This window comes from Dasypus novemcinctus, chromosome 19 (assembly GCF_030445035.2).
Source record: "Dasypus novemcinctus isolate mDasNov1 chromosome 19, mDasNov1.1.hap2, whole genome shotgun sequence".
In the NCBI taxonomy this organism is placed as follows: domain Eukaryota; kingdom Metazoa; phylum Chordata; class Mammalia; order Cingulata; family Dasypodidae; genus Dasypus; species Dasypus novemcinctus.
The window spans coordinates 38,769,684-38,994,879 of NC_080691.1; the positions used below are offsets into that span (position 1 = coordinate 38,769,684).

The 225,196-nt window shown below is 40.1% G+C and overlaps 1 protein-coding gene, 1 long non-coding RNA gene and 1 other non-coding gene across 35 annotated transcripts; 2 read left to right on the plus strand and 1 right to left on the minus strand.

Moving 5' to 3' along the window:
• Positions 1-4,987: 4,987 nt before the first annotated feature.
• Positions 4,988-189,594, plus strand: MTMR3 (myotubularin related protein 3). Of its 33 annotated transcripts, none has more exons than XM_071209861.1 (22): positions 5,051-5,249; positions 106,162-106,213; positions 124,053-124,133; positions 125,385-125,466; positions 133,854-133,943; positions 134,724-134,840; positions 142,283-142,365; positions 144,857-145,023; positions 156,926-157,022; positions 159,975-160,088; positions 170,409-170,614; positions 171,423-171,554; positions 172,709-172,820; positions 175,619-175,814; positions 176,603-176,788; positions 179,444-179,614; positions 180,830-180,975; positions 181,729-183,133; positions 184,239-184,349; positions 184,817-184,905; positions 185,677-185,703; positions 187,540-189,594. In XM_071209861.1, the coding sequence occupies exons 4-22, from the start codon at positions 125,464-125,466 to the stop codon at positions 187,709-187,711; spliced, it is 3,624 nt and encodes a 1,207-aa protein (XP_071065962.1). In that variant the 5' UTR covers positions 5,051-5,249; positions 106,162-106,213; positions 124,053-124,133; positions 125,385-125,463; the 3' UTR covers positions 187,712-189,594. The 33 variants fall into 33 exon arrangements, with proteins under 33 accessions (XP_071065963.1, XP_071065973.1, XP_058137608.1 ...); XM_071209855.1 differs by lacking the exon at positions 124,053-124,133 and adding an exon at positions 137,660-137,692; XM_071209864.1 differs by lacking the exon at positions 185,677-185,703.
• On the plus strand, positions 49,347-49,481 carry LOC111761179 (small nucleolar RNA SNORA9). The gene has a single exon (XR_002794613.2). It is a non-coding gene; the product is annotated as a small nucleolar RNA SNORA9 (small nucleolar RNA).
• A 2,436-nt stretch (positions 189,595-192,030) lies between the features above and the next one.
• On the minus strand, positions 192,031-200,019 carry LOC139436980 (uncharacterized). Its single transcript, XR_011646525.1, has 3 exons — positions 199,894-200,019; positions 194,414-194,466; positions 192,031-192,143 (listed from the first exon to the last, which is right to left on the minus strand). It is a non-coding gene; the product is annotated as an uncharacterized lncRNA (long non-coding RNA).
• Between the last annotated feature and the right edge of the window lie 25,177 nt (positions 200,020-225,196).

Sequence of the window (225,196 nt, forward strand, 5' to 3'; positions counted from 1 at the left end):
CTTTATGTGTGGAGAGTAACTACTTAGTTTTATTTGGAGTGATGAAAATGCTTTGCATCTGGATAGAAACAGAGGTTGCATAACATTGTGAATGTTCTAAATGCCATTAAATTGTTCACTTTAAGATGGTTAGTACCTTGTGAATTTTACTTAAATAAAAAAATTTTTTAAGTGTTTTATGTGGGAAGTGGACGTGGCTCAACTGACAGAGCATCTATCTACCATAAGGAGGGGCCAGGGTTTGATCCCCAGGGCCTCCTGACCCGAGTGGTGAGCTGGCCCACGCGCAGTGCTGGCATGCGCAAGGAGTGCCATGCCACACAGGGGTGTCCCCCTCATAGGGGTGCCCCACGAGCAAGGAGTGCGCCCCTCAAGGAGAGCCACCCTGAGTGAAAAAAGTGCAGCCTGCTCAGGAGTGGTGCCGCACACACGGAGAGCTGATGCAGCAAGATGACGCAACAAAAAAGAGATAGTTTCCCAGTGCCACAGGATAATGCAAGCAGATGCAGACCAACACACAATGAATGGACACAGACAGCAGACAATGGGTGGGGGGGGGAGCAGAAGGGGAGAGAAATAAATAAAATAAATCTTTAAAAAAAAGTGCTTTATGTATAATTTCCATTTTGTCATGCAGAATATTAAGAAGACTTGAATTCAAGGGATAAGAGTTAATAAAGTAAGACATTTATACTGCTGTATCAAGGAAATTCTTAAGTGAAACTGGCATTTTTTTTACTGCCAGAGCACGGTGGTGAAGTGTACAATGGGCACTGGTAGAGATGGTGTCTTTGCTTTCATTTGTGCTAAAATGCCGGCAAATTTTTCATACCGAGAACAGCTGCCCCATGCTGAATTGGGGTGGAACTGACCACTCCAGTAGTAGGGTTGCAATGTGGTACCTGGAAAAATGGGGAGATTTGAGATCACATAAACCTGGGTCTAATTCTAGTTTCTGTCTGATCCTGGGCTCATTGTTTCCTAAAGTCTGAGAGCTGCGGCTGCCCCTGTCCTGCCAGCTGGGTTGGGAGGCAGAGGAGATGCTGAAGGGTTTTGAGAATTTCAGGATAATCCACACAAAGCATTCACTCAAGGGGAAGTGACTTTTATCATTAAGCAGCAGGACCTGGAAGGGGGAGGTTTTGATGATTGAGGGACACCTGCCTTCCAAGGACCCTGCATGACCTTGGAAAGCCTCCACCTCTCCATCAATGGGCCTTTCCATCTGTCTTAGGCTACTTCAAAGAGTCCCTGAGCAGCTGGGAGAACATTTTAGGCTTTGAAGATAGCAGGGGGGCGGGGAGCAGAGGCTGAAAGGGTAGCAAGAGGAGGGAAGGGAGGTCAATGGGGTAGAAGGGACTCTTTACAAATATAAGTCTGACTTTCCAGGAGTTGAGGGTCCTTGCTAAATCTGGGCTGGTTTCTCCCCTCTTGAATTTTGTCTTCAACCAAAACCCACAAGGACCAGAGAGTCCCATCCACTTGTTTAGCTCTTCACGGGGTAGAAAATGTTATCAAATTCATTACCTCAAAGAACCTTCTCACACCTCTGTGAGGCGAGCAGGGCAGTGATGACTGAAGCCACAGTGCAGACGAAGACACTGAGGCCCAGAGAAATGAGGAAGGAGTGTGTGGAGGCACCAAAATTCACATTAAGTTTTGGATTCTTGCCACCGTGTCTTCTTACGCCCTTCTCTGTAAAGAGTTTTCAGGGTCACATAACAGTTGTCTCTTTCTTATTTAGAGATAACTTACTAAAGTCTCTCCTAAAGGGAAGCAGTTGGGCAGTAGAGGGGATGAGGTTTGCAAGCATGATCTCAGAATCAAATTGTCTGGGTTGTGACCCTGACCTTTATACCTCCTCATGTAAAATAAGTGAGAGTAACAATACCTACTGTTTCAGTTTGCCAAAGGGTTGCCGATGCAAAGTACCAGAAATGTGTTGGCTTTCCTAACGGGGATTTATTTGGGGTAAAAGCTCACAGTTCCAAGGCCATGAAATGTCCAAATCGAGGCATCAGCAGAGATGCTTTCTCACCAAAGTCAGCTACTGTTGATGCTGGCGCTGTTGTCACATGGTGAAGCAAGGTGGCCACTGATCTCTGTGGAGGTCTCTATCTTCCCCTCCAAGAGAATCTCCAAGCTCTTGGAGCTCAGCTGTGAACGATCAGGCATAGGGCTTGTCTCTTTCTGGGCCTCAGCCCTTTGAACCCCTCTCTCACATTGCAGAATCAAATATGCCAGCTTTCTTTTCCTGTGTCTGTCTGAGTGAGTCTCTCTCTGTGTCTCCATTTATATCAGACCCAACAAGGGGGCAGAAACTCAACCTGGGTTATACTTCACTGATGTAGTCCAATCAAAAGCCCTAAATTGATCTTATCATGTAATCTAATCAAAGGTCCCTCAAGTGAATTTAATGTAATCAGAGGGAATCAAACCCAGAGAAACAGATTAGTTTACTAACATACTATTTCCCATTTTGGGACTCATAACATAATTTCAAACTGCCACACCTACTTATAAGGTTATTATGATGATTATATTAGATATACATGTAAAGTGCTTTACACAGTGGCAGGCACAACATAAGATTCAATTCCATGTTAGTTATTATGAGAATGAGGAGAGTCTTTGTTTGCTAAAAGATGCTGGAAGCAATATACCAGAAATGGGGTGGCTTTTATAATGGAAATTTATTAGGTTAAAAACTTACAGTTCTAAGGCTGTGAAAAGGTTCAAATTAAGACCTCATCAGTGATGCTATCTTCTGCCACGTGGCAAGACACAATGGCACCTTTCCAGTCTGGGTCGCTGCTACAAGCTGAGTTTCTCCCCGAGCTCAGCTATGAACAGTCAGGTATATGGCTTGTCTCTCCCCCTCTCCTCCTGGCCTCCTCTTTGAGCCTCTTTCCTAGCCTCTGTGCTCCCCTGATTCCAGCCTCTGGGACCTCTCTCTCAACTCTCTCAGCCTCTTGGGGTTTCCCTGCCTCTGCCTTTTTCTGTGTGTCTCTGCTTTCAGTCCAGCAAGAGGCCCAAGCTCCACTATGGGTCATATCTCACTGAAGCAATCCCATCAATGGCCCTCCAACTGAATCCAATCCAATCAAAGGATCCCAGACCCATCAGAATGGATTAGCTCCAAGAACATGATCTTTTCTGGGGTCCATAAAAAGCTTCAAATTGTCACAAAAAGCTACAAATAGTGTGCTTTTATGGGCACAGAGAAAATTCTTCCCATGTCATAAATACTGGTTGAGAATGCAGTTTAAGGTTTCCTAGGCCAGGTTAAAAGGCAACCAGTGATATTCTATATAAAAAGACTCGAAAGTGAAATACCACCAGGTGGCTCCCTCCTTGCTCATTTGGGGGGGCGCTGTGGGGTTGGCTGAACTCTTTGCCCTGGGCCCCTCAGTGGGAGCTAGTCATCCTATAGGTGGCCATCCTGGAGTCAGGTTCGGACTTTGTCCACTCAGAGGTCACTCACCTGTGAAAGCTCAGCTTCCGCCTCAGAACAGAGCACTGAGAAGGGGCAGTTTTACCTAGAAAACACCTGTGGTTAACGGCACCCTTGGTTTACTAGACAATCACAGAAGCAGGTGGGGAAAAGCTTTTTTGTTGTTGTTGCATAAATCTTTCATCTATTCTGTATACTTAGAATTTTCTCTTTATTTCAAAAAGGCTATAATCATATAACAGAAAGAGGAAATTAGGACAGAAAATTATAAATAAGGTGCAAAGTTGAAGCAGGAGGGAAAACCACTATAAATATGTGGACCTTAAAAGCCAGCAAGAGGCCACCATTGAGCTTCAGATTTAACCCTGGGCTTTCTGGAAGTCAATGCAAAAAGAGAGACACTGTAAGTTGCATAACACTAGTTATCATACAGAAGGGGGAAATGCATCAGTTTGGGAGTAAAGCAAGGTCTTTCATAAAGTTGAACTCTAAAGGAATTTCATACTTGGGATTTTATTTCAGGTGACTGTGCCATCCAGTGGGCAGTATAACCAAGTGGGTGGGGGTACAGGTTTTGTTATGAGTTGGGATTGGGTTTGAATTTTGTTTCAGTGCGTTTATTCTCAGCTTCAGTTTCTTCGTCTGTAATATGGGGATAACAGTATCTACCTATTAAAGTTGTGAAAATTTAATTAGACAGGTGGTATAAAGGGCTTAGTTCATAACTTGCACATTGTAAACCCTAAATAAATGTTAGCTATTAATAAATTTGACTGTACTGTCATGCACTGTTCTTGGGGTTGGGGATATAGAGATGAAGAAGCAACAAGATCCCTGTCTAGTATCAAGTGGGGCAGAAAGATAATAAATATGAAGACAAATGAATTTCAGAGAGTGCGGTGGAAAAAACTACATACAACAAATGCAGGTATAGTTTTCATCTGACTGGCTCTTTTAGCCATTTTCCAGAGAAGTCACAGCTATAATGTTAAAATGCCACTCAGAAAAAGGTAACTTTGTTAGGGCCTAAGGTAATACATTCCTGGCTTTGTAGACTTCTGCAGGCTGGCGTGGATGGGCTGCAATTTTTTTTTTTTTTTGAGATCTCGGTTCTTTACGCTGAGCTTTTGATTAAGAACTGAGCTTTAGGCAGTTTGAAACTGTATTCTGCGTAGAACCTTGAGCATGGTTCTTTAGTTGCGTTGTTATTTCATTAGTTTTAGCCTCAACACTACTGCAGGTGACAGATATTACGATTCTATTTTACTGGTAGGTAGATGGAGGCGTTGTTTTGCCCACGACTACAGAGTTAGGAAAAGATGTCTCCTAAAAATCCGTAGGACTATCTTTGATTTTCTTTTTCCTAGATCTTTCGCCGGTCGTCCTTCGCGGGTTTCCCATCTGCAGTCTTTGTGGGCTGGTCTCCTCCTCCCGCCTCTCCCCAGCCCAGGGCTTTCCGCGGGCCCGCCGCCCTGCCCACTCTTGGGGCGTGACCAGCAGACCCGGGCCCCGCCCCCATCCAACCCCCCCGGCGGCCCGCCCCTTTCCCTCAGCCTCCAGCTGAGGGCCCGAGCGTGCGCGCGCGCCCCCGCTCGCGGCTCGGCGTCGGGATCGCGCTCTGTGTGGCCGCTGCCGCCATGTTGTTGTGGTTGTGAGAAGGCGGTGGCGGCGGCGGAGCAGCCTGACTGTACGCTCCAGCGGCCCAGGCGCTGCCCCCCGCCGGCCCTGGTTGGGAGCCTCGTGGGGTGGCGGAGGAGGCCGTGCCGTGGCGGGCCTCGCAATGTCCTGCCGCCCGGTAAGACGCCCACTTAACCCCGTCTCCTCAGGGAGTGAGAAGGAATTGGAGAAGGGGCTGGCCCCAGCCGCGCTGCGGCGGCTGTCACCCTCCGAGGAGGCGGCGGCCCGCGGGGGGCTGCGGACAGCGTGTGGGGCCCGGGAGAGGCCCCCTGGGCGGCCTCCGCTACCGCCCGGGGGGAGGCGTGGGGAGTGCGTGCTTAGCGGCCCGACCCCGACCCTCGGCGCGGGGGAGGCGGGGTCCGGGGCGGGAAAGGCCTGCTTGGACTTGACGGGACCGGGCCCCGGGGCCAGGGGCGTGGGCCGCTACTCCCTGAGCTGCCGGGCCGCTGTCCCAGGCCCCCCCGGGAGATGGGTGTGTGCACCCTTCTCCCTCGACTGCGTCTGCGGGGGTCCACCGTGGCGAGAGGCGGGAGGTCGGGGGCCAGCAGGGGCGGGCCTGGGCCTTGTGGGAAGGAGGAGTGGCTCCCTAACTGCAGCAGGGCATCCTTCTGACCTCTTCGTTTTTGGGTGGGAAGTATGGAGCGGGGCTATCGAGGGAGCTCAGGGAACGCTGCGCAAATAGTTTCATCAAAGATTACAGTGTTATTTCTCAGGCAGAAGTCGTGCTGCATCTCAGGACCCATAAGATATTGTACTTTGGGCTGAAAAACTATGGAAAATTATGGGGTACATTTTTTATGGCCACTTTACTAAACTCTTTTTGTGTGTGTATGGGGGATCTCATGATCTCATTTGTTGAGTTCTGCGCATGAGCTTCTGTTAGGTATTGATGGTCAGGTCCTTTCCAGAAGCCTAATTCTCTTAGTATTTCGACATCCACTTTATATTTGACATTGTCTTTCTTCACCCCCCCCCCACCAAAAAAAAAAATGTGCGCGTACTCCTCTTTTAGTTTCTTAACACGTGAGGGCAATGCCATCGAAGGCCCGGGTTGAATTACACGAGGTGGTTCTTTTAATGTGAAGTGTGTGTGATTTTTCCATGGAGAAATAAGTGATGAGGATATTACTCTTTCAGATTGTTTTAGAGACATGATCTGTGTTATTTTTGCATGAAGACCAAGACCAAGGAGCAAGTAAGGTGGCATGCAGAAAATCTTGTCTACAGCTTGTGATTTGGGAGGGTGGAAGAGCGTACAGAAGGACACTGTTTTGAAAAAACCCAGTACAGTGTGTGATATTAAAATAAACTTGGAGAGTTCTAGAATTTTAGATTGATTGCCTATGAAGGCCTCTTTCAGCTTTAATTACCTCTGTCGTTTTCAGGTGACCAAGAGCCATTCAAATAACCAGCCTAGTGGTGCAGTCCCGTTTGTAGTTAATGAGAACACATTCTCAGCTCATAAGTTCTTTAGGTCAGTGGTTGCCTAGTATAGACAGTCTAAAATGCTGATTCCTGGGCCTCATGCAGAACCTAATGAGTTAGAATTTCAGGTTGGTGCCTGGGAATCCATCCTTACAAAGCTCTCTGAATGATTTTGGTCAGTCAGGTATGTGAACTTTTGCTTTAGGTCACCTTTGGTATTTTAAAAGATTACCATTACAATTTCTGATAGTTCTTTCACTTGTTTATAGATTGTTAAGAATTTGACAGGTGAGGAAGAAGGAAGCCTGAGAGACTTAAAACTGAAAATTGAGCATCTCTTCAAATGTAATGGATGTATGTAGGGGAAATAGGTTTTATTGCCAGAAGTTATTTTTGCACAAGTTTTTAGGAACACGCTTGATAAAATTAGATGCTGCTTGTCTGGAGGAGCAGCCAGAGATATATCGTAGAATCCAGAGGAAAGAAGAAGAGAGGGAGAGACAGTGCATCTGTTCTTGCTCATGAAGGGTTCCACCTAAGGTGTTTCCCAGCATCCTAACATCCCCGTTGCTCCTTAAGCATTTGTGACTCACTTTTCTAGTAAAGTGGAGGGTAGGGTGGGTGAGTTAGCAGTCATTTGAGATCAATGTTGTGGACCGGGAAGGTTTACTGTGGATTTTGAAAAGTTCTTGTAATTTATGCTAGGGTAGAAGGAGTGTTAAAGTCAGTTTTTAAATCTGTTGTAGTCCTGGTTAACTCCTTCTGTGGTAAAATAGAATGCTGAGGTACTAAGGGGAGTAATTAGGTTTCAGATGGGTGTGGTGAGGGTTGCTGTAAAGTTTGGAAGAGGTTCAAGTGTTACAATTATAGTTGTGTAGGGTAGTGAAGGAGTTTGGCAAATATCCTTTTAAATCATGGAGTAGTATTTTTAGAGACATGAGCCCAGCTGAACACTGTAAGAGCCAGTAGCCGTATCTGTTTTGTTCCTCGTGTCCCCAGTACCTAGCATAGTTCATGGCATATACAAGATCCTCAGGTATTTGTTGAGGAAATGAATAGTGTTGAGATGGGAAAAAAGAACAGTTATAATTGTTGATGGCAGTATTAGTTATTAAAAGGCTAATTTATATCTTGCATTAGATTAAAGAACCAGTTTCAGTCTGTGTGGTTTTTTGGAACTTTTGAGATTGTTTTCTGTCTGTCTCTGTACATTATCTCCTTCTCTAATTCTTGTGTCTTAGTTTTATATATGTTAGTGACATCTTTTTTTAAGAGCACAATTTATTAAATTCAGAGTGGTGTAGGATAATGGGAATCTCTGAATTAGCAGACACACAGACATTCTTATACCATCTGTGTCATTAGTTGTCTATGTGACTGCTTTTGGGAATGTCACTCAACTTCCCTGGGTCTCGGTTTCCTCATCTATTGAGTCAAGTCCTGTATTTTTTGACCTCAAGGAGTTTCTCCAGCCTGATTCTGGAATTATTTAATAATTTGTAATTAAGTGTGTTATTTGGTATTTATCTTATATAGGTAGGCAAACCTTTTTCATTAAAAAAAAAAACTACAAACCATCATATTCTGTTTTGGTTCTGCTTTTACTTTGTGGATTGTAGACATTGTCCAAAAGTGCTCTGGAAATCGAGTGCGTGTTGCAAGTATTATGCAGAAACAACTTGCCTATGTTGTTGTAATTAACTTAGTGTTGAAATCAAGTTGGGTTTCACATAGAGAACTTCATAATTTACTGTGAAGCACAAAAGACTAAGAATGGGTAGGGAGTTTGTGCAGTGGATGTGGTCAGTATCTTATAGACCTACAGACCACCAATTTTGTAATTTTATATGGTGAATTTATATGTATTATTATTATAATTATTTTGAGGCACCAGGGTTGGGATTGAACCCAGGAACTCATAAGTGAGAGGCCGACTCTCAACCATTGAGTCACATTGGCTCCCCTGAGTTGGGTTTTTTGTTTGTTTGCTTATTCTTTGTCTTTGTCTTTTTAGGAGACACCAAGAACTGAACCCCAGACCTTCCATGTGGGAAACAGGCGCTCAAGCGCTTGAGTCGCATTTACTCCCCTATATATATTCTTATAATGAGTGAGACTTTAATTTAAGAGAAAGTATTAGATCAAATGTCATACAGGATTGAACTAGGATTCCCAGTAAATTTTAGATACTACCAAAATTGATAAAACTCATTGCTATATTTAGTCTTCATTTTAATTATGATCCCAGTACTTGTACCATGCTTTTGTCTTTGTTTTTGTATCAAGAAACTTAATACACCTTTTCAACTCATATTTGCTTTGGATGTTTAAAATGAAAATTGTTGTAGAATGAGAGTGGATAAGCCAGAAGGTCCTGGGTTCAAGCATGGGTTGTGCTACTTCTTAGCTGTTGTTTCTGGCAAGCCACATAACCTCTCTGAGCTTCAGTTTTGTCATTAGTAAAATAAGGAAGAGTGACATCCCTTCTCATCTCACAGACGGTCAGGAAGGGTAAGATGAAATGGTATATATGACAAGCAATCTAAAAATACAAAGGTATTGCGTTAGAATTCTCTTTTATTTTCTTGGAAGAGTTATCTTATGGGGGCAGCGTAAACCTAGTCCATGTTGTCAAGTGCAGAATTCACTGATGTGCCTGATAAGGCATAGGGAAAAGTTTCTGCTTCTGTACTCTGCCTGAAGAAAACTTTCAGCACTGGCATCCCATTTGCCAATAAGAATAGTCATGGTGTTGCAGGAACTTCAGAGGGATCTGGGATATCTTGCCTTTGTGTCAAGGTATGCACTTAACTAGATTTCACCCATTTTGTTGGAGTGGTTGAGGAAGGTGGTAAAGGTAAGGAGTTTAGTCCATTACTATATTAAGATTTAGGGCTGTGTTTTCTAAATGGCAGGTGGCATCCTAATTGGGTTCAGTGTGGTGGATCATGACCAGCATTTAAAAAAAAAAAAGGGGAAAAAGAAACAATAGAAAATATTGGTATATTACATATGGAAAAAGCAAGTATTGATTTGTGAAATTTTTGTCCCTTTTTATGTTTATGTATATGTAGTAGGTTACAGTGAAAAATGTATTTAAGGGTGGTAAAATTTTGAAAGCATTTGTTCGGGGACATGATACTTGGGCTTTGCAGCTACTATGACTGTAAGATAGTAAGGCATAAAAACAAATGAAAACCACAAGGAAATTCTGTAGTCTAGTTACATTAAAGTTAATCTGTTAAAGTTGAAATACCTCATAGCTCTGTTATAAATTGTTGATAATGAATAAAGGGAAGACATACACTTATGCTAATACAGTTAGACACTCTTTTCTCATAAAGTGGGCTACTTAGTAACCACAGAAGCGTTGTCTTGGTGCTGGCTACTAAAGAGCATCATATTGGATTTTGCCTGGCCTTTTATGGGTCTGTTCAGAATCAGGCCATTATGAAAGATAGTACAAGCTTTTCTCTTCTTTTTTTTTTTTTGAGATACTGGGGCCTAGGATTGACCTGGGATCTTGTAAGTGGGAAGCTGACCCTCAAGCACTGAGCCACATCGGCTCCCCTGAGTTGTTTTTTTTTTTTTTTTTAAAGGGGGCATAGGAACTGAACCCTGGACCTCCCATGTGGGAAGCAGGTGCTCAACTGCTTGAGGCACATCTGCTCCCCAAATTTTTCTGATTTCATTTCTCTGGGGTCTGAATTTGATTTCTTTGGTAGCTAATGTTTTTGTAATTTAGTTGCAGAAGAGAAATATAAATTCATTTATTCTTAATTATTCCTAGATTGATAACTTGGCAAAATGTAAGGAAATTGTAAATATATTGATACATCCTCACATAATTGATAAGCATTGGTATAAAGACAAGATGGCTGGGAAACGGACTTTGGCCCAGTGGTTAGGGCGTCCATCTACCACATGGGAGGTCCCCGGTTCAAGCCCCAGGCCTCCTTGACCCGTGTGGAGCTGGCCCATGCGCAGTGCTGATGCGCGCAAGGAGTGCCCTGCTACACGGGTGTCCCCCGCATAGGGGAGCCCCACGCGCAAGGAGTGCACCCATAAGGAGAGCCACCCAGCGCGAAGGAGGGAGCAGCCTGCTGAGGAATGGCGCCGCCCACACTTCCGGTGCGGCTGAGGACAACAGAAGCGGACAAAGAAACAAGACGCAGCAAAAGACACAGAAAACAGACAACCGGGGGAGGGGAGGGGAATTAAATAAATAAAAATAAATCTTTAAAAAAAAAAAAAAAGACAAGATGGTTAAGTTGAAAAAGGGTAGTTCTTATTTCTTGGATCCATTCCTATCACTTTTTTTTTTTTTTTTTTAGATAAACCAAATAAGTAATTGTCAAATAACTAGGCCGATTCCACAAACTACATGGGACAAAGCAGTATGTTTATAAAAGTTTTGGTAGTATTACAGGACAAAAATTGATAAGTTTAAACTTAATCAGCATTTTAATTTCAAAATGAGATTGTCTGTTTCTGATTATAAAAGCTGTAGTGTTCAGTGTTAAAAAACAAAACAGCTGAGACAGCCCATGAGAATAAAGAAAAATAGAAATGACCCACAATCCCATATAGTTACAGCACCTCCTAATATTTTGGTGTATAACCATCTGTATTACCCAAAGGGGTGGTAATGCAAAATACCAGAAATCTGTTGGCTTTTATAAAGGGTATTTATTTGAGGTAGAAGCTTACAGTTACCAGGTCATAAAGTGTAAGTTACTTCCCTCACCAAAGTCTGTTGCCGTGTGTTGGAGCAAGATGGCTGCCGATGTCTGCAAGGGTTCAGCCTTCCTTTTCTGGCGCTGTGGTCCCAGCTTCTTCCAATCTCAGCTGTAGGCTGCGATAAGTCTCATTTCTTTCCCGGGGCTCGTTCCTCTCCAGGCTCAGCTGCTCTGGTCTCTCCGAGGTCAGCTGTAGACCATCAGGCTTTCTCTCTTTCCCGGGCCTTTGCCATGTCTGTGGAGCCATCTCTGTTCTTCTGTGTTCTTCTCCCATGTGTCTACTTCCTGGGACTCCAGCATCCAAAAAAAAAAACTTCAACTAACTCCTCTGCCATCTTGTTTTCTCTGTGAGTCCCCGCCTACTGAAATACTTAAGAAGAATTTTTCAGTCAAGTCAATGATACCTTAATGGGTATTTAGTGTTCTGTAATATGGATTCATCAGTATACAGCAATTACCTATTAAAGAACAGACCCAATTTTTCTTTAAAACAACAATGCTATGATGAATTAGTTTGGACATTTTTATACCATTGTTCTGTTATTTCTTTGGGATCAATTCCTAAAAGTGGGCTTGTTGGATCAAAGGGTATGTGTATTTTATTTTATTTTTTATTTTAAATTTGAATATACTCAGACTGCCGTATAGACAGATTTTTTTCTTAAACTCCATCAACAGTATATTAGTGTTCAATCCATATATTCTTTATATATATATATATGTTAGAGCAGCTGTGAGCTTATAAAACAATCATGCATAAAGTGCAGAATTCCCATAGATCACCCTTCTTCCAACACCTTACATTGTTCTAGAACTTTTGATACAGGTTATGAGAAAACATTGTCAGACTGTTACCACTAATGATGATCCATAGCGTACATTTGGTATATTTTTTCCATACATCCCCTATTATTATTGTTAAGATTTTTAAAATTAAAAAAAAATTTGTTTCTCTCCCCTTTCCCGCCCCTGCCCAGTGGTCTACTCTCTGTGTCCATTCGGTGTGTGTTCATCTGTGTCTGTTTGTATTCTTGTTAGCAGCACCCGGAATCTGTGTCTTGTTTTTGTTGTGTCATCTTGCTGCGTCAGCTCTCTGTGTGTGTGGCACCATTCCTGGGCAGGCTGCACTTTTTTTGTGCTGGGCGGCTCTCCTTAATGGGGTGCACTCCTTGTGTGTGGGGCTCCCCTACACGGGCACACCCTGCGTGGCAGGGCATTCCTTGCGTGCATCAGAACTGCGCGTGGGCCAGCTCATCACACAGGTCAGGAGGCCCTGGGTATGAATCTTGGACCTCACATGTGGTAGGCGGATGTCCTATCTTTTGGGCCACATCCACTTCCCCATCCCCTGTTATTAACACCATGTGTTAGTATTGTACATTTGTTTTAGTTTATGAGAGAACACTCATATTTGGACTGTTAACCTCCTTCCATCTTCTACCACGTGGTTCACTGTGTTATACAGTTCCATCCCTCGTGTAATCTATCCAAAATGTACCCTCAATGGCTCTCACTTTCATCACAGAGATGTGCAGTCATTGCCTTGGTAAAGTTTTGAACGTTTTCCAAAAGGAAAAATCCCTTACCCTGTCTTATTGACCCTAGCATTGATATAGTGCACTCTTTGATGATTATTACATTGTATAACAGTATTGCTGTTAACTATAGTCCATAGGTTACATTAATTTTATTTTTCCCATGCTTTTCCAGATTCTTACCACCTTGCATTGTTCTAGTTCATAGAAGAACATTTTTGTATTTGTACAATTAACCACAGTCCTCATCCACCTCTGGGTTCATTATGTTATTCAGTTCCTAGATTATTCTCTAGCTTTCTTTCAGTTAACATTTATATTCCTAGACCACCCCTTTCAGCCACAATCCCAATTATAAGCCAGTATGTCAGTTATACTCAGGGTAATGTGTTAACGTCATCTTTATCCATTTCTACACTTTTACAGTCAAGCTAATTAAAAATTCTACATACCTTCAGCATCAGTACCCCTTCTCAGCCCTCATCCTATCTCCTAGTAACTTTCTGTGTTTTAACTCTGTGTGTTTATTCTTTGTATTTAGTTTATATTAGTGAGGCCATACAATAGTTGTCCTTTTGTGTCTGGCTTATTTCAGCATAATGTCCTCAGGGTTCATCCATATTATCGTATGCGTTCCAATTTTATTTCTTCTTACAGCAGTGTAGTATTTCCATCGTATGTGTATACCACATTTTGTTTATGCATTCATCAGTTGATGGACACTTGGGATGTTTCCATCTTTTGGCAATTGTAAATAATGCTGCTATGAACATCAATTCCATATATATATATTTTAGGGGCTGGGGACTGAATCTGGGACCTCATGTGTGTGAAGCTAGCCCCACATTGGCTCCCCTGAGTTGTGTTTTTCATTTGCTTGCTTGTTGTTTGCTGTTCTTTTTTTTCAGGAGGCACTAGGAACTGAATGTGGGGCCTCCCATGTGGGAGGTGGGCACTCAACCGCTTGAGCCACATTCACTCTCCCATATGTTCTTGCTAGTGATTTACTATTTTTTAACTTTTTTATTGGCAGTTTAAAATAGTTTTGGAGTAGTTTTCCTTTTGTTCTTTTTTTCTGCATTAAGAATTACCTCTATAGCTTAATTTTGTGGAGGGGGCAGGTAAAATTAAAAGTGCTGTAACAGGGTGTACATTAGGTCCATGGTCTCTAAACTTTTTGATTGTTTATTTCATCAGTAAAAAACCAGGGAAAATTGAGCATTTACATCTATCCTTAAGTATTTATTTAATTTACAGTGTACATTCAGCAACTGATTATCGTATGCCTTATAAAATATAAACCAAAAATTTCACAAGGGTGGAAATTAAAAATAAAGTTCAATTATCTTCCTCCTTTATCCCTGGGGAGCATTTTGGGTTCTCCTTGAGATATATTATACTCTGCTTTGGAGACCACTACTTTAGACTCTTAAAATTTAACAGCCTTGGGGAAGCAGATTTGGCCCAGTGGATAGGGCATCTGTCTACCACATGGGAGGTCTGCGGTTCAAACCCCGGGCCTCCTTGACCCGTGTGCAGCTGGCCCATGCGCAGTGCTGATGCACGCAAGGAGTGCCCTGCCACGCACGTAGGGGAGCCCCACGCGCAAGGAGTGTGCCCCATGAGGAGAGCCGCCCAGCGCTAAAGAAAGTGCAGCCTGCCCAGGAATGGTGCTGCACACACAGAGAGTTGACACAGCAAGATGATGCAACAAAAAGAAACACAGATTCCCATGCCGCTGACAACAACAGAAGCGGACAAAAACAAGAACACGCAGCACATGGACACAGAGAACAGACAACTGGGGTCGGGGGGAAGGGGAGAAAAATAAAATAAATCTTTAAAAAGAAAACCTAACCGCCTTTATGGGTGATTGTTTCTGGGCACTTCATTAATTTTGCAGATGGTCTAGCTTAGTTGTGTTGTAATAGTGTCCCATGCTGTTGAGAGTCACTGTCTGCATTAAGGACAAATATAAACCTTGTACATAAAGCATCAATTTAATATTTTTTTTTGTCATTGTTGAGGTGGTTAAATTTGGAAAGGGCAAACCATAGGATTGGAAACAGTCTAAACGGTCTATTTCTTTTAGATGTGAAGAACTGCTACTGTGTAGAGTATATTTTAAAAAATCTATGTTTTATGGAAAGCAGCTTGGTTATATCCCCTAATTTCTAAGAGTTTAGGTCTTAGAGACTGAGAGCAAAGGGATGAGTAATTACTACTTGCTTTCCTTTGCTTGCAATGTACCACAATTAGCTTGTCACTCTAACTCCTTTTGGAAGAGCCTACAACATTTTTAATGCTTTCTTGGGCTGAAACTTTCCATGATGAATCTTAGATTAAAAGATAACTTTTTTCTTAAGTTTGAGTATGTTGCTTTTGGTTTGGCTCCCCATTTCCCCTTCTTATATGTTCTGAAATCCGGGTGCTTTTTGCAGTAGAAAAATGAGTCCTGCTCCCTCCTATCCCCATCATGGGTAACTTGATTTCATTTATTTTGTGTGGGTCATTGTCAGAGAAAGATTATATGAAAGTTTTAGAGATTGTGAAATGGGACATTGGTAAGCAACTTGCCTGATTATTTATTATAAGTAAAAGATAATTTACACTGAAGATAATTGCTATATATAGTGCTATAGACAAAAGGCCAGGTATTTATTTATTTGAAATTTCCATTCTTTTCTTTTTGCTAGCATAATTTATAAGGTGCTTTCATATACATCTTTTAGATCTTTATAAGGATTGAGAGCATCATTTAATCCTGGATCTTGTGACTTGCTTGAAGCCACATATTATTGTTTGATATCATATTTAAAGAATTAGTAGACTGTAAACCCTGCAAAAATAGAGAATGATGGCTCTTTTTTCCTCTCTCTCTGTCTCCCTCTCTCCAGCACTTAATACATTGCCTGGTTCACAGTATATTATAAATATTTGTGGACTATTTAAATGCTTACATATTTATTTACATGTAAATAAGTTATAGCTGTAAAAAAACAACACTTAGCATTTTCTGTAGATTGTCTCTTCTTCATCTGATGTGCATAGAAAATATTTTTGTGGGAGAGGTTGTTAATTTTAGATCAGCCTTGCAGATATCCATCCCTTTACCTTCTCTTAAGGATAAGGATATTTTCAGGGTGACTAAAAAATTAGTCTAGACTGATTTCCTTTTACTGTATGTGTTTCTCCTACTGACAAGACTGCTGTGTGTGTGTGTTGTTTGTTTATATTATGGGCTGTTATTTTAAAAGGAAACATACTAGTTAGTTGGTCTTTGGTTGTATAATGGTTCTTGCAAATGGATTCCACAGTTTGCCATGGGCTGAATGAAAAGAAACAAGTATAATTCCTCTCATTTATCTTCTTTTCTCCAGCTCCCTGTACACATGGTTTTGGCTTACTCAGAAAACTTTGAAGAAAATTAGTTTTCCACAGAGCTAGAATGCTATTTCTCCTTTGTTCTGTTATACTTAAAATAATGTTTAGTAAGGGACCAATACAACTGTATGCACAGGAGAGACCCTGGAATGGCCTGAGTGGAAATACTAACAGTGGCTAATTTCTGGATGGAAGGACAATCTGACTATTTTCTTAATTTTCTTGTTTATAATCAGGAAAAACTGCTGTTTTCAAGGGCATTTTCTTTTTTTCACGCGGGGCAGCTTTCCTTGCCGGGTGCACTCCTTGCATGTGGGGCTCCCCTACGTGGGGGACACTCCTGTGTGGCATGGCAGTCCTTTGTGCATGGAAGCACTGTGCATAGGCCAGCTCACCACACGGACCAGGAGGCCCTGGGTTTGAATCCTGGACCTCCTATATGATAGGCGTATGCTCTGTTGAGCCACATCTGCTTCCCTTCAAGGGCATTTTAATGACTAGTTTTTGTTGGGTGTCTTGTGAAGGTTTAAGTCAGTAATCAGTGAGAGAGTGGGTAGTAAATGGCTTCTGTTCATAAACAGAATGACAGCTGTCAGAAGTTATTGGAGGAATGGGGCAGGCAAGCTAATTTGAACTTTCACATTGTAAAATTCTGCTATGGAGACTGGGCTTTGATTGAAATTAAACACAAGAGGACTTCCAACTAGTTTTTCTTGTCCTAATGAGCAGATTGAGAAGTATGATTAATGTCTTTTTAAAAAATCATATTTCATGAAGTCTGTCACCACAGGGCTCGTTCTGAGCTCCCATTTGTGTGTCAACTTGCCATGTGAACTTGGTCAAGTTCTGTAGCCTTTGTCTTTTGTTTTGTTTTTTTAAAAAGATTTATTTATTTCTCCTCCCCCCCAGTTGTCTGTTCTCTGTGTCCATTTGCTGTGTGTTCTTCTGTGATGGCTTCTCTCCTTATCAACAGCACCGGGAACCTGTGTTTCTTTTTGTTGCATTTCTGTCCTTATCAGCGGCACCAGGAATCTGTGTTTCTTTCTGTTGCATCATTTTGTTGTGTCAGCTCTCCGTGTGTGCAGCGGCATTCTTGGGCAGGCTGCGCTTTCTTTTGTGCTGGGCGGCTCTCCTTACGGGGCGCACTCCTTGCGTGTGGGGCTCCCCTATTTGGGGGACACCTGTGCGTGGCAGGGCACTCCTTGCATGCATCAGCGCTGTGCATGGGTCAGCTCCACACGGGTCAAGGAGGCCGGGGGCTTGAACCGCAGACTTCCCATATGGTAGGTGGACGCTCTATCTATTGGGCCAAGTCTGCTTCCCGCCTTTGTGTTTTTTAATATTTTGTGTGTGTGTTTTAAAAGATTTATTTATTTATTTCTCTCCCCTTCCCTCCCCCACCCCAGTTGTCTGCTCTCTGTGTCCATCTGCTACATGTTCTTCTTTCTCTGCCTCTGTTGTTGTCAACAGCACAGGCATCTGTGTTTCCTTTTTTTTTTTTAAGATTTATTTATTTATTTAATTCCGCCGCCGCCCCCCCCCCCCCCCCCCCCCCCCCCCCCCGTAGTCCTCAGCCGCATGGGAGTGTGGGCGGCACCATTCCTGGGCAGGCTGCACTTTCTTTCACTCTGGGCGGCTCTCCTTACGGGGCGCACTCCTTGTGTATGGGGTTCCCCTGCGTGGGGACACCTGCCGTGGCAGGGCACTCCTTGCATGCATCAGAACTGCTCATGGGCCAGCTCCACATGGGTCAAGGAGGCCCAGAGTTTGAACCACAGACCTCCCATGTGGTAAACGGATGCCCTAATCACTGGGCCAAGTCCCCTTCCCTGTGTGTGTTTTTAAAATAGCACATGGATTTACAGAAACTCAGATGTGATGTGGACTTTGTATATGTATTAGGAGCAGGATGATATTTAGGCAAAAAAAATTTTATTCTAGTAATATAATCTTACTGGAGTATTGGTGTTAATAAAGGTCTGAGAGTTTATCACAAGAGAAGTAAAGGAGAGTTAAAAATGTTGGTGAGAACAGAGTTTTGATGACTCTCAGAATACCTAGATGCACATTTTGACTCTGCTTTTTGTCTTGCTTTCTCTTTAGACAAGTCACTTAACTTTTTTGGGCTTCATATTTTTCTGTAAAACAAAGATAATATTTAACCTTTCTTTGCAAGGCAATTAGGTACAATTCAGGTAAAACCATTGGAACAGAGATTATTGTTAGATAGGCCTGTGTGCCATTGTGTTTTACCTTACAGAGCAGAGTTGTGGAATATAGGGTGAAATGATTTGTCCAAGGCCACATAGCTGGTGATTATTTATATCATTATTTATGTTAGCTTAATACTTAACTGTAATTACTATATGCCAGACACTATTCTGAGTGATTTATGTTTATTAACTCATTTATTTTACTCATCTAAGATTATTCCCAGAGTTGGGTACAATTATTGCAGTTTTACTGATGAAGAAATTGAAGCAAAAGGAGATTAAATAAATTGTCCAGATAGTTGAATTCCTGACCCTGAGAACTTTTTCATTTTGCTGTATGCCTATTTCAGTGAAAACATTGAAGATTTTTTACTCAATTTTTAAGATCTTAAATATTAAGATAATCTCTTGGAGGTTTTTTGAAGTAAAAGTTATTATTATTATTATTATTTTGAGTCAAAATTAAGAGAGGTGCCTTATTTGTTTTGGGCAGTATGTTTCTGACAAAGATTGATGTTAATATTATGCTTGGGTTTTATTCCTTCCTTGAGAAACCTCATTTTCTTCTAAAACTACTAGGATGTAAATGCTAGGCAATTTTCTTTAAAAAAAAAATAATTTTTTTTTTCCATTTTAAAGAAATTTGTGACTAGTTTACAAATATTGTTTAGATTTCAGGCAGAACGTTAGTGGAGGGAGTTTTCAGCCCTTGAGGCAGAATAGACAAGGTTTAGTGTTCCTGCTTGGATAGTATAAGCAGCATTTGGCCCAGGTTTTCAGAGCAGTAATTAAGAGTCTATTGTATCTGTGTTTTTCTTATTTTTATTTTTTATTAGTGTGTAATTTATATACAGCAAAATTCACCTTGTATTCGAATACAGTTCTGTGAGTTTTGGAAACACATATAGTTGTGTAACTACCACTGTGGTCCAGATATAGAATAGATCTGTGATCACTTCATAAAATTTCCTCATTGCCCTTTGTATTTGGCCCCTTTCCCACTTCCAGTCCCTGGCAACCACTAATCTGTTTTGGTTTTTTAGTTTTGCCTTTTCTAGAATGCCATATAAATGGAATCATGTAGTATGTAGCCTTTTGAGTCTGGCTTTTTTAATTTAACATAATGCTTTTTAAGATTCTTCCATGTTCTGTGTGTCAGTATTTACTTTTTGTTGCCAAGTAGCAGTCCACTGTAGGGATGTACCACTGTTTCTTTATATACCCCTGCTTGTTTGGGTTGTTTCCAGTTTTTTGGTAATTACAAATAAAGCTCCTATAAAAGTATTCACACATAAGTGTGTCTGTGTTTTCCAAATATCTGGTTTTAAAAAATGTGTCTAGAGCTTTTGTAAATTTATTATAGAACCTGAAAAAGCTTGTAATTTTCACAGAACATAGTAAATTGTTTAGTAAAAGTCATCCTCTCCTAGAGCCCACTCAGATCTGAGATGAAACTAATCTGTTATATATCTTGTAGTATAAATTATAGATCACTAGTATTTTTTTACTTTTATGTTTCTTTTATTTTTCAGAGGTATTGGAGATTGAACCAAGGACCTTGTATGTAGGAGGCAGGTGCTCAATGACTGAGCTACATCTGCTCCCCCTTTTAGTATTTTTTTTTTAAAATTAAACTCACAAGTACTTGTTCAATGGATAAGTTTGCTTATAAAACTCCCTTGTGCACAGTTTCATGTTTTATGATTTTTGTAGCTCTTGAATAGTGAATTCTTGATTTTCTTTTGTTCCTTTAAATAGTAGAATAATGGAGAGCACATGTGGCTCAAGTGGTTGAGCACCTGTTTCCCATGAACGAGGTCCTGGGTTCGATCCTTGGTACTTCCTAAGAACAAACAAACAAACTCTCATTGAGGGTGGAGGTAGCTCAGTGGCTGAGTGGTGCCTCCCATGTGCGAGGTCCTGAGTTCAAATCCTTTACCTCTTTTGAAAAAATAGAATATTTGCATATTTGGTTTTAAAAAGCTTAAGTTAAAAATGGGGAAAAACTTCCAGGAAGATGGTGGCCTAGAAAGATATAAGACTCTGTTCTTTCCCAGAAAAATAGCTAGAGGACAGGTAGAAATGGCCTGGGAAAAATCTTCTAGGGTTTAGGGCACCAGGGGAAGGCAGGACACTGGCCAAAAGAGAGAGTGACAAAGGAAAAGAATCATGATAACTGAGTTAAAAGCAGCAGCTGCTACTGCCGGCATGCTCACTTACCCTATAGACACTTTTGAATTCTCAGGCCTCAGGTTTTGACCCACAAATTTGGTCTACTGTGTCCTGCCAGCCCTTCTAGGCTGGGTGGGGCCACGCCATTGTTTGCCTTGGGAGCCAGTTCAGGACTAAAAAGAGATCCGAGACTAAAGACATCTCACACTCTTAGTCTCCCCCTTTACTGACCAAGACTGGTTGTTGAAGGTACAGAGGGGAGTGGAATTATTTCCTACCCGGGAAAAGGGAGGAGGCTGCTGGCAAATGTTGGAAAACTGCCTCTGAGAAAGTTTGAAATATGAGGCTCCTAGCCTCCAGGCAGGAACTTCTGTCAGATCAATCCAGTCCCTATTATAGCAAACACTCCAACCAGGCATTGAACTGAGGGGGCTGCCAAAGAGCACCATCTGTGGCAGACTAAAGAAGTACATGTGAAGAAATTAAAAGTAAATAAGTATGAGAGGATTTTTCTGGCTTTTACAGCCTCCTTCCCTAGGGCCCTAGGAAGTGGGTCTGCAACCCATTACTGGGTCAAGAGTCCAGTTTGAACAACTAATAGGGACAATCCTAAAGATCCAAAACAGGCTGAACCAAGAATCAAAGACCAGCAGTAACACACAGCCTACCGCCACTAAATCCCTACACAAGATAGAGAAATTGAGCATCTGAGTAAACTCACCATCCTAATCAGATGCCTAGATGTCAGCAAAAAATTATGAGCCATACTAAAATATGGAAGACATAGTCCAATAAAAGGAATGTATCAAAGCCCTAGAAGAGATGCAGGATTTGAGGCAACTGATTAGTGAAGTGCACACAAATTTCCCAAATCAGATTAATGAATTGAAAGACAGTATGGCTAAAGAGAGAAAATGACATCCAGAAAACATTGAGCAAGCACAAGGAAGAATTTGAAAACCTGAATAGAAAATTAACAGAGCTCATGGGAATGAAAGACATGCTAGGTGAGATCAAAAACACATTAGAAGGGAAGCAGATGTGGCTCAACTGATTGAGCTCCTGCCTACCACATGGGAGGTCCCTGGTTCAGTTCCTGGTGCCTCCTAAAGAAGACAGCGAGCTGACATGATGGACAGGTGCACCAGCTGATGCAACAAGATGATGCCATAAGAGACACGAGGAGGAAGAACATAGTGAAAGACCCAAAAAAGCAGGGAGTGGAGGTGGCTCATGTGATTAGGCACCTCCCTCCCACATTGGAGGTCCCAGGTTTGGCTCCTGGTGCTTCCTAAAGAAACAAGGAAGATGAACAGACACAGCAAGTGCAAAACAGTGAGGGAATTGGGGGAAAATAAATAAATCTTTAAAAAAACAAAAAAACACATTAGAGGCGGACAACAGCAGACTCGGAATGATAGAAGAAAGAATAAGTGATGCAAGAGAAGAGCTGAAATTGAAGAGGGAAAAGAACAGAGAGGGAAGTGGATTTGGCTCAACTGATAGAGCATCTGCCTGCATATGGGAGGTCTAGGTTTCAAACCCAGGGCTTCCTGGCCCATGTGATGAGCTGTCCCATGTGCATTGATGCGCGCAAGGAGTACTATGCCACACGGGTGTCCCCGCCATAGGGGAGCCCCACATGCAAGGAGTATGCTGTGTAAGGAGAGCTGCCCTGTGTGAAAAATGCAGCCTGCTCAGGAGTGGTGCTGCACACACAGAGAGTTGATGCAGCAAGATGACGCAACAAAAAGAGACAGATTCCTCGTGCTGCTGACAAGAATGCATGTGGACACAGAACAACACACATTGAATGAACAAGAGAGCAGACAACGGGGGTGGGGTGGGAAGGAAGGAGAAATAAAAAGAAATCTTTACGAAAAAAAAAAGAACAGAAAGAGAAGAGAATGGAAATAACTGGGTGGGGGATCAGGGAGCTGAGTTACAACATGAAATGCAGCAATATACATGTCATGAGAGTTCCAGAAGAAAACAAGGGAAAGGGGGCAGAGAATGTGTTTGAGGGAACTAATAGTTGAAAATTTCCCAACTCTCACGAAAGGAATGAATTTTACATGTCAAAGAAGCACAGTATACCCAAATTAATAAATCCAAATAGACCTACGCTAAGCACATAAAACTCAGAATGTGAAACGCCAAAGATAAAAAATTCTGAGAGCAGCAAGGGAGAAACAAGTCATCACACACAAGGGATGCCTTAGTGTGGATTTCTCATCAGAAATCATGGAGGTGAGAAGACAGTGGTATGATAAAATTAGGATACTGAAAGAGAAAAATTGCCAGCCGAGAATTCTTTATCCAGCAAAACTGTCCTTCAAGTAGAAAGGTGAAGGACAGAAATTAAGAGTTCATAAAAAAGAATCTGCCTTTGCAGGAAATATTAAAGGAAGCCTTAGAGCTTGAAAGAAAAAGACAGGAGCGAGAGGCTTGGAGGAGAGTATAGAAGAAAGAATAGCAGAATGTATAACCAAAAGAGTAAAAAGACAAGGGGGTGGGGCATATGGGAATCCCTTGTATTTTTTATTTAGCATTTAGGTAATCTAAAGCTTCTTTGTTTTTTTTGAAGATTTATTTATTTCTCTTCCCTCGCCCCCCCCCCCCCCCGTTGTCTGTTCTCTGTGTCTATTTGCTGTGTCTTCTTTGTTCGCCGTTGTTGTCAGCGACACGGGAATCTGTGTTTCTCTTTGTTTTGTCAGCTCTCCATGTGGGCGGCGCCATTCTTAGGCAGGCTGCACTTTCTTTCGCGCTGGGTGGCTCTCCTTACGTGTGGGGCTGCCCTACCGGGGGACACCCCTGCGTGGCACGGCACTCCTTGTGCACATCAGCACTGTGCATGGGCCAGCTGCACACGGGTCAGGGAGGCCCGGGGTTTGAACCACGGACCTCCCGTGTGGTAGATGGACGCCCTAACCACTGGGCCAAGTCCACCGCCCCTCTAAAGCTTCTTTTAAAAATAAAAATTATTTTTAAAAATTCTCAGTTAAAAAGAGGAAAAAGACCCATGAAAATAAGAATATGAAAACCAAAGAATAAAATGGTAGAAGTACTTAATGCATTTACAGTAATATCATTGAATGTGAACAGATTAAACTCCCAAATCAAAAGATACAGGCTGATAGAATGAATAAAAAACATGGGAAATGGATGTGACTGAAGTGGTTGAGTACCTGTTTCCCCTATGGACAGTCAGGGGTATGATCTCTGGTACCTCCTAAAGACAAAAAAAACCAACTTAGGGGAGCCCATGTGGCTTAGTGGTTGAGCACCAGCTTCTCACATACAAGGTCCCAGGTTCAGTCCCTAGCCCTGGTACCTCAGAAAACAGAAACAAAACCATGAGCCACCCATGTGCTGCCTATGGGAGGCTCATCTTAGACCCAGGGCTACAAACCTGCTGAAAGTGAAAGCTTGGAGAAAGATCCTCCACGCAAACAGTAACCAAAAAAGAGCAGAGTTAGCTATACTAATATTGGACAAAACAGACTTTAAATACAGAGAAGTTTTAAGAGATGCAGAAGGTCATTTTATATATATATAAATATTTTAAAAATTTATTTTTCTGCCCCCACCCCACTGTTTTTTTTCCTGTGTCTGTTTGCTGTGTGATCTTCTGTATCTATTTCTCTTTTTTGTCTTCTCATCTTTCCTTTAGAATTCAGAGGGATTTGATCCTGGGGACCTCTGATGTGGAGAGAGGTTCCCTGTCAGTACTGCACCTCACTTTGACTCTCCCCTTCATCTCTCTTTTGTTGCATCATCATCTTGCTGCATGACTCATTGGCACAGGCACTGGCTCACCGTGCAGGCACTCACATGGGCACTCAGCTCACCACGTGGGCACTTGGCTCACCATGTGAGCACTGGCTTACCGCACAGGCACACTTTCTCTTTTCTTTTTCACCAGGAGGTCCCAGATATCGAACCTGTGTCCTTCCATATGATAGGGGAAGCCTTATTACTTGAGCCATATCTGCTTCCCCCATTATATATTAATAAAAGGGACAATCCATCAGGAAGAAACTAGGTTAAGTTCCTAACCAGGGTGCCCCAAAATACATGAGGCAAATTGGCAAAACTGAAAGGAGAAATAGACATCTCTGCAATAATATTTGGAGACTTAAACATACCACTCACATCATTAGATAAAATAACTAGACAGGAGATCAACAAGGAAACAGAGAACTTAAACAATATGATAAATGAGTTAGACCTAACAGACATATACAGAATGTTGCACCCAAACTCAGCAGGTTATACATTCTTCTCAAATGCTCATGGATATTTCTCCAGGAAAGACCACATGTTAGGTCAAAATGGAAGTCTCAGTTAAATATGAAAAGATTGAAATTATACAAAATACCTTCTCAGATCACAATGCAGTCAAACAGGAGATCAATAATAGACAGGAAAGAGGTAAATTTGCAAATGTATGGAGGCTAAAGAATATACTCCTAAATAATCATTGGGTCATAGAAGAAATTTTAAGTGAAATTAGCAAATATATTTGATAGGAATGAAAAGAACACAGCAAAACTTATGGGGTATAGCGAAGATTGTCTTGAGAGGGAAATTTATAGCCCTAAACATGTATATTAAAGAATAAAGAGGTAAAAATCAAAGATCTAACTGAACAATGGAGAAACTTGAAAAAGAATAGCAAACCATTCCTAAAGCAAGCAGAAGGAAAGAAATAATAAAAATTAGACCACAAATAAATGAGTAGAGAAAAAACAGTAGAGAAACTCAGCAAAACCAAAAGCTGGTTCTTTGAGAAGATCAATAAAATTGACAAACCCCTAGCTTGACTAACAAACATAAGAGAAAAAGATGCAAATAAAATCAGAAATAAAAGGGGTGAAGTTAAAACTGACCCCACAGAAATAAAAAGGATATTACAAGAACGTAAACCAATCACACTAAAGAGATTGGATCTGTCATCAGAAGTTTCCCAAAAAAAAGTCCAGGACCGATGGCTTAATAGGTGAATTCCAGCATACATTTTGAGAAGATTTAATACCTGTCATGTTTAAATGCTTCCAAAAATTTGAAGAGGAGGGAAAATTACCCAACACATTTTGTGATGCCAACGTCACTCTTAATACCAAAGCCAGATAAAGACACTAAAAGAAAATTACAGACTAGTCTCTGTAATGAGCATAGATACAAAAATTCTAAACAAAATACTTAAGAAGAGAATCCAGCAGCATATCAAAAAACTTATATATCATGACCAAGTGGGATTTATTCCTGGTGTGCAAGGCTGGTTCAACATAAAATCAATTAACGTTATATACTTCATTAACAAATTGAAGGGAAAAAGACCCACATGATTATCTCAATTGATGCAGAAAAGGCGTTTGACAAAATCCAGCATCCTTTCTTGATAAACTTTGAAAGATAGGAATTGAAGGAAAATTCCTCAGTATGATAAATGGCATGTATGAAAAACCCAGAGTCAACATTGTACTCGATGGGGAAAGATTGAAAGCTTCTCTCTAAGATCAGGAACAAGACAAGGATGCCCACTGTCACCATTGTTATTCAACATTGTGCTAGAAGTTCTTGCTAGGGCAATTAGGCAAGAAACAAAAAATAAAAAGGCCTCCAAATAGGAGAAGAAAAAGTAAAACTCTCACTGTGGATGACATGGTCCTATATTTAGAAATTCTGAAATGTCTACAACAAAGCTATTTGAGCTAATAAACAAGTTCAGCAGAGTGGCAGGATATAAGATCAGCATGCAAAGTCAGTAATGTTCCTGTACACTAGTATTGAACAATCTGAGGAGGACAACGGAAAAAAATTCCATTTACAATAGCAACAAAACTACTTAAATACCTAGGAGTTTTTAAGAATTTAATCAAAGAAGTACAGGACTTATATGCAGAAAACTACAAAACAATGTTAAAAAAAGATCAAAACAAATGGAAAGGTATTCTGTGTTTTGTGGCTTGGAAGACTAATTATCATTAAGATATCAATCCTGCCCAAACTGATTTATAGATTCAATGCAATACCAATAAAAATTCCAACAGTGTACTTTGCAGAAACAGAAAAGGTAATTACTGGGAAGCGGACTTGGCCCAGTGGTTAGGGCGTCCGTCTACCACATGGGAGGTCCGTGGTTCAAACCCTGGGCCTTCTTGACCCACGTGGCCCACATGCAGTGCTGATGCGCACAAGGAGTGCCATGTCACGCAGGGGTGTCCCCTGTGTATGGGAGCCCCACATGCAAGGAATATGCTCCGTAAGGAGAGCCGCCCAGCACAAAAGAAGTTCAGCCTGCCCAGGAATGGCACTGCACACATGGAGAGCTGATGCAGCAAAATGATGCAACAACAAAGAGACAGATTCCCATGCCACTGATAACAACAGAAGCAGACAAAAAGAAGAACACGCAGCAAATGAACACAGAGAACAGACAACTGAGGCAGGGGAGCGGGGGGAACAAGAGAGGGAAAAAAACCACTCAAATAAAATGAAGTGTCCTATTAAAAAAAAAAAGAAAAGGTAATTACTAAATTCATTTGGAAGGAAAAGTGTACCTTAATAGCCAAAAGTATTCTGAAAATGAAAAGTGACATAGGAGGAATTTCACTGCCTGGCTTTGAAACATATTACAAAGCTACAGTGGTCAAAACAGCTTGGTATTGCGTAAAGCAGACACATAGATCCCGATCAGTGGAATATAATTGAAAATCTAGAAATAAACCCTCACCTCTCTGGCCAACTGTTTTTTGACAAACTTACCAAGATCATAATGGGACAAAACGGTCTCTTCAACATAATGAGTATCTAGAGAACTAGATACCCATAAGGAATGAAACAGAAGACTTAGTTCACTCCCTATACAAGAGTCAACTCAAAATGGATCAAAGACCTAAATGTAAAAGCCAGGACCATATAACTACTAGAAGAAAATGTAGGGAAATTCTTAAAGGTCTTATGGTAGGTGGTGCTTTCTTGGACCTTATACCGGAAGCATGAGCAACAAAAGAAAAAAATAAATGGGACTTCCTCAAAATTAAACAATTTTGAACCTTTCAGGACATTGTCAAAAGGCTGAAAAGGCAACCAACTCAGTGGGAAAAAAAATTTGGAAATCACATATCCGATAAGGGTTTAATAGCTGTGATATATAGGGAAATGCTGCTGCTCAACAGTAAAATGGCAAACAACCTAATTGAAAAATGGGCAGAAGACTTGAATAGATATTTGTCCAAAGAAGACATATAAATGGTGAAAAAACATATGAAAAATTGTTGAGCATCAATAATGATTAGGGAAATGCAAATTGAAACTAAAATGAGATAACATCTATTAAAATGGCCACTTTTAAAAAGTTGGAAAACTGCAAACGTTGGAGAGGATGTGGCGACACAGGAATGCTTATTCACTGTTGTTGGCAATGTAGACTGGTACAGCCACTGTGAGGGACTGTTTGGCAGTTCCTAAGGAAGTTAAATATAGACTTACCATATGACCTGGCAATATCACTACTAGGTATATACCCAGATGAACTGAGATTAGTGACATGAACAGCCATATGCACACTGACGTTCAGAGTGGCATTATTCATGATCGCCAAAAGATGGAAACCACCCAGGTGTCCATCAATTGATGAATGGATAAACAAATGGTATATACATGCAATGGAATATTATGCAGTGGTAAGAAGAAATGAAATTGTAAAGAATGTGACAACATAGATGAACCTGGAAGACATAATGTTGAGCGAAGAAAGCTAGACACAAAAGGATAAATAATGTATGATTGCGGTTCTGTGAACTAAATATATTGTGTAGTCTCATAGAGTTAATAACTTGAATATGGGTCACTAGAAAGTAAATGAGGTTAGAAAATGGAAAGCTAAGGCTTAGCTTATGCAGAATTGATAAAAAGGATGTGTGTTAATCAATGAAATGAATAACAAAGGTGAAAGCCCAACATAATGTCTGTAATTAGGAGAGCTATTATGTGCATATGAAAGGGGTTTAAAGGAAAAGTCTGAGGTATGTATATTACTGAAAGGAAAGATAAAAAATATAACATGGAACTGTAGAGTGTAGCAAAACTGTATGTGAAATATGAATATGGGTAAAATTGAATTTATGACTTTTTTGTTGAAATTGAACAAATGTAAACACTACAAGATGTTAACGTCAGACAAAAAAACCTATATTATGCTAAGTCAAAGAAACCAGACACAAAGTACTATGTATTGTATGATTCCGTATATATAAAATGTAAATATAAATAAATTTATAAAGATGATGTTAAATTAGTGGTTATGTAGGACTGGGAAAGGGTGTGGAATTTTTCTTTTTTGGAGCAATGAAATTGTTCTAAAATTTTTTTGTGGTGATGAATGCACAACATCGTTCTTATATTAGAAGCCATTGATTATATACTTTGGATAGATCATATGGTATATGAATATATCAATAAAACTGCTTAGTAAATAATCGTCGGCGGTGGACTTGGCCCAGTGGTTAGGGCATCCGTCTACCACATGGGAGGTCCGCGGTTCAAACCCCTAGCCTCCTTGACCTATGTGCAGCTGGCCCATGTGCAGTGCTGATGCGCATAAGGAGTGTCCTGCCATGCAGGGGTGTCCCCCGCGTAGGGGAGCCCCACGCGCAAGGAGTTCGCCCCGTAAGGAGAGCTGCCTCGCGCGAAAGAAAGTGCAGCCTGCCCAGGAATGGCGCAGCCCACACGAAGAAGTGACACAAGATGACGCGGACAAAGAAGATGCAGCAAATAGACAAAGAGAACAGACAACCGGGGTGGGGGGGTAGAGGAGAGAAATAAATAAATAAAATCTTAAAAAAAAAAAATTGTGCAAGAATAGTCAGAAATAGTAGCTATGTATAAGAGGCAAAGCATAGAGAGATCAAGGGGTGAAGATTTTCTTGTTATAGTTTATTATTATTATTGAAATAATGAAAATGCTCTAATAACGATTGAGGTGATGAATGCACAACTATGTGATTATATCAAATACCATTGACTGTACACTTTGGATGAATTGTATGCTTTATTAATATGTGTCGGGAAGCGGACTTGGCCCAGTGGTAGGGCATCTGTCTACCACATGGGAAGTCCGCGGTTCAAACCCTGGGCCTCCTTGACTCACGTGGAGCTGGCCCAAGTGCAGTGCTGAGGCACGCAAGGAGTGCCGTGCCACTCAGGGGTTTCTCCTGCATAGGGGAGCCCCATGCGCAAGGAGTGTGCCCTGTAAGGAGAGCCGCCCAGTGCAAAAGAAAGTTCAGCCTGCCCAGGAATGGCGCCGCACACACAGAGAGCTGACAGCAAGATGATGCAACAAAAAGAAACACAGATTCCTGTGCCACTGCCAACAACAGAAACGGACAATGAAGAACATGCAGCAGATGGACACAGAGAGCAGACACCGGGGTGGGGGAGGGGAGAGAAATAAAAAATAAATCTTTAAAAAAAATCATTAAAATTCATGTCTTGAAAAAAAAAAAGGGAAAATTTCTAGAACCTCAGAGCTCCCTCTTTTCCCTTATTCCCTCCCCAGGTAGTTGGAAGTATGAGTAGTAGCGACCAATGTTTCATGTGAACAAGACCAAAAACTTGTACTTTTCCATTTTGTCCTCATGCAGTGAGTTTCCTTTTTCTAGCAATATGGGCCAACAGAAGTAGATGGGACTTTATTATATTGGAAAAGAGATTGCAGGCTGTATTTGCTAGTTACTGTTTTGAGGTTCCAGTTCTGTCCCTTAGGATTACAGAGACCATAGGCTCTTTAGCAATTTAGTGTGTGTTTGTGTTTCTTTTGCGTTAGTTTAGAATCTTAGTTTAATTCTTGCAGCTACAGAGATGCTCTTAGCAATGTGTTAAAATATTCAGAAAGCTAAAAGTTGGGTGTTTGGAACCAAGGGATATTGCATTTCAAATATGGTCATTTGGTAAATGGATATGTAATTTGTAGGCTATCGTGTTCCTAGCTATTTCATATGGGAATTATCTACCTGGAGTTGACCAAATCTCGCTACTAATGGGGATTGCAAATTAACTGTTGGTCTTCTCTGTGTGGTTGCTTGATAGACCGGACTTAAAGCTCTTTGCTTTTCATGAAACTGTAATGTTGGTGATCCAAGTTTAGGATTCCAGGATAGGTTGGCTAAAATTAACACCATGGTAATATGGAGGTAGCATCTGTGGGACTAATTATACAAATAGAATTTCAATTAGCTATATCATTTGCACACTTAATCTTCACTCTGCTGCCTTGTAAAGATGGTAGAGTAGGCTGTATCATTATTGCCATTTTCCAGGTGAATAAATTGTGTTTTGTAGCTTTCAGGATTTGTTTGAAGTTGCACTGCTAGCGAATAGCTGATTAGATTGAGCCCATATCTTCAGAAATCAAATTTGGTGCTCTTTCCACTAATGTTGTTAAACATCGTGGGTAAAAGCTCTGGTGTGTATTTGCCACTTACCTCCGTGTGATCTTAGGCAAGTTGTTTTAATTGAAGATTTATTGTTTGTTTATTTCTCCTCCCTCCCCTCCTCCCCCCAGTTGTCTACTCTCTGTGGCCATTTGCTTTGTGTTCTTCTGTGTCCGCTTGTATTCTTGTCAATGGCACCTGGAATCTGTATCTCTTTTTGTTGCGCCATCTTGCTGTGTCAGCTCTCCGTGTGTGCCACGCCATTCCTGGGCAGGCTGCACTTTTTTCGCGCTGGGCAGCTCTCCTTATGGGGTGCACTCCTTGTGCGTGGGGCTCCCCTGCACGGGGGACACACCTGTGTGGCATGGTACTCCTTGCACATATCAGCACTGTGCGTGGACCAGCTCACCATACGAGTCAGGAGGCCCAGGGTTTGAACCTTGGACCTCCCATGTGGTAGGTGGATGCCCTATCCGTTGGGCCAAATCTACTTCCCTTAGGTAAGTTTTTAAACTTCTGTGCCTTAGTAGTCTTGTATTTACAATGGGGATAACAGTGATAACTACCTCTTAAAACCCTTGAGGATTCAGCAAGTGCTTAGAATGGTAGCTAGCCAATAGTAAGCACTCTGTACTTGCTAATTGTGGTTGTTGCTACTGTTACTACAGTGATAACAACAACCCAACAACAGCACTGCCCCTTACTACTTGGGATCAGTGTTAAGAGTTGAAAGAAGCTAAATACAAGAAGCAAGAATGGTCAGAGATGCTTGCATTCTCTGTGGCACCGGGTATCTGTGTCTCTTTTTGTTGTGTCACCTTGCTGCGTCAGCTCTCCCTGTGTGTGGCGCCATTCCTGGGCGAGCTGTGCTTTTTTTCGCGTGGGGTAGCTCAGTGAGGGGTGTACTCCTTGCGCGTGGGGCTCCACTTGCAGGGGACACAGCACTCTTTGTGCACGGCAGTGACGGGTGTGGGCTAGCTCACCACACGGGCCAGGAGGCCTGGGTTTGAACCCTGGACCACCTATATGGTAGGCGGATGTTCTATCAGTTGAGCCACATCTGCTTCCCATATTTATTTTTGAAAAGGATGTTTTTTATTTACCCCCGCCCCCCTCAGTTGTCTACTCTCTCTGTCCATTTGCTGTGCAGTCTTCTGTGTCTGCTTGTCTTCTCTTTAGGTGGCACCGGGAACCGATTTGGGACTTTCCAGAGTTGGGGAGAGTGCTCAATCTTTGGCGCCACCTCAGCTCCCTGGTCTGCTGTGTCTCTTACTGTCTTTTCTCTGTGTCTCTTTTTCTTTTGGTGCCAGCTTTCCATGCAGGTCAGCTTGCCTTGCGGGCCAGCACTCCAGTCAGGCCAGCACTCCTGTGTAGTCCAGCACTGTACACAGGCCAGCTTGCCACATGGGCCAGCTCACCACCCGGGCCAGCTTGCCTTCACCAGGAGGCCCTGGAAATCAAACCCTGGACCTCCGTATGGTAGATGGGAGCCCAATCACTTGAGCCACATATACTTCCCACCTTCTATTATTTTATCAGAGCTAGGACCTTTTCCCATTTCTGCTCTGTGGAACTACTTCAAAGTAGTTCAGCTATATCCATACTTTCCTCCCTACTCCCCATTGCCAATAGTTTTTTTTTTTTTTTGTGATCATTGAGGTTTTATATATATTATAGTCCTATGTTACATTTTTAGCTTTTTTAAAAAAGATTTTTTATTTCTCTCCCCTTCCCCCCCCCCAGTTGTCTGCTTTCTGTGTCCATTCACTGTGTGTTCTTCTGTGTCTGCTTGTATTGCTGTCAGTGGCACCCAGAATCTGTGTTTCATTTTGTTGTGTCATCTTGCTGCGTCAGCTCTTCGTGTGCGGCGCCACTCCTGGGCAGGCTGCACTTTTCTTGTGCAGGGTGGCTCTCCTTATGGGGTGCGCTCCTTGCGTGTGGGGCTCCCCTACGCGGGGAACACCCCTGCTTGGCATGGCACTCCTTGCACGCATCAGCGCTGCTCGTGAGCCAGCTCATCACATGGGTCAGGAGGCCCTGGGTTTGAACTTTAGACCTCCCATGTGGTAGGTGGATGCCCTATCCTTTGGGCCAAATCTGCTTCCCTAGCTTTCTTTCTAGTAATATACATGACCTCAGACTTTCCATTTCAACCGCCGTCATACACATAGAGTAGCCCTGCTAGTTACAAACAGTATGTTGTACTTTCACCTTTTCTATTCATTTCCAAAGATTAACAAATAACGTTTTTACCAATTCTGCACAGGTTAACCCTCCATTTTCCATTCTCTAACTTCATTCTATTTTCTGGTGACCTAAATTTTAGTTAATAAGTCAGTGAGGCTACACAATATATTTTATTTTATTTTTTTAAAGATTTATTTTTGATTTTTATTCCCCCACCCCCCATCCCCCGCCTGTTGTCTGCTCTCTGTGTTCATTTGCTGTGTGTTGTTCTATGTCTGCTTGTATTCTCATTAGGTGACTCCAGGAACTGATCCTGGGACCTTTTGGAATGGGAAGAGAGGTGATCATTCTCTTGTGCCACCTCAACAGCCTGTTCTGCTATGTCTCTTATTGTCTCTCCTCTGTGTCTTTTTTTGTTGTGTCATTTTGCTGTGCCAGCTCTCCGTGTTGGCTGGCACTCTAGCTTGCCTTCACTAGGAGGCCCTGGGCATCGAACCCTGGACCTACTATGTGTTATATGGGAGCCCAACTGCTTGAGCCACCTCCATTTCCCCACAATATGTTTAGTTCATAATAGTGCAGTGGTACAGTATTTGTCCTTTTGTGTCTGGTTTGCTTCACTCAACATAATGTCCTCCAGGTTCATCCATGTTGTCATATGGTTCATAACTTCTTACAGGTGCATAATATTCCATTGTGTATATACACCAGAGTTTGTTTATCTATTCATCAGTTGATGGACACCTACGTTGTTTCATCTTTTGGCAGTTGTGATAACACCACTGTGAACATTGGTATGCAAATGTCTGTTTGTGTCACTGCTGTCAGTTCTTCTGGGTATATACCTGTTGTGGTATTGCTGGGTCACATGGTAAATCTATATTCAACTTCTTTAGAAACTGCCAAATGATCCTGCATGGTGGCTGTACCATTCTACATTCCCAACAGTGAATCCAAAAGTATTTTACCTTCCCCAAATTTAAGAATTACAAAATTTTTATTAGTGGGCAGATTTCTCTAAAGAGGTACAATGGAAAAGATTTTCCTTCTCAGAGATAGTTGATGGATCATCATACAATTCTTTGTATGATACAAACATAATACAATATCAACATACAATTCTTTGATATGTCAAGGTTTATTAGCCTTAAAATTCTTCAGTTCATTTACCTGGTATAGAAAAGTTAGGATTGCCTTTCTCAGGGCATAAAAACTTTTAAATGTACCCATTTGCACAAAATCTTCACAAACATAATTATTGGGAGATTTTTCTGGACATTTCTCGATACTTGCATGTAAGAGAATCTTTTAACATGATACCAGAAAACCCTTCTTTTATTATTTATCTCTTCTTTTACTAAAATGTACGAGTGGCTTGTTTGGATATATTAATACATCTGTGTCCTTTCCTTGATAAATCCTTTGAGGGAATCTTTTGAAATGCTAAGTTTTGGCCACCATTTCACCTCTGCAGAAACACGGTTTTGTGATAAACCCAACAAAGAGCATATTGGAAGCAGTCGAGAAGCTGACTCACCAAAGAGTAATGATAGACACTTTAAAGGGAATTGCCTATCCCAGGATCGTATTTCAAAGCTTCCTGCTATGACTGTATCAGTGAAAGGCAGCCAAGAACTCTAGATGAGATCTTGCTTATATCTCTTGGGAAAAATTGAACATAGTTAGGAAGGACTTCCACGGTGAGTAGGAGACAAGTAATATTTTTTCCCTAACAATCTTGTAAAACCTGGGTTGGGGAACAGGTTGAGGATTCAGAATAGTTGTAGCCTTGGTGGGACTGCAATATGATTTCCTTCTCTGGGCTTGGATGAAAATGGTATTAGAGTGACTAAGGGTTAACTCAAGAAGGGCAATGTAGCATCAGTTTTCTAGACCTAAGGGAATATTCTTAGCTCAGTAGTAAGCTCAAGTATCAAGTTCATGTCAGACACTGTAGCTACTGTTTTCCTATTTGACCAGATCAGAAGAAAACCAAAGCAAGACCCAGGATCAGTTCAGTTCTGAGGAACAGATCCTTTGCCGCTTAGCCCTGCACATCTTAAGAGTAAAAACTAATATGAAGCTGGACTTGCTCAGCTATAGTACTGTGAAATATGGACAGTCTATATTCATGGATTAGAGTGATTGCATCTCCATTTCTAAATCCAGTTTCATAACCTTAGGTTTTTCTAGGTGGCAAATTAGTCTTCTGTAATCACTATAAGAAGTCACTTAACATTTCGCCCTTTGAGTGGAAATAGCAGGCGTATACCTTCTTCATGTTGTTGAAGATTGTCTCAGAGATAAAAAGAAAACACCTGAATGATCTGAAATTATTTTTTTGAGATAAGGCTAAGTAAATATGCCACAGTAATACATTGGCACATATTAATTATTGTGGAACTTTCTATTTCTCAGTAAAAATTGTTAAATATGGTTGTCATTACCTATTGAATGTATTTTTTTTTCAAAGATTTATTTATTTCTCTCCCCTTCCCCCACCCCCGCCCCTGCCCCGGTTGTCTATTCTGTGTCCATTTGCTGTGTGTTCTTCTTTGTCTGCTTCTGTTGTTGTCAACGGCATGGGAATCTGTGTTTCTTTTTGTTGCATCATCTTGCTGCATCAGCTTTCTGTGTGTACAGCGCCATTCCTGGGCAGGCTGAAATTTCTTTTTGCTCTGGGCGGCTCTCCTTATGGGGCGCACTCCTTGCGCGTGGGGCTCCCCTATGTGGGGGACACCCCTGCGTGGCATGGCACTCTTTGTGTGCATCAGCACTGCGCATGGGCCGGCTCCACATGGGTCAAGGAGGCCCTGGGTTTGAACCGCGGACCTCCCATGTGATAGACGGACGCCCTAACCACTGGACCAAGTCCGCTTCCCTACCTATTGAATATTAACGGAAGATTGCATTTAGCTATTTGCTGTATTCTCTTTAGCATAATATTTAGGAATAGGAAGTGGATTTTCAAAATGCAGACATTTAATATGAGCATTCTCCAGAATGTACTTCTCAAAAGTTTAAAGTGCTTTTTTAAATTTAAGAAATATGTTATATTTTGCATAATTTGAGATTACAGTTTTTTTTTCCTTTCAGTGATCTGGGTATGGTTTTATTGCACTGAGGAAAAAAATCTTAGTTTCTTTTAATTTGTACTTCTTTTCTGTTTTTTGAGATAGAGTGCTTTGACTTACTTTTGAATTGGCCTTAGATGTCATACTTCTACTTAAGTTCTTATATGGTTTAAACATGCATGTGTATACTACTTATTAGCTAGCTGTATGACTTGGGTAAGTTACCTTATTATTCTCTGCCTCAGTTTCACCTTTGTAAATTGGGCATAGTATCATTACCTATCTTGTAGGGTTGTAGGATTAAATGACCAATAAATATGAAGCACTGAGAACAGTGCCTGGCTCTATGAGCACTGGTTGTTAACAGAAGCAGGGACCTTGACTTCTCTCCCACATGATTTGTATCAGTCTTTTAAAATTATTTGACAACAGTATGACCCTCAGAATCTAACAGAACTTTGTACAGCATTAAAGAATAATAAACTTCATTTTTTATTTAATTCTTTTTTAAAATTTTATTATTTTTCAAGATACATAGATCACACAGATATATTTAATTCTTTTTCATAAATAGCCATAAATTTACTACTTTGTTAAAAATAGAATATCTTTTTATTGCCTCAGATTGAATTTGAAATGTAATAAATTAGTAGAAAGTATTCCCTTTTCAGTGTCTCATAGGTACCTAGATATGACTGAGAGTCGGTCGTTGTTAGAATTTAATTCTGACTGTACATCTGAATTTAGTGCAGTTATGTAGAACAAAAGTTTGCTTTGGACTGGAAGTTCTGGAAAGATAAAAGTTGTCATTGGTGGCAAACTATGTCAAACTTAAGTGATGGATTAGCAAAGACGTTTAAGTTGCTGGTTTTATTTACAACATTCACTTGTTTTGAAATGAATAGCCCTGAAACTAAGATATGGGAAAGTGGATGTGGTTCAAGTGATTGGGCTACTGTCTACCATATGAAGGGTCCTGGGTTTGATTTCTGGGGCATCCTGGTGAAAAGCAAGCTGGCTCATGTGCCGTGGAGAGCTGGCTGGCCTGCCTGGCTTGGAGAGCTGGCACAATAAGATGACATAACAAAAAAAAAAAACCACAGAGGAGAGACAATGAGAGACAAAACAGACCAGGGAACTAAGGCACCTAAGGCTATTGAGTGCCTCTCCCACATCGGAAGGTTCTAGGATCGGTTCCCGATGCCTCCTAAAGAGAACATGAGAAGAGAAGACAAGCGAACACAGAACGTGCAGCAAATGGGCACAGAGAGCAAGATAGTGAGCACAGGCGGAGGGTGTGGGGACAGTAAAAGTAAAGAAATAAATCTTAAAAAATAACAACCTAGATATGCTAGGAAATTTCAAATCACTTTCCACTTAAACATCTTTTGAAGAAGAAAACAGTTCTTCAGGGATATTTAACTTTTTGAGTTCTGTATGAATTATAACCATTGCTGTGGTGATATATGATCACCAACAGTGTGAATTTCATTCTGTAGTTTCAGATTTGTGCCATTAAATGAGCTATAAAAAAAAGATTCCCTTGCTTTATTTTTATTTTTTAAGACTTTTTAATACAATATATATACAATACAAAATCCTAACCACTTTCATGTGTACAATTCAGTGATGGCAAGTACATTCACAATATTGTGTTACCATTACTACCGTCTATTATCAAAAGTTTTTTATTACCCTGAACAGAAACTTTGTACCTATAAAACAGTAACTCCTTATTTCCCCTTTTCCCTATACCTCCAATACCTCTGGTAACTTGTAATCTACTCTGTCTCTATGTATTTGATTATTCTAGGTATTTCATTTAAGTGAAACCATATAATATTTGTCTTTCTGTGTGTGGCTTATTTCACACATGATATCTTCAGGGTTCATCCATGTTGTATCAGCACTTCATTTCTTTTTATGGGTGAAAAAATAGATACTCCATTATATATATATATATATATATATATATATATATATATATATATATACACACCACATTTTGTTTATCCGTTTATCTATTGATGAACACTCAGGTTGCTTCTATTGTAAACAATGCTGCTAGTGAACATTTTCAGTTCTTTTGGGTAGATACCTTAAAGTGGGGTTGCTGAGTCATACGGTAATTCTACGTTTAACTTGCTGAGGAACTGCCAAACTGTTGTCCACAGTGACCACACAATTTTACATTCCCACCAGCAGTTTATTAGGGTTCCTATTTCTCTGCATTCTCGTCAGCACTTATTTTCCTTTTTTTGAAATAATAACCTTCCTAATGGTGTGAAGTGGTATCTTATTGTGGTTTTCATTTTGTCTGGTTTCTTACTAAACTAGCATATATATATACCCTTTAAATTGTCATTTATGCTTGTTTTCCTTTTTTTTCCCCCAGTGATAGGACTCTACTGTAATTATAAGTCAGTGGTTTAGTGCATAATTTCTTTATTTTTTACATACGGGATTATGTTTGGAGGAACATTACTAATTCCAGAGTGTCTTTAAGCCAGATTTTTTTTTCTTTTTTCTTTTTTTAAAAGATTTATTTATTTATTTAACCCCCCCCCCTCCCCTGGTTGTCTGTTCTCTGTGTCTATTTGCTGCATCTTGTTTCTTTGTCCGCTTCTTTTGTCGTCAGCGGCAAGGGAAGTGTGGGCGGCGCCATTCCTGGGCAGGCTGCACTTTCTTTCATGCTGGGCGGCTCTCCTTACGGGCGCACTCCTTGCGCGTGGGGCTGCCCTACACGGGGGACACCCCTGCGTGGCACGGCGCTCCTTGAGCACATCAGTGCATGGGCCAGCTCCACACGGGTCAAGGAGGCCCGGGGTTTGAATCACGGACCTCCCATGTGATAGACGGACGCCCTAACCACTGGGCCAAGTCCATTTCCCTAAGCCAGATTTTTTTGAACATTTGCTGTTCTCTCTTTCCCCCCAACACTTTACTTGTAAGAGGAATAGAAGGTACATTGATTTTTTTTTTTTTTTTGAAATCCTTGCATTTAATTCATGAAATCAAAATGATTTATAGATAGTGACAAATCATTGCTTTTGGTTTGTTCAGCAAAGTTTCTCATTCTCCATTTTCTGGTGACACTTAAGGGTCATACATGTCTGTCAGGCTGAGCCAGTTTTTTGTACCTCTTGTACTACTGATTCACGTAAGACATAAAGAAGCAGTAGGAGTTCTTCATTGGTTTTGATATTCAGATGACAAGAGCAAGCTGTCAGTTTTTGAACTTGTGAAACTGGGACTGCCTCCGGCTCTTTTCCCTCAGTAATGAAGGTGGGAGGTCTGTCTGAAATAAGTGAGAATGAGGCCAAAATAATCTAGAGGAGCTTGAGATAAAGAGATGGATTCTGTGGCACCGAGTCTCTCAGGCACTGGTACCTGAAGGTCTTTTCTTTGTTTCTTTTAAAGATTTATTTTTTTATTTCTCTCCCCTTCCCCGCCCCCCCCCCCCCCGTTGTCTGCTTTCTGTGTCCTTTTGCTGTGTGTTTTTCTGTGACCCCTTCTATCCTTATCAGCAGCACCAGGAATCTGTGTTTCTTTTTGTTGCGTCATCTTGCTGTGTCAGCTCTCTGTGTGTGCGGCGCCATTCTTGGGCAGGCTGCACTTTCTTTCGCGCTGGGAAGCTCTCCTTACAGGGTGCACTCTTTCCACGTGGGGATCCCCTACGCGGGGGACACCCCTGCATGGCAGGGCACTCCTTGCATGCATCAGCACTGCGCATGGGCCAGCTCCACATGGGTCAAGGTGGCCCGGGGTTTGAACCACAGACCTCCCATGTGGTAGGCAGACGCCCTATCCATTGGGCCAAGTCTGCTTCCCAGTAATGTCTTATTTGCTCACAGAGTTGCTCTAGTAACCAGATAAAGGGTAGAAAGAGTCTGGGGAGAAAACTGAGTGAAGAGTAGGACAGACAAGAGGAAATCAAAGAAGTATGCCATTAGTGAACCACTGCTGAGTTGCCTACATCTGGATTAGATGCTAGGCTCCTTCAAATAAATTGGTGAAAGAAATGAAGAAAAGCTTTAATTTATTTAGTTTTAGGGTGAGGGTAAGGTTGATGTGGTCAATAAAGTTTTTAGAGCAACATTCTTGTTTTTTTAAAAAGCTCTTAGCATTATGTTTTCTTGCAAAATCTGATTCTCTTATTACTTGGCCCTAATTGCTTGGGTTGTAACACATTAGGTGAGCAAGAAAGGTGAGTACTCAAAACTTTTTTCAGAATTGTTGTTTTCAGAGCTTTTGATTAATGAGGTTAATGAGTAGGTATTGCAGCGAAAATGAAGAATTTTTAAATAGTTTAGTCCCAGAATAAACTTGACCATTGGCAGGAGTGTGGTAAGCCAAAGACCTGAGATATCTATGTTATCTCTCCAACTTTTAGCCTTACCTGTTTTAGCTGACTTGTCTTATTAAGTTGAAATGTCCTCTGCTGCTTCCCTTGGGGGTTTAAATATAGTGCACAGAACTGCATTCTAAGGGTCTTAGTTATAAAGATCTTTGTGGCTATCCCTTAGGCATACATTTGAGTTTAGGTTTACAGTAAAATAGTATAAATCCCAAAATATGGTTCTATCAGTTTCTAAAAGTTTGATTTTGGGAAAGTCATTAACTTCTTTGAGCCCTATTAGAATTCAACCTTAGGGAAATTATTTGCCTTATCCACAGTACTTTTGTAACTCTGACTTTTTTTTTTTTTGCTACCAAGTGGGAGAATAAAAAAGGCTGTATTGAGGTATAATTTATGTAAAATAAAATTCACTTATTTTAGCTGTATCGGTTGAATTTTTATAAATGATAATCATAAAATCACTCCCATTTCCATTACTCAGAAAATTCCCTGCTGCCTCTTTGTGGTCACTTCTCTCTCCCTACCTCTCTCTCTGGTATTTACTGGTCACTGTGTGTCACAAACTGTAGTTTTTTTTTTTTTTTTAAGAATATCATACAAATGCATTCATATTCTATGTTCCATTTTCAGGTAATGCTTTGAGATTCATCCATGTTGTTACAAATTATTAGGAGCTTATTCCATTTAATTGCTAAGTAGCAGTTCATTATATGGATATTCCACAATTTGTTTACCTGTTCACTCGTTGATGGATATTTTGGGTTTTGGCTGTTACCGAATAAAGCTTCTATGAACATTTCATACCAGTCTTTGTGTGGTGTATGTTTTAACTTCTCTTGGTTAAAATACCTAGCAGTGGAATTGTTTCTATGGTAAGTGTATATTTATAACTTTATAGGAAGCTGTCAAACTCTTTCCAAAGTGGCTGTACCATTTTTTTTTAAACAAATCAGTTTTATTGATACATATTAATAAAGCATACAGTTCCTCCAAACTGTACACTCAGTGGTATTTAGTATAATCACACAGTTGTACATTTATCACTTCAGTCATTATTAGAGCATTTTCGTTATTCCAGTAATAATAATAAAAACAAAAACAGAGCCAAAAAACCTTATAACCTGTCTTTCTATGCTTCCCCTGCTATACATAGCTACTGTTCTGTTTCTGTCTCTCTAAGTTTATTTATATTTTGTAAAAAGTCTTATATATGCAGTATTACCCATATTTGTAGTTCACATGAGGTTTCACTATGTTTTACAGTCCTATGTTACATTTTTTACCTTTCCTTCTAGTAATATACATGTCCTTAGACTTTCCTATTCAACCACTATAATATCCAAGTAATAGAAACTGCTTGTTACAATTACTTTGAAGTGTTTTCACCATTTTTCTCTTCATTTCTAAAGATTTGCAAAAAAAGTTTTTTGTTTTTTTTTTTAACCAATTTACAAATTAACCCTCACCTTTCCATTCTCAAACCTCATTAATTTTCTGGTGACCTGTATTCTGATTATTAACTATGAGATTATACAATATATTTAATTCGTAATAGCACAATCATACAGTATGTTTCCTTTTGTGTCGGCTTGTTTTTCCCATCTTAACGTCCTCCAGGTACATCCATGTTGTCATATGCTTCACGACTTCATTTCTTCTTACTGTTGCATAATATTCCGTAGTGCATGTACACCACAGTTTGTCCATTCATCAGTCGATGGGCACCTAGGTTGTTTCTATCTTTTGGCAATTGTGAATAACACCACTTTGAACATTGGTGTGCATATGCCTGTTTACGTCACTGTCCTCAGTTCTTCTGGGTATTTACCTAGTAATTGTTTTGCTGGGTCATGTGAAGTCTATATTCAGTTTCCTTAGGAACTGCTACACAGTCCTCCACAGTGGCTATTCCGTTCTATGTTTTTCACCAACAGTGAAAAGTTTTCTAACTTTTTAATAGCAGCCATTTTAATAGATGTGATATGATATCTCATTTTAGTTTTGAATTGCATTTCCCTAGACATTAATGATTTTGAACATTTTTTCATGTGCTTTTTCGCCATTTGTATGTCTTCTTTGGACAAATGTCTATTCTTTTGCCCATTTTTAAGTCAGGTGTTGGTCTTTTTATTGTTGATGTAATATATCATGGATATTAAAACCTTATTGGATGTGTGGTTTCCAAATATTTTCTTCTTCTTGGTTGCCTTTTCACCCTTTTGACAAAGCCCTTCGAAGTGCAAAAGTTTGATTTTTAGGATGTCCCATTTATCTGTTTTTTGTTTTGTTGCTTGTGCTTTGGGTGTAATGTTTAAGAAACTACCACCAACCACAAGATTTTGAAGATGTTTTCTTACATTTTCTTCTGGGAATTTTAATGATTGTCACTTTTGTGTTTAGGTCCTTGATCCATTTTGAGTTATTTTTTATATAAGCTGTGAGCTAGGGATCCTCTTTCTTTTTTTTGGATATGGATATCCAGTTTTCCCAGCACCATTTCTTGAATAGACTGTTTTGACTCAGCTGGGAGAGGCTATACCATTTTGCATTCCTACCAGCGATGTATGAAAATTCCAAGTGGTCCGCATCTTTGTTAGCACTTGGTATTATCTACTTTAGCCATTTGAGTGGGCTTGTAGTGATGTATATCATTGTGGTCATTTTTTTTTTTTAATTTAATTTTTTAATCTTTTTTTTAAAGATACATAGATCACACAAAATATTACATTAAAAAATATAAGAGGTTCCCATATACCCCCACTCCCCACCCCCCCATCATTGTGGTCTTAATTTGTAATTTCCAGAAGACTAATGATCATCTTTTCATGTGTTTATTTGCTATTCATGTATCTTTTTTGGTGAAGTGACTGTTCAGATCTTTCGCCTATTTGAAAATTAGGTTGTTTGATTTGTTTACTGTTAAATTGTAAGAGTTCTTTAAATATTCATTTTTTAAAAAAAGATTCATTTGTCCCCCAGCCCCTGTTGTTTGAGGCCACTTTCTGCTCTCTGTGTCTACCCATCTTCTCTTGAGAAGGCACTGGGAACCAAACCCAGGGCCTCCCACGTTGAAGAGAGGCACTTAGTCATCTGAGCCACCTCAGCTATCTGACTTGTGTCTCTCATTGTCTTTCCTCTTTGTATCTCTTTCCTTGCGTCATTTTGTGTCACCTTGTTGTGCCTGCCAGCTGTTCCAGCTCACCTTCCCCGGGAGGGATGGGGAACCAAACCTGGGACCTCCAATGTGGTAGGCAAAAGCCGGAACTCTTGAGCCACATTTGCTTCCCTATTTATTCTTTTTTTTTTTTTTTTTTAAAGATTTATGTATTTATTTCTCCCCCCCACCCCCACCCCCACCCCCACCCCGGTTGTCTGCTCTCTGTGTCTATTTGCTGCATCTTCTTTGTCTGCTTCTGATGTTGTCAGCGGCACGGGAATCTGTGTTTCTTTTTGTTGTGTCATCTTGTTGTGTCAGCTTTCCATGTGTGCAGCGCCATTCCTGGGCAGGCTGCCCTTTCTTTTGCGCTGAGCGGCTCTCCTTACGGGGCGCACTCCTTGTGTGTGGGACTCCCCTTCGCGGGGTGTCCTGCGTGGCATGGCACTCCCTGCGCACATCAGCACTGTGCCTGGGCCAGCTCCACACGGGTCAAGGAGGCCCGGGGTTTGAACCACGGACCTCCCATGTGGTAGACGGACGCCCTAACCACTGGGCCAAGTCCGCCGCCCCCTATTTATACTTGATACGATTTCTTTATCACAGGTTTTACAGATCACATGTTTGGCAAATATGTTTTCACAGTTTGTGGTTTGTGTTCCCATTTTTTTCTTCTTTTATAGTTAATGGTTTTTATATCTTACCTAAGGAACCCACTCCCAACCTAAAGTCATTAAGATGTTCTTCTAAAGTTTCCTCTGGAAGTTTTATAGTTTTACGTTTTACATTTAGGCCTGTGATACATTTCAAGTAAAATTTTGTGTAAGCAGTGAGGTAGTGGTTGAGCCTCATCTTTCTGCTTAATCCATTTTTTTCAGCATGAAAACCTGTTGACTATGTATGGGTCAATTTCTGGACTCTATTCTGTTCTACTTGATTATTGTAGCTTTATAATAAATCTTGAAATCAGGTAATATGTTCTCAAACTTATTATTTTCCATGTAGAATTTTAGAAGTAGCTAGTCAGTTTCTGCAACAAAAAGAAAATCCTGTTGGAATTTTGTTCAGGAATATATTGCCTTTATCACTTTCAGGAGTACTGAGAACAATACTGAGTTCTCTGACCCACAAGCATGGTATATTTCTCATGTATTTAGGTCTTTACTTTCAGTATGTTTTGTAGTTTTCAGTATTTAGGATATGCTTTGTTAAATTTGTACCTAAGTAATATATTTTTCTGATGCTATTGTAAATTGTAATTTTTTTTTTCCTTTTGTAAATTTTAATTTTTAACATTTCAGTTTTCTGTTCTTGCTACAGTTGATCTATTTACCTTTGGTATATTTTCATAAGGTTACCTTGTAGGGAAGCAAGCAGGCTTGGCCCAAGGGATAGGGCGTCCGCCTACCACATGGGAGGTCTGCGGTTCAAGCCCCGGGTCTCCTTGACCCATGTGGAGCTGGCCCATGCACAGTGCTGATGCTTGCAAGGAGTGCTGTACCATGAAGGGGTAGAGGAGCCCCTTGCGCAAGGAGAGCCGCCCAGCGTAAAAGAAAGTGCAGCCTGCCCAAGAATGGCACCGCACACACAGAGAGCTGATGCAGTAAGATGATGCAACAAAAAGAAACGCAGATTCCTGGTGCTGCTAATAAGGATAGACGCGGTCACAGAAGAGCACGCAGTGAATGGACACAGAGAGCAAACAAGTGGGGGGGGGTGAGGGGAAGGGGGAGAAATAAAAAAATAAAAACTATTTAAAAAAAGGTTACCTTGTATCCTGTGACTATGCTAAATTCAGTAGTTTGGTACTTTTTTGTGGGTCTCAAGATTTTCTCCTTGCTTAATATCATTTTGTGAAATAAAGACAGTTTGATACTTTCCTTTCCAGTCTGTATGCCTTTTCCCTATTTATTTAACTTTATAACTGCTTTATTGAGATATCACATATCATGTTTCACTGATTTAAAATAATGATTTTTTAGACTAGTCAGAATTGTGAAACCATCACAACCATCTAACTTCTGAACATTTTGATTTCTGAAGAAAGAAATCCTGGATTGATCAGCAGTTATTTTGCGTTTTACCCCAGTCCTATTGACAACTATCTACATTTTGTCCCTATAGATTTGCCTGTTTTGGATTTTTCCTATAAATGGAATCTTATGATACGTGGTTATTTGTGTTTGGCTTCTTTCACCTAGCATAATTAATAAAATTATTTTTAATTGTGGTAAAGTATATATAGCATAAAAAGAATTTAAACCATTTTAAGTGGATAATTATTTGATATTAAGTACATTGATAACATTGTTTAACTTTCATTGTATTTCCAGACTATTTTTATATCCCAAATCAAAACTCACTCATTTAGAAATATCTTCCCATTACTCTCTCCTGACACTCCTGAGACTTCTATTCTGCTTTCTGTCTTAATTTAAGGATTTCATATAAGAGAAATTATGCAGTTTTTGTTCTTCTGTTCTGACTAATTTCACTTAACATGATGTCTTCTAGATTCATCCATGTATAGCATGTTCCAGCACTTCACTTCTTTTTGTGGCTGTATATAATACTTTGTTATTTATCCATTCATCTGTTGATGGATACTTGGGTTGCTGCTTCCACCTTATAGCTATTGTGAATAATGCTGTGATGAATATTTCGGTGGACAAATGTGTGTCTGAGTCCCTTCTTTCATTTCTTTTGAGTATATATTTGGAGCGAAATTGCCAGTCCTATGGTATTTCTGTGCTTAACTTGCTGAGGAACTGCCAAACTGTTTTCCACAGCAGTTGTACCGTTTTATGTTGCCATATACAAGAGTTCCTTTTTTTCCACGTCCTTGCCAACACTTGTTATTTTGTTTTATAAACAAGTCACCTAGTGGGTATGAAGTGGCATCTTATTGTAGTTTTAATTTGCATTTATTGAATGGCTAATGGTGTGACCATTTTTTCATGTATTTACTGGCCATTTGAATATCACCTTTGGAGAAAAGTCTATTCAAATCCTTGGCCCTTTTTTTAGTTGGGTTTTTAGTCTTGTTGAGTTGTAGGAGCTCTTTATGTATTCTGGATATTTAACCTTTATCAGATACATGGTTTCCAAATATTTTCTTCCATTCTGTAAGTTGTCTTTTTCACTTTCTTGCTGTGGTCCTTTGATATGCAAAAGTTTTTAATTTTGATGAAGTCTCCCATTTGTTTTGTTTTCTTGCTTGTACTTTTTTTTTTTTTTTTTTTTTTTTTAAGATTTATTTATTTATTTAATTTCCCCCCCTCCCCTGGTTGTCTGTTCTCGGTGTCTATTTGCTGCATCTTGTTTCTTTGTCCGCTTCTGTTGTCGTCAGCGGCACGGGAAGTGTGGGCGGCACCATTCCTGGGCAGGCTGCACTTTCTTTTCACGCTGGGCGGCTTTCCTCACGGGCGCACTCCTTGCGCGTGGGGCTCCCCCACGCGGGGGACACCCTTGCGTGGCACGGCACTCCTTGCGCGCATCAGCACTGCGCATGGGCCAGCTCCACACGGGTCAAGGAGGTCCGGGGTTTGAACCGCGGACCTCCCATATGGTAGACGGACGCCCTAACCACTGGGCCAAAGTCCGTTTCCCTCTTGCTTGTACTTTTGAATGAAAATCTAAAAATCCATTGCCTATTACAAATTCCTGAAGATATTTCACTGTGTTTTCTTGTAAGGGTTTTATAGTATTAGCTCTTCTTGCATCTTTGATCTATTTTGAATTAATTTTTGTATATGTGGAGAGTTAGGGGGTCCACATTCTTTCTTTTGCGTGTGATTTTCTAGTTGTCCCACCACCATTTGTTAGACTATTCTTTCACCATTGAGTGGACTTGGCTTCCTTGTCAAAAATCAGTTGGCCATTGATGTGTGGATTTAACCGTGAGATTTCAAATCTGTTCCATTGATTGATGTGACTATTCTTATGCCAGAACCACAGTGTTTTAATTATTATTGGTTGTAATAAGATTTGAAATGAGGAAGTTTGAATCCTCCAACTTTGTTCTATTTCAAGATTATTTGGGGCCCTTTGCCAAGTCCATATGAATTTTCAGGATCAGCTATGACATTTCTGCAAAGAAGGCTGCTGCTGGATTTTTGATAGGGATTGCATTAGATTTGAAGATGACTTTAGGCACAGTTGACATCTTAACAATATTAAATCTTCCATCCATGAACATGGGATGTCTTTCCATTTATTTAGGTTTTCATTAATTTCTTTCAGCAATGTTTTATAGTTTTCAGTGTACAAGTCTTTCACCTCTTTGGTTTAATTGATTCCTTGGTATTTTATTCCTTTTGATGCTGTTGTAAATGGAAGTGTTTCCTTACTTTCCTTTTCATATTGTTCATTCCTGGGATATAGGAGCCCAACTCTATCCTGCAGCTTTGCTTAATGCATTTGTTCGTTTTAGTAGCTCTTTCGTGGAGTCTTTGGAATTTTCTATATCTGTGATAATGCCATCTGCAAATAGGGATAATTTATCTTCTTCCTTTCCAATTTGGATGCCTTTTATTTCCTTTTCTTACTTGATTGTTCTGGCTATATCTTCTAGTATAATATTGAATAAAAGTGGTGACAGTGAGCATCCTTGTCTTGTTCCTGATCCTAAGGGGGGAAAATTTTCAGTCTTTCACTACTGAGTATGTTTGCTGTGGGTTTTTCATAAAGGCTTTTATCATGATGAGAAAGTTCCACTTCTATTCCAAGTTTTCTGAGTGTTTTAATCATGAAAGAATGTTGGATTTTTCTCAGATGCTTTTTTCTGCATTAATTGAGATAATCATGTGAGTGCCCCCCCTTCATTCTATTAATGTGCTGTATTAAGTTGATTTTCTTATGTTGAACAGTTCTTGCATTCCTAGTACAAATCCCTTATGGTCATGGTGTATAATCCTTTCAATATACTGTTGGATTCAGTTTTCCATTTGTGGCAATTTGAGACTATTTTGTGTTTGAGATTATTTTATGAATCCTCAAAAGAGAAAGATTGTGTTTTTAAACTAATCTGTACCTCTGGGTGTGATACACTTTGATTTCATTGATTTGGTTGAGGAGCCTTTCATTAGATAATCTAATAAGATCACTTTTGGGTTTTTGATTGAACTGTGTCAGTGGGGCGTGAATCATGTTGAATCTCCACCCTCTTTCTGGGTCTGATAAAAACAGACACTCAGGAAAAGGAAGCCACTATTTTTGGTCCTGTCACCCAAGAGGGCTAGAGGATTGCTTAAGTGGGAAATCCCCAAGAAGCTGCACCCATGGAGCAGCTCAAGAGGAGCTCATGCTATATGCCTGAGAGCTTACAGCTGAACTCAGAAGGAAAGCTGAGCAGCTGAGACTGATAGCAGAGGCCTGGAAACAGACAAGTCCTATACCTGGTTGTTCATAGCTGAGCTCCGAGCTGGACTCTAAGAGACAGTAAGCCTGGAGAGGAAGGCTGAGACCTTGGCAGAGATTAGTGTTGGTCTTGCTTTGCGATGTGCTGGGACTGGATCAACAGTAGCTGACTTTGTTGCAAGCTTTCAGCGTGCTTGGGTCTGCAGTGACCTTGTTCATTCCTACAGTGCTTGCAAGAATAGTTTTGAAATGGTTTGAGGCCTTGCTCTGCTCCATCTATGGAGCAAGGTTATAGAAATTTTGTATAGTTGGGAAAAAAACAAACAAAAACCCAGTAGCTGACTTTGATGGGAAAACACCTCTTATGGTGCCTCAGTTTGGATTTTTCAAGGCCTTACAACTGTACACTTTTACCCCAGATAAAGCACCTTTATAAAAGTGAACCCATTTCTGGTACTTTGCATCGGCAGCCCTTTGGCAAACTAAAACACTAGTATTTTGTTGAGGATTTTTTCATCTATATGCATAAGGGATATTGGTATGTAATTTTCTCTGCTTGTGCTGTCTTTATCTGACTTTGGTATTGTAGTGCAGCTCTCATAAAATGAGTTAGGAAGTAATTTTTTCTCTTCTATTTTTTGGAAGCGTTTGAGAAGGACTGGTGTTAAATCTCCTTTAAATATTAGGTAAAATTTAACAGTGTAATCATGTGTTCCTGGGCTTTTCTTTGTTGGGAGTTTTTTTTTTTTTTTTAAAGATTATTTATTTGTTTCTCTCCCCTTCCGCCCCGCCCCGGTTGTCTGTTCTCTGTTCTCTGTGTCCATCCGCTGCGCCCTCTTCCCTGTCCGCCTCTGTTGTTGTCAGAGGCACGGGAATCTGTGTTTCCCTTTGTTGTGTCATCCTGCTGCGTCACCTCTCTGTGTGCTAGCAGTGCCATTCTTGGGCAGGCTGCACTCTCTTTCGTGCTGGGCGGCTCTCCCTACGGGGCACACTCCCTGTACGTGGGGCTCCCCCATGCCTGTGTGACATGGCACTCTCTGCGTGCATCAGCACTGTGCATGGGCCAGCTGCACACGGGTCAAGGAGGCCCGGGGTTTGAACCGTGGACCTTCTATGTGGTAGATGGACGCCCTAACCACTGGGCCAAGTCTGCCTCCCTGGGAGGTTTTTGGTTATTGACTGTATCTCTTGTTAAAGGTCTGTTAAAATTTTCTCTTCTAAGTCAGATTTTGTTAGCTTGTACATTTCAAGTAATTTGTTTCATCTAGGTTTTCTAATTTATTGGCATATAACTGTTTATAATACTCTCTTATAATCCTTTTTATTTCTGTAAGGTCAATAGTAATGTCCCTACTTCATTCCTGGCTTTAGTTATTTATGTCCTCTCTCTCTTTTTCTTTGTTATTCTAGTTAAAATTTGGTAATTTTATTGATTTTTTTCCCCAAAAGAAAGCAAAGAAAGAACAACTTTTGGTTTTGTTAATTCTGTATTTTTCCGTACTCTGTTCCATTTTATTTATGCTGTGATCTTTATTATATCCTTCCTTTAAGTAACTTTGGGTTTAGTTTCCTCTTCGGGTTTTTTAAGGTATGAAGTTAGGTTACTGATTGGTCCTCATCCTCTTTCTCCTCTTCTGCCCCTTCTTCCTCTACCTCCTCCACTTCTTTAGGCATTTAGATCTATAAATTTCCCCCTGAGCACATCTTTGTTGCATCCCATAAGTTTTGATATGTTGTGTTTTTATTTTTGTTCGTCTGGAGATATTTTCTAATTTCCCTTGTGATTTCTTCTTTGGCGCAATTTTTAGTGGTGTGTTGTGTAATATGCACATATTTGTAAATTTTCCAGTTTTCCTTCTGGTATTGATTTAGAGGTTTTATCTTCTGTTGAAGTCCTAGAAGATACTTTGTATTACATCAATATTTTTAAATTTATTAAGGTTTGATTTGTGGCCTAACATATGGTCTATCCTGGAAAATAGTCCCCGTGCATTTGAGAAGAATGTAAATGCTGCTGCTGTTGGGTGAAGTGTTCTATGTAGGTCCATTAGGTCTAATTGGATAATAGTGTTGTTCTATGTCTTTTTTTCCTTATTCATCTTCTGCTTAGATGTTCTGTCAGTTAATGAAGGTGGTGTATTATGTCTCCAACTATTATTGTAGAACTCTCAGATCTGTCACTTTTTGCTTTGTATACTTTTAGGCTTTGTTGTGAGATATATGCCTTTAATCATTATATCTTGCTGGATTGAACCTTTTATTAATATATACTGTCTTTTTTTTCTTGTAATCTTCTTTGACTTAAGTCTTATTTTCTCTGAGAATAATAAAGCTGCTCTGGTGCTCTTCTGATTGCTGTTTGCATGGAATATCTTTTCCCATCCTTTTATTTTGAACCTATTTCTGTCTTTGTACCTAAATTGAGTGTCTTAAAGGCAACATATATGTGGATCATGCTTTTTCATGTAATCTGCCTATGTCTGCCTTTTAATAGGGGATTTTAATCCATTTACATTTAAGGTAATTCTTGAGAAGAAAGAATTTGTTTCTGCTATTTTGGTATTTGTTCCTATATGTCTCTATGTTATTTGTTCCGTGGTTACTTCATTATTGCTTTTTTAAAAGTATTTAGTTGCTTTTTTGTGGTGTATCATTTTGATTCCCATCTTTCCTTTTCTCTCTATTTTTTAGTTATTTTCTTAGTGGTTATATTTGTAAAGAAATGAACATCTTAAACTAATAACACCTTAGTTTGACTATTAACTAAGTAGTTTTAGTGGTATACAGACTACTCCTATAAATCCCTGTCTCTCCCCCATTGTATTTGTTATGGTCTTGGAATACATCTGTATACATTGTCTGCCCATTAACATGGATTTTGAGTGTTATTTTACACATTCATCTATTAAGTAATATGGGGGTAAAACCAGTTATAAACCAAAAGAATGATCATACAGGATTTTATATTTACTTATAGTTAACCTTTACCAGTGGTTTTCTTAAGGCTTTGAGTTACTGTCTAGTGTCTTTTTATTTCAGCCTGAAGGATTCCCTTTAGCATTTCTTGTATGGTAGGCCTTCTGGTAACGAACTATTTCTGCTTTTAGCTGTAAATGTCTTAATCTCCCTTCATTTAAAAAAAAGTTTTTATTTTTTATAAAGATTTATTTTTTATTTTATTTATTTACTCCCCCAACTGCTTGAGCCACATCTACTTCGCTCTCCTTCATTTTTTAAAAACATTTTATCCTTTTTTTAACTTTATTTTGTACTTTCAATAATTGAAAATATAAACATTAAAAATAAAAAGAAAATACAGTTGAATAAAAACATACATTTATTAAGTGTTCTGAATACCTATAAATTTTTTTTGAATCATAGAATATGTTACACAGTATATTTGATTCATAGTAATGCAGTCATACAGTATTTGTCCTTTTGTGTCTGGTTTGCTTTGCTCAACATAATGTCCTCCAGGTTCATCCATGTTGTCATATGCTTTATGACTTCATTTCTCTGTTGTGTGAATACACCACAGTTTGTTTATCTTTTCGTTGGTTGATGGTCACCTGGGTTGTTTACAACTTTTGGTAATTGTGAATAATGCTGTTGTGAATGTAGGTGTGCAGATGTCTATTTATGCCTCTGCTCTCAGTTCTTCTCGGTGTATACCCAGTAGTGGTATTGCAGGGTCACGTGGCAAGTCTATATTCAGCTTCTTTAGGAATTGCCGAACAGTGCTCCACAATGACTGTAGTCTTCTGCATACCCATCAACAATGAATAAGTGTTCCTATCTCTCCACTTCCTCTCCAGCACTTGTAGTTCTCTGTCTTTTTAATAGCGTCCATTCTGATAGGCGTGAAATGATATCTCATTGTAGTTTTGATTTGCATTTCCCTAATTATTAGTGATGTTGAGCATTTTTTCATGTGTTTTTTTTTTGCCATTTATATTTCTTCTTTGGACAAATGTCTATTCAAGTCTTTTGCCCATTTTTTTATCCATTTGTTTGCCATTATATTGTTGAGTGGTAGGATCTCCGTATATATCCAGGATATTAAACCCTTTTCAGACATGTGATTTCCAAATATTTTCTCCCATTGAGTCAGCTGCCTTTTCAGCCTTTTGACAAAGTCCTGTGAAGTGCAAAAGTGTTTAATTTTGAGGAGGTCCCATTTATTAATATGTTTTTTTCTTTTAGGCCTGCTTTGGGTATAAGGTCCAAGAAAGCATCACCTACTACAAGGTCTTGAAGATCATCTAGTAGTTTTATGGTGCTGGCTTTTATTTTTAGTTCTTTGATCCATTTTGAATTGATTCTTGTATAAGGAATGAGTTAAGAGTCCTCTTTCGTTCTTTTGGTTATAGATATCCAGTTCTCCCAGCACCATTTGTTGAAGAAACTGCTTTTTCCCATTAGCATGGACTTGGTGTTCGTCAAAAACCGGTTGACCATATAGGTGAGGGGTTTATTTCTGGACTCTTAGGTCTATTCTACTGATTGATGTGTCTCTCTCTTTATGCCAGTACCATGCTATTTTGACTGCTGTAGATTTGTAATATGTTTCAAGGTCAGGTAGTAAAATTCCTATGTTGCTCTTCTTTTATTGAACGCTTTTGGCAATTTGGGTGCACTTTCCCTTCCAAATGAATTTGGTAATTGCCTTTCTAATTCTGTTAAGTAGGCTGTTGGAATTTTGATTGGTATGCATTGAAACTATAAATCAGTTTTGGTAGGATTGATATCTCAATGATATTTAGTCTTCCAGTCCATGAACATGGAATGTCTTTCCTTTTGTTTATGTTTTCATTGATTTCTTTTAAGTATTGTTTTGTGATTTTTTGCATATAGTTTCTGTACTTTTTTGGTTAAATTAATTTCTAAGTATTTGAGTCTTTTTGTTGCTATTGTAAATGGAATGTTCCCCCTGATTTTCTCCTCAGATTGTTCAGTACTAGTGTACAAAAACATTACTGATTTTTGCGTGTTTATCTTGTATCCTGCCACTTTGCTGAATTCATTTATTAGTTCAAGTAGCTTTGTTGTGGATACTTCAGAGTTTTCTAAATACAGGATCATGTCATCTGCAAATAGAGTTTTACTTCCTTCTTTCCTATTTAGATGCCTTTACTTTTTTTTTTTTTCCCTAATTGCCCTAGCTAGAACTTCTAGTACAATATTAAATGACGTTGGTGACAGTGGGCATCCCTGTCTTGTTCCAGCTCTTAGAGGGAAAGCTTTCAGCCTTTCCCTGTTGAGTATGGTGTTGTCTGTGGGTTTTTCATACATGCCTTGTATCATATTGAAGAATTTTCCTTCTATTCCTATCTTTTGAAGTGTTTTTATTAAAAAAGGATACTGGATTTTGTCAAATACCTTTTCTGCATCAACGAGATGATCATGTCTTTTCTTTTTTTTGTTAATATGGTGTATTATGTTGCTTGACTTGGTTGTGATGTATCAGTCCTTTGATATACTGTTGGATTTGATTTATAAGTACTTTGTTTAGAATTTTTGCATCTGTGTTCATTAGAGAGGTTGGTCTGTAATTTTCTTCTAGTGTCTTTATCTGTTTTTTGTATTAGGGTGACGGTGGCTTCATAAATGTGCTGGGTAATTGCCCTCTCCTCATTTTTTTGGAAGAGTTTAAACAGGATTGGTGTTAATTCTTTTTGAAATGCTTGGTAGAATTTACCTGTGAATCCATCTGGTCCTGGCCTTTTCTTTGCTGGGAGATTTTTTGATGACAGATTCAATTTCTTTAAATGTGATCGGATTGTTAAGTTCTTGTATTTCTTGTAGAGTCAGTGTAGGTTGTGGGTGTGTTTCTAGGAATTTGTCCATTTTATCTAGGTTATCTAGTTGGTTGGCATACTGTTTCTCATAATATTCTCTTATGAATCTTTTGATTTCTGTGGGGTTAGTTGTAACTGCCCCTTTTTCATTTCTGATTGTATTTATTTGTATCTTCTTTCTCTCTTTGATAGTCTAGCTAGGGTTTGTTAGTTTTATTGAACTTCTCAAAGAACCAGCTTTTGGTTTTGTTGATTTTCTCTATTGCTTTTTTGTTTTCAATTTCATTTATCTCTGCTCTGATCTTTATTATTTCTTCTGCTTGCTTTGGGATTGGTTTGCTGTTCTTTTTCTAATTTCTCTAGTTCAATTTAATCTTTAAGTTTAACTCTTCTTTTTAATATAGGCTTTTAGGGCTATAAATTTCCCTCTCAAGACTACCTTTGCTGTATTCCGTATGTTTTGATAAGTTGTGTTCTTGTTTTCGTTTATCTCAATATATTTACTGATTTCACTTGCAATTTCTTCTTTAACCCACAGGTTATTTAGGAGTATGTTGTTTAGTCTCCATACATTTGGAATTTACTTTTTTTCTATTATTTATTTCCAGTTTCATTCCACTGTGATCTGAGAAGGTGCTTTGTATAATTTCAGTATTTTTATATTTATTGAGAGCTGCATTGTGCCCTAACATGTGGTCTATCCTGGAGAAAGATCCATGGACACTTAAGAAGGATGTATAACCTGCTGAGTTTGGGTGCAGCATTCTGTGTATGTGTTAGGTCTAACTTATTTTTCATATTGTTCAAGTTCTGTTTCCTTGTTGATCTTCTGTCTAATTCTATCTAATGATGTGAGTGGGGTGTTGAAGTTTCCAGTGATTATTGTGGAGGTGTCTGTTTCTCCCTTCAGGTTGCCAGAGTTTGTCTCATATTTTGGGACACCCTGGTTAGGTGTTTGTTTATGTATGTATGTATGTATGTATGTATGTATAGATATTTATAACTGTTATATCTTCCTGGTGGATTGTCCCTTTTATTAATATATAATGGCCTTCTGTATCTCTTATCACTTTTTAGCATGTAAAGTCTGTTTTGTCAGATATTAGTATTGCTATCCTGCTCTTTTTTGGTTACCATTTGCATGGAGTATCTCTTTCCAACCTTTCACTTTCAGCCTGTTTGTATCCCAGGGTTTAGGTGAGTTTCTTGTAAATAGCATTTGGATGGCTCATTTTTAAAATTCATTCTCTCAGCCTGTATCTTTTGATTGGGAAATATCATCCATTCACATTCAATGATATTATTGTAAACGTATTACTTCCACCATTTTATTCTTTGGCTTTCTTATGTCTTATCATGTTTTTGTCTGTCTTTTTCCTCTTTTTGTTATCCTTCTCTATTCTTTCTTCTGTACTCTTCTCTAGGCCCCTCTCTCCTGTCTTCTAATTTCAGGTCCTAAGGCTTCCTTTAATATTTTCTGCAAAGGTGGATTCTTTTTTGCAAACTCTCTTAGTTTCTGTTTGTTTGTGAATATTTTATACTTACCTTCTTATTCGAAGGACAGTTTTGCTGGATAAAGAATTCTTAGCTTGCAGTTTTTCTCTTTCGGTATTCTAATTGTATCATATTACTGTCTTCTCTCCTCCATAGTTTCTGATGAGAAATTGGCACTAAGTCTTACTGGGTGCCTCTCGTATGTGATGGTTTGCTCCTCCCTTGCTGCTCTGAGAATTTTCTCTTTATCTTTGACATTTGACATGCTGAGTTGTATATGTCTTGGAGTAAATCTATTCAGATTCATTCTGTTTGGAGTACAGTATTCTTCTTGGACATGTAAGTTCATTTCTTTCATGAGAGTTGGGAAATTTTTTGCTCCTATTTCCTCAGATACTCTTTTTGCCCCTTTTCCCTTTTTTTCTCCTTCTGGATCTCCCATGACATGTATGTTGTTGCATTTTGTGTTGTCCAACTCTCAGAACCCCTGCTCAATTATTTCCATTCTCTTTTCTCTTCTTTTTTCTCTTCAATTTCAGCTTTTCTGTCTTTGGTGTTACTTATTTTTCCTTCTCTCGTTATGAGTCTGCTATTGTATGCCTCTACTGTGTTTTTTATCTCACCTATTATGTCTTCCATTCCTATGAGCTCTGCTACTGTTTTTTTCAAGATTTCAAATTCTTCTTGACGTTTGCTCAATGTCTTCTTGATATTGTTTGTCTCTTTAGTCATACTTTTTTTTTTTAAAGATTTATTTATTTATTTTCCTCTTCCACCCCCGCCCTGCTGTTTTTGCTGTCTGTGTTCATTCGTTGTGTGATCTTCTGCATTTATTTCTCTTTTTTGTCTTCTCATCTTTCTCCTCTAGAATTCAGAGGGATTCGATCCTGGGGACTTGTGATGTGGAGAGAATTTCCCTGTCAGTTGCACCACTGCAGTTCCTGGTATATGCTGCGCTTCACTTTGACTCTCCCTTTCGTCTCTCTTTTGTTGCATCATCTTCTTGCTGTGTGACTCACTTGCGTGGGTACTGGCTCACTGTGTGGACTCTTGGCTCACCATGACGTTACTCGGCTCACTGTGTGGGTGCTGGCTCACTGCGCAGGCATGCTTTCTCTTTTTCTTTTTCACCAGGAGGCCCAGGGATTGAACCTGCGTTCTCCCATATGGTAGGCGGAGACCTTATCATTTGATCCACGTCTGGTTCCCCATATTGTCTTTTAACTCATTAATTTGATTTTGGAAATTTGTGTACATCTTGCTAATTAGTTCTCTCAAATCCTGTGTTTCTTCTGGGGCTTTGATATTTTCCTTTTCTTGGGCCATATCTTCCATTTTCTTAATATGGCTTATAATATTTTGCTGATGTCTAGGCATCTGATTATGATGCAGTTTACTCAGATGCTCAATTTCTTTTTCTTGTGTAGGTATTTAGGGGCAGGAGACTGTGTGTTATTGCTGATCTTTGATTCTTGGTTGATCTAGATCATTAGGTTTGTCCCTGCTAGTTGAACAAAACTGGGCTCTGGACCAGTAATTAGTTGCAGACCTGCTTCCTAGGGCCTTGGCAAGGGTTCCAACAGCAGCTACCACTAGTGTCTACTCACAGTTCTGTCATCATGATTCCTCTCTTTTGTCCCTCTTCCTTCTGGGTGGTGTCTAGCCTTCTGGTGTCCAAAACTATAGAAGATCTTTTTCCAGGGTGTTTCAGCCTGTCCTCTAGCTATTTTTCTGAAGGAGAAGAGTGTCCTGTGTCTTTTTTCCATCATCTTCCCAGAAGTTCTCTCCATTTTTGTAAATAATTTTGATGGATGTAGAGTTCTTGGTTGACAGTTTTTTTTTTTTTTTCCTTTCCTTGAGTTTAAATATGCCATCCTTATATTCTAGTTTAGGTGGTTTCTGATGAGAAATCCACTGTTGCTCTTACTGGGGATCTCTTTTATGTGGCCAATTGTTTCTCTCTGCTTTCAAAATCCTGTCTTTGGATTTTGACAATATCACTTTAATGTGTCTTGGTTTTCATCTCTTAGAATTTATCCTGCCTGGAGTTCACTGAGCTTCCTGGATATGTATATTCGTCTTTCATCAGATTTGGGAAGTTTTTGACCATTATGTCTTCATATTCTTTTTCTGCCCTTTTCTGTTGTCTTTGTTTTTCTGGAACACCAGTGGTGCTTATGTGGGTGTGCTTGATGATTTCTCATAGATCCCTCAGGCTCTTTTCATTTTTGTTCATTAGTTTTTCTTTCTACTTCTTACACTGGATAATTTCATTTGTCTTGTCTTCAAGTTCTCTCATCTTTCTTTCACCTGTTCATATCCACTGATTAATTCATCTGAGTTTTACATTTTAATTAATGTACTTTGGAGCGCCAACATTTAAAAATTTTATTTCTATCTCTATTTTGTTCAGATAATGTTTTCCTGATTTTCTTTTATTCTTTGTATAAGTGTTCCTATTACTCATTGAACATATTTAAGACGGTAGATTTAAAGTCTTTGACTATCTGTTTCAAAGTATCAACTTCCGCAGGAGTGGTTTCTGGCAGATTCTTTTTTTCCTCTTAATGGTCTGTACTTTCCTATTTTTTACTGTGTTCTGTAATTTTTTGTTGAGAACTGAACATTCTGAGTGTTCTGTTATTACTTTGAAAATCTTTAGCTCCCATTCCTTAGGGATTGCTAGTTCTTTTTGTTGTTGTTGAGAGCTGGTGCCTACATTTTGTGACTTTTTCAAACTATTTTTGCTCCTAAACATGGAATGGAAAGAAATGAGAAATAGAAAAAAAAAATTACTACCTTATTAAGACTCCTCTGCTGCTTTTCCCTGATGGGGATTGGTACAGTAGCTGTCTTCAGAGCTAGGCCTGCCTGGATCTGAAGTAGCTCATCAGAAACAGTAGTCAGGGATTAGACCACACAGCCCTGGATTTTGGAGATTAGACCCTTTTACCAAACCTTCGCACGAGGTACTACATCAGGAATCTGGGCTCTGTTGTTCCTCTGCTGAGCCTTGCATTTGGGGTCTGGGGGATGGTAGCTGCTATACAGAGTGTGAAATTTCTTGATTACAACATAATTTATTGGCTTTTCCTCCAGCTCTTTTCTGGGTTCTGCAGTGTTCCACTATACTCCACAGTTTTAAAATAGTTGATTCAGGTTGTTCCTGCCAGCTCAATAGTTGTTTTGGTGGAGAGACTGATTCCTTGAGCTTCCTGCTCTGCCATCTTACCCTAATACCTTGTCCATTTTTAAATTGGCTTGTCTTTTTATTGCTAAATTGTAAGAGTTCTTTATATATTCTGGATACAAGTGCCTAAGATATATATAAAACTTGTAACAGTTTTTTCCTATTCTGTGAGTTGTCTATTCATTTTCTTGGTGTCCTTTGAAGTTCAAAAATTTTTAGTTTTGATGATGATTTAATTATCTATTTTAACTTTAGTCACTTATGTCTAATTGCCTAATCCAAATTCATGAAGATTCACTACTTTTTAATGAGAAAACTTGTTTTGGTAAAAGTTTTATCATTTTAGCTCCTACATTTAGGTCTGTGATGCACTTTTTTTTTTTAAAGATTTATTTTTATTGATTTATTTTTATTTATTTCTCTCCCCTTCCCCCCTCCCGCCCCAGTTGTCTGTTCTCTGTCTATTTTGCTGCATGTTCTTCTTTGTCCGCTTCTGTTGTTGTCAGCGGCACAGGAATCTGTGTTTCTTTTTTGTTGCGTCATCTTGCTGTCAGCTCTCCATGTGTGTGGTGCCATTCCTGGGCAGGCTGCACTTTCTTTCGCGCTGGGCGGCTCTCCTTACGGGGCACACTCCTTGCGTGTGGGGCTCCCCTATGGGGGGACATCCCTACGCGGGGGACACCCCTGCGTGACAGAGCACTCCTTGTGCGCATCAGCACTGCGCATGGGCCAGCTGCACACGGGTCAAGGAGGCCCGGGGTTTGAACCACAGACCTCCCATGTGGTAGACGGACGCCCCAACCACTGGGTCAAGTCTGCTTCCCTGTGATACACTTTTTATTTTTTTGGCGTATGGTGGGAGTAGAGGTCCAATGTTAGTCTTTATGTGGATGTGCAATTGTCTCAGCACCATTTGTTGAAAATACTATTCTTTCCCCCTTTAAATTGTCCTGGCATCCTTGTCAAAAATTAGTTTACCTTAGCTGTGAAAGTTTATTTCTGGACTCTCAGTTTTATTCTCTTGATTAGTTGTGTCTTCCCTGTGATAGTACCACACTATAGTACTGTAGCATTAAGTTTTGGAATTGAGAGTTAAAAGCCCTCTAACGATGTTCTTTTCTAAGTAAGTGGTTGAGGAGCGTGGAACATAGAGCAGGTATGAGGGCCAAGTAACTCTGGGTAGCACATAAATTGGGTTCTGTACAAGTAACCTTTTTTTTTTTTTTTAAAAAATACCAATAACCTTTTAATTTTTCTTCAGTGAAATAATTTCTGTGAATCTGTTTATTTGATTTGTATTTGATTTCCCAGATGTTTGTTAAAGCCTGAGTTATACATGTATGTATTTACTTTTTTTAAACAAATTTTTATTGATACATATTAATAAAGTTGCATTTACTTTTTGAGTTAACCTTATTTTTTTTAGGTACTGGGGGCCGGGGACTGAATCTGGGACTTCATATGTGGGAAGCCAGTGCTCAACCACTGAGCCACATTGGCTTTCCTCATTTGTTTTTTTTGTTTTGCTTGTTGTTTGTTTTGTTTTTTCAGGAGGCATTGGGGCCTTCGATGTGGGAGGTGGGTGCTCACCCACTTGTGCCACACCCACTCCTCCCTATGTTAACTTTTTATTAAGGTGTAATTTGTATACAATAAAATTCAGCTAATGTGTTTTGACACATGTATATGTTAATAGAATCACACCCCATTTTAAGATATAAAATATTTCCATCCCTGTTAAATAGTTCCTTGTGTCCTTTTGCAGTCATTTCTTGCTCCAGCCCCAGCCAACCACTAATCTGAACTCTCTATTACTACACATTAGGTTTGCCTATTTTAGAATTTAGTGTAAATGGTCATTCCTGTTTTATATGAACTTTAGAGCTTATGGTTATATTCCCTTTGTTATTAAGAAAGTGATCTAAAAATGATTGACTTTAAAAGATGTTGGTTTAAATATCTTGCATTTCCCTAGTGTTGAGGATTGTTTCTGAATGATAACTTGGTAATTTTCCTTTGCTGTTTTAAGAAAATTGTTGAGTTAAGTTCTACAGTGGAAATATTGACACAACAAGGTTAACAGTAGTTGAATCTCTGAAATGAGATATACTCCAGTGGAAGGAAGATAGTAGTAGCTGATCTACCCCTATCTGTTTCCATCCTTGACTCTTAAATATTAGTTTCATGGTACTGTTAACCATTACATAAATTGATTTTAGTTTATATTTTCTTGTGCACACAGACATTGCTTGAATAAAGGAGAATATTCAGTGCTATACAATATTTAGATTTTGCCAGAGCTGTATTTTAAAATAAAGTTTTATATTCCCATAGTCCTCCCATAGGGGAAAAGGGAACTCTCTATATTTTTTTTAAGCAGGCTGTCTTAAGATAGTAGAGGGTAGTGTATCTAATCTGATTTCTAGCCCTTTTGTATAACAGTTAATGTTATGTACTTTAATATCACTGTACATGTTCTATTCAAAGTTCTGGTTACTTTTTAAAAATTAAAAAAAAAATCCATCTCAGGGGTAGACAGACTCCTGTTAACCAGTATTTCAGGGACTGGTTATAAATCTGAGTGCCAGTATGATCTGTTTCAGCTGTTGCCTTGTATGTTTTGGAATTGAACTGAGCTGTGAAAGAACTTCATATGTGTTCATTTAACTTTTTAAAAATTGAAAAATAATACATACACCATAAAATAATAGTAATTGTAAAATACCATCAAGCTTTAATTTAAGTGTTTATAGAACCCAAGATTGAGATAGAAAATGAATGCTCTGCCATCACTCAAGGTTTCCACTCACCCTTTCCTAGTCAATATATATACTCCCAAGAGATAGTCACCATTTTGACCCCTGTCACAATAGTGCCTTTGTCTTTAGTTTTATAGTAAAAGTTCCTTTCAAAAAAATTTTTTTTGGTTGTAAATTTTATAGAGTATTGGCATGCCTAATCTATTAGCAAAGTTATAAAGGTTGCTTGGGGGACAAGGACATGAACTAGGTGGATTATATTATTCAAATTATCAACAGCATCATTTTAGGGTAGTCTTTCTTCATGGAACTTGCATGCAGCCTACCTCATGGTCAGAATATGTGTTACCTGGGACTATAGCTTTTTTTTTTTTTAATAAAAACTTTATTGAAGTATATCATTCATACTTGAACATACATAAACAATAAGTGGGGAAATGGACTTGGCCCAGTGGATAGTGCATCTGCCTACCACATGGGAGGTCTGAGATTCAAACCCCGGTCCTTCTTGACTTGTGTGGAGCTGGCCCATGTACAGTGCTGATGCGCGCAAGGAGTGCCGTGCCGTACAGGGGTGTCCCCCGCGTAGGGGAGCCCCACGCACAATGAGTGCTCCCTGAAGGAGAGCCACCCAGAGCGAAAGAAAGTGCAGCCTGCCCAAGAATGGCGCCGCACACACGGGGAGCTTACGCAACAAGATGACGCAACAAAAAGAAGCACAGATTCCTGGTGCCACTGATAAGGATAGAAGCAGTCACAGAAGAACACACAGTGAATGGACACAGTGAGCAGACAACTGGGGGTGGGGGCGGGGGAAGGGGAGAGAAATAAATAAAAAATAAGTCTTTAAAAAAAAACAACTCCCAAAAACCAATAAGTGTATATTAAAAGTTCTGAACTTAACAAAACAAACATGCATATCATCATATAGGGCTCCCATACATCACCCTACCATCAGCACCTTGCATTTTTGTGAAACATTTGTTGCAAATTATGAAGTAGCATTGTCAAAATATTACTACTAACTGTAGTCCATATCTTACATTTGATGTAATTTTCCCCCAACCCACCTGATTATTAACACCCTGAATTGGTATTATGCATTTGATATAGTTTAGGAGATAACAAGCTCATATTCTGTTTAACCACATTCTATCTTCCATTACTGACTTCCCTCTTACACAATTCTATGCTTTGTACAGTCCATTCAGATTGTATACTTAGTGGCTCTCATTTTCATCAGAGTTATGCTGTTGTCAACTCAGTCAATTTTAGAACGTGATTTTTAATACTCCAAAAGGAAAAATCCCACACCCCCTTTTACTCCCCATAGTTATCTCCTAGAATTGATATATCTTCTTTGCCACTGCTGCAGAAATATTACAATATTGCTGTAACTATTGTCCATAAGTTATATTAGTTGTAATTTTTTTTCATGTATTACCATATTCTTAACACTTCATAAAAGAACGTTCTTATATTTATACTGTTAACCATAATCTTCATCCATCACCAAAATCACTGTTATACGTACCCTAGATTATTCTCTAGTTTGCTTTCAGTTGACCTTTACTTCCACAGACTACCAGTTTCAGCCACAATCTCATTTATAAATCAGCAGTGTTAGTTATACTCATGATAATGTGTTACCCTCAGTGCTATTCATTTCCACTTTTAGAATAAACCTTATTAAAAATTCTGTGTACATTAAGATTCAGCTCCCATTCACAAACTCTGTACTCTAGAGTTTACCTCCGTGAGTTTACTCATCGTATTTACTTCATATTAGTGGGACCATACAATTTTTGTCTGTTGTGTCTGGCTTATTTCACTTAACATAATATCCTAAAGGTACATCCATGTTGTCATATGTATCCTGATTTCTTCTTACAGCTGAATTTTTATTTCATTGTATGTATACACCACATTTTGTTTAGCTATTCATAAGTTAATGGACACTTGGGCTGGTTCCATATTTAGCAACTGTGAATAATGCTGCTGTGAACGTTGGTGTGCAAGTGTCAGTTCGTGTTCTTTCAATTCTTCTGAATATGTTTCTAGTAACGGTATTGCTTAAAGAATGCATATCCTGCTGTTTGGGTGTAATGTGTTGTTGTGTCCAATGCTGAGAGTGATGTATTGACATCTCCCAGCTCTTATTGTGGAGATATCGGTTCTATTTCACCCTTCAGTTTTGCTAGTGTGTATCTTGGGGCAGTCAGGCTAGTAGGTGCTAATGTATTTATTTAATTTTTTAAAAATTTATTTTTATTTATTTCTCTCTCCTTCCCTCCCGTTGTCTGCTCTCTGTGTCCATTCGCTGTGTGTTCTTCTGCATCTGCTTGTATTGTCAGGTGGCACTGGGAAACTGCGTCTCTTTTTTCTTGTGTCATCTTGCTGCATCAGCTCTCCATGTGTGTGGCACCACTCCTGAGCGGGCTGCACTTTTTTCACGCAGGGCGGCTCTCTTTGCAGGGCACACTCCTTGCACATGGGGCTCCCCTACACGGGGGTGCCCCTGTGTAGCATGGCACTTCTTGAGTGCAATAGCGCTGCATGTGGACCAGCTTACCACATGGGTCAGGAGGCCCTGGGTATAGGACCCTCCATATGGTAGGTGGATTGGATGCTCTATCATTTGAGCCATGTCTGCTTCCCAACATGTTTATTATAGTTATTTATTTTTGGTGAATTGCCCCTTTTATGACTATCTAATGACATTCTTTTTTTTTTTTTTTTTAAGGAGGCTACTGGGGATTGAACCCAGGACCTTTACATGGGAAGCAGGTGCTCACCACGTGAACAACATCCATCCCCCTGTAATGACATTCATCTCTTATAACAGTTTTGCATTTAAAATCTATTTTTTTCCTGATACTAGTTTTGCACTCAGACCTTTTCTGATTACTGTTGGCAGGGAATATCTTTTTCCAACCTTTCATTTTCAACCTGATTATGTACTTATATTTGAGGTGAGTCTCTTGTAGACAGCATATAAATGGTTCATATTTTTTTATCTTATATGTCTATGTCTTGCACAGTTCGGTCTGTTAACATTGTGTCATTACTGTAAAGGCATTACTTTGTTCATTTTATTCTTTGACTTTCTGTTGTCATACCTTGTCTTTTTACCCTTTAGGTTATCTTTACTAATAATCTTCATCTCTACACTCTTTTCCAAGTCTCTTGCCCTTGGTTTTTCCTTTCAGGTTCTAATGCTCCCTTTAGTATTTCTTGTAAATCTGGTCTTTTGGAAACATATTCTGTTTTTGTTTGTGAAAACTTTAAACTTACCCTCATTTAAAATTTTATCATCTATTTGTCTGTCTGTCTATCTATTTTTAAGGAGATACCGGGGATTGAACCTGGGATTTTATACATGGGAAGCAGGCCTTCAACCACTGAGTTTTATCTGCTCCCCAGTGAGAGCTGTTTTTTTCTGTTTTCATGAGGTGCTGGGCATAAAACCTGGGACCTCATGCATGGAAAGCAGGTGCTCAGCCACTTGAACTACATCCACTCCTTCTTTTCCTTATTTTTGAAGGACAGTTTTACTGGATAAAGAATTATTGGTTGACAGTTTTTCTTTTTCAGTTCCTTAAATACATCATACCACTTTATTATGGCCTCCATGGTTTCTAATGAGCACTTAGTCTTATTGAGGTTCCCGTGTATGTGTTGCATTGCTTTTCCTTTTCTGCATTCAGAATCCTTTCTTATCTCAGATATTTATCCTTCTAAATATAGTGGGTCTCAGAGTAGCTCTATTTGGATTTATTCTGTTTGGGGTGTGTTATCCTTCTTGGATATTGATATTTATGTCTCATTAGGGTTGGGACATTTTTGATCATTATTTCCTCAGATCCTCTTTATTCCCCTTTTCTGTTCTCTTCCCCTTCTGAGACACCTATAACCTGTATGTTTAGTGTTGTCATTCAGTTTCCTGATTACCTCCATTTTTTCTATTCTTCTTTCTGTTCTCCTATCTTTTCCAGTTCAGATGTTCTATTCTCAATTTCACTAATTTTGTCTTCCATCAATTCAGCGCTGCTGTTATATGCATCTAAAGTATTTTAAGTCCCATCCATTGTGTCTTTCATTCCTTTTAGCTCTGTTACTTTTCTTTGCAGGCTTTCAAATTTTTCTTTATGCTTACCCAATATTGTCTTTTTTTTTTTTTAAACTATGAACTTTAGTTAATATTACTATTATAAAAATGTACTATCATCAGTTGTACAAATGTTCCATACCAATCAGGGTGTTGGTATTGGGGTAGCATACAGGAATCTTTAATTGTATACATGGTTATTCTGTAAACCCACAACTTTTCTACCAGAGAGGAAAAAACAATCTCTCTGGACAGATACACAGGCATATGCATGCACACATACATCAACACAAGCATGACCACACATGTATACATACATACACAGACACACATACCTCCTCCTTTTAAATTTCCTTCCATCCTCAGACGGTGTCCCCTTCTGACCTTAATTGCTGCCCTCCCTATCTAGTTGCAGGAAGCCCTTACTGCTTATAAGATTAGAAAGAGACAGCTCTCTGGTCTCTCCTCCCTTCCCAGAACAGTTCTGTCCTCTACTCCTACAAGTCTCTTGCCCAAGGTGCTATGCTAGGTTGTCACCAGGACCACAGAAGGGTACGCTGCTGACAGGGTGGCCAGATGGCCAGTCCACAGGAGGGCCAAGGGGCACAGGCCAGAGACATGGACAGGATTCAGGGAGGAGATAGAAACAGGCTCAAAGTGGGGGATACTCCCATATCATGTTCTGTGAATTGGTCTGCTCCCTCTGGAGGCTGCCCAAGGTCGTCTTAATATCCTTTATATATTTAATCATATTTTCCTTCAACTCCTTGCATTAATCTAGGAGATTTGTGGGATTATCGTTGATTAGTTGTCTTAAATCCTGTGTTGTCAGAATTTTTGGTTTGTTCCTTTGTCTGTGCCATATCTTCCTGTTTCTTAGTATGGCTTGTAATTTTTTTGCTGATGTTTAGGCATTTGAAAATATTGGTGAATTTACTCTGATGGTCATTTTCCCTCTCTTGCCTAGTGGTTTTGTTTCATGGCTGTTCTTTGATTTTTTTGGTTCAGTTTATTCTAAAATAAGTCTTTAAAATTGCCTAGCTTAAGTTATAAGAATAGGGCCAGGGATTTACACTAATAGTGCACAGATCAATTCCCAGGAGTTTGGGAGAAGAGACGCCTAAATGTGGGTTTTCTCCTCATAGTTTCCCAGCTGGCCAGGACATGGGACTCACTGGCGTATCTTTCCATGGAAGTGACTCTTTGAACCTCCACTTGCCCGTGATTCTGGTTTGGCTAGACTGAGATTCAAAGCAGGGTCTGCTGGCCAGATTCACTGAAGAGAGACCACTCTCCGCCCTCTGCCATACCCTCCCTCATTCCTGGGAGGAAGACATCTTTTCCCTTCTCAACCAGCTGCAGTGAACTATGAGTTTTATCTAGGCTCTTCACCTTGAGGGTGGGGGTTGGATGCCATTCCCAGCCGCTGGGGTTAGTAACTCACTAACTTTGGCTTCTTTGTCTCTTTGTCCCTCTTCCTCCTGTGGGGTGGGTTGGGGTGAAGGGGTGTGGAGCATTCTTCTAGTCTGAAGAGCCCAAAGCAGATCTTTTGGACAGGTTTTTGCTCTTCCTCCATTGTTTTTGTGAAAGAATTGAGCCCTGCCTATCTATTCCAATGACATCTTCCCTGAAGTCCTACGAATATAGCTTTTTAATTTAGGTTTATTTCGCTGATAAGGAAAATATACATTCATGTAACTGCAACCTAATTTGACACATTTTAATCTTATGCCACTCTTGTTTCAGATTTTTAAAAATGACTTTTTGCTTTGATATAATTTCTAACTTAACAAAAAAAAAAATTGGAAAAATATGAGGACCTTCCAAATGCCCTTCACCAATTGTTTACATTTTGTACCATTGGCTTTACCATCTTTTGCATTTTTACCTGAGGCATTTGAGAGTAAGTTGGATGTACTGTGCCTTTTTACCTCTAAATACTTGAGAGTTTATTTTCTAAGAATAACTCCATTCTCTTACATATCCCACAGGTAATTCCTTATGGGCTTTAATAGCTTAATTTTGAGGATGCTCTTATATCCAAGTTCTTGGATGCATCTCACAGTTGGAAATATTTCATATATTAGTTTGGATTTGTGTATCAGCATTTTTAGTGTTATCTTTAGGCTTCTTAATCAAGTGCAAATGTAGCTTGTTCTACTGTTGGGTCAAGAGATTTTGAAATTTTGTAATACAATGCATCTTGCTGACTTCCCCTTGCATTTCGCTGGGTTATTGCTACCAGGTATACTCTATTCTAGTATTTTTCTTTTTTTTTTTTGGAGGTACTGGGGCCAAAGATTGAACCCAGGACCTCATATGTGGGAAACTGGCGCTCAACTGTTTGAGCTACATTTGCTCCCCTCTTTTAGTATCTTAATATGATCTTTGAACCAAGAGGTGCTACTCAGGCATTAGTCTGTCAATGATAGTCTTGATCTTTGCATGTAAAGACGATAATATAAACCCACAGTATAGGCATTTTTTGTCCCTTGCCACCACCTCTCCCAGAGATGATACACTTGTGCTTGTTCAGCCACATTTATTCTCCTATCTGTTGTCTTACATAATAGTGGTACACAATTTTAGGGCAGTTGGTATATGGATAAAGAATGTTTATATTATGTATAATATCTATGGAAGTGAATGCATTTGCATGTGAAAATTAAACCAGGACACTAAAGCTCTTGGTGTACATCTAACCCAATGAACAACCAGCAGTTTTAGAGTACTTGAAGAATGTAGTGGTATTTCTAGTTCCTGGTATGGATATTCCAGTGCCCATGTTTTCCCTTGTACATGGAAGTTCTGGAGTTTTCTTTTTTTATATTTGCATTTTTACATAAAATTCATAATAAATTGGTATCTAAGTATTAAAGCTTCAGCACTTTATTATGCATTGTAATATTTGGAGGATGGGAAAAGACCCTTTTATTTGAGGAGGAAACTCAGGTGTGCAAATGTCATGGTAAATCATGGTGAGGTGTACATTTTTGTGATAATAGGTATTAGTTACATAAAGAGTATCAAAGATGGTTTCTGCCTTGGCATTTTAGAATCTGCAAACTCATTTTCTCTGACTTTGGGTGAGTTACTTAATCCTTGGGAGTCTTACAGTAAAATGGGGCTAAGTAGTATCTACTTCAACCCTGTGATGATTAAATGAGATAATTCTTGAAAATCACATACCCCACTAGTTGGCTTTGTAAATGCTAGCTTTTAAGTATGTTATAATGGTATTTATTCGGAGTTTGGTTTTGATAGCAAAGTAATGTTTAAATGTCATTTTAGACTAGTTTATTAAATATATATTTTACTATACTATTCAAACAGAGCTCTGTATGCAAATATATATCTATTTTTTGTTGCTTATTTTTTATTTTAATTTTTAGGAGGTGCAGGGAATTGAATCTCATATATGGGTAGCAGGCCCTCAACCACTGAACTACACCTCCCCGGCGAATATATTTTAACTGTAGTTCTCTTGTGAACTGAGAAATGGATTCTTGTAAAATGAAGACCTTTTAAGAGCTTTTTTTAGGGATATTGGTTTATTTTACAGTATTTGCTGTGTATGTTGAGTAGGGGAGATATTTTGTATTTCTTTGGAAAATTCATGATACAGAGAGTGTGTGGTATAATTAGTTATTGATATATAACAGTAGTAGTGACAATAGCTAATATGTGTGTATGTGGTTGCTAAGTGCTAGATAATCTTCTGAGTGCCTCTGTGTATTGATTCACTTAATCCTCATTATAACATTGTGAGGTATATATTAATGTTGCCATCAGAAGCATGAAAAGGAAAAGTAATTTGCTCAAGATTACAGAGCTGTGAAATGCCTGAACTGGGTTTTGAGGCAAGGTCAGATTGCCTCTAAAACCATGTAAGAAGGTCTAAAATCTAACCCTCCTTAAAATGTTAGTGTACTTTTTTTTTTTAAGATTTATTTTTTATTTATTTCTCTCCCCTTTCCCCCCAACCCCAGTTGTCTGCTCTCTTGTCCATTCGCTGTGTGTTCTTCTCTGTCCGTTTGTGTTCTTGTTGGTGGCACTGGGAATCTGTCTCTTTTTTGTTGCATCATCTTCCTAAGTCAGCTCTCCCTGTGTACGGTGCCACTCCTGGGCAGGCTGCACTTTCTTCGCGCAGGGTGGCTCTCCTTACGGGGTGCACTCCTTGCATGTGGGGCTCCCCCACGTGGGGGACACCGCTGCGTGGCACGGAACTCCTTGCACGCATCAGCACTGTGCATGGGCCAGCTCACCACAGGGTCAGGAGGCCCTGGGTTTGAACTCTGGACCTCCTGTGTGGTAGGCGGACACTCTTTTATCATTTGAGCCAAATCTGCTTCTCATACATTTTAAGTTCTTAATTTAAATACTAGTATCCCCTTGAAGGTATTGTTTAAAATAGCAGAATCTGAAGTGATGTTGCTAGAGTATGAAGGGAAATCATATTTCTCCATTAGGTAAAATAAGTAGAGAATGTAAGTAATATACTCCCAAGGATTGTGAGTAGAATAAAAGAAGAAAAGCAAGAGATGTAATTTTAAAACTTGGCCTTTGCAAAAGAACTTGCATTTCTGATTAGGTTTATAGTCTGGGTGAATAATCCCTTCATTCCTTCCCTGCTTTCAGGAGAAGAGTTTAGAAGAATGAGACAAACTCATATCCATTCTGAAATCCCTAAGATGGATTTGCTTTTATCTCTTCCTCTTCTGTAGCCCAGCATTGTAATTTGGACCAAGATTAGATTTAAAAGGTTTAGATTTAACTGTGTAATGTTTCCCTTGTTTAATTTTGTTACTGTACTAAACCTAATTCCATAATATATTTTTTTGGGGAAAGTCAAATTATTTGGATATGTTTGGGAACTTGTAGGTACTTGAAGTCTGATTACTATACTGATCATATTGGACTGAAATATCTTAACTGGTCAGCTTTTTGGTTCCCTGCCCTTATATTTGCCCTATTGTGCTGGTGCCTGTAACACAAATTTACAGCCCAGTAGTTCAAGGCGTGTACACTACCTTTCTGCCTTGGGGCTTTTTTCTCTATTAGATGCCATCTCTGAGGATGATGATCTTGGGTGTTTAATGGAAAACATGATTTCCTGACTTTCTCCCATTAGATTAGATTATCTTACATATAATAGAGAAGCTTTAAGAGAATGGAGAGAAAACAGTTGCATGGCTTGAGGACGTTTATTACAAGTTCGGCTTTAGAGTAAATGAATTTCTTGCTTTTTCAATTTTATAGAAAATTCCAGTGGCTTTAATGTTACTACTTAATAATAGTAATCTGTAGGAGAACACTATTTAGTGATGCCAAGTTTTTAAAAATTCAGTAGCATTTATTTGCATCAGTAAATTCTCCGTGTTTTCCCATATTCCTAAAAAAACCTTCCTTTTCATCACAGTTTTCTCAGTTGACTTCTTTGAATGGAATATAAAATTATGTTGAAATATATGGTCCCTTCTCATCCTTTCCATTTGAGTTTTAAGATGCTTATGTTTTTTATATTACTGACCTGGCTAAATTATATTTTGGATAATTTGATCTGGTTTTTGGATTTAGAGGCTTATATTTTGCACTTTTTTCTATACCTTCCATGAAGTACCCTCTTCTTTAGCTATAAAAACCCAAGATACTTCTTGATATAAGGTTAAGCTTTCCTGTCATAAATCTTATTTTCTAGTTGTTTGTACTAATGTTTTAGCTTTATTTTATTTTGTCCTATATAACTCATTTGTGTTTACAGTTTTAAGGTCCTGTATCTTCTCAGAAGACTGCTGTCAGACTAAATTGCTATCTATAAAAATCAGTTAGCTATTTGAGTACCTACTGAGTGCCAAAGACATCATCTCTCTTTTTTCATACACTAACTTGATCACAGTAGTCTTGACATTCAAAATCTACTTGTTCTTTCCTCTTTTTTGTTCTTGGCTGCTTTCTTCGTTCATAAAACTTTGAAGATTCATTTTGTAAAATACTAGTTTTTAGAATATAAAATTTTGGATCTCAGTGAAGTAAGCATCAAAATACATTTCAGGGAAGCAGACTAGGCCCAATGGATAGGGAGTCCGCCTACCACATGGGAGGTCTGTGTTTCAAACCCTAGGCCTCCCTGACCCGTGTGGAACTGGCCTGTGCGCAGTGCTGATACGCGCAAGGAGTGCCCTGCCACGCAGGGGTGTTCCTGCGTAGGGGAGCCCCACGTGCAAGGAGTGGGCCCCGTAAGGAGAGCCGCCCAGCGCAAAAGAAAGTGCAGCCTGCCCAAGAATGGCGCCACACACACGGAGAGCTGACACAACAAAAAGAAACACAGATTCCTGGTACCGCTGATAAGGATAGAAGCGGGCACAGAAGAACACAAAGTGAACAGACACAGAGAGCAGACAACTGGGTGGGGGAAGAGAAATAAATAAATAAATCTTTAAAAAACCCAAAAAACAAAATGCATTTCCTAAACGTGTAGAATGACGTAAAAGTTACTGAATGCTGACCTGTTTTTTCAACTGATCATTCTTAATTTGGCATCATTCTATACTGACGTGATGCTTCAATAGGTGCAGAACCTCTCTGAAATCTGTCTGATTTGGAACCACTTCTGGACATAATCAAGGAGAAAAAAAACTTACAACTCTAGAGATGAATTTTTCTTATTTTGTTTTTTTCTTTTTCCATAGTATCCTTGTTAAGGACCAGCTACGTAATTTGCAGTTCTCCTTATTAAAAAATTATTAAGAAATTAAAAAAGACAACAGCAGAGCATTAAACCAATGTGAAGGACTATCCGACTACACAGGTTGAGTGCCCATGAAGCCATCCCTGTCCTGGTTAATGTGTTCAGTTCTTCCAGCAGGTGATTTAGAAAAACTGTTTATGTTTATTTCCTAATTTTTGGTACATAATTGTGTATTTTACTATTTTTGTTTGAAGAAATCATGTCCATTTTAGAATTTAAAATGCTCTTAAACTGTTTCACAATGTTCATTTTATTTTCTAGCTTAAGATCTGGTTAAGGAATGTCACAGTTCAAACAGTTCTTAAAAGTTTAAATAAAATAAGAAACAGAAAACACTATGTGTGTAAAAGGTGAGAAAAGTACTTAATTGGGGCCAATAATTTATTTTATTCAGACATTGAGATCTTGTAGAAATAAACTTTTGAAATTGATAATCCTGAGTTGTGAGTTGTATGATCTCTTTATATATGATGAATATTAGACCCTTGTTGGATATTTGATTTCCAGATATTTCCTCCCATTGCATAAGCTGTCTTTTTACCCTCTTCCCAAAGTACTTTGAGGTACAGAAGTATTTAATTTTGAGGAGGTCCCATTTATCTGTTTTTCTTTTGTTGCTCTTGTGCCTTGGGTGTAAGATTTAAGAGATCCCCAAGTACTACAAGGTCTTGTAGATGTTTCCCAACATTATCTTTTAGGAGTTTTATGGTCCTGGCTTTTATGTTTAGTTCTTTGATCCATTTTGAGTTGATTCTTGTATAGGGAGTAGGTAGGGGCCTTCTTTCATTATTTTGGTTATGAATATCCAGTTCTTCTAGCACCATTTCTTGAAGAGGCTGTTCTGTCTCAGAAAATTGGACTTATTAAAAATCAGATGACCATAGAGGTGAGGGTATATTGCTGACTCTCAGTTTGGTTCTATTGATCAATTTTTCTATCTTTACGCCATTACCATGCTGTTTTGAACTCAACTGTAGCTTTTTTTTTCCCCCCTACCGCCTGCCCTGCTGCTTTTGCTGTCTGTGTCCATTAGCTGTGTGATCTTCTGTGTCTGTTTCTCCTTTTTTTTGTCTTGTCTTCTCATTTTTACCTCTAGCATTCACTGGCACTCAATCCTGGGGACCTCTGATGTGGAGAGAGGTTCCGTCACTTGTGCCACCTCAGTTGCTTGTTTCTGTTGCATCTCAACTTAACTCTCCCCTTCATCTCTCTCTTGTTGTGTCATCGTCTTGCTGCATGGCTCGCCATGTGGGCAGGCTTTTACCAGGAGGCCCCAGGGATTGAACCTGGGTCTTCCCATAAGGTAGATGAAGCCCAATCACTTGAGCCACATCTGCCTCCCACTGTAACTTTTTTTTTCCCCAAAGATTTTCAATTTTATTTATTTATTGCCCCTCCTTTGCTGCTTGCTTGCTGTTTGCTCTCTGTGTCCATTCGCTGAGCACTCTTCTGTGTCTGCTTGTTTCCTTTGTTGTGTCAGCTCTCCGTGGGTGTGTGCTGTCAGCTCTCTGCAGGCGTGGGCCAACTTGCCTTCACTAGAAGGCCCTGGGAAGTGAACCCAGGGCCTCCCATATGGTAGACAGGAGCCCAGTCAATTGAGCCATGCCGCTTCCCCCACTGTAGCTTTTTAATACGCCAAGGTCAGGAAATGTAAGTCCTCTGACTTCGTTCTTCTTTTTTAGGATCTTATTGATATTTGCGACCCCTTTCCCTTCCAAATAAATTTGATAATTGACTTTTCTGTTTCTGTAAATTTAGGCTGTTATAATTTTGACTGGTATTGTGTTAAATCTATAAATCAGTTTGGGTAGAATTGACATCTTCAGGATGTTTAGTCTTCCAATCCATGAACACAGAATGTCCTTTCATTTGTTTAGGTCTTTGATTTCTTTCAGCATGTTTTGTAGTTTCTGAATGCAGATCCTTCACATTTCTGGTTAAATTAATTCGTAGATATTTGAGTCTTTTTTGTTACTATTGTATATGGCATTTTTTCTTGATTTCCTCCTCAGCTTGTTCCTTACTAGTGTATAGAAGCATTTCTGATTTTTGTGCATTGATCTTATATTCTGCCACTTTGCTGAAGTCAATTTTTGCTCTATTATAGACATTTTGGATATTTCTAAATAATATGTCATCTTGTCACCTGCAAATTGTGTTTTATTTCCTTTGTTTCCAATTTGGACGCCTTATTTCTTTTTCTCGCCTAATTCTTCTAACTAGAACTTCTAGCACAGTGTTGAAGAACAGTGGTGATAGTGGCTATTCTTGTCCTGTTCCAGATCCTAGAAGGAAAGCTTTCAAGCTCTCATCATTGAATCTGATGTTGGCTGTGGGATTTTCATATATGCCCTTTATGTGTTGAGGAAATTTCTTCCCTCTTGACCCTGCCTCCCCCCCCCCCCACTTTCTTCTTTTTATTGGGAAGCAGTCTGACACCTCCTGGCCAGACCTAGGGCAACAGCAGCCAGGCTCAAGGCTACCAGCATGGCGAGGCCTAAACCCAAGGCCACAGAGGTGTGAACGAAAGAGGTCTACCCCTGTGTGCTGTGGTCAGCAGCCTTGCCCAGGAAGACCAGTGGCCTCATGGTGATGTGTACTCCTTCTGTCATGTGCCTGGGGTTATGGATAGCAGGTTTCTGCCTCTGGCTTGCAGGAATGGAGGGCAGTCTCCTAGAACAGTCTGGGATACCAGTCACCTTTATTACAGGACCCACAGGTGTAAACAGTGCCATCTACTGGGGACCAGCTGTTGGAGGACTTGCTGAAGGAACAGCTTTTGTTTTGTTGGTCCAGAGCTTGGTCAGCAGAACTGACCTTCAGATGGCAGGTGATGTATACTGTGTTTCTGGAGTCTTTAGCAAATTGGAACACATCCACTGTGAACTGGAGAGTATCTGGCCTTGGTCTAGAGGCACTGAATTCAGAAGAGGCATCAGAGAAATGGATGGAAGTCTTGGAGTTGGTCTATTTGGATTTATTCTGATTTGGGTATGCTGCCCTTCTTGGACATGTAAATTCATTTCTTTTGTGAGAGTTGGGAAATTTTCAATGATTATTTCCTCAAATACTTTTTCTGCCCCCTTTTCCCTTCTCTTATTTTTCTGGAACTCCCATGACACATACATTGCTGAGTTTTGTGTTGTTATTCAACTCCCTGAGCCCCTCCTCAATTTTTTCCATTCTATTCTCTCTTCAGTTTGAGCTTCAATTTCTGTCTTCTGTATCAGTTTTTTTTCCCCTGTCATTTTGAGCCTGCTGTGTATGCCAGTAATTTTTTTTAACAATTCAGTTTTATTGATACATATTAATAAAGCATACAGTTCATCCGAAGTGTATAATTAGTGGTATTTGGTATAATCATAGTTGTGCATTCATTACTTCAATCACTATCAGAGCATTTTTTTAATTTCAATAATAGGTTTTTTTTTTTTTTTTTTGGTTTTTATAAGGGGTTTTTATTTGGGGTAGGAGGTTACAGATACCAGGCCATAAAGCATAAGTTACTTCTCTCACCAAAGTCTATTTGGAGCAAGAGTGCTGCCAACATCTGTGAGGTTCAGTCTTCTTGGGTTCCTACATTCCTGCAGCTTTTGATCTTACCTATTGTGTTTTTCATTCCAATGAGTGCTGTCACTTTTCTGTTCAGGTTTTCAGATTCTTTGTGTTTGCTCAGTATCTTTTTCATGTCATTCAATTCTTTAGCCGTGTTGTCTTTCAACTCATTAATTTTATTTTGGAAATTTGTGTGCACCTTGTTAATTAGTTGTCTCAAATCCTTCAACTCTTCAGAGGCTTTGATATATTCCTTTTCTTGGGTCATGTCTTCCATTTTCTTAGTATGCCTTGTAATTTTTTGCTGATATGTAGGCAGATGATTAGGATGATGAGTTTACTCTGATGTTCAGTTTCTCTTTTATAGGGATTAGTGGTGGGAGGTTGTGTGTTACTGCTGTTCTTTGATTCTTGGTTCAGTCTGGTTCTTTAAAATTGTTCCAGTTCTTCAAAAGTGGGCTCTGGACCAAGTAATGGGCTACAGACCTGCTTCCTAGGGCCTTGGGGAGGGAGGCTATAAAGGCCGGAAAAAGCTTCTCTTACTTTTTAATTTTCATGTGCACTTCCTTGGTCTGCCCGTAGATGGTGCTCTTTGGCATCCCTCTCAGTTCAATGTCTGGTTGAAGTGTGTTTGTTGAGACTTTGGAGGCAAAGAGCCTTGTAATTCAAACTTTCTCACAGACAATTCTCTAACCTTTGCTGGCAGCCCCTTCCCTGTTCCCAGGTAGGAAACAATTCCACTCCCCTCTTCATCCTCAACAATTAGTCCCAGTTAGTAGACAGGGAGATTGAGGGGTTGGATATCTTTAGTCCCAGATCTCTTTAGTTCCGAGTTGGCTTCCAAGGCAAATAGCAGTGTGGCCCCATCCTGCCTGGAAGGGCTGGTGGGACACAGCAGACCAAATCTGGAGGTCATAAACTGAGTCAGCCTCAATCTGTGTTCTTTTTCCCCCCTGTCCTGGGGAGGTAGATCCCTGGGGCCCCCATCTGTAGCTGCAGGCTCAAGGGTCTGAGTATTCAAAAGTGTCTTTAGTGTGGGGAGGGTGCTGGCAGTAGTAGCTGCTGCTTTTAACGCACAGCTTTGCCATCGTGATTCTTTTCCTTTGTTCCGCTCTCTTCTGGGCAGTGTCCCTGGTGTCCTAAACTGTAGAATAGTTTTTTCCCATCCATTTCTGCCTGTCTTTCTAGCTATTTTTTCTGGGATAGAAGAAAGTCTTGTGTCTTACTAGTTTGCTGTCTTCCCAGAAGTCTGTGTAATTCTTTTAATATGCAGTTGGATTTGATTTTCATCTGTTTTGTTGAAAATTTTTGCATCTATGTTCATTAGAGAGATTGGTCTGTAACTTTCTTGTGTCTCTATCTGGCTTTGGTATTAAGGTGATGTTGGCTTCATAAAATGTATAATTTTCCTTCCTTTTCAGTTTTTTGGAAGCGTTTGAACAGGATTGGTGTTAATTCTTTTCAAAAAGTTTGGTACCATTCACCTATGTTGCCATCTGGCCTGGACTTTTCTTTGTTGGAAGATTTTTGATGACTGATTTAATCTGTTTACTTCTGATTGGTTTGTTGAGTTCCTGAATTTCTTGTAGTCAGTGTAGGTTGTCTGTTGCTAGAAATTTATACATTTCCTCTAGCTTGTCTAATTTGTTGGCATATGGTTTCTCATAATATCTTTTGGTCCTTTTTATTTCTGTAGAGTCAGTTATATTGTCCCCCCCTCTCATTCCTGATTTTATTTGCTGCTTCCCTTTTTTCTTTGTTAGTTCAGTTAAAGCTTTGTCAATTTTATTGATCTTCCCAAAGAACCCAGCTTTTGGTTTTGTTGATTTTCTTTGTTTTGTTTGTTTGTTCTCAGTTTCATTTATTTCTGTTCTAATCTTTGTTATTTCTCTCTGTTTGGGATTGGTTTGCTGTTCTTTATCTAGTTTTTTATGGTGTTCAGTTCGGTCTTTGATTTTAATTCTTCTTTTTTTGATTGGCATTTATTTAGGGTTATAAATTTCCCTCTAAGCACTTCTTTCATGAATCCTATTATTTTTGCTAAGTTGTGTTTTTGTTTTCATTCATCTTGGGGTAGCTACTAATTTCTTTTGTAGTTTCTTCTTTGACCCACTAATTGTTTATAAGTGTGTTATTTATCCTCCATATATTTATGATTTTTACTCTTCCCCCCCCCTTTAAAGCGAGAAAGTGCTCTGTAAATTTCATTCATTTTAAATTTATTGAGAGCTGTTTTTTGGCCCACCTTGTCATCTATCCTGGACAAATATCCATGAGCACTTGAGAAGAGTGTATACCTGCTGATTAGGGGTGCAGTGTTATGTATATATTTGTCAGGTCCTACTTGTTTACGATAATGTTCAAGTTCTCTGTTTCCTTGTTTATTGTCTTGGTCTAGTTCTGTTTATTCATGTGAGTGGTGTGTTAAAGTTTTTAGCTATTCTCATAGAGAATCAGTCTCTCAGTTTTGGCAGAATTTGCTCATGTATTTTTTTTTTTTTTTAAGATTTATTTTTTATTTATTTCTCTTCCCTTCTCCACTACCCCCCCTCCCAGTTGTCTTCTCTCTGTGTCCATTCGCTGTGTGTTCTGTGTCCACTTGTGTCAGTGGCACCCGGAATCTGTGTCTGTTTTGTTGCATCACCTTGCTGTGTCAGCTCTCCGTGTGTGCGGTGCCACTCCTGGGCAGGCTGCAGTTTTTTTCACACTGGGTGGTTCTCCTTATGGGGTCCACTCCTTGCGCGTGGGGCTCCCCTATGCGGGGGACACCCCTGCGTGGCATGGCACTCCCTGTGCGCATCAGCACTGCTCATGGGCCAGCTCATCACACGAGTCAGGAGGCCCTGGGTTTGAACCTTGGACCTCCCATGTGGTAGGTGGATGCCCTATCCATTGGGCCAAATCTGCTTTATTTTGTGGCACCCTGGTCAGGTACATAGATATTTATGATGTTACTCATTCCTGGTGAATTGTCCTTTTTAAAAATATGTAATGGCCTTCTTCATCTCCTACTACTTTTTTGCATTTAAAGTCTGTTTTCTCTTAAACCAGTATAGCTATTCCCGCTCTGTTTTGGTTACTATTTGTGTGAAATCTCTATCCAATCTTTCACTGTCAGTCTGTTTGCATCCTGGAATCTAAGGTTAGTCTCCTGCAGGCAGTATATATATGGGTCATATTTTCTTATCTCTTCTGTCAACCTTTTGTTTGGGGAGTTTAAGCCATTAACATTCAGTGTTGTTATTGTACAGGTTCACTTGAACCATTTCATTCTTTGGCTTTCATATGTCATATCTTATTTTTTCTGTCTTTTTACCCTTTCAGTTACCTTTCTAATAGTCTTCACTTCTACCGTCTACTCCAAATCTCTCTTGTCTTTTCTGGCTGCAGAACTCCTTTTAGTGTTTCATGCAGAGCTGGGGTCTCATATATGACCTCTCTTAGTTTTGGTTTATCTGTGAATATTTTAAACTCACTGTTCTATTTGAAGGGTAGTTTTGCCAGACAGGGAATTCTTGGCTGGCAGTTTTTCTCTTTGAGTACCTTAATTATATCATATAACTCTTCTCTCCTCCGTGGTTTATGAAGAGAAATCCACTCTAAGTCTTATTAAATGTCCCTTGACAGAAAGCGGATGTAGCTCAAGTTGTTGTGCTCCCGCCTGTCACATGGGAGGTTGTGGGCTTGGTTCCCAGTGCCTCCTGAAGAAGATGAGCAAGATAGTGCGCTGATGCAATGGGCTGGCACGGTGAATTGACACAACAAGATGATGCAATGAAATGACACAATGAGGAAACACAAGGAGAGACACAGCTAACAGGCAGTGGATGTAACTCAGGTGAATGGGCACCTCCCTCCCACATGGGAGGTCCTGGGTTTATTTCCTGGTGCCTCCTAAAAAAGAAGATGAGCAGACAGTGAGTGCAAACAATGGTGGGGGAGGGGGGAGGACAGAAATAAATAAATAAAATCTTAAACAACAGCAACAACAAAGTCCTTTGTGTGTGATGTTTCACTTTTCCTTGCTACTTTGAGAATTTTCTCTTTATCTTTGGCATTCGGCGTTCTGAATATTATGACTCTTGGGGTAAGTCTCTTTGGATTTATTTTAATTGGAATATGATGTGCTTTCTGAAGATATATATTCATGCTTTCATGAGAATTGGGAAATTTTTGGCCATTATTTCCTCGTATACTCTTTTTTTCCCCTTCTTTCCCCTCACCCCCTGCCCTGCTGTTTTTTGGTGTCTGTGCCCATTTGCTGTGTGATCTTCTGTATTTGTTTCTCTTTTTGTCCTTTCTTCTTGTTTTTCTCCTCTAGGATTCACTGGGACTCGATCCTGGGGCCTCTGATGTGGAGAGAGGTTCCCTGTCATTTGCGCCACCTCCGTTCCTGGTTTCTGTTCTCCCTTGCCTTGACTCTCCTCTTCGTCTGTTTTTTGTTGCATCATCATCTTGCTGCGTGACTCACTTGACAGTCAGCTCGCTGTGCGGCATGCTTTTTTTTTCACCAGGAGGCCCCAGGGATTGAACCTGGGTCCTCCCACATGGTAAGCGGAAGCCCAAGTACTTGAGCCACATCTACTTCCCATTCATATACTCTTTATGCCTTTTTTTCCCTTCTTTTCTCCTTCTGAAACTCCCAAAACATGTATGTTAGTCTGCTTCATTTTATCATTCAACTCTGAGCCCCTGCTCAATTTTTTCCATACTTTTTTCTCTCTCTCCTCTTTTTAGTTTCAGCCATTTTTTTCCTTGATGTCACTGATGTTCCAGGATTTCAAATCTGCTGTTGTATTCCTTTATTGTATCTTTAATCTCGTTTGTCTTTCATTGTCATAAACTGTTATTTTTTAATCCAAAATTTCAAATTTTTTTTGTTCTTGTCCAGTGTTTTCTTAATATCTTTTATTTCTTTAGCCATATTGTCTTTTTTTTTTAAAAAAAAAAAGAATTATTTTTATTTATTTCTTTCCCCTTCCCCCCAGTTGTCTGTTCTCTGTGTCCATTTGCTGCGTGTTCTTTTTTGTCCGCTTCTGTTGTCAGCAGCACGGGAATCTATGTCTCTTTTAGCTGCGTCATCTTGCTGCATCAGTTCTCCGTGTGTGCGGCGCCATTCCTGGGCAGGCTGCACTTTCTTTCGCGTTGGGCAGCTCTCGTTACGGGGCGCACTCCTTGCACGTGGGGCTCCCCTACGCGGGGGACATCCTTGCATGGCAGGGCATTCCTTGCGTGCATCAGCACTGCTCATGGGCCAGCTCCACACGGGTCAAGGAGGCCTGGGGTTTGAACCGTGGACCTTCCATGTGGTAGACGGTCGCCCTAACCAGTGGGCCAAGTCCGCGTCCCCATATTGTCTTTTAACTCAATGATTTCACCTAGAAGATTTGTATGAAGTTCATTGATAGGTTGTTTCAAGTCCTGTGTCTTGTCTAGCACTTTGATTTGTTCTTTTGCCTGAGTCATATCTTCCTTTTTCTTAGTGTGGCTTGTAATTTTTTGCTGACGTCTAGGTATCTGCTTATGATGCTGAATTTATTCTGATATTCAGTTTCTCTCTTGCCTAGGGATTACCATTATGTAGGTGTATGCTTACCACTGTTCTTTGATTTTTGGTTCAGCTTATTCTAGATATTAAGATTTTCCCTGTTTAACTGCTCAATTCAGAGCTGAGGACCCTGTAATCAGATGCAGGCTAGTTTCCAAAGGTCTTGGAGAGGGATGCAATATAGTCATCTGATTGCCTGTTTTATTTTTTATTTTCCTTTTATTCCATGCACTTTTCTGGTTTGCCAGCAGATGGCACTCTTTGGCAGACCTTTCAGCTCAGACCCCAGATGCTAGTGGACAAATGCATTTACTGTAATATGCCTGGGCAGACAGTTCAGAAGTATTCTCCTAAGGGTGGACCAAGACTAGCAAGCAAAGATTCTCAGAAGCTGTTCTTTTCCCTTGGCTGACTGCACCCTCCCTCTGTGTGCTCAGCAAACAGCCCAGGGCAGTAGGGAGGGTGTTTGAGAAGGCAAATTATCTTTAGTTTCATGATGGCTCCAGGGGTAAACAATGTCATGACCCCACCTGGTCTCAAAGTTTTCTACTCCTCCAACACAGCAGACCAAGTTCTCTGGCCAAAATCTTAATTTGTTGTAGGCTTTTTCCCTTCCTCTCCTCTCTCTTGGGAAATTGGATCTTTCCAACCCCCTCAGTCCATAGCCACCTGCCAGGGGCCGGAGAACCCACTTCTATTTCCTCTGAGGATGGGGTGATGGGTGCCAGCAATTGCTGCAATATGACTCTCATGATTTTTCAGCCAGCTGAGATGCCTTTCCTTTATCCCTCTCTTGGTGTTTTCTAGCTTTCCCCTGCTGTTCTAAGTACTGGAACCACCCTTCAGATGGTCTTTTCCTGTCCTCTTGATATTTTTCTGGTAGAGAAGTGATTTCTCTGCCTTTCTAATCCTTCATCTTCCTGGAAGTTCCCCTCTAATGTATTTTCTTTTTTTAAAAGATTTATTTTATTTATTTCTCTCCCCTTCCCCCCCCCCTCCCATTTGTCTGTTCTCTCTGTCCATTTGCTGCGTGTTCTTGTTTTTGTCCGCTTCTGTTGACAGTGGCACAGGAATCTGTCTTTTGTTGAGTCATCTTGCTGCGTCAGCTCTCCGTGCGTGGGGCGCCATTCCTGGGCAGGCTGAACTTTCTTTCTCGCTGGGCGGCTCTCCTTATAGGGTGTACTCCTTGTGCATGGGGTTCCCCTATACGGGGGACACCCCTGCGTGGCAGGGCACTCCTTGCACGTATCAGCACTGCGCGTGGGCCAGCTCCACACGGGTTAAGGAGGTCTGGGGTTTGAACTGCAGACTTCCCATGTGGTAGACAGACGCCCTATCCCCTGGGCCAAGTCCGCTTCCCTGTATTTTCAATCTAATCCATTTGTGGCAGTTTGGTATTATTTATGAACTCCAAAACCTGGTCTTTTCCTCTGGGCATACCTTTGATAATATTAGATTCGGCTGAGATGTCTTTGATTAAATCATGTTAAGATTAGGAGAGCAGATGTAGCTCAAGTAGTTGAGCACCTGCCTCCCACATGGGAGGTTCGGGTCTGTTCCCGGTGCCTCCTAAAGAAGACAAACAACGAGCAGACATCAAGCAAACAATGAGCAGACAATGAGATAAAAAACAAGCAAGCAGGGAGTGAATGTGGCTCAAGCAGTTGAGTGCCCACCTTCCAGGTTTGGTCCCAGTACCTCCTAAATTAAAAAATTAGCAGACAATGAGCAAAAATAACGAGTAAACAGACAAGGGAGCCATCTCGGAGGTGGGGGTTGGGGATTATGTTAAGATTGGGGCTTTGATTCAACCATGTTAGTAGGATGTAATTCAGGGTTGATTTCCTGCCTCCTTGGTGGGATATGTAAACACTCACTCAAGAAGACACACAGAAGAAAACACAGAATAGAAGAGAATTTGGTCATTTCGGTCCTGCCATGTGACAGAAAGGAGAAGGCTCAAACAGCTAAAGTCCTGGGAAGAGAGATAAGCCCCATGCCAGCCTGTAGCTGAGAGAGAAGGTGGCTGAATTGTCTCAGAGATGGGCAGCCATCCTGCTTCAACAGTGGCAGCTGATTTTGGTGAGAAAGGATCCTTGAGTTGGACTCTTTAGGGCCTTGTAAACTGTAAGCTTTTTATTCCAAGTAAATACCCTTTGTAAAAGTCAACAAATTTCTGGTACTTTCCATCTTATACCCCTTTAGCTTACTAGTACACCATTGTATCTTTTATTCCCATAAGCCTTTTTACTTCTCTTTGTAGGCTTTCACATTGTTATATATTCTCACCCAGTGTCATCTTAAAATCCTTTATACCTTTCATCATAATGTCCTTCAACTCTTTGAATCGATTTTGGAGAATTATGTGATTATTGTTGATTATTTGTATTAAATCCTGTGTCTCATAATGGTTTTTGATTTGTTCCTTTGGTTGGGCCATGCCTTCATTTCTTAGTATCTCTTGTAATTTTTTTTCTGAATATCTCGGCATCTGATTTTTTTGGTTAATATACTATGATGGTTAATTTCTCAATTTTGCTTAGTGGTTTTGTTTCATGGCTCGTCTTTGATTTTTTGCTTTACCTTATTCCAAGTCTTTAAAATTCCCAGCTTAAGTTGTCAAAATAGGGCCAGCTACTCACCAGTGGCATAGATCTGCTCCAAGGGTGTGGGATGAGAAACTCCAAATGCATTTTTTCTCCTTGCAGTCTGAACATCAAATAGATTGGTCTCATCAGTGAATCTTTACATGGAGGTGTCTCTGTCAACCTCCACTTGTCCGTTATTCTGGTCTTGCATGAGCTGAGATTCAAAATAGGCTCTGCTGGCCAAATTCACTGAAGAGAAACCATCCTCTGCCCTGTGCTGTGCCTTCTGTCTTCCCAGGGAGGAAGATGTCTGTTCCCCTTACAGTTGTCTGTAGCGAGTGCATGTTTTATACAGGCTGTTTGCCTTGAGTGTGGTGGATGGGTGCCATTCCTGGCTGCTTGGGTTAGTAACTTCTGGTTTTCTTTTCATCTTGTTTTCTTTGTCTCTCTATCTCTTGCCTTGCTGGAGAATGTGCAGCACTCTCCTGGTCTGCAGATCTGCAATAAAAGAAAATAAATTCCATCATGTATTCACTCTCGTCTCTTTATTTCTGGTGGTTCCTAGTCATGGTATTTTTGCCTGGTGTGGATAATGTAGATTTTCTTTGAGGAATTATTTGTAACAATAATTTGATGCCTAGGATAGTGTTATTTTCCTCCAAAGAGGATTTTCAGTTGCTTTTGTGAGGTGCAAAATCACATTATCCAAGTTCAGGTCCATTTTACTTCTCATTTACCCATGCTTCTAGAATATAGCCCTTGGGAATCTCAGCCTAAAACAGAGATGACTGTCAACAGCTCTCCTTTTGATGGGCTTTTCTCTAACTTTTTTTTACCCCTCAATCCCCTGGAGGTTGGTGCAAGTACAGCTCAGTGTCTTAGCTCCCTCTTCATTTTCAGCAAATAACCCCAGGGCAAAAGCAGACCCAAGTACTAGGTTCACCCCTTTGCATTTTTGTTTTATTTCTTATCTTGGAAATCTTTATTTTGGTAATAACTCAGTGTCCTTTTAGGTCTTTACTTTTACAAGAATCTGAAATATTTTATCCAGTTTTTTTTTTAGCTGTCTTCCATAGGACTGGTGATTTGAATTACTTTGTTTAGCTTTACTGGAAGTGGAAGACATTTGTTTTAATCTTTATTTTGGTTTTCTGTTCAGGATTCTGTGTGTGTGAATTCTTTTTAACTAGGAGTTGGGCTTTGATTACATAAGCAGATTTTCTGGAGTTGCTTTGGGTTATGGAATAGACAGGTCAGAATTGCATTGTGAATTTTGGTATGTTAGAGGTCAAGGTATAGTTTTAAGATTTTCTGTGAAATTTGTCTATCAAATGCATTTTTGTGATTTGACTTCATTCTGGAATGAAAGGTGCTTTAGCATCATCAGCTTTACATTGAACTGAAAGAAGGCTTGATCCTTCCATGGTTAGGCTAACAAACATTGACATAGGAATTGAGAAGTATTGGGTGAGGAATAGAAATAGGAGAGACATACAGCAATGCTGGAATGGAAACATGGTTAAGAATCTTGGATATATTTTGAGCCCATTTGAAACTGCTACCTCACCTTATTAATAATCTGAAGTATTTTATAATAAAAACCCCCATTAATCTGAAATATTTTATAATAAAATTTTTTTAAAAGTCTCAGCCCTGTTTGGAGTTCGATGAAATTGCAGGATGCAATTAGTGTCCTAAGGAAACCTGGAGTGACTCTTAGATCTGCCCACTGTTTGGCAAAAGGGAATAATTTAGAACATAGGCTGTCAAAGCGTCAGGGTTAAAAAATTCAGAAATTAGTTCAGTAGTAACTGATTTGAAGGTGTGGGCACCATTAAAACCAACAGTGTACTAGATAAACTGGGAGCTAGCATATTGCTAATTGGGGAGAGAGAAATGATTAAATATGTGCATAGGTACTATGGTATATTTTTCAAATACCAATTGATTCTTCCTTTAGTACCACATTATCTGTAGAGCTCTTTTTCCTTCCTTCCTTTACTGCTCTAATTCCTCTCATTTCTTTTTATCTGATTGATATAGGCAACAGTGGGCCATTTTCAAACCCCAGTTGCTTTACATTAAACATAGCCGAGTATTAAATCTTACCACTAGCTTGCTATTTTTTTCTCTGAAAGTAAATGCTCAATCTATGTATTTCTCTGTTCTTACTTTATCCTTAGTCCTTTGGAAATATATACAGCTCTGGAGAATGCATAGCCCAGATTCCCTGTTGGGAAGGTTTAATACAGTTGAATGTTAATGACAGTCTTAGGACATTTCTGTTTAACTAGTTAAATATCTAAATATTTTACTTTGAAATAATTACAAACTTAACAGGGAAGTTGCAAAAAGAATACAAATCCAATGCAGAGAACTCCAATATACCTCCTATCCAATTTACCAACTTTTTAACATTTTGCCACACTTGTTATACCATTCTGTCTTTCCCTATCTATTTTCTAAAATTTGTGAATATATTGTATACATAATACTCCTTGAACACATAGTACTTGTATATTTTCTAAAAACAGGGATATTCACTTACATAATTCACATTAAATACAGTTATCAAGTTCAAGCAGTTTATTATTGATATAAAATATACAGTCTTATATTCTGTTTTTTTCAGTTGTTCCAATGATGTCCTTTTGAGGACATTTTCTCCTCCATTTTTAGATCCATTCCAGGTTTATGCATTGCTTCTAATTGTCACTATCTGTTTAGTTAGACCCTTATATTTTACCTTAGAAATCTTTAGGCAATCTCAAATCACAGTTGTATTGAGGGAAAAGAGGTACTTAAATAGTTAAACATTTAAGTAATATTGAATAGTAATATATTATTAATAAACAGTACTACATAAAAATAAACACTTATCTAGGGGGAAATATAAACAGAACCAAAAGATAAGTAATATGGGAAAAATTTCCAATTTATATTACAGAGACCTAAATTCCTGCATATATATATAATACAATATTTTATATATATGACCATTGAGACAAATCCAGATTTTTCTCTGGAGAAAATGCAAACACATGGGATGAAAATAATATGGATATTCTGGGGGAACAAGATGGTAGGTTATTTTTTTTCCAATGTTAGAAAATTGAAATTCACCTAAGACCCAGTTCATTGTTAGAATTCTTAGCTAGTGTGACCAAAACTGAATATCAGATTGGTATTAAAATTTGGTGATCTTATATATTAATCAACTGATTAGTCGCTTTTCATTCCCAATATAACTTTATTTGCAGTAGATCTCTGCAAACTCTTTGATCACAGAACATATAAATTAGCTCTAATTGCCAGTTTTGGTTGGTGTACTTCTGATTAAAGTTTTTCTCAATTTTAGAGAGATTTGTTAAATAGATTTTTATTTCAGTCATTACAATGAATGAATTATAAATTGAGCTCATTGTTGAAATTGATGCTATGTTTGAAATAATGGCATATTCTCCATAAGTCAAAGTAAATACACATCAATTTATTCTTGGAAATGAATTATTTAAGTATTAGTTCAGAAAGTATTAATGATTTTTTTTGGTATGCGGAAAATAGAATGCTTTTATTTTTAATATTTGTTCTTGGAAGCTGTGAGTTTTGAGTCCATTGGAGTCCTGGATTACTTTGAAATTATCTAATTTGTAACAGTGTGAAGGAAAAAAGTAATATGGTGCAGTTTGTATTACATGTTATGAAACTTAATTCAGATAAGCTTTTTGTCAAGCAGAACTGTATAAAAGACTTAAAACTAAATTTTGTCAGTGTGTAATATCTAATAGCATAGTCTTAAAATTACTAGGAAAAATAACTGGTGTTAAGTTGTATAGGAGATAGTAAACTGAATGATGCATATTTGAGTTATAGTAATGGCCTAAGGCCACCTGTTTGTTTATAAAAACTTGGTATGTACATGGAAATGTGATTTTATTAAGAAAATCAGGCTGAATGTGTTAGTCATCTGACTTGTTATTCAGGATTCTTGGTTGCTGGTGACAGAAACTCAATTAGAGCTTAAACAAATAAACAAAAGGGAAAGTGGTGTGGCTTTATTGGCAGGATCCTGGAGCAGCTCAAATAATTGAAGGAAGAACTGTAGGGGGTAGCTTGGCAAGGACTTGAAGTCAGGTTCACTGTCCCGAGTACTCTAGCTTTGCAGCTCAGGCTCTTCTGGCTCCTGGTTTCTCATTTCCTTAGTCTCCCCTTCCTCTTAATGTGTTAGTAAATTTTTCCATGACACCTATAGGCAAAAGAAATAGCTAACAGTTCCATTTGTTAAGCAATTAAGGCCAAACAGCCTAAGTATTTATGTTCTAGCAACTTAGCTTTTTGAAAAATTAATACATATAATTTGAAAGAAAACATTTATTTCATTACTAAATAATTTCGTTACTTGCTAATGGGATATGTGTGCCTTTTGGATCCTGCACAGATTCTTAAACTTTAGGATCACCCACTTTAGGATTTTGCCACCCACCTCCTTTTCCTATTCCATATTAATTTTACATGCTACTTTTAATCATAGCAACTGCTAAAATCCCACCTTCTTAAAGCAATGATGTCATTGAAAGGAATGTTTTGTGAGCTAATGTTGAAACTCTGAATTACTTCAGATAGTAGCTTTTGTGGTCAATTAGATGTCTCTTATTGTTTTGATTCCCTTGAAATCCTATGGTATTCCTGTGAGTTTACTCTGGTGCTCCAGGTGTGTCAGTGAACAGCTAGGGAACCATGCATGGTTCTAGTATAGCTGGAGTGTTTTTTTTTTTTAAGATTTATTTATTCACTTATTTATTTATTTAGTTAGTTAATTTCTCTCCCCTTCCCCCCCCCCCCCCCCCCCGCCTACCCCGGTTGTCTGTTCTCTGTGTCTATTTTGCTGCGTCGTCTTTGTCCGCTTCTGTTGTCAGAGGCACGGGAATCTGTGTTTCTTTTTGTTGCGTCATCTTGTTGTGTCAGCTCTCCGTGTGTGCGGCACCATTTCTGGGCAGGCTTCACTTTCTTTCGTGCTGGGTGGCTCTCCTTACGGGGCGCATTCCTTGCGCGTGGGGCTCCGCTATGCGGGGACACCCCTGCGTGGCACGGCTCTCCTTGCTTGCATCAGCACTGCGCATGGGCCAGCTCCAAATGGGTCAAGGAGGCCCAGGGTTTGAACTGCGGGCCTCCCATGTGGTAGACGGACGCCCTAACCACTGGGCCAAGTCCGCCGCAGGTGGAGTGTTCTTATTGGCCTTTCTTGGATCATGTAGTCAGGGAATAGGCTATGTGATTTGGTCAACCTCGGTGTTTTAGTTTGCTAGATACTGCTGAAAGCAATATACCAGAAATGTGTTGACTCTTATAATGGGGATTTATTAGGTTAAAGCTTACAGTTCTGAGGCCATGAACGTGTCCAGATCAAGGCATCATCAGCAATGCTTTCTCACCAAGCTGCAGCTGAGGGCAAAAGCACATGATGGCCCATCATTTAAAGGTGTTTTCTCTCTGACCTGCATGCAGGTGTGGACAGTCAGGTTAATCTTGCCTCTTTTCTCTGAGCCTTCTTGCTTTCAGCTTCGGGCTGCTCCATCTGTAGCTATTTTCTCCCCCAGGTTCATCACCTTCTGGAGGCTTCTCTCTGTGTCTGTGGCTTTTTAGTCCTCTGTTTATAAAGAACTCTAATGAGAGGATTAAGACCCACCCTGGGCTCCACCCTACTGGAGCAATCTAATCAAATGGTGGTTAAAAGATCTAGTCTTATCAAGGTTCACAATAGGTTCAATTTAAGAACATAATTTTCTGGGGTCTATAAAAGACTCAAACCAACACACTGGGTCACTCATCATGCATGTGTTTAGAAGGGCTTAATATTTAATTGTATGGTTGTATTGATTTTCCTATTTCTGATTGTTTAAAAAATTATAAACAAAGCATAAATCAGCACTTGTATATGTACTTTCTTGTGTACCTATGACTATTTCTGTAGTTTGTAGATTTGAAAGCATGGTATTTATGTTTTCAAAAGAATCTGGGGAAGCGGATTTGGCTTAATGGATAGGGCATCTGCCTACCACATGGAAGGTCCAAGGTTCAAACCCAGGGCCTACTGACCTGTGTGGTGAGCTGGCCCACATGCAGCGCTGATGCATGCAAGGAGTGCTGTGCCCTACAGGGGTGTCCCCCGCATAGGGGAGTCCCCACTCCCAAGGAATGTGCCCTGTAAGGAGAGCCGCCCAGCACGAAAAAGGTGCAGCCTGCCCAGGAGTGGTGCCGCACACAAGGAGAGCTGACGTAGCAAGATGACACAACAAAGAGAGACGCAGATTCCCAATGCCACTGACAAGAATAGAAGCGGACACAGAAGAACACACAGCGAATGGACAGAGAGAGCAGACAACTTGGGGGCGGGGGAGGCAGGGATGGGGAGAGGAAAAAAAAAAAAAAAAAAAGATTCTGTGTAATTAAGCCAGAAAAGTCTGTAAAGATTGAAATCACTTTACTAGCCTTGTAAACAATTTGTCCTACAAAGTAATACCTTATTTCAGAGACAGATGTGCAGAACAGAGGCAAGCATTCGATATATATTAAGTTTAGGAGCGCTTTTAGTTATCTTTGGTGGAATTGTCATAAGGGATGAAAATAGGTCTTTTTGTTGAATGGAGCTGTTAGATAACAGAGAGATAACAAATAATTTTATAAAGGGGTTAAATTGGGTTCTTTGTTATATATAATGTTCTTAGCAGTGATGTAGATGATGAAATGGGGAGTATGCTCATTAAATTCACAGATGACATAGTCACTTGGATGATAGAATTAGAGTTCAGAATTATTTTGACAAGTGAAAAGACATTATAAAGAAACAAAAATTTTAAAGAATAAGCATCAAGTATTATATTTCAGACAAATGGATAATAAAATACTGAAGAAAATCTCTAGTTTTGTGGTAGAGTGAAAGAATAAAAGCCTATACTATTTGAAAATTATAATAGGATATGTAGTATAAAATAAATATATTAATACACTCCTTACTTGGAATCTCTGTATGAGTAGCCAACGTAACATCAAAGTATGCTGTATTTAAAAACTTATTTTATTTAATGGGGAGAGAGTATTGTATAGAGGTTTGTAATGTAAACTGGAGCCAGAATGTGTGGGTTTGAATTTTGGTTTCTCCACTTCACTGGGAATGGGAAAGATATTGGTCACTACCTTATAGGATTGTTATGAAAATTAAATAAGTTAATACATAGAATTCTTTTAAAACATTGCCTGGTATATAGTTAAGTACTTAGTAACAGGCCATTGTTAATAATATAAGGTTAGCAGCTAGTCACAGTTGGCTTAGTGTGAGGCTATGTTTATTGACTTTTTTTAAAAAAGATTTATTTATTTATTTATTTTTCTCCCCCTTCCCCCCACCCCGGTTGTCTGTTCTCTGTGTCCACTTGCTGCGTGGTCTTTGTCCGCTTCTGTTGTTGTCAGTGGCACAGGAATCTGTGTTTCCTTTTGTTGCATCGTCTTGCTGTGTCAGCCCTTGTGTGTGAGGCACCATTTTTGGGCGGGCTGCACTCTCTTTCGCGCTGGGCAGCTCCCCTTATGGGGTGTACTCCTTGCGTGTGGGGCTCCCCTATGCGAGGGACACCCCTGCATGGCAGGGCACTCCTCGCGCGCATCAGCGCTGCGCGTGGGCCAGCTCCACAAGGGTCAAGGAGTCCTGGGGTTTGAACCGCGGACCTCCCATGTGGTAGACAGACACCCTAACCACCAGGCCAAGTCCGCCGCCCTGTTTATTGCTTGATTGGATGTGTTTTCTCTCCTTGTACTTGCTGCCACTTTTGCATATTTGTGTGTGTCAAACTTTCATATTCAGTATCCTTGTTTTGAAACAATAATTTATTCTTACAAAAACCACCCTCATTTTGATATAAAAGCAGCATTATGAGTATTAATACTAGTTCAGGAGTTTGCATAGCTTTTATATGACTTTTAAAAATGAGAACTGATATTATAGTTGCTACCAAGATTCCATTTGCCTCAAGAACTTTTATATGTCAATGAAACAATAGTTTACAGTTAACTACGATCACATGTTATCGAACATGAGCTTAATGCTGGAACATTAAAGTAGAAAACTCTCCAGTTTTCCCAAGGATTATAAAGAGTATTACTTGTCATCTGTAGTTATTTTTAATTGCTTCTGAAAATTTTTATGATACATCCTAGTACTCTTAGGAGGGTTAAGTATATCATTGAGTAATCAAAACATTTTGTAGCTTTTGAAAGAACTTACAGTGGGTGTATATGGAGGTGGGACATCAACTTTGATAAAGAGAATAAATTCTAATGAAGTGCACTTGAAAAATGCAGTAAGAATTTGTTGGCTTGGCATACTAAAAAAGCTCTGGGGATCTGGTTGGTAGAAAGCTATCTGGGAAATATGAAAATACCATAAACGATGGCAGGAAATTTAGAATGAACATAGAATATCCTAAATGGGGAGACTAGGATCCTCTTTTAGAGGGATGTACAGGAACTTGTCAAGTACTGTGATAGTACTTTGACAGTTAACTAGAAATGTGTAGAGGAGTAATGGTTAATGGTTGGCTAGGCTCACTCAGTTAAGTGAGTTCTTCTTAGCCTCAAATGACTATGACCCAAATTTTTGCTTCAGCAAAATCCCGTATTACTTCTTCATTATTTATTTGGACCTTCAAAGTTTATATTGAATAATGGAAATTTGAACTTTTAAGTCTTTATATCCTAAGGGTTCATTCTTCATGAAGAAAGGTAGGTAGAAACATTGCATTTTTGGTAAGAACTAGAATATAGAGTTTTTGTGTTTTTTTTTTTTTTTTAATTTTTAAAAAATTTAATTGCCTTTATTTTAAATGAATATAGAGGTTTTAAACAGACTTAGGAGGGCTTGTCACATTTATTCAATGGTGTAGTAAATATTATGAGATTTATTATAGGAATTGGCTCACATGTCCATGTTGGTGGGCAGGCCACAGGTTGGGAACTCTGATGAGGGTTTTGATGTATTCCCCATGAGAAGCTGCCTGGCTGAAGTAGAAAGAAATTCTTTCTGACTGCTGAAATCATCAGTTCTTCCTTTAAAGCCTTCACTGATTGGATGAGACTTACATCATTTCTGAAGGCATTCTTCTTTGTTGATTGTAGATGTAATCATCCATAGATGCAATCACTTAACTGATGATTTAAATCTATGAAATACCACATAGTAACAGACCAGTGCTTGCTTGACCAAACAACTGGACACCATAACCTAGGCAAGTTGATACAAGAATTTAGTCTAACCCTTGTCAACTTGACACCCAGTATTTCTCGAACAGCAGCTGCATTTGGAATTACTACCTGGTTTAGTTTGTGATAATCCATTGTCTTCCTCCAAGATCCATCCTTTTCTTCTTAGGCCAAATAGAATTGAATAGGGAATCACCACCCCCACATCCTTCAAGTCCTTTATAGTGGCACTAATCTCTGCAGTCTCTCCAGGAATGCGATATTCTTTTTTTTTTTTTTTTTTTAGGTACCAGGGATAGGGATTGAACCTGGGACCTCATATGTCAGAAGCCAGTGCTCAACCACTTAGCTCAGTAATAGGCTACACCAGCTCCCTGTGGTATTACTTTTGATTTGCTATCTTGCTAGGTAGAGACAGTTCTGTTGGCTTCCACTTGGCCTCTTCTACTATAAGCCCCCATTCCATTAGCCAGAGAACCAGTATAGGGATTCTGCCAGTTCCCGAGTATGTCTATTCCAATTATACATTCTGGAACTGGGGAAATAACCACAGAATGGTTATTTCCACAGAATTCCGAAACTGGAGAACTAGCCACTGGGCGCACTATAAGTTGGACCTGAGTGAAAACTCCATAAACTCCTACTCTGACTGGTAGACTACAGTGATGTTTTAGATTAATGTCAATTCAGGGCCAGTGTCTAATAATTCCAGTAATGTCTAATATTTCCTTTTCCTTAATGTATAGTCACCCTGGTAAAGGCTGTAGTAGGTTTCTTTGGAGAAGAATGGGAGGAAGATTAACAGTATAAATTTTTGGCAGTGTAGCCAGTGGTACCTGTCCTTCTCTTCATTCAGGGAGTTCTGAGTTTGTAAACTGTCTCAAGCCTGAGAATTGATTGAGGGCTATGATTCTCTATTTTTGTGATTCAAGGCAGACTTTTGTTCACTTGATCTAGAACTTTTTTGCTTATATAGATCAAGTAAGAATTTAGTGACCTGCCCATCTTTTTCACTTCTAGGTCCTCCATGATCTACTAGCCATTGCCAAAGGTCTCTGTGATTCAGACTATTCTAATAACTGTTTTAACTCAACTGCCCATTATGGTAGACATGCCTACCTTTTCTTTTGCAATTAAATACTGCCACTTGGCTCCTGCCACCCTGGGATCTCATCTTCCCATTGTATTTAAGGATCCAAGTTCAGTGGCAGCAGTTTTCACAGTAATACTTGACCTACAGAGAAGAGCAACTGCAGATCTCTTCAGGATGTTGGAGCTACACTCACAAATTTATTCCTCACAGTCCTGGTAAAAGGTGTGCCTTCTGGGCATTCCTGGGGTGGGTGAGCAGGTCTTAGATGATAAATCCATTTTTTTTTTTTTAAAGATTTTTATTTATTCCCCTTTCCCCTCCTTGTTTACACTTGCTGTCTGCTGTGTCCATTTGCTGTCTGCTCTCTGTATCTGTTTGTCTTCTCTCTAGGAGGCATCAGGAATCGAACCTGAGACCGTCCCATGTGGGAGAGAGGTACTCAACTGCTTGAGACAGCTCAGCTCCTTGCTTTTGTTTTGTGTTTCATTGTCTTTCCTCTTTGTGTATCCTTTGATGCATCATCTTGTTGTGTCAGCTCACTGTGCCTGCCTGTCGTGCCAGCTCACTGTCTGGCTTGTCTTCTCCAGGAGGCATCGGGAACTGAACCAGGAACCTCCCATGTGGTAGGTGGGAGCTCAGTTGCTTGAGGAACATCCAATTCCCATAAATCCACGCTTAACACTCCAGTCTCCCTAAACCTATCACATTACACGAGGGCAGTTCTGGCCTTATTTCAACTTCAGGTAATGTTTGCCATGTTTTGGTCTTAGGTTTCAGCCAACCACCTGAACAAACTGTTAGAGCTTTTTCTAACCACTTGAGCTACCTACATCTTTGCATCTAGAATCTCTGCTTAGTGGGCCCATAGCAGTAAATTCAGCCTAATCCAACTTTATGTTCCTGCCACCATTATTCCAAACCATTAATAACTGTTCCCACACATTTCACCCTGATTTCAGTCTATATAAATTGGAAAAATTTGTGCAGTTCTTTTGGAATGTAGGACACCTTCTCATGGGACTTACTTTTTTTATACCTCACCTTTCTGCATCTATTAGAACTTGAATCTAGTTACAGGTCTGGAAGAAAAGAGTAGAGTGGTTCTTGAGAAGAATTAGCAGGGTCTTGCAAGCCAGCTGTCTCAAGACAGTCCATTACACTTTTATCTGGTGTAGCAGGGTTAATATTTTCATATGGAAGTGTGAGGGCTGTTTTCTCAGGGAAGCAATTAGAGGATTATCAGGCACATCAGGGTTAATCTTTAAAGGTGGAGGCAGGATGGGGGACTCCTCAGGGGCATACCCTTACTGGTTTAGCTCGCAAAGAAGACTTAGCTGAGTCTAGAATCTCAGTATTCCCACTATCGTCATGAGGCCATAGGTCCCCATTCCAATTTTCAGGATCCCATTCGTTCCCCATCAGTGGCCTCACAGCAGACACCCTGCAAAGTTGGAAATTCAGTTTACATTGTAATTGCGTTTTAGGATATGTAAGTATCCAGACTTTAAAACAAATAGTACAGAACGTGCTGTCCAGTCATGGGGCTGAAGTTTATCAAAGAGCTTGGACAAACATATCGTTCTTTCCTCTTCTTTCTGGCATTAGTTCCTTCGAGAAGTATTTTCATATTGGGAAATGCAGGAAACCTAAAAGTAACTCAAACTAACTGTGGGGGTGTGATATTCTTAATTGTTATATTCTCATCCGTATTGGAAATTTGAGGATTCCAATTTCTTGTCTGTGTGATTGGTTTTCATTCTGAATGGACTAGTACTTAAATTTTTGATGTATAAACAATTTACTTAGAATCTCCCTCATAATATGTGTAGCAGATATTTAAGTTAGATTGTATGTTTCAGAAGTTTTTTTAATCTTGTTTAAGATAGTAAGAATATAAACAATTTAGCCAGTATGCTTTAAAAAGAAAAAGGCCTCCAGATTTTCTGAGTAATGGTTAAGCAAAATGATGACTTAAAATTTTGCTTTAATGGAAGTTTTGGTTTTTGTCTTTAGTGTGAACCCATGGCTTATCTGAGTTTTTCTAATTTCTTGGTTTAAGTGCAGCTATTTAAAAAAGCATAAGGGGAAGAATCCCTTTGACTTAAAAACTTATTCCTTATTATCCCTGATTAACAGTATTTTTGCCTTCCTTTTCATAAAGCATGTTAATGAATTGTACTTTTGACTTTAGCTAGAAAAGTACTTTTTCTTCCTATGTATTTTTGGATGGCAGTCACTGTATTCCTCTGTTTACATAAGATAACTGTTACTAGGTTACAAGGGTGGATCCTTCTCTGGGGATCTGTTGAACTGTGTGGTCTTAGAATAATTCTTAAGAAGACGGTATACTGGTCAAGACAATTTCTGGTCTTTTGGCCATTGAAGAGGACTGCTTTGAAAGAATAGGTATTGAGATCACCATTTAAACAGATCCCAAATTGTGGTGTTATGGTACAGGTTGTTGGGTTTTCATTGACTTGTTCTTGAAAATGTGAGTAGTCCCTTTTCTAATTACCAGAATGTAAATTTTAAATAGGCCAGTAGAAGAATGTCTTTTTTTCATTTCACAGAGCCTCTATTATTTGAATTTTGTCCCTCTTCCCTGAAGGTACCTTGGGGCTGGAGTTCGGCTGTTTTTAATTTTAAGGATAGCAGCAGAACTTTCAAGTTGGTTTCTTTTCTTCACTGTTAAGTTGTATGCTTAAGGGATGGATTTACATTTTCATTCAGCCTTCTGGGTCTTGTCTATTTTGATGCCTGTTACTCTGCGTAAAAATGAATAAAAGGAACCAGAACTTTGAGAAATCTATTTACCGATGGGGAGAGGAACGATAGTATTCCTAGTAGAATGTAAGTATTATGCAGATTGGCTAGGTTATCTGTAGCTGAATAATTATATAGCTGTCTATTTTTTGAGTGTAGTTTAACTTCCAAATTTTTCATAGAATTGTTTGATATCTTATGTATCTAGGCAAAATAGGAAAAACATGCCCATTTATACATGGGCATTCTCTGAGTCCCTATGGCAAGTTGACCTTTTTACATCAAATTATTGTTTGTCTTTCTGGAAAGAAACCTCTTAGGCAATCATGAAGACAGGTGGTATAAAAGGATAGGGACAGGAGATTCTGTTTTTGTACCTTTAGGGCAGAACAGGATCCACAAGCAAAGCATATTACAATTAGCTGTTTAAGTTAGGTTTCAAAATGACATCAGTAAAAATGACATTGGTAAAAAAATTTTTTTAAAAAATTTGTTTATTTATCCCTCCCCCCACCCTGTTGTCTGCTCTCTGTGTCCATTCGCTGTGTGTCCTTCTTTGCTTGTATTCTTTTTTTTTTTTTTTTAAGATTTATTTATTTATTTAATCCCCCCCCCCCCCCCCCCCCGGTTGTCTGTTCTTGGTGTCTATTTGCTGCGTCTTGTTTCTTTGTCTGCTTCTGTTGTCGTCAGCGGCACGGGAAGTGTGGGCGGCGCCATTCCTGGGCAGGCTGCACTTTCTTTTCACGCTGGGCGGCTCTCCTCATGGGCGCACTCTTTGCACGTGGGGCTCCCCCACGCGGGGGACACCCTTGCATGGCACGGCACTCCTTGCGCGCATCAGCACTGCGCATGGCCAGCTCCACACGGGTCAAGGAGGCCCGGGGTTTGAACCGCGGACCTCCCATATGGTAGATGGACGCCCTAACCACTGGGCCAAAGTCCGTTTCCCCTGCTTGTATTCTTGTCAGCGGCACTGGGAATCTGTTTCTCTTTTTGTTGCATCATCTTGCTGCATCAGCTCTCATGTGTGCAGCACCACTCCAGGGCAGGCTGTGCTTTTTTTTCACATGGGGCGGCTTTCCTTGAGGGACGCACTCCTTGTGCGTGGGGGCTAACCTATGCAGGGGACACCCCTGCGTGGCACAACACTCCTTGCATGCATCAGCATTGCGCATGGGCTAGCTCACCACATGGGTCAGGAGGCCCCGGGTTTGAACCCTGAACCTCCTATGTGGTAGGCGGCCGCTCTATCAGTTGAGCCAAATCCGCTTCCCAGTACATTTTTTAAAATGAGTTTTGCCTAATTTTTAGTTGCTTTAAAAAAATCACAGTTTTTGGTCTTTGCTACCTATCTCACTGATTAGTTTTCTGTTAAGTATGTAAGAAATAGGAATTTATAATTTATACCTTCTTAAAGAAACGTTTTGAGAACCTGTTATAAAACTGTTAAGCTTCATTGGGATTAGTCATTTTGTGTCTTTTGTCCAAGAAAGTGTAATAAAGCTTATATTTTTTGAACAGTAGGAGGCAGGAAAGATATATCTGAAGTATATAGTGTTAAGATATGAGATATATTAAGAAGTGATTACAAGTTTGTAATTGGGAAAATTTAAATTCCCATGAGGATGTATGAGCTTCTGGAGATCACTTTCTTTTTTTCTTTTTTCTTTTAATGAGACATTTGATTTATGCAGTGTTGGTGCGAACTTTTGTTTTGGAGTAAGTGGGGAAAAAGAGGGGAAGGGGATCTTGGAGAATCTTACCAAAGTTATTAATTTACTCTTCACTACAGGTTAAATGAGAGTGAGTAGCTGAACGGTAGTGAATGGGCAGGAATTTGCCTTCTGTTAGTTTCCTAAAGGAAGACCTTGGAATTAGTTAAAGGAACAAAAGTCAAGAAACTTTTTTCTGATGCTGGAGCTAGTCTTTCTCATCTTTCCATAGTAATTGTAAATATTGAACTACCTCTGGCACTTAGAGAAAATGACCTTGCTTGGCTTTTAATTAAATTAACTTCTTGTTATTGAATGCCTGAATTTTTCCTGTCTTTTCTGAACAGTGGAGACTCAGGTATTCTCTTATTCTCTGTTAAATTGTAAGGGTTTGTTGTTGTTCTTATGATATAGGGAACATTTTTTCATTTCAGATGGTAAACCTAAATGCTACCTTATAAAATTAGATTTTAATTTCAGTAGTGAAATGAAGCCTACCTTGTGATCTTTCATGGAGGACATGGAGTCAAGAAAATAACATTACAAATTTCTCATAGAAATTCCTTACAGTCCTATTAATGATTTAATATTTCTCAGTTAAAAGTATGAAATGAATGTCTTCTGCACAGTAATAATTATAAAGAATGTCAAAACATAATAAAATCTTTACATTCTTCCTTAATTTTTACCTGTTTTAGCAGATTGCTATGATCTTTTGTTTTAATCTTTTTTAATTTTTAATTTACCCTCCCCCCCAATTGTTTGCGCTCACTGTCTGTTCTCTGTGTCTGTTCGTCATCGTCTTTTTTATTTTAAGGAGACACTGGGAACCAAACTTGGGACCTTACGTGTGGGAGGGAGACGCCCAATTGCTTGAGCCACCTCCTCTCCCTGCTTGTTGTGTCTCCTTGTTGAGCCAACTCACTGTCTTGCTCATCGTCTTTAGGAGGCACCAGGAACTGAACCTGGGACCTGCCTCCCCCCTCCCCCCCCATGTGATAGGTGGGTACCCAACTGCTTGAGCCACATCCACTTCCCAGCTTTAATCTCTTGATCAATATATGTATAGTTTATGTCCCCCACCCTCCATTCTTACCCCTTTTATAATGATAAGTTTAAATGAAAAATACTTGTAAAGTAAGCAATCTAAAAGGCTGTTAATCAGTCATACTTGCTAATGGTGGTTTGGTCACAGTCTTTTTTTTTTTTTTTGAGAGCATGGTCAGGGGCTCCTCTTGCCTAGTTCTTTGAGATGTAAAAAAAAGTAGTAAGGTACATCTGAAGTGCAGCCAGACCTTAACACAATTACTTGGCTTTTGACTTCTCCCTTTTTTGGGTCCATTTTTGAAATAGCAGTTGTCAGCATTTCAGTCACTTAATGAAGGTAATGATCCTTAAACATTGATCATCACTAAGGAACTCTTTCAAATTCTATAGCAGAGTTCCCTTTGGGGAAAATATCCAGAGCGGAGAGGAAGTGTACAGCTTCTTCCATATTAAAAAAAAACCCATACCAATATATGTAAATATCATATGAGCCACATTCTGTACCAGTAATGTAGTTACAGAACTATGTTGGAGTGGTTGGTCTTTGGCCATTAATTACTGAATCAGAGCTTTTACTCATTACGGTGAATTATCATAAATGTTGTTGGTTCAAGAAACTTATTTATTACCAGTAAAGGCTGTTGATACAGAAATATGATTATATTAGTGTTCAGCTGAAGGTTTCAGATTAATTTACTGGAATATTTTTTTTAAAGGGGAGGTTGGTTTTTTGCTTAGGAAATGATAATTATGTTAGCTGCTTATCTGTGTCCCACAGATGGCGGAGGAATGCAGCACACTGATGGTGAATTTGCGTCTGGAATCCTGAACATTCTCAGACCTTAATGTTTCCAAAAAGCTGAAAAAGAGTAGTAGCTTCTGTATTTTTTCCTATTTTTAAAATTATTGTCTTGCTTTGAGATCTCAGTGAAACCAGGTGACTCAGTTTATTATTTGCTTTATCTTTTTCGAAGCATAGTTATGTGTAGTGAAAAAAGCCACACACTTTGGGCATTCAGTCTTGTGAAACTATCACAGTTGACTAGAGGGGTAGCTTTGTAAGGGGTAGCAATTTTTTGTTCACAACTGCATGCATCTCCAGGGCCTAGAATTGTGCCTTTCACTTAAAAATACTTGTTGAAAGAATGAAACTCTACAACTAACTTACCATGATATGTGAATGCAGCTGTGCTTTTGAACTTTCTCCTTTTCTTTTTATTTGCAGTTATCTTCAGTAAATGTTTTAGAAACCTTAGGTTTGGACAAGACCAAGCTGATGAATGTTTGGATTTTGGTTAATGTTATAGATTAAGTCATCTCTTACTATGTTATAATCCTACCCAACAGGACATAGAATCCTAGTTTGGAAAGGGTGTATTGTTGGCGGTGAGTTTCCAGGTTCTTGGCTACTTCACAGGAAAGAATTCAGGGACACACCAGGTTTAAGAAAGCAAGTAGAGTTTATTGTAAAGCAAAAGAACGAGAAAGTATATACCCAAGATGAATGCCAGCCTGCTCAAGGGAAAGACTGGGGCTGGGGCTGGGGTCTTTTTAAGGCCAGGCCCCCCCCCCTTTCCTTCTTCCATGTAAATGAAGACTTAAGAATTGCAACATTCTCATTGGTTCTCAGTATGCAAAAAAAGGATTGGAAACACTACAATTTCATTGGTCTGAGTGTCTCCTGGCCTAAGTGGGTGTCAGGGCAAGGAGTATGGGAATGAGCTTCACCTTATCTATTGTTTTAAGGTATTTGGTCTTGGGCAGTTTACTCCTCCTTTGTTGGCAGGACTTTCCGCTGACAGGCACATGGGCAAAGATGGGTGACCATGGGCAGGAGTTTTACACAGAACTGAATGCTTTGTCCTTTATACCCTAGTGCTTTCTATGGCACTTTTTTTTCTCTCAGGTCCCTGTTCTAGTCTGCCCCAGTATTATCCATTTGTTTTGAGAAAAGCAAATAGACATAAATGAGGAAGCTGAAAAACTCGTTCAAAGTAGTGGCAGTTTTGTGAAATGACTTCTTAAAATGTAACATCTCTGAATTATTTCATATTACTTCCACGCTCAGGTTTTGCTGTGTCTGTTTTGCACATGCAGGAAGAGCCTGTTTGCTTATGTTAATACATCGGTGAAAATAGATTCCTTTAAAATTATTCAGTGATACTGTCTTAAAGTTTTCAACTCTTAACTATCCTGCATTTGATTGTACTTTTGAAGTGAAAATATATCCTAACCATAGAAGTGCTGTGCCCCACCCCCCCACCGTTTTGGGAGGCCTAGACTGAGTCTGGGTTTGCTTTTTTTTTTTTTTAATGCACTACAGCATTTTAAAATTTAATTTACAGAAAGATTGTATGAAGTACAGTTTGCAGGAAGAAAATATTTAGTGCTTTTTACATTCATTTTAAAACTGCTGTGTACAGATTTAATTCTGATTAGTATGGACAGTATTTTCTTAGGTCAGCTGCATATAAAGCTTTTTCATCAAGCATTAATGAGGAATAAAATAACCTGATTACAGTTAATGAAAGCTGAGCATCTGAAACCATTTACATTGAATATTTGCAAGGGCCATCATCACTGAAATACAGAACATAATGTCAGCCTGTGACTTCATTTTTATAAAGGCTAAAGTTATTTATACAGAATATTGTTTTATATTCTATATACCAATCTGTATTTAAGTTCTGTAGTGAGCTATTTCATAAATTTTTTATTAAATATATTCTACACATATTTGTAATTTCACGCAGAAAGAATTTCTTCACAGTGAAAAAATATAAAATCTTTTATGTCTTTGCAGGTTTAGATGAAACTAGCTCATGCTTTAAGAGCTGTGCAGATTGTTTTAGCGTATCAATTTTAAATTATTGGCACAAAAGAAAGGTATCCTTAATCACATATGCCTTAAAAATCATCTTTTGATTTTAATACAGTTGCCTGCACCAACACCAAATGCAAAATGTATTATCCTAGCCATAATATTGCTGTATGGTATTCTTGTTGTCATGCTGTCCACCCCCGCCTCCCCCCCGCTGCCATTTTGGGTAGCCTAGCTTGAGTCTCTTAGTTTTTCTATTTGAATTTGGTTTGGCCTGATGATTACATGTTGTTGTTTTTTTTTTTTTTTTCCATTTCTCCCGTGAGTAATCATTTTGATTAGCTGGTTTTTCAAGCTAATACATGTACACATACAAGTCTAACCTAATACATATTTGTATAAATATAAGCTAATATGTATTAGTTTATATATATCCTTATTTTCTCTCACATAAAATGTAGCACTATTCTGTATTACTTTTTAAGTTTTAAAAATTTTATTGAAGTATTATCGTTATACGTGAACATGCATAAATAATAAGTGTATAGTAAAAGTTGTGAACTTACAAAACCAGCATGCATAACATCGTAGAGGGGTCGCATATATCATCCCACCACCAACACCTTGCATTGTTGTGAAACATTTGTTACAAATTATAGGATATCAAAATATTACTACTAACTATAGTTCATATCTTACATTTGGTGTATTTCCCCCCCAACCCACCTGTTATTAACTAGTTTTTTAGTTTGGGTTCTTTTATTATATAAATAGCCCCAAAAGGCATGCCTCTTTACTCTTGTTGAAGCAGATGTTCTGGGTGACATGCAGCAATCACCTAAACTGTTCTATACAGGTGCTGTATATGAGGGCAGAGTAGTTCTCTATTCCTTCTTGGCCTCCTCTGGGACTCCACACCCTGACTCCTAGTCTGAAAAGGGTTTTTGAGTATATTGTGTTAGGTTTCCCTCCCCAGGGAAGCTGCATGGTGATATCCAATATTGTATATTTAATATTCAAGTATATTGACTTTTCTCTTGAGAATTTTCTCTTAGATAAAATCCTATCCATAATTTAATATATGATGGAAAAAATTTACTCTTATTTCAGATATCTTCAGAAGGGCTTTTTGGAATTTAAGGATGACCATAGTTAAACTCCTGCCATATCCCTGTGCCCCACTGTGCCTTAAAGGGAGAGAAAAGAATGGTAGCTGGCTATTTATTAGTGCTTAAAACCTTCTTTTGTAATAAGGCCCTTTTAGGTAATTGCTTAGTTGTATGTGAGGGCAGTGTGACTCAGTACATGGTCTTTTTTTTTAAACAAATGTTTCTAATGTCCTCTCTATTTTCCTAAAGTGAAATTCATAGAGAATATAATTTACCCACAGACATAATTTTAAAAATCAATATAGTGTCCTTTTGATAACTTAAAGGAAAAATAATTTGTAATATATATTTCAATATGCCCAAATAAAATTATGCTACAAAGCAAGAGAAGGACCTATGTATTTACAAACCCCCAACTTTCCTACTGTATTGTACTGCACCTAGTAAAGAACTTAAGAGCAAGATGGGTCTGGATAGTTAATATGGTTTGTGTCTGAAATTGCAAATAGGAGTAGCTTTTTAAATTTTACATATAATGTATGGTTAATATGGCTTGAGTTACTATAAAATTTAAGTTAAAAATTACTGAGAGACAAAAATACTTCTTAAAAAATGGTCAAAACACTTAGTATAGATCTAGCTTTTCTTTTATGATTCTTAGTTATAAAAAAGTTTCTAGAGGTTATGTGAGTAATGTATCCATATCTGACTACCTCCTTATTTTTGGAGTTTTTGTATTTTTCTGCATGATCTTCTTGTGACTTCATGACATTTAAGCAATCAGTCCAAAATGAAGAATTTTGTCTGTAAATATTGAGAGAAATCATTACAAAGGAATCACGATGATTAGGTCTTTTATTTCTGTAAAGGTCAGATTGTTGTCCAGTTGTGAGAATTTGTTGTATTTAGACTGTACTCTTTACTTCCCCTTTTTTAAACATGAAAGGCTTCTTGGTAAAAGCCAACTATGTGTACAAAACACCTTAAACTAGGACGCCTAAGCCTGGAGTGGCTGTCATCTTAAATAATATTTTTTTTAATAGTACTCGTTCCTGTAGTAGCAAAGGTTTCCCTGTGAAGCTATCAGAAACCATGCTTCCTTGATTGAGAAAAACCCTTAAGTAGGAATATCTATAGGTTCCTGGAAAGCGCGCTCATCATTGTGCAATTTCTGAAGGTATGCTGAGACATGACTGGGTCCATTCTGTGCTATTAAACATTCTAAAATCTATAATTGACTAAGTTAACTTTGTAACAAATTAACAAATTTGATGTGTCATTCTTAAAAATTAATATACTGTCACAGCATTCTGAATTGTAGAGGAAAGTCTTGTGGGGAGAGCTAAGTGGCTTATCTTGATTTTTTAGGATATTTGTCATTGTAAAACTACTGGTTTTTCTTTTGCAGATTTCCTTTTGAAAGCTTCTAGTAGAAAAAGTTTTAGGACAAACTTCATTTGGTAAGTTTGTTTTTATTTGAGACTATCTTACTCTGTTGTTTTGAGGCAGATTGATTTTTGTGGTTTGTTCTTCTGAAGTTGGGGGATGATGGATTCCTCTAGGTTCTTGGCTATATCACACAAAAGAATTTAAGAATTTGCTGGTTTAGTTGGCCAGTAGTTTATTGAGAAATGGGAGAAGAGAACTTACCTAAACCTGTAGATGTGGGCTCCTCTAGGCAGAGAGAGCATTTTGGCTTATGTGGTTACCTTTATTAAGCTATTATTTACTCCTTCCCTTCTTGTTTACTCCTCCCCACCTGTTAGTTCTCAGGGGGTCAGTGATGAAGCCGTTGGAGGGTATCCAGGGATTTCCCTTGACCCTGAATGGGATCTCTTTCTAATCTTGTTCCAGATAGGATTTCATGGAGGGGTCTCCTGGGATCTTTCTGGCTTTATTATTGGCAGTGATCTTTCTCTCGGGGTTTCCAGGAGGCATTTCACAGCGACGAGTCTTGTAGCCATGTATTCTGCCAGGTCTCAGACTCATCTTCCCTATTCCTAAACTAACCTGCTTCACCTCCTTGTCCATGATTATTTAGATGAGCTTTTCTGTGTTCATTTTAATGTCTCTAAATGCGGTATATTTGAATTTGAACTAGGACTCAGGCCAGGTAACTTTTTCCATGTAATTACTTCATATTACCATATACTGAGCCTGCAAACTTATAGCTAGGTTGATATTTTATGTGTTGTAGCTGTAATCCCTTATTTAAAGAGTTTTTTTCAGTCTAGAGTTCTTTTAATTTGAAGCTCTTGATTCTTAAATGTTAAATTTTCTTAAGTTGATATATATCTATATTAAAACCAAGGCCTTTTATTACTAGAGTTAGTGGTACTAATGTGATGTTTAACTAGAAAACAAATTTTGAAAAATTTGCTAGTCCTGCCTTTAGTGTGAATATTTTTTTTAAAAAAAGATTTATTTATTTATTTATTTAATTCACTCCCTCCCCCGGTTGTCTGTTCTCTGTGTCTGTTTGCTGCGTCTTGTTTCTTTGTCCGCTTCGTCAGCAGCACGGGAAGTGTGGGCGGCGCCATTCCTGGGCAGGCTGCTCTTTCTTTCGCGCTGGGCGGCTCTCCTTACGGGGCGCACTCCTTGCGCGTGGGGCTTCCCTACGCGGGGGACACCCCTGCATGGGGCGGCACTCCTTGCGCGCATCAGCACTGCGCATGGGCCAGCTCCACACGGGTCAAGGAGGCCCGGGGTTTGAACCGCGGACCTCCCATGTGGTAGGCGGATGCCCTAACCACTGGGCCAAGTCCGTTTCCCTATTGTGAATATTAATCCCTGTCTGGTCCTTATAATTTGCCTTTCTTATCATAGACCTGTGTATGATACAAAAATCTTTATTACTACCTATGTTTCTCCATCTGTTTAAGTTAGGGTATTATAATCCAGTTTTTGTGAAAAGGGTAGTTATTGCTTTGGTTTTAGTTTCTAAATCCCAGTTATTCCCTTGAATGTTGAGGTTCACATTACCCCCAGAATAAGGGTCAGGTTCCTTAGTTTGGTATTTAGGGCTCTTCACACATGGGTTTGAAATTTGTCTCCTGTAACTAGTCATCCTTTTTCCTGTGCACCTTTTGTTCCAGCCACATTGACATACTTACTGTCGCTCAAATTCTCTGTTGTGTATTCTTGTCTCCATTGTTCTGCATGTGCTATTCTTTTTCCCTATTGTTTCTGTAGCTCAAAATCTGGCTGATTCAGTCATTCAAAGCTCCAGTCTTCCTCAAAGCCTACTTTGAGTCCTAGATCAGAAACAGTTTATTGGTGTTTTGCATTACTGTGGAATTATATTTCTCCATTCTGTTCACACTTTGCCTTATTAATTGTATCAGTTTATCATACCACACAATTCTGAACTCACTGAAGGCAAGAACTTTACTCATAGTGAATGTTCAGTTCACACAAACAGCCCCTGAGTCCTGGAATACCTGTGTCTCCTCATTATAAATTCATCTTGACTAGTGTGTTAGTCAGCCAAAGGGGTGCTGCTGCAAAATACCAGAAATTGGTTGGTTTTTATAAAGGGTATTTATTTGGGGTAGGAGCTTACAGATACCAGGCCATAAAGCATAAGTTACTTCCCTCATCAAGGTTTATTTTCACATGTTGGAGCAAGATGGCTGCCAATGTCTGCAAAGGTTCAGGCTTCCTGGGTTCTTCCCTTGCAGCATTTTGCTTCTCTCTGGGTTCAGGGTTCCTCTCTTCCTGAGGCTTGCTTCTCTTTCCTCTGAGCTTGCTTCCTGGGGCTCCAGCATCAAACTCCAACATTAAGAACCCCTCAACTCTGTCCTTTGCCATGTCTTTTATCTGTGAGTACACCCACCAAGCGACCGTACTGGCACAAGAGGTTTACCTGAGTACTTAATCAAGTAAACCTCTGAATCCAGTAGAATCTAATATGCCCAGAAGAAGAGATCAGTTTACAAACATAATCTAAGATTTCTTTTTCAAATTCATCAATAATATCAAACTGCTACTACTAGAGTTATTTTTCTTTTCCAAAATAAGAATAAGGGAGGAGAATAGATTGTGGTTCTAGTAGAGATTAGATATCATAATTTGTTTATTCAGGGTACTATCATTTTTCTTTTTTCTGGATACTGAAGGGTTATATGTTGTCCAAGTTGCTCAGTATCTCACTTGGGTGCAATACTGTCATTTGAAAGAGAAATCATTTCACCTTGATGCCAGGAAAAGGAATCTTATGCTTCCGTTGGTCCAGAGAGGTCAGAAATTGGCCCTTTAAAGAAGGAAATGTAATCCTAACTATGTTACTTGACCTGTGGTATAATATTTATATTGCTATAATAATATAAGATGTGTATTCTTAAAAAATTATTTTTAATTGTGGTAAAATATACAAAATTTAAAAATAATTTTAACCACTTTGGAGGGAAATTCATGGCATTAAGTACATTGATAAGACTGTGTAACTTTTACCGTATCTGTTTCCAGAGTGTTTTCATTATCTCAAAACCAAGACACATACTCATTTAGTAATAATTCTCCATTATCTTCCCAGGCCCCACCCATGGCAGCACTAGTCTGCTGTCTGTCTCTTTGAATTTGCCTATTCTGTTTATTACATATGAGAGAAATCACAATAGTATTTGTCCTTTTGTGTATGGCTTATCTCTCTCAGCATAAAGTTGTCAAGACATTTTGTAGCATGTTGAGACTTCATTCTTTCTATGGCTGCATGATATTTCATTGAATGGATATACTACATTTTGTTTATCCATTAATCTGGGTTAATGGAATCTTGGATTGTTTCCACTTTTGGGCTATTGTTAATAATGCTTTGATTTTTTATGAATATGAGTGTATAAATATCTGAGTCATACTTTCAGTTCTTTATGGTTCTTAAGTTGGCAGGTCCTGTGATAATTGTGTGATTAATTTTCTGAGGAACTGCCAAACTGTGTTCCATAGCAACTGCACGGTTTCATGTTGCCACCAACAATGTTCCTGTTGTCCACATCCTCGCCAACACTTGTTGTTTTCAAGGTTTTTTTTTTCTTTGAATAATTCTTTTGCTAGGGCTTTGTTGTTGTTGAGGGTTGAAGCTGTCAATTTGTGACTTTTCCAAACTATTTTTGCTCCTAAATGGGCAATGAAAAGAGAAAAGAGAGAAAAAATAGGTACTACAACTTTTACGACTCTTCTGCAGCTTTTACTTGAGGGGATTGCAATAATGGCTGCCCTCAGAACCACCCCTCCACTCCCCAGAGATCTGAAGTAGCTGATCAAAAGTAGTGATCAGTCATCAGACTACACCCCCCCAGATTTTGGAGGACTAGGTCCTTAGAGCCCACCTTTTCAACAGCAAGCTCCACCAGGACCCCTGGCTGCTATCCCCACTGTTGCCTGCCAGCTGCCAACTGGTTGGGGAGTGATGGATGGTAGTCACTAAAGGGAAAGCAAAATTCACCTATATTTACCCCAGTTTACCAGGCTTTTTCTCTGACTCTTTCCTGGATGCTGCACAGTATTCTACTAGACTCCAGAGGTTTGAAGTAGTTGATGCATACAGTTCTTGTTAGTTCATTTGTTGGTTTGGTGGGGTGACTGCTACCTGGAGCTTCCCACTCTACCATCTTTCCACATGCCTCTATTTATTTTTTTACTTAAAAATATATAGACAAAACATCAAAGACAAATTTGCAAAACAGAATGGAAAAGTATTATCCTATCTGGAGAAACGTGGTCTCAAGTTTTGAAGAAAAGATGTGAAAATTTTAAATCAATTATTAAACTAATAGTTTAGTTATTAATCATCATACTGTTTGAATTAATGTAATTAATGTAAGATTAAATGAGACCAAAGAGATAAAACAACTAGAGCTAATAAGTGATCTTAGATTGGCTTCTTTACTGTGGGGTGGAGATAGCTATAAAGGATATAATTGGGTAGGTTGACAGAATTGGAGTAGCAACAGTAAATTAAAGTACTGTATCAGTGTTAAATTTCCTGAAATTGAAAACTAGAGCTGTGATTAGATAAGAGGCTATCTTTGTTTTTAGGAAGTACACACTGAAGTAGTAAGAAGTAAAGAGACATGATGTATACATCCCTCTTTCTGAGAGGTTTTCAGAATCAAATCAGGCCTGCAGAAATACTGACTCTTGCAGGGAGGTAGGCAGACATGGTCATTGTAGCATTGTTGGTCATAATGGAAAAATGGAAACATCTTAAATGTATTAACAACGATGAATGGTTAAATTATGGTACGTTGGTATTAATGTAATGGCCTACTGGAACTGCCATCTGAAAGTATAGGTAGGACTTGATACACTAATTGAAAAAAATAGGTTGCAGAACAATAAATATAGTATTTCACCTTCACCATCTTTAAAAATTACTTACATCTTAATTATATGCATAGAAAAGGATCTGGAGAGAATTATCAAATAGTTAGTATGGTTATAATATACAGTTAGGTGAGGTAAAAGGCATCAAGGTGTGAGAAGTCAAGTTCTACTTATTTACTTTTTAAAAAAACAACTTTATTGAGGTATAATTTATATACCCACAATTCACCCTTTTAAAGTGTACAATTCAGTGGCTCTTTGTACATTTATAGAGTTGTGCAGCTGTACCACAGTCATTTTGGAACACAAATTGCTTCCAAAAGAAGCCCTATACCCTCTTGGCTTTTATTCCCTATCCTTGGCCTCACAGCCCTGGGTAACCATTAATTTATATTCTATCTGTTTGGGTTTGTCTTTTCTGGACATTTCACATAAAGGAAATCATATAATATGAGGCCATTTGTGTCTGGCTTCTATTACTTAGGATAATATTTTCAAGGTTCATCTATGTTGTAGCATTTATCACTATTTAATTCCTTTTTATGGCCAAATACTATTACATTGTATGTATATAGCACATTTTGTTTATCCTTTCATAAGTTGATGGACATTTGGGTTGTTTCCCAACTTCTGGCTGTTATGAATAATGCTGCTATAAACATTTATGTACAAGTTTTTTGTAAAATATGTTTTCATTTATCTTGGGTAGATGCCTAAGAGTATAATTGCTGGGTCTTTATATGATAACTCTTGTTCTTTTAATGAAATTCAGTTATAGAATGTTTTAAGTTTGCAAAAAAATTTGCACAGAAAGTATGGAGTGGCAACTCTGTTTAACTCTCTGAGGAACTGCCAGACTATTTTCCAGTGTCTGCATCACTCTACATTTTCAGTGTATGAGGGCTTGTTTAAGCCTTCTTTCTTTCTTTTTTATTTTTATTTTTTTAAAGATTTATTTATTTATTTAATTCCCCCCCTCCCCTGGTTGTCTGTTCTCTGTGTCTATTTGCTGCATCCTGTTTCTTTGTCCACTTCTGTTGTCGTCAACAGCACGGGAAGTGTGGGCGGCGCCATTACTGGGCAGGCTGCACTTTGTTTCACACTGGGCGGCTCTCCTTACGGGGCGCACTCCTTGCGCGTGGGGCTTCCCTACGCGGGGGACACCCCTGCATGGGGCGGCACTCCTTGCGCGCATCAGCACTGCGCATGGCCAGCTCCACACGGGTCAAGGAGGCCCGGGGTTTGAACCGCGGACCTCCCATGTGGTAGACGGACGCCCTAACCACTGGGCCAAGTCCATTTCCCTCTTTCTTTTTTAGTAGAGCAGTTGAAGATTCACAAAAAAAACCATGTAGAAAATACTGACTTCTGATATACCCGTGCCCCCATCCCCCACAGTTTTCCCTATTAACATCTTGCATTAGTGTGATAACCTTTATTACAAATGATGAAAGTTTTGTAACTGTACTATTCATTATGGTTCATAGTTTACGTTAGGGTTCACTCTTTGTGTTGTACAGTTCTATAGTTTTTAAAAAAAATTCTTTTACATTTTTTATTCTGATAACATATATACAACCTAAACTTTCCCATTTTAACTACTTTTAAATATACAATTCAGTGGTGTTTATTACATTCACAGTGTTGTGCTATCGTCACTAAAATCTAACACCAAACTTTTCCATCACCCCAAATAGAAATTTTTTATTTAACTGATCCTGGGACCTTTCAGAGTAGGAGAGAGGTGATCATTCTCTTGTGCCACCTCAGCTCCCTGATCTGCTGCGTCTCTTACCATCTCTCCTCTGTGTCTCTTTTTTTTGCGTCATCTTGCTGCGCCAGCTCTCGTGTGGCCCAGTGCTCCTGTGTGGGGCATACTCCTGCGTGGGGCTGTGTACCCTGCACAGACCAGCACTCACGTGGACCAGCTTGCCTTCACCAGGAGGCCCTGGGCATCGAACCATAGACTTCTATATGGTAGATGGGAGCCCAATTACTTGAGCCACATCCGCTTTCCCCAAACAGAAATTTTGTATCAAGTAAGCATTAACTCCCCATTCCCGACCCCTACCCTGGCCTTGGTTACCTGTGTTCTAGTTTCTGACCCTGTGAATCTGCATATTTTAACTATTTTATACAAGAGAAATCATCATACACTATTTGCCCTTTCGTATGTGGTTTATTTCACTCATCTTGATGTCTACAAGGTTAATCTGTATCATCTCATGTATCAGCATTTCATTACATTTTATGGCTGAATAACATTCCATTGTATGTATAAACATTTTGTTAATCCATTTATCTGTTGACTGAATTCTTGGAATGCATCCATTTTTTGGCTGTTTTTAGTAGTGCCACCATGAATATCTGTGTGCAAAAATCTGTTTGACTTCCTGCTTTCAATTCTTTTGGATATATATATCTAAAAGTAGGATTGCTGGGTTTTATGGTAATTCTATATTTATGATTCTGTCAGACTTTTCCATAGCACTGCACCATTTTACATTCCCACCATCAGTATACTAGTATTCTTATTTTCCCACGTCCTCTCCAACATTTATTTTCCTTTTTTAAAAATAGCCATTCTAGTGGGTGTGAAATGTTATTGTAGTTTTGATTTGCATTTGCCTAATGGCTAATGATGCGGAGCATCTTTTCATGTGTTGTTTACTGTTTGTATATCTCTGGAGAAATACCTACTCATGTGTTTTGCCTGTTTTTTAATTTTTTGTCATTGTAGGAGTTCTTTGTGTTGTCTAGATATATATTTTTTTAAAGATTTATTTTATTTCTCCTCACCCCGTTGTTGTTTGCACTTCCTGTGTCTGTTTATCTTCCTTGTTCTGGGTGGGGAGAAATAAATTAAAAAAAAAAAAAACTTAAAAAAAAAAAAGTGCAGCCTGCCCAAGAATGGCGTCGCACACATGGAGAGCTGACACAGCAAGATGATGCAACAAAAAGAAGCACAGCTTCCCGGTGCCACTGATAAGGATAGAAGCGGCCACAGAAGAACACACAGTGAATGGACACAGAGAGAAGACAACTGGGGGGGAGGGGGTGGGAAGGGGAGAGAAATAAATAAAAAAATAAAACAAACATGTAAACATCATACATGACTCCCATACATCACCCCACTGCCAATACCTTGCATTGTTGTGAAACACTTAAAACAAATTATGAAAGAGCATCTTCAAAGTATTACTACTAACTATAGTCCATTTCTTACATTTGATATATTTTCTCCCCAACTCACCCTATTATTATTTTTTTGTTCATAAACCATACATATCCAAAATGTACAGTCAGTGGCATATGGTATAATCACAGAATTGCGCATTTATCACTTCAATATTAGAGCATTTTCTTTTTTTAAAAAAAGATTTCTCTCTCTCTCTCTCTCTCTCTCTCTCCCTCTCCCCCTCTCTCTCTCTCTCCCTCTCCGCCCCCTCTCTCTCTCCCTCTCCCCCTCTCCCCCTCTCCCCCTCTCCCCCTCTCCCCCTCTCTCCCCCCACCCCAGTTGTCTGTTCTCTGTGTCTATGTGCTGTGTCTTCTTTGTCCGCTTCTGTTGTTGTCAGCGGCATGGGAATCTGTGTTTCTTTTTGTTGCGTCATCTTGTTGTGTCAGCTCTCCGTGTGTGCGGCACCATTCCCGGGTAGGCTGCACTTTCTTTTGCGCTGGGTGGCGCTCCTTAAGGGGTGCACTCCCTGCGCGTAGGGCTCCCCTACACGGGGACACTCCTGGGTGGCACAGCAATCCTTGCGTGCATCAGCACTGCGCATGGGCCAGCTCCACACGGGTCAAGGAGGCCCGGGGTTTGAACTGCGGACCTCCCATGTGGTAGGCGGACGCCCTAACCACTGGGCCAAGTCTGCTGCCCTTAGAGCATTTCCAGTAGTCCAAAATAAGAAAAAAAACAAAAAGCAAACCACTATCATATCCATATATTAATGCTACTAAATACAAATTCTATGATGTGCTTTCACCATTTCTACTGATTTCCAGACATTTTACAAACAACTTTTTAAATAATATTTTTTAAACCAATTCTGTACAGTTTAAAACTTTAGCTTTCCATTCTCTAACCACATTCTATTATAGCTATTAACTCCATGAGTTAGCTTATTATATTCATAACAGCAAAATAGGGAAACGGACTTGGCCCATTGGTTAGGGCGTCCGTCTACCACATGGGAGGTCCGCTGTTCAAACCCCGGGCCTCCTTGACCCGTGTGGAGCTGGCCCATGCGCAGTGCTGATGCGTGCAAGGAGTGCCGTGCCACGCAGGGGTGTCCCCCGCGTAGGGGAGCCCCACGCGCAAGGAGTGCACCCGTAAGGACCGTAAGGAGAGTCGCCCAGCGCGAAACAAAGTGCAGCCTGCCCAGGAATGGCGTCGCCCACACTTCCCGTGCCGCTGATGACAACAGAAGCGGAAAAAGAAACAAGACACAGCAAATAGACACAGAGAACAAACAACTGGGGGAGGGGGGAAATTAAAGAAATAAATAAATCTTTTTTTTTAAAAAAAAAGCAAAATAGTTTTCTTAGACCATTTCTTAGCCTGTTATTTCTCCATTGAGTGGGCTTGGCACCCTTTGTTCAAAGACCAGTTGACCATAGATTCGAGGGTTGATTTCTGAACTCAGTTTGACTCCTTTGATCCCCTATTGTATATCCTTGTGCCAATACTATGATGTTTTGATTACTACATCTTTGCAAAAGTTGTAAAATCAGGATTGTGAAACCTCCAGTTTTGTTCATTTTCAAGATGGGTTTGGGCATCTCGAACTATAACTACTATAAATATTAATAATTATGTCTTTTTTAACTGATCTCTTTCTCAATATGTAGTGCCCTTCTTTTTCCCTTGGAACAATTTTTTACTTAATTATTCTTTTGGTTACTTGCGTATCACAATAGAATACTTTTTTCATCCTTTCACTTTCATCCTACTTGCATGTTTGAATTTGAGTCTTTGGTAAACAGCATGTAATTAGGTCATGTGTTTTAATCCATTCAGCCCATCTCTGCCTTTTGATTGGCAAGGTTAAACTATGTTTACTTAAAAATAACTACTGGTATCACAGGACTTTCTCCTGCCATTTTTCTTGGTCTTTTTAAATTCTTATACTTTTTTGTCTTTCTGTTCTTCTATTAATGTCTACTTTCATACATATATGTTTGTACCATTTGGAATCCCTTTTCCTTTCCATTTGTATGTATTTTTCAGATATTCTTTTTATGATTACCATGGGGCTGAAGTTTAACATCCTGACTCACATTTGATTTGATACCAGCTTAACTTCAGTAGCATGCACAAATACTGTTCCTGTGCCCCTCCACTCTCCATCTTTTTGTTACACTTGTTGCACATTATATCTTTATACACTGTATGTCTGTAGCAGTTTGATATTGTTTATGAATTCCAAAAATAGATATTGGATTATGTTTGTAAACTGGTCTGTTCCTTTGGGGTATTAGATTGTGTTATCTTCAGAGGTTTCACTTTTACTTGGTTAAATTACGAGTAGGGCTTTGATTGGGCCACATCAGTAGGACCCCTGCCCCCTTGGTGGGTGGGGACTCAAAGAGAAAAATGACAAGGCAGAGAAGTTAGTTGGAGTTTTGAACTGGATCCCCAGGAAGTAAATACACAGGAGAAGAACACAGAGGAATAGAGATGGCTCCATAGACACGGCAGCAACCCCAGGAAGAGAGGAAGCCTAATAGTTTACAGTTAACCTTGTGGAGAGACTAGAGTAGCTGAGTCCAGAGAGGACTGAGCCCTGGGAGAGAGAAGACTTATCCCAGCCTACAGCTGATATTGGAAGAAGCTGGGACTGCAGAGCCTTAAGAGGAAGAGGGAGGCTGAATGCTTGGCAGATGTTGGCAGCCATCTTGCTCCAACATGTGGCAGCTGACTTTGATGAGGGAAGTAACTTAGGCTTTATGGCTTGTAACTGTAAGCTTCTACCCCAAATAAATACCCTTTATAGATGCCAACAGATTTCTGGTACTTTGCATCAGCACCCCTTTACCTGACTAATACAATGACCAAAATCATAGATTTAGCATTCCTTTTTATGCATTTGCATTTTAAAACAAATAAGAAGTAGAATGTGGAGTTACATACCAACAAATACCACATTGTTACCTTTACCAGAGATTTTATTTATGCTTCTTTGGGCCACTGTATAGTGTTTTTCCTTTCAGTCTCAAGAATTTCCTTTAGCACTACTTATAGGGCAGTTCTAGTGGTGATGAACTCCCTCAGCTTTTGTTTATCTAGGAATATATTACTTTCTGCCTCATTTTTTTTTTTTTTTAAAGATTTATTTATTTTATTTAATTCCCCCCCTCCCCCGGTTGTCTGTTCTTGGTGTCTATTTGCTGCGTCTTGTGTCTTTGTCCGCTTCTGTTGTCGTCAGCGGCACGGGAAGTGTGGGCGGCGCCATTCCTGGGCAGGCTGCACTTTCTTTCACGCTGGGCGGCTTTTCCTCACGGGCGCACTCCTTGCGCGTGGGGCTCCCCCACGCAGGGGACACCCTTGCGTGGCACGGCACTCCTTGCGCGCATCAGCACTGCGCATGGCCAGCTCCACACAGGTCAAGGAGGCCTGGGGTTTGAACCGCGGACCTCCCATATGGTAGACGGACGCCCTAACCACTGGGCCAAAGTCCGTTTCCCTCTGCCTCATTTTTGAAAGACACTTTTGCCACATATAAAATTCTTGGTTGGCAATTTTTTTTTCCAGTTAAATATTTTGTCTCACTGTCTTCTTGCTTTAGTGATTTTTTTTTTTTTAATGAGAAATTGGCACTTAATCTTACAGAGGCTCTGTATTAGTCAGCCAAAAGGCCTGAAGAGTTCAGCTCAAGGTACCATAAGAGATAGTTTCTTACCCAAAATCTGTTGTAACTTGTTGATGCAAGATGGTAGGTGATGTCTGCAAGGGTTCAGCCTTCCTCTTTCCTCTTAAGGCTTGGTGGGCCCAGCTTCTTCGGATCTCAACTGTAGACTTGCATAAGGCTCATCATGCTCCCCGGGGCATGTTTCTTTCCAGGCTCAGCTGCTCTGGTTTCTCCACAAGGCAGCTGTAGACTATCAGGTGCATTGCTCTTCCTGGACCTGTGTCAATGGAGCACTCTCTCTTCCTGCATATCTGCTTCTGTGTGTATTTACTTCCCTGTCTTTGAGCATCCATTTATATAGCCCACAAAGGGGGGAGGGGCGTGGGGACTCAAACCAAGTCACCCTAATGATGTGGTCAAGTGTCCTAATCTTGATTTAAGAAAGTAAAAGTGAAACCTCTGAGTCTAATACAATCTAATATGCCCAGAGAAACAGACCAATTTACAAACACATAATCCAATATCTATTTTTGGAATTCATAAATAAGACCAAACTGCCACAGGCTTCCTTTTATATAACATTGCTTTTCTCTTGCAGCTTTCAGAACTCTCTCCTTGTTTTTGGCATTTGACAGTTTGAATATTATGTGACTGAGCATGGTTCTCTTTGATTTTACCCTGTTTGGGGTTTGTTGAGCTTCTTGAATGTGTATGTTTATATGTTTTGTTAAGTTGGGAAGTTTTCTGCCATTATTAATGAATATTCCTTCTGGCCCCTTCTTTCTTACTCCTCCTTCTGGGGTTCCCATAATGTATGTATTGGTACGATGGTATCCCGTAAGTCTCTTAAGTTATGTTCACTTTTTTTCATTTTTTCTTTCTGCTGCTCAGACCAAATAATTTCAGTTGTCTTCAAGTTCATTGATTCTTCTTCCAGCTCTAATCTACTGTTGAAACCCTCTAGAAAGTGTTTCATTTTAGTTATTGTGTTTTTCAACTCTAATATTTCTATTTGGTCCCTTAAAATTTTATCTCTTTATTTAGATTCTCATAGTGTTCCTTCATCATTTCCCTGATATTCTTAGTTCTCCTTGTTTTCCTTTATTTCTTTGACCATATTGAAGATTATTTCAAACAATTCTTTGTTTAGTATGATCATAGTCTGGTCTTCGTTGATGTTTTCTGAATTTTTGTGTTTTTCTTCAGACAGACCATGATTTCCTATGTCTTTTTTCGTTCTGCAATCTTTTTTTGCACACTATCTATTTTAATAGTTAAAGTGTTAACTTTGTGGGATTTAGTTCTTGAGCTGTCTCTTCCTTAAGTTTGTGTTCAGCTAATGATATGACTAAGGTTTTCTTGATTGCCAGCAGCTAACAAAACAAAGAAACCAACACACACAAAAAAACACCTTTCATTTTCTTTGCAAATTGGCTGTGTGCTGGCTGGTGCTCTCCGTCAGAGTTCAGCCCTTTAATCAAGATCTGCCTGGTGTGAAAGTGGGAGAGCCTCCCATACTTTTTTACTCGAATCTGTCTTGTCTTGGACTTGAGCTCATTCATTGCCTTTGGAGTTCCCCAATTTACAGGGATCTTAATGCCTCTACTTTTCCCTGTGAAATAAACTTTATTCCCTCCTGGATGTTTTCTTTTATGCCTTGAAGCAAGTAATACTTTGCCCTAGGCCACTTCAGTTTCATTGCTTCTTACTCTGCTTTAGCTGTCCGCTAGCTGCTTCTATGTGCAGGATAAGTCTTTGGTCTATTAGACAGAGATGAATGTCCTGGTTCAGTCCTCAGGCTGCCATGAGATAGCTTGGCCTGGGCATATAGTCAGTATAATATGTGTATAGAGGTTACTCTGCTCCCTTGGGAACAGGGCCAGGGATCCACAATGGGAGCACATGCTACCACCAGAACACTTAGGAAGGCTTGAGGAGGAGGGGCTAGCAAGGGCATCAGGAACTTCTAGGGTTTTTAAGTTGTGTTTTCTTGATTAATTCACCATTCTCCTAGTTACTGCAATCTTTTAGCTGTTTTCCCATGTTCTGAAGAAGTTAACTTAGTCCGTTTTTGCTATTTGTTCAAAAATTTTGTGGTGGAATGGAACCCTAGAGCATCTCTCACTGTCATCTTTGTCAACTGGGCTTGTTTACTTTTTTATTTTTTAAAATTTTTATTGACGTATATCATTCATACATGACCTTGTTTGCTTTTGTACCTGTGCTTGTAAGTTTCTTACAGGGGGCATGCATGCATTACGATAATAAATAAAAAATTCACTACTTATCAGACCAACAGTAATGACTCAGTTTCTTCCTTTTCTGTGTTGTAGTATAACTGTCACTCTAGGACCTAAGTTAGACACTGTAATGAGCGCTGAATAGTTCATAATTAATGGTCATAACTGTGCTTTATGGTTTTTTTTTTGTCCCAGTATCACCATCTTATTATTATTTTTATTTTTAAAGAAGCTTTAGATTACATAAATGCTACATTGAAAATACAGGGGATTCCCATATACCTCATCTTTCCCCCTCCCACACTTTTCCCCATTAACAGCATCTTTCATTAGTTTGGCACATTTGTTACAATTGATGAACACGTATTGAAGTACTGCTACTAACCATGGTCTATAGTTTTCATTATGGTTTACACTTTGCACAGCGCAATTTAGAGGTTTTGACAACATGTATAATGACCTGTATCCGTCATTGCAGTGTCATGCAGAACAATTCCAGTGTCCCAAAAATGCCCATGTTATACCTTTTCTTCCCTCTCTCCCCACTTAGAACCTCTGTTGACCACTGTCTTTATACCACTGTTGCTTTGTAGTTTTAAAAGGAGGCTATAGTAGCTCTTTGTCCGAAGTTTCATACTTTTGGCAGAGTTGCCCATGATCTTGGCTTGCAATTATGAATTTGAAATTACCATAGTAATTTTATCTTTCTTCAGATGCTTCTCCCTTCTTTGAACTGTATTTTTCTTTCTTATTTTTCTCTCTTGGACCGTAAATTCTTTAATCTCCCTTAATCCTTATATCTAGTCTTTTACCTAATACTGTCAGTTGAATTCCAAAATATCTTTCATGTTCCTATGTTTTGTTGTTGTTGTTTTTTTTTTAAGGATGTGATAGGGATTGAACCCAGGACCTCATACATGGGAAGCAGGCGCTCAACCACTTGGGCTACACCCACTCCCCTTATTCCTATGCTTTCATTCCATCTATACTTTCTCCATTCTAAACCAAGTCACTATCCTCTTTGCTGTAATTTTCTCCTAACTAGTTCTTTTTATTTATTTTATTTTTTAGTTCTTTTTTATTTCCTTACTCTTATCCAACTTTTTTCCCCATTCTGTATATACGCATACAAAAACACACATAAAATTTTCTATTTTAAGCATTTTTTAAAATTTTATTTTGTACAACTTAATAGTTGAAAATATAAACAATTAAAAAATAAAAAAACACAGTTGAATAAAAACATACCTTTCTGAATTAAGTGTACTGGATACATATAAATTTTTTTTGAATCATACAGTATGTTACACAATATATTTGGTTCATAGTAATGCAGTCATACTGAATTTATCCTTTTGTGTCTGGCTTGCTTTGCTCAGCATAATGTCCTCCAGGTTCATCCATGTTATCATAAATCGTTTTTAAATATACAATTCAGTGGCATTAATTACCTTTATAATGTTGTGCTACCATTATCACCATTCTTACCAAGTTTTTCATCTGCCAAAACAGAAACTTTGAGGTGGTAAAAATGTTTTGGTAAAGAATGGTCATGTAGGTAATAGCACAAGATTATGAATGTAATTAATATCATAGAATTGTATTTATAGTAGTGGTGAAAATGGGATATTTTGTGTTGTTTGTATATTTAATATCAATGATAATAACAAAAACCCAAACAACATAGAAACTCTTTATCCATTAAGCAATAACTTCCCTTTTCTCCCTTCTCCCCATTGCTGAGAACATCTAATCTATTGTCTCTATGAATTTGCTTATTTTTTTTTTTAAATTGCTTATTTTAGATATTTCATATTAGTGATATCATATAATTGTCCTTCTGTGTCTGGCTTATTTCATTTAGCATAATATTTGAGGTTCATCCATGTTATGGCATGTATGAGCACTTAATTCTCTTTACAGATGAATTAATGTTCCAGTGTATGTATACACCACATTTTGTTTTTTGATTCCTTTGTCAAGAGACACTTGGGTTGTTTCTATCTTTTGACTGTTGTTGAATAATGTTGCTAATGCACATTGGTGTGCAAGTAATATGTTTGAGGCCCTGATTTCTTTTCTTTGGGATTTATACCCAAGAGTGGAATTGCCAGGTCATATATTCTTTTTTTTTTTTTAAGATTTATTTTCTTTCTCTTCCCTTCCTCCCACTCACCATCCCCCCCCCGCCCCGCCATTGTCTGCTCTCTCTGTCCATTTACCGTGTGTTCTTCTGTGCCCGCTTGCATTATCCAGTGGAACTTGGGAAACTGCGCCTCTTTTTTTGTTGCATCATCTTGCTGTGTCAGCTCTGTGTATGTGCAGTACCACTTCTGGGTGGGCTGTGCTTTTTTTTCACACAGGGCGGCTCTCTTTACGGGTTGTACGCCTCATGTGTGGGGCACCCCTACGTGAGGGAGCCTCTGCGTGTCATGGCACTCCTTGGTGTGCAGTAGCACTGCGCATGGGCCAGCTTACCACATGAGTCAGGAGGCCCTGGGGATTGAACCCTGGCCCCTCCATATGGTAGACAGATGCTCTACCAGTTGAGCCACATCCACTTCCCATATATTCTTAAATTTAACTTTTGAGGAACTGTCAAACTGCTTTTGCTATGGAAGCTGAAGTGTTTCTTTATAACAGAATCTAGTTCTTCTAATAATAAGGTCATATTCTCAGGAATAGTCTGTTTACTTTGCCTCCCCTCCCCTCCCCTCTTTTGTTTTTTAATTAGAGCAGTTGTAGGTTTACAGAAAAACAATGCAGAAAGAGCAGAGTTCCCATTTACTCCACCCCCCACAGTTTTCTCTGTTACTAACAGTTTGCACCAGTGTGCCACCTTTGTACAACTGATGAAATAATGTTCTGAGAATTACACTATTATGTTCCTTAGTTTATATTAGGTTCAGTTTTTGTGCTGTACAGTTCTATGTTCTCCCCCTTCCTTTTTTTTTTCAAAGATTTATTTATTTCTCTCCCCTTCTCCTCCCCGCCTCAGTTGTCTGTTCTCTCTGTCTATTTGCTGCATGTTCTTTGTCTACTTCTGTTGTTGTCAGCGGCACAGGAATCTGTGTTTCTTGTTGTTGCATCATCTTGCTGTGTCAGCTCTCCGTGTGTGCAGCGCCATTCTTGGGCAGGCTGTACTTTTTTCACGCTGGGTGGCTCTCCTTACGGGGCTCCCCTATGCAGGGGACACCCCTGTGTGGCAAGGCACTCCTTGCTTGCATCAGCACTGCGCGTGGGCCAGCTCCACACGGGTCAGGGAGGCCTGGGGTTTGAACCGCGTACCTCCCATGTGGTAGATGTATGCCCTAACCACTGGGCCAAGTCCGCTTCCCTCCCCCTTCCTTTTTAACTAATTCCAATAGATAACCTGTTCGCTTATCCTTGCCAGGCTGGTAAAATGGAACTTCTGGTTACTCCCTATATCCATGCCTTGCTTTTACTCTCTTTTTAACACTTATCAACTGCCTAACATTGTATTTATTTTTGTTTGTAGTGGGGAAGATAGACAGTAAAATTAAGCTGTATAACTTTTTTGCATGTCTCTCCAACATCTAGAACAATGCCTGGAATATATTAGGTATTGAATAACTATTCATTGAAGTGAATGAATAAATGAGATCATTTTAGGCTAATTTGTGTTCTTGAATTGGATCATAATCACAGAGATCTTGTCTGGTTTGAAGAAACATGAGAATGGGGATTTTGACTTGGTTTATTACTGAACCTTCTGGTTCTTCCTCACCCCTTTAACCATTCTACAGTGAAGTGCTCCAGCCCTCATCCTTGCTGTTCCCAGCTTCTCCATCTATACTTGCTCCCTAGGTGTGACTTTAATGCCACCCATACACTGACATCTCTCACATTTTTGTTAATATTTCTAGCCTTGATCTTCATTGCCAGGCTGGTTTATCGAGCTCTCTACTTGGAATCATCAGTTTGATAACTGTATAAGCATCTCAGATGTAAGTTGTCGAAAATGGAATCCCTGATTCCCTGTTCCTCCATCTTTGCTGGGGTTAGGGAATCCATCTTTCTTAAGGACTTCCTTCATCAGTAAATGGGAAATCCATTCTTCTAGTTTAGTTCAATCAAGAGTTCTTTGGGTTATCCTAATTTTAACTATCGTGCTTTTTTTCAAAGTCCTACAATATTTGTACTACCACTTTGGTTTCTGAATTTAGTCTTATTTCCTTCAAGACTGAGTCATTGTGCATGTACGTAGAAAAAAATACCCTGCTTACAGATAGGCTATATAAATATTTCATTTAGTAAAATTGTGCTTTATGATCTTAATCCTTTTAGAAATTAGAGCTACACTTGGTGTTCACCTTAAAAAACATAAAATTACTAGCACAGTTTGTGTAAGTTTTCACGTAAACATAGAATATTTGGATAATAAGGTAATGTTTTTTTTCACATTTGAATTTACCTATGATTACAAAAACATACTAAAATACAAGAATTTTTGTTTTGCATTTTTAGGTGGGTTTTAATTTTTACTGCTTTATTATTTCATTTAAGCTTCAAGACATTACTCTTTTTTTTTTAAACATTATTTTATTTATTTCTCTCCTCTTCCCCCCGTTTTCTACTCTTTGTGTCCATTTGCTATGTGTTCTTCTGTGTCCGCTTGCATTCTTGTCATGCGGGACCGGGGAAACTGTGTTGCTTTTTTGTTACTGTTGTTACTTCATTTTGCTGTGTCAGCTCTCTGTGCGTGTGGTGCCACTCCTGCGCGAGCTGCCCTTTTTTCACGCGGGGCGGCTTTCCTTGCAGGGCACACTCCTTGTGCGTGGGGCTCCCCTACGTGGGGGACACCGCTGCGTGGCACAGCACACCTTGCCTGCAGTAGCACTATGTGTGTGCCAGCTCACCACATGGGTCAGGAGGCCCTGGGTATAGAACCCTGTACCCTCCGTATGGTAGGCAGATGCTCTATCAGTTGAGCCACAACTGCTTCCCAAAACATTTATCTTGTAACTATCATCATTTAGGAATGTGATGAACCTTTACTGATTTTTTGCAGAAATAGGTTAAGACCAGGAAGATTTTAAAAGAAGACATTATAGAGTTTGGATTAGCATAGTGATATTCAACTTTCTCTTGATTGACATCTGGTTAGTTCCATATATATGTAGTCCCTTTAATTAGGGTATGGCCAATTAAGGGAAAATTTTTGCCAATTTTGCCCCCCCCCCCCCTTGTTTTTAAAGATCTTGGCATAAGGGAAAGAAGAGCCTTGGCAGAGACTGAAGGAACGGGGATCTCTCCTCCAAATCTGGGCTTCTTGTCATGGTAAGTATGAGGAAATGACAAAAGTGGAGTTGGACTCTTATCCTGACGATTGAATGAATGCCAGTAAGTTCATGGTTACCTATTTTATTTTTGTGATCAGTCATTTTATTTTCACTTTCCCTTGAACTCTCTTCTTGTTTCCCTCTGTCTTTTAGTGCTTATTTACTAATTATTATAGAGTATTCTAGTGTGTGGAGCAGTTTCATTTATTTTACTTTAATCCTATGAATTAGGTAATGTTGCTTATCTGTTAGCTAGTAAATGTAGTCAAGACTAAAACTCAAGGTTCTTGGACTCCAGCTTTCTTAGTTCTTTCTCTCAGAAGTAGACTGTGGATGTAGTGATACGTGTAGGGGAGTCCTGTGATATTGCCATCTGTGTATCTATGACTTTACTTGTCCAGATAGAAGCTATTCCCTACCTTCATGTTCTCTCTCTCTAGATACTATTTTTTATCCCACAGAAGATGAACGAGCTCTGTTACCACTGTTTTGTTTTTTTACATCTTTGACAAAAAGAGCATGCAGTGGATATTTCATTGACTTGTGGGACAAGCAGAGAAGATGGAGCAATGAGGCAACCCCATTTTCATCACCTGAGGAAATATATAAACAGTGCTGTAAGACTTAAAAAAGAAATTGGTCCCCTGTAATATTATCCTACTTCTACCTTGTGATGTTTCCTAAAGCCACACTCTTTGATGTTGGTGCACAAAGGAGTAATTGAGAAAGCCATGTTAATTTCAAGCTTCATTAGGGATGTGGGTGGGAAATTATTTTCAAAATTAAAAACAACAACAACAAGAAACCTAGTTATGCAGAAATAACATGTTAAAAGGAAGTTGAGGAGAGAGATATCAGTTTCCAATTGAAAGATAAGCTAATTTTTTCTTCATTTGTGGGCATTACAACTTTCTAATGAATTCCATACCCAAACATTTAGGAAATTTTGCTATTTATTTCTCTAGACTATATAGTTTTGGTTTTCCCATGAAGTATTTGTGCCTGGAAAAAGTGCTTGCCCAGTATTTATATGGTATGTAAGCCAGTGCTAATGAATAGCATATAATGGGCTTTGGAAAGCTGCACTGTTCTGCATTGAGTGTTTGTCACTATCTTCCACATAGATAGTAACAACCTGGTCCTCTTCCTGATTCTGCTGAGGTCTTTGTGGTTCCCAGAAGAGTCTTCCTGGTGCTCTCCCTGTCCACGTGCTGCAGATGCATTGTAGGAAGTATTCCTGTGTGTGGTAGTAGGGAACAGTGTAATTGTGGGTCTTTTTTTTTTTTTAATTCCTCAAAAAGCAGTATTATAACAAGGTTTTATAAGTTCCTATTTACAATTCTACCACCAAAACCCACAGTTGTAGTCTTTTCTAACTAGTCCATTACCAAGTATACGTATTCTATGTAGTTGGAATCATATCATAATTTTACATTTTATTTCATGAAATGAATTTGAATATTTTTCCATATTCATGGGATTCCTAATGTTCCTTTTACTAGCTGAATATTATTTTGCAAGTTGTTGAACCATTGATTTAGTTGAATATCTATTGCATTGTTTTAGGATTTAGGATGTATGTTCTTAATCCTTTTTATATACAGAATTCAGGAGCACTGAACTTTCTTTTTGTTTTCAGTGTATACCTCTGTACTGATTTGAGAGTAACAAGCTTGCTCTCACTCCTAAAGGTTCTTAAATGAAATTGAAGTAGGGTTTTAACAAGATTAAGTATTAGGAAATGTTGTGTTTTAATGTTTTCTTATGTAAAATCTCAAGTGTATGCAAAGAACATAGTACAGTGCATCCTCATATACTTGTCTGTCAGCTACAGTAGTCATAAAATCATGAGCACTATTGTTTCATCTGACTCTCCTACACTTTGGTTTATTTTGAAGCAAATCCATGCATTAGAGCAAGGGAAATTTATTTCTGATGGCTCTCAATACCAGTTTTAACACTAGTGACTGGAATTGACAATGGAACAGGCAACTCCTTTCACTTTTACATTTCCTTACATTTTATCAAATAAAGTTCTTATGTGTATTTCATTCTAGTGGGTAGGTAGGGTTTCTTGTTTTGAAACACTATGTATGAAAATAATGAGTTTTAACTAGTCAACAGTCTCTGCTTTCCCATGTTCTTTAAATATATCTGTAGGGAAGTGGACTTGGCTCAATGGTTAGAGCATCTGCCTACCACATGGGAGGTCCATGGTTCAAACCCAGGACCTCCTTGACCCATGTGATGAGCTGGCCCACGAGCAGTGCTGATGCGCGCAAGCCCTGCCATGCAGGGCTGTCCCCTGCATAGGGGAGTCCCACGCGCAAGGAGTACGCCCCATAAGGAGAGCCACCCAGTGCAAAAGAAAGTTCAGCCTGCCCAGGAGTGGTGCCACATACACGGAGAGCTGACGCAGCAAGATGACGTTACAAAAAGAGACACAGATTCCAGTGCCGCTGACAAGAATAGAAGCGGACACAGAAGAACACACAGCGAATGGACACAGAGAATAGACAACTGGGTGGGGGGGAAGGGGAGAGAAATAAAAATAAATCTTTAAAAAAAAAAATCTATAATGCTGACATCCCTTCTGAGGTATGTACTTAACCTCTCTTCCCTGCATAGCTTAGCCAATAGCAGAAACTAGCCTAAAATTTTCAGGATTTTGTAGGTGACTTTATGGAGTTGGAAGGAGACCAAGAAGTGCCAGATTCCACAATGCCTGGTGTTCCTTAGCATTACCAGGAAATTGATGATTTAGACACACCCTCTCTGATACAATTAAAGAACTGCCCAAAGCCTAGGACGAATGTTTCCAAATTTAACAGGCCAATACTTCGCGGTTTGTTTTTTCCTCCACCCTTATTTTCTTCCATTTGCTACCCTATCAACCATATCAAGTGTAGCCTCCATTTTTTTTTTAACCTATGAAAACTCACAGACACTACAATAAATTTAAAGAGTTAATTCAACTCATATTTGTCCAAGTAATGTTTTTTTGATTCTCCATTTTTCTAGAAAGTCAGTGTGTTTTTGGTCCAAACAGTAAATAGGTCTTGAGGATTAAATGAATTTTTTTGTACAAGGGTTAAAAAAAAAAATTTCTGAAGCCTATTTTATAGATTATGTGAGGTGAGACAGTATCTTTTTAAAATAGCATTTGATTTGATTATGAAAGAAAAATACTTCATACTCTTGCTTTTCAGTTTATGTTGAAAATTATTAATTCCGTTTTCATTTTTTAGTAGCTGCTTTGGTTACATACATTTGCTTGAATTAGCTCCCAAGTCAATTGTGCCAGCAAGAATGAATAGATAAAGGGCTTCTGTCTGTCTCTCTTTTTAACCTGCTACATTATTTCAGTTCTGTACTATTTAAAGGTCAGCTGAAAATTAGGTCAGGGAATCACTTAAATCATGGGTAGCTCTGTAAAATGGTCTTGAAGAGAATAAAAGTTTAGGCCTTACACATTTATGAGTTAAAAAGCTAGTTAATCTGATGATGAGAAGGCATGTTTAAAGTGTACATTTATATATTTTTTATATTTAAAAGCTTTTTTTCATATTTGATAATATTTCCTACATATTCCCTATTTATGAGGGAAAATCTCCCTAAATTCAGAATTCTGCACATCTTTTCTCATGAGTTAACTTTAGCTATAAATATTCAGAGTTCTTTAAGTCAAAGCTTCCTCTTAAGAATGAAAATAGGATTAGTTAAAAAAGATTAGTACTTTTGACAGACAAATGGGTTCCTTTCAAGTATGACTCTGCTTGTTATTCCTTCACCCATTCATTGACCTCAGAGGAAATTAGTGGAAAGGGATAAAATGGAACCAACTGATACAAAACTTTTCATCTAACAAATTATTTTGGTGTTTATTGAAGAAGAGCCATTGACAAACCTCGCTGTATACCCCGAGCACTTATACTTTCAGAGGGCCCCAAGACATATCATATCAATCTTATTAAAATACACCAATTTCAATTAAAAGGTTTTGCTATAAAACCTCAAAAGATTTCAGAAAATTTGCTTTTGAAATTATTTGATAATTAACAGATATAATTTCTTGACAATCATGTTGAATACCTAGCAGTTCTAGGGAAGCAACAAAATCTAACAAATGGTTGTTTTCAAATGTAATGAAAGTCTGTATTTATATTGATTGAAGTTTTGTGAATTTTTATAGCATTTAATGAACCGTTTATAAAGTAGCTATAGTTTTATTTTCATAATTTGAAGTCACTTTTATTTTTAAGACATCAAACTTTTAAAAAGACACTTAGAAATCCTGTCACTCCAGATAAAATGACCCAGCAGAAGGGCTGGGATAAGCCCAACCAGCCAGAAGTAAAGATGTATGATTTAATGGGCGGTAGGTAAGTGGGTAGTTGTTTTTCAAGTCACTGTATGGCTTTTCCTGTTACAGAATTACCATTAGGAGACTGGTTTTAGGGAAATCATGACTTTTAAAGAAAATGTTCATAAATTCTTTAAAAAATAATCACAAACTAATTACGTATTAACATACATATAGCATTTTTGATGAAAAATAACTTTTTTCCTCATCAGTGAAAATACAGCATTGTTATAACACAGTTTTGCAAATTTCTTTAATGTTTGGCTTAATAAATTTTTACAATGTGCTTTTTCGGTTGAAATAAATGAGAAAAATGCAGCCTAATATAAGTAGTTAGATATGGGAAAAGTAGTTTATTTGTGGATATTTTTCTTTTAATATTATACCAGAACTCAAGAAGGGGTAGTTCCTGAAAGGTTAGTTGGAATCTGAAGCCATATCAATGAGCTATTTTACTGTTATTTATTTTATTTTTACAGATTTTTTATTTATTCCCCCCGTCCGCCCCCATTGTCTGCTATGTCCATTCACTGTGTGTTCTTCTGTGTCTGCTTGTATTCTTGTCAGCAGCATCGGGAATCTGTGTCTCTTTTTGTTGCGTCATCTTGCCACGTCAGCTCTCTGTGTGTGCGGCACCACTTCTGAGCAGGTTGTGCTTTTTTCGTGTGGGGCGGCTCTCCTTGCAGGGTGCACTCCTTGCGCATGGGGCTCCCCTACGCTGGGGACACTCTTGCGTGACACGGCACTCCTTGTGCGCATCAGCCCTGCACATGGGCCAACTCGCCACACGGGTCAGGAAGCCCTGGGTTTGAACCCTGGACCTCCCATGTGGTAGGCGGATGCTCATCAGTTGAGCCAAATCCACTTCCCCTTTATTGCTACTTTAAATCCATTGGTGTATTTTGCATTTTGAATGGCTCTTTATGCATGATTTTGAACATCATTCATTGATCATTTGGAAAATAAATGGCTCATTGAATGAAGCAGATCTTCCAAATGTTGACTTATTTTATATATATATTTTTTCTTCCATCAGTTTTAATTGATCTGTTTTTTTCCTTCTACATGTTGTGGTAAAATATATATTTAACAAAATTTGCCATTTTAGTCATTTTAAGTGTACAATTCAGTTGGCACTAATCACATTCACATTGTTTTTACCATCACTACTATCCACTTTCAGAACTTTTTCATTCCCCAAACTGAAACTCTGTATCCATTAAGCAGTAAACTGCCCATTCTCCCTCTCTCCAGCCCCTGAAAACCACCATTCTACTTCTGTCTCTCTGAATTTGCCTGTTCATATAAGTGGAATCTTGCAATGTTTGTCCTTTTGTGGCTGGTATATTTCACTTAGCATAATCTTCTCAGGGTTCATCCATGTTATTATATAATTTTTTTAAAAAAATCACATTTGGTAATATCACCACTGATCTTATTGGAAATGTATTGAGAAGTTCTCAAGTTCATGGCTGCAGATAGCAGGTTTTCCAAAATTCTAATTTTTGTATAAAAGCTTTATTGTTGGCAGCAAATACTGTCAGTTGGAGGAAAGATCAACCACATGCCCAAATCTGAAGTACCATTATTTGTCTATCAGTTGTTCTTTCAGTTAAGATTGGTGTGGAGTTATAAAAGTGGCTAATGTAACTTGCAGGCTGAAACAGTTGCATAAGTGCTTTACCTCATTATGCAGAAGTGTTTTATGTATATTTCCTATATAAAAAAGCATTCTAGATCAAGGGTCAAGATGTAATAAAATTATTAATTTTTAATGGCTTTATCAAAGATATTTTTAAAGTGAAATTGGTAACACTGACTTGATTGTGCTAAGGTGTTTTTACCCAACAGTTCTTTTTGCACCATTAGTGTAGATGTCAACACAGTGAGAACGGTAAATATTTTCTTAGTATTATTGTGGAAATGGTTTTAACTTTTCAGTTCCCCTTGAAAGGGTCTCAGGATCTGTGCACCTCACTTTGAGAACCACAGTAGTAGAGTATTGACATATATGGTTAAGGTTGCTATTGGGTTAACCAGTGTTATTTATAAGCAGGAATTTTTTCTTCTCTTTAAGGAAGTTTACGTAAGTGTTGAATTTGTGATCAGCTGGATATGCCAAAATGGCGAGTAACTACTGGTTATAAACCTTAGTTGTATTAGTTCAGCATGATGTGGCTTTTGCTCTTCTAAAAATTGCCGTGTAAACAGGTTCTATCATAATTTACAGTGAGGCTTTCTAATAGATTGTATTTCTGTTATGTCTTCCTGTACCATTAACATTCAAAATGTAGAAGATTATTTTTATACAGGTTTTAATTAGTTTTCTTCAGGTACCATTTAAATTAGAGTTTATTGTTTCCTCTTGAAATTGTTTTAATAGAAATAGATCTTTTTGCAATATAAGGGAGACTAAACTAGAAATAGTGGTTCACATGTGTTTTCAGTTTGAGAAATCCAATTTTTAAGATTAGTTTCTTAAAAACTTTTAAAAAGCTTTCTTTTATGGAAATCTCGTATATACCAAGTATATACAAACTGAAGTACTGTAATGAACTGCCACAAGACTCACCTAGTTTCATCAGTTATCAACTCATGGTCAGTCATGTTTCATTTAGACCCCCACTCACTTTCTCCCTTACCCGTACCCCATCTTGATTAGTTTGAAGCTTTCAGACATCACATCATTTTGTTCTTTCTTTTTATACTGTATAATGAGAAAAACCAAAATATATATTTATGCCAACAGAGAAACATGTTTCTCTTAGCATGCTAATACATATGCATGCATATACACACAGACTTTTGAGGATTGTAACCTTCACTTAGAAATACAAGAATTACCCTGCAAATGATAACATTGCTTTTTAAAATTGAAGTAAGTACTAAAGTACACTTTCAGAGACTGATAGGCTTCATCTTGATGGCTAAGACAAACCTTTCTTCTCTTTCTTTGTTAACCATGTCCGAACTTCCAGTAATTTCCACAAGTTCTTTAAAATTATTTAAATTGTCCTTGAGGAGATCCACTATCGTGCTATGTAACAAAGGCTTGAATGTGTGCACGGCTGGGTGGTATCTCACTGGATACCATCATGATAAAAAAGATCTTCAAAATCACTGGAAAAGTCTGCATGAACAGCCTTTTCATTAGGTGCCAAGTTCATTGAAAGCTGGGAAACGGACTTTGGCCCAGTGGTTAGGGCGTCCGTCTACCACATGGGAGGTCCGCGGTTCAAGCCCCGGGCCTCCTTGACCCGTGTGGAGCTGGCCCATGCGCAGTGCTGATGCGCGCAAGGAGTGCCATGCCGCACAGGGGTGTCCCCCGCGTAGGGGAGCCCCACGCGCAAGGAGTGCACCCATAAGGAGAGCTGCCCAGCGCGAAGTGAGGGAGCCGAGGAATGGCGCCGCCCACATTTCCTGTGCCGCTGACGACAAAAAGCAGACAGAGAAACTAGGCAGCAAAAAAAAGACACAGAAAACAGACAACCGGGGGAGGGGAGGGGAATTAAATAAATAAAAACAAATCTTAAAAAAAAAAAAAAGTTCATCAAAAGCAGGCTTCATCTAGGTCCATGAAGGACCCAGGGCCCTTGGGGGAACATCTGGTGCACCTGGGCTTTGTAGCCATCCTGCAGCACTCTGGGTGTCTCCAACCCACATCATATCATTCTTAAATAATTCAGTATCTATCCCTCAAAACTGAGAATTTTTAAGATTGTAATTTAAAGAAAAAAAGTGCTGTATCTTGGTTTCTCTTAAAAGAAATATACTAATAACCTATCAATGCTTCATAGAAATATTCTTCATTCTTTGACATTCTTTGCATGTGTATGTTCTTTGATTAGAGACTTACATGTTGGATGGAACACTTTTTCAGATTAATAATTTCTCCTTGAGTTTTTCTGCCTGTCACTGTGGTCACTGGGATTCCATTGTGATTATACTACTAGACATCACAGAAAAACCAAGTATGGATGACTAGGAGCTTTGAAATTGGTTAAATGTTTTTGGTTTTTCAGGATGAAGAGACTCGGCACAGTCTTGAGTGCATCCAGGCCAATCAAATTTTTCCCAGGAAGCAGCTGATCCGGGAGGATGAGAATCTTCAGGTAATTACAGTCCAGTTTTAATTATACATTAAGTATTTAACATTGTAGTAACAATGTAGCTGAGCTAATGTATTGAACTAATGTACTGTATATTTTATATGTATGTTTTCCCAAACCATAGATAGGGTAGAAATGCAAGCTGGGAGGTCCGCGGTTCAGGCCCTGGGCCTCCTTGACCCGTGTGGAGCTGGCCCATGGGCAGTGCTGATGCGCGCAGGGAGTGCCGTGCCACACAGGGGTGTCCCCCACATAGGGGATCCCCATGCGCAAGGAGTGCACCCATAGGGAGAGCCGCCCAGCGCAAAGAAGGGAGCAGCCTGCCGAGGAATGGCGCCGCCCACACTTTCTGTGCCGCTGACGACAACAGAAGCGGACAAAGAAACAAGACGCAGCAAAAAGACACAGAAAACAGACAACCGGGGGAGGGGAGGGGAATTAAATAAATAAAAATAAATCTTAAAAAAAAAAAAAAAGAAATGCAAGCTGGAAAATATCATTTTAGAAAGATGTGTTGCTGAGAATTCACTGTTTAAGATAATCCTCTGTGTGCCATTCTTTTAGCAGCTTAGAATTTGAATAATTAGTTATATTTGAATCAGGTGGCTATGAACCCATCCTCTTTGGGGCCCCTTACTCATTTAGTCCACACTACAATTTATGAACACATTATATTGAATTTTAAGCTTGGGTGACAGGATTTATCACATAATCACTTGATCCATGTTTGAAGACTGCTCTACTGTTTCAGAACTCTGAAGGGTTTATTTTTTCATTTTGAAGGTTCCTTTTCTAGAACTTCATGGAGAAAGTACAGAGTATGTAGGCCGTGCAGAGGATGCCATCATTGCCCTTTCTAATTACAGACTTCACATCAAGTTTAAGGAGTCTCTTGTTAATGTAAGTTATTGCTGTCTGTTCTCCCTCTAAGTTAGATAGAGAATGGAAGTCAGAATAACATGTTAATATTCTTGAAGAGAACAGAATTCAAAGAGGGTTGGGTGTGAAAGCAATGTATCCTCTGCTTTTCTGTCATTTTAGCAGTCAAGGGACACTAGGTTATGCTTGATTTTAAATGATGCTTGTAGTTGTCAACTGGTACATGAAGTATGCCCATTGTTCATTAACACTCAATGATTTGCACTAGGTAATGCTATATCATTAAACTTTTAAGTATATTTAGGCTGCATAGGCTTTTATTTCTCAGTCTTTAATAGTTACCAACTGCCTCAGTTGAGATAATTTCCCGGGCTTTAATGTCAAATGATAAGATGTACTTTGAGCTCAATGCAGACTCATTATAGGATGAAGTTTCTCTAATGGCTCCTTGGTGGTGTAAGTGTAGATGTTAAGTACAATGTTTATTTGCATAATGGACTATATATTACTGAAGAAAAGGAAGGCTCTCAAGTCTCAAGAGTGTATTTACCCTTTTTGGTTATGAGGGCACTCAGTGAACTGGTTCTTCCAGTGCCCTGCCATCCTTAATAGCCTTCAGTGAAGCCACAAAGGCCTGAAAGTTCATGACCTTTCTCCAAATGAATGCCTCCTTCTTTATTTGACAGTATCGGAGATTATGACAGTTGAGGATTATAATCTTCCGTTCAGATTTGTGCTTTTAGGTTCTTTAAAATCTGGGTCCAAAATTTGCCCAAAATCCGCAGTCACATTCTTTCGTTTGCCAAAGACTCAAGTATCTGCAATTTTCTTTATAACTGGTCTTATTAGGGATTTAAGTCCAGCAGCCATCTGGCCCAAATTCTCTCTAGCTAGATTTGGGCTGTGATTATAAATTTTGTTCAGCCAGTTCAAGCAGCTGTTAGGTTAGTTTTCTGCCCATCAGCAAAAAATATACACCCAGTTTATCAGGGAAAGTGCATGTTATTCTTTCCTACCATATAGTCCTGTATTCAAATAGGTCCATGTGGAATTGGGTGGTGACAATGGGAGGGGGAAAGGTGGAAATTGCTATATAAAATCCCAGCAATCAAAAATGCTTTGCCAGCTACTGTGGAGGTAATGATAGTAGTAGTGAGTAGAACTGCCTAATTTAATTTTGTGTTCTTCAAGTGTTTAAATGACAGAAATCAATGAAATTGTAGTTAAATTACATGCGGGGATGATATTGTTTCAGATGACTGCATTTCTCCACACAGTCCTCTGTTTTCTCACCTTATCAGTTTTTTTTAGCCAAGTGTGTCTGAGGCTCTTTTTAGATCTACTGGGGAGGAGGGTCTTTTGAAAGAAAGCATGAATCTAAACATGCCAGCTCTTCAGTTTTTCTTTTTTACCTCTAAGATGGTCAAATTACTTAGCATGGTGTAAAGACTGTTTATGATCCTTGGTCCCTCCCACCTTTTCTTTCTATTTCCCTGCTTTCCCCTTTCCCTCCTTTATACTAATAATACTAGCCTCCTTGGAGTATTCAGCTACCTCACCCCTCTGCATTCCCTCTCTTGCCAGTGTACTTCTCTTAATCTTTCAAAACCCAGTTCAGGTGATAACGTCCTCTGTGAAGCCTTTCACAATCACAGTTCCCTCACCAACAGTTAATTATGCCCTCCAATGGCTTCTTCTGTATCTTAAAAATACCTTTACAACATGTACCAGATATGTTGTAATTTTTTTGGTTATCCATCTTTGTCTCTTTAGGACCTGGTATGTCTCCTGGCACCATGGTACTCAGTAAATGTTAAGTGAATTGAAGTAATATAAGTTTGAAATAGGTACTAGGATATTTTCTTCCTTTTGAGTTTAAAGATCATTTTAAAAACAATATATTTCTGTATGAATAGGTCTATGTACTAAGCATTACCACTGTCTAACGGTAGCTGTATGAGTAGGTTGTTTAATGGAATTGTTGGCCCTTAGTTTGATTGAGAGAGAATGCTTAAGGAAATTTACCACTGCTCTTAACTTTTGATCCATTTCCTTGTCTAAGTGTTCTCAGTTAACATTATAATCCTCTAAGGCATAGAGCCTGCATGTCACTTGTGTAAAATAAAAAGCCCAAGATAATAGAATTTGCACAGAAAAATGATTGTGCAAAAGTATCTTGACATTGCAGTATCTTTTAAACATTTCAGACAGAGACTAGGATTTCTCTAGAGATAGATTAATCTTATCACAATAAGTGCTAAAGATCCTGAAACCTGAAATTAGTCCAGGAAACAGTGGCTCCTCCTGCATTGGGTCTCAGGTGGAGATCAGAGAGTTGGTACTATTTCTTTCTCCCTGCCTCCCTTAGTAGATAAGTACTTTAATAAAACATGTGGGATCAATAGGCCCCCTTTAAAGCTTATTGTACATTTAAATCATAGAAGCCCAAATGTGCTGGAATATATTGTGGCATGCCCCAATTTTATATGATGATTTACACATTTAGCACTTTAGAAAATGATTTACCATCAAGTTCTAAATAGCTACCTGATATCATATATCCTCTCATAATTTCACAGCACATTGAGTAAAATGTGTCTGTGGATTTAGTTATGATAAACATTGTTACTTTAATCCACACACTTGCTGAATATCAAGTTTCTGCTTATTAGGGTAAAGAACCTCTATAATAGAGTTCATTTGTAGCATTTAAGGTGAATCGCTCCCATTCTGTGTTTTCAAAATATATATGTATATGTTATAATTCTTTGAATTTTTACATAATTGTTTGAGTGGAATTTATGAAAGTTTAAAACAATTTTTGTTCTATAATTCAATAGACTGCCTCTCAGTCTCCTGCTTCTGAAATTCCAGTAAGTAGCATGGGAAACCTAGGCAATTGCTACATCTGTGCTTTGGAACAAATTGTTTTTGAGTGTCAGATGCTCACCTTGCAAAGCAGCAAAATGTGACCTCTGCATGAGTCCCTTCCTTTTACCAAAACCCTAGCTGTGCCCGGTATAGAAGACAGTTTGATAGGGTGGGATGAGGATAAGGCCCTGCAGTATATACATAGGCAGATGGAATTGTGCCTTTCAAAAAGTATAGACTAAGTTTTAACTAGAAAAATTTGTAAAATCAACACTGATGTTTAAGAGGACGTTAAAACTTCCTTTTCAGGCTGGTCTGTGAATGCCTCTTAGGAAAAAAGTAGAAGTGCAGCAGCTAGAAACATCTTTCCCTAATCTTTTTTACATTCCTGCTGTCTAATAAGTATAGTATAGGAAAATCTTCATTTTCCATGCTTTAGGAGGAGGTTATTGTTAACACTTAATGCAATTTAGTCTTAGCATTCATAAACCATTCATATACCAGCAGAGGCCTCTGAAACTGGTGCTGGAAAGGAGTAGCCTGCAAATGTCAGAGGTGAGCAATAAGGAGTTTGGGTCTTTAACCTGTGTCAATCTTCTTCTGACTGACTTTTTTTTTTAAGGTATCGGGGCTGTTCATTGAACCTGGGACCCCGTAAGTGGGAAGCCGGGGCCCAACCACTGAGCCACATCAGCTCCCCTGAGTTGTTTTTTTTGTTTGTTTGCTTGTTGTTTGTTTTTGTTTTTAGGTACCTACTCTGGGACCACCCATGTGGGAAGCAGGTATTCAACTGCTTGAGCCACATCTGCTCCCTTCTGACTGATTTTTTTTTTTTTGACTGATTTTTAAATGAAAAGATTTAGTGCCCTGATTTTCCCAGTTTACTACAACTTTTGCTTTTAGATTCATTATTTATGGTGCTTTCACTCTGTTACTGTCATTTTTACTTCAAACGTGTGTGCAAGATCGGCACTTTCCATTTGGTCTATAAAAGGGGCATTTGTTCTTAAAAAGATAGAATTTTTCCACTTCTAAATTCTGGTGCATAGTAATAACATGCACATATACACACTCAGAATGAACTGAAGAGGTAAATATAGTAGGGTATTCTGACATAAAATTCCCTTTGCAGTGTGACAGTACTGTGAGCCTTTCATAACCATGCATGTATATTAAAAAAAATTTAACTGCTGCTTTCTGCTTTTTTTTGGATTGATCTTTTTAAGTTTTAGTTCCCATACTGTAACTTTTTACCCTTCTGTGGAATTAGTTAAAAGAACTAAGTGTGTTTAATGCATTGTTTGAGCATGATTTTTGGTGGATTTGTGGGATTTTATAATAGGAAAAGCATTGTAAAAGGAGGTGGAATTAACTGGCAAGTAGAAAATGGAGGAGAAAGGAGCAAAAAGAAAATGAGTTGCTATAAGACATTGCATCAGTGGGTTAGAGAGGCTCTGAAAGTGATTTTAGATTTCTTGCTACTCTTCTATGGGTAAAATTGCTTCTGAGGAATCTTATTTAAATGTTTTCCATTTTCCTCTTGAAGGTCACTGATAGGCTACTGAGTTGTGAAAGAAAATCTAAAGTAGAGCTCATATAGAAGGGAAGGGCAATCTCAGAGGAAGAAAGGCATACTACACATGGTGGAAGGAGCCCAGGCTGGAGGTCTGGCATGGAATCTTGTCCTGACTTGGCCAGTGGCTGGTAGTGTAGTGGCTTAACCTTCCTGGCTATAAAATGAGGGGATTGGATCAGCTCTTTAATATATAATTCTCTGCTTATGAGACTGAATGAATATTGGGTATGTCTAGTTAAAAAATTGTTAGAGATCCTCTTCATGTGTGAATAAAGTTGAGAAAACCTAAAGCAATGGAGTAGACCTAGAAAAAGTGGAGAAATTTAGTATGTTTTGTTTGGATGTATGAAGAGGAAAAGGAGGCCAGTTCTGCCTTTTTTGAAGACTGGGCAAACTGGAGGGAGCATTTCAGACACTTGTATTGGGAGAAAACTGGGGTAAAAGGTAGAAGAAAAAAACAGAGATGCTTATTTGATACAAAAATCAGTTATTTCTCTTTATTTGTCCCTCTTCTTGCTATGTATTAAATTTACCTGCATGTGACACACTGCATGAGTATTAAAATTTGTTGTTACCATACATAGCTGTAACTTGAGTATATGTGATTTTTTTTTTAAGGTACCAGGAATTGAACCCTATGACTCATACATGGGAAGCAGGCACTCAACCACTGAGCTACATTCACTCCCTTTGTGATTATTTTTTGTGATTTGCTAGTATTTGCAATCTTACTTGAAAGCAGAGAACCAACCTTTAGTTTTCCTTCCTTAAATTTGTGATGCTAAATGACAACATGAAAATTTGTATGTTGAATGCATTTCAGGTAGCAAATATTTTCCATGCTCTGAGGTGTTTTACTATTATTCGGGAAGGTTAGGGACAGGCCCTTGGGCTCTGGTCCATAGTAAGGATGTAAAGCTTCTCTGTTCATTGTAGCAAAGCTGCACAAATGAGTCACCCAGCACGTATCAATATGATGAGTTCCAAGTTTTCTAGCTTTCAGGAAAGGTAATTGGAATGGACCTGGAATGCAGATGACTGCTGGGAGAGCAGCCTCTCTATGGATTTGTAAAGCATACACTTCCCACCTCACCCTCTTCCCAGGTCCTATGCCACAGGCTTCCTAAATTGTGACCATCTGAAGTTCAGGAAGCAGAGGCTTGTGGCATATAGGGAGGTTAGATTCTTGCCCAAGGAAGCCAGGAAGCAGGTCTTTTATTGGCAGAATTTCAGAAAATTGGGACTACAACTCAGGCCTCTTAATTGCCTGTCTGGCAGCTCCCTCCACCCTCCACCCCCCTTTTTTTGGCGTTGGTGAGTGTAGGTATTAAGGCAGAGTACATTTAAATAAAGAAGTAACAAGATAATCTGTTACAGGGCACCCAAAGGAATGGCCTCTGTGATCTTCTGATTTCTATTTTCTTAATCTCTATATTCCTCCTTGGAAATTTATCCCTATTGATCTGTTTGATTGATTGATTTTTTTTTTCTCTCCCTCTTTTCCTTCTTAGATATGCAGGTCTTGAAAGAAATTTTTAGCTGCAGTAGTTGCAGTTTCTTACAGCACTTTGGAGTTAAGGATTTAAAACAAAAACAGAGGGCCCGAAACTCCTTTTTCTCTTGAACCATGGGCAAGATTTCTTAATCTTTCTCTTAATCTCAATGCTATTAAAATTGTGAGGGAGTTCTGTAGATTATAGATTTATAAGCAAGAAGGTTTTATAATCTTGAGGTAGAAGATCTTTGCCGTGTATCTGAGTAATACTATTTCGTGTTCTTCGCTTCTTTAATCCCTGCCCCAGTCTATGTTTCTTTGTCTCAGACTTCTAGAATTGGGTTTTGATTCCCACATCCCTTGTTCAGATAATTCTCTGCTGACTCTGGCAGCTATGTGGTGAGGCAGGGTTTGTAGGAGGCTTTTTCCTGGTACTGCTCAGCTAGCACAAGGGCCATTCTCCTGTTTCTGTTGTGTTGGAGGATACTCATGCTAAACTTGAATTGTTGAAATGCTTCTTGAAACTCCCACAGCCACATTTTGGCTAGGCTGGATACAGTGCAGGAGATAAGGAATGGAGGCAATCCCCTATTATTTTATCATGCTTTCTTTTGAAGGTTTGGAAATTGGTTTTCGAAGCCAAAGTTTGAGTCAGGGTGAGCTGAGGGACTGGGGAAGGATCCGTATGTCACTCTGTGGATTTATAATCCTGTTCAGATGGTTTTCCCTCCTATCTCTCTCCTTTCTCTAGTCCCTCTCCAATGTCATACGTAATCCTGTGTTAAAGAGTCTGCTGACCAGATTGTCAGGGAGGTCTGAGCCGCCATTGCAGCTTGCTCAGACCTCAAGCCCACTTTGGCCAACAGAGGTCCTCCTCAGTTGGTCTTTTGAAGCAAGTGCTAACTAGCCAGTTTTAGGACTTCTGACCACTGGTGTGGCTTCCTCCTTCTTGAGGTCTGTAGGTCTGTTCTGAGCAGACAGCCTGATCACCAGCTACTGTCCTGTCTTCTTTTCTGTGAAACCTGCAGACAGTTTAGACTTCCGGCCTTTTGTGGAAGGCTCCTTGTCTGGCACTAAGCCACAGGCCCATTCAGTCATTTGGGACAAGCAGAGTTCAATTGCACCTTGATTGGCAATTCTCTTCCATAAGCAAGGGAGGATTACCATTTTGGTTCCCTTCAGCTTCTGTGTCAGTGCAAATCACAGTTGTATTGTCTGAAGTGTAGTGCTTTGAGAGATAAATTTTTGAGTTTGGTACCTTTTTTCCAGAAGTTGTGCCTCCTTTTTTCATTGTCTTCATGTTACAGCATGACCTGAGGCCTTTGTTTTAGTAGTAGAGAAAGAGAAGCCTAATTCACTCCGTAGTAAATCACACTTGAGTACTATTATCCAGATAAAAATTTGTAGTTCTGTTTGCTTCTTTCCACTGATGAGCTTTCTAATCACTGTTGTTGGACACGAAGAACAGCAAGGCCAGTGCCTTTTTTTACTTTAAAGGGACTTCATCTTTTTAAATTGCAGGTTCCATTACAGCTTATAGAAAGTGTTGAATGCCGAGATATATTTCAGCTTCATTTGACTTGCAAAGACTGCAAAGTTATCAGGTATGTAGTGTGTTTGTGCTGCTATTTAGTATGGGAGATTTCTTTTTTAAAGAATGGATACATGGTCTTAAAATGTGCAAAAATAGTACGAAGAACACCACTATACAGTTTATCTTGAGTCACCTACTGTTAACATTTTACCTCATTTACTTTATCTTTTGTGAGGACCTTCTGTGTATGTATTGTGTGTGTCTGTGAGATTCTTCTGAAAAATTTCACGGTAAGTTTCATTATGGCTTTTCACTCCTAAATACTTTAGTGTGCATTTCCTTTAAGAATAGCGATATTTTATTACTAAACCACAATACCATTATCACCTTCACAATGTTATATTGATAATTTTATCTAGTCTATTTTCCATGTTCCAATTTTTTCATTTGACCTAATAGTTTCCTTTGTAACTCCCCTAACTGCTTTGTTGAGTATAGAATCCCAGTATAGATCACATATTGCATTTAGTTACCATGACTCTTTAGCCTCCTTTACTCTAGAACATTTTCCCCAGCCTTTCATTGTCTTTTATGATATTGACATATTTGAACAATACAACTCCCTTCCCCCTGCTTTTGTTTTAATAGGTTATTTCTCATCTTGTGTTTGTCTGATGTTCCCTCTTGTTTAAGCTGAGGTTTGCATTCTCAGTTGGAAGGCTTTATATATGATGTGTGTGTGTGTGTATAATAGTATATTATACTATTATATAATAGTATAGTATATTATGTACACGTATATACATATGTGTATATATATATGTATCCTTTTCAGGGTATTATATTTGGAGTCAAACAGTGTCCATCTATTCCTTTTTAGTGATGTTAATTTTGATCACTCTTGTCAAGGTGTCATGTAGTTTCTGTATAATTTCTATATTTTTCTCTCAGCTAATAAATAGTCCATGGGAAACACTTTAAGACAGTGCAAATGTCTTGCTTCTCACCAAAATTTCTCTGTTTAGAATCCACTGATCGTTTTTTTCTTACCTGATCTTTACTATAATGGCTGCAAAATGATGACTCAAACGTATTTTTAAATTTAGTAGCTTTAGGAGTTTTAAATTCCCCAAGCATTTACTTTATCCGCTTGACCTGTTCTGGAGTGCCAGTAAATATGGTGTGTTGGTATATTGATAGCCAGAATGGCTGGAGTGAAGGTTTAAGTGACTGCCTTGGTTTTAAGGTAAATATTTAAGTTGTTTTTTAGCCATTGAGTTTTGTCTTACTTTTAAAGCTATTGGCTACAACTCACAGTTAAAAAATCTTTTATGTTAAAAAATGAACATGATTACTCAAGTTTTAATGATTTCTACCTTTGAAAATGCAAAGTATTTAAACAAATAGTAGATCAGTTTACACTAGTTATTTTAACCCCCTAATTATAAATACTGAAGATTGTCCCTTGATAGCAAAATTGCTTTGTTCTCTGGATCATCACAGCTAAAAGGTTCAATGTAATGTATCTTATTTGAATCTAAGGTTGCTGATTTGTTCTAATTGCTAAATAGGCAAATTTTGAAATTAATTCCCTATTTGGCCTGTGTTATGTTGTGTTTTTTAGTTCAGTCAGTCTACTATGTAATACCAAAGAAAAGACTTTTCTAAACATATTTCATGAGAGGTACAACTATAATGCTTTGATGGAAGGAGTAGTATGAAATCTCATTCTTGAAAGAAAATAGCTGTCTTTTTTATTTTATCTATCTATCTTTCTATCTACCTAATCTAATCTATTTTCTATTTATTTATGGTACTAGGGCCAGGGATTGAACCCAGAACCTTGTACGTGGAAAGTTGGCACTTCCACTGAGCCACATCGGTGTCCCCATTTTATTTTAATAATTGTCATTCATAATTCTCAGAAGAACTTTCATTAGTCTAAAAAAAAAAATGTTTTCCACATGTTCTGCTTTCTTCTTTTATTTTTTTAAGATTTATTTATTTCTACCCTCCCCTCTCCCCCACCCAGATTGTCTGCTCTCTGTGTCTGTTTGCTGTGCGTTGTTCTGTGTCTACTTGTCTTCTCTTCAGGCAGCACTAGGAATCCATCCTGGGACCTTCTGGAGTGGGAGAGAGGTGCTCAATCTCTTGCACCACCCCAGCTCCCTGGTCTACTGCGTCTCTTATTGTCTCTCTCCTCTGTGTCTGTTTTTGTTGCGTCCTCTTGCTGTGCCAGCACTCTGTGTGGGCCAGCACTCCACACAGGCCAGCTTGCCTTCACCAGGAATTATACCCTGGACCTCCCATATGGTAGAAAGGAGCCCTATTGCTTGAGCCACATCTGTTTCCCTCTTCTTTTTAACATTTCACACTGTTGATTACAATTTGTTGGACCTGTTTTTATTATGAAAGATAGTGCGTTAGTGACCACCTCTGATGCTTTCTTTACTGTAGTTGCCATGTCACTACAAGTAGGCACTCTTGAAATGGGGTGTTCACTGAAGTGTCGTTGTCAACTGTCTTTTGATTGACATTCATACTTCTTTGGCTTTACAAAGGTGTCAGTTCTCAACCTTTGAACAGTGTCAAGAGTGGCTTAAAAGGCTGAACAATGCAATTCGACCACCTTCCAAAATAGAAGATCTCTTCTCATTTGCGTACCATGCATGGTGTATGGAGGTCTATGCCAGTGAAAAAGAGCAACATGGAGACCTGTGCCGGCCAGGTAGGCCTTTGTAAAATGTGTAAGTGACTGGGGACTTTATTAACTACAGGAGGTACCTTTAACATGAAATAGGATGCCTGAACATTCCTGTGCAATCAGTGAATATTTATGGAACATCTAGCATATGACCATCATTCTTCTAGCTCAGCAGAATGTTTCCTGCCCTCCAGGGTAAGGGAAGAGTACTAGATGTTGCATCACAATCTCTTGAACCTAAAAACAACTATAATAAGGTTTGGTGCGTATTATGGAAGTCCAATGGAAGGGAGCCAAGAGTTTTGTATACACATTGAGAAAAATTCACATTAGAAGTGGCTTTTGAGTAGGCTTTAAGGAGGAATAGGAGTTCATTAGAGAATGGAGAAGGGAAGTTCAGACAGAGCAAATAGCATGAACAAAGGTACAGATGTGTGAAGGTCTAAGCCAAGGAATATTAGAGTAAAACGTGGTCTATCTTCTGCTATCTTAGAATTGTAGATTACCCATTGTCACCTCTTTCATCCCACAGATGTAGAAACAGAGGCCTAGAAAGGCCTGGCAACTTCCCCAAAGACAGACAGATAGAAAAGCCGAGCCCAAGATTCCTGTTGCCTTGTGTGGTCTTTGTCCCACTTACTAGCTTTCCTCCTCACAAATGGCTTTGACCAAGTTCATGTTATTTCTTTGCATGCATTTGTCTGTAGACTTTATGCTGCCATAAATAGAACCTTGCTAGTCCAATGACTTTAAAAAACAACAACAAAACGCTATTATTAAAATAATTTCTAATATATAGGAAAGTTGCAAAAATAATATAAAACCAATTCAGAGAACTTCAGTATATCCCCCAGATACCCAGATTTACCAACTTAACAAATTTTAACATTTTGCCACATTTGTTATATAATTCTCTCTTTCTCTAAACATTTGAAAGTAGATTGCATATATCATGCTCCTTTAATATTTAATGCTTCCATGTATATTTCCTAAGAACAAGGCTATTTACTTACGTAACCACATTAGGTATGGTTATCAAGTTCAAGAAACTTAATTGCTATAAAGTATACAATCTATATTCCAGTTTTTTAATTGTCTCCATTATGTCATTTTGGGCATAATGCTCGAAGAACTCAGTCCTTATATCAAAACAACTATTAAGCAGACAGGAATTGTCTGAATCTACTATTTCGAAACTCAGATTCTAGTTGTATACTCTATAGCTTCCAGGGAAGAGTGGGAGGAAGAGGCTGGTAAATTATGGTAAATAACCAGTAAATTGCTTTCTCCTCTCAGCAGTTACCAGTGCCTAGTCCCTACTCTCATGACAGGCAGCAGCTTGCTGGTGAGAGAAAGGGACCTAAAAATCCATTTAGATCCAGTGTGGGCATGGGCCAGTCACTGATTACAGCTTTTGATTAGCCACTTTGAATCACTGGGGGCCTGGTTCTAAAGGCTGCCCTTGTTCCAGCTCACCGTGGACAAAAGCAACAGAGGAGACTTAAAGGCACTATGCTTCTTCAGAGTTGAAGGGCTGCATTTTCTGAGTAGATCAAGAAAGTGCAGCATTAGGGAGCATGGAAGAAGCTCCTAGTGTCCTTCCTGGTCCCTCTCTCACCTCATATTCAGGGTAGTTAGGAACTGACTGTCACTCCCTTTGGGGGTCCCTGGCATTGTTCAGGCCAGCTTGCCAGAATATTCTCTCCAGGCAAAACCAGCTTGAGACAACAAAAGCAGTATAAGAAACAATTGAGGTGGAGACTTGGGGCAAAAACATACCTCCTTTAATTAAGTCTAGCTGTGGAACACCTGAGAGAGGAAGAAAGTCTGGCTTCTGGAAAGAAGGGGCATTCATACTCCTATAAATGGGAATTCCCAAGGCCACTAGCAAGCACTAACACAGGACAAGACATAGGCCTAGAAAAACAGGGAGTGCCTTACACTTTGCATTCACCTTGGTTGGACCTTCCTGAAGGGGTGACATTCAAGAAAATCTGTCATACTACCAACTGGCTACACATTCAAGAAACAGACATCTCAGGGAATAAATCCCTTGTGACATTTTAAAGTATTAAAATTTTAAAGTATTAAAATGTTACAAGACAAACAATGAAACAGGAAATGATGGCCCATTACAAGACAGACAATGAAATAGGAAATGATGGCCCATCAAAGGACGAGAATAAAAATCCAAATAGTATCAGTGAAGAAGACTGGATTGTGAACATAGCAGACAAAGATTTGAAAAAAATGATTTCATTATTCTCAAGGAGATGAAGGAAAGTACAGAAAAGAACTAAAGGCTACTAGGAAAACAATGAATGAACAATATGCAAATCTTAATAAAGGTAGAAATTTGAAAAAGGAACCAAACTGAACTATTGGAATTGAACACCACAATAACTGAAGTAAAAAATTCCCAGGAGGGTTTCAACAGCAGATTGGAGCTGGTGGAAGAAAGAATCTGTGAACTCAAAGACAAGACAATTGAAATGAGTCAGGCTGAGGAGCAGAAGGAAAAAAGAATTATAATAAGTGAAGGTAACCTGGGAGACCTCGGGGACACCATGAAATTACCTATGTATGCATTATGGAAATTCAGAAAGAGAAGAGAAAAAGAAAGGGACAAAAAAGGATTATTCAAGGAAATTCTTAGTGACAGTAAACATCTGAACTTAGCAAAAGATGTGACTGTGTATATCCAAAAAGCCCAGAGAACACCAAACAGGATAAACTTGAAGATAAAATGCCATGTCACAGACTGATTAAACTGTCAAATTCAAAGGACAAGGAGAGACTTCTGAAGGCCGTCAGAGTAAAGCAACGTGTTACATACAAGGTAGTCCCAGTTTGATTAAATGCCTCAATCTCTCATCAGAAACCATGGAGGCAAAAAGGCAGTGGGTTTAAATACTTTAAAGTACTGAAAGAGAAAAATTGCCAAATAAGAATTTTATATCCAGGAGATCGTCTTTCAAAAATGAGGGAGAATTTAACACAATTACAGATAATCAAAAGTTGAAGGGGTTCATCACAGCTAGAACTGCCTTAACAAGCAATGCCAAAGGGAGTTCTTCATACCGAAAGGAAAGAACACCAGACAGTATTTTAAAGTGGTATAAAGAAATAAAGACTTCTGGTAAAGGTAACCATTTTGGGAATTATAAATGCTAGAACTATGGTATTGTATTTTTTGGTATTTAACTCTACTTCTTACTTCTTGAAAAATCTACAACAAAGGTCCTAGAGCCAATAGATGAATTCAGCAAAGTTGGGGGGAACAAGATCAACACCAAAAAAATCAGCAGTGTTTCTATATATTAGTAATGAACAGTAGGGAGAAGAAATTTTTAAAAATCCATTTACAATAGCAACTAAAAGAATCAAATATCTAAGAATAACAAAGGATGTAAAGGACTTGTACACAGAAAACTACAAAATATTGCTATTAAAAGTAGTTCAAGAAGACCTAAATAAATGGAAGGACATTCCATGTTCAGGGATTAGAAGACTAAATATTGTTAACATGTCAGTTCTACCCAAGGTGATTTACAGATTCATTGTAATCCCAGTCACAATTCTAACAGCCTTCTTTGCAGAAATAGAAAAGCCATCATCAAACTTACATGGAAGGGTAAAGGATCTTGAATAGCCAAAGCCATCTTGAAAAAGAATAAAATTGGAGGATTCACACTTCCCTTAAAACTTATTATTAATACAAAGTCACAGTAATTAAAAGAGCATGGGGGGAAACGGACTTGGGCCAGTGGTTAGGGCGTCCGTCTACCACATGGGAGGTCCGCGGTTCAAACCCCGGGCCTCCTTGACCCGTGTGGAGCTGGCCCATGCGCAGTGCTGATGCACGCAAAGAGTGCCGCCCCACGCAAGGGTGTCCCTGGTGTAGGGGAGCCCCATGCGCAAGGAGTGCACTCCATAAGAAGAGCCGCCCAGCACGAAAGAAAGTGCAGCCTGCCCAGGAATGGCGCCGCTCACACTTCCCGTGACACTGATGACAACAGAAGCGGACAAAGAAACAAGATGCAGCAAATAGACACCGAGAACAGACAACTAGGGGAGGGGGGGAATTAAATAAATAAATCTTTTTAAAAAAAAAAAGAGCATGGGATTTCATAGTGGTCCCAGGAGGAGGCATGAAGCAGGGGTGGGGCAGGCCACAATAGATTCCCCACTCTCCCCACCCCTAGCCACCATCGTGTTGGGCAGAGGAGACCTGCATGCTAGGTAGGTTTCTTCCTTCCTTTCCTCACTGTCTCCAGCTAGGTACTAGAGCTGTTCCTACTATGGATGGCCAGTTATGGCCACCCTCCAACCCCAGAGGGGAGAGGAGCCAGTGGAGGGCCTGCATGTTTTGCCTGCTCTGTCCTGGGCTGAGAGGGCTCCTGGGGAAGCAAGGTTGGCCAGGGAATATAAGCTAGGGGCAGCAGTGAGCTAGGTCTGGTCTCTACCAGGCTCTCTGATAATCGAGACTAGCCTCTAGTCAGCTGGGAATTCTGAAAACCCTGAGTTCTTCCTCTTTTGGGTACTGGGCCAGGCCTTTGACCTCAGAGAGCACACAGAAGGGTGTGGTAGTGCCATAGCACAATACTGTTGTTTTTCCCTCCAGATATCAGGATTTGATGATTTCCCCATCAGAGGGTATAGTCAGGGCTAAGGAGACCAAGAATGCATATAAAGACAGGGTTGAATTTCCCAAGTTACCCAGAGGAAACCATGTATAGATGGGGCTAGCAGATTCTTTCAGTATTAAGTGAAGCAAAGCACAGGGAAGCCCCAGCAGCTTGCAGGACCACAGCCCCACCTTGCAGAGACCCTGACTCGCCAATCCTTAGCTGACATAATTCCCTGCTGTTTTCAGTCCCACTGGGGCCACTGTGGGGCCTTCATATCACTCCTTTTGCTCCCCCTGCTCAGAGCATAGGGTCACCCTCCCCTGGCCCAGTGTGACATTCCCTTCCCCCTTGCCCTTTGTCCCATGGAGTGTGAGGCTGCATGAGCGGAGCAGAGGTCCTGAAACTCTTGACTCTGGGGGGCCTGGGACATGTAGGATCTTGCTGGACTGGGTCCTAGATTCCAGAACTGTTTCCAGCAGGACATGCTCAGTTATGGGTTAAAGTTACTTCTTTCCAACAATTTCATGTTTTCTTCTGGACTCTTAGGGGTTCGTTGTCTCTCTTCCCAAGCTGTGAGCTCAACCTAGATGCCCTTCCCTGCTCTGGAGCTTATCTATCTATCTGTCTATCTGGAGCTTCTCTGTCTGTCTGTCTGTCTGTCTATCTATCTATCTATCTATCTATCTATCTATCTATCTATCTATCTATCTAATTTATCCTAGCTATCCATCCTATCTATCTATCTATCTATCTATCTATCTATCTATCTATCTATCTATCTAATTTATCCTAGCTATCCATCCTATCTATCTATCCATCCTATCTATCTACCTCCCTCCCTTCCTCCCTCCCTACCTCCCTCCCTACCTCCCTCATGGTTCCTGGAAGCATGTGGCACAAGGAATGGGATGAGGAGGATGGGGGGGCTTCTCCTACATTGCAGTTATGGGCTGCCTAGGACCTAGAACCCATAGGAGGCTGAGATATTTCTAAAGCCCAAGTAGGGACCCAAGGAGGTAGGCTGGGGCAACAGTGGACCCACTGTAGGCTAGTTACCAGTCTGGGGCCCTGGGGAGCCAGGCAAACTTAGGAATAACCCCTTCCCGGGGCACCTTTGTCTGTTAAGAAATGAGAGTTAAGCACCCTCTGTTTTATTTACACTGGAGAGGAATTAAGAAGATCTCTGTGTATATGGAGAATTGTCAATAAAAAGGCCTCAGTATGCAAAAAACAAAAACAAACCAGGATAGACATATCTACTATAGGAATCAGAAACCAATCCTTACATTTATGGCCAACTAATTTTTCACAAGGGGGCAAAGACCACTCAATTGGGAAAGAATAGTCTCTTCGATAAATGATGCTGGGAAAACTGCATCTCCATTTGCAGAAGAATGAAGGTGGACCCCTACCTCACACCGTATACAAAAAATTCAACTCAAAATGCATCAAAAACCTAAATACAAAAGCCAGAACTATAAAAATAGTGGAAGAAATTGTAGGGAAGTATCTTTAGGACCTTGTGTTAGACAGTGGTTTCTTAGACTTTAAAACTAATACACCAGCAACAAAAGGAAAAAGATAATATGACCTCATCAAAATTAAAAACTTTTAGACCTCAGAGGGCTTTATCACAAAAGCAAAATGTCTGTACACAATGGGAGAAAATATTTGGAGACCCAGTATCTGGTAAGAGATTAATATCCATGATATTAAAAAAAAATCTTTCAACTCAACAATGAAAAAACTAACAGTCCAATTAAAAATAGAGATTAAAGGGAAACGGACTTGGCCCAGTGGTTAGGGCGTCCGTCTACCACATGGGAGGTCCGCGGTTCAAACCCCGGGCCTCCTTGACCCGTGTGGAGCTGGCCCATGTGCAGTGCTGATGCGCGCAAGGAGTGCCGCCCCACGCAGGGGTGTCCCCCGAGTAGGGGAGCCCCCGCGCAAGGACTGCGCCCGGTAAGGAGAGCCGCCCAGCGCGAAAGAAAGTGCAGCCTGCCCAGGAATGGCACCGCCCACACTTCCCGTGCCGCTGACGACAACAGAAGCGGACAAAGAAACAAGACGCAGCAAATAGACACAGAGAACAGACAACCGGGGGGGGGGGGGGGGATTAAAAATAAATAAATAAATCTTTAAAAAATAATAATAATAAATTATATTTTTAAAAAAATAGAGATTAAAGTCTTAAATTGATATTTTTCCAAGGAAGATATACATATGATAGATAAGCAAGCCCATCCCTGAAAAGTTGCTCAACATCATTAGCCATTAGGGAAATGCAAATCAAAACCCCAGTGAGATACATTTCACATCCACTAGGATAGCTTTTATTTAGGCAACAACAAATATTGTTGTACACTGTAAATAAAGGACTTTTGTTAATATCAAAATTATAAAAATGTACTTTCATCAGTTGTTACAAATTACCATATCAATGCAAGGATTTAATAATGCTTGGTATAAGGAAATTCTGTATTTTATTCATAATTGTTTTGTAAACCCACAACTTTTCTAATAAAGAAAAATAACGCTTGGCAAGCCATTTGTCCTCTTTGCATGTTAGTCTCCTTTGTTCTTCAGACTGGAACTATTAATGCTGTTCTTGACCATCAGTATTCTGAAGGTCAAATCCCTTAATGCTCAGGAGTTCAATTCAATAATGTTTGAATGCCTCCTCTGTGCCATGCTTGTGAAAACCTTGGAAATTTTGCAAATATAAGGTGATACTATAAAAAGTGACTGGTTGGAAGTTAAACTATGAGTAATGGTTGCATTTTGTTTCCTCCCAAGAGTCACAGACCACAGTAAAGTTAACTTGCACCCACCCACATGGGATCTTACTCCCGTTACGTAGTTCAGTATATGAGTGTTTATATAGCTTTTTATTAATACTTCTATAAAGTTTCACTGTGGAATACAGAGCAAAAAATTTGCTCTTAATAAAAAATACCCTGATGGCATTTTTAATCCCAATTAGCTTGGTTCTTTTGTCTCCACTCAGCATTGTTGAGTGTTGGTGGTGGCTACAATGCTACTAATCAGATAAGAGTTTACCAGACAACCACATTCTTATAAGTCATGTTTAGGGTAAGGTAACACTTGAGCTATTTAAAATTGATGTCTTTGTATAAGTTCCCCCAATACATGAGATCATTAGCATAGATTCTGAAGAGTGGAAATTACTTTTAGTCTTCCAACAGTTAATAAAGCCAAAGCCCTTTATGGGTTCTTTTTCATTGAGTAGAATGTACTGAGAGGAGGGAAATGAGAAAATTGCATCACCTTGATATTCCTATAAATCTTATTTTCTAAAAGCTGTTAAACTTGTCATAAGCCAGCTACACTGTGGCCACAGCTATATGTCTTAATCTGTCTCAGCATTGCTGTTGGAGTTCACCCTTGAAATTTGCAAAAACCTTTGAAAAACTCTTAGCTCCATTTCAAACTCTAAAAGAAGGATGGACTTAAAGCTCCCTATCTTCTCGTTTTTCAGCTTCCTACCCTTTGCAGCTGGCTTCTTGGTGATCGCTCTGTATTTAGATATTTATCTAGAGGTCTGGCTGATGACTGGGCAATTCAGCTGCTAATATAACAGCATCAGGTCTACCTCTCTGTGTGAAATGCCCATCAACCTCATTTTGTTTGTCCATGAACAGCATATGAATCTGGGTCTTCTAGCTGCCTGCGCAGTGTAAAGTAAAAGCCCTTGCCAGCACAGCCTGTCTTCTGGGTTTGGATGCAGTTCAGGAAGTGTGCAATTAGCGGACTCTGCTAGGACCTTTGCTCTACAGAAAAGGGTGATTCCCCTCACCTCCACTTGAAAATCTGGGACGGCTAGTTCTCACGTTCTCTGACTGCTGTTATACCTCATAGGCTGGACAAGGGCCTGGCCCTTTATTCCCACCTTTAATGTGCATTTGTTTTTTAAGATTTGTTTATTTATTTCTCTCCCCTTCCCAACCCAGTTGTCTGTTCTCTGTGTCTATTTCTGTGTGTTCTTCTTTGTCCACTTCTGTTGTTGTCAGTGACATGGGAATCTGTGTTTCTTTTTGTTGCGTCATCTTGTTGTGTCAGCTCTCTGTGTCTGTGGCGCCATTCTTGGGCAGGCTGCACTTTCGTTTGCACTGGGTGGCTCTCCTTACGGGGTGCCCTCCTTGCGCGTGGGGCTCCCCTGCACGGGGACACCCCTGCATGGCACGGCACTCCTTGTGTGTGGGCCAGCTCCACACGGGTCAAGGAGGCCCGGGGTTTGAACCACGGACCTCCCATGTGGTAGGCAGACGCCCTAACCACTGCACCAAGTTTGCTTCCCTTAAGGTGCATTTGTAATTGTGGATTTGAAAATTCAGAATGAGCTGGCAGTCTGGGCTTTTTGGATGAAAATCTGTTTTAGACTGCCAGAGTACAGTTTGGTTATGATAGAGGGAGAATTTATTGAAATTTCATTATTTTAGGAGAACTTCTTACTAAATGAGAATTTTGCTAGAAGAAGAAAGACTAAATTGTGTAAAGGGAGAAATCCCCATTTGGGGGTAGGGGAGGCAGGTATGAAGAGTTGAAATAGAAATAAAATCCAAACAAAAACCTGATGGCCCCAATATTTAACCTAGGATAGTATAACATATCTAATGTTGATATCATTTGAGACACAGGAGTCCTGAGAGGGAAATTCTTGAGAGAAATCCATAACAGATCTGCTTTTATTTTTTTCCTGGGATTCACTTTTCTGGGTAAATAAACATAAATGGACTTCTAATACAATCTGGCAAAAAACAATTGAATTACTCGTCTATTTAAGGTTTGCTGCTAATTCTTTTCTAGCGGTTATTTTCAGACTGTAGTTTGTGATCATAAAATCAAGTAAAAGAAGAAATAGAAAATATCAAAATTCATTCATACTAAGAGTATTGTTTTGTGAAACCTCTTTTAAAATGTGTTAAAATTGTCAATACAATATAATTATTATAGGTTTTAATGTTCATTTTCAAACTCTATAATTACAAAGATAAAACACCTTTTTCTCAAGGAGCTTGAAATAACATATTTTCTATACCTGCTACTCAGTATATATTTCTCTGTGTGTGGTTCAGTATTTTATACTCTGAACTTTTACCTTTTCCAGAGACTTGGAGCTGTATCCGTGGGTGGGAAAAATCTGTTTTTTTAATTTATTAACTTGAAAGTTGCCTAGTTTTTATAGCTTTTAGATTGGGATTGTCAGTGAAAGACATCTTGTCCAGAATTTTTGGTGGTCATTAGCCCTTGCCATTTGTAGAGAGATGGCACCCCAATTTAAGTAACTTTTTCCTATTTGGAAACCTGCTATTAGCTTCTAAAACTTTTCCCAAATGGGATAGATGTAGCTGATTATTTCTTCCTGAATCTCTGAACCTCATTTTTTTATAGCTCTCCTTCAGAAAACACATAATACCTAGTTTAAATTCAAGAAAAGCAGTTTAAATGGGGAAGTAGTTTTGTAGAATTGTCCATTCATGTAATTGCTGTTCCCTATTCTGATTTCTCCTCTCCCAGGGAGAGCAAAGCTTTATACTTTGATCACCAGAGCAGTCTGTTTTGTGCTTTTATTTGTTATTGTAGTTTCTCCCGGCTGCCCACCAGCATCTCTTTTATAACCTATACCTCTGTATATTAAAGGTGCCGCTTAATGTGTGTGTGTGTTTTTTAATAAAGTTACTGCTCTAGAACTGTGTTTGCTTTCAAGGGAAAAAAATATTTCCAATTTACTGGCAATTAAGTGAACTGTTTGTTAGGGTCATTTCTGCCTTTGTTGCTGTTTTAATGAAGAGAAAACCAGATTCATTAGGACAAATGTAGCCAGGTTAGACTTGTTGTTTGAGTGGATGTTGTTAAAATGCTCAGCACTATGCTTATCAGTGTGGTGTTTCCTGAGATGCCTATGTATCAGTAGTTATAGTTTTGTGATCCCTTTTCATTTCGGCAACCTCGAAATCCAGAAGACTTTGAAAACCAAAAAAATTTTTCTTTTCTCTTTGGTGGCTCAACCTGATCTGAGCTGACATGAAGCTATTTAATTTGTCTTTTTTTTTTTTAATCTCAGTTTGAATTATCTATACATTTCTCTGAAGAAATATTGTTACCAGATTTTGTCTAGGTTCTTGACTATGCTGCAGAAATGAATTTCAAGAGCATGTTGGGTGAGTTAGGCCAGTAATTTATTCAGGCAGGGAGGGACGAGAAATGGGAGAAAATAACAGACCATGGGTCCCAGGTGAAGAGGAAGGGGATGAAAAGTGATAAAGAGGGCTGATTTACAATTCCCCATTATAGATTATAAATGCCCAGATTTTACTTGCGTGTCCATCATGGCAGAGGAAAAATGGTGAGAGCAGTGTGCAGAAGGCAGGAACTGGTCCAAAGGTGAGATAGCAAGTGAGAATGGAGGCCCTGTGCCTGCTTTTTAAACTGTTAATTATTCTACCCCTTTGCTAATAGTAGGGGAGAAGTTCCAGCTATTTGCTGTTTTGATTGATTACTCCCCCTCATCAATTCCCCATGAGTGCCCAATGATAAAGTCCTTGGGGAATATTAGGGGCTTTTCCTGGCTTCCAGAGGTAGTCTTATTCTGGATGACAGAATCTTGGGGGAGGGTCTTCCAGCAGTCGTCTTGGGGGTTACTGATATCCACGTGGACTCTCTGCTACGTTCCAGATCCACCCTATTGATTCCTTATTTTACTAGCCGGCTTCAATATTAATGTTTGATTAAGGAGACCCTGTTGAGAGTGTTATAATATTATGTATATAACCATTATTCTTTTCTAAAATGCAAAAATCTCTCGAGGTCTGAAATTTGCCCCAAGAGTTTTGGATGGAGGCTTGTTGATCTATTACAATTCACGGTGAACTTGTTACTGATCTTATTTCTTATTATATATCCTGTCAGTCTGAAGTGGTGAAGTCGGAAACTTCCCAGTGTAGTGTTAAGAACATGAGTTTTAGGGCCAGATAGATCTGGCCATAACTGCCTCTCTCCCACCTCAGTTTTGTCCTCTGTAAAATGAGCTCAGTGATGTTGCCCTCAGAGTTGATAGTGAAAATTTGATGTCATAATTCTTGATTAAAATTGATTTCTTTCCTCCTTTCTCTTTATAGTCTTAACCTAACAGGGACTTTTTTTACTTGTAAGATGAAACTTATTAATTTTACAACATATATATATTTATAACTGAGGGTTTTATCTATGCTTTTATTCTACTTGTTTTGCAAAACAATATTTATTTCTTCTTTTCTGCTATCTTTGGCCCCTAGGGGAGCACGTAACGTCAAGGTTTAAAAATGAAGTGGAGCGGATGGGTTTTGATATGAACAATGCCTGGAGGATTTCCAACATCAATGAGAAGTATAAGTGAGTTTGTCTGGGTCCAAGTGGACTGTGTTTCAGAGCCAGTGTCTTTGAAGAAACACCAGTTCTCATGTGGCAGAACATTTGAACTTAGGCTTTTTCTTTCAAATGGAATTTTATTTATTTAAGTCTAAATGCATGATCTTCAGAGTACTTCCTGAATCTTCTGTTCCCATTGCTATCACTCAAGTGGAAAATAATCTTTACTTAATAGCATCCTGGATCCATCCTTTCCAAACCCTTTCAGGTCTCTGTTCTTCCTGGCATGTTCCTGTCTAGATAATATTGTGTTTACCTGTAGGTAAGCAGTTTTCATTGTTCTGATCACCACTTGGCATTATGTTAGAGATAGGATCAGTAATCTCATAAGCAGAGATAAAATACTAGTTTTTATGACTATAATTTTATGCCAGATCCTATGAAATAGCCATACTCTGTTCTTTAATGTGTTTGATCTAAAACTGACTTTACAACTATGAGCCATTAAAATATTAATCATTATCAAATATTTAACCATTTCTTGTTTCCTTCAAAACTATAAATGTTTTCGTGGGGGAGGGCAGTAACTACTGTGATTTGGGTGATCCATGGTTCCTATAAAACAAAATTGTCCAGGAGATTTAAATTGATACACAACCTTCTTAAATTCCCCTGGAGCACACTGGAAGCATTAATCATTCTGTTGTTCTTTGAATTTTCTCAAATTATGATAGCCCTTTTTCTGGTCTTTTTGCATCAGAGCATTTCATTTTTCATGGGGAAAACTAGAACTAATTACTGTACACAGCTCTTAACTTGGCTTTGCCAAGGAGTTGAGAACACGGGGTATTCTGTTAGAGTTCGTAGCTACAGACCTGTCATACCTTTACCTGTTCTTAGTGAGCAAGTTGAAGCAGAGAATGGGATGTGGAAGAGATTGGAAGAGGGTCCTTTGAGAGCTGGAGACTGCCACAGCCTATATTCAGGTGTAACTCACCTTCTCTGCACTAGAAGCTGCTTATCTTCATTGATAAACTAGTACTTAATGAAGTGTAATACTAAAGGACAGTGAACTTAATGATCAGAAAATCATGTGGAGTTTTAAAAAAATGAATTAATCTAAATTTGTTGAGGAAATGTTTGCATTAAAAAAACCACTGTTTCGCAAATCCCTAATAAATTGTTTTAAAAATTAACTTCCTATCTTTGAGCTCACTAGTTTCACTTTAAACAAGTCTTCAGTGCATGGAAAAGTTCTTCCTACTGAAAAGGAAAAATGAGAGTCAAATTTTTTCTGAGCTTTAAAAACAAGATAAAAAAAAATGAGGCAACTCACAGCTAGACTATTAATCATGACCAGTGTATCCTAGGCTATTTTTAGGAGTTTGTGGGTAGGTGTTCAGAAGTTTATATAGCTACTCCAGTCATAGCCATTCTCATGGTTCACTGGCTTTTAAAAAAAATTCCTGATACTTAAATTTTTTTGGAAATTGAGAACAGAAGGCAGAATATGGGGTGGGGTGATAAAGAAAACTTCAACCCCTAAGCCATTTTATGTTTTTCCTGCCTCTTCCCCTAATGACTAGTGGTGGTGGTGATGGTGGTGGTGGTGGTGGTGTTTTAGGATATTAATTAAAGGCTTTATTGCCTTTACTACTGAAAGGAATATGTGGCCACGTGTAGAGGAGAAAGAATGTTCTATAAGTAAAAAACCTGTCAGAAATATTGCTTTCCAGAGCATCAGTTTGACTAGCACAAAGCTAGCTGGCATCTTCCCTAAAGATAAGAGAGCTCTTTCCTAAGTTTAGGTTGTTCTGAAGTATGTTTTGTAAAAATTATGATTAATAGCTTGTTCAAATTACTAACTGGCTTAATAGGACTGATTGTGCAGGCAGTTGGGCTGCTCTGTAGTACTGTTTCTACATAACCATGGCTTCACCTAGTACCTATAATTAGGACAGCCTATTTGGTTCATATCAAAGATACATCAGGTATTCTATGAGGTCTCTGGAAACTTGGAATTGTGGGTTCTTGTCATTCATATTTTTCCTTTTGACAAAAGCCTGAAAGACTTGAGGGTCTGGTAGAGAGACCCAGACTTGCACTTCTATAATTGTACTGGACACTGATGTGATTAGAAATGATCTATTATTAACTATATACATAAATAAAAACTTGGGAGCAGATGTGGCTTAAGTGACTGAGGGCTTGCCTCCCACATGGAAGGTCCCGGGTTTGATTCCCAGTGCCTCCTGAAAAACATAAGTGAAACAAATGAAAAAAAAACCAACTCGACTCATGGGAGTTGATGTGGCTCAGTGGTTGAGTGCTGGCTTCCGACATACGAGGTCCCAGATTCAATCCTGGCCCCCAGTACCTAATAAGAAACAAAAAAATGGGAAACGGACTTGGCCCAGTGGTTAGGGCGTCCGTCTACCACATGGGAGGTCCGCGGTTCAAACTCCGGGCCTCCTTGACCCGTTGGAGCTGGCCCATGCGCGGTGCTGATGCGCGCAAGGAGTGCCGCCCCACGCAGGGGTGTCCCCGGCGTAGGGGAGCCCCATGCGCAAGGAGTGCGCCCCATAAGGAGAGCCGCCCAGCACGAAAGAAAGTGCCGCCTGCCCAGGAATGGCGCCGCCCACACTTCCTGTGCCGCTGACGACAACAGAAGCGGACAGAGAAACAAGACGCAGCAAATAGACACAGAGAACAGACAACCAACGGGGGGTGGGGTGGGGTGTTAAATAAATAAATAAATCTTAAAAAAAAAAAAAGGAAACAAAAAAATACTTCAGGCAGCCCATCCTATTGAGCTAAGACTCAAGTAAAGCTCTACATTGCCTTTTAGCTTGCTCTTTGGTAGCTTGACCAACATCCTTATGCTAGCTCATCTTGTGTCTTTTCCTCCTCTTTCTCTCTCCCCCCTTCCCTTCTTCCCTTCCTCTCCTTCTATCCCTTTGTCACCTTCCCTTTTAGGCTATGTGGTAGCTATCCACAGGAGCTCATAGTGCCTGCCTGGATCACTGACAAAGAACTAGAAAGTGTTGCAAGCTTCAGGTCCTGGAAGCGTATCCCTGCCGTTGTCTACAGGTAAGGAAGCCTGATCAGTCCTCATGTGGTCTGGTGCTCACACCATGTAATCTGCTGTCTCTGCTGCTGCTCACCTGAGAAGGAGGTGAACTTCCCAAGCATGTCTTTTCTTCCTTATTTCAGAAGCTGCTCCTGGGAAACGGATGTGGCTCAACCAGTTGGGCTCCCATCTACCATAGGAGGTCCAGGGTTTGAGGCCCAGAGCCTCCTGGTGAGGGCAGGCTGGCCCACGTGGAGTGCCGGCCCACGCTGGAATGCCGCCCCATGCAGGAGTGGCCCCCTGTGTGGGAAGGTCGCCCCATGCAGGAGTACCAGCCGACACTGAGCTGGTGCAGCAAGACGATGCAATAAGACACAGAAGAGAGAAAATAAGATGGTGCAGCAAAAAAGAGTTAAGGTGGCGCAAGAGAGTAATCGCCTCTCTCCCACTCTCCGGAAGGTCCCAGGCTCAGTTCCCAGAGCCATCTAATGAGAATATAAGCAGACACAGAAGAACACACAGTGAATGGACACAGAGAGCAGACAGTGGGGGGGATGGAGGGGGAGAAATAAATAAATCTTTTAAAAAATCTTAAAAGCTGCTTCTCCAGTAACATGCTGGTAGCTACTGCATCTAAAACACTAGCTGTTTACGAGCTGGGATGAAAAAGATGAACAGTCATATTTGCAAAATGGTCAGTAAGATAAAGGGTAAAGAACAAAAAGTGGGAGCTTAAAAGCATGGGAAGAGTTCTAGCCAGGAAAAAGATGAGAATTTTTATCCCATTTTTGCCCATCTGTAACTTTGAACAAATTGCTTTGGCTTGCTAAGCTGTAGTTAGAAAAGGAGATAATTCTGCCTTATCTGCCATGCTGGTTGAATCATATGGATATGTGAAACATCTTTGAGAATTGTCTTGCTTTGTGATATGTGGTGTCACAGAAAGAATACGAGGGTATTTACATTTCACAGTCAAGTAACATTTGTCAGGGGCAGCTTCTTAATGAGAAACTGTCTCAACATTGCCTTTAATGGAAAGATGGAATGTTAATTTGCAGAGGAATTGAGGGGGATGGGTACATACATACAAAGGCAGGCAGAGGCAAGAGTAGGTGAGTGTTAATGCAGGGAAAGCCCACCCACGTGCTTGCTTGAGTATGGACATGAAAGGAAGATCTTTGTGGTCTTAGGCTGTCCTTACCCAGCTTTAACAGATACAGCTCTGCCCAGCTTTGTGCTCTGTTGTGCACCCCCAATGACAGAATAACCAGGTTTGCAGAAGGCACTCAGATTTTAAAATCTGGGTTTCTATGTTGGTTTTAATAGGCGTTTTTCTGGATTGTTTTTCTTTCTCTTTTTTTTTTTTTGTTTCATTTCACTAGGGTTCACCTCTCATTTTCTCCTTTTGCCTACTTTGTCATTTGGGGCCATCTTTTTCTCTTCAGCCCCGCCCCCAACCATAGTTCTTTCTTTAATATTCCAGTTACTGTGTTTTGTTCTAGTGAACTTAGGTCATCACTTTGATGATGCCATGGAGGTTGATAGATGGGAGATGATACTGGCCAAGACCAGATCTAAGTCATGCCAGTGAAGGGGTCCCATGAGACAGGCCCAGTAGAGGTTCTTTAATAGTACTGAGGGCTTCTCTTGTTACTGGGGATTTGCTGGAGTGGTCAGGTTCCTTTCCTCCTCTGTCTTTTAGAACTTCACAATAACTTTCTGAACTAGGTTGATTGCGATAGTTGTCTTTAGACTATCTTCCTAGAGGACCTGAGGCTGCTGTGGGAAGTATGGGAGCAGCACATTTGGCTAAGGGCCAGCTTTGTCCCCTTGCCTTCAGTTATAACAACTCTGTTGAATGCATTAGCAGAGGAATTAGGGTTCTGGTAGGATTTTTGGCTAGTGGGAAGGGGGACCTCTATAAAGTTTAAAAAGAGAGAAAACCATTGACTTTGGCTAGTCTTTTGTTTTGTAGAAGAGGAAGACAGAGTCCAGAGATGGAGGGCCAATGTGACTTGCTTGAAGATATATGTAGAATAAGTGACAGGCCCGGGGACCAGTGTAACTTGATTGAAGCCACTTGCAGAGTAAGTGGCAGGCATGAGGGCTAAACTTGGGTGCCCTGGCTTCTCAAGTCAGTGACTTTTCTACATTCCCATTGCCTCTCCACAGTAAAGGTTACTGTCAGTTACTTCCATTTGTCAGTGGAGAACACTTTGCCTGCTCAGTCTCCCCAGGGAAACTTGTGAACACTGCTGGCCGAGTGACAGACCAAGCAGACCTTGGAGAGCTACCATCTGTAAGGGCTGTTTAGGATACCCTGATGGATGTGGTGGCAGGTGGATGTCTTCGCCTAGCTAGTATACCTCCATTCTCAGGTGACTCCTAGATGAGCAGCAACAAAGTGATTGATCTCGGGAAGCATCAGGTATTCAGGATGACAGAAATTTGTCATTCTTTTTGGAAGACCTAGCATTAGTTTTCCTGTATAGGAAACATTTTTAAAAAATCGTAATTTATTAGAGAAGTTGTGGGCTTACAGAACAATCATGCATTAAATACAGGATTCCTATATACCAACCCACCACCAACACCTTGCTTTGGTCTGGAACATTTGTTACAATTGATGATAGCACATTTTTATATTTGTATTAAGTAAAGTCCATGGTTGAATTTAGGGGTCACTGTTTGTGTAGTGTAGTTCCATGGATTATTAAAAAAATTTTTTTTGTTATATACTATCTAACAGTTCCTTTTGTAATCATATTCAGATATATATTTCAGTGTTGTTAATTGTGTTCACAGAGTTGTGCTACCATCACCAATCCATTACTAAAACATTTCTTTTGTTCCAGATAGGAACCCTGTATGGTTTACAGCCTTATCTTCCCATTTCCTCTCCCCACGCTGTTCCCTGCTAACTTACATTCTAGATTCTGATTGTATAAGTTTGCTTATTCAAATTGTTTCAAATCAGTGAAATCATATAGTATTTGTCCTTTTGTGTCTGGTTTATTTCACTCACATTTGTCTTCAAGGTTTATTCATGTTGTTGCATGTATCAGGATTTTATCCTATTTACGGCTGAATAATAAACTCTTTTAGGTACATGCCACATTTTTTTTTATCTATTCATTAGTCGACGGACATTTGGGTTGCTTCCATCTTTTGGCTGAGGTGAATAATGTCACTGTGAACATCAGTGTGCAAGTATGTTTGAGTCCCTGCTTTCAGTTCTATTGGATATATAAAAAGAAGTGGGATTGCAGGCTCTTACGGTAATTCTATATTTAACTATCTGAGGAACTGCCTGACTGTCCTCCACAGCAACTGCACCATTTTACCTAACCATCAGCAATGAATGAGTTCCTATTTTTCCATATCTTCACCATTTTTTAAAAAATAGTAGCTATTCTAATTCTAGTGGGTGTGAAGTGTGTATGTCATTGTGTTTTTTTTAAAAAAGATTTTTTAAAAATTTATTTCTCTCCCTTCCCCGCCCACCTCTCCCCGCCCCCAGTTGTCTGCTCTCTCTGTCCATTTGCTGCATGTTCTTCTGTGTCTGCCTGTATTCTTGTCAGCGGCACCCAGAATCTGTGTCTCTTTTTGTTGCGTCATCTTGCTGCATCAGCTTTCCATGTGTGGTGCCATTCCTGGGTAGGCTGCACTTTTTTCACACTGGGCAGCTCTCCTTATGGGGCACACTCCTTGCACATGGGGCTCCCCTACGCAAGGGACACCCCTGCATGGCATGGCACTCCTTGTGCGCATCAGCACCACTCATGGGCCAGCTCATACAGGTCAGGAGGCCCTGGGTTTGAACCTTGGACCTCCCATGTGGTAGGCGGACCCCCTATCCATTGGGTCAAATCTGCTTCCCTCTATTTCTTCTTAAGTCAATGTAGTTAAGAATTTCATCTAGGTTATCTAATTTATTGGCATACAGTTGTTCATAGTGTCCTTTTATTGTGCTTTTTATGTCAGTGGTGTCAGTAGTACCGTCCCCTATTCTTTTCGATTTTCATTTGTTCCTCTCTTTTTTCTTTGTCAGTATAGCTAAAGGTTTGTCGATTTTGTTGATCTTTTCAAAGAACCGTTTTTTTTTTAAAATTCTGTATTTTTTTGTTGTTGTTGTTTACTAATCCATTTGCCTTGTACTAATCTTTGCTATGTCCTTCCTTTTGCTTGCTTTGGGTTTAGTTGCTCTTCTTTTTCTAGTTCTTCCAGTTTTGAGGTTGGGTCTCTGATTCGAAATCTTTTTGCTTTTGTAATCTAAGCATTTAGAGCTATACATTTCTCTCTCAGCATTGCTTTCACTGCATCCCATAAGTTTTGTTTTTTTCATTTTCATTTGCCTGAAGATACTTTCTAATGTTGCTTCTGACTTTCTCTTTAATCCATTGGTTATTTGAGTACATTGTTTAATTTCCACATTTGTGAATTTTCCATTTTTTCCTTCTGTTTTTGATTTCTAGCTTCAATTCGTTGAGAGAACATATATTATATGATTTCATTATTTTTTAATTTATTGAGGCTTGATTGTGACCCAGTGTTATGGTCTATCCTGGAGAATGATCCATGTGCACTCAAGAAGAATATATATTCTGTTTTTGTTGGGTAAAACATTCTTAATGTCTCCTTGGTTTATTGTATTATTCAATTCCTGTACTTCCTGACTTTTCTTCTGACTAGATGTTGTATTCATTTTTTAAAAAAGATTTATTTTATTTATACCCCCCCTCTTGTTGTCTGCTCTCTGTGTCCATTTGCTGTGTGTGCTTCTTTGTATGCTTGTCTTCTCTTTAGGTGGCACTGGGAACCGATCCTGGGACCTTCTGGAGTGGGAGAGAGGTGCTTAATCTCTTGTGCCACCTCAACTCCCTGGTCTGTTGTATCTCTTATTGTCTCTCCTCTGTGTCTTTTTTGTTGTGTCATCTTGCTGTACCAGCTCTCTGCGTGGGCCAGCACTCCTGTACAGGCCAGCATTCCACTCCAGCGGTCAGCTTACCTTTACCAGGAGGCCCTGGGAATCGAATCCTGGACCTCCCATATGGTAGATGGGAGCCCAATCTCTTGAGCCACATTGCTTCCCTGTTCTATTCATTATTGAGAGTGATGTTTTAAAGTCTTCTACATTAGCATCAGTTTTTCTTTTCAGATCTGCCAATATTTGCTTCATGTATTTTGGGGCTCTGCTGTTACCTGAATTTTCGCCTGTGATTGACTTTGTGGTTGAAATTTTGACACGTGGAAGACCTTTGTCGAGAGGGATCATCTAGAGAGAGCAGCTGGAGTTTGGTTTAGTAGAAGATTTTGGGGGGTTTAGGGCATGAGACCCAAAGGAGGCAAGTGTTTAGAATCACAGGCCTGGGTTCAAGTCTTTTCTGTGGCACCTTGAGCAGGTGGTACGTTAACTGACTTTAGCTTGTTTCCTTATTAGTAAAATGAGAACCGTAATTCTTACTTGCAGGAATGCTCTGACATCTAAATGAGTGCCTCTAACCACTGGACTTTTTTGTTTTTATATTTTAAAATTTTATTATCTTTTTTTTTTTTTAAGATACATGGATCACACAAAATGTTACATTAAAAAAATTTAAGAGGTTCCCATATACCCCACTCCTCCCACATCAACAGCTTCTTTCATTAGTGTGGTACATTCATTGTATTTGATGAGTACATTTTGGAGCTTTGCTACACAGCATGGATTATAGTTTATGTTGTAGTTTAATACTCTCTCCCAGTCCATTCAGTGAGTTATGGCAGAATATACAGTGTCCTGCATCTGTCCTTGCAATATCATTCAGGATAACTCCCAAGTCCTGAAAATGCCCCAATATCTTGGTTTTCACATAACTTTGTTCAATTTTTAAGAAGTCATTCTATTTTGCTCTAGAACTATTTTTTTTTTAATCCCCCTCCCCCCCAGTTGTCTGTTCTCTGTGTCTGTTCACTGTGTGCTCTTCTGTGACCGCTTCTATCCTCATCAGCAGCACTGGGAATCTGCGTTTCCTCTTGTATCAGCTCTCCGTGTGTGCAGCGCCATTCTTGGGCAGGCTGCACTTTCTCTTGCGCTGGGAGGCTCTCCTTAAGGGGTGCACTCCTTATGCATGGGGCTCCCCTACACAGGGGACATCCCTGCGTGGCACGGCACTCCTTGTGTGCATCAGCACTGCACGTGGGCCAGGGAGGCCCAGAATTTGAACCTTGAACCTCCCATATGGTAGGTGGATGCCCTATCCATTGGGCCAAGTCCGCTTCCCTAGAACTATTTGAGATGCCATCTTGTAATGTTCACATTCTCCATTTTCCCAGTTTGCAGACTTTTTGGACTCTCCCTGAGCTTTGGCCTTACCTATGACTTAATTAGAACCTTTTTTGTGCAAGGAGGCATTCCATTGAAATACTAAGGTTGTAGGCAAGGGATTTATCACTTTGTGGAATTCCTAATGAGGTAACCAGTTCGTTCGTTTAGTCTATGAAGGCAAATTCTGATTGCCACCGTGAATAGAGAAATGAAAAAGTATTTGCTTTAGGCTCAGAGGAATCCATTAAGTTTTCAGTCTCTCTTTTCATCACTTTTGTTTTCAGACACCCTTAGAAAAGTAGGTCACCAAATTTACCTGTCACTCTACTGTTAAGGATGACAAAGGAATTAGAGAGGAGTGAAAGCCGAACAGATATATGGAGTTTTGTCAGTGATCAGCCCAACGTGAATGCCAGCTCTGGGACCAGCAGCTGTATTAGATCAGCAGCCCTAACAGAAAGCATTTGTGAGGCTTACAGACTTTGGGCATAAGGGAGAAGGACTTGCATTTTTAAAGTAAGAGGGGTCAGGTAAATTCTTTTTTTTGGCGGAGAAGCCTGGGTGCAGCTTGAAGGAAAAACTCTTAGAATGTAATAAAAATGGAAGCTTTTTTTCTCTTCTAAAATTTATCTTCCAGAAGAGTATGAGCCTAGGATTTTTCTGCCTTGCAAAGACTGTAGAATATATATAAATGAAAAAGTATTTTATTTCCAGTATTTCAGAGAAAATCTGCTTTCAAAGGTTACAAATGAAAGTTCTAGGTGTGCAGTCTGTGTAAAATCAGATAGGCTTCCTGGACCTGGCTTTTGTCTCAGAACACGTGTCATGGATCTCTAAATGTCAGACTGTGTTACTGTATTATTTGGGAGCTTTGTAAGGGGTATGCTGAAGAATGTTTAGGTCCTATCTTGTTCTCCAAACCAAGGATACTTCACCACTCTTTGCTATGCCAACCTAGGTGGCAGGATATCTCTGAATCTGACATATAAATTTAGTTGTCTGTAGACTATAGCAATCATTCCTGATGTTACTAGCAGCAGTTACTTGACAGCACCATGCTGAACTAGTCCCTGATTAGTAATTTCTCCTACTGTGATGAGAGAGTGCTTAATTGGATTTATTACTGATGGCAGAGATTGCTCTAACACATCAAGATGGTGTGAAGGTTGCCCATCTGTAGTGCAATTCACAGCTCCCCTTTGTGGATGAGGTGATTATTAGAAACTCCTAGTCATTTAGGGTCCTTGCCTAGCTGGCTAAAATAGGGGTAGTTAAAACATTTGTATGTTTCTTTATAAAATTGAAGCAGCCATTGTTTTAATAGGGCTTATCCATGGTTCTATTTGGTAAAATGATAGAAATGCTGTTATTTAGTAGTTTGGGGTATAGCTTTTTAGTTAGTTAATCTTCCATACACTCTAACCATTTTAGAAGACTGCAGAAAACAGTACTGATTGCAACACCCCTCTGAAATCTAGCTATAATACCTTAAAAACCCAAGACACAGATTGAAGAGTGCCATCTACTGTTCCTCTTGGGTACTGCTGGGAAGAATTGCTGAGAGGATGCTCTCTGTAAGGGCATTGTCAGGCTCTTCTATGAAAGTTTGGAGCCATTCAGCTCAGCGCTTACCCAGCATCTATTATATGCTAATAGGCATTTTAAGAATAAATGAGGTTTTATTTTCCATTTTGGCTCCATATAGCAGATGAATGAGTTTGGCATGTTGGCAATAGATGGTTCCATTTGCCAGATTTTAATTTATTGCTTGTGAATGTTAAGATTAAAACCAAAAGTCTTTCTCACATTGTTCCCTGAAAAAGACCAATAGATTTATGAGTATGTTTTATTTAACTTCATCTATACAATACATAGGTATTTATGTGGGTTTATACTGTGTGTGTGTTTAGAAACAAATTTAAAGGGAGGTAAGAGATTGACAGTTCCCTCTGGGATACAGAAATAGGGCCTTGGGGGACAATTTGATTTTTTAGTTAATAGCTTTTTAAATTCTGCTAATTTATTTCTACAGTGAATTGGTTACTTTCATAGCTTTTAAAAATAACATTTAGAAAATTAAGATATAGTTCACATTCCATATAACTCACCTATTGAAAACATACAATTCAGTGGTTTTAATATATTCACAGTTGTGTAACTGTCACTACAAGTAATTTTAGTACATTTTCATTACTCAAAAAGAAATCCCATACCCTTATCAGTCACTTTCCATTTACCCTGAAACCCTCCAGCCCTCGGTAACCACTAATATATTTTTTCTATTTCTGTAGATATGCCTATTCTGGATATACCATATAAATGGAATCATAAAATATGTGTCCTTTTGTCACTGACTTCTTTTACTTGGTGTAACATTTTCTTTTCTTTTTTTAAGATTTATTTTATTTATTTCTCTCCCCCGCCGCCCTGTGCCCCAGTTGTCTGTTCTCTGTGTCCATTTGCTGTGCATGCCTCTTTTTGTCCACTTCTGTCGTTGTCAGTGGCACCGGGAATCTGTGTTTCTTTCTGTTGTGCCATCTTGCTGCGTCAACTCTCCATGTGTGCAGTGCCATTCCCGGGCAACCTACACTTTCTTTTGTGCTGGGCAGCTCTCCCTATGGGGCGCACTCCCTGCACATGGGACTCCCCCACACGGGGGGCACCCCTGCGTGGCACAGCACTCCCTGCGCACATCAGTACTGCACGCAGGCCAGCTCTACATGGGTCAAGGAGGCCTGGGGTTTGAACCGCAGACCTCCCATGTGGTGGACGGATGCCCCATCCACTGGGCCAAGTCTGCTTCCCAACATTTTCAAGCTTTATCCATGTTATAGCATGTAACAGAAATTCATTCCTTTTTATTGTCAAATATTTTTACCTTTTTTTTTTTTTTAAAGATTTATTTATTTAATTCCCCTCCTCCCCCGGTTGTCTGTTCTCTGTGTCTGTTTGCTGCGTCCTGTTTCTCTGTCCGCTTCTGTTGTCGTCAGCTGCACAGGAAGTGTGGGCAGCGCCATTCCTGGGCAGGCTGCACTTTTCTTTCACGCTGGGCGGCTCTCCTTATGGGGCACACTCCTTGCACGGGGCTCCCCTACGCGGGGGACACCCCTGCGTGGCGCGCACTCCTTGTGCGCATCAGCACTGCGCATGGGCCAGCTCTACATGGGTCCCGTGTTTTGAACCGCGGACCTCCCATGTGGTAGACGGACACCCCAACCACTGGGCCAAGTCCGTTTCCCTATTTTTACTTTTGTAACTTCTTTCTTAATCAGGAAAAGCCTGGGTTTAATAGCATACTAAAGTAAACTACAAGTATGATTTCTTGAAAAGAATCTGTATGTGCATGGCTTACTGAGATTTATGCTGCTCCTTCCTTTCCTAAGAGCCTGAGGAAGGGTAGCTGGCTAATTGAGCTATCTGCCTAAAATAAGAGTAGTTTGTGACTCATGAAATCTCAGGAGATTTTGTGACACCATCCACTGTGGGCCAGGTAAGTGTTTCAGTACCAAAGAGGGGATCTTGATTTAAAAAGAAGCCCCCAAGCCAGCCATGAGTACTAAGTTCTGCCATGGGCCCTCAGAAATCAGGGAGAAGATACGTTTTTCTCTGCTTCATCATCTTATGCCAGAGTATTCAGGTTCAGGATGAAAAAGGAATGATGCTTCACTGTTAGGTAGGGGAATTAAGAGTGTAGTATTTGTAGATTTTTTTTAAACCTGATTTTCCAAAAACACTTTAAACATTTAATTTGTGGATATTTATTTTCTTGAAGAGTGAATGTTTATGATTTTGTTGGTAACTTTATAAAGGTCTCTACAATGATATGATAATGAAGAAAGATCCAGATAGGTTTTGATATTTCTCATTGATACATAAGATTTCTAACCTTTTTAATACTTAGAGGACTTGAAGATATCCCAACACTTACTGTAGTCAAGCTGTTCATTAAGCCATTTAAAATGTGAACATAGAGCATATGAATGGAGAACACTAGGATGGGTACAGCTGTTTTCTTCCCCCTCCCCCTGCACAGGCACCAGAGCAATGGAGCAGTCATTGCCCGCTGTGGACAGCCGGAGGTCAGCTGGTGGGGCTGGCGAAATGCAGATGATGAGCACCTGGTGCAGTCAGTTGCCAAGGCTTGTGCCTCCGACTCCCGATCTAGTGGCAGCAACCTGACAACTAGGAATAATTCTCGAGACTTTCCCAATGGGGGAGACCTTTCTGATGTGGAGTTTGGTAAGGTGCTTGCTGGATGGTGGCGGCAATTTTTAAAGGATAGAATCCTTTTTTTTTTTTTTTTTTAACCAATTTCATTGATACATATTAAAGTATATAATTCATCCAAAGTGTACAATCAGTGGCATTTGGTATAATCACATAGTTGTGATTTAATCATTTTTAGAGCATTTTCATTATTTCAATAATAATAAAAAGCAGACAAAAAAGAAAATTCCTCACCTCTCAGTCTCGTTTTCCCCTGCTATACATAGCTGTTATTTCTGGCTTTTGAGAATCTTTTTCTTGAAATGGCCTTTTTCTTAGGAAACAGTTTATTTCATAGAAGAGATGGACAGTGAAACTTTGAATGGATTGTTTGAGGAGTCTTGGGTCCTGGCAAAGAACTAGATGACCCTTTGATTCAAACTTGGTTTCAGAGGACTAGAATGTTTGTTTTCTTTCTTGCAATACCAACAATAGTGGAGTATTTATTTGATAGGGGATGGACTTGCAGGTCTCCAGACTTGAGGGACAGTCCTGGCTTTGTTCAAGGACTACAGATACAGAAATGAAGTATAGGAGATGGGCTGTATGGAACCTGCATGTGTGCTCTGGCTTCTGGTTTCAGAGAAAAGTCCTCACTAACTTTTATAAGAAAGCAAACTAGAAAATAAACTGAAGAGAGAATCCTATGTATTAAGGAGTCTGGTTGGTTTCATTTAATGGAAAATTTTTATATTGTAATATGTGCCTGTGGTTCTTAACTTTGCACAGTTCTGAGGGGAAGGTTCACTTAATTTCCCCCCTTTCCTCCTGATGTCCCTAGATTCTTCTCTGTCAAATGCTTCAGGAGCAGAGAGTTTATCCATCCAACCACAGAAGCTTTTAATCTTGGATGCACGCTCTTATGCAGCTGCTGTGGCAAACCGAGCCAAAGGTGGAGGCTGTGAATGCCCAGGTGAGTTGTACGGTGCTTTGTCCCCAAAACTGTCCTTTGAGTCCAGCCCATTTGTAACTGAAACTTAGTTCTCCATTTGAAATGAATGGCAAGCCATGTTCCTACCCTATCTTGACAGAGCCTGAACTTCTTTTTGGATTCTTCCAGGGGGAAATGAAGGAGGAGGTACAGTGAAACCAATAATCTTTCTCCCTGGTGCCAACTTATAAGTGATAAGGAAAGGAAATCCTCTCCCATAACAAGGCCTGTTCGTCTTTGGAAGCTTCCTCTTTAATGGCTCAATTTCTCGGCCTTCTAAAAGCTCTGGTGCATTAGAGAGTGGGCTTACTCATCATTGGCTTCACAGAAAACTCTTCACACAGCTCATACTTAAAACACTTGGGGTGGAAATTGAAACAACAAAAACAAGACTCTAGGCCAGGGGTTCTTACCAAGGGGTCTCTGAGCTTGAACTGAAATAAAAAAAAAAAACATTATTGTGGGGGCATGTTGGTGTGGGTGTGATAAATAATACAAATAATACACAGTATAGTGTGGACTTAGTAGGGGGCCCATGATTTTCACCTGATGGGCAAAAGGGTCCATGTAACAAAAAAGGTTAAGAACCCCTGCTTTAGGCAAAATGCCTCTGTCCTGATAAAACATCCTTACTGTTTAAATAGTAGCTTTCCCCACAGAGGGAGCTCTTTGGTGCCGCTTGTGGTGTCAGTTGTGTGCTAATGGAGCAAAGGCAACAAGCTCCTTTGTCGAAAAAGATGTGATATAAACTGGAAATTGAAAGTAGTTGTACCAAGGTGAAGATTGAAAGCACATAGACGGTGTTTTGCCAGAGTTTTTTCAGAAGGAAATTTCAGAGCCAAAAGTTAGATGTGACCCAAAGAGTAAATTTGGGGTGATATATAAATTTATAGGTATTTCTTTGATAAAATAAGAGCTTCTATTTTATGTTATTAGCTTCTTCACAAATCCAGCCTCCTTATTTTCACAAAGACAGCTAAAGGACCCAGGCTAATAGTCAAGCATTAGAACACTGCAGTTTCATTAGTCAACAGCTGCAATGTGTTTGTTTCACAGCCAGTTTGTGTCTTTTAAATTTGGCCATGTAGGCTTTAAATTAAAAATATTTGTGTTCTCTTAATTGTTATTCTCTGCAGAGTATTACCCGAACTGTGAAGTTGTGTTTATGGGGATGGCAAATATTCATTCGATTAGGAGGAGTTTTCAGTCCCTGCGGTTGCTGTGCACACAGATGCCAGATCCGGGAAAGTAAGACCTTTTTTCCTTGGCTTTCTGTTTGTAATGCTCTTTTTAAAAAATGGGTTTGGAAGTGTCTTTCCTTCTGTTTCTTGGTAAACATCAGTTATGTTCCTAGTCTCTGAGGATATTTTTGTTCCTGTGTTAGAAGGGGATCTTGGAGAGAAATCCAGCTTCTTTGAACAAACCTCTGTCCTCAAAATGGATACACTTGTCTTCTTGCTTTTTCCTGGGACCTTTCCCTTTTTTTCCACAGGGCTTTTGGCCCCAAGTAATTTTTTTTCCCCCAAGTAATTTAATTCTCCAACTTCTAATGTCCTGTAATGACACCTGCTATGATCTGGAACACTCTACCATGAATAGTCAAAATTCATTCATCACCTTCTAAACCAGGTTAAGCTTTCTTTAAACTTGCCATTATGTCAGTTTCTCTTATTTCTGTTTCTGATTTCTAAACTGCCCTCTTATTTACGTAAGAATGTTATCATGACTTTTATTACTTATTAAAAATGAATGACTGGCATTTGCAGCGAGGACAGTGAAATAACATCTCCTCCTCCTAAAGGAACTGTTTGAAAACAAGATAAATTAGGAGGAATGCTCTGTAAAACAAATAATGGACAGATAAATATTTAGAAGCTGCTTTTTACTATTTTGGGAATCCAGAGGTGGTGCCAAAGAAGATAGAATTTTCTTTTCTGGTTTGTGCTGGAGCCCATAGCTATTTCCCCAGGTTCTTATTCAGTAGATCTCATGATTATGTCAGATATTGTAGCATTCTTTATTTATTAAATCAAATGGCTTCCTGGACCACTGATTGATGGTAGCAAATGATTAAATTCATCATAGTTGCAGTCAGCCTCAGCCCAGCAGATGAGAAGCAGTTGTCCTTTGGGAAAAGCCTGACCAAAGAAATGAGCTTGCTCTTCTGCTTTGGGAATTAGCCACTTGCATCGGCTACACAGTTCCAGGACCAGCTAGTAACATTCTCTCACCTAAAGACAGGACATAGGAAGAACCTGGCTAAAGACTCAGGAGATCCTGCCACTAAATGACCACCTTGGTCAGATAACTGTGGGTCTCACTTTTCCTTTCTATAAAGGAAAAGGATGGAATCAGTACTGCACAGTTCCTAAGGTACTGAAAATTCTTTCTTTGCAAAGCTTTTTTTTTTTTAACCCATAGTAGAAAAATTTTTATTTGTAATTAGTCCTGGTCTTTTTAGTAAGAAAGAAGTTAAGGCTTTGTTTATATTTGAAACAAATCATAATGCAGTACTGGAGCCTCCAGAAGCTGTAGCAGTAAAGCAACCAACCGTAAGTAGTTCCCCCCAACATTTGTTTGGAGCTGTGGAGGGCTAGGGGATATTATGTTAGTGCTCCAGTTTGAGACTAGGACAAGGGTCTGGAGTCTTTAGTACCTCTTCCATTGGCAGATTTTGGAGTGCAACTTCTCTGTTAGGCATCCACAGTACAACTGGCATGTAATAATAATTCAGTTAAGTTCAAGAGAACTTTCCACTAGTTCTGTAGTTTACCATTTCTCCAGGAGCAAAGTGATAACTTACTATTTAATAGCTCCCCTAAGCTTTATCATTTAGTTCCTTTTAAGACTGTGGATTTAGAACGAACAATTGATCGATCAGCAAAAACTGTTTCTCAGGTACCTCTTAGAGATAGGAAGTTTTGAGACTTGTTTTTACCCATGACTGACATAACAATTCATTTAAACATGTGTGCTAGGCACTGTACTAGGGGTATAGTTGTGACTGAGACACAGCGTCAGCCCTCTGAGGATTCAGTCTGGTTGGTAGACTAGTAATCTATATGAAACCATGAAATTCATACTTATCACCCCCAGGTTTAGTAGGCTTTTGCAGCCTAGTCTTGGCAAGGCTTTTTTAATGCCAAATGACAGAAGTATTTATCTTCTTCTCCAACTCAGTATTGAAATACTGGACTTGTGTCTTAACTGTAAATCTGGTAGCATTTGGGAGAAATTAGAGCTCTTTTTGGGGAGTGTGCTGGGAATTCATGACAGAGCCCAAGAAACAAAATGTCAACCCAGTTAAAAAAAACTAGTGTGATCAGCTTGTGTTTACTCTCAAGGGGCAACCCTTGTGATCTGATACTTCCCAAAGGCCTGTGGAAAAGCGTTCTTCCAGATCCAGGTTGAATCCAGTCTGTGCTAAAGCACAGTAATACTAGGCCATTTGTGTACTGTTTTGTGTAAGTTTAAATAACCAGTTTGGAGGCATCTAGTTTAGTTAATAGAGACTCAAGACTTCAGCATTCATAGGTGTTTAAGTGTTTGTAGCATTCTTACATTTGCCATCCAGCTTACATCTCATTACAGACATAATTATATTTATGAATTTTCTTAACTTTGTTGGAGATACTGTTGGGTAGTGCTGCTGATGGTTAAAAGGTAAATATCTTCTATTTTCTGTCTCAGAAGTGACCTTTAGGAGATGATTCCAGTGACACCAACTTTTATAATAGTGTGTATACCTAATATGGATCTAAAAATATTAAATATCAGTTTTTACTGGGAAATTACCCCTAATTATTTTTGGAACAAAAAGTTGGTCCTATTAATTACTGCCCCTACTTCTAAGGCTCCCATTACTTACCTAGTAGGGCTTTTTGGTTCATCTTTTGGACATGCTCTGTAAGAGATTTTCTGTTTGTTTTGTCAGTGTTATATTTGGAGGGAAAAATCTTTGGGAATTGCTTTTCAGTTTGACAGGCACTGAGTATAATGCAGCAAATGATTTTTAAAAAATCATTACTTTCCTCCTGTTTTTATAGTTGGCTCTCAGCTCTTGAAAGTACAAAATGGCTCCATCACCTGTCTGTTCTTCTGAAATCGGCACTTCTGGTAGTGCATGCTGTGGACCGTGATCAGCGGCCAGTGCTAGCCCACTGTTCAGATGGCTGGGACCGCACCCCCCAGATTGTGGCATTGGCTAAACTCTTGTTGGATCCTTATTATCGAACTATAGAGGTGGGTCCATCCAAAAAATAAACTAGTGCTAACATAGGTTAGGACTTCTCTGAGGGTTTTATGGTCCATTTGGGAATGATGATTAGGTCTAAAGAGGGTGAAACTTTGTTTTTAATCATTGCTCCTTTATCTTGAGCTATATTGTGGTGGTGCCTACCACACTTGTGCTTCTTAAATGGGGCAGATTGTGGGTAATAAGCTACTGAGAGTGTAGGCATGTTTTCCTTTGCAGCTTATCTACTTGGAAAAGTTTTGGCTACCCCAGGAAAGACAGGCTTCTGTAAAAGGCTCTTGAAATGCTTATGTATCATAATAGGTCAGGTATCATACAGAGTGTTCTGTGGAGAAAGAGCCTTACTCTGAAATAACTAAAGAAAAACCATAAAATACTATAAAATCTATATGAATATTTTAAAATTAGAGAAGGATTTTATAAACACAACTTTATAAGGATAACACCAAAAATAGAAATTATTTATTTCTTCCTCAGTTTCCCTTCTTAAAGTGTCTTTTGTATTGTGAGCAAAAAAGGCCAAAAATATATAGACTCAAGAAAGGCTTAGCAGATACCACAGCAATGATTATGGAGTGGTGTCAGGAAAGTAGGAAACTTTCCTGTGCATGAACTTGGTGTCCCATCAGGGAGAGTCATCAAGCTGTGACCAGGAGCTCCTGGTGGGCTTGTTGGAAGGCTATAAAAGGGGCTTCCTACCAGTCATACCATGCTCAGAACTAGCACAGTCTGGGTGGACGAGCACAAATGGTCTCTCCTGGATGCTTCTCCACAGGGTTTCCAGGTCCTTGTGGAGATGGAGTGGCTGGATTTTGGCCACAAGTTCGCTGACCGGTGTGGTCATGGGGAAAACTCAGATGATCTGAATGAACGTTGCCCGGTGTTTCTTCAGTGGCTCGACTGTGTTCATCAGCTTCAGAGGCAATTTCCTTGCTCTTTTGAGTTCAACGAAGCATTCCTTGTGAGTTTGGGCTTATGATTCTCCAGTTTGGGGACCTTCTAAATTCACCGGGGTATCAGTGCAAACGTCAGTGGGCCAATTTTCACACAAAACCAAGCAGCCTCTTTAGAATTAACAACAGGAGTTTACTCAGAGAATCCAGGTGTACTAGGCTTTCCTAAAATCTTTGAGTTGTTTTAAAGTTAGCTTCTAAAAGGAAATAGAAGCAATCAGGATTTCCCTCCAATCCATTGACTAAACCACCTACATATGTCCTGTTTTCTCTCCTTTGGATAGTGTGCTACCTGTGCTCTCTTTAAGGCCAACATACCCCTCCCCGCCCCCCGGCCCCAGCTCCCATCCCTGGTTCCAGCATTTCTTTTCTGTCTTCTGCATCAGCAGTGTTTTCCTCTCTACCAAATTATTGCCATCTGAATAGAGATAAGGTGTAGGGTCTCCCCATCTTATCAAAATCCTCTCTTGAGCTTGCATCCCCCTCTAGCTATCATCACATTTTTCTTTGCCCTTTAAAACACATCTCCTCAAGTCTTCTAACACTTGCCATCTCAGATACCTCTCTTGCCATTCTTTTTTCTAAAGATTTATTTTTTATTTATTTCTCTCCCCTCCCCCCCCCCATTGTCTGCTCTCTGTGTCCATTTGCTGTGTGGTCTTCTGTGTCAGCTCGCATTCTTGTCAGCGGCACTCAGAATCTATGTCTCCTTTCTGTTGAATCATCTTTCTGCATCAGCTCTCTGTGTGTGCAGTGCCACTCCTGGGCAGGCTGCGCTTTTTTCCCACATGGGTGGCTCTCCTTGCTGGGTGCACTCCTTTCGCGTGGGGCTCCCCTTTGCAGGGGACACTCCTGCGTGGCATGGCACCCCTTGCGCGTGTCAGCACTGCGCATGGGCCAGCTCACCACGTGGGTCAGGAGGCTCTGGGTTTGAACCCTGGACCTCCTATATGGTAGGCGGATGCTCTATCAGTTGAGCCAAATCTGCTTCCTGCCATCTCTCTTAAACCCACTCCAATCAGGCTCTCATCCTACTATTTCACCGAAGTTGCTCTTATTAATATCACCAGTTACCTTCATCCAGTGATTGATTCTCAGTTTTTATTTCTTTGATCTGTCAGTCACATTTAGCACAGGCTAATTATTCCTTCTTTCTTGAAACACTGTCTTCAGTTGACTTAGTCACCCACCCACTCTCTGTTAGTTCTCCTTTTATCTTACTGGTTGGTCCTTTCCATCTCCTTTGCTGGTTCCTCATTGCCCCAGCACACATTGGAGTATCTCAGGACTCATTCTCCAGCTTCTTACCTACACTCCCTTTGTAGGGGATCTCATCCAGTCGTATGGTTTTACTTACTTTTTATATGTTGATGATACCCAGATTTATGAATCATCAACCCAGGCCTCTCTACTTAACACCAGACTCATGGAGCCAACTGTGACTACTCAGTATCTCCACTCAGGTGTCTTACTGGTATTTCATGCTTAACATGTTCAAAACTTAAATCTTGATTTCCAAAGCTCTCCCAGTTCTGATCCTCACAAGTCTTCTATCTTACCAAATGGCAACTTCCCCCATCCATTTTTTTAGTGCAAAATCCTTGATGTCATCCTTAACTCTCCTCTTTATTTCATATTCCACATTCAGTGTCTGAGGATTTTGCCATTCTGCTTTCAAACTATATCTAGAATCTGATTACTTACTGCCACCTCTACTGTTGCCACACTGGTCTAAGCCACCATCACCCCCTGCCTCTCCAGAGGGTAAACCCAGCAGCTGGGCTGATCTTTTCTAAAACAAAAAACAGATCATGTTATATATTTCTACTCAAAAACCTCCAACAACTTTCTGTTTCATGCAGAGAAAATACCAAAGTCCTTAAAATGACCTGCAGGACCATCCTTAAAGTTATCCCCCCAGCCTTACCTTCTGCAGCTCTTGCCATGTGTAGTCTCCTTCGGTCACCCTGGCTTCCTTGCTGTTCCTCAGAAATTGCAAACGCTTGCCTACCTCAACTTTGTGCTTGCTGTTGCCTCTGCCTGAAGCACTTCCCCAGATACTACAAGACCAGCTCTCATCTCATCAGGCTCTGCCAGTGAGCCTTTATTACACTGTCTAGCATGTGCTCTCTTCCTCTGGCCCTGCCTTATTCTCCATAGCACTGGTCACCATTCCCCCCACAACTAGAACAAGCTCCACCAGGGCACGGGGGCTGTCTGATTATTGCTGTACCTCTAGCACCCAGAGAGATGTCTGGAGCATGTGAGATGCTCAGTAATGATTTGCCCAGTGACCAAGAAACTTAGAAGTGTGCTCTTAACTCAGACTTGCTCCTGTACCCAATTTATATTCTCTGTTATTGGGAGGATGGCTGTTATAGGAACTCAGAGGCTTTTTTTTTTTTGGCCAGGGAGGCTAAAAAAAAAAGCATGAGTGACAAATCCATGTCTCTGCTCTAATGTCTCTTGCTCAGGAGTGTTGGTGGTTGGGGTTGGCTCCTGAAATTGGCTTTATGAGGAAACTCTTGTGTGGCTTAGTTGGCATCCCTATCCTTTGAAATGTAAGCTGAAGTGCTCTCAGGGAATGCTGGCTGAGCTGAGTTGACCTTCCCCAGAGACTGTGTGACCCATTGCTTTATTTTTGCCTCATTGGACTCCCATAGGTGAAACTGGTGCAGCATACCTATTCCTGCCTCTTTGGGACATTCCTGTGCAACAACGCCAAGGAGAGAGGGGAAAAGCATACTCAGGAACGGACCTGTTCTGTGTGGTCACTTCTTCGGGCAGGCAACAAGGCTTTTAAAAACCTATTGTATTCCTCTCAGTCAGAAGCCGTATGTATCCTTCAGCCTTTCCTCTGTGATCAGCAGAAGTGATTTGGGGGTGGATGGACATATGGGAGCCTTTTTAAGAAGAGAGTGTTTTCTAGAAGGCATCTCTGGTTAGGCTGATCCTGTTTTTTCCTACCATTGTCTCCTGAGAAAGGCCCATTTCCTGGTGATGCTCTGACGTTCTTCTCACCACTCTTTGGTCAAGATGGTTTGGTTAAATGCACATCTTCACCTTGCCACTATAGACATTAATCTATTCTGATACCTCCTTTGGAACTTAATTTACTCCTAGCATTTAATATTTAATGGGTGGAAGAGGCACTTAAGTTGTTCCCTGGATGCCCCTGATAGCTCAGTAGGAGCTGCCCCCAGGCCTCTGTGCCCTTTTGGTGACAACAGATGATCCAGCTTCTAGACATAGAACAGAAAGCAGAAAATCGACTGCATCTGACATTGGCATGTGTATGTATATGATTCTCTGCTCACATGGAGAGCTGGCAGGCCTTTTAAGCCCGCTTCCCAAAGGAACAGCTTCTGTTAAGCAGAAAAAGGAGGTGCATACTTCTGTGTCAGTACGTTGTAATTGTCCCTTTGTCAGAATGCATCTTTAAAACACTAAAGAAGCAAAAAGAGACTCATCAAAGGTTATATTGCTTTGCTGGACTATTAATATGCTTCTCACTAGATTTAAATAGTCAAAAGCAGGATGTAAGCCAACTGCTTCTATCTCCTACAGTGTGCCTGCTGGGGAAGTAACAGTACTGGAAGAAAATTTCTTCCTGTTCACATGACTATATGATCCTGTAAAGCAGGATTGACATTGTCTTCTGAGGCCAAGCTTTTCTACCAGGGAACAATCACCATCTAACAGAATGACTCACTTTCTTATGTAGTAAAATCAAGAAGTCAAGCTGATGAAAGTCATTAAGTAAAGGTGACCTAAGAAAACTAAAAGATGAAAAATGGGTTTTTAAAATTCGCTTAGATTTGAAGAGGCTCTCAGGTAGAAAATAGTGTTGAACAAAATTTCTAGTCCTAGATTGGCTCCTCTTAAGAGAAAGATCTGCATACACTGATGCTACCTCCCTTTGGAGATCATGCTGGGTCTTTTGGGTGTTCCCGCTAGCCAGGTGCTTGTTCTCAATCCTTGTTTCCAGACATTTCTAAAGGACTTGGTGTGGGACATGTTTAAACCTGTGTCCTCCTCTCTTTCCTCAGGTGCTGTACCCAGTGTGCCATGTACGTAACCTGATGCTATGGAGTGCAGTGTATCTGCCCTGCCCATCCCCAACCACTCCTGTGGACGACAGCTGTGCACCATACCCAGCCCCGGGCACTAGCCCTGACGATCCACCGCTGAGCCGGTGAGCCCAGGGTTGAGGCCATAGGCCTCAAGTCCTATGTACAAATTTTTATGTTGGAACATATCCACGGATTGTCAGGAGATCATGGTGTTGTCTGACTTTGGGACATCTTAGATCTCTAAAAGTTTTCTCAGGGAAGGTGTAAGGACTTCTGGGTCCAAGGCATTGAGAACCCCATGTCCTGAATGCATGTTGGGCCCTGTTACTCCATCATTCCGCTGCATGCGTTCAGCAGTTTCTCAGTGATGGACCCAATTTTCTGGGTTCCATTGTGACCACCTGTGTCTGACCCAGTGCTCTGTGCACCTGGCTTCCTGCCATAATTTGTCCTCTCAAGTTTGTAAGGCAGATGCTGTCACATAGAAAGGTTGGCTTTGCCACTTGTGAATTAGCTTTATGGAATTCAAACTTATAGGAAAGTAAATTAACTTCAAATATTGTGGTCTCAAAAAATCAGCAGTGCTACTTTCCTTTGCCCCTAGTGGAGAAATACTGGAGTATCATGAAAAATATCTTTTAAAAATAGATGTTAGCTTATACGTATGTATTGGTCATGGGATAAGGGTAGTGTGAGAGTCTGCAGGCTAGACAGACTCAGGAACTCTGTAAGCCTCACTTCAGCAGTGCCATAACTCTTTGAATCATCAAAATGGGCCCAATTATGAAACAGGTGCCTGTAAAGTCCTATTGCATCCTTACTTCCCTGTAAATAGTCTTGCAGATGCTCATTTCCCCTGGTCTCCTATCTTTTAGGCTACCAAAGACCAGATCGTTTGACAATCTGACCACAGTCTGTGACAACACAGTGCCTCTGGCTAGCCGGCGTAGCAGTGACCCAAGCCTGAATGAAAAGTGGCAGGAGCACCGGCGTTCACTAGAACTGAGCAGCCTGGCTGGCCCTGGAGAGGAGCCTCTTGATGCTGACAGCCTGGGGAAGCCAGCCAGAGTGCTAGGGGGTGCTGAGCTGTCTGTCGCAGCTGGGGTGGCTGAGGGGCAGATGGAGAACATTTTGCAAGAGGCCACTAAAGAAGAGAGTGTGGTAGAAGAATCTGCCCATGGCATCATGATGCAAGAGGTCAAAGAGGATGCTGTCTTAGAAAAAGAGAGTAGGAGGAAGACAACTGAAGGCTCAGCTATTGTATTTTATAAAGAACCAGAACTGGATGATGCTACTCTGAGGAGCCATCCGGGCACAAACTTGTCTCTGTTCTCACAGGGTATTTTTGAGCAGCAGGATGGGCACAGTGTTCTCAGTCCTCCCCAAGAACCTCCCAGGGAAGAGGATTCCCAGGAGGTAACAGTGGAGCAGCCTCAAATAGATGTCTCAGACCATAGGGAGGATGCTGTTCTTCCAGTTCCAGTAGATGCAAAAATTGGCTCTGGTACCTCACCGTCAAGTTCTCTGCTGCCCCACCATGTACCACTTGAGGCCAGAAGACCAAATGTGGACAATTCCATGGACCTAATAATGGAAGACAAGGGGAAGCCAGAAACTGGGCCCCAAGGCCATCATAGACCTTGCCTGGTAAACAATAGCAGGTTCAGTGACAAGGACATGCTTGCCCAACCCCCGGAGCCTAGGCCTTTGGAGAGGAGCCTGGTCGAGAGGCCTCAAGTGGGGTCTTTGGTGCACAGGACTTCCCCTGGCAGCACCCACAGCCTGATGCTGTCTCCCTGTGCCTTGCCCTTAGCCGAATGTAAAGAGGGGCTAGTGTGCAATGGTGCCCCAGAGACCGAAAACAAGACCTCAGAGGGGCCACCAGCCAATCACACCTCTGAGAAATACCCCACACCCAATGGCCACTGCCCCAATGGTGAGGCTGGCAGGAGCAAGGACTCACTTAGTCGCCAGCTTTCTATCACAAGCTGCAGCTCTGCCCACTCACACTTGAGGAACTTGCACCACAAGTTGCTACACAGCCATGCTGGGAGGCAATCTGCGACCAGCAGCCCTGACCAGCCTTCCCGCAGCCACCTGGATGATGATGGTATGCCTGTGTACACAGACACAATCCAACAGCGCCTGCGTCAGATTGAGTCGGGCCACCAGCAGGAGGTGGAGACCTTGAAGAAGCAAGTCCAGGAGCTAAGGAGTCGCCTGGAGAGCCAATACCTGACTAGCTCTCTACGCTTCAATGGGGACTTTGGGGATGAAGTGGTGAGTACTCCCTGGTGCCTCCATGGCATGCTGAGGCAGGGTGCCCTTTGGGCACAGTGATGGATAAAGATTTCTGAAAGAAAGGCTGGAGATATCAAAATCAGCCATGTCAGTGACAGTCTGCCTCTTTGCTTTTACTTTATATTGATGTCCTACCTTAGGCAGCTACCATAAAGAAGAGAGTTAGCACTTACTACACGGTTAGTTAAATGCCTTTGGACAGTTCAGGTCATATATCCTATGAAAGACTTGAACTCCTGGGCAGAAAGACATTTGTAGAGCCATGCCTAGTCTTCTGTGAAATTTTAATGCTTATCCTACCTGAATAGCTAGTAAGCTGTCAGTCCTCCAAAAATGGGCTGTAGCTATGAAGGTTTAGTGTTTGGTTTTTTTTAAACAAATATTTGTACCTGCCCTGTGGCAGGGGATGGCAGAAGTGGAGAGAAAGGATTGATTTTTAGCACTGTTGAGGAGTTAGCAGTGTGGGACCTGGGGACCAGAAGTGGGAGTGTCAGAGAGGAGGTTTTTAAGAGAGGTGCTCTCCTACTAAAAGAGGCTGACTCGTTGTGTTCAGCTATTGAGTCTCAGCCTGGCTCTGAAGTGGTCAGCGTACATCAAAGGCGGGCACATCCAATGGCTTTCAATTCAAAGTGATTTTTTGGCTTTTCCCTCATATTAACAACCGTCTCTCATTTTCCTGATGAATCCTTCAGCAAAAGGAAGGTATGCCCAAAGCACTGAGTTCTAACTATAAAACGGCAGTGTAGGACTGACAGGCCCATGGAACAGCTTCAGGTGACACTCAGTGTTCATGCTCCATTCTGTTCACTCCCCACCTCCCCTTTCCAGGAAACTTCAAGCCCCTCTTCCCACTCACAGTCACTACATATAGCCTTTGATGTGTGTATCCCTCTTCCAGCTGAGCTCAGCTGCATCTCCTGCACCTGTTCAACTCAATTCCTGATAGTTGAGGCATCTAAAGATTCGGCAACCCTAACACCCAGGCCAAACCATTAGGCCCCAGTGCTCCCTTCTTTACCAATCCCTTTCTTCTTTTGGGAGGAGACCAGGTTCATTTTGTTCAGCTGTGTTTGTTTACCAACAGACTTCAATCCCCGACTCGGAAAGCAATCTGGATCAGAACTGTTTGTCTCGCTGCAGCACAGAGATTTTCTCTGAAGCCAGCTGGGAGCAGGTGGATAAACAGGATGCGGAGGTACAGGCTCAGCCCCTCCTCTGAGTGCCATCCATGCAACTGTTTTGTTGTTCTTCATCCCCATCCCTACTCCCTGCCCTTGGTCAAGGAAGAATCTCATAGCACAGTTAGTCTTGAACCTGTGGTATCACAACTCCTGTGAGTCCCCATCAAGCCTAGAGTTTCCGAGCCAGGAAGACTCAGCAAGCTAGCCCTCTCTCCTCATTGTCTCTATGAACTGGAGCCCTTCCTGCTTTCAAAATGACCCAGGATGCTGTTGCTACCTGCCACTTTATCTCAGGGGAGTTTGGAGTCCCCACCAGGGAAATGATTTGGACGCCTTTCTTGTACTGCTGCCATCACACCTGCGGGGCTGGTGCCACTAGAGCTTGTGTCGTCCTTGTGACTTGCTGTCTCCAGCATGGCTCTTCTGGCTCCAGCTGGATGGCTAGTCTCCACTCACTCACCAGACCCTATCTGTTTTGCAGATGACCCGTTGGCTCCCTGACCACCTGGCCGCCCACTGCTACGCATGTGACAGCGCCTTCTGGCTCGCCAGCAGGAAGCACCACTGCAGGTGCCTTTGGGAGGTGTGGTGGTATGGGGTAGGGGTGTACAGGCTGAGGTTTGACCCACAGGAGCCTACAGAATGGAGGGATACTGGACATCTGGCTGGCAGTAGTCTGAGGAAGACACTGGGGTTTACTCAGATCTTTTGTGCCTCTGAAATTGGTGTTTGCAGAACTGCATTTGGTATCTTTGTTCCAATTCAGAGTGATCACAATTAAATTTTGAACTATAAATAGCCTTTCTCTTTCATTTTGCTTTCCAAATTGGTGAAGCAACAGCCAGCAACCAAACCTTCATTTCTTATCCCCAGAATAAAATTTCTTCCCATTCAACATGACTGCTATGAGCAAAAACAGAATTCCTGCTGTAAGCAGGGAACTTTATTTTCCTACTCTTTACTCTGCTCCCTAGCGCCAAATCTCTTCTTCCTTGTATCAGTGCTGAGCAGGGTGGGGGGAGTGGTAGGGACAGGTGAGGAGAGAGTCTTCCAATCCTCAGGGCACCCCAACTTCTTGCTTCCTTCTAGGTTGGGGTGGTTAGAGTTAGTAGGGGTGCTTTGCCCCAGCTGGGGGCTGACTGTCCGGCAGATGTTCATTGTTCTTGGGTAGGAAGTTTTTCTGAATTGGGCCATAGCTCACTCAGATGAGGGAACCTGAATTGAAAATGGATCAACCTCTTTGTCCAGTAATGATGCTTCCACATATTGCCCTACCCTGCACCCCAAGCCCAAATGTCTTTGATCAGCTTCTCCTCTGAGCTCTTTCTCCCCTCCTTGCAGGGACACTGACCGTGTTGATCAGACGTGGTGAGCATTTGCAACAACCTGTCCGTGATGTCTGCATCATATCTACAATAACTTCTCCAAACTAACGCTGTCATTTCTCCCCTCTCTTTGCACTCACTGGAATGAGAGCCTGGGACTGAAGAGCACAGGCAGGCAGGTGGGCTCGAGGGAAATCAAAGCAGCTGACTTGAGGAGACCATTTAGGACTGAGTCAGGCTGCAGCCACACATTCCAGTTCTGACCACACAGGTCAGCTGGGCCCTCATTGCTTGTGGCAAGAAGAGGTGCTTTAGCAGGGACTCCTGGTCTTGTGGGATAACCAGTTGGGTTTTTAGCCATTTCTTTTGGGTCAGTCAGTCATCGAGATGCCAGAATAATGATAGTGAACTTGTAAGTCAGACAGTATCACTGTTTTTTTGGTTTTGTTTTGTTTTGTTTTTAATAAAAAATAAGAGACCAGGACTAGACGGACATGATCTTATAATAAAATTGTTTTTAACATAGAAGACTCCATTTAGGGGCTTTCAGGTTTCCTGAAAGAAGTCAGATAGAAAAGCTTAGTTGATCAAATTCATGGTAGGCTTTTGAGCAGAACTCCAGCAGGTATGATAAAATGTTAGATATTTAGAAATAGATTTAGGTACATTTTCAGTGTTACTACAGTTTCTTGCTGACTCGTGACTCTTGGACACAGAAATATGAAGTACTTACTGCATTCCAGAAGATTAGGTTTTCTCTGTCTTTCCATTGCCCTTTGTCCAGCCTGCTCCTTTTGTGGTGTTCTTGTCCCCCAGATGTTATTTAGTATTCTCTTTCTGTGCCTAAGCGGTCTTTAGTCCTGCAGTGAGTTTGCATTCTGAGCTGAAATGAAGTTAGTGATACTTAGTAGCTAAGGATTTCCCTTTAGCTGCCTTCCCCTAGTCTTTGGTGGGCTGTTAGGCTTTGTGGAGTTTTCTATTCTTGGGATCAGGGAGAATGATTTGTTTTAGAGCCCAGCAAAAGCGGGGTTATAAGGTGGGAAGAAACGCCTCCTCTGCCCTTTCTTGTCAGCTGTGAAGTGCATCTGTCTGGTTGTGCAGGCCTGTGCTGCCCAGGCACATCAGAGCTGGTCCTCCAAGTGGAGAAGGGGAAGGGGCCTCTGTGCAGCCAGGCCTTTAGAAAGAGCTCTGAAGATGCATGGGGCAAGGATTTGAGCCATAATTGACTGACACCTACCTAATAGGGGGGAGGGGTACATGTGTGCGCACGTGTGTTCATCTGTGCTCTTGTCCTGCACTTTTCTTTCACTCTCTGAGCATGTGTCATGGGCTGCTTATCTCCTGGCTTTGCATGCTGCTGGCAGAAGCAGTCCTAGATGGCAGTAGTCTATCATACTGCTGCCTCTGGGGAAGTGGCCCTTCCGGCAAGGCTCCTCACTTCCCAGCCGAGCTAGGTAGTAGTGTGTCTCCTCTGAGGGGCCTGGAGGCTGGCTATTGCCCAGGTGGGTGGGGCCTCACTGGGTTTTCCTGAACCAAGACTTTACCCATTGAGCTTGCAGTTGCTTCTGCTCTGAGCCCATTTTTCTCACAGATCTCTCTTTAGCATCCTCCTCCTGTAAAGCTGGTAATCTTGAACCACAGTGGTGGAGCAGCCAAGTATCCTTGGTTCCATGGTGAAAGTGGCGTGTGAATACACGGGAGTAGGGATAACTCCCCTGCCTGGCTTGTTCCAGGTTAGAGAAATGGAAGCGTTTGATCTTGGCAGAGTCTCCAGCACAGCCAAATTACTCACAAAAGTTCTTTCTTCCAAAGTTGGTTTCCTGACTCCATACCCACTATCTGAGATTAACACTGTTTTGTTTCTTCTTCTCATCTCAAGGAATTGTGGAAATGTATTCTGTTCCAGTTGTTGTAACCAGAAGGTTCCGGTTCCCAGCCAGCAGCTCTTTGAACCCAGTCGAGTGTGCAAATCTTGCTATAGCAGCCTACATCCCACAAGCTCCAGCATTGACCTTGAACTGGATAAGCCCATTGCTGCCACTTCAAACTGAAGCTTGGTGACACGGAGCAGGCAGAGGCCAAACTGCTGTTCCTTTGACAGGCTCACACAGCTTGGGCAGACTGAGGGGCCTGTGCACTTTGGAATCGGGTGTGGAACCTCCTGTGCCGAGTGACAGAAATATGGGATGTACCACTGGATTGTAGATTGATATTTCGTCCCTGGCTCCCCCCCCCCCCTTTTCCATCCTCCCTCTGCCCCTCAAAAAAGAAAAAAATCCCGATTGTCTTTTTTTTTTTTTTTTTTTTTAACTTGGAAGACCAGAGGTTGCAAGACCCCCTGTAACTGCTGTGAAGCTGTGCTGAGGGTTGGCTTGGTTCCTTGGGGTAGGAGGAGGCTGGTCAGAGTCCAGAGTGGCAGCCTAAGACAGGGGTGGTGATGGCCGAGAAACCAGTACTAACATTTGTGACCATTCTTCACACCACTGCCAAGTTAGAGCTGGTTCGGAAACCTTTGTTGCTGAGGAGGCTGGAAGTCCAAGATGACTGCCCTCTCCCTCCAGAAAGGGGCTGGACTTCCCTGTTCTCCCCCATGGGACTCTTATTTTTAACTTGATCCAGATTGTCTAGGGTACCCTTCATTTTCAGGGGTCTGCCTCCCAGGGCCAGGGTGTGTGGCACTTTCCACCTCAGGCTTAAGAGTGCAAATTGGCCACAAAGTGCAGTGTCCCCCAATCTCTTCCTTGGCCAGCACAGGGAAATTCAGACTCAGGGTTCCAAATATTCCCCATTCCCAAACCAAACCAATCATGGCTCTACTCCTTAAGGGGTAGAATCAGCCTTTTAGCATGCAAGCCTCTGGAAAAGTGAGCAAGTCCCCATTACAATCGGCCTTCCTCCGCCCTCCTTCCTTGGAGCAGCAAGAAGGACTCAGCTGTCCCTCTACCTTGTTCCTGTGGTGCCTGAATTGAGTGGGCACCTTATCTGGCTGCTGGCCAGCAGTGAAGGGCCGCTTGGTGAATCTGCAGGGTTCCTTAGAGAAGTCACATGGCCTATAGAAGATTTGGCGGAATCTTTCTCCCAGTGAGCTTTGATGTGGTCCAAGAAGAGCCTTAAGAATATTTGGGGAGGAGATGGTTGTGGGAAAGGGTGGAGTTGAACTAAGGTTTGTGCTTTGTAATCTTTACATCCTAGTTTTGTGCCTGCCCTCCCTCTTGGGGAAAGGAATATGCTTGGCTATGCTAAAAGCTGTTAAATGGTTAACAGGGTGGATTGTGGTGAGGAGTGGGGGTGAGGTCAGGAAGCCATAAGTTCTGACCCTGCTCTGTACCCCCATCTTCCCCTTTGGTTTCATTTACCCGGCCAAGGGCAAGTTGCATCTCAGGAAGGTGGCTCCTGTGTGTCTGGGGTGTGGTTAAGACATGACCGAGAAGCCTTCCCTGGAGCTGTTGGTCCAGGCAAAGCCAAGAGCATCTAAGCATGTCTCTTACTTACTGCATCTGAACATGTCTCTGACTTCCTGGCAGCAGCAGCTGCCTCAGAGTTTGAGTTTAGTGAAACAGGGTGTAATTTCTTCTCTACACTGTGTGGTCTGGCCGTGCAGGTAGGGAGAAGTTGATGTAATTGAAGATTGTGCAGTTCCTAGTGACAGGTGCCAAGAGGTTACGATACGGGTTTCTTGGGTCTGATGTACAGTGTGAATAACTGCTTGCAGCTCTTAGTCCTTTTTTGATTGATGAAGCACTTTTTAAATATTTTCCTTTGTATGTAAAGGAGGAACCATAACTCCGTAGCTGTACATATAACCCTTTTCTCCTAAAGAGGAGTCAGTACTCCTATATTTTTTTTTCTTTTTTTTGTCAAAAGCAAGAAGTAAATACTTTAGAACTGTTAAATATATAAATAAAGTGAATAAAGTTTAGTGCTCTGCATGGTAGCATTTGCTAACACTTTCTAATTCTTTTCCCTGTAGTTTATCCCTCTTCATCCCTTTTTCATTCTTACACAGGAGAAGTGGTGTGAGGTGCTGCTGGGAAACTGGCCTTCAGCAAAGAAAACTACAGATTTCTTTTCAGCTGTAGACACTGGCAAGGAGCCTCACCATGATGCCTCAACGCTGAAAACATTTCCTTAGTGATTTGCCCCTAACCTCTCCTAGGCTATAAAAGACAAAGCAATCAGGTATCTTAACCATCAGCCCTTCTTCCCTATTTGGAGAATTAGGCGTCAGTAGTAATTTAAACTACCTCTGATGTCCAGGCACCTTTTGTGGTTGCTGCACTAACTGCAGGGCAGGCAGTCTTCTGGCCCCTTAGCTCCATCCAGTCAGGGAGAAGAGCAGAGCCCTGCATGCAGTGGAGTAAAAGACTGGGATGAGGAGTTAGAAAATGCTAATACCTGTTGTTGTTGGTTAAAATTTGGGTGAGCAGAGAGAATGTGCATGTGATTGGGTTGTGCACCCAAATAGAGGTCATCTAGGGTAGGAACCTCTGCTTCTTAGATCTGCATCTTCTGCTTCTACTCAATCAAGACCACATAACATCTAGTCACTTACTGACTAATCCTTGTTCTTCACAGAGGTGGACTCTTTTTCCCTGCATCACTCCCACAGGTGTAGGGGTGAGATACTATATGCATTTCCTCCCTAGAGAAGGTTGGTGGTTAAGTGGCTCCTTTCTCTGGGTGCCTGATATCTCTGTGATGACTTTCATTGGGCTCTGAAGATTGTCCCTGCTCAGAGGTCCTCAGGGCCTTAACTCTGGGACCCATAGTCCACTGTATGGATCGCTGCCTCATCTGGTTCTAGTCTAAAAGCCGTGAGTGACATCCAGCAGATGTTTCAGAATCAGCCTGTTGTCCTCTGAGGGGGAAAGGGTAAACCTTTTACAGCTGCATTCAGCCCACTTAAGGAGACCAGTATATATGTTCAGATTAAGGGTGTGAAAAAACTGTGTCATAAATAGTGTGTCTCTATATAGACACAGCTCCTACCATTTGTTTTAGCCCTCAGTGAGCGGAAACATTTGATGAGCCTAGCAAGGGCCCATGGATTGGGAATGGCTGGGGGTAAAAAGGTAAAGATCACATGAGAGCTGCACAGTGTTACTCTTGGGCAAGACATTATTACCTTGTGGAGAAAACCAGCTTTACAATGGCAATGCCAGTGTACTTCCAGCTGGCCATGTGGAGGGACTTGATCTGAAGCAGAAGGATGCCTTCCTCATTGCTACACTTCCTATCTGGGCACTCTTCCAACACCTCTCTTCTTTTACTTTGGTCCCTTTAACCCCGGTTCAGAAATTGATAAGGCATACTTAAAGCTGCTTTAATCCACTGGGATTTTCTAGTGAAGATATATAGAAAGTATTTCCCTCAGTAATAATATGCTCACTGTTCATTTCCATGTTAAAGAGAAGCAATCATCTAAGAATTAAAAAGGTACTGTGGCATATTTAAAGGAAAGTGAACAGAATGGTGCCACAGGATCTCTTAAACAATTTCCAGCAACTAAAATGGGGATTGAGAGCACAGCCTAGGATAAGATTACAAATTTTTGTCCTTGAGACAAGGGTATGCTTGGCTGCTTGCACATGAAGCTAGGCAATCTCATGCCTATTGAAATTAACTCAAGACATGGCCTCTATTGATTTGAAGGTGCTGTTGCAGGATTTCATTTAGCTGGTGCCTGTTTAAGTGACTTGTCGCCAGGGCTATAGAAGAGCAAAGTTAAAAATGGGCCCTGGGCTGTAGAGCACAATGGCAGACTCACCATCTGGAGTTTTGGATTATGTGACAGAAGTTCCAGCTGTCTGATTTCCAGTCATATCTTCAAGGAGGTGGTTTTTCTTGACTGCTAAAACAAATACCATTCAGTGGGTTGGCTTAGACAATGAGAATTTATTGGCTTTTGGTTTCAGAGGCAAAGAGGGCTTGTGTCCTCCCAGGTTGATGGCTTCTGGTTGGTCAGGAATCTTGGGTTCCTTGGCTGCTGTCCTCTCTTCTCTTCCAGGTCCTACTGACTTCTGGCTTTTCTCCATAGCTTTGCTGATAAGGACTTCAGTCATACTGGACTAAGGCCCACCTTCATCCAGTTTGGCTACACCTTAACCAATAACATCTGCAAAGGTCCTATTTACAAATGGGTTCACACCCAAAGGACCAGGAGTTGGGACCTGAACATGCCTTTTGTGGAGGACATGACTCAGTCCCCAAGAAGGATGTTCTAAGTTGAAGTTACTAACCAAATTTTTTGAGGTCAGGATAGAATGTTGTGAGAGGCTTCTAGTAAGGAATAAGAGGTGACCCTCCTAAGGATCTTGGGACTCAAAACAGGAATCCTGCTGTCCCTAATACATAACCAAACTGAAATGGTGCTCTTCTGCATGTTCCCTTCAGATGCCAGTTGCCTCTCATATCAAGAGGCACACACACACAAGAGGTTACACACTTGCCCAAGAGGCCTAAAGGGGAGAGAAGGGAAGAAATCTGAAATGGAAATTACAAAGGTTTTAGATGCTGCTATTGTATTTTATTTACTATTTAAAGGTCTTTCCTATTCTGACTTCATAGTCAACTTTTCTTTCAGTGCTCACAGCAGCTGCATTTAAGTTGTATTTTCAGTAAATCTGTTTTGCATTGGCATTTAAAATTGGCCTTTTATTTCCCAGTTGGTTTATAAGATTTCTTTTTTAACAGAAAACATAACCTACGAAGCTCAGATGCTGTTTAAGAAATACACTGTGTGTTGCTGCTGACATTAGTGTTTGCCTATTGAAACAGCATTTATTCTCCTGTAGCCTCAGTGACCATTTCAAACAAATAAATGTGTGGTTTCCACCCAAACAGTTGTTTAATCCCTGGGCTTGGTACCCCCTTTGGTGGACACTGTGGTACTCAAGTCAATGCTTGTGAAGAAGGGTCTCAGGTGCAAGGGATGAATCAGCACAGCCTCTCAGTGGAGGAGAGAGGGGGTTGGGTTGGGCAGAGTCAGGGTACATGACATCCTAACACTTATGGTGGAAAAGACCTTAGATTAGCTGGTTCCATGTTTTTCGTACTGTTCTGTAGGGCCCTTTCAGGCTTTATTTGGTTTAGGTAACAAAGTTTTTGACACTTAAAATAAAAGCCCGAAAGTCTTTAGTTTAATCCAGCCTCCTTTTTAGAGAGGAAACAGGCTCAGTTCGGGGCGAAAACTCTTTCAGGGTTACCCCAGGAGTTAAGAGAATTTTAATAAGACACCTACTGTCCTGACCCAACCCCCTCAGTGCTCTCTGGCTTACAAGAGACAGGCTTCCATAAATAGCTGTTTAAGCTTGGTTCTTTGAGTTAGCCAACCCAGAAACGCTGAAGAGAAGCTTACTCGTTGCCACCAAAAGGCTTCAATTACGAGCCCTCCCCTTCCTCCTAAAATCAGAAGGTTTCCATAGTACAGTCCACTATTGCTTTCTGTCTTTTTAACTTTCCAAATACATAAAAACAAATGATATCCTCTTTGCATGGATCATTTGTCATAATGTAATCTTAATTTTTGACTAATGCAGATGGCTTAGTTATGAACTCTCTGAGCATCCCATTTATTTCTGAACTTTGTTTTAGTTGTGTAGTATAGAGAAAAAAATCCTGATTTATATAGCTAAGTCATTGCAAAGGGTAATAGTTATAGCTTGCTTAGAATTTCTGGTTATTACTGATAAAATTGAATTAGGTGTTTGAAAAAAAATAAAGGATTAATAGAATACTCAATACCTATGTATATCAGGTAAGAAACCCCAAAGGTCATAATAAGCACTAGAGTTAATCTGTGGGAGAGGCCCTAGGTGTTGAGTTGTGGTTGGGTGATCAAAGCACCAGTGCTCTAACCAGTCAAGGCTGTCCAAGTAGTCCATATACGTACAGCAAAGGAGGCCTTACAGTGAGGTCTCTAAGACAGTCTAAGCTAATGCATATGTTTTAAATGAGTGTACATAGTAAAGATGATTTTTAATATTTAATGGCATCTGAGGCAAATGTTTGCAGAGAACCCTGAAGCACTACCCAGCTGTATTGCCTCTATGCTCTCTGAGCCATGTCCTTGTCTTTAATAGAGCACTTGCCATGTAAGGGGGAATTTGAAGGTTGGGTACTTAAAAAGTACATCCTCTCTGCCAGGAGACATTTCTGAATGGTCAGAGCCAGAAAGCACTTTGGTTCTACTGGGTATTAAAACTAGGAGACAGGGCTCAGCTGTGGCTCAAGTGGTTGTTTTCCTGCCTCCCACATGGGAAGTCCCAGGTTTGGTTCCCTCCTGGTGCCTCCTGGGGTTAAAAAAAAAACCAACTCAGGGAAGCCGATGTGGCTCAGTGGTTGAGTGCTGGCTTGCCACATACAGGATTCCAGGTTCAATCCTCTGCACCTCAAAAACTAAACCAGAAGACCATGGCCTCTTACCCACTATCAGGAGTAAAATTTTGACCTTAAAGCATTCTGTTCTGAGCTTTACACTGAATTGTAAACATATTACTAGCTTAGTTTCTTCCAGTAATATGCTTATAATTTAGTGTCTTTTATTAAAGAATTTTAAAAAAATTATGGATGCATGTGCACTGGTGCTTCAAAATTAAGGGTTAAACTTGTGATTGAGTCAGCATCTAAGAGTTCCTGAGTACTGTTAGGGCACAGTCCTGGGGAGATTACCTCACTTTGCTGAACTGATGAGTTCTTAGCTGTCCTGACTAAAGACCCAGTCATAAAATGTTGCAGAGCCAAGTGGGCCTTACCTCTGTGCAGCAAAGATGTCTGAGGCAGAGGCCTAGGTTCTTGAAAAAGAGCCCTGTGAAAATCCCAGAGAAAAGGAAGTGAAAACCTCACATTCAGATGGTTCTCCCTACCATCTCCCAATGCCTAGGAGCTCAAAGTTGTTGAAGCAGACATTAGTTAGTGGTAAATGATGTGTCCCCATACCACATTTTGCCAGGTGAAACCTCCTAGGAACTGGAGGTTATTTCAGGTCACCAAGAAGTTGCTGGCAGCAGCTGGCAAACTCTGAGGGCAGCTCCCATTTTTGAAATCTTTATCAGCACTTGGGACATGACCTGTGTCCAGTGGCATCTCAGGAGTAGTGTAATTCTTTCTGTTCTACTCTCGGAGTCTGAGGAAGACAGTATTATGTTAGCTTGTAGCCGCTATTGCTAAGAAAATAAGGACTGAGGGAAGCGGACTTGGCCCAGTGGTTAGGGCGTCCATCTACCACATGGGAGTTCCGCGGTTCAAACCCCCGGCCTCCTTGACCCATGTGGACCTAGCCCATGCGCAGTGCTGATGTGTGCAAGGAGTGCTGTGCCACGCAGGGGTGTCCCCTGCATAGGGGAGCCCCACGCGCAAGGAGTGCGCCTCATAAGGAGAGCTGCCCAGGGCGCCAGAAAGTGCAGCCTGCCTAAGAATGGCGCCGCCCACACGGAGAGTTGGCACAACAAGATGACACAACAAAAAGAAACAGATTCCCGTGCCACTGACAACAGAAGCGGACAAAGACGATGATGCAGCAAATAAAGAACAGACAACCAGGGCGGGGGGTTGGAGGGGAAGGGGAGAGAAATTTTTAAAAAAGGAAAAAGAAAATAAGGACTATTTGAAATGTAGGCTAACAATAGATTTTCTTGCTTCTGAATAGTTGAGTCTCATATCCTTAGCGGGGAAGGATCTTTGACAAAGTGCCTTTACTATTAATGGATACTTTGCAGACCAGAAAAGTGCTTCTCAGAATAGAGGGAGGGAAGCCAACCCTGGAAGCAGCACGCATCTGGAGAGCTCCCTGCTTGGAAGGCACTCCCTTTGGTTAATGCAGGGAGAAATAGGTGGTGGAGAAGGCCTCAGAACCTTCCTTTCCCTCCCTTAACCGCTGTGTCACCACCTTGCAAGCTTGGTGGGTTGGGCGATGAGAATAACTGCCACCAGAAATGCTGCTTTTCTTCCTGTAAAGCTGCCCTGCTCTCCTCTCCCCTCCAGCATTAGAGACCGTAGGTTACCCAGTGAGTAGGCCAGATCACTAGAGACCATATTGGAAGCCTGCCCTTGAGGGACAGGTGGCCGCACCAGGTAGAGGCAGGAATCAAGGCTCAAGGGCAGGTTTGGAGAACCATCTTGGAGTACACAGGTTAGGAGATGAGGGGAGGCAGGAAGTATGTGTTTAAAAAGTTTAGGCCAAAAAAGTCCTATTTCAGGCTAGACACTTGTCTTAATTATATAGCTGTTTGAGGTTTCTGAACAGGGAATTGAACATGATAATAATGAGTATGATTTATCCTGGGCCAGACAATGATTAAGTCCTTTCCATGAATTAACTCATTCTAATACCAACTTTGTGAAGTAGTAGGTACTGTTATGTGTGTGTGTGTGTGTGTATATATATATATATATATATATATATATATATATATATATAAACTTTTTTTTTTTAAAGATCACACACAATGTTACATTAAAAAATAAAAGGGGTTCCCATTACCCTACTGCCCACACCCCCCACTCCTCCCACATCAACAACAACTTTCATTAGTGTGGTACATTCATTGCATTTGATTTATACATTTTGGAGCACTGCTACACAGCATGGTTTATAGTTTACACTGTAGTTTACATTCTCTGTTGTTTACAGATGTCCTGCATCTGTCCCTGCAATATCATTCAGGACAACTCCAAGTCCCAAAAATGCCCCCACATCCCACTTTTTTCTTTTTTTAAGATTTATTTATTTGTTACCACCCCACCCTCACTGTCTGCTTTCTGTGTCCATTCGCTGTGTGTTCTCTGCTTGTCTTCTCTTTAGGCAGTTACGGGAACTGATCCTGGGACCTTCCGGAGTGGGAGAAAGGTGCGCAATCTCTTGTGCTGCCACCTCAGCTCCCTGGTACTGTTATATTCTTAACTTGAAAATGAGGCAACTGAGCCGTTAAGCTCCTGCCCAAGGCCATACAGCAAACAAAAAGTGGAACCATGGCTTGCCCTGAACCCTTTGGCCCCCAGAGGCTACACTCAACCACTGCACTACCTAGTCTCCCCTGAGCCATGCCCCAAATCTGAGTTGTGTGCATGGAGGATGTATCAGAGTGTGGGGGTGCTGAGAGGCAAGGGAAGACAAGCAGGGAGAGCAGTAAGGGGCCATGTGCCCAGAGAGAGAAAGGCTCAAGAACAGTTCCAAAGAAACACTTTAATTTTAAAGTACTAGTGCTATTATACTGAATTTATATAAGACAATTTCTTCCCAAAACCCAGAACTATATTAAATTACCCATAAAGCAGTCAACATTGTAAGAAGGAATCTGATACTCAAAAATCACTTTGTTTCTTAGGAGGAGCTCCCTTGCACAATTTTAACACTTCCATGCCTAATGCAGAGACAAATCTGCATTTAAGATCAGTTTCCAGGAGGCACCAATTCTTTCAGCAATTGAGTCGGCTATCAGCCTCAAGAAGCTAGATCTCATGTGTCAGCCAAGAGTGCAATGTGCATAGCCTTGTGCTGACCCACGGATGTAGGACCTATATTCTAGACCCTTCTACTGCTTCAGTATGGCCCTGACCAATCTATTCTGCTTTAACTTCTCACCTGTGGGGCTGACGGTCCAACCTACCCAATGGGCTTGAGGAAATGGATCATGTTTTACACAGTCTAGCTGCTCTGCAGGGGAAGGGTGGCAAGCTGCCAAAGCTTGCACTCTACTGTCTCTGCTGTGACTGACTCTTAACTGCTTTCTGGTGAAAGCCGCAATGGGAAGAAGTGGGGATCCTGTTTGTTTGCCCTGCAGCCTGCCCAGTTCCAAAGCCAATAGCACCAGTCCTCTTCCCTGTACTTGCCAAACCAGAGGGATGGAAGTATGTCAGATCTTTCAGGGGATGGTGGAGGCTCGTGGCCATCTATAGCAAGGATGGGATATTCTTGGTCTTCATTGTTTGTTCATGTAATGTGGTCATCTGCTCACAATGTATGGTTACAGAGAACCTACAGGGACCCCATGCCCAGGAACCTTGGATTATATTAGAGAACAAAATGTGAGGTACCCCATTAGGCACAGAAAGTCAGGATCCTTGTCTTTGTGGAAAAGACTTCAGAGAAGACATATAATTGTGATGAATGTTGCAGGGCAGTCTGGTCGTAAGGACTGGCTTTGACTCTGAAGGAAGTTAAGGGAGGGGTCTAAGGAAGTAACATTTAAACTAAGGCCTGAAGGATGAAGAGTTGGGAAGAGAGGGAAGATGCTAACTCACTGAGCAGGGACTGTGCTAAGCCTTCTATCATCTCAGTCCTCACAGTGACCCTTTAAGCGAGGTGCTATTATCCCCATTTTACAGATGAAAATGAAGCTCAGAGATGAAGAGCCCTCCCCCAAGGTCACTCAGCTAATTTGCCAGAATAAACTTCAGTCTGCATGATTCAAAAGCCAGTAGTGTGTAGGTTGTTGTCACAGTCCCATCAGAAACAACTGGAGGAAGGAGGAAGCAGGTTTGGAGGGAAAACTAATCTAAATTTGATAGACTACACCCAAAGTTTTTTTTTTTTTTAATGTAAATCAAATGAAACAGGGATAATTCCATGCCTAGAAAGTCCCCCTTTGTTCCCTTGTCCAGTTCAATGCCAGGATTCTCTCACACCAAATCACTCCCCTCTCTTCTGGTGTTCTAATGTACACTTGATTCTTCTCTGAACTTTGGCCCCATGCATTAGACTAAATAAGCAGACTTTCCTTTCAGAATGTTTCTCATCTAGGCTAGGAAAATGTCATCTGTCTTCCTTCTAGTATGCTGGCAAGAGAATGCCTTGATAATCAGCCCCATTTACCTCCTGAAGGATTCAGGGGTTATGATGTTGTATATTCTTGCTGTGGGAGGACGAATAATTGTCCCCCAAATATGTCCATCCATCTTTTAATCCCTAAAAGTTGTGAACATGTTATCTTACATGGTAAAAGGATGTTGCAGATGTGATTAAGGTAAGGACTTTGAGATGGAACATTATTCCGGATTATTTGCGGGTTATTATTACATTGGAATAAGCACAAGGATCCTTTTAAGATGGAGGCAGAAGGAACAGTCAGTAGTAGATAAGATAACAAAAACAAGAGATTATTTGAGTAATGGAAGGAAGAGGCCAGGAGCCAAGGACAGCCCTACTATTATCTGTTTGACTTCTGACCTCCAGAACTGTAAAATAATAAATATTGTTTTAAGCCAGTAAGTTTGTTGGTAATTTGTTACAGCAGTCATATGAAACTGACTTATTTATTATGCTGAGCTCCTTGGTGATAGTGGCTATTCCCTGGCCCACATTTAAAAATCTGAATGGAAAGCATCTGTGGGAAAGATGAGGCAGCTGGATCCTTTGGTTTGATAACTAGGATAAAATGTGTGGTGGCTGGGTTCCCCTAGGAAGCTGACAGACTACTGTACTACTGGGATTAACACCTAAAATTGGGCAGAGAAGTCGAGCAGCCATGCAGTCTCAACAGATACCTTAGCTGACCTTGGGGAGTAGTTCTAAAGATGGACTGACCCCTCAAGAGCTGTCCAAAGTAGAAAGCAGGAGGACCAGGCCTTCATAAACTTGCTTCTATCAGTCACTGATTATAAGCCACCCTGGGAAGGAGGACACATGACTCTGGGTGAGAGATCAATCATCAACAGAAGACTGCCAGCTACCCTCCTGACAGCTTCCTTCCTCAAGGAGGGTCCAGCACAGCATCCACCAGAGCAAAACACCAAAGGTAACTGGTGATCATAACACTCCAACCCTGACACTCACATAAAGCTCTGTGAACCTTACTTACTACCACTGGCCTCCAAGATTCTGAGGTGGTTCAAATGGAGTGCTTACTGATCTGGGCTCAGGTAGCCCAGCTTCCCATCAGGAGTGTTGGCAACAACAGGTATAGACTTGTACAATCAGCATGCATCAGTAGGCAAACATCCCAAAACTTCCTATCTGATAGGCTTTACCTCCATTCATGAGTTCTTTTAACCAGTTCTGCTCTGTTGCCCATTTTCTTCTTGGAGCTTCAGAGAAAAAAAAAAAAAAAAGCCCTTTGGACCTCTAAATAATAGAAAAGAGACATGAGGCCAGTAGAGTGGAAAGAAGTCCTGGTGAGAGGCTAACACTGCAGTAACTGAGCAAGAGAAAGAGCACTAGAGAATCCCAAATGCCATCTCACTGTCCTCATCTTTGGGAAGAGTGCTTTGGGCCCCTGGCTGATGCAGTAGTGCTCACCCACAATCCTTGCTGGGATAGGACATCATGGCACCTGTGGCTGAAGTGAGCAGTCTGTGTGTGCTGCGTGCCAGTTCCTGAGCCACTCTCTTCGAGGCTAAGGAAAAGAGACATTGGGGGCCTCAGCCACTGTTAAAAAGAAAAAAAAGCTCATGCCACTGAAATAACATGGGACTTGTAAGAAGATGGTAGAACAGGAAGCTCCAGCAAAAAATCCCTACACCAAAACAACTATTGAGCTGGTAGGCACTGTATCAACTATTCTGAAACTGGAATCTAGTGGAACACTGCAGCCAGCATCCAAGGAAGAGATGGAGGAACAAGTTGGTAAACATGGGTGAATTTCAACCTCTTTTCAGCAGCAGCCCCCATTCCCCAACTGCATGGCAGATGACAGTAGGGACTGCAGCCAGGAATCCTGATGGAGCTTGTAGGTGCCAGGGTGACATATAAGGTCTCCCAAAATCTAGCTGTGTATGATCTGTTCACTGACCACTGCTATTAAAAGTTCAGCTGCTACAGATTGCTGGGAGGCCAGCTCTGGCAAAGCAGCAAAGAAGTCTTCAAGAGGGAATACATTGTTTTCCTCTTTTCTCTTGCCATTCCCCATTTGGGAGTAGAAATAATTGGAAAAGTCACACATTGACAGCTCCAGCCTTCAACAACAAACCCTAGCAACCCCAGAGAAGTGGGAGAACTAGATACGTGGTTACAACATTAAATACTCAAAATGCCAAATTCTCAACAGGAGAATTACAAAAGACAGAGAAATAGGAAAAGTATGGAAAATTTTTTTTGCAAGAAAACCACCCTGAGAAAGCCCATATATTGGATCTATTAGTCAAAGATTTAAAATCAACTGTTTTAAATACATTCAATAACCTAAAGCATCCCATATACAAAGAACTAAAGGAAATAGGAAAATGCTGTCTGAACAAAAGAGATGGAAATTATAGAAAGGGTCCAAACAAAATATGGAGCTTCCCAGTACAGTCATTGGACTTGAAAAGCTTATTAGACAGATTTAACAGCAGATTCAAACAAGCAGAAGAAAGGACATGAAACTAGAGTATAAGACATTAGAAGTTTCCCAGTGTGAGGATCAGAAAGAAAAAATAGTGAAAAATGAAAAGAGCCTGAGGGTTCCAGCATACACATCACTGGAGTCTCAGAAGGACAAAAGAGAGAGAGGGGCAGAGAAAATATTTGAAGAATAATGGCCAAAAACTTCTCCCATCAGATGAAAGATATGAATATACATATCCAGGAAGCTCAATGAGTGCCAAGTAGAATAAACTCTAAGAGATCTTACACAAAGACATATCATAGCCAAATTGTCAAAATCCAAAGAGAGCATTTTGAAAGCAGCAAGAAAGAAATGACCTGTCACATACAAGGGATCCCCAGTAAGATTAAGAACGGATTTCTCATCAGAAACCATGAAGGTCAGAAGACAGCGGAAAGGCATATTTAAAGTCCTTAAAGGAAGAAAACCAAACAAAACAACAACTGTCAACCAAAATTATCTAGCAAAATTATCTTCCATAAACAGAGAAATAAAGGCTTTTACAAATAAACAAAGGCTGAAATAATTTATTACCAGAAGACCTGCCCTAAAAGAAATGTTAAAGGGAGTTTTCCAGGCTGAAATAAAAGGACAGTAGACAGTAACTTGAAGCCACAAGAAGTAGTAACACTGGTAAAAGTACTACATAGGTAAAAAAAAAAATCTGGTACTACTATACATTTGTAATTAATTTTCGCCCCCATATAACTCAACAGACAACTGTATAAAATACTATTTCAAATCTGTATTAATGGGTAGACAAAAATAATATAAAATGGGAGGGAGAGAGATATATAGGAGTACAGAGTTGTACATTACTGAAACTAGGTAGGTACTAGTTCACCTAGGTTGGTTAAGACATTCATTGTAATTACAAAGGTAACCACTAAGAAAATAACTAAATAGAGAAAAGGAGTCAAATTGGTACACTACAAAAAGCAATGTAAATCAAGGAAGTTAACAGGAATAACAACAAAAATATGAGAAATAGAGAAAATAGCTAAATGGCAATGTAAATTCTTCCTTCTAAAGTGAAAAGACATCCTACAGAATGGAAGAAAATAGTTTCAAACCATATATCTGATAAAATATGAACAAACCAATTAAAAATTGAGCCAACGATTTGGATAGTTCTCCACAGAAAATATTCAGATGTCCAATAAGTATATGAACAGATGCTCACTATCATTAGTCATTAAATAAATGCAAATTAAAGCTACAATGAGATACCACTTCACATCCACTGGGATGCCTATTTTTAAATCTGAAAATAACAAGTATTGCGAAGATGCAGAGAAACAGGAACCTGTGTACATTGTTGGTGGGGATGTAAAATGGTACAGCTGCTATAGAAAACATGGAAAATATGACCAGACAATTCTACTCCCAGGTACAAACTAAAAGAATTTTAAGAAGGGACTCAAACTAAGTATTGTATACCAATGTTCACTGAAGCATTATTCACAATAGCCCAAAGGTAGATGCAACCCAAATGTTCATCAACAGATGAACGGATAAACAAAATGGGGTATATCAATACAATAGAATATTATTCAGCCATAAAAACAAATGAACTGCTGGTACATGTTACAACATGAATGAACCTGAAGACACTGAGTAAATTAAGCCAGATACAAAATGATTTTTCTTATCTGAAATACTATGAATAAGCAAATTCATAGAGACAAACCATAATAGTGGTTACCATGGGTCACAAGAGGAAGGAATGGGGACTTACTGCTAAATGAGTGAATTCTGATTTAGGATGATGAAAATAGTCTGGAAATGGATTGTGATGAAAGCTACACAGTATTATCAATATGCTTAATATCAAAGAATTGTCTATTTAAAATACTACAACTAAAAATAAGTAGATTATTTTTTTAAAAACCCTAGTGGGGTTTTGTTGAAATTGAAACCTTACTCTAAAATTAACAAGGAAAAGTAAGAACCTAGAACAACCAAAAGAAGGATGAAGTTGGTGGCCTATACTACCTGACTTCAAAACTTAATATAAAACTATTAAGATCAGATAAGGTATAAGGATAGACATACAGATCAATGGAACTGGACTGAGAGAGGCCCCAAAAGACGTACATATTTAAGGCCTATTGTCTACAAAAGAGCCAAGATAATTCAATGAACCTTTGCACTAAGATACAAAAATTAATTCAATAAGACCACTGACCAAAATGTAAATGCTAGAACTATAAAATGTCTAAAAGAAATCAGGAGATAAGATTTCTGACCTTAAGTTAGTTAGGCAAATACTCCTTAGGAGTCAAAAAGCATTAAGTATTAAAAATGATAGGGAAGCAGATTTGGCCCAATGGATAGGGCATCTGCCTACCACATGGGAGGTCCAAGGTTCAAACCCAGGGCCCCCTGACCCATGTGATGAGCTAGCCCACACACAGTGCTGAGGCATGCAAGGAGTGCTGTGCCATGCAGGGGTGTCCCCCACGTAGGGGAGCCCCACGCACAAGGAGTGCGCCCCGTAAAGAGAGCTACCCAGCACAAAAAAAGTGCAGCCTGCCCAGGAATGGCGCAACACACACGGAGAGCTGATGCAGCAAGATGACGCAACAAAACGAGACACAGATTCCGGGTGCTGCTGATAAGAATACAAGCAGACACAGAAGAACACACAGTGAATGGACACAGAAAGCAGACAACTGGGGGGAGCGGGGGTGCGCAGGGAAGGGGAGAGAAATAAAAAAATCTTAAAAAAAAAAAAGATAAATTGTACTATAACAAAATTAAAAAGTATTCTTCAAAAGACAGTGGGAGGAGTGGGGGGTGTAGGGAGTGGGATATATGGGAATCTCATATTTTGTAACATTTTGTGTAATCTATGTATCTTTAAAAAAAAAAAGGACACTTAGAGGAATTGAAGACAAGCACAGACTGGGAAAAAAATAGTTGCAAAAACACATTTATGATGAAGAACTTGTATGTATTTAACAAACTCTTAAAACTCCATAATATGAAGATAAACCAGTTAAAATTGATCAAAAATTTAAATATAGGGAAGTGGATTTGGCTCAAAGGATAGGGCATCTGCCTACCACATGGGAGGTCCAAGGTTCATACCCAGGGCCTCCAGACCCATGTGATGAGCTGGCTCACGCACAGTGCTGATGCACACAAGGAGTGGCCTGCCATGCAGGGGTGTCCCCTGCATATGGGAGCCCCACGCGCAAGGAGTGCGCCCCATAAGGAAAGCCACCCAGCACAAAAAAAGTGCAGCCTGCCCAGGAATGGGCCGCACACATGGAGAGCTTACGCAGCAAGATGACACAACAAAAAGAGACACAGATGCTGGGCGCCGCTGACAAGAATACATGCAGACACAGAAGAACACACAGCAAATGGACACAGAGAGCAGAAAACTGTGGGGGGGGAGAGAAATAAAAAATCTTTTAAAAAAATTTAAATATACATTTCACCAAAGAAGATAAAAGAATGGCAAATAAGCATATGGAAAGATGCTCTACATTATTAGTCATTAGGGAAATACAAATGAATACTCATGAGTTATCACTACACACCTAGATTATCGCTAAAATTAACAAATATTGGTAGTACCAACTAACTGGTTAGGATTAGTAACAATGGGAAATCTCATCTACTGCTGGTAGGAATGGTAAAGTCATTTGGAAAAAATTAGTTTCTCATAAATATACTCTTACATACAGAGCAATAGGGCATTTTATTTTATTTTTTTTTTAAGATTTATTTCTTTTTCTCCCCTACCCCCTGTTGTCTGCTCTCTGTGTCCATTTGCTGTATGTTCTTCTGTGTCCACTTGCATTCTTGTCATGCAGCACCGGGAAACTGTCGCTTTTTTTTTTTTTTTTTTTGCATTACCTTGCTGTGAGCTTTCTGTGTGTGTGGCACCACTCCTGGGGGGCTGCACTTTTTTCATGCAGGGTGGCTCTCCTTAGGGGGTGCACTCCTTGTGCATGGGGCACCCCTATGCAGGGGACACCCCTGCGTGGCATGGCACTCCTTGCACGCAGACAGCACTGTGCGTGGGCCAGCTCACCACATGGGTCAAGGGGCCCTGGGTATTGAACCCTGGACCCTCCATATGGTAGGTGGATGCTCTATCAGTTGAGCCACAACCGCTTCCCAATAAGTCATTTTAGATATTATATTTACCCAAAAGAAATGAAAACATGTCCACAAATGCTTGAATGTTCATAGTGGCTTATTCTTAATAGCCCTAAAGTGGGAACAATCCAAATTTCCATCAAAAAAATTGTGGTACATCCATACAATGGAATACTACTCATCAATAAAAAGGAATAAACTAATGATACATGATACAGAAACATGGAAGAATCTCAAAAGCACCACACTAGCTAAAAGAGGGTAGACTTAAAAGAGTGAACGCCATATGATTTGATTTATATCATGCTCTGGAAAAGGCAAAACTATAGGAACAAAAAACGGATCAGTAATTACCAGGGACAAGGGGTGGGGAGAGGTAACCATAAAGGAAGAGAAGGAAACTCTTCTGGGTGACAGATATTCTCTATCTTGATATGGTGGTGGTTACATACGTCAAACCACATAGAACTATACACTTACAAAGGGTGAATTTTATTGTAAATTTTAACTCAAGAAACCTGACTTTCAAAAACAAGTTAATTTTTTAAAAAGGCGTTATCTTTCAAACATAAATATTCCTTTTAAGTGTGGCCTGATATAGAATATGGAAGAGTAGAACACAGGATGATGTGTTAGGTGAAATAAATTGAAACCAACCAGAAAAAAAAGAATACCTACTCTTTACATGATTTCTACCACTTAGATATAAAAGGCTGGAGAAACTTAGGCCATAATTGTAGCCCAAGGCATGATTTCATTTTTCTCCAAGTCTGTGCTTTCCTTGCACCTAACAAATGAAAGGTATTTATTTAAATATTTGTAGAAAAATGAACTTACACTCTAGGTGCTGATATTTGTAGCCTAACTGCTGCTATGGATATGGCAGACTGGCTAGCTCAACATGAATGTGAGAGACTTCAAAAATCTGTAACTAGGGTTCATGCATAGGTCTCTGAGGGCATATAATTCTTGCAAACTGTATATCATTCTTTATGTCTGTATATTTTTTCTAGGGAGAAGTGTCATAGCTTCTTCCAGATTGCCAAAGAGCATATAACTCAAAAAAATGTTAAGAATATGACAAATGATTCCACAGATGACCAAGTTTAGTGTAAAGAATACAAGATTTGTAATAAATTGGCCAGAGTTTGAGTCTCCAACTTTTACCACTGACTAGCTGTGTGATCTTAGGTAAATTGCTTAACCTCACAACAACTCCATTTCCTAACCTGTTTTAAATTTCCTCATGAGACTGTTGTAGGATCCAATGAAATAATACATTAAAATAGGGTTTTATACTGGAAAACTGGAAATATCACTTATCTTTACCCTCTTTGGTACCTTCATTAGCTCTCACTATTACCCTGATTGTGTCTACTGCTTTGGTGCTTCACGCTAGATGCAGGAGCTTGAAAACAGTATTTCTAACCTCCAAAGACTGTCCTCTTCATATAGTTGCTACAGCTTATGTTACAAAGAGCAGAATGTAGAGCAATGAAGCCTAGATTATAAAATCTGATACTGCAGATTTTAAGACCCGATGGAGTCTTCATTTGGTCTGTACTTTGGGCAGGTCCATATACTTTTATGTCTTTCCTCACTTGTGAAAAGGGAAAAGCAATCTGTACCCTTCCTGTCTCTGAGGGTCGTCAAGTTGACCATCTGAGCACATGTTTGGGAAAGCATTCTTAAATTAGGATTGTTTAACCTGTCTGGCATGTGATAGAAAAATAAAGATTTGTAAAAATTATATCACTAATATACTTTGGTCCACAAGGATTGACCTTAAGTGTCTATCTTAAAATAGGATATGTTGGTTTCTTCAATACAGACCAATGTCATGAAGAACACCAAGGACACCATGATGGCAACACCCATAAAGTTTCATAACCAAAGGTTTTTACAATTCTTTTACATATTCCAAGTTAGAAATCCTTCTCATTTCTTACCTGTGGCTGTTCTAAAGCATTACTTTCTCTCAGACTCCAGGATCATCCTGGAGTCACATTCCCCAAAAAGGGATGAACACAGGTATCCTCTCTCTTATCTGCCCTCTAATATCCTTAGATCCTTCAATCATGTCTCAGAGGAAGAAGGCCTCCTTGTTTTCAAGTAGGTGCTCCTGGTCCCAATTCCCTTCTGCTACCACTAGGACTTCATATCATCATTTATTCTCACACTAGCCTATCCTGTAGTCACTCCACCAAAAGAATCTTCTCAGCTTATAAACGGGCAAGTCTTCCCAGCCTAATCATCCTTACAATTCCAGCAAAACATATTACTTGACTAGAAAAGAGACAATGACTAAACCATAGTTTAGAAATAAAACCAATAATGGTGTACAGTTTAAATTAGAAAGGGAGAAAACTAAAAGTGAAATTCTCAGGAATCAAGATGAAAGGTAACTAGGTTTGTAGCTAGAAGGGTGCCATGGGCATGAAAAGAGGGAATGAAAAACATAAACTACCAAAACTGACTCAAGAACAAACAATCTGAATAAACCTGATACCTGATAATTAGTAATTAAAAGGAAACACAAAACTACCCCACAAAGAAAAGCACAGGTCCAGTTGGTTTCACTACTGAATTCTACCAAACATACCAATCCTTCACAAACTTCACCCCTATCCCCTGCCCAGGAAGAGGAAGGAACACTTCCAACTCATTCTATGAGCCAGTATTACCCTGATACTAAAACCAGAGGAAAAAATCATGGGAAAAGAAAACTAATGAATATCCCTTATGACTACAAATATAAAAATCCTCAATAATATACTAGCAGGCCATATACAGCAACATACTTTTTTAAAAAGGATTAATCACTATTGACTCTGGCAGTATGAAGCTTTTGTGGACCCTAGAAAATCCAGTTCTTAAAGCTAATCCAGGGAAGGAGATGTGGCTCAAGCAACTGGGTTCCTTTCTACCATATGGGAGGTCCAGGGTTTGATTCCTGGGGCCTCTTGGTGAAGGCAAGCTGGCCCAAGCGGAGAGCTGGCACAGCAAGATGACGCAACAAAAAGAGACACAGAGGAGAGACAATAAGAGAGGTAGCAAAACAGGGAGCTGAGGTAGCACAAGAGATTGAGCACCTCTCTCCCACCCCAGAAGGTCCCAGGATAAATTCCCAGTACCAAATAAAGAGAAGACAAGAGGACACAGGAAAAAGCACAGTGAATGGACACAGAGCAGACAACGAGGAGGGCGGGGGAGAAATAAATAAATCTTTAAAAAAAAAGCTAATCTATTCCTGTGCTTGTAAACCTATTTATTGTAGGTGAGACCTTTTAATTAAATTACTTCACTTAAGGGCCTTTGACTAGATTGCATGACCCAGGGTAGGTCTTAATCCTCTTACTGGAGTCCTTTATAAATGGAGGAATAAAAAGCTGCAGAGACAGAAACACCCAAAAGCTGAAAGAGAAGGCCCCAGGAGCCAGAAGATAAAATCAACAGAACATAGAAATTGACAGGTGCCACTGAAGCCAGAAACTGAAAGCAACAAGGCCCAAAGGAGAGGGGGAAGATGAACAGACGTCACCATTGTGCTCTGCCTTGTATTCGATCACCTACATCTACAGCTCAGGGAGAAAGCATATCCTGATGAAGCCTTGATTTGGATATGTTCACAGACTCAGAATTGTAAACTTGTAAGTTAACAATCCCTATTGTAAAATCCAACCCATTTCTGGTATATTGCTTTGGCAGCCTTTAGCAAACTAAAATAATAACCAAGTGAGATATATCCAGGCATGAAAGATTGAGTCAATATATGAAAATCAATCAGTGTAATACAGGGAAGCAGATGTGGCTCAACTGACAGAACATCTGTCTACCATATAGAGGGTCCAGGGTTCGATCCCCAGGGCCTCCTGACCCATATGGTAAGCTGGTCCATGCGCATTGATGCTGCGTGCAAGGAGTGCCGTGCCACACAGGGGTGCCCCTGCGTAGGAGTGCCCCACGCAGAAGGAGTGTGCCCCATAAGGAGAGCTGTCCCATGTGAAAAAAAAGTGCAGCCTGCCCAGGAGTGGCACCACACACGGAGAGCTGATGCAGCAAGATGATGCAACAAAAAAGAGATGCAATTTCCCAGTGCCACCAGATAATGCAAAGTGGACACAGAACACACAGTGAATGGACATAGAGAGCAGACAACAGAGGGGAAGGGGAGAGAAATAAATCTTAAAAAAAGAAATCAGTGTAATACAACTTATTAAGAGAATAAAGGACAAAAACATAATCATTTCAATAGATGCAAAACAACAACAACAACAACAAAACACAAAACACCCTTTTTTTCATGCTGTAAGGCATTCAACAAACTAGGAATAGAAGGAAACCTCCTCAACCAAATAAAGGGCATCTATGAAAACTCTAAAGCTTTCCCTCTAAGATAAGGAACACGACAATAATGTCTGCTCTCCCCATTTTCACTCAATATTGTACTGGAAGTTCTAAGCAAGGCAACTAGGAAAGAAAAGGGGGGGAAAAAGGCATCCAGATCAGAAAAGAAGAAACATTACCCCTATTCACAAATGGCATGATCTCATATATAGAAGAACCTAAGGAATGCATTTAAAAAACTATTAGGGGGATGCAAATGTGGCTCACGCAGTTGGGTGCCTGCCTACCACATGGGAGGTCCCGGTTCAGTTCCCAGTGCCTCCTAAAGAAGACAAGCAGATGTCGCAATAAGCAGATGGCTGCAACCAGCAAGACGCCACAACCAGCAGATGCTACAACACACCACAATGAGCAGAGGCCACAGATGCCATGAGCAGACACAACAACCTGCAGGGAGCCAAAGTGGGGCACTCGCCTCCCACATAGGAGAGGTCCTGGGTTCAGTTCTCAGTGTCTCCTAAAGAAGATGAGCAGATAATGAGCAAATAGAACAGGGAGCCATCTGGGGGTTGGAAGGGAGGGAATAAAAAACAAAAGAAAACTATTGGGGAGGATTGTGGGAAGAAGGCAGAGTAGGAAGCTCCAGGAAGCAGTCTTCCCACAAAAACAACTCTGGAAGCCAGAAGAACACTCACTGTTCAGTATCCAGGGAAGACTGGGAGAAAGAGGTTGATAATTACAGTAAAGTAGTAAACTGCTTGCTCCTTATAGTGATTACCAGTGTCCATCCACTCTCATAGAAGGCTGCTGTGCGGTCCAGCCAGTGGCACACTTGCTGGTGACAGAAAGGGATATAAAACTTCTATTCCCAGGAAGTGGATATAGCTCATCAGATAGAACTTTTGCCTACCATATAGGAGGTCCAGGATTAAATACCCAGGGCCTCCTGGCCCATGTGGCAAGCTGGCCCACGTGGAGTGCTGCCGTACGCAAGGAATGTCGCCCTGCACAAGGAGTGGCCCCCACGCACGGAGTGCAGCCCCCATGCAGGAGAGCAGACCTCCCAGGAGTGGTGCCACCCACACGGAGAGCTGATGCAGCAAGATGATGCAACAACAACAAAAAAAGAGATACAGAGAAGAAACAATATGAGACTCAGAAAACTAGGGAGCTGAGGTGGAACAAGAAAATGATCACCTCTCTTCCCACTCCGGAAGGTCCCAGGATGGGTTCCTGCAGCCGCCTAATGAGAATACAACAGACACGGAAGAATACACAGTGAATGGACACAGAGAGCAGACAATGGGGGGGGGGGAGGGGGGAGAAAAAAAAAACCCAAAAAACTCCTATTCCCCAAGACCAGAGGTGGGCACAGTTGATCACTGATCACAACGTTTGTTGTTGTTTTTTTTTTCAAAGATTTATTTATTTATTCCCCCCTCCCCCATTGTCTGTTCTCTATGTCTATTTGTTGCGTCTTGTTTCTTTGTCTGCTTCTGTTGTTGTCAGCAGCAGGGGAATCTGTGTCTCTCTTTGTTGCATCATCTCTTCGTGTGTGCGGCACCATTCCTGGGCAGGCTGCACTTTTCTTTGGTGCTGGGTGGCTTTCCTTATGGGGCGCACTCCTTGCGCATGGGGCTCCCCTACGCGGGGGACACCTCTGCGTGGCAGGGCACTACTTGCATGCATCAGCACTGCTCATGGGCCAGCTCCACATGGGTCAAGGAGGCCCGGGGTTTGAACCGCAGACCTCCCATGTGGTAGACGGACACCCTAACCACTGGGCCAAGTCCGTTTCCCTGATCACAACTTTTGATTAGTGAATATGGACTGCTGACAGCCTGAGCAAGGGTTGCCATTGTTTCAACCTGCCTGAACAAAGGTGTCAGCAGCTATTGTTTCAAACCTCCCTGGACAGGGCAGCAGAGGTGGTGCAGACTTAAAGATGCTATGCTTCCTCAGAACTGTGGGGAACAGTTAGTTGAAAGGCTACAATTGCTAGGCAGGCCAGGAAAGCTGAGCATTGAGAAGCTGTCGGAGACACTCTTGGTACCCTTCCTGATGCCCTCCCCAGGACACTTTGGAGCCATTCTTTGCCCCATTCATGGGTCCCTGGCCCTGTCTCAACTAGCAAAGCATGATTTGGGAAAGTCCTCTCCAGCGTGGCCTTACTCCCAGAACTTGCCCTCCAAGGAAAAGGAGTTGAGATAACAAAAGGGAGTATAAAAAACTAAAGAGGTAGACACTTTGAAGCAAAAGTCCTGAGAGAGGGAGGCCTGTCTCTTGGAAAACAGAGGAACAACCAAAATCCTGTAAACCAGGTAACTCTAAAACAACAAGCAAAAGCCCAGAAAAAGAGAGAGGCCCAGAAAGACAGTGAAAGTCCTGTACACTACATTTGCCTAGGTCAGACCTTCCTGATATGAGAGCTGGAGCTGAAGAAAATCTCGTTTTATAACCAGTGTTTACAAAATGCAAAAACAGACATCTTGGGGAATAAATCCCAGAGTTAACATTTTAAAAATATTAAAATGTACAGTGTGCAACGAAAGAGTACAAGATAAACAAAGAAATAGGAAATGATGGCCTATTCAAAGTAAGAGGATAAAAATCCAGAAAACGCCAAAGACCAGAATGTAGACATACTGAACAAAGCCTTTGAAAAATGATCTAAAAGATGCTCAAGATATGAGTAAAAATACAGAGAGAATTGAAGGATATCAGGAAAATGAATGTGCAATATGAGATAGAAATTTTAAAAAGGAACCAAACAGATGGACTTCTGGGAAGACGGAGGATTAGCGAGGTAGCAGGATCACTTCTTTCCCAGAAAAAATAGCAAGAGGACAGGCATAGACTGTTTGGAGGGCAGCTCAGGACACCAGGGGAAGGTGAAACATCACCCAGAAAAAAGAGGGGCAAAGGAAAGGAGTCTCAGCTGGCTGAAAAATCCCATGAGGAAAGCTGCAAAAACCGTAGGAGTACTCACTCCCCCACCTAAAAGCAAATAGCATTCTGCAGTCTGAGGAGGTTGCAGGGGTCCTCTTCATCAAGAAAAGGAAGAGGAGGGATACAGACTACAAAAATTTAACACTTTGGCCAGCTGCTTTGGAGGGTTCCCACAGTTTCAGACGGATGGGGCCACTATATTGTTAGCCCAGAGAGGCAGCAGGGAGCTAAAGATAACTAGTCTTCTCAAACACTCGCCCTATTGCCCCAGGCTGGTTACTAAAGAGGCACGGGAGAGAGGGTGTGGCCGGCCAGGAGAGAAGAAATGCATCTGAGAAAGTTTGTGAGATTGGGCGGGCCCTGGAGTTGCACTGTATTTATTGCCCCTTAGTACCCGGGGTATGAGCTGAGCAGGCTGCCAAATAGCGCTATCTGCTGGCAGACCAGAAAAGTGCATGGAAAGGGGGAAATAAATAAGGCATCAAGTGCCTTTTCTGCCCTCCTTTCCAAGGCCCTTGGAAACTGTCCTGCACCCCATTACTGGGTCCTTAGCCCTGGTTTGTGCAGTTCAACAGGGGCAATCCTAAATATCTAAAACAAAAGAGTCAAAGAACAGTGGCAGCACACAGCTACTTGAAAGTAAATTCCTAGGCAGGAGAGAAACTTAACATCAGAGTAAACTCAGCATCAAAGTCACATGCCTAGACATTAGCAAAAAATCACATGCCATACTAAGAAAAAAGAAGATATGGCTCAGGCAAAGGACCAATTCGAAGCTCCAGACGAGACACTTGAAACAATGAAGTTCATACAAAGCTTCTAAATCAAATCATGGAGTTGGAGGACAACACAACTAAAGAAATAAAGGACATTAAGAAGAAACTGACTTCTCTCTCAGAAAAACAGCTAGAGGACAGGCAGAAATGGCCTGGAATAAAATCTTCTAGGGATTAGGACACCGGGGGAAGGCTGGATGTGGCCCAGAAGAGAGAGGAACAAAGGAAAAGAAAGTGTAAAGGCAAAACTGGTAAGTTAAAAGAGGCAGCTACTACTGCTGGCACTCTTCTCCACACTAAAGACACTTTTGAGATCCCAGGCTGTTGGACCAGTGGCTACAAAAAGGGGGTCCCAGGGAATCCACCTTCCAAGGAAAAAGGAGACAGGGGGAAACAGCCAGAGGCTGATTCAGTTTTGTTTTGTTTTTTTTTTCACTTTATTTCTCTCCTCCACCCCTCCCCGTTGTTTTGCAGTTGCTGTCTGCTTTCTGTGTCCATTTTGCTGTGCATTATTCTGTATCTGCTTGTCTTCTCTTTAGGCATCACCAGGAACCAATCCTGGGACCTTCCAGAGTGGGGGAGAGGTGCTCAATCTCTTGTGCCAATTCAGTTCCCTGGTCTGCTGCATCTTTTATTGTCTTTCCTGTGTCTCTTTTTGTTGAGTCATTTTGCTGCGCCAGCTTTCTGTGTGTGCCAGCACTCCTATAGACCAGTATGCCATGCGGTCAGCACTCTGCATGGACCAGCACCCCGTGTAGGCCAGCTCTCCACGCAGGCCAGCTTGCCATGTGGGCCAGCTTGCCTTCACCAGAAGGCCCCAGGAATCAAACCCTGTACCTCCTATATGGTAGATGGGAGCCACATCCACTACCCTGACTCAGCTTTTGACCAACATATTTGGTCTGCCGTGTCCCATGAGCCCTTCCAGGCTGGGTGGGGCCATGCCATTGTTGGCCTTGGGAGCCCACTAAACATTAAGATCAGTGCTAAAGAGATCTGGCCATCTCAATCTCCCTCTTTACTAACCCGGACTGATTTTTGAGGACTCAGAGGGGAGTAGAATTATTTCCTACCTAGAAAAAAAGGGAGGAGGCTGCCAGCCAAGGTTGGAGAACTGTCTCTGAGAAAGTGAATTATAAGGCTCTTAATCTCCAGGCAGGAACCTCTATCGCATTGATCCAGTCAGTGTTGCAGCAAACACACGCCAAGACACTGAACTGAGAGGGCTATCAAAGAGTGACATCTACTGGCAGACCATGGGAGTACATGTGAGGAAATTAAAAGTAAGAAAGAGCTTTTTCCAGCCTTTATAGCCTCCCTCCCCAAGGCCGCAGGAAGTGGATCTGCAACCCATTACTGGGTCCAGAACCCACTTCTGAGCAACTAACAGGGACTATCCTAAAGACCCAGGATGAACCAAGAATCAAAGAATAGCAATAACACAACGGCCTCCTGCCACTAAAACCATACAATAGAGAGAAAGTGAACATTTGAATAAACTTGCCATCCTAATCATTTGCCTACACATCAGCAAAAAATGACAAGGCATACTAAGAAAATGGAAGATGCAGCTCAAGAAAAGGAATATATCAAAGCCCCAAAAGAGACGCAAGATTTGAGACAACTAATCAATGAGGTGCACATACATTTCTAAAATCAAATTAATGAGTTGAGAGACAATATGGCTAAAAGGACATCAAGAAGACACTGAGAGAGCACAATCTGAAAACCTGAATATAAAAGTAACAGAGCTCATGGGAATGAAAGACATGATAGGTGAAATAAAAAACACATTACAGGCATACAACAGCAGACTCAAAATGACAGAAGAAAAAATAAGTGATACCCAAGACAGAACAGCTGAAATTGAAGAGAAAAAAGAACAGAGCAAGAAAAGAATGAAAAAAATTGAGCAAGGGCTCAGGAGCTTGCATGAGAACATAACATGCAACAATATACATGTCATGGGTGTTCCAGAAGGAGAAGAGAAGGGAAAAGGGGCAGAAAGAGTATTTGAGGGAATAATAGTTGAAAATTTCCCAACTCTCGTGAAAGAAATGAACTTACATGTCCAAGAAGAGCACTGTACCCCTATCAGGATAAATCTGAATAGACCTACTCCAAGACGTTACTACTCAGAATGTCAAACATCAAAGATAAAGAGAAAATTCTGAGAGCAACAAGGTAAAAGCAAACCATCACATAAAGGGACACCCAGTAAGATTTAGTGCGGATTTCTCATCAGAAATCATGGAGGTGAGAAGACAGTGATATGATACAATTAGGATACTGAAAGAGAAAAACTGCCAACTGAGAATTTATCCAGCAAAATTGTCCTTCAAATATGAAACTGAGTATAAAATATTCACAAACAAACAGAAACTAAGGAAGTTTATAAATATTTTCTCCACTTTTGGAGGAAATATTAAAGGAGGCCTTAGAGCCTGAAAGAAAAAGACAGGAAAGAGGCTTGGAGAAGAGTATTAGAAGAAAGAATAGCAGAAAAAAGACAGACAAAATAAGATATGATATATGAACACCAAAGAATAAAATGGAGGAACTAAAGAATGCATTTATAGTAATATCGTTGAATGTGAATGAATTAAACTCCCGAATAAAAATATATAGGTTCACAGAATGGATGAAAAAACATGAACCATCCTGCTGCTTGTAAGAGACTCACCTTAGACCTAGGGATACAAACCAGCTGAAAGTGAAAGCTTGGAAAAAGATACTATATGCAAATAGTAACCAAAAAATGAGCAAGGGTAGCTATACTAATATCATACAAAACAGACTTTAAATGCAAAAATGTTGTAAGAGATACAGAAAGGCATTATATATGAATAAAGGGGAAGGAAAATCGACCAGAAAGATATAACAGTCATAAATGCACCTAACCGGGTTACCCCAAAATATGTGAAGCAAACTCTAACAAAACTCAAGGGAGAAATAGACGTTTCTACAATAATCGTTGGAGACTTCAACACTCCATTCACATTAATATAACTACTAGATAGAACATCAACAAGGATACAGAGAACTTGAACAATATGATAAAACAAGCTGGACCTGACAGATATATACAAAACTTTGCACCCCACACAAGCAGGTTAAACATTCTGCTCAAGTGCTCATGGGTCTTTCTCCAGGATATTTTAGGCCACAACACAGCTCTCGATAATTATTTATAATTTGTATAATGAAATTATACAAAGCACATTCTCTCAGCACAATGAAATGAAGCTGAAAATCAATAACAAGTGGGAAAGGGGAAAATTTGTGAATATATGGAGGTTAAACAACACACTCCTAAATTAATGGGTCAAAGAAGAAATTGCAAGAGAAATTAGTAGAGATCTCAAGATGAATGAAAACAAGAACACAACTTCTCAAAACTTATGGGATACAGCAAAGGCAGTGCTTAGAGTACAATTTATAGCCCTTAATGCCTATATTAAAAAAGAAGAAAGAGCTAAAATCAAAGATCTAACTGAAACACCTGAGGAACTAGAAATAGAACAGCAGACCAATCCCAAAGCAGGCAGAAAGAAAGAAATAACAAAGATTAGAACAGAAATAAATGAAACTGAGAACAAAAAAAAAGAGAAAATCAACAAAATGAAAAGCTGATTCTTTGAAAAGATCAATAAAATCGACAAACCCTTAGAAATACTAACAAAAAAGAAAAAAGAGAGCGAAGATGCAAATAAATAAAGTCAGAAATGAATTGGCGCTGATGCAAAATACCAGATATTGGTTGGTTTTAATAAAGGGTATTTATGTGGGGTAGGAGTTTACTGATACCAGGTTATAAAGCATACATTATTTCCCTCACCAAGGTCTATTTTCACATGTTGGAGCAAGATGGCTGCCAACGTCTGCGAGTGTTCAGGCTTCCTGGGTTCCTCTCTTCCAAGGTCTTGCTTCTGTTTCCTCTGTGAGCTTGCTTCCCAGGGCTCCAGCTTAAGGCTTCAGCATCAAACTTCAACATCAAAACTCCAACATCAAAAAGCCTCAGCTCTGTCCTTTGCCATGCCTTTTATCTGCGAGTCCCCACCCACCAAAGGGCAGGGACTCAACACCCTATTGACATGGTCCAATCAAAGCCCCAATCATAACTAAATCATGCCCAGGTATAGACCAGATCACAAACATAATCCAATATCTATTTCTGGAATTCATAACCATATCAAACTGCTACAGGGCTCATTATGAATAACCCCACAGAAATAAAAGTCACAAGAGGCTATTATGAGAAACTGTATGCCAACAAATTAGATAACCTAGATGAAACTGACAAATCCTAGCAATGCACAATCTACACTGACTCTACAAGAAATACAGGAAGTAAACCAATAACAAGCAAAGAGATTGGATCAAACATCAAAACTCATCCAACAAGAAAAAGTCCAGGACCAGATAGATAGCTTCACAGGTGAATTCTACCAAACATTTTGAGAAGAATTAATACAAATCCTGTTAAAACTCTTCCAAAAAATTGAAGAGGAGAGAAAATTACCCAACACATTTTATGAAGCCAATGTCACCCCAATACCAAAGCCAGATAAAAATACTATAAGAAAATTACAGACCAATCTCTCTATAATGAACATACATGAAAAACTTCTCCACAAAATACTTGCAAACAGAATCCAACAGCATATTAAAAGAATTATACACCATGATCAAGTGGGTTTTATTCCTGGCACACAAGTATGGTTCAACATAAGAAAATTAATCAATATAATACGCCACATTAACAAATCAAAGTGACCAAAACATATGATCATCTTAATTGATGTAGAAATGGTATTTGACTAAATCCAGCATCCTTTCTTGATAAAAACACTTTGAAAGACAGGTATAGAAGGAAAGTTCCTCAACATATTCAAGGGCATATATGAAAACCCCACAGCCAACATGTACTCAATGGGAAGAGGCTGAAAGCTTTCCCTCTAAGATCAGGAGCAATACAAGGATGCATCACCACTGTTACTCAACATTGTGCTAGAAGTCCCAGCTAGAGTAATTTGGCAAAAAAATAAATAAAAGGCATCCAAATTGGAAAACAGGAAGTAACACTCTCATATTTGTGGATGATGATGTTATATTTAGAAAATCCCAAAATATCTACAACAAAACTATTAGAGCTAATAAATTAGTTTAGCACAGTGGCAGCATACAAGATTGACATGCAAAAATCAGTAGCATTTCTATATACTAGTAATGAACAAACTGGGAGGGAATCATGAAAAAGATTCCATTTACAATAGCAACAAAAAGACTAAGGAATTAATTTAGCCAGGAATATAAAAGATCTGTATATATAAAACTATGAAACAATGCTAAAAGAAATCAAAGAAGACCTAAACAAATGGAAGGACTTTCTGTGTTCATGGATTAGAAGACTAAACATTGTGAAGACGCCAATTCTACCCAAACTGATTTAGAGATTCAATGCAGTAGCAATCAAAATTTCAACAGCCTACTTTGCAGAACTAGAAAAGGCAATTACCAAATTTATTTGGACAGGAAAGGGGTCCTGATCTAGCCAAAAACCTCATAAAAAAGAAGAATGAAATCAGAAGACTCATGCTCCCTGACCTTGAAGTGTATTATGAAGCTACAGTGGTCAAAACAGCATGGTATTGGGAAGTAGACATGGCTCAACTGTAGAGCGTCTGCTTACCATATAGCAAGTCCAAGGTTCAATACCCAAGACCTCCTGACCTGTGTGGTGAGCTGGCCCACATGCAGTGCTGCAGTGCGCAAGGAGTGCAGTGCCACGCAGAGGTGCCCCCTGCATAGGGGTGCTCCATGTGCAAGGAGTACGCCCTGCAAGGAGAGCCACCACACAGGAGAGGTGCCACATACACGGAGAGCTGATGCAGCAAGATTATGAAACAAAAAAGAGATACAGATTTCCAGTGCCGCTGACAAGAATGCAAGTGGACACAGAAGAACACACAGCGAATGGACACAGAGAGCAGACAGTGGGGTGGAGGGGAAGAGGAAGGGGAAAGAAAGAAATAAAAAATAAATCTTGAAAAAACAAAACATAGACTTTGGCACTTTAAAAAATACTGCTTGCACAAAAATCTAGGCTTTCAGGGAGGAAGATATGCTTCGCTTAGGTCTAAAGTACACCAAACTTCTGGATGCCTTCTTGCAATGCAATTCTTTTTCATGTTTAAAGCTAGAAATATAGTTTTCCTGTGAAGTCTTCCTCACTTTCCAGTTAGTTAACCTTTCTCTTAGCAAGAAGGAATTGGCTTTTTAAAAATAAGATGTTAGAAATATCTGTATCAAAAAAAATAGCTAGAGGACAGGCAGAAACGGCCTAGAAGAAAATCTTCTAGGGTTTAAGACACCAGGGAAAGGCTGGACACTGCCTAGAGGAGGGGCAAAGGAAAAGAATCATGATGCCAAAACTGTGAATTAAAACCTGCAGCTGTGCCTCCCCCACACTATAGATACTTTTGAATTCTCAGGCCTCCGGGCTGACAGCCACAGACAAAGGGCGGACCCAGGGATCCACCGCCCCCCCCCCCCCCGCCCCAGGAAAAGGGGAGAGAGAGGTACACAGCAGAAGGCTGACTCAGCTTTTGACCCACAAATTTGGTCTGCTGTGTCCCACAGCCCTTCCAGGTTGGGTGGGCTGGGTGGGCGCCATTGTTTGCCTTGGGAGCCAGCAAAGGACTAAAGATATTCCCACCTTCTCAATCTCCCTCTCTACTGACAGGAACTGGTTGTTGAGGACACGGGAAGAAGTGGAATTACTTCCTACCAGGAAAAGGGAGGGGGCGACCAGCAAGGATGGGGAACTGCCTCTGAGAAAGTTTGAATTACCAAACTCTTAGCCTCCAGGCAGGAACCTCTGTCACAATGATCAAGACTGTGTTTGTTGCGGCAATACACTCCAATCTAGCACTAAACTGAGAGGGCTGTTGAAGAACGCCATCTGCTGGCAGACAAAAGAAGGGTATGTGAGGAAATTAAAAGTAAATAAGAGAAGCTTTTTTTGGTTTTTACAGCCTCCATCCTCAAGGCCCTAGGAAGTGGGTCCAGAGCCCAGTTTTGAGCAACTAACAGGGACAATACCAAAGATACAGAACAGGTTGAACCAAGAATCAAAGAACTGGTAACACAGCCTCCTGACACTAAAACCCTACTAAAGAGAGAGAAATCGATCATCTGAGTAAACTCAGCACCCAAATCAGATGCCTAGACATCAGCAAAAAATTAAAAACCATACCAAGAAAATGTAAGATATGGCCCAAGAAAAGGAATATACCAAAGCCCCAGAAGATTTGAGACAAATAATTAACAAGATGCACACAAACTTCTAAAATCAAATTAATGAGCTGAAAGACAATAAGCCTAAGAGATAAAAAGAGATAAAAGCACATCTTTGTGTGAGAGAGCACAAAGAAGAACCTGGGGAAGCAGATGTGACTCAAGCGGTTGGGCTCCCATCTATCATATAGGAGGTCCAGGGTTCAAATGTCCAGAGTTCGATTCCTGGGGCCTCCTGGCGAAGGTCATGCAGAGTGCTGGCCGATGCAGGAGTGCTGGTTGGTGCAGGAGTACTAGCGAAGCAAGATGATGCAACAAAAAGAGTCACAGAGGAGAAACAATAAGAGACAGCAGACCAGGGAGCTGAGGTGGCGCAAGACACTGAGCACCTCTCTCCCACTCCGGAAGGTCCTAGGATCAGTTCCCACTGTTGCCTAAAGAGAAGACAAGCAGACAAGGAAAAACACACAGCAAATGGACAGAGAAAGCAGACAGCGAGCGCAAAACAACGGGGGGGGGGGGGGGGGGGAATAAATAAATGAATAAATCTAAAAAAAGAAAAAAATAATAATCTGAAATCCTGTATAAAAAAGTAAAAGAGCTCATGGGAATGAAAGACACAGTAAGTGAGATAAAAAACACATTAGGGTTCTGAAGATGGTGTGTAAATGAAAAATGTGGGGATCCTAAAAACAGAATGTAAAATATTGAAAAAATACTCTGCTTGGAAGATGAAGACCTCTTAGAAAATAAGGGCAACCAGGCTTGATGCAGACTCATGAAACACACTGAAACATACCCAGGTTATTTTTAAAAATTTGCTTAAATCCACTAGTCTCTTTTATTTATTTTTCAAAATGAAAAGTGTATTTTGGTGAGGGCTTTGAATTTTAGAAGTCATTTGCAATACTGTGGGTTTGGAGTTTTCCTCAAATTGCAAATATAACTTATGTCCATGTAACAACACTTAGTTCAAAGATACACAGTGGTCCTTTTTGAAAAGGGAAAAATGATGCAAATATATGAGAAAGCTGAAGAATGCATATTTTACAGCTAGTACATTTTGCTCTCCATCCAAATACTAGATGAACATTTCATTGTTTATCCAAATGGAGCACTGTAATCTTTTGAGAGATTAAAATAAATTTATGCTGGAAAATCCTGGGGAAAAAAAAAACAAACCAACACATTGGGGGAAGCAGATGTGGCTCAAGCGATTGAGTTCCCACCTAACACACAAGAGGTCCATCGTTCAGTTCCCGGAGACTCCTAAAGAAGACAGAAGCTGGTGTGATGGGCAGGCACGGCAAGCTGATGCAACAAGAGACACAAGAATAAACATAAAGACACACAACAAAAGAGGGAACTGAGGTGGCTTAGACACCTTTTTTTCCTAAAAAAAAAATTAGGGAAGTAGATGTGGCTCCTGCCTACCACATGGGAGTCCCAGGTTCAGTTCCCAGTGCCTCCTAAAGATGAGCAAGACAGCAAACTGATGTGATGGGATGGTGCAGTGAGCTTATGCAACAAAATGATACAACAAGAGACACAAGGAGGAAAGCATAATGGGAAACACAAAGCAGGGAGTGGAGGTGGAGCAAGTGATTAGGTGCCTCCCTCCCACATGGGTTTGGGTCCCAGTGCCTCCTAAAAAGGAAGACAAGCACACAATGAACAGACACAGGAAGTACAAAATATGAGAAGATGGGGAAAAATAAATTTTAAAAATAAATCTTAAAAAAAAAAAATTAGAGGCATACATTCACTTGAAATGACAGAAGAAAGAATAAGTGAAACAGAAGACAAAACAGCTGAAATTGAAGAAAGAACAGAGAGTAAAAACAATGGAAAAAATTGAGCAGGGAATCCAGGAGTTGAATGACAACATGAAATGCAAAAACATATGTGTCATAGGAGTTCCAGAAGGAGAAGAGAAGGGAAAGGGGGCAGAAAGAGTATTTAAGGAAGTAATAGCTGAAAATTTCCCAACTTCATGAAAGACATAAATTTATATGTCCAAGAAGTGCAGGTTACCCCCTTATCCCAATCAGCATAAATGCAAATAGATATACTCCAAGACACATACTATTCAGATTGTCAAACGTCAAAGATAAGAGAAAATTCTGAGAGCAGGAAGGGAAAAGCAAACCATCACATACAAAGGACACCCAGTAAGACTTAGTACAGATTTCAAAGCAGAAACCTTGGAGGTAAAAAGACAGTAGAGGGAGGTGAATGTGGCTCAACTGGTTGGCTTCCGTCTGCCATGTGGGAGTCCCTGGGTTTGCTTCCTGGGGCCTCCTTGTGAAGGCAAATTGGCCTGTGCCTGCAGAAAGCTGATGGCCTGTGCTTGCACAGAGCTGATGGCCCGCACCCACGGAAAGCTGGAGCAGCAAGATGACGCAACAAAGGGAGACAAACAGACACAGAGGAAGGCGCAGCGAATGGACACAGAGAGCAGACAGCAAGCAAGTAGCAAGGGGGGTAGGGATAAATTTTTTTTAAAAATTCTTAAAAAAAAGACAGTGGAATGATACAATTGATATACTGAAAGAGAAAAACTACCAGCCAAGAATTCTTTATCCAGCAAAATTGTCTTTCAAATATAAAGGTAATTTTAATACATTCACAAACAAAAACTGAGAAAGTTCATAAAACAGAATCCATCTTTGCAGGAAATATTAAGGGAAGCCTTAGTGCCTGAAAGAAAAAGACAGGAGAGAGAGGCTTGGAGGAGATTATAGAAAAAAGAATAGAAGAAAGGGTAACCAAAAGAGAAAAAAGACAGACGAAAATAAGATCTGACATATGAAAACCAAAGAAAAAAATGGAGGAAGTAAATAGTGCATTTATAGTAATACACCAAAAGTGAACGGATTAAACTCCCCAATCACAAGATACAGGCTGAAAGAATAGATTAAAAAACATAAGCCATCCATATCCTACTTACAAGAGACTCACCTTACACCCGGGGATACAAACTGGTGAAAGAGAAAGGTTGGGAAAAGATACTCCATGCAAATAGCAACGAAAAAAGAGCAGGAGTAGCTATAATATCAGACAAAACAGACTTAAATGCAAAAAAGTTATAAGAGATATAGAAGGCCAGTATATATTAATAAAAGAGACAATCCACCAGGAAGAAATAACAGTCATAAATACCTATGCACCTAACCAAGGTGCCCCAAAATACATGGGACAAACTCTGGTAGTAAAACTGAAGGGAAAAATAGACATCTCTACAATAATCACTGGAAACTTCAACACACCACTCACATTTTTTTTTTTTTATTGACTTTGTAATAATATTACATTAAAAATATATATGTGAGGTCCCATTCAACCCCACCCCCCCACCCCCCCTCTCCCCCCCCCCCAACAACACTCGTTCCCATCATCATGACACATCCATTGGATTTGGTAAGTACATCTTTGGGCACCTCTGCACCTCATATACATCCCCACTCACATTAATAGATAAAATAATTGGAAGATCAACAAGGAAAAGGAGAACTTGAACAATATGATAAACAAGCTATACCTAACAGACATATACAGAATACTGCCCCCAAACTCAAGGGATTATACCTTCTTATCAAGTGCCCGTGGATCTTTCTCCAGGATAGACCACAAGCAGGAAACAATGAAGCTCTCAGTAAATATAAAAGATTGAAATTATACAAAGCACCTTCTGAGATCATAATGGAATGAAACTGGAAATCAATAATAGACAAGTAAGAAGTAAATATGCAAATGTGTGGAGGCTAAACAACATACTCCTAAATAATCAGTGGGTGAAAGAAGAAATTGCAAGTGAAATGAGTAAATACATTTATACAAATGAAAACAAGAACAACTTATCAAAATGTATGGAACACAGCAAAGGCCCTCTTGAGAGGGAAATTTATAGCCCTAAATGCCTATAATAAAGAAGAAGAAAGAGCTAAAATCAAAGATCTAACTGAACAACTGGATAAACTAGAAAAAGAACAGCAAACCATTCCCAAAGCAAGCAGAAGGAAAGAAATAATAAAGATTAAGGCAGAAATAAATGAAACTGAGAACAACAAAAACAATAACAAAAAAAGAGAAAATCAACAAAACCGAAAGCTGGTTTTTTGAGAAGGTCAATAAAATTGACAAACCCCTAGCTAGACTAACAAAGAAAAAAAGAGAGAAGATGCAAATTAATACAATCAGAAATGAAGGGGCGGGGGAATTACATCTGACTCCACAGAAATAAAATGGATCATAAGAGGATATTATGAGAAACTGTTTGCCAACAAAGTAAACAACCTAGATGAAATGGACAAATTCCTAGAAGCACAAACAACCTACACTGATACTACAATAAGTGTAAGAACTTAACAAACCAATCACATTTAAAGAGATTGAATCAGTTATCAAAAATCTCCCAACAAAGCAAAGTCCAACCAGATGGTATCTCAGGTGAATTCTATCAAATATTTTGAGAAGAATGAACCAGCAATCCTGTTTAAACTCTTCCAAAAAACTGAAGAGGAAGAAAAATCACCCAACACTTTTATTGAGCCAACACCCTAATACCAAAGCCAGATGAAGACACTACAAGAAAAACAATTACAGACCAATCTCTTAAATGAACATAGATGCAAAAATTCTAAACAAAATACTTGCAAATAGTATCCAACAGCATATCAAAAGATCTACATATCAGGACCAAGTGGGACTTATTCCTGGTATGCAAGGGGGCTTCAACATGAGAAAATCA

What these genes read in the sequence shown, in the direction of transcription:
- MTMR3 (XM_058281625.1), top strand. An exon ending in GACGATCCACCGCTGAGCCG is followed by an intron (nt 180,976 to 181,728) that starts GTGAGCCCAGGG and finishes CCTATCTTTTAG; the next exon opens with GCTACCAAAGACCAGATCGT. An exon ending in GGGACTTTGGGGATGAAGTG is followed by an intron (nt 183,134 to 184,238) that starts GTGAGTACTCCC and finishes GTTTACCAACAG; the next exon opens with ACTTCAATCCCCGACTCGGA.